This window comes from Phacochoerus africanus, chromosome 8 (assembly GCF_016906955.1).
Source record: "Phacochoerus africanus isolate WHEZ1 chromosome 8, ROS_Pafr_v1, whole genome shotgun sequence".
Lineage (NCBI taxonomy): Eukaryota > Metazoa > Chordata > Mammalia > Artiodactyla > Suidae > Phacochoerus > Phacochoerus africanus.
In genome coordinates, this window is record NC_062551.1 from 42,728,950 (window position 1) to 43,007,167 (window position 278,218).

The 278,218-nt window shown below is 46.6% G+C and overlaps 5 protein-coding genes and 1 non-coding gene across 14 annotated transcripts; 4 read left to right on the forward strand and 2 right to left on the reverse strand.

Annotated features, from left to right (window-relative positions):
* Positions 1–26,711: 26,711 nt before the first annotated feature.
* Positions 26,712–107,724, reverse strand: CEP89 (centrosomal protein 89). Of its 5 annotated transcripts, XR_007136358.1 has the most exons (20): positions 107,579–107,724; positions 103,021–103,127; positions 95,670–95,828; positions 91,404–91,575; positions 81,258–81,360; positions 79,437–79,465; positions 77,170–77,212; positions 74,479–74,697; positions 73,363–73,508; positions 65,126–65,176; positions 64,878–64,961; positions 64,130–64,233; positions 60,664–60,779; positions 58,544–58,724; positions 45,937–46,104; positions 45,218–45,359; positions 41,375–41,464; positions 36,044–36,213; positions 27,682–28,813; positions 26,712–27,556 (listed from the first exon to the last, which is right to left on the reverse strand). XR_007136358.1 is itself a non-coding variant. In XM_047790807.1 (19 exons), the coding sequence occupies exons 1-19, from the start codon at positions 107,615–107,617 to the stop codon at positions 28,573–28,575; spliced, it is 2,361 nt and encodes a 786-aa protein (XP_047646763.1). In that variant the 5' UTR covers positions 107,618–107,724; the 3' UTR covers positions 27,585–28,572. The 5 variants fall into 5 exon arrangements, 4 of the variants coding, with proteins under 4 accessions (XP_047646763.1, XP_047646762.1, XP_047646764.1 ...); XM_047790807.1 differs by lacking the exon at positions 26,712–27,556 and having other exon boundaries at positions 27,585–28,813; positions 73,363–73,505; XM_047790806.1 differs by lacking the exon at positions 26,712–27,556 and having other exon boundaries at positions 27,585–28,813.
* A 239-nt stretch (positions 107,725–107,963) lies between these two features.
* FAAP24 (FA core complex associated protein 24) lies at positions 107,964–111,578 on the forward strand. 3 transcript variants are annotated; one of them, XM_047790671.1, is made up of 5 exons: positions 107,964–108,142; positions 108,331–108,449; positions 108,564–108,703; positions 109,086–109,238; positions 110,833–111,578. In XM_047790671.1, the coding sequence occupies exons 2-5, from the start codon at positions 108,344–108,346 to the stop codon at positions 111,079–111,081; spliced, it is 648 nt and encodes a 215-aa protein (XP_047646627.1). In that variant the 5' UTR covers positions 107,964–108,142; positions 108,331–108,343; the 3' UTR covers positions 111,082–111,578. The 3 variants fall into 3 exon arrangements, with proteins under 3 accessions (XP_047646627.1, XP_047646628.1, XP_047646629.1); XM_047790672.1 differs by having other exon boundaries at positions 107,964–108,124; XM_047790673.1 differs by having other exon boundaries at positions 107,972–108,021.
* Positions 111,579–112,968: 1,390 nt separating this feature from the next.
* On the reverse strand, positions 112,969–181,962 carry RHPN2 (rhophilin Rho GTPase binding protein 2). 2 transcript variants are annotated; one of them, XM_047791596.1, is made up of 15 exons: positions 181,820–181,962; positions 166,189–166,304; positions 150,473–150,601; positions 147,444–147,519; positions 139,163–139,240; positions 138,258–138,382; positions 135,857–136,023; positions 132,887–133,074; positions 132,323–132,479; positions 129,727–129,846; positions 128,082–128,276; positions 122,208–122,284; positions 121,428–121,574; positions 120,967–121,122; positions 112,969–114,290 (listed from the first exon to the last, which is right to left on the reverse strand). In XM_047791596.1, exons 1-15 carry the CDS (start codon positions 181,886–181,888, stop codon positions 114,030–114,032), a joined length of 2,061 nt encoding a protein of 686 aa, XP_047647552.1. In that variant the 5' UTR covers positions 181,889–181,962; the 3' UTR covers positions 112,969–114,029. The 2 variants fall into 2 exon arrangements, with proteins under 2 accessions (XP_047647552.1, XP_047647553.1); XM_047791597.1 differs by lacking the exon at positions 181,820–181,962 and adding an exon at positions 181,381–181,480.
* A 4,220-nt stretch (positions 181,963–186,182) lies between these two features.
* GPATCH1 (G-patch domain containing 1) lies at positions 186,183–231,844 on the forward strand. 2 transcript variants are annotated; one of them, XM_047791069.1, is made up of 20 exons: positions 186,183–186,277; positions 193,884–194,018; positions 196,242–196,327; positions 198,809–198,969; positions 200,084–200,181; positions 201,039–201,097; positions 202,272–202,514; positions 203,890–204,037; positions 207,316–207,395; positions 208,951–209,155; positions 211,310–211,606; positions 212,569–212,747; positions 213,632–213,759; positions 214,687–214,823; positions 215,483–215,649; positions 218,277–218,493; positions 222,464–222,571; positions 224,976–225,073; positions 227,236–227,384; positions 231,582–231,844. In XM_047791069.1, the coding sequence occupies exons 1-20, from the start codon at positions 186,205–186,207 to the stop codon at positions 231,610–231,612; spliced, it is 2,799 nt and encodes a 932-aa protein (XP_047647025.1). In that variant the 5' UTR covers positions 186,183–186,204; the 3' UTR covers positions 231,613–231,844. The 2 variants fall into 2 exon arrangements, with proteins under 2 accessions (XP_047647025.1, XP_047647026.1); XM_047791070.1 differs by having other exon boundaries at positions 186,186–186,277; positions 222,468–222,571.
* A 669-nt stretch (positions 231,845–232,513) lies between these two features.
* On the forward strand, positions 232,514–258,974 carry WDR88 (WD repeat domain 88). The gene is made up of 12 exons (XM_047791317.1): positions 232,514–232,565; positions 232,660–232,826; positions 239,454–239,564; positions 243,383–243,471; positions 245,157–245,220; positions 247,102–247,240; positions 248,054–248,183; positions 249,478–249,665; positions 252,048–252,130; positions 253,944–254,012; positions 256,602–256,694; positions 258,801–258,974. Exons 1-12 carry the CDS (start codon positions 232,514–232,516, stop codon positions 258,972–258,974), a joined length of 1,359 nt encoding a protein of 452 aa, XP_047647273.1.
* Positions 258,975–260,882: 1,908 nt separating this feature from the next.
* On the forward strand, positions 260,883–260,956 carry TRNAT-AGU (transfer RNA threonine (anticodon AGU)). The gene has a single exon. It is a non-coding gene; the product is annotated as a tRNA-Thr (tRNA).
* Positions 260,957–278,218: the final 17,262 nt, after the last annotated feature.

A 278,218-nucleotide genomic window follows, 5' to 3' on the forward strand; every position in this document is an offset into this window, starting at 1 on the left:
GCCCCACAGGGTCCTGCCTGGTTTCTCCCCCTGCCTTTTTCTTTGATATTCCTCAATCTCGAGGACAACAGGTGTTGGGCAAGAAAGGGAATAATTGTTTTGGATAAAGATGTGAATCATAAACTCAGCAAAGGACCTCGATTTTAGGGGGGACCCAGTTTTAAATCCCCACTCTGTTTCATCTTTCTTCCAGGGAACGGGGGTTGGGGGGCCGTGGGTGACAACCGCTCTGTCTACTTCCTGCTGAAATGGGGCATAGTCCTGCCTCGCTTTGGGGAATGGACACCAAAGTAGAAACATTCTTGAGTTCCAAGTCCTGGATCTGAGTCTTGTATGATTAAGATCTCAATCCTTGGAACATTCTAGTGCAACAGACCCAGTTAGAAGCAGAAGGAATGAGGAGTTCCCACTGTGGTGCGGCGGACACGAATCTAACTAGGAACCATGAGGTTGCGGGTACGATCCCTGGCCTCGCTTAGTGGGTTAAGGATCTGGTGTTGCCATGAGCTCTGGTGTAGCTCACAGATGCGGCTCAGATCCTGTGTTGCTGTGGCTGTGGTGTAGGCTGGCAGCTGTAGCTCTGATTCGACCCCTAGCCTGGGAACCTCCATATGCCAAGGGTGTAGCCCTAAAAAAGCAAAAAAAAAAAAAAAAAAAGCGGAAGGAATGACAACTGAAACTTCAATAGTTCTCATTCCCTGAGAATTCAGGAAAATTGGCCCAAACCCAGTCTGGAACTGTAACTTTGGGGAGACTTGTAGCCAGGAAGCCAGTTGTCCACTTTTATCTAAGCAGGTTTTTAACGTCAGATGTGGTATTGACATATACACAACAGGAGCTATTGGCCATTACAAATTTCCCTCTTTTTTTTTTTTTTTCCCCTGCTAATGTCTGATCTAAAGCACTTTCATTATGTAAAAAATTTAATGGTTACAAGATTCCTTGAAGCCATAATGTTGCAGCTACCAACCGCCAGCAGACATTGCTTTAAGAATGTGGAGTTCCTGTCATGGCGAAGTGGTTGGCGAATCCGACTAGGAGCCATGAGGTTGCGGGTTTGGTCCCTGGCCTTGCTCAGTGGGTTGACGATCGGGCGTTGCCGTAACCTGTGGTGTAGGTTGCAGATGTGGCTCGGATCCAGCGTTGCTGTGGCTCTGGCGTAGGCCAGTGGCTACAGCTCTGATTCGACCCCTAGCCAGGGAACCTCCGATATGCCACAGGAGCGGCCCAAATAGCAAAAAGACAATAAAAGAAAAAAAAAATATAACATAGCTCAGAAAGTTCTCAGCCATCTGAGGACTTGTCTGAAGTCACAATTCTAATGCTGCCTAGCATGACTTTGGAGGTCTGAACTGCAGCTACTCCATTTTTAATAGTATTTTCCTTCATGGCCAAGGCAGATATCTCTGTTAAGGATTTTAGTGCTTTTCTAGGTATGAGGAGATGCAAGAATTGGGCTCATAAAATATGCTCCTGAAAATAGCTATTGGAAGATTTTCTGCCAGTTTTCCCAGAGCACAGGTACTCTTGTACTCCTGATTTCTGCACTGAACTCTTTCAGGGGGTGTTGGAGTTCAGAAGCTGCAGCGGCTCATGAGGCAGTGCATGTGAAGGCAGATGCCAGTGCCCAACTCCAGTTCACAGGGCTCCTTCATGGTCATAAATTCCACCGTCGTTTGGGAGACATTTCATCCCATGGGACTAGGAATGCTCCTTCCCAGGCCTGGCAAAGACTTTGCTTGATAGGCCACTCCGTGTGCTGGTACTGGACGAGGCCTTATGACAGTTGCCAAAAGTCTCTGGACCACCTGTCTTACTAGTCTGTTGCAGTCTGGGGAAATCTTGTTGCATCTTCCCCTATCTAGAGTTACACTACTACAATCATAGATCTGGTAAAGAACTAGTTATTTGGTTAACTGCTTCAAGTTACCTAGTCATAATTCTTTTTCTTGGAGGCTCAGTCACACATTTGGTAGAACAGGGAACAATAATCTCATACGACAGGCAAAATACAAGCAATACAGCTAATAGAGTTATACGTAAATATTTAAGCCAACAGCTTCCTACTCCAAACCAGTTTTAGAATATGTTGTCCAGACCAGGGAGCATGTCACTTAAAGCAGGAAAGGACCTCAGAATTCAGTAGGCAAATAGCCTGGTTACTGTCATTTGCTAATACAGGCTCCAATCCCATTGACGGGGCAAAAATACCTGCGAAGTTGTCCTACTGGTGGAATACAGATTTCTTGATCCACTGGGCTCTTACCAATGGTAGATTGGCTGGGGTCATCTTTAAGTTGCTACGTATATGACCTTGAGTCAGAGGGAGTTCTAGAGTACATCTTCCTATCCATCCTGGTGGAAGCCAAGGCCATAAGTTAGTACTACAAATTCACTGAGTTCTATTCGGTGTGACCCAGCAAACCTCCAGTCATCTGACCCAGCCTGGTCCACACCAGCACGATCGCCAAGGGTAGTCATATGTAGGCCTTGTTCTTGATGTTACCAGGCTCGGTTGATCACTCTTAGGATGATTTAATTGTTCTCAACACAGAAGAGCCTTTCAACTTAAATGGCCATAGCCTGGTGTTAAGCACTAAATCCATCTCACAAGTGTGGGAGGTTCCCTTCTAACAAACAGAAGGTTACAATTTCTGATTGAGACGTAGATCATTGTTCTGAGTTTGAGTGGAGCAGAAAATTCACAGTTATCGTCAGGGTCAGAGCAGGTAGTCTCAATGGCCATGTGAGAAAATCCCACCCAGTCACAAATAAATTTCTTAAAGGTGATTCAGTCAGAGCCTTGGAGAGGAGGAGGCCAGCAAGGCAGCCCAGAAGTACTGGACGCAGGTAATTGGTCACCAGCCCAACAATTGGACTGTTTTTTAAGATTAGCATAGGATCACGGGCTTGATGGAAAAACATTTGATTCATATGCAAAAGTTCAAGTAGTCAATTGATTAAATCATCATATGAGTCAGGGCCAGCGTCCTGGGCCAGGGTCTTGTCTTCTTGTCCTGGTACAGCTTTCCATCCATGTGACCATGACTTTGTCAGCAGTCCTCTCTACAGACCAGTCCAGTGCAGGGTCTGGTTCAGCAATATGGTCTGAAAATCAGGAACTTGTATTTTCCAAAAAAGTCCTTTCTATGGACCTCCTTGAAAAAGACGCATTTTTGCAAAGGCATCAGCGTGAAGCCATTAACTGCCTACAATGACAAAAGATTTAAGAAGGCACATTTAAGATCTGATTACGATACAATTGATAAAGAAACTTGGTTACTGTGGAGACATCGTACTGTAGAATCTGGAGCTGCTTATCACTCATTTGATAATGCTCTCCATGTATTTTCCTAGTGAATTTAACACCCCTCTCCCACCTCTGGGATGCCTGGGGGACCTCAGAACCATCCTGAAGTTAGCTAAAGTCAAAAGGACTTTAATTAGAATTTGATAGGAAGTTCATTAAAACCATTTGGACAAATGGAATTATAGGTCACTGTGGACAATACTTTTCCCAAAGTTACAAGAGATCGCAAAAGCAAACACAGATCACCCAAAGGCAAAGGACTTCACATAATCTGTGATCAAAATTGGCATTCCGAGAAGATATTGTTCTCTCAGCAGAGAGAAGCCACATTCAAGTTTTGCACCAGCTTACTTTTAGAATTAATTTACTCAATTAACTTTATCTTAGACTTAGTCCTGACCATGCACAAAATTCTTTTCTCAGTGTCCACTTTCCACACACCTTGTATCGCTTTCTGTATCCATACTAGCCTGCCACTTATTTTCCCATACAGAGCAACAAGCTAAAGACAGATTTTCTTTTCCCTAAATAAAATGAAATTCTTTTCCCCATTCCTTCTTTACTCAAACACGCATCCTACTTTTCTAAAGCAACCACGGACTGTCTTTTATAATTTCTAAAAACATGTGTTTTCCTTATAGAGGACATTTCAGGGTGGCACTAAACATACGGATTAATAGCCCTAAACACCTTTAGTTTCCCTTTCTAGTAACTGATGTCTCAGTGTCTCATTTGACTTCTATTAAACTTAGGTACAGGAGTTCCTGTTGTGGCTCAGTGGTTAATGAATCTGACAAAGAGCCATGAGGTTACGGGTTCGATCCCTGGCCTTGCTCAGTGGGTTAAGGATCCGGCGTCGCCGTGAGCTGTGATGTAAGTTGCAGACCTGGCTCGGATCCTGTGTTGCTGTGGCTCTGGTGTAGGCCGGCGTCTACAGCTCCGATTGGACCCCTAGCCTGAGAAACTCCATATGCCGTGGGTGCAGCCCTAGAAAAGGCAAAAAGACAAAAAATAAATAAATAAATAAATAAATAAACCTAGGTACAATAAAATATTATACTTAATGTTGATAACTGTAATGACATGTCTGTCTTAATTAGATCAACAAACTTTAACTCTAATATAAGATATTAATTTAATACTGAATATTTCCCAGTTCCCGTGAACCTAAAATTAATTCTGACCAGTTAGTTCCCTTTCATATTTTGAGAACTTATATATGTGCTTAATTTTCTTTAAGCCAATTAAGTACAGCTCATTTACATTTAATTTTTGAGAATACCATCCCCAATTTAAGACATATATGATACACATACAAACTCACAGAGAGACATAGAAATCTCAGCTTCATTTTCCTTTTTTTTCTTAGGGCCGTACCCGTGGCACATGGAGGTTCCCAGGCTAGGGGTCGAATCAGAGCTATAACTGCCAGCCTACGCCACAGCCACAGCAATGCCAGATCTGAGCTGCATCTGCCGACCTACAGTACAGATCATGGCAACACCGGATCCTTAACCCACTGAGTGAAGCCAGGGGTTGAACCTGAAACCTCATGGTTTCTAATTGGATTCGTTTCCACTGCACCACAGCGGGAACTCCATCATAGCTTCATTTTGAAACTTAATGATGAGGCAGCTATTACAAATAAAACTCACTAGTTTATAAATAAATTTTGAAAAGATTTCTTTCCCCATTTTTTTTTCTTCAGTCTCAGGAATGAGAGATGGTCTAGATGAGAGAAGCATTCCTGAGAGCCCAGGTCTCAAGGCACAGGGCAAGAAAAGCCAATTCTCCTAGAAGGACTCATTGCTCAGGGTCTGAATTCTGAAAAGATGTTTTCTCAAGCTTGCTTTTTGAAAAGTTGTATATGCAAAAAAAGTAAACAGAAATATCTTGGGTCTTCAAAGGTGTCCAAGGGAGGAAAAAAGCCCAGTTTGAGAGAAGAAGGGAAGGGGGAAAGTCAACAGTCCCCTGTCCCTTACCAGGTCCGGGCACTCTGGCCAGTCATCCGTGTCAGGAGGAGACCAGGGACCAAAGTGTCCTTGTTGCAGCCGCGGGGTATGGTCCCTCAGTGGGCAGGCTGGTCCTTAGGTGCCCCAAGTGGCCGGGATGTCAGTCAAGGCAAAGAGGGGATATCCCACCGGAGTTGCAATTTTTTTTTTTTTTTTGTCTTTTTGCCATTTCTTGGGCTGCTCCCGCAGCATATGGAGGTTCCCAGGCTAGGGTCCAATTGGAGCTGTAGCCGCCGGCCTACGCCAGAGCCACAGCAATGCAGGATCTGAGCCGAGTCTGCAACCTACACCACAGCTCACGGCAACGCCGGATCCTTAACCCACTGAGCGAGGCCAGGGATCAAACCTGCATCCTCATGGTTCCTAGTCGGCTTCGTTAACCACTGTGCCATGACGGGAACTCCAGGAGTTGCGAATTCTGAAAAGATTTTTTTTTTCTTCCAAGCTAGCTTTCTCTGATAACTGCATATGCACTAGAAGAGCCGGTTTTGACCATTTTTAGAGCAAAATGTTTTTCCTTTAATACTCATTTAAATAGATACTTGCAAGTACGGGTTTTGTATGTACATGAATCTGGCTGAGGTGTTCGTTGGGGGCTGGCTTTCTGGTGCGCCTCCTTTTTCTGTTTGAGACTCTATTTCTCATTTTAAAATTGAATTTGTCAGGGATCGAGTTACCTGCTGATTTCGTGTGGTGGGCCACTGGGCTGCTTGAGAGCTTACTTCCTCTAGGTTTTAGCCCAGAGTTGCTTCAGCTCTCTCTTACGGGTCTCGGGTCTCCCAGTGGCATCTAGGACACCACTGGTGCCCAGATGACCGAATGGCCAGTTCTTGTTCGCATCCTTGGTTGAGCAGGTTTTAATTAAGGCGGGGGTTTCCCTATGGGGTGACTACATGGCATGAGGACTCGGCCTCCACCCTCCCCCCTTAAATTTCTCAGTCGCCTCAGGAAACCATAACTGGCCGGGAGGAATCTTGTCCCTTTTCTTATAGCAAATGTTCTCATCTAGCATCTTCACCTTTATCTTGACAAATTCCATGAAGGCAGCCGGAATTGAGGAAAAGCATCAGATCAGCCTCTTACCTGAACACTCATCCCAGACCCCTCAGTCTCGTCCAACGAAGCAAGACACGGTATCTTAGTTGCTGGTTTATATCTAAAGTTGACTTGTGGCCTGTGATCTTCCCCAGGAGACTGCCTGATGGAATTTCAGAGATGTTTCCCATATTGGCTTTGTTTTTCCCTAGCTCGCAAAACTGAGACCTAGGCTAGAACCTCTATCAAAATCTTTCCTCTTTACCATCAGAGGAATTAAATACTCATGCACAAAACTGAAAGCAACATTGGAATCCTGGCCCGCCGAAAGGAAGCCACAGAATTACAAATGGGATCCCTCAAAAGGAAAACCCCCAAATGGCAACGAAAGGTTCCCCAGATTGGCTTCCAAGTCCCACGAAGCCCGGGACCGTAGTCCAAGTGGCGTATTGCAAACGGGATCTCCCAAAAGAAAAATCCCCAAACAGGGATCAAAGGTTGCCCAAATGGACAAGGTCAAGGGGCCTTGGAGAGCACGCTGGGGGACTCGCCCAGATGCTGGCAGAGGTGCCGCAATGTCCCTGATGCTACTTTCTCCTTCCCCAAAAGCTTGTTGAAGTGGGAAGTTGGGACCAGCAGGAGCAGAGGGAAAGGAAGGAGGTCCCCCAAGGCCAATGGGGCCTTGACAGCTGCTGGGATGGTCGTCCTTGCCCTTCCGACCACTTTTCCACCAGCAGTTCCAACTTCAGTGATGGCCAATCCGGTCTGCTCGGGGCCCGACCCTGCGGCAGGAAGCTCTCAGCAATCCAGCCTCCGAAAGCGCCTGCCAACCTTCCGCTCACCCGAAGGGAGACAGGAATGGAGAGAAACCTCAGAGCATCCTGTCAAGCCTATAGCCCTGTGGGCCACCTGCCTACAGGCAGATCCTGGATGAGCCCCCAAAATTTGTTGCCAGAATTCGGCCTCTGTCTGCTGGGGCAGAATTGAAATGCAGAGACAGAGTTTTGGGTAAAGGAGAAAAAAACAGCTTTATTGCTTTGCCAGGTAAAGGAGGGTCACAGCAGGCTAATGCCCTAAAGACTGTGTTCCCCCCCCCCGCCCCCACCAAAGAATTTCGAGGAGTTTTATAGTAAAAAGGAGAAAAACAGGTTTTCAGATGGGCACCAGGATTGGGACAAACATACATTCCTCTTTCTTTGGGAGAATCTTAGGCATCAAAGCTGGAGTCAAGAGATCTCAGTATGATCATGATGGTGGACTTCTGGGTTATTGCCTGAAGAACAGGACTTGCGAAAAGGGATTTTTTTTTTTTTTTTTTGCCTTTACTAGGGCCACTCCTTCGGCATATGGAGGTTCCCAGGCTAGGGGTCTAATCAGAGCTGTAGCCACCGGCTCACACCAGAGCCAAAGCAATGTGGGATCCAAGCCGCGTCTACAGCCTACATCTCAGCTCACGGCAACGTCGGATCCTTAACCCACTGAGCAATGCCAGGGATCGAACCCGCAACCTCATGGTTCCTAGTCGGATTCGTTAACCACTGTGCCACGACGGGAACTCCGTGAAAAGGGAATATTGATCAGAGATTAGAACAAACTAGGAAAGTTTCTGAAAAATGTCATGTGCTACTTGTTAGGTGGTATCTATAAGCTGGAGGAAGAATACTAAGTGGAGGCTGTAACACAGCCGTACCACTGAGATTCCACCCGGGCGCCAGACACCAAACAGACAAGAAAGCAGACTCCATTTGGGATGAAGGTCCCAGGACCAAGATAATTTAAGGAGCTGTTAAATCTCAAAATAAACAAGAGCCAAGCTGGGAAAGCTGGGCAGCTGAATGTAAATCAATGCAACTAGAACACACTCTCACACCATGCACAGAAATGAACTCAAAATGGCATAAAGACTTAAACAGAAGATAAGACACCATCAAACTCCTAGAAGAGAACGTAGGCCAAACATTCTCACACAAATGTTTTCTTAGGTCAGTCTCCCAAGGCAACAGAAATAAAAGCAAAAATAAACCAGTGGGACCTAATCAAACTGACAAGGTTTTGCACAGCAGAGGAAACCATTAAAAAACCAAAAAGACAACCTATGGAATGGGAGAAAATAGTTTTAAATGATGCAAATGACAAAGGCTTAATCTCTAAAATATACGAACAACTTATACAATTCAACAGCAAAAAAAAACAACCCAACTGAAAAATAGGCAAAAGACCTGAATAGACATTTCTACAAAGAAATGTCAACAAGCACATGAAAAAATGCTCAACATCACCGATTATTAGAGAAATGCAAATCAACACTACCAGGAAGTAGTACCTCGCACCTGTCAGAATGGCCATCATTCCCAAGTCAATGAATAACAAATGCTGCAGAGGGTGTGGAGAAAAGGGAACCCTTCTACAGTGTTGGTGGGAGTGTAAGCTGGTACAATCACTATGGAGAACAGTATGGAGAAAACTAAATATAGAACTACCATATGACCCAGCAATCCCACGCTTGAGCGTATAGCCAGACAAAACTTTCCTTGAAAAATATACATGCACCCGTATGTTCATTGCAGCACTATTCACAATAGCCAAGACATGGAATCAACCTACATGTCCATCAACAGAGGAATGGATTAAGAAGATGTGGTACATATACACAATGGAACACTACTCAGCCATAAAAAAGAACAAAATAATGCCGTTTGCAATAATATGCATGGAAGTAAGTCAGAAAGAGAAAGCCAAATACCATATGATATCACGTATATCTGGAATCTAATATATGGCACAAATGAACCTTTCCTTTGAAAAGAAACTTACCAACTTGGAGAACAGACTTGTGGTTGCCAAGGGGGAGGGGGAGGGAGTGGGATGGACTGGGAGTCTGGGGTTAATAGATACTAACTATTGCATTTGGAATGGATAAGCAATGAGATCCTGCTGTATAGCACAGGGAGCTATATCTAATCACTTATGATTGAACATAAATATACGATGGAACATAAGGATAATGTGAGAAAAAGAATATGTGTGTGTGTGCGTGTGACCAGGTCACTTTGCTGTACAGTAGAAATTGACAGAACACTGTAAATTAACTATAATGGAAAAAATAAAAATCATAAAATTAAAAAAAAAAGAGCCAAAAGGACTGTTAAAATTCACACTTAACCTAAACCCTCCTTCCCTGCTTCCTGTACCTCCTTCCCTTTTTTTCCTTGCAACGATGTGACCTACCACACAAAACCCGAACTAGAAAAGAGCCCTGGCCCCAACAGCGTGGAGCCTGCGGTTCTCTCTGCTCAGTGCTCCCGGCCACTTTCTTGGTTGATAAACCTCCCTGAGATCTCACTGCTCCAGCCTCTGCTTCTCTGGACTCCGCTGCCCTAACACTAATAATCTTTAACCCACAGGCAATTATGCTCAGGGTGCCTAATCTTTAGCTTAGGGGTGATTGTGTTTAGGGTGCAATTAAGCCAGGGAGAAGGACAACGCAGGACTCTGAGCTGTTCAGTTTTAAAGTATTCATTTCTAAAAGAAGCATACGGAATACAACTTTTCTCTTAGGTGTATAAGATGCCTATATTGTTATGTGTATCCCTTGAGGGGAACCAGGATCCTGCCCCAGGGCTGGATTATTGTGTCTTGACTGTTCCTCCCTTGTCTTTGCATCTCCTTCCTTCCCTGATCAGCAACTGTCTGAACCTGCTCCTTGGAACTCAGGGAAGGTCATGGGGGCTGAATGAGGCCCATTTCCTAAGAACAAGAAATCTGGGACACAGAAAGGCTTTGGCTCCTAGGAGCCCCAGAGGGCCGTGCCCGGTTTCAGACACGCCACGCAAAAAGGGGAAGGTCGGGCAGCCAGTTTCTTTCCAAAAATGTTTTTGTTTTGCTCATGTGTGTCCAGATCAGTTTGCTTTTAATATTAACCAGACTCCCCTACATCCTGTAAGGACAAATCTCTCTAAAGACTGGACCAGAGGAGATAAACTTTGGAACCCAGTCCAATATGCGAATAGGTTCTATTTATGACTCCAGGCTGGCAGCACAAACTGTAGGGCTGCAGAGGAACTCCCAGGTGGAGGCAGGAACTCCCAGGTAGGAACTCCTTCCTTCCCCACCGAGGGATTGCCTCCAGGCTCCTTGGTTCGTCCCACCCCTGATTCTCCAGGCCTGGGGGCCATGGGCCAGTAACTGGCTATCAGCCCCACCCAGACCTGCAAGGGAGCTTGGCAAATGGAGATACAGCAGTGAGGCCTTGCCAGGCTCCTACTCCATCTGCACCTGCAGCCCTGGCCACACACCCCTTGGATATGCTGCTGCTGCTGCTGCTGCTGCTGCTGCTACTGGTCAGCTGGCCCAGACCTGAGCTTGTAGGATTGTAAAGTTAAAAAGGGGCACAGACATCACTTACATGAAGGGGAAATTGAAGTCCCATGGGAGGGGTCTGGCAGCCTCTCCTGTTGGGGAGGAGCAGAGGGGCTGCATTGTGCTCAGAGGGGCTGGGGGAAGACCCACCCCTCCCCACCAAGGCCAACATCTTGGCTGCCGGGAATCCCTTATCTCTGATAAGGCCTGATCTGGGAGGAAGAGGCCAGCCCGATGCATTGTCACTTATCACCTATCTCCTAGGGCAGCTTTGCATCCCAGAAAGCCACCTGAGACCACAGTTCCCAGGACAGAGCTGGCGAGTCCCTGGGGAGTGTGTTGGGGCAGGCAGACCTGACAGAAGAGCAGATTTCTCAGGGTCGTCTCTTAAAGCTCCCAGAGAGTGTGGGGGACCTGTGCTGTCCCAGAGTCCTGATGTTCTGATGGAGAAATTTATTACCTGCTCCCCACTTAGCGGGGCTAACGTCTGCTCCTCTTGCTCACCATGGCCAGTGCCTAAGCAGAGGGCTCACTGGTGGGTGAGTGTCCAGAGCCTGGAGGCCAGAGGTCAGGCTGGGACCTGCCCTGCCAGTCGGAACCTGCCCACAGGCGTGAGTCACTCCTGAAGTATTTGTCAACACTGCAGCCCTCAGAGGTAGCGTCTGGCCCATCTGCACTTGCAGAGCCCTACAGAATGCTCCCGGGGGTCAAGGTCACCCCAGAGGGCAGATTTTCTAACTGAAAGCATTGAAGACAGCAGGGTTGGGGGGTGAGTGGAAGGGTCCTATGAGCCCACACCAGCCACCTTTTCTCAGAGTCACTTCGCCGCTCTCCGAAGCATTGCGTTCTGAATCTGTAAGATGGGCTGGTACTGGCCATTCACCCCGTTCAGGAACCGTGAGGTCTAGAGAAGGTTAATAGCATCCTGTTAATGCAGACGGTCCTCTGGTCTTCTTGGGCCGCTGCCACATGTCGAGTTTGGACCCTCTGGGCCTGGGAATCCTTGTTGAGGGTCAGGAATCTCCTTCAGTCCAGTTTTGGTCCTTGGTGAGCATTTCTTGTCTTTTTTTTTTTTTTGTCTTTTTGCCATTTCTTGTGCCACTCCCATGGCATATGGAGGTTCCCAGGCTAGGGGTCGAATCGGAGCAGTAGCCGCCGGCCTACACCACGGCCACAGCCACTCGGGATCCGAGCCGCGTCTGCAACCTACACCACAGCTCATGGCAACGCCGGATCCTCAACCCACTGAGCAAGGGCAGGGATCGAACCCACAACCTCATGGTTCCTAGTCGGATTCATTAACCACTGAGCCACGACGGGAACTCCAGCATTTCTTTTCTTAAAGCTGTTGGGTTTTTTTTTGCTTTGGTTTGGTTTGGTTTTTCCCCAGAAGAGTGAGTGTTCAACCAATTATCATAAGGTATCTTTGCCCGCCCTCAGGGAAAATCATGTGGATTTGTCTAAACAGTTTTTTCCCCCCAATTCTTTAAGACCTTCAGCTCCTGGTGCCCCCAGCTCTTCTGTACAACGCCTGAAGTTGTACCCCATTGCAGTCAGTTCCCTCTTACAGGTCATCTCCTGGGAAGTTTCATGTTCTATTTTTCATACAATTCCATTGTTTCTTAAGTTTCTGCTAAAGGTCTGGACCTTCACTTTCAAACTGTGTTTTTGTCCAATTGCAAAGGTGCTTGCAGTTTGAAGAGGTTAACACCATCTGCATTTCGTCGTCCTCTATTTGGTACATATTTGATTCCTTTGTTTTGCAATTTTTTTTCTTTTTTCTTTTTAGGGCCACACCCACGGCATATGCAGGTTCCCAGGCTAGGGGTCCAATTGGAGCTGCAGCTACCGACCTACACCACAGCTCTGGGCTGCATGTGTGACCTAATGCTGTACCTCGAGGCAGTGCCGGGTCCTTAACACCCGGAGTGAGGCCAGGGATCAAACCCAAGTCCTCGTGGACACTGTGTCAGGTTCTTAACCCACTGAGCCACAATGGGAACTCCAATGTAATGGTTTTTAAAGACATGTTTAGCCGGGCAGTGTAAATCCGTATCCCCACGGCCTCTTGATGTCTTGTCCTCTGAGTCAGGGGCAGAGTCAAACCTTCAGGACAGATGCCACCTCTTCCTTCACCACTCGCAACTTGTTCCAGACCTGCCTTCGTGTTTTCAGACTTTCTTCTGTTCCCACGTTCCTTCATCTCACATTCCTTCCATCTGCGGCTACAGCAGTTCAGAGCTTTAGGGAACCCGGGAGTTCCCGTTGTGGCTCAGCAGTAACAAACCCGACTAGGCTCCATGAGGACGTGGGTTCAATCCCTGGCCTCACTCAGTGGGTTAAGGATCTGGTGTCGCCATGAACTGTGGTGTTGGTTGCAGGCATGGCTCGGATCTGGGATTGCTGTGGCTGTGGCATAGGCTGGAAGCTGCAGCTCCCATTCGACCCCTAGCCTGGGACCCTCCATATGCTACAGGTGTGGCCCTAGAAAGCAAAAAAAAAAAAAAAAAAAAGGAAAGAATGTTTGGGGAACCCAAAAGACCGTGTGACAGGTGCTCACTTCCCTACTTGAGTTCCAAACAGAAGAATTCATAAAGAGTCAGTGGAATGTGGAAGGTCTTTAAATGTCAAGAATTTACAGTCTACCTATAAAACAATTAGCAAGGAAAGCACAGTCAGAAAACTCTTATCTAGGAAACAATCTATATCTACATATACCCAAGAGCTATTGGAATAGTGCAGTTCTACCTTAGAACTTTGTTCCATCATTTTTTGAGATATAATTGTCTTATAACATTAATTTCAGGAGTACAAGGACTTGCTAACTGTACATACTGTGAAATGAGCACCACAATAAATCTAGTTAACATCCGTCACCACACATAGTTAGAACTTTTTTTCCCTTTGGGATGAAAGCTTAAAAGAGCTGCTCTCCTAGCAACTCTCAAATAAACAATGTGGTGTTATTTATTTATTTTGTTTTGGTCTTTTTTAGGGCTGCATCCGTGGCCTATGGAGGTTCCCAGGCCAGGGCTTGAATCAGAGTTGTAGCTGCCGGCCTCCACTACAGCTCATGGCAACACTGGATCCTTAACCCACTGAGCGAGGCCAGGGATCAAACCTGCGTCCTCATGGATGCCAGTCTGGTTGGTTTCTGCTCTCATAACACAGTATTGTTAATCAGACCTCCTGCTGTACCTTTAGACTGCCTTCACCATTTTACCCACCCCCACCCAATCTTTCGTAACTACAATATGTATTCTCTGTATCTGTGAGTTCAATTTGTTTTTTTTGTTTGTTTTTTGTTTTTTGTCTTTTTGCCTTTTCTAGGGCTGCTCCCGCAGCATAGGGAGGTTCCCAGGCTAGGGATCCAGTCGGAGCTGTAGCCACCGGCCTACGCCAGAGCCACAGCGACGCTGGATTCAAGCCGAGTCTGCTACCTACACCACAGCTCACAGCAACGCCAGATCCTTAACCCACTGAGCAAGGCCAGGGATTGAACCTGCAACCTCATCATTCTTAGTCGGATTCGTTAACCCCTGAGCCACGATGGGAACTCCTTTTCCTTTTTTTTTTAATATCCCACAATCGAGAGTATTTGTATTTGTTTTTCTCTTATTTCACTTAGCGTCATGCCAGTAAGTTCCATCCATGTTGTCACAAATGGAAAGATTTTCCCTTTTTTATGGCTGAAGAACATACGTATATATGTTAGATACACATGTATCCATTGATGGAAGAACAGATAAAGCTGTGAGGTGTGTGTGTGTATCACACATCTTTATCCATTCATCCCCCATCAGTGGACACAGGTTGTTTTCATATCTTGCTATTATAAATAATGCTGTGGAGTTCCCGTCGTGGCGAAGTGGTTAATGAATCCAACTAGGAACCATGAGGTTGGGGGTTCGATCCCTGGCCTTGGTCAGTGGGTTAAGGATCCGGTGTTGCTGTGAGCTGTGGTGTACATCGCAGATGAGGCTCGGATCCTGCATTGCTGTGGCTCTGGCATAGGCTGGTGGCTACAGCTCTGATTAGACCCCTAGCCTGGGAACTTCCATATGCCGCAGGAGTGGCCCTAGAAAAGGCAAAAAAAGACAAAAAATAAAAAAGAAAATAAATAATGCTGTAATAAACATGACTGTACAGATATCTTTTCAAGTCATTGTTCACATTTACTTTGGATGAATACTCAGAAGTGGAGTTGCTGGATTGTATTTTTAATTTTTTGAGGTATCTCCATACCGTTTTCCATAGTGCTTGCACCAATTTACATCCCACCAACAATTTACAAGGGTTCCCTTTTATCCATATGCTTGAAAATATTGCTATTTCTAGGGTTCTTTCTTTCTTTCTCTCTTTTTCTTTCTTTCTTTCTTTTCTTTTCTTTCTTTCTTTCTCTTCCTTCCTTCCTCCCTCCCACCCTCTCTCTCTCTCTCTCTCTCTCTCTCTTTCTTTCTTTCTTTCTTTCTTTCTTTCCTGCCCTTGCAGCATGCAGAAGTTCCCCAGGGTGGCTTGAACCCATACCACAGCAGTGACCCAAGCTACAGCAGTGCCTGATCCTTAACCCACTGAGTCACCAGGGAACTCCTCTAGTGTTTTTGATGATTGCTCTTCTGACAGGTGCTGGGTGATATATCATTGTGATTTTGATTTGCATTTCCCTGATGATTAGTGATTTTGAGCATCTTTGTACCTGTTGGTCATCTTTATGTCTTGTTTTTATTTTTTAATTTTTTTTCTTTTTCTTTTTAGGGCCTACCTGAGGCATATGGAGGTTCCCAGGCTAGGGGTCAAACTGGAGCTTCAGCTGCCGGTCTACACCACAGCCGCAGCAATGCCAGATCTGAGCCACATCTGCAACCTACACCACAGCTCGCAGCAACGCCAGATCCTTAACCCAATGAATGGGGCCAGGGATCGAACCCGAGTCCTCAGGGATATTAGTTGGGTTTGTTATCACTGAGCCACAACGGAAACTCCTATATTGGATATTATAATTTCTATTGACACCTAACTTTTTGTCCCTCTAAAATCACCCTCATTTGTATAGCCAAATCCAGACTAATTTGTTTGCAAAATAAACTTGGCCTGATAATTTACATAAGTCCAGCCAGAATAGAAGTTGACCAAACGGGCTATTTTAAATTTGCTTTGCTGAAACTTTTCATAAGGAATCTCCAGATTGAACTTTTAATAGCCTCTTAAGGCTAAGAAGCCATCAGGGACTTACCATCAGATTTGCCTGTAATACCTACAGGTTTGGGTGAATCCCTCTCTTCTTGAAAGTCCCCAAAATACCTTGAAGTTCCTGTGCCTGCCAGGAATTGACCTTCCTTATTTACCTGGTAAGGCTGCTGGGAACCCTGGAAGCAAGGAACCAGGCTGTTTTCCAAGAGGCTTTATGGCTCCAGTGTCGATCTTAGTTCCTTAAAGCTGTCAGGGCCATATCTGAGTCTATGCATGTTCTCCAACATGACATTCCAGTTAAAGGGTTGGTGATATAACCAATATTTCCAATTATGTCCTGTTACAAAGAGAACAAATTTTTAATAAGCTTACATAAATCACTATTCTGCCATGAAAATAAGAATGCCCACTAAGAGTCCAGATTCTGGAGGGCTGAGGAGGGAGAAAGATAAATGTTTCAATTCTGCTTACAAAGATATAATTTACCAAATTGTTATGATTCAGAGTTAGCACAAGAGGACACATTTTCTTATGCCTGGAAAACAACAAACATTAAAAAGCCAGTAATAGGAGTTCCTGCTGTGGCATAGCGGAAACAAATCCGACTAGTATTCATGAGGATGCAGGTTTGATTCCTGGCCTTGCTCAGTGGGTCGGGGATCTGGTGTTGCTGTGGCTGTGGCATAGCTGGCCACTGTAGCTCCGATTTGACCCCTAGCTTGGGAACTTCCATTTGCCACAAGTGTGGCCCTAAAAATCAAGCAAGCAAACAAACAAACAGTACTATTCAGACAAAAAGTCTTAAAAATGATAATTCTATTCATTGGTTCCTTCAGTCCTACGTAACTAATCCTTGTTGATCTGGATCATTTGTTAGCAGTTTTATGAAGCCGTCAGATTTTCCGATAGAATTCTGCAATCTTATCCAGTTCAGTGTATGATCTGAAAGTTACCAGAAACCTGTATTTGTCAAAGAGTCCTTTCCATGAATCTTCTTGAAGATGAAGCATTTTTGCAAAAGCATCAGAGTAAAACAATAACGGTCCATAAATGACAAAAGACTTAAAACGGCATGGTTAAAGATCTGATTATAAGGCAATTGACAAGGAAATTTGGTCATTTCTATGATATACAATGTCTTAATAACCAGAATTATGCTGATAGCATTTTATCAGGACATATCCTATTTTTAGGAATTTCTTCCTCCTTCCTTCCTCTCTCTCTCTTTCTTTTCTAGGGCTGCATGTGTGGCATAAGGAAGGTCCCATGCTAGGAGGTGAATCAGAACTACAGCTGCCAGCCTATAGACCTCAGCCACAGCAGCACCAGATCTGAGCCACATCTGTGACCTACATACACCACAGCTCATGGCAATGCCAGATCTGTAACCCACTAAGCGAGGCCAGGAATTGAATTCGCGTCCTCGTGGATACTAGTCAGGTTTGTTACCACTGAGCCACGACAGGAACTCCCAAGGAATTTCATATAATTTTTAGAACACATATAAATAACATTCAGCAATGCAATATAACCTAAGATAATTTATCATCACTTATTTGACAATGCTTACCATGTAATTTAAGACACCAGTTAAGCCCAATTAGTTTAATATCTTTCTCTGAGATGTTTAAGGGGCCCCCTGAAAAATCCCAGTTTGCTATAGGTCAAAATGACTTCACTTAGAATTTGTTTGGGGGAAGTTTATCAAAGATATCAGGTTTTAAAACACTTGGTGAAATAGAATCATAGATCACTGTGAAACAATACTTAACTACAAAGACTTCACAGGCAAATACAGAAAGTTTAATAATTGTTTAAAAAAACGCTTAGCTTGGAGTTCCTGTTGTGGTGCAGTGGAAACGAACCCGACTAGGAAACATGAGGTTACAGGTTCAATCCCTGGCCTCGCTCAGTGGGTTAAGCATCCAGTGTTGTGGTGAGCTGTGGTGTAAGTCACAGATGAGGCTCGGATCTGGCGTTACTGTGGCTGTGGCTGTGGCCGTGGCCAGTGGCTACAGCTCCGATTAGACCCCTAGCCTGGGAACCTCCATATGCCACAGGTGTGGGCCTCAAAAGCAAAAAAAAAAAAAAAGCTTAGCTCTTGTAATATTAAAAAGACACAGTTTAAGTAATCAAACACCTGATAAAACAACCCAGGAAATTATTTTTATTTTATTTTTTGTCTTTTTAGGGCCACACCCATGGAATACGGAGGTCCCAGGCTAGGGGTTGAATCAGAGCCATAGCCACAGGCCACAGTAGCACCAGATCCAAGCCACATCTATGACTTACACTGCAGCTTGCAGCAATGCCAGATCCTAACCCACTGGTCGAGGCTGAGGATCAATCCTGCATCCTCATGGATACCAGCTGGGTTCATAACATGCTGGGCCACAATGAGAACTTCCATAGGAAATTATTTTGATGAAATATAAAAATCTCTGCTTTTTAGACAGACTATTCAGAGGTAAAGAGAAACTTTAAAAAATTTCCTTATCAGGGAGTTCCCATCGTGGCTCAGTGGAAAAAAATCCGGCTAGTATCCATGAGGATGCGGGTTCAATCCCTGGCCTCGCTCAGTGGGTTAAAGATCTGACATTGCCATGAGCTGTGGTGTAGGTTGCAGACGTGGCTGGGATCCCCTGTTGCTGTGGCTGTGGCGTAGGTCAGCAGCTGAAGCGCCAATGTGACTCCTAGTCTGGGAACTTACATATGCCACAGGGGTGGCCCTAAAAAGCAAAAATTAATAAACGAAATTTCCTTATCATTAGTGATTTTGTCTTCTCTGTCTAACACAGAGAAGGAAACCAAATTCTAATTTTGCACCAGCTTATTTTTAAGATGTAGTCACTAAATTAAATTCATTTAAATCTTAGCCAGTCCTGACCAGGCACAAAACTTTTTTTCTCAGGGTTTTTCTCCCTAAATCTTCTGTAATTTCCTTTTTTACATTCAGACTTTTTCCTGTGATTTCCCTCTCTCTTTTTTTTGTAACCTCTTTTTAAAGACAAAATTGCTTTCTTTCCCCTTAACAACATGCATTTCCATTCCCTTATATCTTTAAAAATTTTTTTCTTGCATACAAAGATATTTTTCTTATTAATTTTAGTAGCTTTAATTACACGTAATAATTAGAATTATTAAATTCAAGAAACCTTAATTTCTAGTGAAAACTAAAATGTAAGTGATTGTGAACTGTTTGCCATACCAGCATTTTTTTTTTTTTTTTTTTGACTGCACCCGTGGCATGTGGCAGTTCCCAGGCCAGGGACTGAACCTGTGCCACAGCCTTGACCCAAGCTGCTGTGGTGACAGTGCTGGATATTAAACCCGTTGCATTACAAGAGAACTCCCCCAAAAAGACTTTTAAGTTTTTTATTTGTCCTTGACAAATCCTCAAGGCTGTGAATTAGATTTTGAGTGAGGGAGACTTTCCAACAGTTGGTTACTTTTAGAAAGGCATCTTTCCAGAATTCCTGTTGTGGCTCAGCAGTTAACGAATCCGACTAGGAACCATGAATTTACGGGTTTGATCCCTGGCCTTGCTCAGTGGGTTAAGGATCCGGCCTTGCCGTGAGCTGTGGTGTAGGTTGCAGATGCGGCTTGGATCCCTCCTTGCTGTGGCTCTGGCGTAGGCCAGTGGCTACAGCTCCCATTGGACCATAGCCTGGGAACCTCCATATGCCGTAGGAGTGGCCCAAGAAATGGCAAAAAGACAAAAAAAAAAGGCATCTTTCCTTCTTTTTCCCACTTTTGTTTCAGGTATTTTCTTATAAACGTTCATCTCAATTCCATCACCTCTTATTCCTCTAACCATAGCCCCCACTAGGACCCCGCCAAGAAGTCTGGGTCTTACAATACCAGTTAGGGGAACTTCCTGCCCAGACAGAACATCAGAACTGCCATTCCCATAAAATACTTAGACAGCACAGATGGAACCTCTTCACACAACATCCACTCAAACTTTCCAACCGCTATAATCCTTTCTTTTCTTTTTTTTTTTTTTTGGTCTTTTCTAGGGCCGCTCCTGCAGCATATGGAGGTTCCCAGGCTAGCATCTAATAGGAGCCGTAGCCATCGGCCTACACCACAGCTCACGGCAACGCCAGATCCTTAACCCACTGAGCAAGGCCAGGCATCGAACCCGCAACCTCATGGTTCCTAGTCGGATTCGTTCACCACTGCGCCATGACGGGAACTCCTATAATCCATTCTTTTTTTGAATGGTTTTTATTTTTTTCCATTACAAATGGTTTACAGGGTTGTCAGTTTTCTACTGTACAGCAGGTGACCCATTCACACATCCATGTATACCTTCCTTTTCCTTACATTATCATGCTCCATCATAAGTGATTAGACAAATATAGGTCCCAGCCAACCTCTAGAATCCTTTCAACTCTTGTATTTTTACATTTTTTTCAATCCAAGTGTAGCCCAGGTCAGGTGTCCCCCAGCGGGTTTTGGTGCCACGGCTCATGGGACTCCCACATCGAGGAGTCCTAGAAACGTCCCTCCGTCCGCTGGCCATTTCACCCATGCCTGTGTACCAGGCCTGCGTTCCCCAGTGAGGGAAGGAGCCAAGGAACCCAGCTCCTTTGTCAGGGTTTAACTTGATTCATTGGCCTAAATGTTGCCCCAAGCAATTGCTGGTCAGTTTCTCACTGTAATTTCTTCCCTCGGGCTTTTAAAATTTCGCCCAAACAGTGACGAATAGAGTGGACTTGTTTGGGGCCCTTTAATGTTGGGGGACGGGAAAGGGATCCCTTTGGCTCACCCAGGTTTAGGTAGTGCTGTACTAAAACCTTTGTTTTACCTGAGTTCCCTGGTGGCCTGGTGGTTAAGGATTTGGCATGATCACTGCTGTGGTGTGGGTTTGAGTCCTGGCCCAGGAACTTCTGTACGTCTTGGGTGCAGCCCAAAACAAGACAAAACAGAAAAAAAAAATCATTGTTTTAATCTCATCAACATCTGGTTTTTTTGTTGTTTTTTTTTTTAATTTTAACATCTGTTTTATTTATCCCATTTTAAGTAACCATCTAAAGCCTCCCCTCCTGCTGGGACAAGTCCCGTGACTTTCTGATTCCTATTTATTCTGCCACTTCCCGTATGTTTTTTATTTACCTTATTTATTAATAACCCTTTAAAAATTTTCACTCTGTTTATGGAAAGTCTTTGACTTTCCCCCGAAACATCCCCCCATTTTGTTAGTTCACCTAATGTTTTTATGAGCATCTATAGGACCCATGGTAGGACACCAAGATGGAACAAAATATTCAATAATGCTGCCTTTTTTTTTTATTATTGAAAGAGTTTTTAAGGTTAGCTATTATATTATTATTATTATTGCTATTATTATTTTTTGTCTTTTTGCCTTTTCTGGGGTCGCTCCCACAGCATATGGAGGGTCCCAGGCTAGGGGTCAAATCGGAGCTGTAGCTGCTGGCCTACACCAGAGCCACAGCAACGTGGGATCTGAGCCGCTTCTGCGACCTACACCACAGCTCATGGCAACTCCGGATCCTTAACCCACTGAGCGAGGCCAGGGATTGAACCCACATCCTCATGGTAACTAGTCGGATTTGTTTCCACTGTGCCACCACGGAAACTCCTGACAAGTGGGATCTTAACAGCGACTCAAACCAATAAGCCTTTTCATGGTCTTAAGGATGAAAGAGGCATCCCACTACAGAGGGCGAGGCATGCAGCCCTCACATGATCCAGAACATGCACTCCCCAAAGAGCCCAAGAAAGCGAAGTCCTTTGTGGTACAGGTGGTAAGGACGGTGTGCTGCCAGCACTAACAAAACCACAGAGCTTGAGGGGACAAGGGGCTCCTGTGGACTGGGCCCCCTTATGGCAAACTCCCCTGGGAGCATGACCCTGTGAAGACTCTGCTCCGAATCTCAGGCTATTGGACGGACTGCCAAACGCACACATTATGTGCACCTGCCGGGTGGCAGAGACCAGAGTGGTTTCTCATCTGTCAACAAACAAAGCTCTCTGGGAGTTCCCATTGTGACTCAGTGGGTTACCAACCCGACTAGTATCCATGAGGATGAGGGTTCAACCTCTGGCCCCGCTCAGCAGGTTAAGGATCTGGTGATGCCGCAAGCTGCAGCAGAGGTCACAGATGTGGCTCCAATCTGATGTTGCTGTGGCTGTGACGCAGGCTGGCAGCTGCAGCTCCGATTTGACCCCCTAGCCTGGAAACTTCCATTCGCTGCAGGTGCAGCTGTAAAAATAAACAAACAAAAAGCCTGAAGCTCTCAAGAGGTGGCGTGAAATGAGGGGAAAATCAAATCAGATGAGTGCCATTCCTGCTTGTGACAAAGGACACCAAAGACAGCCACAAAGAAGAGTCGAGACCATCGCTAGGAGGGAAAGGATCAACAGATCAAGAACATTTCACCAAATTTCCCAGGGCTTGCTGAGTCCAAGGAACAAGCTCCATAAAGATTTTTCTCCTGTGAATCTGATTGTGGAAAAGAGAAAAAGGACTCTTACCACCCTGGTTTCCAACAGATCCTGCAGGCAGAGAGCCGGGACACTGACGGACGTGGTAAGAATTCTCACCTCCTGCTGGCTTTTTGGGCAGAGGTCCAGGGTCTCGGCTGCTGCAGCAATGGACTTGAACAGGGCCCGGCCAGGAATGCTGAATCCTGCCGACTATGCCAGCTGTTTAGGAAGCAAGAAAATTTCCTCCACCCTTCTAGTTTCTTCTGGCTGGTCTAGGAATTAAATGGACACGAGGCATTCCAGGAGAAAAAAGTCACACCAAAGTTGAATCACACTTAACCACACGGAAACAAGCCAGAAGAGACATGAACTCACCGAAATGTCCAAAGCCCTTACCTTAAATACGTCTTCATGGACTTCCCGTCGTGGTGCAGTGGAAACGAATCCGACTAAGAACCATGAGGTGGCAGGTTCGATCCCTGGCCTTGCTCAGTGGGTTAAGGAACTGGCGTTGCCTTGAACTGTGGTCGAGGTTGCAGAGGCGGCCCGGATCCCGCATTGCTCTGGCTGTGGCATAGGCTGGCAGCGACAGCTCTGATTAGACTGCTAGCCTGGGAACCTCCATATGCTGCGGGTGCGGCCCTCACAAGACATAAATAAATAAATAAATAAATACATCTTCAGTGAAGGCAAAAGAGGATGATGGGGGAGGGGCTGCGGACTTGGAAGGTAAGGAGAGCAATGTATGGGGAGGTGGAAACGCAAATGTTTGGTAAATAAATGTCTTCTGGGCCTTGCAGAGTCGGTGGGAGACAGGGTGGACTCTGATCTCTAGGCCCCGCTGAGTTTCCCCATCACACCTAGCCTGCATTCTTTGCAGACAGCTCTCCTCCGGGAATAGGCCCTTTATCTAAATTCTTCAGGCAGCTAAGCAGAAGGTAAAAAGAAAGACCTCCCAAGTCTCTGTTCTTAATCTAAATTAATCCTCAAGCCAAAGAGACACTGTGGGGTGGCAAATATTGCTTCCTTAAAAGAGGAAATAATCATAGTAAATATGGCAGAAGTCAGGAATTGGAAGACACGCAGGTCTTGAAGTGTCTGTTTTAAAAAGGAGCCCTGGAGTTCCCGTCGTGGCGAGTGGTTAACAAATCTGACTAGGAACCATGAGGTTGCAGGTTTGATCCGTGGCCTTGCTCAGTGGGTGGAGGATCCGGCGTTGCCATGAGCTGTGGTGTAGGTTGCAGACGTGGCTCGGATCCTGCGTTGCTGTGGCTCTGGTGTAGGCTGGCAGCTACAGCTCCGATTAGACCCCTAGTCTGGGAACCTCCATATGCTGCGGAAGCAGCCCTAGAAAAGGCAAAAAGACAAAATGAATAAGTAAATAAAATAAAATAAAATAAAGGAGCCTCTTGGAATTCCCTGATGACTCAGTGGGTCAAGGGCTTGGTGTCACTGCCGTGATTAGGTTTGATCCTTGGCCTGGGAACTTTGCGTCCTTGGGCGTGGCCAACAATAACAAAAAAAGAGAGCCTCTCCTGAGGGGACATAGTGCCGTGGACTCATGGCGTGGGGAGGGACAGGTACGAAGAACAAGGTGCCTCTTCCTCCAGGACACGTGCTTGGCCAGAGTCTGCTCACCCCTTGGTTGGGAGCCTTTGTGCAGAGCACAAATCATGCCACCTCAGGGGGTGACTCTGCAGAGATGGGTCCTTTGTTTCCTAAACGGTCCCTTCTATTACGAGCTGCTTATATACTGAGGGTCCTTTCTCCGTGTCTATAGAACAGCCTCTTTCTTTGATAAATTACTTACTTAATCAGGGCTAGTGGTCCCGGGGGCTCAGCAGGGCTGTGAAGGGGACAATGGGTGTGTGAGTCTCGGGCAGATCCAGCCAAGGGGAGCACGGGGCGAGAAGAGACGGGGTTGAAGGACACAGCCTTTAAGGCACAGGCAGAGCCAGGACGGCCCAGCAGCCCTGAGTCCACAGATACAGGGGCGGAGCTGGGAGCAGCCGGGGTGTGTGGTACCAGACTGGGAACTACAGCAGATGGCGCAGCAGCCAGACTGGAGCGGGGCAGAGCGTCAGGGGCCGGGCTCTCCATGGAGAGGGGAGAATGTGGGGGCCAGGAGCAGCTTCTCGTTCCCCTGGGGGACACCCGAGGAGCCTTTACTGCTGATGGGAAAGCCTGGTGGAGACAGAGAGGGTGCCCCGGGGTGACCTAGATGTCAGGTGTAGAGTGTCTGGGAGTGTTGCAAGTCCTCCCAGAGGGTGGGAATGCTCACCACTGAGCCGAGCTGCTTGAGGAGTCAGGGCAGAGGGGGACAAGTGGTCGGTTCTGGAGAGTTCACAAGCCCTGCTGGTGGGAGAGGGCTGGGAGCCGGCCTGAGGTCACCGCTGCTCTTCGCTTTTCTCTTCCTCTCTCCCTGACCCAAAGTCACGAATTATCTTCTAGAAGCTTTCTTTTACTTTTCACATTTAGGTCTAGACAGAACTGGCCAAGGGAACTATAATGGGAGCCATTATAATATAATGAGAGCCATTATATTATATATATATTACATATTTATATTTATTTATAAGAGTTCCCATCATGGCACAGCGGAAATGAATCTGGGGACTAGGAACCATGAGGTTGTGGGTTCGATCCCTGGCCTTGCTCAGTGGGTTAAGGATTAGGCATTGCTGTAAGCTGTGGTGTAGATCACAGATGCAGCTTGGATCCTGCGTTGCTGTGGCTGTGGTGTAGGCTGGCAGCTATAGCTCTGATTAGACCCCTAGCATGGGAATCTCCATATGCTGCAGGTGTGGCCCTAAAAAGACAAAAAAAAAATTTTTTTATACTATGTATTATATATAGTATATGTTATTATACATATATAATATATATGGGATTTAAAGTTTTCTAGTGGCTGCATTTTTTAAATAAGTTAAAACAAACCAGGAGTTCCCGTCGTGGCTCAGTGGTTAATGAATCCAACCAGGAACTATGAGGCTGCAGGTTTGATCCCTGGCCTCGCTCAGAGGGTTAAGGATCCGGCGTTGCTGTGAGCTGTGGTGTAGGTCGCAGACTCGGTTCGGATCCCTCATTGCTGTGGCTGTGGTGTAGGCCGACGGCTACAGCTCCAACTGGACCCCTAGCCTGGGAACCTCCATATGCCACAGGAGCAGCCCTAGAAAAGAAAAAGACAAAAAAAAAAAGTAAAAATCAAACTCCCCCCAAAAAACCCAGGTGAAGTCAATTTTAATAGCATTTTATTTAATCTTATAAAAATGTTATCTCAACATAAAAGCAATAAAATTAGATATTTTCATATTTTGTTCATAGGAAGACTTCAAAACCTGGCATATATTTTATGTTTAGAGCACATCTCAATTCAGGTGCTAGATTTTCAATAAAAATACTTGACCTATATTTAGATTTCATAAAAATGCATAGTCAAAAAGGCAGTTCCATGTGTCACGTGGTCCTACACACACGTCAGTTTTGCCGCAACGACATGAGGCCCTGCTTGCTCTGGAAGCTCGTGGCTCTGGGCTTCTGTCCTGGCAGTTTTCTTCTGAGCGCCCGGTGCGCTCTGAGATTGTCTGCTTTCATCACTGCCACTCTTCTCAACAAACAGCACACCTCGATTAGCATTTGCTGAATAGATATATTTACGTCAAAACTAATAAAATCCAAAATGTCCCCCTCTCCTGAGAGTTAGATGATCCAGTCATCTCCATAGATTGAAGCTGTTGGAAGAGGGTGGGGGTCTCTCCCATTCTTCTCAGAGGTTAAGGGCACAGGTGTCACTTCTGGGAGCGCCCATAGAGGCACAGCGGAAATGAATCAGACTAGGAACTGTGAAGTTGCAGGTTTGATCCCTGGCCTCGCTCAGTGGGTTAAGGATCTGGCGTTGCTGTGAGCTGTGGTGTAGGTTGCAGATGTGGCTGGGATCTGATGTTGCTGTGGCTGTGGTGTAGGCCGGCGGCTACAGTTGCGATTAGACCCCTAGCCTGGGAACCTCCATATGCTGCAGTAGTGGCCCTAGAAAAATCAAAACAAAACAAAGAAGTGTCACTTCTGACCCCACCTCCCCTATAGCCTCTCACCTGCTGTCACACCAAAGTCACAACCACATTCACGTTTGTGCCCAGCCCTCTCTCCACTTCCCCAGGGCTGTTTGTTTTTGTTTTTTGTCTTTTTAGGGCCATACCTGCAAAACGTGGAGGTTCCCAGGCTAGGGGTCTAATCGGAGCTGTAGCCACCAGCCTACACCACAGCCACAGCAATGTGGGATCCAAGCCACGTCTGTGACCTACACCACAGCTCATGGCAACGCTGGATCTTTAACCCACTGAGCGAGGCCAGGGATCGAACCCGAAACCTCATGGTTCCTAGTTGGATTTGTTTCCACTGTGCCACGACAGGAACTCCCCCCAGGGTGGCTCTTAAACCTTGCCAAAGGCGGCAGGGCTCACATGGGTTCCTGTTTGCCCTGGGTTACTTTCATCCTGATCAGGACCTTTCTAGCACCAGCACCAAGACTCACCAGGACTGAGAGAAAACGGGACCGGCTCCTGCTCAGACTGGAGACCTGCAGGATGCAGAGGAATGGGAGCCTCCTCCCAGCAGTCAGGCCTTGTTACTCATCCTAACCTTTAGCCCACAGCCCCACTGCTGCTCACACAGCCCCTTCACCAGCCCCTGGGACCCTGTCCATTCTGCAAGGCAGGGTGTTCCGGCTCAGGCTTGGGCTTGGTGCCTCTCAGCTCCACTGTCGTTCACTACCTCGCCTGCTCTGCCCTCCTTTGCAACCTGGACGCGGAGCTCACTGGCCTGTTTCATGTAGCACCAAGTGGGAGGCCATGAGGAGGCTCAGGGGTCACGGAACTTGCAAAGTATGTTGGGAACATGTGATAGAGCAGAAGTGGAAAAACATTCATTTCTCAAGGGAATAAAATACTCTCTCTGAAGGCCAGAAAAAGGCAGGGTTAACAAATGTGGTTCTCCAGGTGATGTGGCAACAGCAGCGACCCATGGACAAGCTGCCCCCTGTGCGCAGGTCTGGAGGCAGGAGGCTCACGGGGCTGCTGCCACCTTCCAGCCTGTCTGCAGGGTGTTAGGCAGGTGGCCCAAGCTCCCCTGAAATAACATCAAAGTCATCTCCTAGGAGACCACACAGAGGTTGAAGTCCCGGTGAGTCTTTCCATCCCTAGGAAAATGAAAACAAATTCAAGTTCTTTAACTGTTGAACAAGTTTAATAAAAGGTAAAAGAATGATGACTTTCTATCTCAATTTCCCACCTAGCGACCAAAGCGCAGATGCATCACTCTTACCTGGGACCCGGGACCAATGCCAGGCCTCTCTGCACACCTGAAAGGACACAGGTCGTGGCTCTGAGGGGTTTTGTCTGAGGATGCGGCAGAATTCTACCCTACGTATCACTGTTTAGGGCCCTTGGTAGCTGATGTCCCTGCCTTCTTCCAGCAGGCCGGGGACAAGCAGCCCGAGGCAGGTGGGACGTCCCCGTGAACGGTCCTGCGAGGCGGGGGTGACCTACCTGAGGAGGAGGCACAGGGTGGAGCAGGACCAAGGCCCTGGCACCCTTCTCGGGGGTGGCGGTGGGGGCAGGGACCCTGCCTTGGTGCTCAGGGTCAAGGCTCTCGAGGGGGCGAGGGGTGAGGGCGGCTTCGCCGCAGAAGTTCCCTCCCAGGTGGGCAGACAGACAAGGGCTGGGAGTGGAGGCAGAACAGATTTTCTACAACTTACTGGGGCACGAGGACCAGCACCTGTTTTTTTACCAAACAATAAAACACCACCTAGACGTAATGCACAGAAATCAAGGCTGCTGCCTCCGTGGATGGCTTGTTGGGTTAAACACACGCATCAGTCATGCGGGCTGGGTGTTCCATCCTGTCTGCTGTTTCCGCCGGTGCTTCCTGGTGCAGGTCTAGGAGTCCGGAGACAGGTCAGCTCATCAGGTCACCCGTCAGCATGAGCAACGGGTCTCCCAGAGCCCCGCTCAGTGGCAGTGGGGTCAGAGGACGTGCTCTGCCTAAATGTGCTTCAGGGGAACGTTTAAGAAATAAAGCAAAATGTAAAACCTGGGTTCCATGTCCTCCTTGAAATAGGTTATCCCTTCCTTGCCCTGAGGAGAAGAAATGCTGCAGCGGCGGTGGGCCTGCCCTGCCCTGTCCCGCGAAGGCAGTGCCTCCGCCGAGGGGGCTCTAGCCCAGGAGCTCCCGCAGACCCTGGTGGGCGGTGGGGGGTGGCCTCATGTCACAGTAGCTGAAGCTGCAGCTGTCCAGCCTGTCTCCTGGCAAGTCGGTGTCCATGCGGGGGTCCTCCAAAGCTCTGGGGGTGTCCCCCGGGCCTGCCCTCTCCAGCACAGCCTGGAGAAGCTCTCGGATCCTTTGGTTCTCCTTGGAGGTGGACTCCCAGACAATCTCGAGCTCGCCTTCCACTTCTCTGAGAGAAATAAACCAAACAGAAAAAGTTTAAAACACGGAGTTCCTGTCGTGGCTCAGTGGTTAATGAATCCGACTAGGAACCATGAGGTTGCGGGTTCAATCCCCGGCCTCGCTCAGTGGGTTAGGGATCCAGCGTTGCTGTGAGCTGTGGTGTTGGTCGCAGATATGGCTTGCATCTGGTGATGCTGTGGCTGTGGTGTAGGCCGGCGGCTACAGCTCTGATTAGACCCGTAGCCTGGAAATGTCCATATGCCTCGGGAGTGGCCCTAGAAAAGGCAAAAAGCCAAAAAAAAAAAAAGTTTAGAATAGTACAATTGAAAAAAAAAAAAAAAAACCATTTATAGAGCCCTTTATGGATCCTGAAGTAGCAAGAACCCGATGGAAGAATGTCGAACGTCAGAGCACAGAGCCCATTGTGCTTGGGCTCTGAGGCAAGACTCTCACTGCTGGGCGAAGCCTGAGGGCCCCTGGAAATAGAAAAAATACAAAGGCACAGGCTAAAAATGACTTCTTAGCTTTCCTCTTGACGTTTTGCTTTTTCCTTTATTTTGGCACCGCTGCACACACCCTTTGGCCCCCACGGCATTCACGTGCACGAAATGAAAGACAACAGCCACAGGGGCTGAGCTCCAGCACAGCGGCCTCGGCTGTGGGCGCCCACGCGGCCCAGGTCCTGTGAGCCTCCTCCGTGTTCCCTCTGCCTGCTTCACTGTGACCTGGCACCGTTCACAGCCCCATCCACAGAGCCACCGGTGGGACCAGACATTGAGAGTGTTCTTACGGGGTGAGGAGGGGACCGTGGGAAGTGATACCCAGAGCAGACTGGCCCAGACCTTGGGCCAGAAGGGCGAGTGCCCAGAGGGAACCAAGGCTTGTGAGAAAAGCAAAGTCCTGAGCAAGAGGACTCTGTTACGGGGCCAGAGTGCAGCACTGAGCAAATCGGGCAAAGCAGGGACCTGCATCCCCACAGGGCAGTGGTCCACCGAGGGAGCTGACTGGGTGACAGCAGCCATCCCCTTACAGGATGGTGAGCCCCACGGGGAAAGAAGAGCAGGCCTCAGCCTGGGAAGCAGGCCTCGGGCCGGGTGGCGGGGTTGGGGAGGCCAGCTCCTTCACGGACGCTGCCAGATGGTTAAGTGTTAGAAACTGGATTCCTAGCTGGACTCAGCGCCACTGTGCAAAGGGGAGGACACTGAGATTCAGGGAGGCCAGTGACATACCCATTTGTCCAGTGTCACTTTTCTTGTGAACTGCTGCTTCCTTCTAAAGCCCATGGTGCCAAGTGAGTGCTGGGCACTATTTCATTACGCTATGTCTAAAAAATCCCCAGGCACAAAACACCCAGATGTCTGACACCTTACATCTTAGTAATGTATAGCTGAACTCAAAGGAAAGAGACTAGGAGATCTCTAAGGGCAGGAAAAAAAAAAAAAAGATTAAATTGAAATCACAGAGGTAGGCAAACAAAATTTTGGTATTGCTTTTACAACAGAAGCCTGTGCTAGAAACCCCAAATTTCTGTAGAATGGGGACGAGGCTTGGGCCTGTGCAAACTGGGTGTGACAGAAAACCCAGGGCTCACTCGTGTCCATGTTTCTCCTTTTCTTCCTGGAAATACTGAGCTGGGTGTCCCAGAATTAGGCAGGTAAGTGGAGACATGGGACAAACCCTCTAAGAAAGGACGGCTGGGTGGAAAAATCTGTCAATCTTCAAAAGAAACCTGCTCTGAAAGGCTGCTTGGGGACCACAGCCCCTGGCCTATTTTCAAATGAATCTGAATTTGAATCTATAGTGCTCCCCAGGCCCTGACTGGAGTGAACCAAGGGTAAAACATTTTTGAGATAATCAGGGCAAAGACTCAATAGATGGATTAAAAGTACACTGTACACAGTCAAAGAGAGAATTAGTAAAGTAGAATATTGAGCAGAAGAAACCACCCAGAATGCAATTCTGAAAAATATATATTAAGAAATAATACATTCATTATAAATGTAATAATGGCATTGTGGACATTTTCAAAGTCCTTTTATAGTTAAAAAAAGCATCTCTACAGACTATTTTTTAAATTAATAATAAAATTAGGAGTTCCCATTATGGCTCAGGGGTTAATGAACCTGACTAGTGTCCATGAAGACACGGGTTTGATTCCTGGCCTCGCTCAGTGGGTTAAGGACCTAGTGCTGCTGTGAACTGTGGTGTAGGTTGCAGGCATGGCTTGGATCTGGTGTTGCTGTGGTGTAAGCCAGCGGCTACAGCTCTGATTAGACCCCTAGCCTGGGGACTTCCATATGCTGCAGGTGTGGCTCTAAAAAGCAAAAATAAAATAAAATAAAATAAAAAAATTTAAAAAATGAAAGTGGCTTCAGATTGAAAATAAGCTCTGCACCAAAGAGAAGCAAATGCAAACCTTCTCTGGAAAAAAAACATCCTCAATCCAGGACCCCATGACTCCACAGACTAAATTCAATCATTAAAAAATTATTGCACCTAGAAAGAAATAAGTCACATAGGACAAGAATCAAAAAACCAGATTTCAAACCCCCAAATCTCAGATAATGAAACTGTCATACACAGAATATAAAATAACTATGAATGAAACCAAAGATGTATTAAAAATAAGCGAAGACTAAGAATTTACTTTCACAATGACTAGGTAGATTTTCAAGAGACAAACAGTACTTCTGAAATTGAAATATATAGTTGTTGATATAATAAAACTCGATGGCTAGGTTAAATAGTTCACTGAACACAACTGAGGAGAGAATGAGTAAACTGAAATACTGAGAAGAATTTCCCAGAATATAAGACCAGAAAAACAAGGAAATAGAAAATGTAAATAATAAGACACATGGAAGATTCAGTAAGAGGGTCTAACACACATTTAATCTGAGTTCCAAAAAGAAATCTAACAAGGAAGGGAGAAGACTTATTTCAAGAGATTATTTCTTCTTTTCCAGAAGTAGTGGAAGAGACAAAATCAAAGCTATACAGAATAGACAAGTAACAATAAGTTCATAGTTAAAAACAAGGAAATTGCAGACTCCAAGAGACAAAGATCTTAAAAGAGGCAAGAGAAATGATGGCTCACCTAGTTTTAAAGGGGACAAAAGGGAGTTCCCATCATGGGTTAGTGGAAACGAATCTGACTAGCATCCATGAGGACACAGGTTCGATCCCTGGCCTTGCTCAGTGGGTTAAGGATCCGGCATTGCCATGAGCTGTGGTGTAGGTCCCAAACACGGCTCGGATCCCTCGTTTTGGTGGCTGTGTCACAGGCCGGCAGCTACAGCTCCGACTGGACCCCTAGCCTGGGAACCTCCATATGCCCTGAGTGTGGCCCTAAAAAGACAAAATAAAATACAATAAAATGGACAAAAGACTTCTCAACAGCAAGAATGAAACAGAGAACACAGCTGAATATGCGGAGAGAATTAAGACTTTCAAGGTGGCAGTGGAGACCACGGAACAGCTGAACTCTGCAGGAGGCAAATATCTGCTCACACAGAGTTCTAAAGTACAGGGTCTCCTTCAAGGACAAAATAAGGGAGTTATGCATAAACCATGCTATTCTATAGGCAGCGGCACAGCGCCCTAGAGGGATGCACCAGCGCTCGCAGTTTCCTTTGTTATTCACTACGAGGGAGCTTTGTCATTGCCTCCGCCTGTCCCTGCTCACTAATCTACATACGGCACCTTCCTTAATAAAAGTCGTGTGGGCTAAAGGCCAGCGCCTTCGTTCTGTGAAACAGTGCCTCCCGGTCCCCTACTTTCCAGATGTCTTGTGTGTTTTGCTCTACCTTTCAGGACTCCCTGTTATCCTGCGGCACTGGGTGCGCAAGGTAGGATTCTTTACCCAGCAAAAATCAACTCACAAGGATAAGGGCAAAATGCAGACATTTTTCAGATAAAAATTACCAAAGCTTACTCTCACTAAAGAAACTCCTAATGTATCTCAGGAAGAAGGAAAATAATCTGAGAAATAAGGTCTAAGGTACAAAAAAGAAGAGGAAGCAAAGAAACTGGTAAACTCCAGGTAAATCAAAATAAAACAACTATGTTGAAACAGGAAATATGTTAAGTAACCACAGCAGAATCTCAAGGGTAACCCTTGAAAGAGCAGAAATAGAAGGTTTAACTTTCGAAACATTAAAGGGCAAACAATGGAATAAGGGAGAAAGTGAAACACAAAGTTCCATTTGATGAACGCAATTCTAAACCTCTTAGCGGGCAAGAAACTGGACATCAGCCCAGGTTTTATAAAATGACCATTTACCGTGGTAAAAAGTTCTGTGACTAAGAAAACCTGTTAGATGAGGCTTCCTTTTGGCGTTAAAAAGCATCAGGCTGATAGAAAACATAAAGAGCTAACAGTTTTCTGCTTGGTAGCAAATACCCTGCTCCTTGTTAAAGAAAATCACAGCCCAGGGTCATTAAGATTCTCCCGCGTGCATCAGATTATGTGCCAGTCTGTCAAAAACATCAAAGCCATTTGGAAAAGGCCACCTAAAACGTGAAACCCAAACAACGTGAGGGGACACTAGGTTCACCTTTGCAAAACATGCAACATTCCCCAGGGTTTTCGACACCCTGGCAGCACCTCCTCTATCACACGTGTACGGGCAGAGGTGTTAACTGAGAGGGCACCTTACAGACACAGAGGTCACAACACACCCACAGTCTTCTGACTGTGATTTTATAAAGGGGAAGAAGCCAAAATTTTGTTATTTATTTATTTATTTATTTATTTTCGGCCACGTCCATGGCATGCGGAAGTTTCTGGGTGGGGGATCAAACCCAAGCCACAGCAGTGGCAATGCTGGATCCTTAGGCCACTGTGCTACAAGGGAACTCCCAAGACTTCTAAATTTTAAAGTTCACAGAAAAAAAAATAGCATAATCAAAATTTAATTTAAAAAAATCAAAATTTAATAAAATCTCCCAAGAAAATGGAACTTAAACAAATCAGATATGAAAGATGAAGGAAAGGAAAGGACAATGAGAGGACTGGATTGATTTAGGAAGTCCAACATTCAAGCAACAAGAATTTTTTTTTTGTCTTTTTGCATTTTTCTAGGGCCGCACCCTCGGCATATGGAGGTTCCCAGGCTAGGGGTTGAATTGGAGCTGTAGCCGCCGGCCTACGCCAGAGCCACAGCAACGCGGGATCTGAGCCGAGTCTGTGACCTACACCGCAGCTCACGGCAACGCCGGATCCTTAACCCACTGAGCAAGGCCAGGGACCAAACCCGCAACCTCATGGTTCCTAGTCGGATTCATTAACCACTGAGCCGAAACGGGAACTCTGCAAGAATTTTTTAAAGGAGGGACTAAAGAGGAGTTCCCTGGTGGCCTATTGGTTAAGGATTTGGCTTTGGCACTGCTGTGGCTTGGGTTCAATCCCTGTCCTAGGAACTTCCACATTCTGTAGCCAAAGAAACAAACAACAAAAAAAGGAGGGAATTTCACTGCAGCACTATTCACAATAGCCAAGGCATTTAGGAAACAACCTAAATGTCCATTGACAGATGAATGGATTAAGAAGATGTAGTTTATTGGCGTACCCGTCGTGGCTCAGTGGAAATGAATCTGACTAGTAACCATGAGGACGCAGGTTCAATCCCTGGCCTCAGTCAGTGGGTTAAGGATCTGGTGTTGCCATGAGCTGTGGTGTAGTTGGCAGACGTGGCTTGGATCCGGGGTTGCTGTGGCTATGGTATAGACTGGCAGCTGTAGCTCCAATTCAACCCTTAGCCTGGGAACTTCCATATGCTGCAGGTACAGCGGTAAAAAGCAAAAAAAAAAAAAAAAGATACAGTATATCTACACAATGGAATAATACTCAGCCATAAAAAAGAACAAAATGATGCAGCAACATGGATGGAACTAGAGACTCTCCTACTAAGTGAAGTAAGTCAGAAAGAGAAAGAGAAAGAAAATCATATGGTATTTACCATATGATATCACTTATATCTGGAACCTCTCCACAGAAACTCATGGACTTGGAGAACAGACTTGTGGTTGCCAAGGGAGAGGGGGAGGGAGTGGGATGGACTAGGAGTCTGCAGTTAATAGATGCAACCTACTGCATTTGGAGTGGATAAGCAATGAGATCCTGCTGTATAGCACCAGGAACTATATCCAGTCACTTGTGATGGAACATGATGGAGGATAATGGGAGAAAAAGAATGTGTGTATATATATGTATATGACTAGGTCACTGTGCTGTACAGTAGAAATTGACATAACACTGTAAACCAACTATAATGGGAAAAGTAAAAATCATTTAAAAAAAAACCCAAGAGGCCAATTGTTTTCAGTCTAAAAAAGCATTCGAATAAATTTTGTTCTTGTTTTCATATTCTAAAAAAGCATTCGAATAAAAAAAAAAAAAAAGGAGGGGCATTCCCACGTGTCTCAGTGGGGTAAGGGCCTGGCATTGTCGCTGCAGTGGCACAGGTTTGATCTCTGGCCTCGGAACTGCTACATGCCTTGGGTGCAGCCCTACCCAAAAAAGAAAGAAAAGAAAATGAAGACCTGGCATCTAATGTACAGCATGGGGACTACAGTTAGCAGTACAGTCTTATATTGGAGTTCCCGTCGAGGTGCAGCGGAAACGAATCCAACTAGGAACCATGGGGTTGCGGGTTCGATCCCTGGCCTCGCTCAGTGGGCTAAGGATGCCGCATTGCCGTGAGCTGTGGTGTAGGTTGCAGACACAGCTTGGATCCTGTGTTGCTGTGGCTGTAGTGCAGGCCGGCAGCTGTAGCTCTGATTCCACCCCTAGCCTGGAAACCTCCATATGCTGGGGGTGCAGCCCTAAAAAGACAACAAACAAACCAAACAGTATAGTCTTACACACTTGAAAGCTGCTAAGAAAGCAGATCTTAAATACTCTCATCATACAACAACAAAATGGTAATTAGGTGAAGGATATGCTAACTACCCTTATGAGGTCATCACCTCACAACATCAATGTGCATCAAATCATCACACTGTACACCTTCCACACACACAGTGTTACATGGCAACTGCTGGGGGGAATCTTTTAAAAGAAAAAAAAAATGAGGAAATAAAAATCAAAACCAATATTGAAATCAGATAAAATATAAGAACAAAAAATAAGCTATCACCTACATAAAAGAGGGGTTTTGTTGCCAGAGTTCTACCAGAAAATTCTACCAAATGTTTAAAACATAAGCCCATTACACGGGGCTTGGGGCAGCCAGACCTTTTCTGCTTCAGCGCCTCATCCAGGACATCCTGTTTCTCCTGCAGCACCCGGTGGAGGTACCTCACCTCCTGCTGGTACTGAGCTGTCTTGCTAGCGAAGTCTTCCCGCTGCTCTGCCAGGCAGTGATTGATGTCACCCAGTTCCAGGGCTGCCTGCTTCCTGTACCCCTGTGGCGGGAGAGGGGATGGACTCCAAGTGAGGGGCTGCTGCTCAAAGCCCAGGTGGATGCTCTTGGATGCATCCCCCCTCCCCAAGCCTTGGGTGGTCGGAGCCCACCGAACTGACTGAGCCTTGGATAGGTCTGATCTGGGAGGCCAAGTCTAGATCACAAAAGTCATAGAATGTAATGCAAGAATTTCAAGTGTAATAAAACCAAATTTCTAACTTGTGTCACATCAAGTTTTTTAATGTGCTACAAATAAAAGTTAAAACTGAAAAACAAAACAAACCAAAAAAACCCCAAACCAAAACCTTGAGTTCCCGTCATGGTGCAGTGGTTAATGAATCCGACTAGGAACCATGAGGTTGAGGGTTTGATCCCTGGCCTTGCTCAGTGGGTGAAGGATTTGGCGTTGCTGTGAGCTGTGGTGTGGGTCGCAGACATGGCTCGGATCCCGAGTGGCTGTGGCTGTGGTGTAGGCCGGCGGCTACAGCTCCGATTGGACCCCTAGCCTGGGAACCTCCATATGCCACAGGAGTGGCCCTAGGAATGGCAAAAAGACAAAAAAAAAAAAAAACCAAAAAAACAAAAAACAAAACTGAAAGATCTGGCAAGGTCTGTCATACTCTATTGGTAAACAGATGATTGAGATAAAAGCCTTATTCACTGATTTTCCTTCTTATATTTTTGTTATACAGTATTTGAGGTTATGAGTTTCCCTCTGAGCATTTCCAAAACTGCCATCACATAGGTTCAGACTTAAGAGTTCACAAAGAGGCAATTCTTTTGAGAAATTTTACGTTCAATGTATATATCCCCTCTGAGCCAAGAATAAGTTCACTGCACAGTTTTTATATTTCCAAAATATTATATTTTCAAAAAAGTGAGTTTTTTTTTTTTTTTTTGCTTTTTAGGGCCGCACCTGCAGCATATGGAAGTTCCCAGGCTAGGGGTTGAATCAGAGCTTCAGCTGCCGGCCTATGCCACAGCCATAGCAATGTGGGATCCGAGCCACGTCTGTGACCTACACCAGAGCTCATGGCAAGGCTGGATCCTTAACCCACTGAGCAAGGCCAGGGATCAAACCTGCATCCTCATGGTTACCAGTCACGTTCATTACCACTGAGCCACAACAGGAACTCCCTGAAAGAACGTTTTTTTGCTTTCTGATTTTGTTTATTAATTTCTGGTATTCATCTTTTTGATCAACAAATATTTGCCTCATTTCCTATGTAGTAGTTTATTATGGCTTTCTCTTAAAGCCAACCTATTAACAATTTTTGTGACTGTTTTATACACACACACACACACACACACACATATATATATATGTTGCTGTGCCACAACAGGAACTCCCATGTATTTATTTTTTAAATTTTTTGGTTGCACCTGAGGCATGTGGAATTTCTGGGGCCAGGGATCGAAACTGCACCACAGTTGTGACCTGCACCACAGCCGTGGCAATGCCAGATCCTTAACCCACTGCCTCACAGGGAATTTCCTCATCCTTTTAAAAATTCATTCATTCATTTTTGTCTTCTTAGGGCCACACCCCCGGCATATGCAAGTTCCCAGGCTAGGGGTCCACCCGGCCTACACCACAGCAACGCTGGATCCTTAACCCACTGAGTGAGGCCAGGGATCGAACCGCATCCTCATGGATACTAGTCGGATTTGTTACCACCGAGCCATGATGGGAGCTCCCTCATCCTTTTATTGTTAATCTTTCTGTTTCAGATTGTCTCTTGATTCTGGCATGGATTAGTGTTCTGCTTTATAATCTAATGTAAAAATTATTTTCTTCTAATGAGTGAATTAAGCTCATTTACATTTATTTATCTGGCAGGTTTGGTCTCAATTTTGTTATTTTATGTTTTATCGTTCTATCTACATACATTTTTAAAGACTTTAATATATTGTTTGCTTTGCTTTGTTTGGTTGTTTTAATTTTGCTTTTTTGGAATGAATCCCTTTTGATTCTTGCAGTTACTTTTATTCCTATGCCTTTATATGTCAAGTCCTCAGTCCTCTCATTTACCAAAAGTAACATAATGTTAGCTCGTGACAACCTTTTCTTCAATCTGCCCCTACTTGAATATGCTCAAGCTCCTCCCACTTGATTTCTCTTATTTTTATTTTTTTTTGGTCTTTTTGCCTTTTCTAAGGCTGCTCCTGTGGCACATGGAGGGTCCCAGGCTAGGGGTCGAATCAGAGTTGTAGCTGCCAGCCTACACCAGAGCTCACGGCAACGCCAGATCCTTAACCCACTGAGCAAGGCCAGGGATTGAACCCATGGAACCCACAACCTCATGGTTCCTAGCTGGATTTGTTAACCACTGAGCCATGATGGAAACTCCTGATTTTTCTTCTTTAAATGATATCGTTTGACCTCTGAGTTGTTATGGATGAAGCCGTCAGCAGGTTCATTCCACTTTCTACCTTCCTCCCCCCTCACCTGCCATTTTTTCCTTGGTTGTATTATTTCTACACTGTCAGAAACCATTTACATTTTATTCTGTCCGCCTTATCCCTGCTTTTTAAAGTCTTAGTTCACAGTTAAATGCATTCTTTGCTCACAACCAGTACTTTTCTGAAATTTGCCCAATCACATTTTGGCTAATCCTTTGGTTAATCCTTAGGAAAGGTTTATGGAAAAAATGTTCCCAGAGTTCTTACATGGTCAAGACTGTCAAACAGCCAGAGGTATGCAAACACCCTTGGCTCACAGCCTTTCCTTGAATATTTGCAGACGGGATTCCACTGTCCTCCAGCGTTCAGTGCTGCTGCTGAGAAGTGTGATGCCAACATGAAGCTTTCTCTTTTTGGCCCCTCCTGCAGCATGAGGAAGTTCTCAGGCCAGGATTCCAACCTGCGCCATAGCAGCTGGCCCAAGCCACGGCTCTATCAACACTGGGTCCTGAACCCTCTGAGGCCACCAGGGCACTTCATGATTTTCTTTTTCTTATGTCTTGGTCTTTCGCCTGGGTGTCCAAGTTACTCTACCTTAAAGTCACAGGTCTTGGTGGCAATTTTCTAGGTCCATCCTGGGTCGATTTTTCCTAGGTACATAATGTGTCCTTTCAATATGTGGATCCAAGTTTTCATTTATTTCAGAAGAATTTATGAGTAAAGTTTCATGAATTATTGTTCGGAGCAGAATAAGTTTCATTGCTTTGATTTCTTCTTTAAGGACTCAAACAACAGGTATGCTGCATTCCTTACTCTTTGTCTTTTGACATGTTTATGGCTGCCTTCTTGTCTTCACCCTTCTCATTTATCCTTTATATCCCTTATCATGCCTTTTTTTTTTTGGCCACGCCCATGTATGTGGAAGTTCCTGGGCCAGGGACTGGACCTGCCACGGTTAACCAGAGCCACAGCAGTGACAACACTGAATCCTTAACCTGCTGAGCCTGCAGGGAACTCCCCTTATCTTCTTTCATGGCATCTTTCTCCTTGTGCTCTTTGTAATTTAGCCTGCACTTCTGAAATGATTTCCTTTTTCCTTCTATTTCTTTCCTGAGCTATGTCAGTTCCATCTCAAGTCCTCCTTTGGCTGGCTGTCTGTGTTTCTGCTTTTTGGTATTTCTTCCTAGCTTTTAAGGTTTTATCAAGTTTTAGCTGCTGCCTCACTTGTCTGTCTACCTGCCAGCCAATCGATTCACCTTGGAGTACAGGTTTCAATTTTGTTCTCCCTTGAGGCAACATTGTTGTGGGTGCATTTTCATCAGATGTAGGAAAATTACACTTCTATTTTGCCTCCTTTTTCTTAAAGAATTTTTGTATGGTGGCCACTGAATTCCTTGAGGATGAGATGAGGTTCCTGAGAGGGTGGGAGCAATGACGGGTGGGGCCAACTTCTGAGCGCCACGTCCTGCCTCTCTCGGGGTCCCTTCTCGGGTTTTCTGAAGCCAGCCTCGTTCTGAGAGGCTTCTCTCTACGGCTCGGATTTTCCCAGATCTCATCACCACCTTGGCTTCCCAGTCGACATCTTCACTTTCAAGAGCTGTATTTTGCTGGAGTTCCCTGAGATGTCAGCTCCAAATCGTCCCAAGCCTTTCCCAGGTCTCCTCGCCTCACTCTCCCAGAGATTCTGCCCTGTCTGACCTGGATCTGGCTCACAGATTCCTTTCAAGGGTGGCTGGGTGGCCCTTTTTTATTTTCACTATTCTTGTTCAGGGGAACAATGAGAATGAATTCCCAAGAGACAAGGCCAACCACTATGAAGATTAGACCTTATCTTTTGGAAATAAAAGCCACTAGGAAAACCAGGAAAAAACAAATAAGCAAACCATAATTGTTCCTTATTACTCATAATACTTCACTGACAGTGTGGTATATTCCTTCCAGCCTTTCTGATGCAGAGTTGAGGTGCTGTTTTGTATATACTGCTCTTGACTTTGTTAAATTTTTTAAATTGCATAGTATATTACTTAATTCCCAGTTATCGAATTAAGTGAATACCATGTGCCAGGTGCTATTTGAGGGGCTGCGGATATGCCAGGGGACAAAATCAGAAAAAAATGCCTGCACTTGCCAGTCTGGTCGGAGGAGCCAGACAGTCACCAAGAGACATAATAAATAAATGATATAGTCTGTTAAAAGGTGGTGTTGTCATGGAAGAAATAACTAACCAAGGATAAGAGCCTGGAGATTTTTCCTTCTCTTTTTTTTTAAATAGCTGCATAGTATCTCATTGTGCAGATGAACCAAAGTTTATTTAATAAATAGAGAGATGCTGGAGTTCCCGTTGTGGCACAGTGGTTAACGAATCCGACTAGGAACCATGAGGTTGCGGGTTCAGTCCCTGCCCTTGCTCAGTGGGTTAAGGATCCGGCACTGCCATGAGCTGTGGTGTGGGTCGCAGATGCAGCTTGGATCCCGCGTTGCTGTGGCTCTGGCGTAGGCCGGTGGCTACAGCTCCGATTCGACCCCTAGCCTGGGAACCTCCATATGCCGAGGGAATGGCCCAAGAAATAGCAAAAAGACAAAAAAAAAAAAGAAAGAAAGAAAGAGATGCTATTTCTGTCAGAAGAACTCAATACTTCTTCACTCTGAATGATCAGCGATACACATTTGCAAAATGGTGCCTTTCCTTCAACACGGAAATCTGACCCCAGGAAGCCTGATCCCACTTGGGAAGTGGAATCTAAGGCAAAACAACTTACCTCGAACTTTTCCTCCAACATTCCCACATGAATGTGGCCTTCTATGACTTTGTTGAGAATGCCATAATTCTTGCTTTCTAGATATTTCGCCTATGGAGTGAAGGGAAAAGAAAAATACTAAGCTCTTAGTTTAACAGAAAACATGAAATAATAAAAATTCTTCTGCTGAGATTAGTTACCACAAAGAGTATTACTATTTTGCCACCTGTCCTAGCCCCAAACTCCTCTGCAGCCCCCCCATCCCCACCCCCTCTGGATTCCTATGCCCTATGTGAGGGCCCAGGGCAGAACTCGGGCCAACAGCTGAGGAGGGCGAGAGCCAGGAAGGGCAGGCTGGGCACCCCCGCCCCAGGCACAAGTGGAAAATCTACGTCCCTCAAATAAGGGGATGTGAGAGCTTGTAAGAGTGTCTAGCACACTTCTCTCTTCCTGGGGACACATCATGGTGTCAGTCACATTCGAGGAGTAAGTGCCAAGATGCCAATCAACTTCGCACTTGACTATGTGAATAATGAACAGAGTGATGGGTAACTTAATATGAACGCACAATGAATGCCATCCTCCAAACCAAATGTGACAGGCAGGAGATCCACGAGGGGAGTCACTGAAGGTGAAGGATTTAGATTAATATCCATATGGGACACCAACACACTACAGATTAACTATTTCAAATGGTAAATTAAAAAAAAAAAAAAAAAAAGCAAAGATGAGTATTCCCGAGGTAGCAACAGGTGATTTTCTAGAAAGCAAAACCAAGACCCAGAGAGTTAAACTTGCCACAAGTCAGTGAAAAAAACGCATCCTAAAGGTGGGGTTAGAAATGAAGACGCTACGATCAATAAATTAAGATATAAGGGGCTCTCCCAAGGCCCAGGAGACCAGAATGGGGTAAGGTGGGGGTGCATGGCCACCACTCCCAGGAAAGGGCAGAGGCAGCCAGTCCCACCCCTAAAGCCCAGCTAGTGATGCTGGTCTTGGGACTGGGTGGCAGGGGTGGGGGAGACCTGCAGGGCCAAGAGGACAGGAGCAGGCAGAGGTCCCTTGTGGTGAGGGGAGCAGGGGTGGGTTGAGAGCAGCTCCCCTCATGCCTGAGGGGTCTGAGGATTCTAAACCTGAACCTGACTTTCATGCCATAACAACAAGGGTTGAGGCAGCAGGAGAGAACACATTCTTGAATAGTCTAGTGGGAGTTCCCTTCGTGGCTCAGCAGTTAAGGAACCTGACTAGGCTCCATGAGGATACGGGTTCGATCCCTGGCCTTGATCAGTGGGTTAGGGATCTGGTGTTGTCCTGAGCTGTGGTGTAGGTCACAGATGCGGCTTGGATCCTGTTGTTGCTATGGCTGCGGCATGGGCTGGAAACTGTAGCTCCAATTCGACACCTAGCCTGGGAACTTCTATGTGCTGCAGGAGCGGCCCTAGAAAGACAAAAAAAAAAAAAAGTCTATTGGTAGAATGTGTACCTTTTAAGAATTTACATGGACTCCATTTATATTTCCATCCTGGGCCCACAAATATGAGGGGTGGGCCTAAGGGGGACCTCGTGAGGCTGGGAGAGGATCTTGACTTCATCACGTAAGCCTGATGCTCTCCGGCCCCCAGGGGAGGTACGAAGCCTGCGTCCTGGGGAAACATGAGTGTCTCACCCTGCAAAAAAATGGCCCTGACATGCGGTGGCCGGGTCCCCGTGAGTGCTTGCTAGATGAATGAGTTTGTTCGACATTTTCCACTTTTCAACAAGCTTTTGCTCTGCCCACCTGATATACCAGTGGGGGAGCTCAGGAGGCACAGGGGAAATGGGTGGTGGGCATTGGTACAGACAATGCCAGAGTGTGCAGCACTTGGGTCAGGACAGAGATCTCTCAGGGGGAACTACTGGCTCAGGAGAGCGGTGCCTGCTTTCGTGGCTCCTACTGCGCGTGTCAAAGTCGAAGTGCTTCTGAAAGGCTTGGGGAAGGACTCAGGCCGACCACACTCCTAACCGGCAGCTATTATAATTCAAAAAAATTTTTTTGTAATGTTAATGTAAGTACAAAATGGAGTCTGAAGACCAGCTTGATTAGCGTTTCTTTTGTTGCAAGTAAAAACCAACATTTTCCCCCAAGAACCCTGAACTATCTACGTTTCCTTTCATATAAACAATGGCTAAAAGCCTGTGTCCGTTGTCCTTATTAGTATCTTTCTAGGAGGAGGGGTGAGTCTGTGATGGATCCTGGCAGACTCTCCATCTCCCAGCCCCGGGGAGAAGGGCGGCTGAGCGTGACTCTCACAGAAAGTCTGCTTGGTCTCTTTTGAAAATTTTTTTTTCTTTTTTTTTATCTTTATAGGGCTGCACTCATAGCATACGCAAGTACCCAAGCTAGGGGTTGAAATGGAGCTGCAGCTGCTGGCCTACACCACAGCCTCGTGCATACTAGTTGGGTTCGATACCTGAGCCACAAGGGAACTCCTGTGGTCTCTTTTGGAATGACCTCCGTTAAATGATTCCCTCTCATCCTACACTAACTACCAGAGACCTGCAACAGTGCTTAAAGAAGCATGGTTAAAGGTACACAGGCGACATGCATTCAAAGTAGAAAAAGAAAATGCAGGTAAGTAAGAAGACGAGTTTTAAAATCTATAATTCCACCACTTGGAGATACAGCGATCTAACTCACTGTTCCACTTCGTGGTAAATTCTACTAGGCTTTTTTCCAACACATAGAGTTTGGCATGGCATCTGCCTTCTTTCACTGCACAGTCTGCCACAGACATCTTTTAAAACCCATGTGGAGATGTGAGAATCGTGTCTGCGGCATCCCTCTCGCTGGCTGAGCAGTGCTCCCTGTCCAGAACCGACTCAATTCCTTTCCCCAGCGCGGGTGCTACTTGGAACCATGAGGGATGACTTTTCCTGTAGCTCCCTCTGTGTGTCCTTTAAACTGTGTCATTAGAATGAACTCTATTTAAACCGTCTAGGATTCCTGTGTTTCAGCTTCAAAGGGGGAGACTATATTAAGACAGCATCTGTGTGTGTAACAGACACCTGATGGCTACGGTTCCTAGTAAAACGGACTAATTCCGTTGGTTTACCTTCTAAATCTCATTTGCTGGTATTGAAAAGTTGGGGTTATTTGCCTTTCGAAAATGTTTTTCTCCCATGATTGAAAAATGAAATTTTGGGAGTTCTTGTTGTGGCGCAGTGGAAACGAATCTGACTAGTACCCATGAGGAGGTGGGTTTGATACCTGGCCTCGCGCAGTGGGTGGGGGGTCCAGCATTGCCATGAACTGTGGTGTAGGTCGCAGATGCAACTTGGATCCCATGTCACTGTGGCTGTAGAGTAGGCAGCTATAGCTCCAACCCAATCCCTAGCCTGGGAACTTCAATATGCTGCGGATGAGGTCCTAAAAAGCAAAAAAAAAAAAAAAGAAAAGAAAATTTGGGAGTTCCCATTGTGGCTCAGTGGTTAACAAATCCAACTTGGAACCAAGAGGTTGCAGGTTTGATCCCCAGCCTCGCTCAGTGGCTTAAGGATCTGGCGATGCCGTGAGCTGTGGTGTAGGTCGCAGACGCTGCTTGGATCCCGTGTTGCTTGGCTCTGGCGTAGGCTGGTGGCTACAGGTCTGATTCGACCCCTAGCCTGGGAACCTCCATATGCCGTGGGTGCGGCCCTAGAAAAGGCCAAAAAAAAAAAAAGATTTAGAGAACTTGAACATTTGAGATTAAAATTTTTAAAGGTGCAGCTTTTTATAGATAATTTTGTAAAATAAACAAACAACAACCCAAAAACCTCAAAAAAAAATGTTAAAATCATGTTTGCATAGTAACTCACAGCATACTTGAGGTAACCAACAAAACTTACCAAATACCTAAGACTGTTACGTTCCTGGGTTACGTTCTCTGCCAGGCCTACAAGATTTGCCAGGTACTGGTGAGCAGACATTTCATTCTTCATGGCCTTTTCCACCTGCTTTTTGAGGACATCGATTTTCTTTTGAAATCTCCTAGACAGTCCCCCCCAAAGGTGGAATAAAAGACTTATTAGCCTGAACAGCTAGGGCATAGTGAATAGCTGTAGCATAAAAACAGCAAGCACGCTAGTATTTAAGAGTATCTCAGCAACCGGATCTCTGTTAAGTTTCAAGGTGAGACGGGGTAACTGAACGTAACTTTATAAAGCAAGCATAATTACTTACTCCAAGCCAGGTCAACAGGAATCACAAAATGCTTAACGCAATCAACAGACGGATATATATATATTATTCTATCAATTTTTTGACTCATGTACTTTAAAAGATATTTTTGAAAAAAGGAATCTAGTAATCCTTGGATTAGGCTTTTGGGAAACGGTACAGAATTTCTAGAATCTTCAGAGTCTCAGGGTCATGATTATGACTATTGACTATAAATGAACCGAAATGTTGGTCATATTTTATCTTTTGATATTCAATAATCTCAATTAACCTTTTCCATTGGACAGCTAATATTAGAAAAAGAAAAGACAAAAGAAAGGAAATAGAATATTCGGTTGTCTTTTTTAACCACCCAAAAAACCAGCTTAAGAAAAAAATATATAAATACCTGTTTATTTTCTGTGCTTTCTCAAGTTCGGCTTCCAGTGCCTTATTTGTAGCCATCAGATTGTTCTTCTCTATCAACAGGCTCTTTTTCTGCATTTGCAAGACCATCAACTTTTCCATTAACTCTTCCATCTCGGCATTTTCTTTCTCTTCTTCCTTCTGCAACTGGCTGATGGACAAAAATATTGCAAGCTTGTACGCAGTATATGGAGGTTAAATGAGGCAGCCACTGCGGGGCAGGGGTAGACAGTGCAGCCCTCCGGCCTGGGTGGGTCTTTCGAGGCCTCTGTGGGAGCAGGCTCATCCTGCCCTTGGAGGAGCTGGTGGGGGTGGGGGGCTCCTAGAGGGCAGCAGTGAGGGTATGGCTTGGGTCACACTCTTTCCCCCACCCCCCACCCCACCCTCAAACTTTTTACAGCCGCACTCAGCGGCATATGCAGTTCCCAGGCTAGGGGGTCCAACTGGAGCTGCAGCTGCCAGCCTACACCACAGCCAAAGCAACACCAGATCCAAGCCACATCTGCAACCTATGCTGCAGCTTGCAGCAACGCCAGATCCCGTGTCAGATTTTTAACCTGCTGAGCCACAAAAAGAACTCTGTGGGTACACACTTCTTTGTTGGTAATGATCTTATCTCCTTTTCTGACTGCAATTTTTGCTTATGTCTGTGTATGTATTTACACACACACACGCACATTTATACCCTACTCCTTCCAGGAAAAAAATTTTTTCTTTTTTTTGTCTTTTTTAGGGCCACACCCACGGCATATAGAGGTTCCCAGGCTAGGGGTTGAATTGCAGCTGCAGCTGCCGGCCTACACCACAGCCACAGCAACGCCAGATCTGCTGCATCTGTGACCTATACCACAGCTCACAACAATGCTGGATCCTCAACCCACTGAGTGGGGCCAGGGATCGAACCCACAACCTCATGGTTTCTAGTCAGATTCGTTTCCACTGCGCCACAATGGGAACTCCAAAACAGCTTAATTTTTTTACGTAGTTACAACTGGTCCCCCGCAAATCCTAAGGCTAAAACAAATTTTATTTCACACTAAGATAATTACATTTGTTTCTGATAAAATAAACAGAAGAACAAGGAGGGCATAAAATCAATACATAATCCTGGCAAAATAATGCTCAAGGGAAGAGTTATTCCTTCATCAGTTCTGTCAGCTTTCATGAAATACCCCAGACTGAGCAGGAGGGGCCACACGCACAGAGGCTGCCCGGCATTCAGAGAGATGGGGTCTCTTTGGGTACCACGTGGGGTTTACTTCCTGGCTGGCTGGCTGGCTGGCGAACAGACCTCTGGCTGCATGCGGTTGGGGTCTGCCTCACTTGCCACATGATTTCAATGACTTCAGCCTCGGCTGGCTCCTTGAACACCCCGTCAGGAGTTTTCTAGACAGTTTCCACTACTTTCTAGATCTTAATGCTTGGATGAAAACCACAGAAATGAGGTTTGACTTAAATGCATCTTTTATCTTTTTTTTCTTTGCTGTCTTTTGTTTTGATTTTAGAATTTTACTTAAAACTAATTTTTGCCACTCACCTGGTACCAAAATCAATGAATAAAGAAAAGCTCTCGATGAAAAGCAACCAAGGACAAGAGGAAATGTTGGAAAAGTGCTGAGGGGTGTGCCCCGCCGCCTCAAAACAGTATGTCGAAGTTTAGCAAATGCCTTTACTTTCTGGCTTAACAACGCCACCTCTAGGTATGTAATTAGGGAAACTGATTACCCGTACAAGCAAGTTTACTGGGTCATTACTTAATGGAGCAAACTTAGTAAAAATTTAAACTTCCATGAATAGGCTAAATGAAAGGTAGTATTTCATATGATGGAGTACTATCATGTGGTTAAAAAGAATAAACTCTATGTATTCTATCTCAACATGGAAGGATATTTGAAAATTGCGTGTAAAAAGTGAAGATCCTAAAAGAATGAATTTATTTATGTAAACATAAACACCAAAAAATACTACATTATTTGTGGCCATATGTAGAAATAAAAATAGGTTGGAAATATAACTCCAGGTTTATGGTAATGATTGCTTTTGGAAAGCCAGGGAAAACAATGGGGTTAAGGGCAGTGGTTAAAAGGGGCTTCCATTATATTCCTAACAATATAGTTCTTAAAACAAAACAAAGGTAGAAACAATTTCAAAAAAGAAAAAGAAAAAGAAAAGTTAACAGGTCCTATTTGGTGGAGGAAGGATGTCCCTTGTGGCTCAGTAGGTTAAGGATCTAGCACTGTTGTTGCTGTGGTGTGGGCCAGGAATTTCCACATGCTGTGGGTGCGGCAAAAAAAAATTGATGGGAAAAGTTGATTAAAAAATTTTTTTTAATAAAATGTTTCCTATTGTACCCCTAGGGTCTCACTCCCTAGAAGAAACTTCTATTGATCTTTTTTTTTTTTTCTTTTTATGGCTGTACCTGCAGCACATGGAAGTGCCTGGGCCAGGGGTCAAATCGGAGCTGCAGTATGACACAGTCATGGTGTGTTGGCTCAGAGCCACATCTGCGACCCACGCCACAGCTTGCGGCAACACTGAACTGTTACCCACTGAGGGAGGCCAGGGATGGAACCCGCATCCTCACAGAGACAATGTCAGATTCCCACTGAGCCACGATGGGAACTCCATCTACTAGATCATTTCTGATTTTAGTTCTTCTGGTGAAAAACCATTACTTCAAAAATTTTTTAAACTGTGAGCTAGAATATAGAAAAACTGCCTAAAAGATAAATGTATATTTTGACAATTATAGTGAAGGCTCACATAATGACCACATAGGTCAAGAAAAGAACATTTCATGTATCCCAAACAGTGCCCAGGGTCCTGCCCCAATCTTACAGCCACCCCACCAATCACCTCTACGGTGTCATCACCTATCTCAGCATCACTACAGCTCGGTTTAGTTTGCCTGTATTGGAACCATATAGAAAAGGAACCAAGGCACACAACAGGTGCAAAAAGGGACTGTATGTACTTTAGTGTCATTATGCCTCCAAGACTCAGTCATCCTTTTGTGTGGCTACATACTATTTCCCTGTATCAGTACGCCAGACTCCATGCACTTATTTTCCTGCTGACAGTACATGGGCTATATTCTGTGCATGTACCCACAGGATTCCCTAGGGTGGTACTGCTCAAAGTGTGGTCCTCAGATGAATGTCAGTCTCCAGCTGTTTGTTACTCATCCACAGGATAAGTACAGAAGTGGAGAGAGAGGCTCTGAAACGTTGATGGCAATTTAACATTGCTGAGACATCTGGGCAGTCTGAGCTCAGTGAGCTTGTTCTGTTGAACACTTTGGGTGTTGTCACCTTGCAGAGAGAGCATTATGTGGTGGGATCTGCACACATAACACATGCAGCAGAAATATATATCCACATATGATTTTAAGGCTAATCTGTCAACTGTAATTCAAAAGTGTATAAAAACCAGAACCCATTTCTTTCACTGAAAAATAATTTAACTCTCATTTTACTGAACACACTGACCTGGATTTATGATAAAAGGTTAAAGGAGAATGTTGAAAACACAAAGACTTCTTTCTGCTTCCAGCCAAGACAGAGTTAGAGAGACCAGATTTATTTAGCTAGAAAACCAGGCAAAACATAAGAAACACCAGTTTTCAGACTTTGGACAAAAGACCGTGCAGGACTGTGATCCCTGAGAGAGAAATAACAAGGTGAGTAGAACAAGGGCTCCAGCTTACTGCCTGGCTGCGTACAGGGAGGGGAATCTCAGACCCAACCCAGAGGACTTGGTGAGGTGAGGAGTGAGGGATCAGAGACCAGAGAGGCCATGGCAGCTAGAAACTGTGCACAGAGAGAAGGGAGTTCCACGGAGAGATAAAGGGCTCTGGAGATCTTTAGGCAAGGTCACCACAAGTCTTTGGCTGACTACTGATCAGTACATATGTGAGAGGAAATGGCCTGAGACTGAGGAAGGAACCATTAGAAATGAGCAGGCAGGGAGTTCCTGTCATGGCTCAGTGAAAAATGAATCTGATGAGCATCATGAAGATGCAGGTTCGATCCCCGGCTTCACTCAGTGGGTTAAGGATCTATGTTGCCGTGAGCTATGGTGTAGGTCGCAGACATGGCTCAGAGCTTGCCCTGCTGTGGCTGTGGCATAGGCCAGTGGCTACAGCTCCCTATTCAACCTCCAGCCTGCGGACCTCCATAGGCTGCAGGTGTGGCCCTAAAAGGACAAAAAAGAAAAAGAAAGGAATGAACAGGCAGAACAATTCCTGACATTCACCAGAAACTGGGCATAGTGTGTGACATGAGGCCACCAGCCAGAGTGGGAAGACCTTATAATATAAGGGACATTTCAGATGACTTTCTGCAAGGGTATTACTGCCTTTGTAGTGGGGCTAAACTGGCCCTGACTAAAGGCTGCTTTGGGCCCACCCTAAGAAAAGCAAGCTTTGAAAGAATCCAACTGCTGTCTAGTATCATATTTGTGCACTGGAACAAAAGCCAACGCTGCTCGAAGCAATGCACTAAATATAGCATCCAACAACACAAAATCTACAATATTCAACAGCCAATCAAGTATGGGAATAAGCAATAAAATGGGGTCCATGGTCAACAGAAAAAAAATCAATAGAACAGATCCAGAAGTCAGAGAGATGATGGCATATATTCCATATGATCAAGAAAGAAGAGCAAGACAGCTTATCAATGAGGAGAAAAATGGGAAACATAATAAAAAAGACTCCAGCGGATCTTCTAGAGATGGAAGAAACAAATGGAAGATGTAAACACTATGTTGGATGAGAATAAAAACAGATTAGACACTACAGAAGAGCAAATTCGTGAGCTTGAAGACAAGCAATATAAACTATCCAACTTAAGCACAGAGAGAAACAAGAGTGAGAAAAAGAAATGGACAGAGCATCAGAGGCCTATTGGACAGTATCAAGTGGTCCCAGAAGGAGAGGTGAGAAAGGGAAAAATAGAAAAGAATATTGAAGAAATTACAGCAAAATTATTTCCAAATTTGATGAAATATATAAACCCACAGCCCCAAGATGCTCAATCAACCTGAAGCTGAATAAACAGAAAGAAACCACACCATGATACATCCTAAATAAATTGCTGAGAACCAGTGACAAAGAAAAATTATTAGAAGAAACCCGAGAGAAAAGAGATAATCAATGTTCAAAAGAACAAAGATAATAACAACTGCAGATTTTCATTAGATACAATGCAAGACAGAAGGCTATAGAGAACACCTTTAAACTGAATGGGAAGAAACTCTAAAACCAAAAATCTACCAACATGGAATTCTTTACCCAGTGAAATTATCAACAAAATGTTATATTTCCAACAGAAATACTGTGAATCTCTCTCTTTTTCTATTTGTGAGGCTTTGTAAATAGTTCTGTCCTTTCTTCCCTGCCCCCCACCTTTTTTTTTTGGTTTCTTTTGCAAAATATCATTTTCTACATATTTGCTCCTACAAAGAAATACAGGGATCAAACCTAAGCCACAGCGGCAACCTAAGCAGCTGCAGTGACAATTTTGGATCCTTAAGCTGCTGCACCACAAGGGAACTCCTACAATTAATCTTTATAAATTGATTTTGTTTCTATCAACTCAATAATAATTAGAATCCATTGTCATTTCTAATGATTTTCTTGTAGACTTGTTTTCTACAAATGATACCTATATATAATGACATTATTATTTCTTTATTTTCAAACCTTTTAACTTTTCTTTTACTTGCCGTGTGCACTAGTTACCATTTAGTAACCAATGTTGTTAACGTTGTGCAGAAATGGTGCCAGAGGGCATTCTTGCACAGTCTTAATAGGAAAGCTGCAACATTTTACCACTTAGAGTGACATTTACTGTAGTTGTACTTTTTCATAGAACCATTAAGAAAGTTCACATCTGAAACTGGATTGTCATGATCATTGTACAACTACAGGTGTGATAAATTCATTGAGCAATAAAAAAAAAAAAAAAACAGTTCACATCTACTCCTAATACTTTTTTTTTTTTTTTTTAGGGCTGCACCCTCGGCATATGGAGGTTTCCAGGCTAGGGGTCGAATTGGAGCTGCAGCCCCCGGCCTACACCACAGCCACAGCACGCGGGATCCAAGCCGCGTCTGTGACCTACGCCACAGTTCACGGCAACGTTGGATCCTTAACCCACTGAGCAAGGGATCGAACCTGTGTCCTCATGGATACTAGTTGGGTTTGTTAATCACTGAGCCATGACGGAAACTCCCCTAATACTTTTCTTTAGAGTTTTTACATCCAGATTCATGAGTTAAAATGACACATAATTTTCTTAGACTATCACTGTTGAGTTTTAGTATCAAGGTTATATTGACTTCATAAAATGAATTAGATAATATTTGGGAATAGTGCTTTATTTCAAGCCAAAATTAAATGTTCCAAGGAAAAAGCAAAATCAAATAAGAAGTTCACCAAAGTAAAAAAATAAATAAATAAAAATAAAATAAAATGAATTAGAGAGCATTAACACTTTTCCTGCTCTATAGAAGGGTTTGTGTAACACCAGCATTATTTTTTCCTTGCATATTTTTAGAACTCTCTGGTGAAGATATCTTAGGCCTGTAGTTTTCTTCAAGGGAATATCTTTGGATTCAATTTCGTTTCATTTCTATTTTTTTTTAGGGCCGTGCACACGGCATATGGAAGTTCCCAGGCTAGGGGTTGAATTGAAGCTGCAGCTGCTGGTCTACACCACAAGCCATAGCAACGTGGGATCCAAGCCACGTCTGCCTCAACACTGGATCCTTAACCCACTGAGCAGAGCCAGAGAGCAAACCTGCATCCTCATGGATACCAGTCGGGTTCGTGACTACTGAGCCACGACGGGAACTCCTGGATTCAATTTCTTTAATGACTAAAGGAATATTCAGGTGTTTTTTTTTGTTTTGTTTTTGGTTTTTTTTGTCTTTTGCCTTCTTAGGGCCACACCCATGGCATAGTTCCCAGGCTAGGGGTCTAATCGGAGCCACAGCAACGTCAGATCTGAGCCGTGTCTGCGACCTACACCACAGCTCACAGCAACACCAGATCCTTAACCCACTGAGTGAGGACAGGGATCGAACCCTCAACCTGACGGCTCCTAGTCAATTCATTTCTGCTGTGCCACGATGGGGACGCCAGGTGTTCTTTTCTTTGAGTCAGTTTTGACAGGTTATATTTTTCAAGGAATGTGGGTATTTCATGTAAATTTCTGAACATATTGGCATGAACTTACTACTAGGTGCATACAAAAGTAAACATCTATTTGAGGGATTGAATCTTTGATCTCTATGAACTGATCCTCTTTGTTGGTGGCATTTTTATCTTAACATTTATCTTGTCAGATATTAGTATAATTTCCCATCTTTCTTTTGGTTGGTGTCTGAGTAGTACTTTTCTCTGCCCTTTTGCTTTTGATCTGTGTCTTTATGCTTGAGATGTGTATCTTTCAAGACAACACAGAGCTGCTGTTGAGAGTTTAGCAAATGTCTCCATGATATCATTGCCTTGGCATCTGTTTTCTGGGGACAAGTGGCCTGCGAGGGTCTTGAACTGACTAGCCCCAGTCTGGAGTGCAGGCTCTATAGCTAGTAGCTGGCGGAGTCACAGGTAAATCTAAGTTCCTGACATGACTCCCCCAATGAACCTTGTGATAGACAGCACCTTCCCTCACCTCCCAAGGCCTTCCCCTCATGAGCCATTTCGCCAAGAACCCCCCTTGAAGCTCAAGAAAACCCTGCTCATTTTGGTTTGAACTGACCAAGCCAAAACCCTGGTACCCTAAAGCAGTCCACCCATGCAGGTGCCCCAGGTCCTGCCACTTCTCTCTGCCTGTGCGCTGCTGTGACTGCCCACGAGGAGTGCCCTGTACCTCCTGATCCAGGACGCTGAGTGATGAACTTCCCTATTTCACTTTCCCTACTGCTGAAATATCTGCCTTTCATTGAACTTTTTTTTTTTTTGGTCTTTTTTTGCCTTTTCTAGGGCCGCTCCCTCAGCATATGGAGGTTCCCAGGCTAGGGGTCGAATCAGAGCTGTATCCACCGGCCACAGCCACAGCAACGTGGGATCCGAGCCACGTCTGCAACCTACACCACAGCTCACAGCAACGCCAGATCCTTAACCCACTGAGCGAGGCCAGGGAGCGAACCTGCATGGTTCCTAGTCGTATTTGTTAACCACTGAGCCATGACAGGAACTCCTACATCTAACTTTTTATTTTGTTTTCTATTTTCCTACTTGTTCTACCTTTTCTTGCCTCTCATTCGGATTATTTTAAAAATATCATTCTTTGTTTCAAAAATTTCATCATGCGTACTTCAAGTTATAAAATCAACAACTTTATCCTCTTCTGAGTGATATCAAGACTTTAGAACACAAATTCCATTTACTTCCTCCCTGATTATATGCCGTTTTTACTGTTTGTTTTACTTATTATTTTTTTGGCTACGCCTGTGGCATGTGGCATGTAGATGTTGCGAGGCCAGGGACTGAACTCACAGCAGTGAACTGAGCCACAGCAGGAACAACACTGAATCCTTAACTTGCTGAGCTACACTGAACATGAGCTCCCTGTACATTTTTTTTTCTTTTTGTCTTTTTTTGCTATTTCTTGGGCCGCTCCTGCGGCATATGGCGGTTCCCAGGCTAGGGGTCTAATTGGAGCTGTAGCCACCGGCCTACACCAGAGCCACAGCAACTTGGGATCCGAGCTGCGTCTTCGACCTACACCACAGCTCATGGCAACGCCGGATCGTTAACCCACTGAGCAAGGGCAGGGACCGAACCCGCAACCTCATGGTTCCTAGTCGGATTTGTTAACCACTGCACCACGATGGGAACTCCCTCCCTGTACATTTTAATTCTATATATTAAGTCCCAAAGATGTTGTCATTATTGTTTTATAGAATCAATATTCATTTACATTTATCCACAAATTCACCACTCTTAGTTCCGTCTTGTTCCTCAGATGTCCCATCGTGAGTTACTGTCCTCCTCCTGTGCCTTCATACCCTCTTTTAGAATTGCCTTTAATGCAGGTATGATGGTGGTGACACCCAGTTGGGGTTTGAAAGTGCCCTTATTTGACATTTCTGAAGGGGATTTTTCTGGAGTTCCCTTCGTGGTGCAGTGGAAACAAATCCGACTAGGAACCATGACGTTGCGGGTTCAATCCCTGGCCTTGCTCAGTGGGTCAGCGATCTGGTGTTTCCATGAACTGTGGTATAGGTCGCAGATGGGGCTTGTATCTGATGTTGCTGTGGCTCTGGCGTAGGCTGGTAGCTGTAGCTCCGATTGGACCTCTAGCCTGGGAACCTCCATATGCCATGGGTGTGGCCCTAAAAAGCAAAAAAAAAAAAAAAAAAGAAAGAAAAAGAAAGAAGAAAAGTGAAAGAGATTTTCTCTGGTAATACAATTCTAGGCCATCTGGGGTCTGCCTGCATCCAGCACTCTGAAGCTAACATTCAAGTGATCACAGCACCTCTGTTAATGGTTAAAACATCCTGTTGTCGCTGAATTCCCGAGCAGGACATTGTCCTCTGCGGTTTACCAAGATGGGTCAGGGTATGACTCTCTTCATTTACCCAGCTGGGCTTGTGCTGGCCGGGCTAGCAGGACCCAGGTGCTGTCAGCCCTCTCCAGGGGTGGTGGTGGTTGGGGGAGCTCTCAGCTAGCCTGACTACATACCCTGATTAAACATACCCTGATGCCGCTTCCTGTCTCCAATGCAGGGAGAGCTCAACTTTTGATCATCCTGGCTGTTTTTGCTCCTGACTTATTTCAGCTCACTATTTCACAATTCAGCTACATCTAATCTATAGCTAAGCCCATTCACTGAAGGGTTTTTTGTTTTTTTGTTTTTTTTTTGCTTTTTAGGGCCACCTCTGTGGCATATGGAGATTCCCAGGCTAGGGGTCAAATCGGAGCTGTAGCTGTATGCCTACACCACAGCCACAGCAACATGGGATCCGAGGCGCATCTGTGACCTACACCACAGCTTATGGCGACACTAGATCCTTAACCCACTGAGTGAGGCCAGGGATGGAACCCACATCCTCAAGGATACTGGTCGGATTTCTTTCTGCTGTGCCACAACAGGAACTCCTTTTTTTCTCCCCTGAGTTATTAAGTTACTATGTTTTTCAGTCTAAAAATTCTATTTGTTTCTTCTTTTTTTGTCTTTTGTCTTTTTAGAGCGCACTCACGGCATATGGAGGGTCCCAGGCTAGGGGTCAAATCAGAGCTACAGCTGCTGGCCACAGCCACAGCAATGTGGGATGTGAGCCACGTCTGGGACCTACACCACAGCTCATGGCAATGCCAGATCCTTAACCCGCTGAGCGAGGCCAGGGATTGAACCTGAATCCTCATGGACGCTAGTCGGGTTCGCTAACCACTGAGCCATGGCAGGAACTCCTATTTGTTTCCTTTCAAACCCATTTTATAGTCTCCCGAGGACAATCTGGAGTTGGTCTTTTCCTTCCTCCAGCACAACCACAACCAGTTGTTTTACAGTCTTCGTCTGACAATCTAATTCCTGGACTCCGTATCATTATTTACATTGTTTTTAACTGGTCCACAATCACTGTCTGTCTGGCTTTCTTTGTGTCCTGGACAAGACCCCTGAAATATTTTTAGGAATAAGGGGTCTTCCTCCAGAAAGGACTGAGGGCTGGCTACTTCCGGTTCACCGGACCTGAGGATGCAGCCCTTCCAGGTCCTGGATTCCTGGTCACTTGTGGATGGTGGGATGGTCTCGTCACTCCTGGCTAACTGATACTTTTTGAGGATGTGTCTAGGTGGGGGTCTTCTTCATTCACACAATGGATTCCGTGAGTCCTTTCTTTTCTTTTTTTTTTTTTTTAGGGCCACTTCCGCGGCATGCTGAAGTTCCCAGGCTAAGGGCTGAGTTGGAGCCACAGCTGCCAGCCTATGCCAGAGCCACAGCAACAACAGACCTGAGCTGCATCCGTGACCTATACCACAGCTAGCAGCACTGCTGGATCCTCAGCCCTCCGAGAGAGGCCAGGGGTAGAACCGCTTCCTCACAGAAACATCAGGCCCTTAACCTGCAGAGCCACAGTGTGAATAGCCACGGGGCCTTTCAATCAAGGTCTTCAGAGATCTGGAAATGCTGCTCAACCATTAACTTCTCTCTTGACATTTTCTTTATTTGGTTTGGGATTTTTTTTTTTTTTTTTGGCCCTACCCCTAACGTGTGGAAGTTTCTGCGCCAGGGATGAAACTCATACCATAGCTATGATCCTTAACCTTAACGCACTGAGCCACCAGGGAACTCCCCCGTTTTCTTTCATCTCTCTGAGATTCCTGATGACCAGAGGCTGGACCTTTTGGATGGGTCTTCAATCTATTATTTTATTTCTCTCCATTCCCATCAGTTTGTTTCCTGATGTTCTAGGAGAATCTGCAAATTTATCTTTCATCCCTGTAGTGATTTTTTTTTTTTAAATTCTGGAAATAATTCTTAATTTTTCTTATTCAATGATTGTACTTTTTTCTCATAGTATTTTATTCTTTCTTATTGATTTAGCTTTTTAGAGCTACCCCTGCGGCATATGGAAGTTCCCAGGCTTGGAATTGGAGCCATAGCTGTCGGCCTACGCCACAGGTGCAGCAATGCAGGATCTGAGCTGTGTCTGTGACCTAACACCACAGCTCACAGCAATGCCACACCTACAGCGCATGGAAGTTCCCCAGCCAGGGAGTGAATCTGAGCCACAGCTGCAGCAACACCAGATCCTTTAACCCAGTGCACTGGGCCAGGGATCAAACCCACGCCTCCACAGTGACGAGCTATTGCAGTTGGATTCTTAACCCACTGCACCACAGTGGGAACTCCACCTTTTTACTTTTTAAGTAAAAACTGGGAGTTCCCATCATGGCGCAGCAGAAACGAATCCGACTTGGAACCATGAAGTTGAGGGTTTGATTTTTGGCCTTGCTCAGTGGGTTAAGGATCCAGTGTTGCCGTGAGCTGTGGTGTAGGTCGAAGACGTGGCTCAGATCTAATGTTGCTGTGGCTCTGGCATAGGCCAGCAGCAACAGCTCCAGATGGACCCCTAGCCAGGGAACCTCCATATGCCACGGGTGCGACCCTAAAAAGACCAAAAAAAAAAAAATTGCAGTCACCCTGAACATACTGTTTTATAACCCAATCTCTTCATTCACAAGTATATTGTGGCTATTTTCCAATGTCAAAAATGTTCTTTTATGACATGGTATTTAATGGCTGCACTGTATTTCATTTTATGGTTCTAGCCTGTCACTTAACCAGTTTCCCACTACTGGATATCTAGATTTCCAGTTCTGTTACTTTCAATTATCTTTGGTTCTGAAAACAAGAGCAGCTGAAACAATAGGGGGAAAAAATCATATACATACACACAAAGTGCAGACTGCAGCCCTCAAGGACAGCCATGTTCTACTTTAATAAAATATTTACCATTCTTTGTCTTGGGCACCTGTGTGGGCGCTGCTGTGGATAAATGACTCGGGAAAAGATGGAGCAACCTCTCCCTACCCGCCTATAACAACATGCATTGAAAAGACATTAAATCCTTACCTCTTCAATTCATTTACAATGGAAGTGTGAACTTCCATCGCCACTTTGCTGTCCAAGTGTGTTTTTAGTTCTTGGCATTTGGCACGTACAATTTCCAGTTGCTCCTTATTTTCATTTAGCTCCTTTTCTTGGCTCTGTGCTTTAGTCTCCAGAAGCATTAACTGCTTAGTCAGTTTAGAAACTGAAAAGCAAAAGAGATAAAGACTTGGTGGAAAGGACTTAATAAAGCATGAGTACTGATTATTATTACTACAGAGAGCCAGCGAAAACAATTTTTAAAAAATCTTCTAAAAATCTGTTGGTGGAGTTCCCATTGTGGCTCAGTGGTAACAAACTCAACTTGACTAGCATCCATGAGGATGCAGGTTCCATCCCTGGCCTCACTCAGTGGGTTAAGGATCTGGCGTTGCCATGAGCTGTAGTGTAGGTCACAGATGCAGCTCGGATCCCGTATGACTGTGGCACAGGCTGGCAGTGGCAGCTCCAATTCGACCCCTAGCCTGGAAACTTCCATATGCCACAGGTACAGCCCTAAAAAGACAAGATTTTTAAGGACACAAAATGTGGCCTAAGGACAGAATTTATTTTTCTCCCCTTGCTTAAGTTTTTGTTTCATGTCCTGTATGAAAAGTAAATCATACGTATTTTCATTCTAAGTGACAGGGTAAGTCACATGAGATAGTTCCTGGGCATCTGTTGAAACTGGCACATGGAAATATTACAGCATAGAACTCTAAGTCCTTCTACTCTGTAAAGCTGTTTCTGGGAAATGGAAAAACAACATGGGCAGCTGACTGAATCACACAGGCCAAAAGGTCGGCCCTGCCCCGCGTGATGAGAAGAATCATCCCACCTGTTTAGATCTGCTGGGTTTGAGAAGATTAAGCCCAGGAGAGATGAAATTAATTCCTCTGTCGTCTCTAGACTTGAAAACGAAGCTGGGAAGCTCAGCATCTTTCTCTCTCCTCCCCCCGACTTTGTGCAGGGCAGAGGCACGTACCCCGCCCCGTGCCTGCTCTGTCTGCGGGGAAGGCCTATGGCGGGAATACCTGCTGGACTCTGACAGGTGCTCGCACTTCGGACCCGACCTGGTGGTGGACACGAGCCCAGCGCTAGCCCCACAGGTTCCCCAAGAGCAACGGCTGGGAGTGAGCTCTTCCAGCGTGTGGAAAGGGGAGTTTAAAAAGCAGGTGCGGAAGGGGAGAGAGAAAGGAGGGCTTACACTGGCTCACACGATGCGGCTTGTATTGTGGCCTCCTGTCCTACACTGTTGTTCACCCGAAAAGAAAGATCAGTGAAGCCACAGGAAAGAAAGGCCAGTGGCTTCTGTGCTCATGAGTTTTGGTTTTAATCAAAGTGGGAGAAATGATTCAACCCAGCCACTTTGGAGTCCACTGTCACATGGTCTGAGGCCCCAAGGAACAGGGCGGGACACACGGGGAGAGGAGGAGCTCACAGCAAGTATCTGATGGAAGTTTAACCTGTGGCAGCGCCCGCAGTGCAGAAGGAAGGGTGAGAGCACAGAGGAACTCTTTAGACAGCCAGTGGTCCCTACTTATTGACTCCTTTGACAAATTTTCAGGAAAAGATCCTTGTGTTGCTTTAAATATTCACCTCACATGATTTTTGCCTCTTCTGTGGCACACTTTCTCCCAAACCCGGCTCTGCTAACTATGCATTGTGGGTGATGGCTAGATATGTTGGAATATAAGCAGCTGCATTTCAGTGAAGAAGAACATACTCTATAGAATTCCCGCCGTGGCTCAGTGGTGACAAACCTGACTCGTATCCGTGAGGACAAGGGTTTGATCCCTGGCCTCACTCAGTGGGTTAAGGACCCAGGGTGGTGTAGGTTACAGACGCAGCTCAGCTCTGGCGTTGCTGTGGTTGTGTTGCAGGCCGGCAGCTGCAGCTCCGATTCCAACCCCTAGCTGGGAACCTCCATATGCCTCGGGTACGGCCCTAAAGAGACAAAAAAAAAAAAAAAGGAAAGAAAGAAAAAGAATATACTGTAAAAAAACATGCCTTCCATCGTTTTCACGTGGGGGGTGGGTTCCAGTGTGCAATGACATGATGGTGATGTCACCGCATCGCCATCACTCACGGGAAAGGGCGCTCACCTTCCTGGACGTGCTCCTGGTGGGTGTCCCTGGCTTTTCTTTGCTGAATCGCCAACTGCTCTATCAACAACTTGTTTTCCTCTAAAACCAGTTCTGCTTGAGTCTGCAGCTGACGCCTGGAATTGATTTACAAAATTAAATACTGTCATTCAGGTGCCGAATAATTACAGGGACACTCTAAACAACAGCGGCTGATGTGGACACGTTGTAGTAATGAATATCTGGATGTGTTTTAATACTAAACCCATTCTTAACATAGTTAATAACAGCTCCCCCCACCCCACCCGCCCCAAACCCCGTGGCACAGGCAGGGTGCAAATTTCAAACGCTTAGAAACAGGGCTGGGGAACACGGTGGGCACTGGATTAGAAAGTGGAGTCTGCCTCTCTTTCCCTTTGTACTTTAACTTTTTTTTGCTTTTTAGGGCCATACCCGTGGCATGTGGAGATTTCCAGGCTAGGGGTCGAATTGGAGCTGTAGCTGCTACCCTACGCCACAGCTCACAGCAACGCCAGATCTTTAACCCACTGAGTGAGGCCAGGGATCAAACCCACGTCCTCATGGATACTAGTCAGATCTGTTTCCCTTGTGCCACAACAGGAACTCCCCCCTTTATTATTTATTCATTTACTTATATGTTAAGGAGAAGTAAACAGACTTGACTTACAGCTAAACACGAGGATAGAGAAGGAATCTGTTCTCATGAGTTTCTCACAAGGACTTCTGGGAAGAGCCAAAAAGACCTGCTCTCCAGGGTACTTTTCAAGGAGAATTCAAGGGGAGGCACACTAGGAACCCTGACAGAAGAAAATCTAAGTTCCACAGGGGAAGTCACAGCACACCAGGATCCAGCAGCTGACCAGCCAGTCCCAAGGGACACGGCAGTGCCATCAAATCAGGGAGAACTCACCTAATGCTAAGAATGCTGTTGATGCCATTCCAGACTGCTAACCATCACATACGGAAAATCATTTTTCAGCAATGTTAGGAGATACTAAACATTTACAAGATACTAAATATTGAGCTCCCATAGTGGCTCAGTGGTTAAGGAACCCAATTAGGATCCATGAGGATTCGGGTTCAATCCCTGGCCTCACTGAATGGGTTAAGGTTCTGGCGTTTCCATGAGCTGTGGTGTAGGCTGGCACCTACAGCTCTGATTCAACCCCTAGCCTGGGAACTAACCTACCCAAGGCAAAAAAAATGCATCTGAATACTTTTTGCTTTCTTAGTCTCGCCCGGATATTGCCTTCAGATTTTTGAAGGCATCTGCTTTCTCAGATTCATTGAAGAGGCATTTGTTGCTGCTGTGCTAGATGAACAGGGCGCGGCCCCACCCCTGAGATGCTCAAGAATGAGAAGAGGGAGAGGTGTGAAAACACCCAGGGAGGCAGACGTGGCAGGTGCCAGGCCAGGGCGAGTGTCTAGGGAAACTGAGACAAGGGAACAAGTCACTGTGCCTTCAGGGAGAGCTACTGATCAGCACCATTTGAGCAGGGCCCTAATGGATGAATAGGAGTGTGGAAGAGGGCACGGGCTGGGGGGAAGAGCATTCACAACAGCTCAGTAGAGATAGAGAAAGGGCAGAGCAGGTGGGAGCTGGAGTGCAGGGCCTCGTCCTTCCTGCCTGTCCTAAAGCCCTGGGAGCCATCAGAGGGGTCTAAAAAATGACATGACTCAAGAGGTTTGGGATGGGAAAGTGCCCTGGAAAAATTCATCCTTAGGGAGTTCCTGTTGTGGCTCAGTGGGTTAAGAACCTGACTAGTGTCCATGAGAATGCAGATTTGATCCCTGGCCTCGCTCAGTGGGTTAAGGACCCGGTGTTGCCGTTAGCTGTGGTGTAGGTTGCAGACATGGCTTGGATCTCATGTTGCTGTGGCTGTGGTGTAGGCTAGCAGCTGCAGCTCTGATTCGACCCCTAGTCTGAGAACTTGTGCTGCAGGTGAGGCCCTAAAAAGCAAACAACAGGAACAACAACTTAAAAAAAAAAATGAAGAAAGAAAGAAAAACACAATCTTATGAGCTTATAAGTCACTTTGTACAGCAGAAATTATCACAACATTATAAATCAACTATGCCTTGAAAAAACTTAAAAAATAAATTTTCAAAAAGAAGAGAAACAATTAGTGGGATGGAAATAATCCAAACTTTTTTCAGAGTTTTGGGACTATTTTAAGTACTTTGATTTCCCATATAAACAAAGTAATAAGACTGTCAATTTTTACAGAAAAGGCCACTTGGATTGGGACTGAGATTACACTGAAACTGCAGATCAATTTGGTGAGAGCTGATGTCTTAGAACAGGGTCTTCTAACCCTGAAACAGGCCATGTTTCTCCATTTACCTAAAACCATTTCTCTCAGTACTTCATTATAGTTTTCAGTGTACACCCCATTTTCAGATTTATCTCCCCTTATTTCGTATTTTGATATTACTATAAATGATATATATTTTATTTATTTATTTATGTCTTTTTGCCATTTCTTGGGCCGATCCCGCAGCATATGGAGGTTCTCAGGCTAGGGGTCGAATCGGAGCTGCAGACACTGGCCTACGCCAGAGCCACAGCCACAGCCACAGCCACATGGGATCCGAGCTGTGTCTGCAACCTACACCACAGCTCATGGCAACGCCGGATCCTTAACCCACTGAGCAAGGACAGGGATCGAACCCACAACCTCATGGTTCCTAGTCAGATTCGTTAACTGCGGAGCCACGACAGGAACTCCGATATATATTTTAACATCAGTTATGATTGTTAGCATTTCTCAGAAGTACAGCTGATTTTTGTATGTTGACCTCATACCCTACAACCCTGCTAAATTCGCTCATTAGTTAGAGTGTTTTTTTGTAGCTTCTGGAGGATTTCCTAAAAGGTTCTGCTTTGTAAATAACAGTTTAGATTTTCCTTCCAAGTATAAAAAAAGAAAAGAAAAAAGATAAATACAAGCTCAGAGAACAAAAAATGGGGACAGCAAATATATTTCAGGTTTAAAAACATATTTAGAATTTTTAAAGTAATATTTATTTAATTTTATTTTCTAAGACTGCTCCCTCGGCGTATGGAGGTTCCCAGGCTAGGGGTCCAATCGGAGCTGTAGCCGCAGGCCTACACCACGGTCACAGCAACACGGGATCCGAGCCGCGTCTGCGACCTACACCACAGCTCACAGTAACGCCGGATCCTTAACTCACTGAGCAAGGCCAGGGATCAAACCTGCAACCTCATGGATCCTAGTCGGATTTATGAACCTCTGCACCACGACGGGAACTCCTAGAATTTTTGAAGTAATCTTTAAAAGACAAGTTCATAATAATTTACTAGGTTTTCACTGCATCTTATTAATTTCTTAGAAATTCCTTTAAAATATTTTAGTTAAAACACACTTTGTAATTTCATAAAGTTTATTCCTTTTATCTTTTTTCCCCTTAATTAGCAAAATATCAGAAACACAGTGCCACTTGCCTATCCTCAGTGGTGACAGGGTTACTCTTATTTAACTCTTGGTGCAATTCTTCATTTTCTTTTATCACTTCTTGCACTCGCATCTTAAACGTTCTCATTTCCTCCTGAAACAAAATTGATGTAAACTGTAACACACACCACATCCACCTGTATCTGTATTTGGTTTTAAAACCAAATATTAACAGCTTTTTAGCAAAGTCCCACAGTGCCGGCAGACTTAAACTCAGTACCACCACCAAGTGCCTGCCCCCGAGAGGCTCACAGTCTAGTGAGAAAACAGAAGAGACACACCAGGCAGAGGACAAGGGATAAAGCACCTCAGGCTTTAAATATTCAGTTCCTAATCTGATAACATATTTCTGTAACGGCCACATACTTGAAAAGATAACAATAAAGAAGGAATAAAGAAGGCAAAGATGGCTAGAAACGCTAAAGTTTTTTCTTTTTTTCTTTTTGCTTTTTAGGGCTGCACCTGCAGCATATGGAGGTTCCCAGGCTAGGGGTTGAATTGGAGCTACAGCTGCCAGCCTGTGCCACAGCCACAGCAATGCCAGATCTGAATCTTGTCTGCCACCTATACCACAGCTCATGGCAACGCCAGATCCTTAACCCACCTGAGCAAGGCCAGGGATGGAACCTTCGTCCTCATGGATGCTAGTCAGATTTGTTTCTGCGGAGCTACTAGGGGAACTCTGAATCGTTCTTCTTTTTGATACACCTTATCTTTCTGAGACATCTGCCAACCTACCTGAAGGCTGGCATTGAGCTCATCCTTCTCTTTCATTCTGTCTTCGTAGGCCAGCAGCAAGGGGGACAGGTACTTCATATCCAACTGAACACAGTGGAATAAAGGAGGTTAATGTCATTCTAACGTGTAAACACAATCAGCACATCTTTAAAATGCAAAGAAAATATACTTAATTTGGCTCCCCCCCCCAAAGCTATTCAATTATAGCCCAGAAAATACAGGCCTGAAATTAAATAACTTTCACTTACCAACCAGGGTGGTGTAGGGCCCTTTGAGGGGAGGCCTTCAATATTTAAACTCTAAGAACAAAACACATAATGAAGACAAATTAAACTTCCTCCGAAATTTCAAGCCTTAACTTTTTTTTTCTCAGGGCCGCGCCTGCAGCATATGGAAGTTCCCAGGCTAGGGGTCAAATCGGAGCTACAGTTGCCAGCCTATGTATGCCACAGCCGCAGCAACGCCTGATCCAAGCTGAGTCTGCGGCCTACACCACAGCTCATGGCAATGCCAGATCCTTGACCTACTGAGTGAGGCCAGGGATGGAACCAGCATCCTCATGGATCCTAGTCAGGTTTGGTAACCGCTGAGCCACAACGGCAACTCCCAAGACTTAACTATTCTTAATCTAGACTGGGCACCAGCTATCTAAGCATCAATATATGTGTATGTGTCTATCTATATAGGTATATAAATTTTTCTGAAATGTTTAAGAATAATTTAGATATAATGCTCCTTTTCCTCTAAATACCTCAGTACGTTTTCCCTAAAAGCGAAAACATTCATTGATTCAACTACAATACCAGCATAAAAATCAGGACATTTAGATCGCTACAATACTATATTCTAACCTACAGACTATATTCAAATTTCGCCTATTTTCCCACTGATGTCCTTTCCTGGTCAAGAATCCAATTACATGTTTCATTTAGGTGTCAAAACTTTTCAGTATTTTAAAATCTGGAACATATTTAGTAATTTTTTAGTGGATGCCAGCAAGGCTTTTTCAGTGTTACGTTGCTGAGTGTCTGGATTTTATTTATTTAATTTTTGGCTGTGTCCTCAGCATACAGAAGTTCCCAGGCCAGGGACTGAACTGTTGCCCCCATGGTGACAATGCCAGATCCTCAACCCACTGAGCCACCAGGGGACTTCTGCTGTCTTCTTTGAAAGTGTTTTGTTTCCTTTTTCTTTTGTCATCTCTTAAGGTACTCACAGGTCAGCCTACTGATTCTGAGGCTCATCCTTTTACCGTGGTTAGGCCGGGTCTTTCCTGAAAGGTGAACTTAGCCATGCTGCTAAGGCCTGGCCCGTCGGGGCGCCTTACTCAAGGCTGCAGTGACCACCAAGGTCTCCGTATTGTGGCTGCTCAGAACCTAAAGGTCTCTAGGTGCTGATTATTTAGCTTACAGCTCTCTGGACTTGTTTTTGGCCTGCCCTTATGGTTTTATCCTACACACGTGCAGACTAGTATTCAACAAAAGACTGCAAGGAACCCCATGTAGATTCGCGTAGCTCTTTCCCACCACAGCTCCCCCCTCTCTGGTATTCCTGCTCCACAAATCCTTGTCCCCTCTGCTTCCCCAAATCTCATCTGTCTCCTCCACTCAGTGAGACACTGCACTCTGCCTGGCCTGCTCCCCCTGCGCTGGGATCCGAGAGTGCCTCCAGGCAGAAAGCAAGAGGTTCGTAAACTCATCTATTCACCTTCCTCCTCTCCATGATCACAGTGCTGCCTGCTGTCTGAAACAGCCGTATGATGCCTTCCGGCCAGTTTTCAAGTTGTTCACGGTAAGGGGGCAAATCCAATGGCAGTTATTCCATCAGGGCCATTTCAGAAGCAATGGCCCTGGTGGAATAATTCCTTATTCAATAAAAATGTTCTGGAGTTCCTGTTGTGGCTCAGTGGGATACGAACCCGACTAGTATCCAGGAGGATGCAGGTTTGATCTCTGGCCTCGCTCAGTGGGTTAAGGATCCGGCGTTGCCGTGAGCTGTGATGTAGGTCGCAGATGTGGCTTGGATCCTGTGTTGCTGTGGCTGTGGCGTAGGCTGGTGGCACAGCTCTTATTTGACCCCTAGCCTGGGAACTTCCGTGTGCTGCAGGTGTGGGCCCTTTTATTTTTTGAAAAAAAAAAAAAAGCAAAAAGCAAATTTTCTAATGCACTTACCATCTCGTAATTCATTCAGCAAATATTGAAAGCTAAGTCATTATGGACATTACAGCACATTCATTGTTTGCAAGGATTTCATGGTCCAATGAGGAGATAAAGTCTTTTCACACAAGTGAGAGAGACGTAACACACAAGACACAGTACAGGGTAGGATGTGCCTTAAGAGTGGCACAAAACGCCTGCAGTGGTTGGAGACAGAGATCACCTTGGCTGGTGGAATCGGGGAAGACTATTGCGGAGGATGTGGCAGATGCACAGGGTAGAACACTTTGTCTGTCACTGGGCCTGCCTGCCCACAGCCTTTTAAAAGAGAACTGCAGAGGGCCCTGGCCTAGGAAGCCTGAAATGACTTCTGTCAAAAAGAAAAGTTAACACTACATTAAGTGAAAGAAGTCAGTCACAAAAGACTGCTTGGTGTCTGACTGTATCTACATGAAAGGTTCAGAGCAGAGAAACCCACAGACAGAAAGTAGATGAGGGGTTGTCAGGGCCAATGTGAGTGGTGGGAAAAAATGGGGAGTGACTCCTCAGAGAGGTGGAATTTCTTGCTGTGAAGAAAATATTCTGAAATTGATTGTGGTGATGGCCTCCCAGTTCTTCAGATACACTAAAAAATCACTGACATATACTTTTTTTTTAGGGCCACACCTGTGGCATATGGAGGTTCCAAGCTAGGGGTCAAATCAGAGCTGTAGCCACCGGCCTACACCACAGCCACGCCAGATCCAAGCTGCGTCTGCAACCTAGACCACAACTCATGGCAACATTTAATCCTTAACCCACTGAGCGAGGCCAGTGTCCTCATGGATACTAGCCAGTTCGTTAACTGCTGAGGTGAATGGGAACTCCCTGACTTGTATACTCTAAATGGGTGAATTAGTATGTGAATTTCATCTCAAAGCTGTTGTTTAAAAAATTTAAAGCTAAGTCCTACTTCAAAAAGAAAGACAAAAGCCCACAAAGCTGCCCTGAGCTCCCACAGTGCACACCTGGCTTTTCAGCTTATCTGCCTATCTCGCTTATCCTCTTATCTAGGGAGGTTCCAGTCAGCCTGACAACCCTACCCCCTGCCGGCCCCTCACCTGCAGGGACCTGAAAGGCTGGCTCCTCCTGTTACTCTTCATAGCATCTGACATAGCGGTTTGCTCAGTGAGTTTGTTGAATTGCATTCTGCAAACCTTCTTCTAAAGTAACCTCTGGAGTTCCCGTCGTGGCTCAGCGGTTAACAAATCCGACTAGGAACCGTGAGTTTGGGGGTTCGATCCCTGGCCTTGCTCAGTAGGTTAAGGTTCCGGTGTTGCTGTGAGCTGTGGTGTAGGTCACAGACGGCTCAGATCCCGAGTTGCTGTGGCTCTGGTGTAGGCCGGTGGCTACAGCTCCAATTCGACCCCTAGCCTGGGAACCTCCATATGCCATGGGAGCCTCACAAGTTGTTTTCACACCTTGGCTATTGTAAATAATGCTTCAGTAAACATGGGAGTGCGTATTATCTCTTCAAAATAGTGATTTTGTTTCCTTTAGATCTATACCGAGAAGCAGGATTTCTGAATGCTATGGTAGTTCTACTTTTAATTTCTTGAGGAACCTCCATACTGTTTTCCATTGTAGCTGTACCAATTTATGTTCCCACCAACAGTGTACCGGGGTTCCCTTTTTTCCACACCCTTGCCAGAAGTTGTTCTCTCTTTTTGATGAAAGACATGCTAACAAGTGTGGGGTGACATCTTGTGGTTTTAAGTTGTATCTTCCTGATGATGAGCGATGTTGAGCACATTTTCATACACCCGTAGGCCACCTGATGTCTTCGGGAAAATGTCTATTCAGATCATTTGCCCATTTTTAAACTGGGTTATTTATCTTTGTGCCATTGAGTTGCATAAGTTCCTTGTATATTTTGGATACTAACCCTTTATTGGACATGTCGTTTGCAAATATTTTCTCCCATTCCAGAGGTTGCCTTTTCATTTTGTTATGGTTCCCTTAGTTGTGCAAAAGCTTTTTTAGTTTGATGCAATCCATGTGTTTATTTTTGCTTTTGTTGCCTTTGCTTCTGGTATCAAATCCAAAAAAATCATTGCCAAGACCAATGTCAAGGAATTTTATGATTGCTTTATGATTCAGGTCAAAACCCATTTTGAGTTGATTTCTGTGTATGATGTAAGATAGGGGTCTGGTTTCATTCTTTTACAAACAGATATTCAGTTTTTCCAACACCATTTACAGAAAAGACTATCTTTTCCCCATTGTATATTCTTCGCTCCTTTGTTGAAAGTAAGCTAACCACATAAGCATGGGTTTATAGCTGAGCTTCCAATTCTGTTCCATTGACCTATGTGTTCCGTTTTCATGCCAATAGCAAACTGATTACTGTATCTTTCCAATACAGCTTGAAATCAGGAGGTGTGATATTCTTAGCTTTGTTCTTCTTTCTCAAGACTACTTGAAATATTTGGGGTCTTTTATGGTTCCATAACAATTTTTGGTTTACCTATTTCTGTGAAAAATGCCACTGGATTTTTGATAGGGATTACATACTGACTCTACAGATCACTTTGGGTAATAAGGACATTGGAACAATATTCTTTCAATCTATAAGCATTGAATATCTTTCCACTTATTTGTGTCATCTTCGATTTCATCAATGTTTAATAGTTTCAGTGTATAGATGTTTTACCTTCTTAGTAAATCTATCCCTAAGTACTTTTTGATGCTACTATAAATGGGATGGTTTTCTTAATTTCTCTTTCCAATAGTTTTCTGTTCATGACTAGAAATACACTATTTTTATATATTGATTGTATATACTTCAAACTACTGAATTCATTTATTAGTTCCAACAGTTTTTTTCATGGAGCATTTAGAGTTTTCTAATATAATTTCATGTCATCGGAAAAAAGACAATTTTATTTCTTCCTTTCCAATGTGGAATTGATCACTGTTCACTGATCTTTTCTACTTTTTCATTTACTTCTGCTCTGATCTTTGTTAGTCTTCCTTATACTAAGGAAATAATATTGCTTTGTTCTGTTTCTAGTTATTTGAAGTATAAAGCTATGTTATTTGAGATTTCTTGTTTCTTAGTGTAGGTATTAATTGCTATGCATTTCTCTTAAAATTGCTTTTGCCATATCCCGTTAAGTTTTGATGTTTTATTTCATTGTATCTCAAGATATTTTTGATTTCTTCTTTGAACAATTAGCCGATTTGAGTAGCATGTTGTATAATGTCCATATATTTGTTAATTTTCCAGTTTCCTTCTTTTAATTGATTTCTAGTTTGATAACATTTTGGTCAGAAACGATGTTTGCTATGATTTCAACACTCTTAAGATTTAGTAAAAGTTGTTTTGTGACCTAATATATGGTCTATCCTGGAGAATGTTACATGTGTGCTTGGAGAAGAATATGTATTCTGTTGCTTTTGGATACAAAGTTTTATAGATGTCTGGTAAGTCCACATGGTTTGATATGTTATTTAAGGCCAGTGTTTCCTTATTATCAGTCTGGATGATCCATTAATAAAAGTGGGACATTATTGTATGGCTATTTCTCTCTTTAGGTCTGTTAATATTTGCTATATTTTTAGGTGTGCCTAGGAAGTTGGGTACACAAATATTTACAAATGTTAGGTTCTCTTGTTGGACTGACCTCTTTATCATCCTATAACTTTGTCCTATAGTCAAAAGACTAACTGATCCTATAGTCATCCTATGACTTTTGTCTCTTAGTACAGTCTTTATCTTAAAGTTCATTTTGCTTGTTATAATAGAGCTAAACCAGCTTTCTTTTGGCTTCTATTTGCATGGAGTATCTTCATTCATCCATTCATTTTAGATCTGTTTATGTCTTTATAGCTGAAGGGAGTCTCTTACAAGCAGCACATAGATGAGTCTTGCTTTTTTAATCCTGTCAGCCACTCCATATCTTTTGACTGGAAAATTTTGTCCATTTATATTTAAATTAATTATTGTTAGGTATGGACTTAATGCCATTTTGTTGTTTTCTAGCTTTTTCTGTAATTCCTTTGGTTCTTTTCTTCCCTTGCTCTCTTTAATTGCAATTCAATGCTGTTCTGTAGTGGCATGTTTAGATTCCTTTATTTTTCCGTGTACCTACTATGAGTTTTTGCTTTGTGGTTACCATGAGGCTTAAATAAAACAACTTGTAAAATTCTGTTTTAGGAGATTCTGCTGTTGTGTAGTGGGTTAAGGATCTGGGATTGTCTGTGCAGCAGCATGGATTCTATCCCCAGCCCAGCACAGTAGATTAAGGATCCAGCATTGCTGCAGCTGTGGCTCAGGTCACAGCCACAGCTCAGATTTCCTAGTTAGCTGAGATCTCTGTCCTGGGAACTTTCATATGATGTGAGTGTGACCAAAAAATTAAATAAAATTCTATTTTAAATTGATAACAAATTTGAATAAATTCCAAAACTACATTTTTATTCTCTCCGTGTTTTGTGTTTATGATGTTGCAATTTATATCTTTTTATCTTGTATATTTATTAACAAATTACTGTAGTTACATGTTTACTATTTTGGTCTTTTAACCTTCATTTTGGATTTATAAATGATTAACCCAACTTTACATTATCTTTCATTTTACTACATATTTGTCTTTACCAGCGAAATTTATAATTTCATGTTTTCTTGTTACTAATTACCACCCTTTGGTTTCAGCTTAAAGAAAGTCTTTTAACATATTTTGTAAGGCTTGTCTGGTGGTGATTAACTCCTGCTTTTGCATGTCCTAAAAACTCTATCTCTGCTTCAATCCTGAAGGACAACTTTGCTAGGTAGTGTATTCTTGGTTGGCAGTTGGCTTTTTTTTTTTTTTTTTCCTTTCAGCACTTCAAATATATTGTGCCATTCCCCTGGGGTCTGCAAAGTTTCTGCTGAAAAATCTGCTGATAATCTCCTGAGGGTTTTTCTGTATGTAACAAGTTGTTTTTCTCTTGTTGCATTTAAGATCGTCTCCTTGTTTTAACTTTTGACAACTTAAATATCATGCGTTTTGATGTGGGTGTCTGGATTCACCTAATCTAGGGCTTCCTAGACCTAGATGTCTGTTTTTTCCCCCAGGTTAGGGAAGTTTTCCAGCATTCTTTCTTTTTTTTTTTTGGTCTTTTTGCCATTTCTTGGGCTGCTCCTGCGGCATATGGAGGTTCCCAGGCTAGGCGTCCAATCGGACCTGTAGCCGCCCGCTTACGCCAGAGCCACAGCAACTGGGATCTGAGCCATGTCTGCAATCTACAACACAGCTCACGGCAACGCCAAATCCTTAACCCACTGAGCAAGGCCAGGGATTGAACCTGCAACCTCATGTTTCCTAATTGGATTCGTTAACCACTGAGCCACGATGGGAACTGCCATTATTTCTTTCAATAGGCTTTCTATCCCTTTCTCTCTTTCTGCTCTGGGACCCTTACAATCCACCTGATGGTATTCTTTAAGCTATCTTCACTATTTTTCATTCTTTCTTCTTTCAGCTCTTCTGTTTGGATGAATTCTACTGTTCTGTCTGCAAGTTAACTGATTTTTTTCTTCCACTTGCTGTAGTGTGCTACTGAACCCTGCTATTGAATTTTTCAGTTAAATTATTGTACCTTCTGTTCTATGATTTCTCTTTGGCTTTTTTTTTTTTTTGGTCTTTTTCTAGGGCTACACCCACAGCATATGGAGGTTTCCAGGCTAGAAAATATTAAAAAATGCCAAAGAGATGGAGTTCCCGTCGTGGCTCCAACTGGTGGTTAATGGTTAATGAATCTGACAAGGAACCATGAGGTTGCAGGTTCGATCCCTGGCCTTGCTCAGCAGGTTAAGGATCTGGCATTGCCGTGAGCTATTGTGTAGGTCACAGACATGGCTTGGACCTGGCCTTGCTGTGGCTGTGGCATAGGCAGACAGCTACAGCTCTGATTCAATTCCTATCCTGGGAACATCCATATGCCACAGGTGTGGCCCTAAAACCCCAAAAAACTACAGTCTGCTTTCTTTTCAAAGTTGATGCACTGACAAACAACAGCTATAACCTTGGGAAACAGGACCGAGAATGGAGCAGCCAACATAAACTTTTACCTCTTATTTTATACACATCTAAATTGTCCCAATTCTTCTACTAAGAGCCTGTATTGCTTTTGTTTTGAGAAAGGAAGGGAGGGAGAAAATAGAAAGGTCCTCAGAAAGACTGTACTTTGGATGTATCTTGTTTTATAGCAAATTATAAAAATATAAACCTTTCAGAAGTGGAAACCAATTCAACAGTAAAGACTAAAATATCAGAAAAGTTATTTTTCTTAATAGGAAACATTACCTCTTCCTTGGATAAATGCCTGAATTTGGTTTGATATCTACTCAGTTCTACGTTTAAACAATGGACAGTCATTTTCAACCCATCATTTTCATCCACCAGTTCTTGAGCTTGTTTTCTTAGATAATGTAATTCAGGGGCAGCGACTACTGAAAAAAATAAATTTAACATCATACAATAAGAACTTATATCAAATTTAACAAGATTTTATATAAATTGCTGGTTATCTGCCCTTCTTTCCCTCTTAGGCTCACAGAGGCAGTGAATGACAAATATACAGATATAAATGAACAAAAGTTACTAAGCTTTTTAACAATGAATAATCAACAGTGTTTTGGAAGTTTGTGAAAGTTTTTGCATGTATATTTAAGGTAAAAAAAAATTCTAGATTGGGAAAAAAGTCATTATTCCTGATAATATACAAATATGTGCCTTGAAAATTATATAGGATAAACATTAGTATTTAAATAAATTTAGCATTAAAAATAACTTAATACCAAGGGCGTAAGTCACAATGGAAAAATACCCTATACATTTTGCTGAATTATCAAAAAACTGAGAAAATACTATGTACACAACAAAGGGCTAAAATCCTTAATATGTAAAGAGCTCTTACAAATCAAGAGAAGAGATCAAAGCATCTCAATTTAAAGTAGGGAAATTTATGAAAGACAAATAAACCTGCAAAGATAATGAAAAAATATCCAACCTCATCAATAAAATAGAGAAATTAAATTAAAATGGGATTCTTTTTTTTCAACCTATCAAATTAGTGAGGAAAACATAATCCTCATCATTGGTAAATATGTGGTGAAAGAGGTACTTTCATATGCTGCTCACGGGGATAAAAATTGGTACGAGATATCTGCAAAATACTACGTTAAGTATCAAGAACCAAAAGAAGTCCTGGGATTTCTCTATCATAGTAATGACATAGCAGATGAAATAAAATTTTAAGAAGTATAAGGGTATTAATGAAAGACCTTAAATATTGTAACCAATATTAAGTATCAGTTAATATTAAGAAAGACTATAACATAAAATGTTTAACTCTCAAAATAAGTAAGGAAATGTGAATTCCTGTTAGTTCCTTTAACAGAAATGTGTAGGCTTCCCCACCTTCCTGAGATGATGCTTTCTCAACCTCTCTCCGCTTTCTGTTCTCTTTTTCCATCCTTTTAAGTTTTAACTGTAGTTCTTTCATTGCTTGCTTCATTAAGTTAAGTTCAAGACTAAGGGTTTGATTTGCATTGTTTAGATGCAAATTTTCTTCTTTTAATTTCTCGAATTTTTCTTTGGTTCTTTCTATACATCTTTGACGTGTTCTACCAGTTATATCTAAAAAGGCACAGGAAAAAAGTTTTAAAACGTTGATATTTACAACTTTAAATTGAAATTACAGGAGGCTTTATTCCGAAACCCACATGAGCAACTCCTTCATGTCAGGACTCATGCTCTGCTCTTCAGTAACTAAAAGCGAATGGCCAGTACTGCAAAGAGTGACTGGTCTGCTGAGACTCCGTGTGGGCAAGGGGACGAGGGGTAACAAAGGGGAGGCAGGAGCCCACGGAGGGGCTTGCAAATCATAATCTGCAGAGTGGAGGTTTTATCATGCAGTCCACCAGAAGCCAGAAAGGCTTTTAGGCAGAAGTACCGAAAGGAACAGGCTCACTCTCAGAGCGATCCCTGAAGCCAGCAGGGAAGAAAGTGAATGGGAAGGACGCCTCGCCCAGAGGCAGAGAGACCAGTCTGGAGGCTCCCAGGGTGGGGACAGAAAGGAAAGGATGTGAAAGAAGCATTCAGGGGCGCAGACTTAGCAGAGCGCCAAAGCTGACTGGGTGTGGACAGCGAGGAAGGGACAAATCAAGGAAGAGGGCCAAGACACGTGGTTTGGAAGAATCCAGCAGACAAGGGACACAAGTTCATGCTGGCTGCTCCACTCTCAGTGCTGTTATTTGTCAGCGCACCAACTTTGAAAAGAAAGCAGACGGGGGGTCGGGGGAGGCTCAGCTCAGGACTTGGGCCTGAAGCTCCGAAGGCAGCCGCAGCTGGAGAGGATGAGGAGCCACCAGCGTGTGGTTGTACCTGAAGGCACCAGGGCGAGAAGGAAACCAGAAGCCACGAAGGATTTTAGGAAGGGGTAGCAGGAAAAAGTGGAGGAAGACAGAGAGCAACGTTCCATGAGGAGATCATAAGAGGTGAGGGCTGCAATGGGATCTGCCCAGCATGCCTCTGAATGGACGTGGAGGTGGAGGCAGAGCTTCCCGGCAGGAATGCTGGCAGCTCCAGACAGCAGACCAACAGGGACTCCCAAGGACCAAGGCGCACTTATCACCAAAGAACCATGTGAGTTAAAAGAAGTACCAAAATCAAATGACAGAGGACAGACATTCTCTCACAGCATAGTGGGTTAAGGATCCAGTGTGGGTAGTGGCTTGGGGTGCTGCCGTGGTAAGGGTTTCACCCCTGGCCCGCGGAAATTTCGTATGCCCCAGGCATGGTCAATAAAAACAAAACAAATAACAGAGGACAGAGCTGGCAGTGGGGCAAACTGTTAAGAATTTAGAATGAGTGTAGTTAAGATTCTTAGAGAGATGCTTGCCAATACTTAGTAGAAATCATGGAAATAAACAGTTTCATTAATTATGCAAATTCAGAGGATGGGCTGAGCAACAGAATACACACAACAAAGGGAGTTCCTTTTGTGGCTCAGTGGAAACAATCCGACTAGTAGACATGAGGATGCGGGTTCAATCCCTGGCCCTGCTCAGTGGGTTAAGGATCCGGTGTTGCTGTGAGCTGTGGTGTAGGTTGCAGATAAGGCTTGGATCTGGCATTGCTGTGGTGGTGGTGTAGGCTGGCAGCTGTAGCTCCAATTAGACCCCTAGCCTGGGAACCTCCATGTGCTGTGAGTGCGGCCCTAAAAAGCAAAAAAATAAATAAATAAATAAAAATAAAATAAATAAATAAAAATAATAAAAGAATACACACAACAAAGAACAAACCTGTGGGCTAGACGTTAGAGCCTCAGCAATATTCCGGAGCACAGCACCCCAAACACCAAGTGAAAACAAAGTTAATCTGACATGGAGGACAGACAAAAGCCTTGATACCCAGTAGGTTTTACAGACATGAGGCATAACAGGAAAAAATTACCAAATCCACTTTGGAAGCTAAAGAAGCTTCCCAAGCTAGAGGGCAGGGCACCCAAGAGATTATCTACGGACCTCTAAGCTCCACCTCTACCCCCTTCCCAGCAGAGCCCTCATTTGCATAGACTCCCCCCCCCCCCAGGGTCTGCCCACATCTCTCAGGTCCACCCACCCCTCCACCCGCCAGATCTGAGCACATTCCATGGGGACATACATCCATCATCCAAAGTTTGAATGTTTGGACTTTTTTTTTTTTTGCTTTTGAGGGCCACACCTGTGGCATATGGAGGTTCCCAGGCTAGGGGTCGAATTGGAGCACAGCAACACAGGATCTGAGCCGTGTCTGCAACCTACACCACAGCTCGTGGCAACGCTGGATTTTTAACCCGCTGAGCAAGGCCAGGGATCGAACCCACAACCTCATGGTTACTAGTGGGATTCGTTTCCACTTCACTACAACGGGAACTCCAGGACCCTCTCTTTTAAGATAAAGGTGGAAGCTCAGCAAATGGCTCTCTCTTCCCAATTTTGATAACTGAACAAAAGCAACAGTCTTTTCAGAAAAAAAAAAAGTGATTGTTATTTTATGTGAGATTATTCTGGGTATTCTCTAAAACAATAACCTTTTCAATTACAATGAAATTCAAAAGGCAAATACCTGGAGAAGGTGGAGGTTTCTCACATAACGGTGGCTTTTCATCCTAGGGAAGAAAAAAACACGAGAGCGATGAATGAAGAGTCTCAGCATCTTCCAAAAGTGGACTGGCACAAGCAGCTAGGTCATCACATAGCAACTATTTAAGTACTTTTCACCCCCTTCATTTTGGCTCTTGTAGTTGCTAGTTTGTTGTAGCTTTAGAAACATTTAATGTTCTCTCTCTCTCTCTGGACTGAATCCTAATTTTAAGGCTCTTCCCTTCTTGGCAGTAAGGGAAGCCCTGCTGTCTTCCTGCATTTTTGGCCATGAGTTCAGTCACTGTGTCTTTTGTTATCATTACTGAAGTGTAGATGATTTGCAACACTGTATTAGTTTCACGATGTGTAGCAAAGTGGGTCAGTTATACACCTTTTTGTCCAATTCTTTTACATTACAGGTTATTACAAGATATCGAATACAATCCCCTATGCTAAACAGTACATCCTTGTTGCTTATCTATTTTATACATAGTAGTGTCTATCTGTTAATCCCATACTCCTAATTTATCCTTCTCCTTCATCCCCTTTGGTAACTGTAAGTTTCTTTCCTATGTTTGTGAGTTTATTTCTGTTTTCTAAATAAGTTCATTTGTATTTTTTTTTAGACTCCTCATATAAATGATTCATACAATAGTTGTTTTTGTCTGGCGTACTTCACTCAATATGACAGTCTCTAGATCCATCCATGTTGCTGCAAATGGCATTATTTCATTCTTTTTTATGGCAAAATAATATTCCACTGTGTATATATACTACATATACATCCATTCACCTGTTGATGGACGTTTAGGTTGTTTCCATGTCTTGCATATTGGAAATAGTCCTGCAATGAACACTGGGGTGTATGTATCTTTTCAAGTTAGAGTTTTCATCTTTTCTGGACATATACCCAGGAGTAGGACAGCTGGGTCATATGGTAACTCTTTTTAGTTTTTTAAGTGGCTGCACCAATGGCCGCACCAATTTACATTCTCACCAACAGTGTAGGAGGGTTCCCGTTTCTCCACACCCTCTCCAGCAATTGTTATTTGTAGTCAGTCACTCTGTTTACATTCAGGTCCCATGAGTGACACGCCATCAGTTCACAGTCTAAAGCATAGGTATGACTGGAGGTGCTGAGCAGAGATGCACAGAGCAAACTCCAATTGGCCTTTTCCCCTTGGGATGTGTAAAAAGACCTCAGAAGCTACAGAGAAGCATGTTTTCAAAGTGCTAAGAGAGTAATATAAGGTTCTCCTTTTCAACCCAAAACCTAGAGCGAAGGGATGGCTTTGACTTTTGTTCACTTTTTTCATTACACATCAGTCTGATACAAAGTTTCTAATTTCTGCTAAAAAAGTAGATAAGGTTATAAATTAACTCTACTGAGAAGTCTTTAATTTTTAAACTCCTATGACATTGCAGAATTAAAAACTTAAGGTGAACTATTTCCATTTCCACAAATTGGTTACTGTCTATTCATTCTACAAACTAGAATGGAAGTGTAATTTCTAATTGCTCAACACATTACATTCATTTTAAACTAGGCGAAACATCAGTTTCTTTACGTTTTAAAAATATTTTTTAAAAAGCATTCAATGGAGGAGTTCCTGTCGTGGCTCAGTGGTTAACGAATCCGACTACGAACCATGAGGTTGCGGGTTTGACCCCTGGCCTTGCTCAGTGGGTTAAGGATCCAGCGTTGCCATGAGCTGTGTGTGGTGTAGGTCACAGACGCGGCTCGGATCTTGTGTTGCTATGGCTCTGGTGTAGGCCGATGGCTACAGCTCTGATTAAACCCCTAGCCTGGGAACTGCCATATGCCGAGGGAGCAGCCCTAGAAAAGGCAAAAAGACAAAAAAAAAAAAAAGCATTCAATGGAAAAGAATTCTCAAGGGAAGTTTTCTCCCCCATAAATCACAAAAGTTGTTTTGAAATTATGGTGGAAATTCTATTTATTGAAGAAATCAGTTTTAAAAAAGCTCCCGTTATGGCTCAGTGGTAATGAATCCGACTAGTATCCATGAGGACACGGGTTCAATCCCTGGTCTCGCTCAGTGGGTTGAGGATTCGGCACTGCTGTGAGTTGTGGTGTAGGTGGCAAACGTGGCTAGATCCTGCATGGCCGTGGCTGTGGTGCAGGCCAGCAGATACAGCTTCAATTCCATCCCTAGCCTGGGAAATTCCATATGCCACAGGTGCAGCCCTAAAAAGATTAAAAAAAAAAAAAAAAAAAAAAGCTATTCTTACCTTTAAATTCAGAAGAGAATGTTTACCATCTGATTGAAAGAGAGAGAGAAAAAGCAGATAAAGACATCTGACAACTCAGAAGAGTACAATCTTGGGAATGCTCCCTCTTAGGAATCCTTCTACAGATAAACTAAACAAGACCCAGGGTGGGGCAGCCTTCATAAGGTCACAGCCAGAGCTCGGCAGGCGCCCAGCTCACAACTACCCATCTCTCCCCCGGCTGGTTCCTGAGCACCTTCAGGGGCTCACATGACAGCAGAGCTAAGACCAGACTCCTCAGTGTAACTGAGCCTCCCTCGCCTTCCCAACACCCTCTGCCAGGGTCCTCCCCGTGTTCCACCCGCCGTTGCCCAGATGGGCTAAGGCTCCATCCTTCTCTGCCTCCACTGCCTGGAAACAGCATTCGCCTTGGTCAGATGCTGGTGCCAGGACCAAAGGACGTCACGGTCCCAGCTTCTTGGCTGGGTACTGTTAGGACACAGAGTGGTGTGCCAGGCTGGTAGAACTGGAGGCTTGAGCCTTGAGACTATAATTATCAGCTAGCATTTACGGAGGACATTGTGCTTCGTGCATGACGAAATGTAATCCTTACAAAAATCGGATGAGAAGGGCACTCAGTCTCAGGAGAGGTGGGGTTAAGGATCTCAGCCAAGCCTCTCGCCACCTGGAAATGACGGAACCCAAACACTAAAAGCTAGTGTTTCTGATGCATTGTCCAAGGGTTACTCACATCGGACTCTCCAAAGAGCTTGTTAAAAAGACCCTCTGGGCCCCAGGCCAAAGTCACTGACTTTGAGTTTGGGGTTGGTGTGGGGCCTTTTTCACAAGTGTTCAGGGGTTTTTAATCCCCATCACAAACCCAAATCCAGTGTGGGAGCTGCACTCTCTCCCAGCTACTACCTGTGCTCCAAGTTCATGTTACTGGATATCACTGCCTTTCAGCTTCAAATCCACTTTTCAAAAAACATTTTAAAATAATAGTTCATTTACAACGTTCTGTCAATTTCTGCTGTACAGCAAAGTGACCCAGTCAAACATATATGTAACATTCTTTTTCTCATATTATCTTCTATCATGTTCTATCCCAAGAGATTGAACACAGTTCCCTGTGCTGTACAGCAGGACCTTGTTGCTTACCCACTCTAAATGTCATAGCTTGCATCTACTAACCCCACACTCCCTGTCCATCCCATTCCCTCCCCACTCCCCCTTGGCAACCATAAGTCTGTTCTCCATGTCTGTGAGTCTGTTTCTGTTCTGAAGATAGGTTCATTTGTGTTGTATTTTACATTCCATGTGTAGGTGATATCATACGGTTTTGTCTTCCTCTTTCTAACCCATGTCACTTAGAATGAGAATCTCTAGTTGCATCCATGCTGTTACAAATGGCATTATTCCGTTCTTTTTATGGCTGAGTAGTATTCCATTGTGTATATGTACCACCAAATCTACCTTCATTGCCTTGACAGGTGGTGCAATAATACACTGCATCAGTAGAGGGCGCAGAAGAGACAGTGGAGAAGGAAGGGGTGCTGTCTCCATGCCTCTCTCCCTCCTCCTTCCCTCTTTCCAGGTGGCCAGCAGTACCTCCCTATGGGTGACTTCTCCTGGAACGCCCCTGGAGAGGGCAGCTTTCCAGTGAGTTCTGTTAGCACCACGCCTCTCAGCTAACTTCTCCACCTGCCAGTGTGGGCCATGGCTACACCTTCTCCAATGTCCGCAGGGAACCACAGCACAGAGGTGCAACGGCTACATGTTCCCCCAATTAACCAATATTTATTGCTATGAAACACTTTCATGTTAAATAAAAAACTGTTTTACCTTTTTCTCGTGTGCTCTCTGGTATAAGAGGTGATCCTGGAAACCCATCTTGTTCAGAAATATTTGCCTCATCTTCACTGTCCGTCCCATATGACGATGGAATCTTTTTGTTACAAAAGACAAAGGAACAAACATGTGATAACTGCTATCTGTATGAAATTTCCTCCCGACAGATTCAAATGCCTTATTCCATACCTTCTCCATTGCTACCCCTTCTCTGAGACACAAAAGGACCACACCTGGCAAGGCTGGATGAAACCTCGAGGCCCTCAGGAAAAGCCCAGTGGTCAAGGCAAGGGCACCCAAATTACGCTTAAGCTGCTGAGGACTTTACAGCCCACCTTCCGTCTATGCTATGTGGGCAGCTTCCCTTCCTCATTCCTGCCAGGGACCAACCCAGGAAAGGGCCCCCTTCCGCCTGCTCTGCGTAGCACCTGATACCACCCTGCCCTGTTACTGATGCTGTGCCATTCATCGCCAAGGGGGACAAGGGCTGCCAACCTGCCCTCTGAGAATCCTCGTCCAGGCAAGGTTTGGGACCCAAGGTCCATTACGCTCGCCAGCAATGAGTCCATCGGAAACCTTTCCTGATGGAACGGAACTCTCCCTCCACTGTCTATGAGTATCTCATATGCAGGTTCCATGAATGGGGGCAGGGCTATAGAGCTGTGCTGCCCGGATGAGCAGGATACCACTGGCAAAGCTCTCGGGGCGGGGACAGAGGCGGCCCAGGGGAAGAACAGTCTTGTACACTCAAGCTGTGACTGGTGCTCCCTGGTGGCTTCCCTCTGCTATCCTGATTCTTGAGTAAAATCTTGCTAATGTGATCAGCTTGGCTTAGCTGTGCTATGTGGCAGGCAGTGGAAGGGCCATTCCCGTGGCTGGCAGGCAGGAGGCAGCACGGACCAGCAAGATGTCCATGAGAAGGGGCATTTCAGAGCCAAGAGCTAAGGCTCACAGGTGCCCCCCAGGCTTTGGGAAAGGGGCTCCAGGTGACCGGGCTTGGAACGGCAGAAAGGTCCCCCACAATATTCATCATGTGAAGAAATTAAAAAGAAATGACCTCTTAGTTTTTATCTTCTAGGAACCATCTGACTTGTTCACCCCGTCAAAAATATATCAAGCCACTCACTTTTATCAAGGAAAGATGAAAATGCTAAGGGGACTCAGTTACGATCATAAAGATACCCTATTTTGGAAAACTGCTTGGCAGTATCTACTAGTACGAAGGCTGACGTAGACATGCTCTATGATGATACACATACCAGTCATCGGTATATACGAGTGGCATCCACCCAGCAGAAATATACATACAGGAGTTCCTGTTGTGGCTTAGTGGGTTAAGAACACGACAAGTATCAATGAGGATGCGGGTTCGGTCCCCGGCTTTCCTCAGTGGATCAAGGATGCTGTGAGCTATGGTGTAGGTCACAGATACGGATCAGATCCTATGTAGCTGTGGCTGTGGTTGTGGCCTGTGGCTACAGCTCCAATTCAACCCCTTGCCTGGGAACTTCCATATGCTGCATGGAAAAAAAAAAAAAGAAAAAAGAAAGAAAAAAAGAAATACACACACACACACAAATGTTCACAGCCTCAAACTGGAAACAACCAAATATTCATCATCGATAAAATAAATAATTGGATGTTACAGCTGTAAAATGGGATATTATACAGCAGTAACAGTGAACAATGGCTACATACAATGGAAGACTCTCAATAACTCCAAAGATACATACTATATGATTAAATTCATAGAATTTTCAGAATAGGCAAGACAGGCAATTTTCTAAGATCTAATCTACTCTTGGAGTCAGGGCAGTGGTTAACCCTGGGGGGTAGTGGCAACTCTTCTTGGTCACAAAGGGGGACTTCTGGGGTCCTAGTAGGGTTGTTGTTTTTCTTTTCATCTGGGTGGGGGGCACTTTGTGAAAATTCACTGAGCTGTACACGTACAGCTTCTGTGCCTTGTGTGCACATTTAATACATCAATAAATAAGCCTTAAGAATTTGCAACAATAGTCTAAAAACGCTCTGATTTAAAAGTTTTAATTTAAAACATTGTTTAAACTACCAAATACTTCTGAGTGTGAAAATCACCTTGGAAACTAAAACAGGAAATTATTTGGGTGCTGAAGGGAAGAGGAGGAGGCCAGCCAATCCAGCCACAGCACGGCCACCGGGGACGTGGGAGCGGCCTTTCCCACATCTGTCTGTGGCCCTGGCCTAAGCTCCTTCACCCTCCTCCTGGTAGGACGCAAACTCAGATTCTAGAAGGCAAAACGTACACGCTAGAATTTCTAGGGTAATTATTAGGGAAGAAAAAAGCCAGTATAATCTGCAGACTAGTAGAGGGAAAGAAAGAGAACTGAAAAAAAAAAACAACTCACTAATTTAAAAGAATAGAAGAGGAAAAAAGAGAGTAATAGGACAAATAAACTAAGATGGCAGATTTTTAAACTCAAATAGATCCTTATATACATTAAACATAAAAGAACTAAATGGTCCAGTAAAAAGACAAAGGAAAAGTTTGTCAAACTTGGTTAACAAAGACTACATGCTACATTGAGTTGTAACTTAATTTTTTTTCCTTTTTAGGGGCTGCATGTGCGGCATATGGAAGTTCCCAGGCTAGGGCTCAAATGGGACCGGCCCACACCACAGCCACAGCAATGATCCAAGCCGCATCTGTGATCTATACCACAGCCACAGCAACGCGGGATCCTTAACTCACTGAGTGATGCCAGGGATCGAACCTGCATCCTCATGGATACTAGTCGTTAAGAACTGAGCCATGACAGCAACTCTGTGAATTGTAATTTTAAATGAGTGAATAGTATGGTATGTGAATTATACCTCAGTAAACTTAAAAAAAAAAAAAAAAAAAAACCCTAGATGCTGTTTACAAGACACAGCTAAACAAAGGGATGTAGAAAGGTCAAAACTAAAGGATGAAAAAAAAAATAGACCATTCAAATATCAAATGAAAGAAAGACAGAGACTCACAGACACAGAGAAGAGACTTATAGTTGCCAAGGGGGAGGTGGGAGCGCGCGAGGGACTGGGAGTTTGTGGTTAGTAGATACAAACTATCACACTTATTTTCATTTTATTTTTTGCTATATAGGGTCACACCCACAGCATACAGACGTTCCCAGGCTAGGGATCTAATTGGAGCTAGCCACCAGCCTACACCACAACCACAGCAATGCCAGATCCTTAACCCATGGAGCGAGGCCAGAGATCAAACCCACATCCTCATGGATACTAGTCAGGTTTGTTACTGCTGAGTCATGACGGGAACTCCCCAAACTACTACGTTTAGAATGGCTAAGCAATGAGCTTCTACTGTACAGCACAGGAAATTATATCTGGGCTCTTAGGATAGACGATGATGCAAGATAATATAAGAAAGGGAATGTGTGTATACCTATGACTGGGTCACTTTGCTGTACAGCAGAAACTGGCACAACATTGTAACTCAACTATACTTTAATAAAAAAGAAAACAAGAAAAGAAAGAGGGAGAATGTCAGATCAAAGAGAGATTAAGGCAAAATGCCTGCTCAGAGGTAGTGAGGTTCACGCGATAGTGATAAACTGTTCAATTTATCAGGACAGTATAATTTAAAATTTGTACAAACCTAAAAATGTAGTCAGATGTAAAATAAACACACTCCATGATTCCATGCATATAAGATTCAAAAAGCTGCAAAGATAAGCTATGCTATCTTCTCTTACTTGGAAGTCAAAGCAAGATAATGGAAAACCTGGCACCACCACAAGGAAGCTGCGGCGTCTAGATTCCCGGGACTGACTTAAAAGACGGCAGTGGGAGTCCCCGTCGTGGTGCAGTGGTTAACGAATTCGCCTAGGAACCATGAGGTTGAGGGTTCGTTCCCTGCTCTTGCTCAGTGGGTTGACGATCTGGCGTTGCCGTGAGCTGTGGTGTAGGTTGCAGACGCGGCTCGGATCCAGGGTTGCTGTGGCTCTGGTGTAGGCTGGCGGCAACAGCTCCGATTAGACCCATAGCCTGGAAACCTCCCATATGCCTCGGGAGCGGCCCAAGAAATGGCAAAAAGACCAAAAAAAAAAAAAAAAAGGCAGTGATTAACCCTGGGGACGCGCAGGGTCCAGCCCCAAACGCACTGGCACCTTCCCAGATGCCCTTCCTCAGATCAACAATGCTAAGGTGAGAACCCCACCCGGAAGGCACCACACAGTCACGAGACGTGGAGCAGCACGAGGGTCCAGTTGGCTCCACCTCAGGGCAAAGTCCCGGCACGAGTGTGGTCACGATGTGCAGTGAAGCAGGGACTCACTCTGGGAGGGGAGTCGTGATTCCCAAGGTGGGGAGACCGCGTGGGCTTGCACTCGGACCTTTGTGACTCCCACCACACGCTGGACCTCCCTGATTTGGTGCTTAGTAAATGAAATAAGCGCCGGTGAATCCACGCCTCCTCACCGCTGCAAGGAGGAGCCCCCACCGCTGGAAGGCGGCAGGCTCACGGTTGATGGCTTGGTTCCTTACTTGCTAGCCTGGCCTTCTACTGCCACTACTGGGGGTCAAGTGCACGCAGAGGTGCTCGCATTGGTAGAGCTGAGTCAATAATTGACGCGCACGTACACTGACTGGGGGCGTTTCTCTATGCACGTGGATGTGTACGTGTAACTGCAGCCGACAGGGAGACTGCAGGAGTGGGGCCCACTCAGCAGTCGGTGGACCCCCTTCTGCTTGCTGAGAGGGTCCTGACTGTGTTTGGGGCAAGTGGGCTCAGTCCACAGTAATTCTCTTCCCCTTGGCCAATAATTGGTCAAGGGATGGGCTTAAGACATGGTCAGAAAACATCTATCAAATCTATGAAATTCAGAAGATGGAGAATGCCAAGAGCTGCCAAATCTCCTCGGACTTCAGGTATGCAGATGCTCTGATAATCACAAAGTGTCCCAGTTACTAAGGTCCACAGTGATGGGCGCACTGGGAGCAAGAGTGTGACGGGTCCAGGAGGTGGAGAGTCACTGCCCCAGGGCAGAAGGGAGGGTGGGAGAAGCTAAATGGAGACCTCTGAGTGAGCCCGCCTTTATAGTCCAGAATCCAGCTCTATACTCTCAGAGAAGTTCAAGACAGCACAGCCTGAAATGGGGAACCCACCGAAGAGAGCCCAGAGATCGAGAGAGAAAAGTGACGAAGCAACACAATGATGTGGGAAGTAAACTAGCAGAACTCAAAAAAAGAGAGGAAAAATAAAATGAACACAAGGCTAAAAGCCATAAAACACAGCAACAAAGTACTGAGAAGGGTAGGGAGGCTACACTGAGGAAATCGCACACGGTGATGTTGAAAAAAAATTAATTGAGTTTAAAAAAAAAAAAAAAGACCTGGACAACAGATAAAGGACAACCAACAAATGCATCACTCGTGCTCCTCAAGGAGAACGGCATGAACAGATGACAAAATCAGTCAAAGATCTAATAAAAGAGGGAGGAAATAGTCCCTAGAAGTAACAGAGGGAGATGAAAAGCTATCTCTGTGGAATTAAAGCATATAAACCAAATTTCAGGGGGAAAAAAAGGAAAGACAATAATAAACACCATGATTAATCCTGGGGAAATCAGTAAACTCCAAAGGACAGAGAGTGAACCGGCAGAAAAATCATTTGCCCTCCAAGGGCAGAAGACAGCTGTCACTCTCGGCAGGCCTCGCGCCGTCCTGTACGTTTCCTTTGTAGCATTTCTCATAATTGTAATGGGTTAACTATTAATCATGTGACGATGGACTCTGTCTCTTCCTGACTCTCCAGCACCCAGCACAATGCCTGGTGCTCAGCAGATGCTCGACAGATAAACAGTGACTTATTTAGCCCCAAAACAGTTTCCTCTCTAACGCAGTCCTGTATAGGATGAACAAGCTGAGGCACAGAGAAGTTACCTGACTTCTCAGGCCATACAACTGGGAAGCAGAGATGCTGACACTCGGACTCAGGTCTCTGAGGGCCCACAGCACCGCTTTCTTCACTGGGCTCCAAGATGGCGCAAACTGGCTACAATTCACGCACCCCACTCCCCCTTTCGCCTTACTTTTGGGTGGCACCAACAAGAGAACTGCTGAAAACAAGACTTGCTTTCCATTTCTTAGGCCATTTCTGAGCGGGTGCACACTTGCCATGAAGGTGTTTGCCCAAACTACCCTGAAACACAGAGAGAAGCATGAGGTAGAAACACAGCCAAAGTGCCAGAGGTGGGTTGGTCTGTTCCCTTAGCTTACTGGTTTTGATTAAAAAATAATAAAATGATAAATTATTTACTTCAGATTACAGAATGTGAAGATAAGGAAGGCAATTTTACTTTTTTTTTTGAAATTAAAACACACCCCATAGGCAGTATTTCCCTCAGAGCTAGTGCCATCTAGTGGTTAAATAGCAGTTTTACAGGCTCTGCACATCCATTCTTTTCAGACACATATTTTAATCACATAATAAATTTAAGAATAATCAATTTTGAAAAAAGCTTTATGTCTAAGAAATATTCTTTTTTTTTTTCTTTTTAGGGCTGTACCCATGGCATGTGGAGGTTCCCAGGCTAGGGTTGAATCAGAGCTGTAGCCACTGGCCTACACCACAGCCACAGCCACGCCAGATCCGAGCCACGTCTGTGACCTACACCACAGCTCACAGCAATGCCAGATCCTTAACCCACTGAGTGAGGCCAGGGGTCGAACCCGTAACCTCATGGTTCCTAGTCATATTTGTTTTTGTTGTGCCATAATGGGAACTCCTAAGAAATGTTCTTTATAGGCACAGACTATGAATATACATTTTTTTCTAAACAGGTTAAACTGGTTGCTTTGATCTGAATCCTGGCTTTGCCATCAGGTGGTTTTTTGGATGATCTCGGGCAAGTCACTTATCCTATTTCTGCACACATTTACCCCGCAGGGCGAGACGTAAACGAACTGGCATGTGCGAGCAACCTAGCATGTAGCAGATGCTCAGAAAAGGTCAACGTGTCTTCCTCCCTCCACTGCACAAATTGTAAGGCTGCGGGAAACTGAAATCCCCTGCCAGCGTAAGGGCCCTTGCATTCACACTGTGAATGGCCAGGATGATGCTCAGGTTACGGTGAGATTTTTCAGCTACTAGAACTCCCCCTCTGGCTCCTGGGCTGCACAGAAAGGGGGAGACTGGCATGCATGTACTGCTGGTGGGAAGGCAAATGGGAACCATTCCTTTGGAGGATGATTCAGCAATGCCAACAACTACACAGAGGTACACGGAGCACATGTGCAAGGGAGTAACCTAAACATTCATCGGCGGGTGGGTAGATAAATAAATTAATGTGTATCCAGGCCCAAACTGCAATGCTGAGCCAAAAAGCCAAGAGGTGGAAAGGGTGGTTTAGTATGGTGACCTCTGTACAATTGAAGATTTATATCTAGCAATATATTTACTGACACTTGTAGGAAAAGAATAAAAAAAGGTTTCTAGAACACATCCCAAATCCAAGAAAAGATGGCTTCCAGGGACGGAGCAGATGGGAGACAAAGATTTCAACCCTATTTGTAATTTTATGTCTTTTATTAACAAATCTGGAGTTCCCGTCGTGGCGCAGTGGTTAACGAAACCGACTAGGAACCAGGAGGTTGCGGGTTTGATTCCTGGCCTCTTTCAGTGGGTTAAGGATCCGGCATTGCCGTGAGCTGTGGTGTAAGTCGCAGACCTGGCTCAGATCTGATGTTGCTCTGGCCCTGGCGTAGGTGGGCAGCAACAGCTCCGATTAGACCCCTAGCCTGGGAACCCCCATATGCCACAAATGTGGCCTTAGAAAAGACCAAAAAAAAAAAAAAAAAAAAAGAAAATCTAAGATGTCAATATTTGCTCATTCTGGAGAATGAGAATACTAATGTGCCATATTATTTTCTACTCCTCATGGGGGTGGGGGGACTGGCTTATAGAAAATGTACCTGCTCAGCTTTAACAGACAGTGTCAATTGGTTCCTCAAAGTGGTGGTACCAACTTCCACTCCCACAGCAAGAGAGAGCTCCCCCGTATCCTCACCAACCCTTGACAGCGTTAGTTTTATTTTCAAATTTTAAAATTAAAAAAAAATTTCTGTATTCACATGGGTCCTAGAGCCACCACAACAGACTTGCCTAAAATGGAAACTGCTTGACCTGGAAATGACAAGGGAGGTTGCACAGGTCACTATAATCTCTCTCCTCTAAGGGAAATGTAGTAGCAAGCTTCACTTCCCAAAGAGTTAAGTGTGGAGTCCCCGCTGTGGCACAGTGGGTTAAGAACCCGACTGCAGTGGCTAGGGTCGGCGCGGAAGCATGGGTTCAATCTCTGGCCCATCATGTGCCACAGGTATGGCCATAAAATTTTTAACAAGGGGAGTTCGCATCATGGCCCAGTGGAAATGAATCTGACTAGCATCCATGAGGACGCAGGTTCAATCCCTGGCCTCACTCAGTGGGTTAAGTATCAGGCATTGCTGTGAGCTGTAGTGTAGATCACAGATGTGGCTTGGATCTGGCATTGCTATAGCTGTGGTGTAGGCTGACGGCTTCAACTCTGATTGGATCCTAGCCTGTGAACCTCCATTTATCTCCAGTGTGGCCCTAAAAAAAAACAAAACCATAAAACCCCACAAAACACTAGCCAGGAAATGTGCATACTGAGGGGCAGTGGAGCTCTTGTAGGCCTTTGAGAGGCCTGGGCCAGACCTCCTTTGGGTTCTTGGCAGCTGTCTGCCGGTCCAGTGCTCCTTGGTGTAGCGAAACCTAACTGCATGTTAAAGTCTAGATATGCTAGGAGTTCCCTGGTGGCTCAGCAGGTTAAGGCTCTGACATTGTCACTGTGGTGGCTCTGGTTACTGCTCTGGCATGGGTTCAATCCCTGGCCTAGGAACTACCATATGCTGTGGGTGTGGCCAAGAAAACCAAAACAAGTACTAGAAAGTGATGGTTAGTTCCTAAACATTTGCATATGGATTCCTCAAAATAAGTTCCCTAAGGTCATTTAAAATGTGGTTCAATATAGGGAAGGATAGGAATTCCCTAGTGGCTCCCTGGGTTAAGGATCTAGCGTGGTCACTGCTGTGGCCTGGGAACTTCTGCATGTCTGGGGTGTGGCCAAAAAAAAAGTGAAGGATAACCAGTGGATAGAGTTTGAGGCTGCAAATCTGATAGTCACTATGAATAACACGTTACAGTGATGTTAAAAAGAGAGAAATGAAAAAGAAATTATGGGGCTGTCTTCTGCCATTAAAGAAATGATGCTAACCAGTTTCGAAGACCCTAGGATCGCTGAGTTTAAACCAGAGCACCTGGGCAATGGGGGAGAAACGGGATCCTTCAACTTCTCTAGAACCTCAGTTCCCTGACGTGTGACAGGGCGATAAATGGAACCCGTCCCCAAGACAGCAGGAGATCAATGCATGTAAGCTTGAACTAGATCCTCACGTACGGTAAGCACTCAAAGAATGTCCAGTACTACAGACAGACAAGTCACAATACTCCTCTTGTCAGGCATGAATTTGAAGAAACACTGCAACATGCACAATGATATAGAAAAGTGACAGGAAAATTAGCATGGTAGGGTCAAAGGAAAGAGCAGGCTGACTAGCATCAGATGGAAATCGACATTAAGAAGGTGAAGATGGGAGTTCTTGTCATGGCGCAGTGGTTAACAAACCTGACTAGGAACCATGAGGTTGCAGGTTTGATCCCTGGCCTCGCTCAGTGGGTTAAGGATCTGGCGTTGCCGTGAGCAGTGGTGTAGGTTGCAGATGCAACTCAGATCCAGCATGGCTGTGGCCGGTGGCTACAGCTCCGATTCAACCTGTAGCCTGGGAACCTCCATATGCCATGGGTGCGGCCCTAAAAAGCAAAAAAAAAAAAAAAAAAAAGAAGAAGAAGAAGAAGAACACAAAGTTTTATCTCTGTCTTTGAGGGACTTGTCTTAAAAGATAAAGGAAAGAGTTTTCGACATTAGCCTAATAAGACAGAAAATGAGATTGGACATGTTAAAACAATAAGCCTCCAAACAAAAGCTATTCAAAGCAGAAAAGAAAAAGGAAAGTCCTTACTAATGCACTGGACACACATCGTGGGTTAACATCAAGGTGCAGAGGAATTGCTGGACGCACCTGATTTCTGTGGGGCAGGGCATACAGGGCACTGCTGAGACCCTCCTCTTCTCTGGGAACACTGGCGTCCTTGTGGCTGGATGACAGGTGTGTGTCAGTGTCCTCTTTGTCCTCGTAGCCCAGCATTTCAAAGGACGGCAAAGATCTTCCCGTCTCATTCTGCCACTGCGGTCTGTAGCAGCACGTTCAAGAGCAAAACCAACAAACGCCCAGTGATATGTACATGTGTTAAACGCACGGCCTCTAAGAGCCACCATGAAGTATTCCAACCACATCACAAAATATATAGAAGCTAAATGGTGAACCCATCCACTATGCCATCTCTCTGGACACTCTGAGCATTTTTCCTGAGCTTTTCACCTAGGTTTTTACAGTGATCATGACTGCACACCATACCATGTGCCTCCTCGTTAACAGGTGAGGTCAACGTAAAAGGCAAGAGCAGATACATCAGTTTAGGCAGCCAGCCCCCCCAGTCAGCTCCTCCCCACCCCCCGGTTTCACTCTCACAAATAACCCTGTCATGAACATCAACATCAATCTCTTGTGTATTTAGGACGAGTCTCATTAAATGAACCACCATATGGAGAACTGCTGAGTCCAACACTGTGAATATTTCATGGGTCCACATGCAGCTGCACACAATCATTTCCCCAGCCTGTGACTAGGGGGGTAGTAATCCCCTAAAACTTGCCAAAAGAATTGAAATCTCACCGTAAAAATATGCATTTGTTACCGAGACTGGATTTTTTTTTTTTTTTTTAACTAGATGTTTGTATGTTGTTGTTGTTTTCGTCTTTTTGTCTTTTTAGGGCCGCACCCGCAGCATATGGAGGTTCCCAGGCTCGGGGTCTAATCCGACTTACAGCTGCCGGCCTACCCCACAGCCACAGCCACAGCAGAGCTGGGCTGCGTCTGCGACCTACACCACAGCTCACAGCAACAGTGGATCCTTAACCCACTGAGCGAAGCCAGGGATCGAACCCACGTCCTCATGGATGCTAGTCAGGTTTGTTGACCACTGAGCCAGGACGGGAACTCCGAGGCCGGATACCATTCTGTGTGTGAGCCCTGGTTACTCCGTTATGAACTGTCCACTCGTGTCCTTGGCCCCTTTATCTACTCTGCTTCTAGTATGTCCATTCCGATTTGAAACTATCTTTCCCATCTACTACAAGTAAAACACTGACTTTGTATTTACTATAAATATCTTCCTATTCTATTCATTTTATTTTGGCTATATAGACTTTTCTTCTTTTTCTTGTTTTGGCCTCACCCACAGCCTGTGGAAGTTCCCAGGCCAGGCAGCAATGCCAGCGCCACAGCAGCGACACCACCAGATCCTTAACCTGCTGCACCACCAGGGAATTCCAGTGTAGATTTAACACAGAGATGATTAAAAAAACTGGTGTGTGGTAGGGAGATGACTATATTCAATATCCTGTGATAAACCATAATGGAAAAAAATATGAAAAAGAAGGTATATATGACTGAATCGCTTTGCTGTACAACAGAAATAATCACATTCTAAATCAACTATACTTCAATAAAGTGAATTTTTTTTAACCTCCCAAACTCTTGGCTTTTCTGTGTCTTTCTTTTTTTTTTGGGCTGCACCCACAGCACATGGAGGTGCCCAGGCTGGGGGTCAAATCGGGGCTGTAGCCACTGGCCTACGCCACAGCCACAGCAACGAGGGATCCAAGCTGTGTCTATGACCTACACCACAGCTCATGGCAACGCTGGATCCTTAACCCGCTGAGTGAGGCCAGGGATTGAATCTGCATCCTCAAGGATACTAGTCAGATTTGCTTCCACTGAGCCATGAGGGGAACACCCTCAAATTCTCGGCTTAGAAGGAAAGAGCAAGCGTCTCCCTCTGAGAGGCTTGCTAAGACTGGATATAGGATTTCATGGCCTTATCTCTGTGTATATACAAATTAATCCCAAATTTGTTTTGGTTTGAATTAGGCAAGGCTCAAGGCAAGGCTGATTTTTTTTTTTTTTCCTGATACTTTTTCTGATACTGCTTGCCAATACACTGTTGAATCCTTTCATTTCCTTTTGACCTGGGGACTGCCTTTATTTATTTATTTATTTATTTTTATTTTTTTGTCTTTTTGCCATTCCTAGGGCCGCTCCCGTGGCATGTGGAGGTTCCTAGGCTAGGGGTGGAATCCGAGCTGTAGCCGCTGGTCTACACCAGAGCCATAGCAACGCAGGATCCGAGCCGCATCTGCAACCTACACCACAGCTCACGGCAACGCCGGATCCTTAACCCACTGAACGAGGGCAGGGACCGAACCTGCAACCTCATGGTTCCTAGTCGGATTTGTAAACCACTGAGCCACGACAGGAACTCCCGGGACTGCCTTTATTAAGGCCTCGATATGCTGGCAAACATGAGGCTCACCTCAAGGCATTCATGGGCATCTGTCTACCGCTGAACCAGCCCTCCTTCATTCTAACCATGTCAACTATATGGGGCTAAGGCAGCCCTCCCCAGAGTCTTTCCAGATTTCTTCTTAGGGTCTTACCTGATTCTTCTTTCCAATGAATTTTAGAATCACCTCCTCATCTTTGTTCTTAGTCAGCCAAAGAATAAATTCTGACCAGGGGGAAAACAGGCTATATTCAAACATCCCCCAAACAGGGTCTAAGAGTAAGAGGTAAAAACCAAAAATACAAACACATCCTAGAAAGAGATATGTGAGCATCTGACTAATGCAATAATGGGGGAAATCTTTCTAGATTTGACCATAATGCCGGAAACCAGAAAGAAAAAACTGATAGGAGTTCTCGGGTGGCACAGTGGGTTAAGGATCAGGCACTGTCACTGAAGCAGTTTGGGTCACTGCTGTGGTGAGGGTTAGATCCCTGGCCTGGGAATTTCCATATGTTATGGGTGCAAGCAAAAAAAAAAAAAAAAGAGAGAGAGAGAGAAAGCAAGCCTGATAACTCTTACTACATAAAAAATACAGACTATTTGCCGAGTTCCCATTGTGGCTCAGCAGTAACAATCCTGACCGGTATCCATGAGGACACAGGTTGGATCCCAGGCCCCACTCAGTGGGTTAAGGATCTGGCGTTGCCGTGAGCTGCAGTGTAGGTCACAGACACAGCTTGGATCCAGTGCTGCTGTGGCTGTGGTGTAGGCCAGCAGCTGCAGCTCCAATTGGATCCCTAGCCTAGGAACTTCCATATGGTGAAACGTAGCCCCTAAAAAGGAAGAAGAAAAAAAAAGCCTATTTGGTATGTTAAAAAAACAAACAGAAAACCTAAAACCAAAACTGATTAAACATGGCAGATAAAAGGCAAATCTGATCATGTACTTCCCACCCCATCCCCACAAGCCCTTAAAGTCCTCAGTGACTTCCCAAGGCCCCTGGGGGAGACACCAGACCTTGGAACAGGACGCCAAAAGCACCCCCAGCCTGCCTGCTCCGCCAGCCCCATCTCCAATGCCTCCCCCGCTCGCTCTAGTCCTCCCAGCCACAAACATCTTCCTTCAGCTGCCCAATGTGTCATGCTCCCTCTCCTCTGTCCAGAAAGCTCATCCCAGGCCCACATGGTCCTCTCCCCTCTCCCCTCAGCTCCTGGACATGCCCCAGCTTGAGCAACAGAGAAAATGATGGCAGACGAAGGAAAGGTTAGGGAGTTCCCATTGTGGCTCAGCAGTAATGAACACGACTAGTATCCACGAGGACATGGGTTTGATCCCCGGGCTTGCTCAGTGGGTTAAAGGATCTGACGTTGCCATGAACTGTGGTGTAGGCTGAAGATGCAGCTCAGATCCTTTGTTGCGGTGGCTGTGGCGTGGGCTGGCAGTTGTAGCTCCAATTCAACCCCTAGCCTGGGAACTTCCAGATGCTGTGGATGCAGCCCTAAAAAGACGAAAAAAAAAAAAAAAAGAAGAAGAAGAAAGAAAGGTTACAGTGTGTCAGTGAAGGCAAAGTCAGTGTGACCGTTCAGAGAGGAGATACGAGGGAGGTGGTGAGTGACAACTCTCACCCCCTCAGGCTGTGGCCAAAAGCAGCACGGGATTCAATGCTGCTATGAAAGCAAACAGTGCTTTCACAAGCTATAATTTAACAAGATTCACTCCGAGGAAAACTGGGATACGATTCAAGAGCGATTAATGTCCCAGGACAGCACTCCTTTGACACTGGTGCCTGAGCACTAAGCTCTCGTCTCAACCACACACACACACACAGAGCTGCTCTTTCCTGCCCTGGGAAGAAGCTGAGCCCTTGTCATGGTCCTTACGGAGGCCTCAGCTCCGAGGTGGTGGCATAGGGCTCGATGAAACTGTCCTTTTCATTGTAGGTCGTGTCACTCTCGGAGTGGGATCTGCGGCGAGGCTGAGGAATGGCAACGGTCCGGCCCGTCAACGTTGTTGCCAGAATGGCCGCAGCCAGGGCGGACCTACGGGCAAAAACATCCCAGTGAGCCAAGGAGACACCACCTTCGAGCCGAAGATTAAAGCATGCATTAATCAAGGCTTACTTTCACCTCCGAAGAGTTCCGTGCATATCTGCTGACTACACGCCCATAGCCTGTGCCAGCAGATAATCTCACTTCACTCTCACAGCAACTGTATGAACAGGTATTACTGTTCTCTGTCTTTTGTAGACGTTCACTATTTTGTCTAAGATTTTTAACCCAATGGGAGACAAAAGCAGTCTGTGATACAGGCAGTGTATATTCAAGTAGTATACCTAATAAAATGAAAGCTCAGGAGTTCCTATTGTGGCTCAGTGCTAACGAGCCCAGCTAGTATCCATGAGGATGTGGGTTTGATCCCTGGCCTCGATCAGTGGGCCAGGGATCTGGCATTGCCATGAGCTGTTGTGCAGGTCGCAGATGTGGCTTGGATCTGGCATTGCTGTGGCTGTGGTATAAGCTGGTGGCTGCAGCTCCCATTCAACTTCCACATGCCTCAGGTGTGGCCCTAAAATAAATAAATTAATTAATTAATTAATTAATTTTAAAAATGAAAGCTCAGAATGTTTGGGGGGGATATAAAAAGATATAATAGAAATGAAAAGGCACTTTAAAATCCTGCAAATTATCAAAAACTATGACACAGGAAAGACAGAGTAATCAGTTTACCCTCCCGCTTGAAAGAGTAAAACAGACAACAGGCTCACAGTGAATGGTGCCTGCTTACTGCCTGAGAGAGCTTCCAGGTCACAGCGCAGGGAGGAGGAAGGGAGGTGGAGGTGGGCAGATGCCCTCAGTTGCAGAGATGGGGTGAAGAGTCCGGGAACCACGAGGCAGATAGAGTTTGCAAGACGGAGGACCAGAAAAGGGAAAGCTGAGCAGAGAGAACTCTGCAAACCAGCAGAAGGTCCCCAGGTGCTTGGCAAAGTGCTCCTCAGTGCAAGAGTGTGAGGACACTACACACAAGGGTTAGAAGAACAGTGCCACATGCTTACACGGCTGGGGGCAGTGCCCGTTCCCACCAGACAGACGGGAAAGCGCTGTGATTCATGGGACACCGGGTACAGTATTCCCAAAGCACTGGAGACTAAGTAGCCCTAGATTGAACACTGCCCCAATCCCTAACAAAACATAAAAACCAGAGCCAAAGATCAAACCAGTTCCAAGTAACTCAACTACATCCAGAACAAAATTCAAGATGACTTATAACAGGAGGGGGAGGGAGTGGGATGGACTGGGAGTCTGCGGTTAATAGATGCAAAAACTATTGCCTTTGGAGTGGATAAGCAAGGAGAGCCTGCTGTATAGCCCAGGGAACTATATCCAATCACTCGTGATGGAACGTGATGGAAGATAATGTGAGAAGAAGAATGTATATATGTCTGTGTGGCTGGGTCACTTTACTGTACAGCAGAAAACTGACAGAACACTGTAAACCAGCTATAATGGAAAAAATTAAAATCATTAAAAAAAAAAGATGGCTTGGATTTCCCGTCATGGCTCAGTGGTTAACGAATCCGACTAGGAACCATGAGGTTGTGGGTTTGATCCCTGGACTCGCTCAGTGGGTTAAGGATCCAGTGTTGCCATGAGCTACGGTGTATGTCACAGACGAGGCTCGGATCCCGAGTTGCTGTGGCTCTGGCGTAGGCCAGCAGCTGCAGCTCCGATTCTATCCCTAGCCTGGGAACCTCCATATGCCGCAGCTGCGGCCCTAGAAAATGCAAAAAAAAAAAAAAAAACAAAAAAACAAAAAAACAAAAACAAAAAAAAACACTTTGATTAAAAAAAAGATGACTTAAGGCAATACAAAAACATCTAGCAATCAACAAGGTAAAACTCACAACAATGTCTAGTATGCAAAGATACCCAGGTGTTCAAGGAGACAGAAAAACGTGACCTATTATGAAGAGAATAATCAGTCAAAATCCATTCAGAACTGAACACGTTAGAATTAGCAGAGAAGGACATTAAGACAGTTATTGTAGCTGTGTTCCATATGTTCAAAAAGCTCAGTAGAGACATGGAATATTAGAAAAAAAATCCTTGAATTTTAGGAGATGAAAATTATATGGGGTGAGATTAACAGTAGATTACATATTGCAGAAGAAAAGATTACTGAAGGCAAAATGATAAAAAAATGAAATACAGAGAGAGAAAAAACAACTTTAAAAAATAGCATAGTGGAGTTCCCTTTGTGGCTCAGCAGTTGACGAACCCGACTAGGATCCATGAGGATGTAAGTTTGATCCCTAGCCCCACTCAGTGGGTTAATGATCCGGCACTGTCATGAGCTGTGGTAAAGGTCGAAGAAGCGGCTCGGATCCGGGGTTGCTGTGGCTGTGGTGTAGGCTGGTGGCTATAGCTCTGATTTGATCCCTAGCCTGGGAACCTCCACATGTTGCGAGTGTGGTCCTAAAAAGCAAAAAAAAAAAAAAGGGGGGGGGGCTGGCCAAACCATCCCTTCAACCCACCTGGCAGAATGGCTCCCACAACAAAGTGTGGCAAGAAGAAGGGGCCGTTCTGCCAGCAAGGAGGTGATGACCAGAGCTCCCCCCACACCCCATTCATAAGTGCATCAGTGGGGGGATATCAGGAAAGGCGCCCCTCGCACTTTCCCCCAAGGAAAAAAGAAAGAAAAGAAGAGAAAAGAAAAGGAAAGAAGGAAGGAAAGAAGGAAAGAAGGAAGGAAGGAAAGAAGGAAAAAAGAAAGAAAGAAAGAAAAGAAAGAAAGAAAGAAGGAAGGAAGGAAGGAAGATAGCTGTCCCTTGGACATTTGAAGAGATCCAGAAATTTGCCAGGAAGTTGATAGGAACTACAGATGTGCAGGTGGACTCCAGGCTCAACAAAGCTGTCTGGGCCAAAGGAATAAGGAACGTCCTTTCTCAGTCTGGCTGTCCAGAAAGCGTAATGAAGATGGAGAGTCACCCAACAAGCTCCATAGACATTTTTACCTGTGCACCTGTCACCACCTTCCAAAACCTACGGACAGTCAGTGTGAATGAGAACTAACGGCTAATTGTCAAACAACACATGCTCACAACTGAACACACCAAGTGTCGGTGAGGATGTGAAGGAACGGGAACTCGGACGCTGCTGACAGGAATGTACACGGACCGACAGCTTTGGCGCTTTCTTAATAGGTTAACTACAGCCCTAGTATACGGCCCGCCTATCCCACTCCCAGATATTTGTCAAGAGAAATGAAAGCACAGGTCCAAAGCTTTGTGCACACATGTTCTTAGCAGCTTTATTTCTAGAAGCCAAAAGGCTAGAAACTGCTCACGTGTCCAGCAACAGGTGAACAGACAGAGAGTGGCATGTTCACATAATGGAATTACGCTACTCGGGAATTAAAAGAATGAATTACTGATTTTCATGACCACATGGATGATCTCAAATATAACTTTTCTGAGTAAAAGAAGTCAGCATAATAACTATTTTTTTTTTGTCTTTTTAGGGCTTTACCCATGGCATATGAAGGTTCCCAGGCTAGGTGTTGAATTGGAGCTGTAGCTGCCGACCTGCACTACAGCCATAGCAACACCAGATCCTAGCTCTGTCTGTGACCTACACCACAGCTCACCGCAACGCCAGATCCTTAACCCACTGAGCAAGGTCAGGGATCGAACCCGTGTCCTCATGGATGCTAGTCGGGTTCGTTAACTGCTGAACCATGATGGGAACTCCTAGAAGCCAGCATAATTATTTTGTGTAAATCTATTTACATAAAATTCTGGAAAATATAGACTGATCTATAGTGGTAGAAAGCAGACCAATGGTTCCTGGGGTGGAGTGAGGGTGGGCTGGGCTGAGGTACGGGAAGAAGGGGAGAGAGAGGGAGGGAGGGAGGAATTACAAAGGAGCAGGAGGAAACTTGACGGGATGATAGATGTATCTGTTACAGTGATTGTGGTTCTGATTTCACTGGTCTAAACATGTCGAAACATCAAATTATTAATTTTAAGTATGTACAGCTTATTGTACGTGCATTATACCTCAATAAAACTGCTTTAAAAAAGATAAAAGACTATTTAAAGCAAAAATAAGAACAACATATTGTGGGGTTTATAACAGAATTAAAATGTGTAACAGTTGCAGAGGATGGGAAGGAGGAAACAGAAGTGATTGCTGGGAGTTCCCGTCATGGTGCAGCAGAAACGAATCTGACTAGGAACCATGAGGTTGCGGGTTTGATCCCTGTCCTCCCCTAGTGGGTTAAGGATCCGGCATTGTTGTGAGCTGTGGTATAGGTCACAGACACGGCTTGGATCTGGTGTTGCTGGGGCTCTGGTGTAGGCCTGCAGCTGTAGCTCCGATTAGACCCCTAGCCTGGGAACTTCCATATGCCATGGGTATGCCCTAAAAAGACAAAAAAAAAAAAAAAAAAAGAAAAGAAAAGAAAAGAAGTGATTGCTGGAAGATTCTTATACTATTACACTAGACGTGAAGTGGAACAATGTCACAGGTTAATCTGAATGTTATTTTTTAGAATAAAATAAACTGAAATAGGCTAAATTTGCCAAAACCATGTTGGTTATTCATATACATACATACATGTATAAATATAAATTTATATATATATATATATACATACACACATATATAAATATATATATACATACATACACACATAAATATATATTTATATATATACATATATATTAATATATATATACATACATACACACATATATAAATATATATTTATATATATATACATATATATTTTGGCTTTTTAGGGCCACACCCACAGCACATGGAAGTTCCCAGTCTAGGGGTCAAATTGGAGCTGCAGCTGCCGCCTAAGCCACAACCATAGCAACACCAGATCTGAGCCACCTCTGCAACCTACACCCCAGCTCGTGGCAATGTTAGAACCTTAACACACTGAGCAGGGCCAGGAATCGAACCTGTGGCCTCATGGATACTAGTTAGGTTCGTTACCACTAAGCCACAACAGAAACTCCCAGGAATATATATATATTTTTCTTTTTTGGTTGCCCCACAGCATATGGAGTTCCCTGGGTCAGGGATCAGATCTGAGCCACAGTTTCAACCTTTAACCCGCTACTACAGCTGCAGCAATGCCAGATCCTTTAACCCACCACCTTGCTTGGCCAAGGATCAAACCTGCATCCCGGTGCTGCAGAGAAGCCACTGATCCTGCTGTGCCACAGCCAGAACCCCCAGGAACATAGTTTTGTAAAACACAGGAGATTACAGAGTTTTTCTAATGAGTCAACAGCACACATGCCATGAAATGAGATGATCTCTCCCCCCCCCCCTTTTTTTTTTTTGCGCCATACTTGCCTCATATGGAGGTTCCCAGGCTAGGGGTCTAATTGGAGCTACAGCTTCTGGCCACAGCCACCCAGGATCCAAGCCGAATCTCCAACAGCAACGGCGTATCCTTAACCCATTGAGCAAGACCAGGAATCGAAGCTGCATCCTCATGGATGCTAGTCAGATTCGTTTCCATGGAGCCACAATGGAAACTCCCAGGTGCCCTCTTATTTTTCTGCTTTATAAGCCAACCCTCTCACTACTGCTGGTACATAAACATTTTAGTTCTAATGACACAACCTAAGCATTGTTCACACAAACACTGAAGAGCTGGACAGACCCACAAGGGCATCACGGCAATGCCACCACCCATGAGACTCCAGGGCAATGACTAGCACTTGAGCTCAACACAAAGAGGCTAAAGGCCCTCCCTCTCTCACGGGATCGTTGAGAGGATGAAATGAAACAATGCTTCTTAACACCAACCAGAGTCCCTGGCACAGAGTAAACACTAATAAATGGCTGTTCGTATTATGAAGATTATACTGAAGGGAAAAACAAACATTAAAAGTATTTCAAAGTGTTGGTTATCAGGAGGCATACAGTATTCCAGTCTCAAAGAAGGTACTCCCATTTTTTTTTTTTTTTTTTCCTTTTTAGAGCTGCACTCACTGCATATGGAAGTTCCAAGGTTAGGGATCAAATCAGAGCTGCAGCCCAGTGGAAGCATCGCAGGATCCAAGGCTCATCTGCGACCTACACTGCAGCTTGTGGCAATGCTGAATCCTTAACCCACTGAGTAGGCAGGGATTGAACCCGAATCCTCATGGATACTAGTTGGGTTCTTAACCCGCTGAGCCACAACAGGAACTCTCGGTACGACCCTTAAATGAAATTATTTCTCATTGTTAATGGTTAAGCCATATGTCCATGTTTTTTATGGATTAAAAAAATAGTCTCAAATTCTCCTGTGCCTAAAATCTTGGGGAGGGCGGTATGAGCAGGGGGCTTAGGTATAAAAGAAAGTCAGTGCTCTGGTACATCAGGAACACTGGAAGATGGGGAACCCAAGCCCTAGCAAGTGCTTTTCCTTCCTTCCTGCAAAGCACTTCTTCTGAAAGGCAGACGTGTTTAAAAAGAAAATATGGGAGTTCCCTTCGTGGCGCAGCAGAAATGAATCCGAGTAGAATCCATGAGGATTCAGGTTCTATCCCTGGCCTCGCTCAGTGGGTGAAAGGATCTGGTGTTGCCGTCAGCTGTGTAGGTTGCAGACGTGGCGCGGATCCTGCATTGCCGTGGCTGTGGTGTAGGCTTGCAGCTGCAGCTCTGATTTGACCCCTAGCTTGGGAACTTCCATATGCCAAGGGGGCAGCCCTAAAAAGCAAAATAAATAAATAAATAAATAAAATTATGTGCACAATTCAAATTCCCTTTAATGGAGTTCCCACGGCAGCACAATCAGCAGCGTCTCTGCGGCACCAGGATGCAGGTTCGATCTATGGCCTGGTACAGCGGGTTAAAGGATATGGCGTTGCTGCAGCCGTGGGCTAGCTCACAACTGTGGCACAGATCTGATGCCTGGCCCAGGAAGCTCCATATGCCACAAGGCAGCCAGGATTAAAAAAAAGGCCAGGGGGAGGGGTTTAACATTTTGAAAAATTGCATTCAATTATGAAATGTGAGAACTCCAAAGACTAAAAGGAACAAACCATTATTGCACAGAGAAACCATATTAAGTGCTTCATTATGGAGCCATGATCCCTACTTCAAAGGACATGAGTCCAATCACCCTACTTGTGATCTTTCTCACCCGTCTGAACAGTTCGAGCACCCAGCACTTGGTGGCTGAACACAGAAGTGACCTCGGTACTGCTCACCGGGGACTCACCTTGGTCTCTCTGGGGAGGGATTGGGGCTGCGTGGAGGAGGTGTGCGGGGCACAGCTGCCTTTGGCGCGATGCTGGCTGCAGGGAGAAGGCCAGGGATGATGTGTTCCTGCACAAAGGAAACCCAGCAGCGGTCAGTGGTACAGAGGGTCATCTCTGGGTCCTGCCACCAGCCCTTCCTGGGCCTGGGAGGGGAACAGCTGCGCTGGCCACCCAGGGACCTAGCCTCCCGCCCCACCCAGGAGGGCCACTCCTCCCCCTGCCATCCTCAATCCCCATCTGGCCTGGCAAGAGGGCCCACCCGGGTACTGTCACAGAGCTGCCCATAGAGGTGAGGTCCCCTCGTCCTCCCTTCCCTGACCATCCCCCCGAGTCACTCTTTAGCACCCAGACTTGTCTCACAGCACTGCCCGGAGGACCCTACTCACTCACTTGCCACCCTCCCCCACCCGCTCCCCGCAGAATGGAAGCTTCCTGAGAGCAGGCAACCTTCTTGTCTTTGTCAACCCTGGAACTGTGGCACGAGCCCACTGCCCAACACTCGGCAGGGGCTGAGTAAGGATTTTAGGTAGTTTATCTCAAAGACGCAGAGTAACAAAAACTAGTTCCCACTCAGTGAAAGTCAGAGGACCCTGCTTTAGGCAACTGGGAGGCCCTCAGAAGTTCCTGAGTCTGGCCCAATCTTCATTTTCTGTGTACTGGCATTCCTCTGTACCTCCTAGAGGCAAAATGCCATGACAGCAATGAAGAAACCTTGTCCTCACCTCGAGGAGGATGGGGGACAGAGGGAAAACTCCCAGATATGTATACTACAACACAGAATTACGGAATGTGCCAAGGGAGAGGTAAAGACAGGAGTTCCTGTTGTGGCTCGGCAGTTAACGAACCCGACTAGTATCCACGAGGACGTGGGTTTGATCCCTGGCCTTGCTTAGTAGGTTAAGGAGCCAGTGTGGCCACAAGCTGTGGTGTAGGTCGCAGATGTGGCTCAGATCCAGGGTGGCCATGGCCATGGCTGTGATGTAGGCCGGCAGCTGGAGCTCCCATTTGACCCCTAGCCTGGGAAATTCCGTATGCTGAGGGTGCAGCCCTAAAAAGAAAAAAAAAAAAGACAAAATGCTGAGGGACCCCAGGGAGGGGAGGGCTCCTGCAGGACTGGGGGCCAGCAAGGGGACCGCCAATGTGCTATTGGAGAAAATGTCAGAGCATTCAGACTGGGTCCTCGAAGACATCACATTTAGGAAATGTGATGGAAAGGCATTCAGGAGGAGGGAACAACATGAACCAAGGAATGAGGCAAGACATTCACGGCAGTGTTCTCGAAGTACAGAGACATCTGAGATGTGAAGGCTGGAAGAGTGGGCTGGGAGTCAGAGTAGGGACTGTTTCCATTTAAGAGCTGATACCAGACTGAGATGTTCTTATGAGTGAGGGAGAAGCACCCACTACAACTGACCCTGGCAAAGGCTCACGAGGCAGGGGGAGGACATGGTACGGGGGAGAAAAAAGGGGGGCAAAACCAAGGGGAAGAGCCAGGGGTCTGGGCAGCGGTCAGGAGTGAGGGATGAGGGAGTTCCTGGTCGTGGCTCAGTGGTTAATGAATCCGACTAGGAACCATGAGGTTGCGGGTTCGATCCCTGCCCTTGCTCAGTGGGTTAAGGATCTGGTGTTGCCGTGAGCTGTGGTGTAGGTTGCAGATGCGGCTCGGATCCCATGTTGCTGTGGCATAGGCTGGCAGCTACAGCTCCGACTTGGACCCCTAGCCTGGGAACCTCCATATGCCACGGGAGTGGCCCAAGAAAATAGCAAAAAGACAGTAAAGAAAAAAAAAAAGGGGGGGGGGGAGTGAGGGATGAGTGGACCTGCCCGATGGCTCCTGCAGCCCTCAGCCTAGTTCCATGTGTATGGCCAACCCCAGGAGCACGTGTTCCAGAGGAGCTGCTGCTGCATTCCACCCTTCAACAGGACACACACCTGTCCTCTGCCTCCCAGTGTCCCTCACTGCCTGGCAGATGCTCCACAAGAAAGGTCTTCCTTCGCCTTTGAATCCCCAGAGGCTGGCAGCCAGTAGGTCCTCCAAAAAGGCCTTGTGAATTTATTTAATTTTTGTGATGGATGGAGTGAATCTCCTATCGTGTGCTGAACACTCCTCCCCTGTGCTGGATAACCACTGCCTAAGTGTGGTTCTCCTGCCTCAGTCTCTAAAACACAAAATGTGCCTATCTCGACCCAGCATGAAAACTAACTCTCCGGGGTAGCCCCACTCTTGTGCTGACAGAGAAATGTGCTCTCATGCCACAGAAGGCTGCTAAGGCTGCTATTGGTTGGTTCCTAGAAATGGCCCCAGATTCATTTCTGGCTGGCCCTACAGTATCGCCCTACTGTAACATTCGGAACTGCCTTCCCTGGAGTTCCCACTGTGGCTCAGTGGGTTAAGAACCCGACACTGTCTCCATGACGATGCCAATTTGATCCCTGGCCTCAATCAGTGGGTCAAGCACCTGGCGTTCCCTTGTTGCCATGAGCTGCAGTGTGGTTCACAGCTGAAGCTCGGATCTACTGTGGCTGTGGGTAGGCCACAGCTGCAGCTCCGATTCAACCCCTAGTCTGAGAACTTCCATATGCCACAGGTGTGGTCGTAAATAGAAAAGAAAAAAAAAGAAAAAGAAAAATTGCCTTCCCACACAGCAAAAGATTCATTCTTTGTCAGGCTTTTGTCTAAGCTGTTTTCTCCACCGGTGATTCTCTTTCCTTACTCCTCCCAAGACCCAGATCAACTCTGGAGGCTGACTTTGCTGCCCCTTCCCCAATACATGCTTCTACAGCACTTCTTGCCTTACCATCTTCTGCTGAATTACTTAAGGGCTGGTCTACCCTTTAGCCAGTGTGGCCAGAAGCTATTAATTCATTGTGGGTATCTGGCACACACACAGGAGGAATTCAGTAATGCAATTAAGACCTCAGTAAACATGCAGAGTTAGCAAAACTGCAATGGAAAAATATGCTTTAACTACATCTTCATTGCTTCTCAACAATCGCTAAATCTAAAATGACTTTACCAAGTCAGAGGGCTGGGAACAGGAAGCCAAGGCAGACGTGTTTCCTGATCTCAATGCGAAAAGGAGTTCAGGAGTATCCCTATCAAAATGATGGGGTATTGAAAGTATTAAGTTTATGGAGAACTGAATATAAGTAGATTTTGGGTTTGACCAGGCAAGTATGGAAAAGGGAGACAGGAGCAAGGGCATGGGGGTGGGAGGAGGGTAGTGGTTATAATGATGGACTTCGGAATTAGAAATCAGGGCTGGAGGGAGTTCCCCTTGTGGCTCAGAGGTAAGGAACCTGACTAGTATCCACGACACCTCGAGTTTGATCCCTGGCCCCGCTCGGTGGGTTAAGGATCCAGCGTTGGGGTGAGCTGTGGTGTGGGCCAGCAGCTGCAGCTCTGATTCGACCCCTAGCCTGGGAACTTCCATATGCTGCAGGTGTGGCCCTAAAAAGTGAAAAAAGAAAGAACAAAGGAAGTAAAGAAAGAAAGGGAAATAAATTAAGGCTGGAAAGAAAGAACCAAAGAAAGAAAAAATAAATTAGGGCTGGAAAAGAGTAATGAGGACAGTGGTAGAACCAACAGACTAGGGGGAGGGGAGGATGTCAAAGAATTATAGGTGTCAGGATCCTATAGGAATTGAGTAGCTTACTAGGAGGAGGAGGGGTAAGAGAATGAGCCTGGGATTTGGAGCCTGCAGTGACAGAGTGGCCATGGGAAGGTCTGGAGGGAAGCTTTCCAGACAGAAGGAAGAGCAAAGACCTGAAGGAACAGAAAGGTTGGAATAGCTGGAAAGCCTGTGCATTGCATAAAAGAATCCCAGGTTCCCAACCTGGTGCAGTAGGTTAAGAATCCCTCTGCAACAACTGGAGTGGCTGCGGCGGGGGATGTTCGATCCTATGCCCAGCGCAATGATCCGGAGTTGCCACAGCTGTGGTGTAGGGCGCAGCTGCGGCTCAGATTCAATCCCAGGCCCAGGAACTTCCATAGGCCACGGGTGTGGCCACTAAACTAATAATAAGAAAATAATCCCTTAGGGTTGCTTTGTGGAGAACAGACTCTCCACGAAGGGCAGGAAAGGAGATCGAAAAATAGCGAGGAGCTGCTACAGCAGCTCAGATAGATGCTGGGTTGGGGTCAGGGACAGCTTCCGGATGAATCTGGTGGGTAAATCTATGGAACTTGCTGATGGGGTGTACGTGGTGGGTGGCGGAGGAAGGAATCAAGAATGACTTTCCACTGAGGGAGATTCCGCAGTGGAGCGCGTTTGTGCCTTCAGAAGTGAACTCCTGGAAACCGGAGCGAATGTTACAGGGGAGACAGAGCACCTCTATCCGACTGAGGCCGACACTGGGATAAAAGAGTCGTGTTCGAACTCGAAAAGTCAGGACTTCTCGAAAGGAAAACCTCTTTCTCTTGTGCCACTACCCTGCCTCCATCCCAAACCCCAACCCCGACCCACTTAACTCCCGGCCGGAAGGGCCAAAGCACAGGCCGGGCGTGGATCTACTTACAAACTGCCTCTTTCGGCCTCTCCGGAACTCCAGGGGCATCCTTGCTGTGTGGCGGGGCGGCCAGACCGGGACTGGACTGCCAAGCAAACCGCAGGGCCGAGGACCTGCTCCCTAAAGCCTATTAGCTTGCAGCTGGCCTCGCCCCAGACGCCTTTTCTACGCAATACACTTCAAAACAACCAGGTCGGCCATTGGCTCAGCTTTTTCCCCGACTAATCAGAGTGAAGGTTACTGCACATCCGTCGCTCTTGGCAACCAGCGGGTTCCCAGTCAAATCCTCTCCAAGGGCGGAAATTGTGAGCGCTGTCCATTCTCTTATTGGCCAGACCAGATGTCTATCTCTGAGGCCATAACCTATCCAGCGCTAGGGGAGGCGGAGGGCGGGCAGGATGAAGGTCTAGGAGTGAGCAGGAGAGAACCTGGAAGTGGCGCGCCGACTGCGGGTACTGTCAAAGGAGACCCTGAGCTGGGGTCAAGGTGGGGCTCCTGGCGGCTCGGCCCCCGCCCTAGACTGGACTGAGGAGCCACGTCAAGGACCGAGCTGAGGTGTTAAGGGCCAGACAGGTGACGGAAATGAGGGATGTGACTACCAGGACGGGAATCTCCTCGTTCTTGGACTTTGGCCAATACGCCAGTCTTTTAAAGAACACTCTGCAGACGGGCTCCTGCCAAAGAGGCCCGGGCTTGGAGTGGAATGTGGGGTCATAAGCTGGAGAGCCTGCTCAAGTGCTGTTTTGCATTCCCTTCATTAGATCGAGGCCGCCGATGGAAGGGAACGCCCCGGATGGCACCGGCCCCGTGCACGTCCCATTTGGGCACATTGTGGCCAATGAGAAATGGCGTGGGTCGCAGCTGGCACAGGGAATGCAAGGTCGGTGGGCTCCGTCTATGCAATTGCTCTTTTGCCTCACCCCACTTTTTAAAAACGTTCCACCCTCTTTTCATTCAAAGCTCATGGAACTTTTTTTCTTGTCTGTATTTTCAGGGAAAATTAAACTCATCTTTGAGGATGGCCTGACACCGGTAGATTTTTACTTACCTAGCAGATCCTGCATTCTTTATATCACCGAAGCTGATTTAGTGGCAGGAAATGGCTACAGAAAGAGACTTGTCCGAGTTAGAAATGTAAGTAAGGAGTTAAGGAAACAAACTGAAAATTGACTTCTATCCTCCTCCTGCTATCCCTTGGAATAATTTATATAAAACCATTGACCATTCCAAGCACTCTTGGATAGTGTCTTAATCTTTTATTTTTATTTTTTTGGCTTTTGGTCTTTTCAGGGTTGCACCCACGGCATATGGAGGTTCCCAGGCTGGGGGTCTAGTCGGAACCACAGCAACTCCAGATCCTTAACCCACTGATCGAGGCTAGGGATTGAACGCAAAACCTCATGGTTCCTAGTTGGATTCGTTTCCGCTGCACCACTGGCGGGAACTCCATGTTTTAATCTTGAGTAGAGTTTTGTTACAATAGAGTTGCCTGTCTTTTTTCTTTCTTTCTTTGAAGTCCACTAAACTTCAAGCAATCATAGTAGTTGAAAAAACGCAGATGAGTGAACAGTACTTTCCAGCTGCACAGAAATTTACTGTCCTGGATCTTGGGATGGTGTTGCTTCCAGTGGCCAACCAGATAGAAGCGGCCTGCCTCATTACCCAGTTAGTAAGTACTGATTCCCGTTCCTTCACAGTAGCCCTATTTTATGACTCGATTGACTTTCCTAGATCTTTCCCTGGCAGCTGCCCTTCCTATAGGTGCAATCCATCAAATCAATCTATATCAGTCTCTGGATTGGTTTCTAAAACTTTTCTCAGGAATTTAAGTTCAGAAGCTGCCTGTGCAGCTAGCCGAGCTTGCTGCCCATTCTAGGCAAGTGTATAATAAAGTGAACAAGTTGGTGACCTGATTTATAGCCTGCCAGTCCATCTAGCACTAATCTGCAGTTAGACTGGTGACATTCTCAGCTGGCAGCTACTTAGCCTCATCCCCGCCTGTCTCATGCTTACTAGTGAGAGCTTACTAGTAGGAGGAGGGGTAAGAAAAAAAATAGGGAGGAGCTGCTACAGCAGCTCAGGTAGATGCTGGGTTGGGGGCAGGAACAGCTGCTGGATGAATCTGGTGGGTAAATCTATGGAACTTGCTGGTGGGGTGTACGTGGTGGGTGGCAGAGGGAGGAATCAAGAATGACTTGCCACTGGGGGAGACTCCTGAAGCACAAGCACTTCTTTTTTCTCTTTTTAAGGCTGTACCTGTGGCATATGGAAGTTCCTAGACTGGGGATCAAATTGTAGCTGCAGCTGCCGGCCTACACCACAGCCACAGCCACAGCCACAGCAACACCGGATCCGAGCCGCATCTGAAATCTACATCATAATTCAAAGCAATGCTGGATCCATAACTCACTGAGCAAAGCCAGGGATCGAACCTGCTTCCTAATGGATACTGGTCGGATTCTTAACCCACTGAGCCACAATGGGAACTCCAGCACTAGCACTTCTGTCTGCAAGTTTTTTGTGTTGTGTTTTTTTCAAATCTGGTGGTTCTCCATTGTCCTCACTAATTGTTTAACATAATTGTACGTTAGAATTTTCTGTTGTCTTTTTAGGGTTGCACCCTCTGCATATGGAAGTTCTCAGGCTAGGGGTCAAATCCAAGCTGCAGCTGCCAGCCTACACCACAGCCACAGCAATGCCGGACCTTTTAACCCTGAGCGAGGCCAGGGATCAAACTGGCATTCTCATGTATACTAGTGAGGTTTATTGACTACCCCTGAGCCACAACAGGAATTCCATGGGGAACTTTTAAAAACAGTGATCCACAAGCCTTACCTCAGACCAGTTAAAAATCAGAATGTAGGGGGAGGGGAGTTCCTGAGTGGCTCTGTAGTAATGAACCCGACTAGCATCCATGAAGACACAGGTTCAATCCCTGGCCTCACTCAGCAGGTTAAGGATCCGGTGTTGCCATGAGCTGTGGTATAGGTCACAGATGTGGCTCGGATACAGCGTTGCTGAGGCTCTGGCGTAGGCTGGCGGCTACAGCTCCGATTCAGCCCCTAACCTGTGAGTGCAGCCCTAAAGAGACCAAAAAAAGAATTTTTATTGACATCTGAAAAATTGTATTTATCGTATGGGGAAACACTTGTCGTGGTGAGTCAAGCTGAACCAACCAGCAAAAATGTCCACAAAACAGACTTTTAAGGAAACTACCAGTCCTCTAGAGGGCACTCACTGCTTTTCCTTTCATCTGGGCTTAGGTTCAAGAACAAACCAAAGAGCCCAGCAAGAACCCTGTTCTCAGGAGGAAGCGGGCTCTGATCTCTGAGCCAGCCCTCCTTCGAACTGTGCAGCGGATCCCAGGAGTTGGAAAAGTGAAGGCTCCCCTCCTGCTCCAGAGGTTTCCAAGTATCCAGCAGCTCAGCAATGCTTCCGTCCAGGAACTGGAGCCAGTGGTTGGACAGGCAGTGGCACGGCACGTCCATGCCTTCTTCACCCAGCCCAGGTGACGACTCCTCTCAAAGCACCTCCTTTACACCATGGACCAGACGGCAGGATCTGGCTTTTGCTTTAAGAACAAAAAAAAAAAAAAAGATTTCCTCCCACAGCAACGAGGGAAAGATGAGGTACAGCCTGTGTGGAACCTGCCTGTTGTGTTGTCCTGCCCTGCTTTCTCAACTCAGACATTTCAGTTCGTGGGCCCCGAAGGGCCCTAGGGCCCTGCCCTCACCTGCCAGCATGCAGAGCGCTGGTGGGCATCTTCCTAAGGGCTTAAATATGGACCCTCAAATTCTGCAAAAAGCCAGCCTGGGCAGATTTTAATGTGTGATCTTGACCTGTAGGGATCATGGAAGGTGATGGTGTCTAAAGGAAACAAACCTACAATGAAGCACTGTGTACCCTAAGCCCCTTGTTCCTGCTGGCGGAGCCACCATTCTTCAGGTCCATCCTGAATGCACCTGTGCTTTGTGGGTGGCTGCCAGTGTAAATAAACAATTGTACTGCCTTTTTTCTTCCTTTTCGTCACTCCCTCCCAGTTCCTGGGAGCTTGCAGTTTGTTGATCATCATTGAACACGTCTTCTGAACCCAGAAAGCCTGGAGTTCCCATTTTAAGATAAAAAGCCAACGTGCATGAGGGTGGGAAAGCAAGCGTTTGTAAGTGTGTTGCCCAACACTGGGAAGACACAGGGAAATGGCCGGGGCAGCTGCAGCCAGAGGAGAGCCTGTGGCTCAGCATCAAAAGATACATTCAAAAAAGAAATACAATGAGGAGTTCCCGTCATGGCTTAGTGGTTAACGGATCTGACTAGGAACCATGAGGTTGTGGGTTCGGTCCCTGGCCTTGCTCAGTGGGTTAAGGATCCAGCGTTGCTGTGAGTTGTGGTGTAGGTTGCAGATGTGGCTCAGATCCCACGTTGCTGTGGCTCTGGTATAGGCCGGCGGCTACAGCTCCAATTCCACCCCTAGCCTGGAAACCTCCATATGCTGCAGGAGCGGGCCAAGAGATGGCAAAAAAAGACAAAAAAAAAAAGAAAGAAAGAAATACAATGAAAGATGTCAGGGGAGTTCCCCTCGTGGCTCAGCAGTTAGCCAACACGACTAGTATCCATGAGGACTTGGGTTCAATCCCAGGCCTCACTCAGTGGGTTAAGGATCGGGCATTGCCATGAGCTGTGGTGTGGGCCCCAGATGTGGCTTAGATCCAGAGTTGCTGAGGCTGTGGTGTAGGCCGGCTACAGTTCTGCTTCGATCCCTAGCCCGGGAATCTCCGTATGTCGAGGGTATGGCCCTAAAAAGACAAAAAAGAAAAGAACAGAAAATGGCAGGGGCAGCTGCAGCCAGAGAAGAGAGCCCACGGCTCAGGATCAAAAGCTACATTCAAAAGAGAAATACAATTAAAGATGTCAGGAGTTCCCTTGTGGCCTAGCAGCCAAGGATCTGGGATTGTCACTGCTGTAGCTCATTGTCCTTGCGGCGGCCAGGGTCCAATTCCTGGCTCGAGGGAACTTCTACATGCCATGGGCGCAGGCAAAATAAATAAGGATGCCAGAGCCCAGGGCTGGGGATCAAAAGGTGTAACTGCCTATTCAAAAAACAGGAACTGTGGCTTGGATCCTATGTTGCTGTGGCTGGCAGCTCCAGTTCCAATTTGACCCCTAGCATGGGAACCTCCACATGCCATGGGTAGGGCCCTAAAAGAAAAAAATAAATAAAATAAGTAAATGCAATTATTAAAAGTACCTATGTCTTCAAGGTTACTAAAAGAACACGAATAAGTCCTGTTTTGTGAAAAGTTCAGAATTTTTAAAAAATCACAATAAAAACATCTTGTGCATTAAAGTAAGACTAATTTGGGGGGGGGAACGAAAGTGAAATCAAAGTGGAAAACATTCACTCAGGCAAATGAATGTGTTTATTTAAATATTTATACAAAAATGGCCCTAAGAGCAACGGATACACTTCCCCATTTATGGTTGCTTCCCTTTTGAGATTACATACTAGAAAAGATTTAACTTCGTTAATTTTCCAAATTACATGTCAATGTATTGTTAAGCTATGTAACTTGTACTATGTCAACAGTGAATCTTACTAGAATCACGGTGTCATCCAGCGTACAGCAAGAGAAATCCACTGGGAAGAATGTCATTTTAAAAAGTCAAATATTAGAGCTCTAAACTTGAATCATTTACATCCTGACCTTATAAAATGTGTTTAACCCTTCTTAAAGACTCTTAAAATATACAATTATTTACTTTCTACTTAAGCAAAATGAAACATGTTTTGAGTATCAAACAATATATTATCTACCTTGTAGACAGCCTCTTCATCTAACACTGCCACTGTGTTAGCGACTTTTAAAGGACATAAAATAGAAGAAAAGCTGTTCCTAAATGGTTCTTTTATCTACTAAGTCATGACAAATTTGGCACTAGACTTTCTCTGGAAAGAGCATTCATATTATCTAGAAATAATAGTAAAATATTGTTGCTGTAGGTTAATGAATTGTTCTTAGGCAGCAGCTCTTTGGAACAGCTTTTAGTAACACTACAGTCCCTTGACCTGCCTTAATTTGGGTTAATCTGAATTCTGAGTTAAGGAGTTAACCATCACCCAAGACTGGAAACTTACAAAGGGGACCAGTACAGGAAATCCTAATTTAACTCTGATAATAAGTAACTAAAAGTCAGAACCACAGTCCTTAAAAACAGCCATATTTCCACACTGTTCTATTTCCAATACTTTAGATAATAAAGAAGTTGCAGCAGTATGGTGAGGCTTCCCGAATAAACTTGTTTTCCACAAATTTCTAGAGGTCTCTTGTTACTTTCATGCATAAAGTCATATCAGTTGTGGGTCTACACTGTGCGAAAATGGGATTTGAGAATAATGAGAAATGTCCCTTGATGGCACAAATATGAAGGCCCCGTCAGCGCCAGATACACCTGTTTCCTCGCCTTAGTACAAAGAACTGTCGGAGTTGAGCAGGCTGAACGGAGAGGGGAGCTTCTTCTTGACTGGAGGCCCTGTCACCCCGACCGACGGGAGGCACAAGGTGCTTGCTGACTTCTGTCTGTTCTTGTTGGTGCTCCAGCTCAAAAACGAGAGCTTTTTCGAGATTTTCTTGGTTTTATCAGTTTTATCGTCATCATCTATGGCCAAGCAGATCATGGAGTAAGTTTTCTGCATTCCCACGGAGTACGTGGCGCACTTACTAAGCTGCACACAGAAAAGGAAGAAAAGGGGTGTTAGAAATCCTCAGGGTGTCAGAGGAATGCTGGTCACGTTTGAAACTCACCTTCTGCACCTACAGGGTCCTTTAATATTAAGCTGAAATAATTCTGAAACTCAGAGACTAAAACACTGATAGAAAACGGGGTCCTTAAAAACAGGGACAATCGAGAGTTCCCTGGTGGCTCAGCAGGTTAAGGGCCCGGTGTTGTCACTGTCTGACTAGGGTCAACTGCTGTGGCCTGGGATCTTCTGCTTACCAAGGATGCAAGCAAAAAAAATAAACAGGAGCAATGCTTTTCTTCTTCTTCTTCTTGGGCTGTACCCAAGGCATATGGAAGTACCCAGGGCCAGGGATCCAATTCAAGCCGGAGCTTCGACCTACCTATGGCCACAGCTGCAGCAATGCTGGGTCATTAGCCCACTGCACGGGGCTGGGGATCAAACCCAGCCCTCCACAGAAACAAGCCGGATCATTAACCCACAGCACCAGGGCAGAAACGCCAACAGAGACAATTCTTAAGGAATATACTCAAGTAGCGGTACTTTGGGCTGTGGGCCACTACTCACTTTTTTTGAAAAAGTAATGCACACTCATGGTCAGTAGTATGAAAATGCATGAGGTGAACATGCCTCAGGGAGGATCAGTATCCGTCCCACCTGGGCTCTCAGGCCCTTCCCAACGACAACCACTATCTGTTACACTTTGAGAGGCAGCGTTCACGTACAGGTATTGATGCATGTCGGCACCCGTCAATCCTCTTTCCTTAAAAACACACCACACACACGGGTCGGCACTGAATGTATCCAGGGTTTCAGCCCACCCCAGTGGGTACAGGGCAAATATATTCTCTTCAAAGACTACAGAATCTACAGTGATGGTGCTATTAATTTTTTCCCGTTCTGAAAACTGGTGATACATACGTAACACCAAATTTACCATTTTAACCATTTTTGAGTGTAGTCCTGCGACCTTAAGTACATACACACTGTTGCACAGCCACCACCGCCATCCATCTCCAGAGCTTTTCCATCTTCCTGAAATAAACTCTGCACCCATTAAACACCCCTGTTAGCTTTTATTTTTGCTTTTTAGGGCCAAACCTGAAGCATATGGAGGTTCCCAGGATAGGGGGTCGAATCAGAGCTACAGCTGCCGGCCTATACCACAGCCACAGCAATGTCAGATCCAAGCCGCATCTGCAACCTACACCACAGCTCACTGGCAAAGCCCGGTCCTTAACCCACTGATCGAGGCCAGGGATCAAACCTGCAACCTCATGGTTCCTAGTCGGATGCATTTCCGCTGCGCCTCAACGGGAACTCCACCCCTGTTAACTTTCAAAGGACTGTGCAGGACTCCAACAGGAAATGCGAAGGCACTTGTTTTATAAACACCTCTGTGGTGAGTTACCACCTGCCTCTAAGGTTTGCCTAACATGGAGATTACTTTGCTCACCGAACGTTTATTGACCATCTACCTGGTTCCAGGCACTAAAATCAGGCCGTATGTATATGATAAGTATGCAGACAATGTATCTAAATCTTGGGCACATTGTTCACAATGCAAATCCAGGGGAGGAATTGAATGATGCGGCAAAACAGTATTCACTATAAAATGTTCCTCTGGGGGGTCCCGTTGTGGTCCAGTGGAAACAGGTCCGACGAGAATGCGGGTTCAATCCCGGGCCTCACTCAGTGGGTCAGGGGTCTGGCGTTGCCATGAGCTGTGGTGTAGGTCACAGACTTGGCCTGGATCTCAGGTTGCTGTGTCTGTGGTGTAGGCTGGCAGCTGTAACTCCAATTTGACCCCTCCCCTAGCCTGCCAACTTTCATGTGCCGAGGGGGCAGCCCTAAAAAGAAAAAAAAAAAGGAATGTCCCTCTGGAGTTTGGCTCCTTTGGATAAAAGATGCCTGTTTTCCCTTTTCTATTAAGATTGCCTATTAATCCCACCGTGCACTACAGGACACATGCACTATCAGTAAAAACAATAATAAGACACACAGTCCTGGAGGTAGATTGGATGCCTGCAAACATTTTTAACCTCAGCCTGTTTAATGTCCATTACGCATCATTATAACCACTCCCTTACAAGTACCCCCGATTCTCTTCCACCAGCAGCTACCAACCAGGGAAATGTCAACTCTGGTTAAACTCTATCCTCTGTTTCCCCCGCCTGCATCCAATGTGCAGGAAAGCTGCTCCTTGCTGGAGGATATCTACCAAACCAACTGGCTTCCCTTGAAGCTCCAACGCTATCCCAAGCCTCGACCGGGCACCCCATTACCTGGTACTCCCACACTTCTCTAGTCATTTCTTTCCTTTTCTCCTAGATACCATCTCTCAAGCCCTCCTGATATCCTAGTCTTATACACTCATCCTTTGATGTCCACAGTAGGCAGGTTCCAGGATGCCCACCAGATGCTAAAATCTGCCGCTCCTCTAATGCTTCATATAAAACAATCCACAGGTGACTGAACCTGCAAATGTGGAAGCTGCAAATCCTCATACCCAGTGGATACGAGGGCCGACTGTACTTCACTGCATCTGTCTTCCAAGGTGTGCCCTCCCCCTGTGCCTGGAGCTCACTCCCCATCTCCTCCAAGTCCCCCCACCTTCCTGCACGCCTTCTCCCATCAGCACATAAGCATATGGTGCTATCACACACATACCTCTGAAAAGCTCTCCTTTTCCCTGTGTCCCCCTCCCAGCTACCACTGCACTCTCTCTGCTCCTCTCACAAGTCTTTCCTTCCTTCCGAGATTCCCCTTTCTCCTGTCCTTCATGCAGCATGCTCCCCCCTACGCATGCCCCACATCTTCCTGGGGCGCCTCCCTGGAACTCAGGGCTTTACAGAGAACAGCTGGGAACCCCGGCCCTAGTCTAAGTCTTGGACTATACAGGTGAGGACAATGAGGCTGCCTAGGGACGGTCATGACCTGCTGAAGGTCGCACAGTTGTTAACAGAAGACAGGGCCTGACTCCAGGTCTTTGATTCCAAGCCTGGGATTCTTTCCACTCCATCAGTAATATTCAAAACTGCTCCTGAATTCCCATTGTGGTTAAGGGGGTTAAGAAGCCAACACAGTGTCCATGAGGATGGATGTTCGATTTCTGGCCTCGTGCAGTGGGTTAAGGATCTGGCGTTGCTGCAAGCTGCAGTGTAGGTGACCGATGTGGCTCAGATCTGGCATTGCTGTGGTTGTGGCACAGGCTGTAGCTGCAGCTTCAATTAGACCCCTAGCCTTGGAACTTCCATATGCCTTGAGTGCAACCACAAAAAGAAAAAAAACAAAAAAATCCTGCTCCATGGAGGAGTATCAGGGAGCCCCACCACACTCCAGAGAGAGTGGGGTAGCAGGCGACCCGTTTAGCCAGAGCACAGGCCTTTGCTGTTTCCATGATTTGCTTTTGTCTGAAGAAAGCGCGAAAACGCTTGGCAGTTAAAAAACAGTGCTCCATTGTCGTTATCTCAAGTCCATTCCGGGTGACAAGAATAACCACATCACAGTTATAACTACAATAACAGCTATTATGAATTGAAAGGTAGCCCAGCTATGCCTTGTTTTCTCTGTTTTCCTGAGGTTCAGAGCAATTCTCTGACATCCAAGGTCACAGAACTGGTGAAAGCCACAACTCAAACAGAGGCAGTCTGAGTTCAGAAGCCTTGCTTTAAGCCCTAACTCCCATTCTTCCCTGGCCCGGTTCAAAGGTGTGACACGCTTATCAGCTAAGCCCTTCAGTCTCTTCTGGGGCAGGGCCTCTAAAGCCACAGGTCCCCTGGCTGTGCCTGGCAGACTCCAGCCCCTCAGGTCAGAGCCCAGCACTTTTATTTATCCTCCTTTTGGACAGACTTCTTTTGTTTCTGGTTGAACACTAGGGTAGCAGTATGATGGATTCTACTCCTAAAAGTACCATTTCTCATGATCCCTGGTCCCAAGATGCTCCAAGTCCCATGACTACTTTATCTTTTTTTTTTTTTTTTTTTACTAATTGAGATATAATTCACATACCATAAAAATCATCATTTTAATACAACCCAGCAGTTTTCAGTATATTCAGAGTTGGGCCACCACCACCACCACTACTGAATTTTAGAACATTCCCATCCCCTCAAAAAGAAACCCTGGGAGTTCCCGTTGTGGCTCAGCGGTAATGAACCTGACTAGGATCCATGAGGACACAGGTTCAATCCCTGGACTCGCCCAGTGGGTTAAGGATCCAGCATTGCCATGAAGCTGGGGTGTAGGTCACAAGCATGGCTCGGATCCCGCCTTGCTGGGGCCGGAGTGTAAGCTGGTGGCTGTAGCTCCAATTCAACCCCTAACCTGGGAACCTCCACATGCCAAGGGTATGACCTTAAAAAGACAAAAGAAAAAAAACAAAGAAAGAAACTCCGAGCACATCAGCAGTTACTCCCCACCCCTGATGCCCCAGCTCCTGACAAGCACTCATTCTCCACCTCTTAACTGGGTTCACCACAACCACCACTCTCTCTGGGCAGGATTTTCTTCTCTTAGTTTCAGAAGCTCCTTTCCCTGCCTGTCCCAACTCGCCATGGCCCCTACTTCTAACTGACCTCCAGATGTTTGCGGTGTTTCTCAGGGTGCCGCTCTCGGCCCTCTCCCCCTTGAGGGTAACTTCATTATAATCTTACAGCTTTAAATATCACCTCTATGCTGGAAGTTCCCGTGTGGCCCAGTGGGTTAAGGATCCAGCATTGCCACAGCTGTAGCACAGGTGCAATTGCAGCATGGGTTCAATCCCTGGCCTGGGAACTTCCATGAGCCACAGGCATAGTGAAAAAGAAAAATCATCTCTGTGCCGATGATCCTCAAATATTTGTTTCTAGCTCTGACTTCTCCCTTGAACTGAAGATTTGAAGACCCAATGGCTAACTTTACATTTGGAGCCCTAACGGCATGTGAAACATTCAAAGCACAACACGTGTTTTCTCTCTCCTCTCCCTCCCATTTCACCATTGTGAAAAAAGATGCTGCTGTTCAAGCCAAAACTTGAGGAGTCCTCTCTTCCCACCCCACTCTCCTTTTTTCTTTGTTCTTTTGGCTGTCTCATAGTGTATGGAGTTCCTGGGCCAGGGATCAGATCCGAGCCGCAGTTGCGACCTATGCCACCACTGCGGCAATGCTGGATCGTTTAACCCACGGCACCGCTAAGGATTGAACCTGTGTCCTGGCATTGCAGAGACACCACTGACCCTGTCACACTGTAGCTGCATCTTCCCACCACTTTTTCTACACAAATCACCTGCTAATCCATCAGCTCTACTTCCCAAGGATGTCTCAGCTGCACCTCCTTCCCTCTACCTCCACTGTGACCCCCAGTGTGAAGCTGCTAACAAAACCGACCTGGATGACTGCCACTGCCAACCTGCTCTGCAGCCACCCGGCCAGCCTCCAGGCAGCAAGCCACCTTCTAAAATAAACATCACACCACGTCACTCGCCTTCTCAAAAGGTCTCAAACTCACTCCACTGCCAACAAAGCCCTGCTTTCCTCCCACCTCACTTCCCGCCACTTGTCACAATGCCCAAAAAGGCCTTCTTTTTGCTCCTCTAGGTGAAACTCATTTTTGCTGCAAGGTCTCTGCACCTGTGGGGGCGCCTGCCCATGTGCCCTTCGCATCCCTCTTCAAATGGCTGGTTCCTCCTGTCACGCACATCTCAGTGCAAGCCCTGCCCAGGAGCCCGTCCCACCCCGAGTCACCCTAGCACATTACACATGTTAAATTCCTTTATGGCACTTAGTGAAATCACAACCACTTATTTGCTTATTTAGTGCCAGCTCTGTGGGGGCAGGGACCTTATCTGTCTAGTTCCAGCTGTAGCTTCAACACATGAGAAGGACCTGACACAGAGCTGAAGCCCAATCAACATTGGTTGAATGGACAAACGAATTCTGTTCTAGAGGGAAGCATCCAAAGTATGTAATTAACTGCGGCAAGCGCAGAAGAGCTGGCCTGCGACAATTCTTCCCACTTAGGGAACAAAAGGATATATCTGTACACCTGAGCCTACACAGGCTCGGAACTTACAGGAAAACACTAACACGTGCCGAGAGGGTCTTTCACACATCACCCTATGCCCTTCTGTACTGTTTATTGATTTATTTATTTTACGGCTGCACCTGTGGCACATGGACGTTTCCAGGCTAGAGGTCTGAATCGGAGCTGCAGCTGCCAGCCTACGCCACAGCCAGAGCAACACCAGATCTGAGCCACATCTTCAGCCTACACCACAGCTCACTGCAACACTGGATCCTTAACCTACTGAACAAGGCCAGGGATCAAACCCGTATCCTTATGGATACTAGTCCGGTTCTTAACCCCCTGAGCCACAACAGGAACTCCCCATTTGAGTATTTTTGTTTGACCATGAGTATATACCACTTTTGCAATGAAAAGGAATTCGATCAGAAAAATAAAGCGATTGATTCCTTTATCTACAGGATTTTAAGAAAGAGTTCCAGTGATCTCTGTAACCCATGGTGAGCACATCCCAGTGACAACAAGCTTAGGGGTTCGGTCGTTTGTGGCATGTTACACACGTAGGCAGGAGGCAGGGGTCCGGGTAAAGACCTCAGGGCTGGAGCCACATGGACTTCACACATGACGCTATTTACCACCGGGCTCACAGGCACTCACCATGGATGACGTGGAGTCCAGGAGGCTCACGACCTTCATCTCAATGTCGTCCTTGCCAAAGCTCTTCAGCAGTTTCATAACCTCACTCACCGTCAGCCACTTACAATCCATGCCTTTAATGGAAACAATATAATCCCCTTCCTTGGCTCCTGCCCCCTAAGGAAATATGATTTAAATAAAGGTCAATGTTCTGTTCATTCAAATTCCCGAGGCGGTTCCCAAGTTCATTAACAAAATAGGTATCGGTATCAGTTTACTTCAAGAAAGCAAGAATTAATTCCTTATTCTTTGGGCGTGAAAGGCATGAGAGGCCTTTTGCATAAAGCCAGGCCTTTTACGAAGAGGAGCCCTAAATTCATTCACTCGGATATATTTGTTGGGGCAGCTCTCTTTGTATTTTCCCAGTTTGTCGGCAAAAATGCCGGTGAAGTTTGCTCCAATCTAGAAGGATCTACACTTACTGCGGCAGAGCAATACGGATCCAGGAAGTGGACTTGAACTGGGGCGTTTCCTCTCAGGGTAAACCCCAAGTCCCCTTCTTCTGCAGTGAAGTGAATGCTTCGAGGAGGTGTCCATCTCTTATTAGCCGAAAACACAGATAAAGGGCCCTGTGGAATAGAGCATCATGAGGTGGAAGGTCTGAAACCTGAAATACACATTTTTTTTTTTTTTTGGGCTGTGCCCATGGCATGTGGAAGTTCCCAGGCCAGGGACTGAACCTGTGCCGCAGCAGTGACCCAAGCCATAGCAGGGACAACACGGGATCCTTAACCTGCTAGGCCACCAGGGAATCTCCTGCATCAGGCATTTGAGAGCTAAAGGAAATGATGCCTTGTTGTCCTTTCTGATTCCACTGGTCCTTGCTCAGAGACTACTGACACCGTCTAGGATAACATGCTACAGCAGTCCTACTGGAACAGGAACTGCCATCTTCTCTAAAAGATCCAATGTATTTAAAATAAAATGATCCTTTTTAAAATTCCCTTAATTAAAACCACCTTACATAACACCTCTAAAAATCGAGGCGTTCCCACTGTGGCACAGTGGGTTAAGGATCTAGCCTTGTCTCTGCAATGGTTGGGGTCACTAACCCAGCACAGTGGGTTAAGGATCCTGCATTGTCACAGCTGTGGCATAGGTCACAGCTGCAGCTTGGATTCTTCCAGGAACTTCCACATGCCATGAGTGTGGGGGAAGAAAGCTTTCCCCTCAAGTCATTATGAAATGAACCTTCAACTTACCAGCTTCTGGAAGAAGTCTGTTACTGTCACCTTGGAAAACTGTGGCGGTATAATTTCAACCTCTTGCTCAGTTTTAGCTGAAAGAGAAGATTAAAAATAAAAGCATAAATGTTTCTGTAATTGAAAGCTATCCTTGAAAACTCAAATCTAAGTCCATCTGGGTACCTACCATGAGCCATACCCCACTCTAAGACTGGGACAGAAGCGTGACAACAAGACGAGTTCCCTGCCTTCAAGGGGCTTATGAAATCCTACTGAGAAGTAACTGACGTTTCAGGGGTGGCTGTTACAGAAGTACCAGGCTTTCAGCACAAAGTTTTGGGTGAGATGTGTTTCCTCTTTTCATTATTAACATGTGACGTGAGGATTTCACAGTGAGAGGCGGGTTTGCCAAACTGTGTGCATCAATAGCTCAAATCTCCACCATCATATTCTCGGCAGGCTCAAGCCAACCTTCCCATGAGGCCAGTCAATTTCTAACAAAGGATCCCAGAGCAGGCTACGTAAATAAGAACAACAGCATAAAAAGAAAATCTGGGGAAGAAGACCAGCATTTGCCAAGGTAGGACACACCCCTGTGGTTTCTTTTTTTGTTGTTGTTGTTGTTTGTTTTTTGTTTTAGTCACCATTTAATTTGGGCAGAAAACATCATAAAAGTTTCCCTGTAAAATATAGCAGTTATAGTCTTTAATTAAAGAACAGATGTTTCTTAAAATAAGATAACCTTACAAAGTCTATAATTTTATTTACTGTTAGGTTAATGTTATTAAACGACATAATAGCTACATTGTGGGTTACTTTGGAATATTGAGTGATATGTGCATGATTGTGTGAGGCATATTACCATTATATGCATATTCATGTGTGTACACTTTTTCATTTATTTTAATAAAGTTTTAATTTCCTTTTTAAACTGACAAAAAAGTAAAAATAGCACAGAGAGATCTCATATACTCATTAACTCATGTTGCTGTGTGGTTTCTTATAAATCGCTTGCACAGCATTGGGCTCAGATATAGTTGCTCATCTGCTATAAGAGTGGAACTACCAACCCCAGGGAGCCTCGCCAGGAGCCGTGCGTCTCCCTCCCTCTACGGAGGCTGTCTCTACTTCCTGGGCATAGAACACACTGTGTGGACCAGGGAGCCAAGGAAGTAACCTGTGTCTATGAAGAAGAATCCTTGAGCACCGCTGCTGTTCCCACTTACCCTCTTGGTCCTGGGGCAAAGGCTTTGATCTCCCTAAGCCTCCACTGCCTCATCTTTATGATATTTGTACCACCCTCGGAGAACTGGGGAGTGAGTTGAATGAGATCCTGTATACATACGGTGCTCAAATGTTGTGCCTAGTAGACCTCAAGTCCTCAACAGACACCAGCCAACATTACTACTGACAAGCCCAGGGTTCTAGCTTGAGGAGGGTTCTGTCTCTAAGAAGCTGGTTCCTGAAAGCGGAAGGCTTCAGAGACTGGGGGCATTGGTGTAGGAAATGGGGTGGGGTATATGGACAAAGGGGGTTCCCTCGATTGGGCCACCCTCAATCCCCTTCCTCTAACTCCTGGGAAAAATCCTAGTCATTTCTCACTGTAAAATCACCTCTCCAGGGAGCCCCCTTGTCCTGACCTCTAGGGTAGAACTGACGACTACCTCCCAGAGGGCAGCAACAACTATCTAGTTCATTTCCATATTCCTGAACCCACGTCAGTGCTTAGAACCTTAGAGATGCTTAGAAAGTGCTAGTGGTGCACAGGCTAACCTATATATGGATCTAAAACAGGCAAACTCATCAACATCTATTTACAATAAAAACTCACAACAAAATGGTATAAAGGAAACATACTTCAACATAATAAAGCATATATTTTTTTTTCTTTTTTCTTTTTTGGCCACCCGTGGCCTATGGAGTTCCCAGGCCAAATATCAGATCTGAGCCATAGTTGCGACCTAAGCCACAGCTGTACCAATGCCAGATCCTTAACCCGCTGTGCCAGGCTGGGGATTGAACCTGTGTCCTAGCACTCCCAAGATACCACTGACACCGCTGTGCCACAGTGGGAACTCCAATAGAGGCTATTTACTGACAAGTCCAAAGCTAATATCATACACGATGGTGAAAAGCTGAAAACTTTTCTCTAAGATCAGGAACAAGACAAGGATGCCCATTCTTACCACTTTATTCAACATGGTATTGGAAGTCCTAGCCATAGCAATTAGACAAGGAAAAGGAATTAAGGCATCCAAATCAGAAAGGAAGAAGTAAAAAAGTCTCTATGTGCAGAGGACATAATACTACATACAGAAAACTCTAAAAGACTTGCCCCCAAGAACTGCTAGAACTAATAAATGAATTCATTAATGTTGCAGGATACGAAATCAAAGTACAGAAATCTATGACATTTCTATATACTGACAACTATTGGAAAGGGAAATGAGAACAATGCAATTTACGATTGCACCAAAAAACCCAAAATAACCTAAGAATAAATTTAACCAAGGACGTGAAAGACGTCTACACTAAAAACTATATGACACCGATGAAAGAAACTGAAAAAGATACAAATAAATAGAAAGATATTCCATGTTTGTGGATTGGAAAAACTAATGTTGTTAAAATGTCCACACTACCCAAAGCAACCTACAGATTCAATGTAATCCCTACCAAAAAACCCAATGGCATATATCACAGAACTAGAACAAATAATTCTAAAATTTGATTGGAACCATGACAGGTTCCAAATAGCCAAAACAATCTTAAGAAAGAACAAAGCTGGCTGGAGATATTACGCTCCTTGATTTCAACTATACTACAAAGCTACAGTAATCAACAGCAATATTGTACAGGGAAAAAACCAGACATACAGACCAATGGAACAGAATTGAGAGCCCAGCAATAAACCCACACATATATGGACAATTAATTTACAACAAAGGAGCAAAGAACATATAATGGAGAAAAGATGGTTTCTTCAATAAATGGTGCTGGAAATACTGAACAGCCACATGCAAAAAAATGAAACTAGACGCCCCTCTCACACCATACACAAAAATTAACTCAAAATGGGTAAAAACGTAATGTAAAAGCTAAAATCATGTTAACTCCTAGAAGAAAATATAGGTGGCAACCTCAGTGACATTGGTCTTAGTGATATTTTTGTGGATCTGACTTAAAGGCAAGGGAAGCAAAAGCAAAAATAAACAAATGGGACTACATCAAACTAAAAAGCTTTTGCACAGAAAAGGAAACCATCACCAAAACAAAAGACAATTTACTGAATAGAAGAAGATATTTGCAAATCATACATGCAATAAAGAGTTAATGTCCAAAGTATATAAAGAACACATACAACTCAACAACAAAACAATGCAATTAAAAAATGGGCAAAGGGAGTTCCCATCGTGGCGCAGTGGTTAACGAATCCGACTAGGAACCATGAGGTTGCAGGTTCGGTCCCTGCCCTTGCTCAGTGGGTTAACGATCCAGCATTGCCGTGAGCTGTGGTGTAGGTCGCAGACGCGGCTCGGATCCCGAATTGCTGTGGCTCTGGCGTAGGCCAGAGGCTACAGCTCCGATTAGACCCCTAGCCTGGGAACCTCCACATGCCGCGGAAGCAGCCCAAGAAATAGCAAAAAAAAAAAAAAAAAAAGGATCCAGTGTTGCCACAGCTACAGCTCGGATTCGATCCCTGGCTTGAGAACTTCCAATATGCCAAGGGTACAGCCATTAAATTAAAAAAAAAAAAAAAAAAAGGGCAAAGGATCTGAAAAGGCATTTTTCCAAGGAAGATATGCAGATGACCAAGAGGCACATGAAAAGATGTTCAACATCAGTAATTATTAGAAAAATGCCAATCAAAACCACAATAAGATACCATCTCACATCTATTAAAGTCAGCTGTTATCAAAAAACAAGAAATAACAAATGTTGGCGAGGATGTGGAGAAAAGGGAAGCCTCACGCACTATGGTTGTGACTCTAAGTTGGTGCAGTCACTATGGAAAACAGTATGGACATCCCTCAAAAAATGTAAGAACTACTATATGACCGAGCTATCCCACTTCCAGGTATTTTTCTGAGGAACACAAAAACACTAATTTGAAAAGATACATGCACCCCTATGTTCACTGCAGCATTATTTATAATAGCCAAGATATGGAAACAACCTAAGTGTCCATGGATAAAGAAGATGTGGTACATACATACAGTGGAATACAACTCAGCCATTAAAAAAAAAAAAAAAAGAATGAAATCCTGCCATTTGCAATAACATGGATGGATTGAGGGTATTATGTTAAGTGACATAAGAAAGAGGAAAAAATACCCTATGATTGGAGTCTTAAACCAAATAAAGCAAAACAAAAATACACTCATAGATACACAGAACAGATTTGTGGTTACCAGAAAGGGTGTTGGAAGGTGGGCAAAATGGATCAAAGGAGTCAACTCTATAGTGATGGGTCGTACCTAGTCTTGCGGTGGTGATCACTTTGTAGTGTATACAGATGTTGAATGATAATGCTGTACACTTAAAACTTATACAATAAATAAACAATCAAGCTCAAAGAAGCAGAGAGCAGACCGGTAGATGCCAGGGGTGGGGGGTGAGGTGGGGTGAGATATTGGTCAACGGGTACGAAGTTTTAGTTACACAAGATGGAGAAATTCTGGAAGTCTAAAATAGTATGCTGACTCTAACAACACCTTGACTTCAAATTTGACAAAAGAGTAGATCTTTTTTTTTTGGCCTCGGCATGCAATGGCTTGAAGTGGGATCTCAGTTCTCGGACCAGGGATGGAACCCGGAGCACAGCGGTGAAAGCACTGAATCCCCGCCACTAAACCACCAGGGAATTCCCCAAAGGGTTAAGATCTTAAGTGTTCTCACTGCATACAAACACACACAGAAGAGGAACTAAGGAGTTCCCGTTGTGGCGCAGTGGAAACAAACCCAACTAGTATCCAGGAGGATGCAGGTTGGGTCCCTGGCCTTGCTCACTAGGTCAGGGATCTAGGGTTGCCATGAGATACGGTGTAGGTCACAGATGCAGCTCGGATCTTGCATTGCTGTGGCTGTGGTGTAGGCCAGCAGCTGTAGCTCTGATTTGAGCCCTAGCCTGGGAACTTTCATATACCGCAGATGTGGCTCTAAAAAGCAAAAAAAAAAAAAAAAAAGAACTAGATTTTGAAGGAATTTTCACTGCCTAAGTAAAAATTTTCCCTGCATCCCCTGATTCCACTGTATTAGGGAAAAATCTACTTCTTTTCCATAATAATAAAAAAAAATTCCCTAAAAATAAGAAAAGAAGAAAATGTTGGTTCTAACGAAAGATGGAGAAAACAAGAGAAAGAGCAAGGCTTGAATCGGGACTAAGGGTACAGGTGGCTTTCGCATGATGGAGCCGGAGGTAAAAGACAGTGAAGCACCGTTTCCCAGAAGGCAGGTGGTATGCGGGAGGGCAAGGAGTCCAGGGGCTCCGGACTACGGCTGACAGCTGAAAGCCCAGAGGAGGTCGTGACACTTCAAGGAAAGGAATCTAGAGAAAGCAAACCAGGGAGAGGAGACCCTCAAAGAGTGCCAGGAGGGGAGGCTGGGGTTGGCAGGACAGTCAGCAAAGGGGGTGGAGAGTGAAGTGAGAGCAGAACCAAGGAGGCAGGGCCCTGACACCGCAGGAGGCGACAAAGACAAGGGCCATAAAGAAAACCCTAGATCCAGGAATGAGGAGGTGAGGGCTCCAGAGCAGGAGCAGCACGTGGCCCTGTCCATCCCAGCACCCGGCACACAGCCACCCCTGCAGGACGAGAGAATATAGGCTGGGTGTCTGCCTCTCTCATGTGCCCTCTGCACGGGCCCCAGCACCCAGGCCACTGAGGCACTCACAGACAATGTTGGGAGCTTCAGTCAAGTTCAGCAGGTCACAGTCCTCGCGGAGCTGAGCGTACTTGAGCCGGGTCCGCTCGTGCGCCGCGGACAGCACCTCCTGCAGCACCTCGATGTTCCGGAGCTTCTTGCACAGGCTTGCCTCCCTCACCGACTCCTCGTGATGGGTGATGGCTTTGCACAGGTGGGACTTGCCTGCCCACAGAAAATCAACACCACAGGACACGTGGGTAAATCACGACGTGGGGACCTCAAGATGAGGTGGACTTTTTTCCCCCACTTTTTTGGCCACCCCGAGACACATGGGATTCCCATGTGGGAATGGGGATCAGATCCAAGCTGCAGTTGCCACCGACACTGAAGCTGCAGCAACGCTGGATCCTTTAAACCACTGTGCGGGGCCGAGGTGGACATTCTCTTGTCTCAAGGATCTGCCTGAATGAATGGCTTTAGTCCCTCTTAAATGCATGTGCAATATGCTCACTGGTGTCTCTAAACCTTCCATTCAGCAAACATTTACCGCAAGTTCTAGGCACTAAAGGTAAAGCAGTGAACAAAAACTAGTCTCTGCATTCATGGGGTTTACATGTCACACTTACTGGGTGAAGACAAATAATTCACAGGCAAAGACATATGGGATGGGTCATGTGGCAATAAGGTTCTGGAGAAAAATAAAGCAGGGTAGGCAGACTTGGCACGAGAAGATGGGGAATGTGGAATTGCTCTTCTGTGGTGAGTGATCAGAAAAGGCCTTTTGGAAGGTAACTTTTTTGGGGGGGAGGCCATGCCCATGCCATTTGGAAGTTCCTGGGCCAGGAAGTGAACCCATGCCACAGTAGTAACCAAAGCTACAGCAGTAACAACACTAGATCCTTAACCCACTGAGCCACCAGGGAACTCCTAGAAGTTAACTTGAGCAGAGCCCTGAAGGAAGCGAGGGAGCTGTCATGAGGATACCTGACAGAATAACGTTCCTTAGAACAGCAAGTGCCTGTACATTTAAGGGCAGCAGGACCTTGGGCGTTTGGCTAGATGGAGTAGGGGCTGGAGAGAAGGGTGGGGAATGAGGCCAGACAGGAGCAGGGGCCTGACCATGTCCAAGCTTCCATGCACAGGTGAGAACTTCTACTCCTACTCTGGGCGAGATGGGAGCACACAAGGGCCTTGAGTGAAAAACAGAATCATGATCTGTCTTGCAGGGTCATGTGAGACACGCGAGTCAACGTTTGTTAAGTTGGCACTACTTAAGGGTAGCTTAAACAAGGATGGTAGGTAAGAAGTGATCAGATTTGGGATGTGTTTTCTAGGTGGAGTCAATGGGATCTGCAAATCAAGAATAGGACAAGGGCAGAGAGTGAGTCCAAGGTTTCTGGCCTGAACACCTCGTAGGATGGAGTTGCCATCACTGAGATGGAGAAGGTGCATGTGTGGTGTGGGGGCAAGTGTGGGTGGTGGAAGAATTCAGGTTTGCACATGGAGGACTATGCCTCATGGTTTCTGGATCCAGAGTGGCCACGATGACTCAGGAAGCCCTACGCTCCAGGCCCTGTCCTGGGGACCTGTCTGGGATTGTGTGTGATCCAGAACAGCGGGGCATCAGAAGGGACATGGGGAGGGAGGGAGGGAGTGGGAGAGTGACACGCACCCAAATGCTGGCGCTGGTGACTGTTTTTCAGCGTAGCCAAGGGCGTCAGTCCCTCTGGCATGTGGTCGTACAGCTGGGACAGGCACTTCTCCTGGTGGTCCTCGTCTGCGCCAGGCTTCACTGCAACAAGAACCACAGGGTAAGTCCCTCTGTGTGGCTGTGGTGAGGGCTCTGGAGACGGCACCAGGGACGCACTGGGAGAGCCTCCTTTCAGCCCCAGCTCCAGGTTGCCTTCTCCAGTCCCCCTCCCCACCTTTTTTGGCCACCCCGAGGCAAATGGAATTCAGATCCGAGCTGTAGTTGTGACCTACACCACACCACCCGATCCTTTAACCCCCTGTGCAGGGACTGGGAATCAAACCTATATCCTGGCTCTGCAGAGACACCGCCAAACCCACTGCAGCACAGCAGGAACTCCTTCTCCAGCTTTATAGGGCACTTGGGATGATGGGTCTGCTCTCCAACCCTAGACACACCCTGGCCATCCAGCCCACAGGCCTTAGTGCTCATGATTTGGCTCCAGGTCCCTGCTCTCTACCTCCCCAATGTCACCCATCGCAGGAACCTCCAAGCACAGCCCGACCTCAGACCTCTGGTGGCCTCCATGTCAGACCATGCCTGCACCCTCCCTGGCACCTGTCCCCTCCTAATCTCATCAAATCAGCTACCGCCAACTCAACACTCCAGCCTCCGTAGCTGGGCTCACAGGAATGTGTTCTCACTCCAGCTGTCCCTTCCCTCCCTGTTCTGTTCAGTTAAAAAAAGTCCCCCTCAATAGTTACGGCCATGGCTCAGATTGATGGAAACGAAACTGACTAGTATCCACGAGGATGCAGGTTCGATCCCTGGCCTTGCTCGGTGGGTAAAGGATCCACTGTTGCCATGAGCTGTGGTGTAGGTGGTAGACACAACTGGGATCCCGAGTTACTGTGGCTGTGGTGTAGGCCGGCCAGCGCAGCTCTGATTTGACCCCTATGCTGGGAAACTCCACATGCCTCGGGTGTGACCCTAAAAAGATGGGGGGAAGAAAAAAAGTCCTCCTCCGAGGTCCAAGTCCAACTGAGATGCCCTGCCTGTGAAGAACATGGCTACACCAAGGACTCCAACCACTGCCTCATTTGTGTTCCCATCACAGTGACTGACCCACTCCACTGGTTTACGTGACATGTCCTGTCTACAACACTTTCAGAGAGCCCAGCAGCTACGAGGCACTACGTAGCTTTGCAGAGATGCACAGAGCTTTCCCAACAGCCTGTAGGACAGGGTCTCTTCATAGCCCTGTTTTACAGATGAGAACACGGAGGCATGGAGCAGTCAAATAACTTGCCCAAGATCACACAGCTAGTAAAGGGCAAAGCTGAGCTATGAACCCAGGCAGTCTGGAGCCAGGGGTTACCCTTTACGTTACTCTAAGGATTGCCTTGATCAGCACTAATGGCAAAAAAAAAAGTCTCATTCATCTTCAGATCAGAGCCAAGACCAGGGTTAAGGAGAGTCAGGCACTCACCTAAGGCTGCAAATTTAAAGAGGTGCCTCCAACTCAGCCATCAACATATATGATATTTTAATACAATTTTCTAAGAATCAAAATTAATGCAAAAAATACTGATGACGGGAGTTCCCACTGTGGCACAATGGGATTGGCAGCATCTTTGCAGTGCCAGGACACAGGTTCAATCCGTGGCCTGGAGCAGAGGGTTAAGGATCCGGTGTTGCTGTAGCTGTGGTGTACGTCAAAACTGCAGCTTAGGGAATTCCCGTCGTGGCGCAGTGGTTAACGAATCCGACTAGGAACCATGAGGTTGCGGGTTCGGTCCCTGCCCTTGCTCACTGGGTTAAAGACCCGGCGTTGCCATGAGCTGTGGTGTAGGTTGCAGACGCGGCTTGGATCCCGCGTTGCTGTGGCTCTGGCGTAGGCCAGTGGCTGCAGCTCCAATTCAACCCCTAGCCTGGGAACCTCCATATGCCACGGCAGTGGCCCAAGAAATAGCAAAAAAAAAAAAGACAAAAAAACCCCAAAAAACAAAAAAAAAACCCTGCAGCTTAGATCTGATCCCTGGCCAGGGAACCCCATATGCCATAGGATGGCCAAAAAAAAAAGAAAAAAAAATTCATGATGAACAGCTTACCAAATTTCTTTTTGTTACACATTCTAATGTGGTTCAACACAGCACTGTGTCTTTATTTAAATGTTAAATCACTGTAGTTTTTTTTTTTTTTCATTCGTTTTGACTCATTTATACTTATTACATTAACATAGTATCTCCATTACCGAGTCTACGGGCATCCCACTAGATATTGTGCCTGCAGCCAAGGCCTCCCTGGTCCCAGCCCTGGTCATAGATTCCATCCCCATCAAGCTGTCTGCTCCATCCCAGGCAGAAGGAACATCATCCTTCTTCCTCCCACAGTGGTCGGTACCACATAACCCCTAAGCCCACCCTGTGTGACAGCTGCCTGGGCCGACAGGTAACCCCCGCCCAGGCTGGGCGCAACTCCCGGGCAGGCAGAAAGCTCTCACTGGCTCAGAATCGCCCAGAGACAGCAAAACGGAAACCCTGATCAAAGCCCAGAGCCTTGAGCCTCCAAGCCTTACACTGGTGGTCGATGAGGAGGGTGGCTGTGAAGTAGTGGGCCAGGGCTTCGTAGTGGTGGGCCTTCACGCAGGCCAAGCTGGCCCAGGAGTAAGGGATGTTCTCCTTCACCGGCGCCTGGTTCATGGCCGCGTGCAGCTGCCGATAGACCTCTCCCACCTAAAACAGAAGAAGTGCTGGGAAAGCGCAGGGCCTGGCACAGGGGCCCTCACGTAGCCGGGCTGCAGAAAAAGAGCCCTTTCTTCTCTGCAGCAGCCCCTGCCAGAAGCCGCACCAGAATCTGGGAGCCACTCCAAGGGCTCCTAGTGCTGTCAGCGTCAGAGTTAAAAGGGACAGCGGGCAGCCGTCATTATGCTGGTTTTGAGGCTAAGCTGCAGATGGAATCAGTGATCCGCATCTGAAACACCGTTACTTGCCAAGAAAGTGCGAGCCAGCACACTGGCCAGTCAGGGTGGGCACGGTGCCCAGGTCACGGGCGAGCAACCACGGAAAGCCGTGCTGCTTCCAGTGAGCACACACCTGCACGCCCGCTCAGCCCGCTCGTCACGGGAAACAGCAAGGCTTACCTTGGCGGCCTCCTGAGCCACCTTCACCAGCATGAAGAACTCGTTCTGGATCCCAGGAAGGCAGACTTTCTCGAACGTGCTCTCCTGGGCTTGTGCGAGCATCATTCTGACCAGCACACTGAGCATGGCAGGACTCATGTCATAACTTGGAGTGTGGGTAAATGTCTCTTTCAGGTAGTTTAAAACTCCTGCAAGTGCAAGTGTGTGGCACGTTAGTTCAGGATCCTATTTCTTTCACCGCTTTGCTCAGGAGTATGGAAAATGACAGACGCAAAACATAAAACTGGTATTCTGAAGCGTCTAAAAAAAAACCACCTGATTCTCAATTACCAGAGACCCAGCAATTCCACTCCTAGGTACAACCCCAGAGAACTGAAAGCAGAGACTTCAACAGATACTTGTACGGGAATGCTTGTCGCGACATTATCCCCAAAAGTCAAAAGGCAGAAATGACGCAGATGAGTCGCTCGACAGATAGGTGGCTAAACAAAACGAGGTATATACATACACTGGAATATTTCCAGCCTTAAAAAGGAAGGCAATTCTCTCCACTTTCCTCGGGGCAGTGCTTCTTTGCCTGCCCACCTGTATCTCTCACAAGCATCCTATCTTAATAAATCTATTTCTTGCCTATCAAAAAAGGGAGGGGGGAAGTTCCCACCATGGCACAGGGGAAACGAATTTGACTAGGAGCCATGAGGTTGCAGGTTCAATCCCTGGCCTCGTTCAGTGGGTTAAGGAACTGGTGTTGCTGTGAGCTGTGGTGTAGGTCGCAGACACGGCTCAGATCTGATGTTGCTGTGGCTATGACACAGGCCAATGGCTACAGCTCTGATTTGATCCCTAGCCTGGGAACCTCCATATGCTGCAGGTGCAGCCCTAGAAGCAAAACAAACAAACAGAAAACCAAAAAATCAACAAAAAAAGGAAGGCAATTCTGATACATGCTAAGTGTATGTACCATGGATGAAGACATGACCTGAAGTGAATTAAGTCCATCACAAGGACAAATATTGTATGAGACCAGGTATCTGAAAGAGTCAAACTCACATAGACAAGAAGTAGAATGTTTCTCAGAAGCTGAGGGGTGGAGGAGGAGTTAGTGTTTCAGGTGACAGAGTTTCTGCGTTGAGGTGATAAAAAAAAGTTCTGGAGATGCACAGTTATGCAACAATATAACTGCACTCCTAAAAAGGGTTACAAATGGTTACATGGTTATCCATGTCTTTCTACCAGTTAGGAAATTTTTGTTCTCCAATTGCCTTCCAAAACATTTACATCTTGGAGTTTCCCTTGTGGCGCATCAGAAACGAACCTGACTAGGAACCGTGAGGTTGCAGGTTCGATCCCTGGCCTCACTCAGTGGGTTAAGGATCCCACGTGGCTGTGGCTGTGGTGTAGGTCGGCAGCTGTAGCTCTGATTAAACCCCTAGCCTAGGAACCTCCACATACTGCAGGTGTGGCCCTAAAAAGACAAAAAAAAACAAAACAAAACATTTACATCTGTATCAAGTCAGGAAACCACCCTGCTCCCCATCCATTCCTGTCTCACCTAGGACATCTGTGAGACATTCCATAGATGACGAGGCAGGTGATGGAGGTGATGGCAGAAGGCAGACAGAACAGCTGAAAGGCTCTCAGGGGGACCTGCTCACACTCAACCCAGGGTCATTCAGGATTTCAGGGCTTTTCCCCAGGACCTCAGGTAAGAGGTCAGCCACTCCAGTGGAAATTTTCATGCTAGAGCCCTCAGCTGACTTTTTATGTGTTAGAAAAGCGTCACAGCATTAACGGACAATCAACCTGGAGCTGAAATAATATCTCTGGCATGAATCCCATCTGACTGGTTCCTCTGGTTTTGCTGCAAAGCATAAACCACCTTGCGGCAGGATGGCAGTGGCTGCAGGCTGTTCGCTTCCCTCTGGGATTCGCTCCTACTCTGTTCTCAAGCTTCATTTTGTTTTGTCCCGATCTCTGTCATCTGTGAGATGGGTCACTGAGTACAGATTCCTTGGAAAGAAAGATGAGCCCACGGATCTGGTGTTGCTGTGGCTGTGGTGTAGGCTGGTGGCTACAGTTCCGATTAGACCCCTAGCCTGGGAACCTCCACATGCCAACAGTGCAGCCCTAAAAAGCAAAAAAAGAAAAGAAAAGAAGGATGAGCCCAGAAAAGGCCTGACAGGAAAAGAAAGCAACTCCCAAGTGGAATTACAGCATGTGCTAGATCGTTTTAACCAAGCAATTCCATGATTAGCCAAAATGGCAAAGCCATGGTTCTTCACGGCCTTGCAAAGTGAGATGCCACAAAAGGTTTTCTGCTGGGGGTTAACACCCCAAAGCAGAATAATGTGCGCCAGCACAGAAGGAAGCAGGCTATGGAGCCAGTGTGGGACAATGTGTGGGGATCTGCACTGTCCCTGCTTTTGCCTACCAGGCCCTGCTAGAGGAGAACAATGCAGGATGCTTGGACACCCAGGCGCCGGGCCTGCCCGCTGCATCCAGCCTGGCAGCCCCATCCTCTAGGGGCTGGTCCTGAGCATCATCTGACAGGAGGGCCAAGAAGAGTAACCTCAGGTGAGCACACTTTGCAGAAGGCCCTTAACGGAAAGGCACGGATAGTAATACATGCTGATGAGACAACCCTGCTGAAAGAAAAAAGAAGAGAAAAAAAAAAAAAGCCTATGCCTTCACTGTTAGAGGAAACCTACACTCTTCAAAACTGTGTCCCAAGAAACAGTTCATTCATTGCCATCTGTGGGGCCACTCATTTGGAAAAGATTAATCGTTAACCACTGTGTACATGAGCCAGGCTCAGATGGCGAGGACACGGTTTGAGTCAGTAAACAATTTCCTTGGTGAAAGGAAAGGTACACCCTTCTCTGGAACCTGGCCTGGTCCTTTCAGGCCCAGGCTGGGCCCAGGCTCCAGCCCGGGCCCAGGCTCCAGCCCACGGCCCTCGAGGAGACACACCTGCGGCTCTCTGAAAGGCATCCACAGCATTCTCCAGACCAGCTGGTGTCCGTCGATTACACCGGGTCCCGATCTGGGTGTAGAGGGCCCCCATGTTGAACAGAATGCTGGCCTTCTCCAGCAGCAGGTTCTGTTGGCTGACTGGAACCCCTGTGAGGGAGTCATACCTGTTTAAAAGAAACATGTTTTGAGAGCATGGATTACTTGGCTAGGGAGTGCCACTTGGGGGGTAAAAATGGACAAAATTCATCTCTTGAGTAAAACTCAAAGCTGCACATGCAATGAATGAGGCTTTTATTTCCAAGCAAGATGATGGGCCTGATCACGCTGGATAAAGACACCCACGGAGTTCCCATCGTGGCTCAGCAGTAATGAACCCAAGCAGTAGCCATGAGGACTTGGGTTTCATCTCTGGCCTCACTCAGCGGGTTAACAATCGGCATTGCCATGAGCTGTGGTGTAGGTTGCAGACATGGCTCAGATCTGCTGTGGCTGTGGTATAGACTGGCAGCTACAGCTCCGGTTCAACCCCTAGCCTGGGAACTTTCATAAGCAGCAAGCGTGGCCCTAAAGAAGACAAAAAAAAAAAAAATTAAAGACACCCACAAGCACAAACAAACAAAAAAAAAAAACAAGGCTTCTTAGCCAGGATGGCTGTCCATAGACGAACAGGTAAACAAACTGTTCCATAAGGTGGGAAATTATGCAACACTAAAAAGAAATGAGCTGTCAAGCCATGAAAAGACCGGAAGAAAGCTGAAATGCATGGTACTAAGTGAAAGAAGCCGATCTGAAAAAGCTACATTCGGTATGATCCCAAGTATATGACATTCTGGAAAAGATAAAACAGGAGTTCCCATCGTGGCGCAGTGGTTAACGAATCCAACTAGGAACCATGAGGTTGTGGGTTTGATTCCTGGCCTTGCTCAGTGGGTCACGAATCCGGCGTTGCCGTGAGCTGTGGCATTGGTCGCAGATGGGGCTCGGATCTGGCTTTGCTGTAGCTGTGGCATAGGCTGGCGGCTACAGCTCTGGTTGGACCCCTCGCCTGGGAACCTCCATATGTTGCAGGTGTGGCCCTAGAAAAGACAAAAAAAAGGTAAAATAATGTAGACAAAAAGAATCAGTGGTTGCCAGGAGTAGGGAGTCGGGGGTGGGGTGCGGGCTGCTCAGGTGGAACACCAGACAGTGAACCTCTTCTTTATGATCCTATAACGTCGATAGATGTCATTAGACATTCGTCCAACCCCATGGAAGGTACACCAAGAGGGAACACTTATGTAAAGGAAGGACTTGGGGTGATAAGGAGCCAGTGTAGATTTCGTCAGTTTTAACAAATGTCCTGCTCTGGTGGGGGATGCTGACAGCAGGGTAGGCTGGGGTATGCAGGGGCAGGGGGTATGTAGGAACTCCCTGTATATTCCCCTCAATTTTATTCCAAACCTGAAACGTTTCTCAACAATAAATGCATTAAAAAACATAAGGCTTCTCCTAAATGAAATGTAGCAATGATTAACCCTTCTTCCTGCAGACTCAGAGACCAGGGATATACTTTAACACACCAGCTAGGGGATGGCTCTGGAGCTTCTTCCTAATTCAATACTGAGAAGTCACAGTTGGTCCTTTCAACACGGAGCAGGCAGCTAACACATCTTTAGGAAAAGTCACCTGCCTTTCCCTTCAAAAGGATAGCCACCTGCTGGGGTGAAACTTAACCCTGAAGAGGTCCCTACGCTCCTGGGATTTACTCTCCTTTCACACACTCCTAAGCAAACTCAGAGACGAGGTAGAGCATCTTCCAAGTATTTAAACAACACTAATCATTGAAAGCACCAACTCTGGGGAAGAACCAAAGGTTCCTGGCTGCAGTTTTTATCATCTTATCTGTTTGCTGCCCTTGTCATTAGGACAAAACTCAATTCTACCTCCATCCCGTCTGGGGCAAGGATCTTGCTTCTTGTTAGTTCCACCTCACAGCCCTGGTGTTTCCTCCATGATACGACGAGCATGGAAAAAAGTGCCCCTTCTCCTCAGTTCACTTGCTTTGAGAAGCAAGAAGCCATGGTCTGTTGGAGCCTTTTCCCCTATAGATCTCCTTTATAAAGAAGCACCAGCTTATCTCTGCGTCTCCAGGCTCTGCTGTATTAATGGGACAGTTAGAAAAGAAGAAAGACAGGGCTGCAGCAAGTTGCCACAGCGCAGTGAGTTAAGGATCCGACATTGCTGCAGCTGTGGCATGGTCACGACTGCAGCATAGGCTCAAACCCTGGCTGCCATGGGTGCAGCCAAAAAAAAGAATGAAAAAAAGAAAGAAAGAAGGGGCTGCAGTACAGAGGAGCCTCTGTGGTGCTGAGGTCCCCCAAAGCGGCCAGATGGGCAGAGCCCCAGCCCAGGCACCTACCAGGTAAACAGGATCCCCATCTGTCGGGTGGGTGGGAAGAATCGGCTCTCCACAAACCCCAGCTGGATGAAGTAACTCATCAGCAGCTCGACCCCGGCCTCATCTCGGCTGGGTGTCCGACAAGCCTGAAAGGAAAGGAGCCACCAAGGGGGTAAGGAGGTGAGCACACCGCCGACGGGCCGCCCTGGAAAATGCTCAGACACTAGTTCTCCAGAGCCTGGGCTCCAATGCTGGCATCATGAACTCAAGAAGAAGTGGAAATGACTGGGATGAACTTGTAAGTCCCGGAGCACAGCCCCAAATGTGCACGTCTGTCCACTCTGTGGTTTCTTACATGGCAAGTTCGACGGATGGTTCCGACAGCCCCTCCCCACCACCTCCGACTGTCAGCAATTCTACAAGACTTCGAGGGCAACGATGGGATCATATCAAGAGTGAATAAGGGAGTTCCCATTGTGGCCCAGAGGAAATGAATTCAACTAGCACCCATGAGGATACAGGTTCGATCCCTGGCCTCACTCAGTGGATTAAGGATCCGGCATTGCCATGAGCTGTGATATAGGTTGCAGATGTGGCTTGGATCCCTCGTTGCTTTGGATGTGGCAGAGGTCAGCAGCCACAGCTCTGATTCAACTCCTACCCTAGCCTGGGAACTTCCATATACCAAGGGTGTGGCCCCCAAAAAAGCCCCCGCCCCCTCAAAAGAGAGAGAGTTAATAAGGAGTTCCCTGGTGGCCTAGTGGTTAAGGATTTGGCATTGTCACTTCAGCAGATTGGGTCTCTGCTGTGGGACAGGTTCATCCCTGGCCCAGGAACTTCCACGTACCACAGGCACAGCCCCCCCACCAAAAGAGTCAGCAAGCTCTAGCAGCTATCCGCCTCCCCTACTGCACACAGAAACATACTTGTCTCAGATCCATGAGATCTGCTATTTCATCTTCATAGAGGTCGCTATCTTCACTGTAATGTTCCAGGATGAAATCCTGTAAGAAAAACGCGATACTTAAGTTGTCATTCAAAATCATAAACAAGCAAAAACAGTAATGTCTACTGTCTCCCCACCTTTTAAAAACACATGTAGAATTCACAAAAAGGAGTTCCCATTGTGAGGCATCGGAAACGAATCTGACTAGGAATCACGAGGCTGCTGGTTTGATCTCTGGCCTTGCTCAGTGGGTTAAGGATCTGGCGTTGCTGTGAGCTGTGGTGTAGGTCACGGGTGAGGCTCGGATCTGGTATTGCTGTGGCTGTGGCGCAGGCCGGCAGCTGTAGCTCCAATTAGACCCCTAGCCTGGGAACCTTCATATGCCACGGGTGCAGCCCTGAAAAAGCAAAAAAAAAAAAAAAAAATCCATAAGAAGTTGTGGGAGGGTATGTGCTACAGTGATCTTCTGAGTGATGGGATATATTGTCTTAATTTTGCTGAGGTATAATTTAAAATTTTGCTTTTGTTGGGAGCTGCTGCTCTGGCGCAGTAGGTTAAGGATCCAGGGTAGGTTGCAGCTGTGGCTCAGATTCAATCCCTGGCCTGGTAACTTTCATGAACCACAAATGTAGCCAAAAAATTAAAAAAAAAAATTTTTTTTTTGCTTTTGTTGCTTCAGTAAAAAAGCTGAAGTTATTTTATTTAAAAATGTCTTGGCAGCACAGTTAAGTGATTTGTGTGACTATAAGCTAAATAATTCTGGCAAACATCACAGGTATTCAGGGAGTTAGACCCCATCCTTGGGTGGCCCTCAGTACCTGGGCACATGGCCTTCCTGGCAAAGGAGAATCGTGTCTTGGCTACCCTCAGGGTGTGTGATGGGAACCGTTGTGAGAGTAGCTTAAGGCACTTCCACAAACAAAGAGCCCCACTGAGACCCCCAACTGTCTAGTATTTGAAGACTGCTCTGTAGGTTCATTTTTCTAAAATAGTTGCATATGCAGTAGGACCTTACTGCTTATCCATCCTAAATGTAATAGTTTTTGTGTCTACTAACCCCCAACTCTCAGTCCACCCCACTCCCTTCCCCTCCCCCTTGGCAACCACAAATCTGTTCTCCATGTCTGTGAGTCCAATTCTGTTCTGTAGATAGGTTCATTTGTGCCCTATTTTAGATTCCACATATAAGTGATGTCATGTGGTATTTGTCTTTCTCTTTCTGACTTACTTTGCTTAGTATGAAAATAGTTGCATCTCCTGTGGGCTTATTTTTTGGGCCGTGCCTGTGGCATGTGGAAGCTCCCAGGCCAGGGATCGAACCCACAGAAGCCACTCAAGCAGCTGCAGTGATGATGCTGGATCCTTAACTCACTGCAATGCAACCAAACTCTGGTCATAAGACATATTGATGAGCATCTGCTGTGTGCCAGGATCTGTTCACAGTGCTGGGGCTACATCAGTGCGCAAAAGAAAGATCTTGCCCCATGGAGCTTATCAACTGGCAAAGTAGCACAAACACTAAGTAACAGGCATGTGTCCTGAGGACGTGGGACCAATGGAGGTCAGAAACCAAGTGCCAGGGCAAAGGTAGGAATCCTGGAGGGCTCTTGTGGTGGAGCAGGTTAAAGATCTGGTGTTGTCCCTTCAGGGGATCAGGTTGCTGCTGTAGCTCAGGTTTGAACCCTGGCCTGGGAACTTCCATATGCCACGGGTACAGGAAAAAAAAAAAAAAAAAAAAAGGCTTATGAATCCAGGGAGAGGCCACAGCATCGGATTCAAAAGTGGTGGCTGAGAAATATAAAACAGATCTCAAAAGCAGAGTCTGCATCAGAAATTAGACAAAGAGGAAGAACAGGGGGCAGGGGCAGGGCCAAGGAGAGGATGCCTGAGACCATAGTAAATAGAGCAGGCTTGGGGTTTTTTAAGTATCAGACCAAGAGGAATTTTTAGGGTTTTTTTTTTTTTCACTCCTTTATAAAATTATTTGGGGAATACAAATAAAGAAAGTATGAAAGCAATAGATAGATAGATAGATCGATAGATAAGTAGACAAACAGATAGATAAAGGAGTTCCCATTATGGCTCAGTGGTAACGAACCCAACTAGTATCCATGAGGATGCGGGTTTGATCCCTAACCACACTCAGTCAATTAAAGATCTGGCATTGCCATGGATGTGGTGTAGATCACAAATGCAACTTGGATCTGGCATTACTATAGCTGTGACATAAGCCAGCAGCTACAGCTCTGATTCGACCCCTAGCCTGGGAACTTCCATATGCCTCATATTTAGTTAGACAAAAATAACTAAATAAATCATAGGCACAACAAATAAGGAAATTAAACCGTAGATTAGAAGATGGCCTGTTGGTAGGAACGTAAATTGTGAGGGCTCCTCAAAAAACTAAAAATAGAGTTGCCTTATGATCCAGCCATCCCACTCCTGGCATATACCCAGACAAAACTGTACTTCGAACAGATATGTGCACTCCACCTTCATATCAGCACTGTTCACAACAGCCAAGACATGGACATAACCTAAACATCCATCAGCAGATGAATGGATAAAGAAGTGATAGTCCGGAGTTCCCGTCGTGGTGCAGTGGTTAACGAATCCGACTAGGAACCATGAGGTTGCGGGTTCGGTCCCTGCCCTTGCTCCGTGGGTTAACGATCCGGCGTTGCCGTGAGCTGTGGTGTAGGTTGCAGACACGGCTCGGATCCCTCGTTGCTGTGGCTCTGGCGTAGGCCGGCGGCTACAACTCCGATTCAACCCCTAGCTTGGGAACCTCCATATGCCGCGGGAGCGGCCCAAGAAATAGCAACAACAACAAAAAAGACAAAAAGAGAAAAAATTTAAAAAAGTAAAAATAAATGTCTTAAAAAAAAAAAAAAGAAGTGATAGTCCATATATACAATGGAATATTACCTGGTCATAAAAAGAAAGAAACCATGACATTTGCAGTAACATGGATGGACCTGGAGATGATCATACTAAGTGAAGTAAGTCGGACAGAGAGACAAATACGATACGATATCACTTATATGTGGAATCTAAAATATGATGCGGAGGAGTTCCCGACATGAAGAAGAAACAAATCCGACTAGGATCCATCAGGTTGAGGGTTTGATCCATGGCCTCACTCAGCAGGTTAAGGATCTGGCGTTGCTGTGAGCTGTGGTGTAGGTCACAGACTCGGCTCGGATCTGGTGTTGCTGTGGCTGTGGTGTAGGCCAGCAGCTGTAGCTCCAAATGGACCCCTAGCCTGGGAACCGCCATATGCCATGGGTGCAGCCCTAAAAAGCACAAAAATAAATAAAAAATAAAAATAATTTTTAATTAAAAAAATAATAAATAAATAAAATAAAATGTCAAGGAGTTCCTGTTGCGCCTCAGTGGTAACAAACCCAACTAGTATCCATGAGGACACGGATTCAATCCCTGGCCTTGCCCAGTGGGTTAAGGATCTGGCATAGCCATGAGCTATGGTGTTGGTTGCAGATGAGGTTTGGATCCATGTTTTATGCAGCTATGGTGCAGGCTGGCAGTTGCAGCTCCAATTTGACCCCTTGCCTAGGAACTTCCACATGCCCAGGGTGTGGCCCTAAAAAAAAAACAACAACAAAAATTAACATTAAATCTTTAGTCTATCTGGAATTTGTATGGGGGTAAGAAAAATGAGGCATAGGGCTTTAACTTTTTATTTTACCAAATGGGTGGCCAGTTTCCCTGAACTATGTATAAAGAATCCATTTGCAGGAGTTCCCTTTGCGGTTCAGTGCGCTACGAACCAGACTAGTATCCATGAAGATGGGGATTCAATCCCTGGCCTGGCTCAAGGGGTTAAGGATCCGGCATTGCCTTGAGCTGCAGTGTAGGTTGAAGCGCAGATGTGGTGTTGCTGTGGCTGTGGTGTAGGCTGGCAGCTACAGCTCCGATTGGACCCCTAGCCTAGGAACCTCCATATGCCATGGGTGCGGCCCTAAAAAGCCAAAAAAAAAAAAAAAAAAGACAGGAGAATGTATCCAACTCTAGAACGGATCAAAGAAATCCAAACTGTAAAGGTTTCATTTTCGCCTGACTGCACAAAATCAAACTGATGAGTGATACCCAGCATAAGCCGCTATGCAGGGTGGGATGTCAGGCAGGAACACCTCTGGTGGGTAGTAGGTAGTATGTAGCTTTGACCCACCAAATCCTCACCTAGAAATCTACCCAGAGGGAATGGGCAGTGAGGTGTGCAAAGATGGTCAGAGGAGGGCTGCTGATAACACAATGTGAAAGCTGCCTTATGAATGAAATGAACAGCTACCTTCTTCAGCACCTCCTACAAGCAGACACCTCACTAAGCCCAGAGAGATGGGAGGAGCCACGCAGCCCTCTAAGGCAGGTCCCAGATCAGAGGACCAGACTCATTAAGTACTGAGCAAGTTACAGAGCTCAGGGGAGGGAGGGGGCAGAGAAGGGAGGGGTGTGTGTGGATGCGAGGGATCTTTCTTTTCATGGGTTGGTATTTTTTGGAATGTTTTGCAATACTGTTCTCCATCATAAAAATAAATTAATAAGGCTGTACTTAAAAAGGAAAGAAAAACAACTTGAATTCTCTGGAAAAAGAATTTGTTTTTGTTTTTGTCTTTTTGGGGCCGCACCCGTGGCATATGGAGGTTCCCTCCCAGGCTAGGGGTCTAATCGGAGCTATTGCTGCCGGCCTACACCACAGCCACAGCAACTTGGGATCTGAGCCATGTCTGTGACCTACACCACAGCTCACGGCCACGCCAGATCCTCAACCCACTGAGTGAGGCCAGGGATCGAACCTGCAACCTCATGGTTCCTAGTGAGATTCAACTGAGGCGCATTCAGATTCCAATGCTCCATGATGGATACTCCCAAGCTATTATTACATTTATTATTACATTTAGAATAAATAAGCGGTGAGGGCCTACTGAATAGCAAGCACGGCGAACTGTATCTAGTCTCCTGGGGCAAACTACTTCTGTGGCACCTGTCTGTGTTACTCTTAAGCACGAATGTGGGGAAAAAAAACAGAATGTCCCCAAACATTCTTATATTTTGTATGACTGACATGTGTAGAGTCTCTCTTAGGCTAAAATAACATGGTTGGAAGTCTCAGTCTCAGTTAGCCATGCCCACAACATGTGTTTTTTATCCTGCCCAGCCCCGCCCTCCCCGGAACTAGCTTTCATGTGGAATTCAGCACATGACATGTTTGGATCCTTACAGATGCCCATGAAATTCCCAAGTTTCTCCAAGAGTCTCTCTTTGAAATGCCTGCACTATTTTTTTTTTTTTTTGGTGATCTTTAAATTTCCTTCCAAACTCAGACATTTTGGGGCTTTAGGTATGTATTTTTTCTTTTAATTGAAATATAGTTGACTACAATATTGTTTCAGGTGTACTCCATAATGATTTGACATTTGCATACATTATGAAATGATCACCAAGATAAGTCTAGCTGCCATCTGCTGCCACACAGTTATTACAGTATTATTGATCATACTCCTCAGGCCATACGTTATACTCTAATCACTTATTTGTTATGTAACTGGAAGTTTATGCTTTTTTTTTTTTTAAGGCCACAGCCACGGCATATGGAGGTTCCCAGGCTAGGGGTCAAACTGGAGCTACAACTGCCGGCCTACACCACAGCCACAGCAATGCGGGATCCGAGCCACATCTGTGACCTACACCACAGCTCACAGCAACGCTGGATCCTTAACCCACTGAGCAAGGCCAGGGCTTGAACCTGAGTCCTCATGGATACTAGTCATATTCATTTCCACTGAGCCATGACGATCACCCTTCTTAAACTCCAAAATAAACGCTAAACTCATAGAGCCTGGGACCTGGCTTTAGACAAGGCAGCAGTCAACAAGGCCCTGAGTGAAAGAGCTCATGTCACACAGTCTCTCTTTGAGACCAGAGGTCAAGTACAAAAGCTTTCGAAGTATTAACCAATTGCTTTTTAAAAGGACAAATTGTGGGATTTTCCTCTGTGGTGCAACAGGATCAGCAGCGTCTCAGCAGTGCCAGGACATAGGTTTGATTCCCGGTCTAGCACGACAGGTTAACAGATCCTGCATTGCCGCAGCTGCAGGACAGTTTGTAACTGTGGCTTGGATCTGATCCCTTGCCCGGGAATTCCATATGCAGCCAAAAAAGATGGATGGATAGATAGTTAGACAGAAAGACAAACAGGTGGAAGAACAAACTGCAGGAGTTCCCTCTGGTGCAGCGGGTTAAGGATCCAGCACTGTCACTGATGTGTTACTGTTATTGCTATGGCATGGCTTTGATCCCTGGCCTGAGAACTTCTGCACAGCCCAGAAGAAAAATAAAAAGGACAAATTTTATAGTGCCCCAAATGCCATAGGATCATTTTTTTCTTTTTCTAAACTAAAAGCAGTCCAAGATGAGTCAACCAACAGGATGACTGTGAAAAGAAAAAAAAAATTATTTGAAGCATTTTCACAATGGTGGAATTCATTGCTCTACACCATGCCTGTTCTGGGAAGCTCAAAGACAGGCACTGCCTTCTGCCTCGTCGCTACTTCCTCCTCCTAAATGCGAGTTGGAGGTGATTCAGTAAAACTCAGAGGGATGGATCTGGGGCCAGGAGGAAGAGGAAAGCATTCCGGGCACCAGAAGGCCTCTCGTGGTCCCAGCCTGGGTGCAAGGCATCCCTGGTTGCCTCCATCAAAGCATGTCTCCTGCTTCCCACCTGAATCCCCCATGGAACCACAGGCTCCAAAGGCAGGGCCTGTGACAGCACCAGTACCCTGCACAGTGACAGACATTGGTCAGACTACTAGTGTCACTGCTTGCCAGAGACACACACACAGCGAAGGGGAGGCCAGCCAATATTCATTTTAAAGGTGAATAGCGCAGTGTATGAATTATACCTCAATAAAGTTTTTTGTTTGTTTTGTTTTGTTTTTTAATGGAGAGAAAGAAGGGAGGAGAAGAGAAAGATGGAAAAGAAGAGGTAGGGGAGAGAGAAAAGAAGGCAGACATCCAGGAATTAGGGGGCAGAGGACTCATAAACTCTAGCTATTGAAGCATTTAAGGGCATTGACCCGACATCTTTGATTTACTTTTAAATGTATCCCAAAATCAGAGTTCCCACGGTGGGTTAAGAATCCAAGTGCAGAGGCTCAAGTCACTTTGGAGGCCTGGTCCCCCTCCAGGTGCAGTGAGTTAAGGGATCTGATGTTGCTGCAGCTATGGCGTAGATCAGAATCAATCAGGTCAGGTCAGGTTCAATCCCTGGCCTGGGAACTTCCATATGTTGTTGGTGTGGCCACCAAAAAAAAAAAAAAAAGAAAGAAAGAAAGAATGAAAGAACTGTATAAAAAAATAAGATGGGGGAGTTCCCTACATGGCTCTGTGGTTAATGAACCTGACTAGGATCCATGGGATTGTGGGTTCGATCCCTGGCCTCACTCAGTGGGTTAAGGACCCGGAGTTGCCATGAGCTGTGGTGTGGGTGAACTTCCATATGCCCCAGGTGTGTCCCTAAAAAGCCAAAAAAATAAAATAAAATAAAATAAAATAATAAGATGGGGGAGTTCCTCAGTGGTCTAATAGTTAGGATTCAGCACCTTCACCACTGTGGCCCATGTTCAATCCCTGGTTTGGGAACTGAGATCCCACATCAAACGGCCGCACACCGTGGCCAAAACAAAAACTAAAATTGAAAGTAAGGAAGTAAAAGAGATTGACGTATATAGATATAGAAGTGCATAGATGGACAAATGTGATGTATTGACTACAGCAAAATGTTCACGGGAGAATCTAGGTAGTGAGAACACGGTTTCACTGTAAAAGCCTCTCAATTTTTCTATTTTCACAATAAAATATTAAGGGGAAAGAAAAAACTTTTCCCAAAACATGGCCTAAATTGGTTACAAAATTTGAGGGAAAAAAGATAATAAAACAGGATAAATGCATGCACACAGCAGACTCGCTTTCCCTCTGACTTGGCCTCCTGGGGCCGACGGGCCTAGGGGGGGTTCCCAACCCCTTCTCCAGGCACCTGAGGAGCCTTAGTGACCGGATGAAAGGAAGCCTGTGAAAGGAAGCCAAAGGCTCTCTAGGTGGCCTGCCTAGCAGGCTCAAGGCCACCCTGCAAAAATCAACGGACACTCATCCCGTTGAAGCTAAAGCCACTTGCAGAGGACACGCAACTCCTGCACTTCCCTTTTAAACACCCAGTTAGTGCCCAATGCTTTGAGATTTACCTTGAGAACCACTGAAAAGTCAACATCCTTGGTTTCCTTCAGGCCAAGTGGAATCAGGGGAATCGTAAAAGCCTCCCTAGAAGGAACACAGCAAGGTATATGAACATCCCTCTTGGGGCCACTCTGCACCCCACAGCCTCCCCCCAGCAGCCCAGCCCAGGTCCCCACCCCCTCTCCTCCCTCCTGCCAAGCCAGCACACACCAGTTCATTCTCCACAGAGACCACATGGGTCAGTCTGTGTCCCCAAGCAGGTCCCAGCCCCTTCTAGACGACCCAGCCTCACACGAGGCCCCTCCCATCTCTGCCCTGGTTTATTCCTCCACTGACAATCCTTCTTAGAGTAACTGTGCTGAGACCTATTGAGCAGTGCGCTCATGGCGGCAACTAGAGCATCTCCTCCTCCTCTCTCCTCCTTTCCCTGGGTCTCACCTCTCCTGCAGCCCTCCTCCTACAGACAGATCCCTGGGTCTCACCTCTCCCTCCTCCTAGATCTCTCTAGGGCTCCCATCCACAGCACAAGGAAGGCCTTGAGGGCAGGGGCCCATCTGACACCTGAGTGCACCTGGCTCCCCCCCCTCCCCCTGCGTGGACCACCTGGTCACCCCACAGGTCACCCTGGGAGTGGTCTTAGGGGCAGGGCCAACAGGAAGCCCAGGGGGCTCAGCTGTGTTTTGCAAACAAGGATTTTGCTCCCTGACCTGTAACAGGAGACCTCCTGGGGCTGCTAAGCCCAGCCCAGCCCAAGGAGGAGGTCAGGAATGCAGGCAGGGTGAGCAGACAATGGGGCTGTAAGCTGAAGCTGCCTCTGTGGGGGACAGAAAACAACTATGCAGAAAGCAGGCAAGCCCCAGCAGGGTGTGTGGCTGCCCCAAAGTCTGGGGGGGAAGTTGGATCCTACTAGGAGGTACCTCTCTCCTCTGGGCCCCCATGGCTCCTGGCCTCACCCTGCACAGGGCTGGCAGTGAGCCCGCTCCTCCCTGACTGTCCAGGAGCAGCCAGTATCCCAAGGCCTGCTGGCCAGGGCACCTCCCCCTCAATCTTACGCTAACACAACTTCTTCGGAGACCTCTGGCCTCCGTGTGTTTTCCTCTTTCTTTTTTTTCTTTTTAGGGCTGCACCAGGCTAGGGGTCACCACCTAGGGGTTCCCAGGCTAGGGGTCACCAGGCTATGTCATAGCTACAGCAATGCGGGATCCTTAACCCACTGAGTGAGGCCAGGGATCAAACCCATGTCCTCATGGATGCTATTCGGGGGGGGGGGGGGGGGGGGGCTCTTGACCGCTGAGCCACAACGGGAACTTCCCCTTCTGTGTTTTCTCATCTGCATGATGAGATTGTTTCTTTCCTGCCTGCCTCACAGACGTGCTTAAAGATCAAGGTGCCAAGAAAAAAACAATCTGCTTTGAACACAGGAAAAGGAGTGGATGTAAACGCAAGGTGTGAATTATGAATCTGCACATCTCTCTCTCCTGTTCCCAATGCCCAGAAGACTGATGGCTGCTTTGGAGCCACGCTGTGGTCACATAGTGGCCTTGACTGCATGTCTCTTCGGGACACCCTTGGCGCTTCAGTCCAGCCGGGGGAATACAGAACATCCTACGTTTATCACCAAAGTCTGGTTCTGCCTTGCCTCCTCGAGGAACTTTGGCCTTGTGGGCAAAACACTGGAATTTAATGCCAGAGCGTAGGCTGGGGGAAGCCCTTTATTGGTTATTCTGATTAGGTGTCAGGACTGCACTGAGAGCCCACAGGGAAGTGAGCCAGGGCACAGGGACCAGCTCGTGGATGATCACCAAAGAAAGAGAAGAGGTTTCACACATGGCTCAGAAAAACACCCCGAAGATGCTGAAGGGGAGGAGCAACAGTCAGAAAAAGCACATTCCAGGAGTTCCCATCGGGGTTCAGGGGTTTAAGAACCCAATACAGTGCCCAAGAGGATGCAGGTTTAACGCCTGGCCTCCCTCAGTGGGGTAAGGATCTGGTGCTGCAGTGAGCTGTGGTATAGGTTGCAGCTGTGGCTCGGATCCAGCACTGCTGTGGCTGTGGTGTAGGCCGGCAGCTGCAGCTCTGCTCCTATTTGACCCTTAGCCTGGGAACTTCCACATGCTGCAGGGGCAGCCCATAAAAAGAAAATAAGAAAGAAAAGAAAGACAAAGCACATTTCAGAGGGTGATTCAAGGCTCCCCAATGTTTTCCTTCTGTGCATCCAGGAAGCTATTTTCTGAGTTTCCTCTGGGGCCCCCTTAGGATTTGAGCAGTCCCACTTCCCCACACAGAAAAGTGTGTAAACCATTCTTCAGAGCTTCTCAAAGATATTTCCTCTCTCTCTTTTTTTTTTTTTTTGTCTTTTGTCTTTCTAGGGCCACCCCTGTGGCATAAGGAGGTTCCCAGGCTAGGGGTCCAATCAGAGCTACAGCTGCCAGCCTACACTGCAGCCACAGCAACACCAGATCCTTAACCCGCTGAGCGAGGCCAGGGATCAAACCCGAAACTTCATGGTTCCTAGTTGGGTTAATCACTGTGACACAATTGGAACTCCTCAAAGTTATTTCTTCTTAAAGATGGACTTTTCTTGGAGTTCCCATCGTGGCTCAGTGGTTAACGAATCCGACTAGAAACTATGAGGTTGCTGGTTCGATCCCCGGCCTTGCTCAGTGGGTTAAGGATCCGGAGTTGCCGTGAGCTGTGGTGTAGGTCGCAGACACGGCTCAGATCCCGAGTTGCTGTGGCTCTGGTGCAGGCCGGCAGCTACAACTCCAATTAGATCCCTAGCCTGGGAACCTCCATATGCCACGGGAGCAGCCCTACAAAAGGCAAAAAGAAAAAAAAAGAAAAGAAAAGAAATGCCTTTTGGTCCAACTGACAGGTATTTCCAACAAACTCATGAGTTCATCCCTTTAACTCTGTACCCAGCCCAACCCCAAACCTGATCATTCCCAAAGTGGGCTCTGCCATACCCTATCCATCCCTGGTGCAGGCACATTCCAAGGCTCAGAAAGCACCCGGAAGAAGCCCTGCCCTCACTTACTCTGTGCTCTGATAGACTCCCACCGAGATGTTGAGCCCCTCCAGCTCTTCCTTGAGCATTTGCAGGTCTGAGTTCAAGAAGCTCAGTTCCAGGCGTACCTGCTCCCGTACCTTTTGGTTCGTGGCTGCTCTGTTGAAAGAGATGGAGAGAGAGACAACCTCAGTGCACATCCCAGCTGCCAGGTGAGCAGATGCTCCCCCCTCCCACTGCACCCCCATTCCTGTAAGGAAGCTTTGAAGGTCCACCTGCAAATGCAGGTGCCAGATGCGATCAGATAAGGTGTCTCAGGGTGGTCCCATTTTGAGCCACACCTGGCCATAAACTGACTTGGGATACAGCCAATGACACTGAGCTGCCAGGTGTGAATCCTAAGACATCTCTCCAAAGAATTAGCTTTGAGGATAGAAAAAAGAATTGCTCCCCATCACCCGTGAAAGACCGTAAATTATCCCTTTAAAACACTCCTCAGCTCATCCTATAAGACTGAGTATAACCCTGATCCAAAACCAGAGGCGGACACCCCAAGAAAACAAAACCACAGATCAATATCCTTCATGAATATATATGCAAAAATCTGCAGCAATATACTAGCAACCTGAACCTAGCAAAATACCCAAGAATTATACATCATGATGAAGTGGGTTTTACCCCAGGACAGTGGGAAATCAATTAATGTAACGAACTGTATTAACAGAATAAAGCACAAAAAATAAATTGTCGTCTCAACAGATGCAGGAAAAAAAGCAAGTGATAAAGTCCAACACAGATTTACGGTAAAAATCATCAACCAACTAGAAATAAGAGAATTTACAAAACTTGATAAAGGACATCTACAAACCCCTACAGCTAACATTATACTTAATGGTGAAAGATGGACGCTTCCCCCTTATAATCAGAAACAAGGAAAAGATGCCCATTTATGCCACTGCTAATTAATACCAGACTAGAGTTCAAGCCGGCGGCAATAACGTAAATAAAGAAATTAGAGGCAGAGTGCCCGTCGTGGCTCAGCGTTAATGAGCCCACTAGTATCCATGAGGACGTGGGTTCGATCCCTGGCCTTGCTCAGTGGGTTAAGGATCTGGCATTACCGTGAGCTGTGGTGTAGGTCACAGATGCGACTCAGATCCCATATTGCTGGAGCTGTGGCATAGGCCAGCAGCTACAAATCCAATTAGACCAGGGAACTTCCATATGCTATGAGTGGGGCCCTAAAAAGATCAAACAAAAAAAAAAAAAAAAAAGAAAGAAAGAAAAAAGAAATTAAAGGCATCTAGATTGAAAGGAAAAAGTAAAACCATCTTTATTAGCAGATATTGTACATCTTGCATGTACAAAACCCACAGGCATCCACGAAACAAATACAGGAACTGTAAGTTTAGCTAGGTCACAGGATACAATTCAATATACTAGCAATAAGCAATCCTAAAATGAAATTAAGAAAACAATCTCAGAGGAAGGGATGAATAAGGAGTTTGGGATTAATAGAAACACACTATTATATACAAAATAGATAGATAAACAATGAGAACCTACTGTACAGCACAGAGAACTATATGCAGTATCTTGTAATAACCCAATGGAAAAGAATATATATGTATAACTGAATCACTCTGCTGTACACCTGAAACTAACCCGAAATCATACAACTAAACCTCTATTAAATAATTAATTACTTTAAAAAAGAAAACAATTTCACTCATAAGAATATCAGAAAGAATAAAGTACTCAAAAATAATTTTTTTAAAGCTGCACCTGCAGCATATGGAAGTTCCCAGGCTAGGGATCGAATGAGAGCTATAGCTGCAGGCCTACACCACAGCCACAGCAACTAGCCTCATGAAGACTAGTCAGGTTCTTAACCCTGTGAGCCACAATGGGAACTCCAGGAACAAATTTAAGAAAAGAAGCATAAGACTTGTATTCTGAAAACTTAAAGAAACCACTGAGAAGGAGTTCCCTGGTGCCTCAGTGGGTTAAAGATCTAGCATTGTTGGGAGTTCCCATTGTGGCTCAGGGATAATGAACCTGACTAGGTTCCATGAGGATGTGGGTTCGATCACTGGCCTCGATTAGTGGGTTAAGGATCCAGTGTTGCCATGAGCTGTGGTGTAGGTTACAGACGGGGCTCAGATCCAGTGTTGTTGTGGCTGTGGCGTAGGCTGGTGTACCTGTAGTTCTGATTCAACCCTTAGCCTGGGAACCTCCATATGCTATGGGTGTGACCTTAAAAAAAACGCAAAAAAAAAAACGAAAAAAGATTGTCACAGCTGTGGCCCAGACCCCTGGCCTGTGAACTTCTACATACCACAGGCACAGCCAAACAAACAAAACAAACAAAAACTGCTGAGATATTACATGGAGAGACAATCCAAGTTTATGGATTGGAAGACTCACTACTGTCAAGATGTCAATTCTCTCCAACTGATCTATCAACTCAAGACCATTCCAATCAAAACCTTAGTAAGCTTTTTAGCAGAAATTGACAAGCTGATCCTAAAATTTATGTGGAAATGCAAAGGACCTAGAAGAGCCAACTAATTTTGAAAAAGAAGGGCAAAATTGGAGGACTTATGCTATCTGATCTTAAAACTTACTATAAAGCCTCAATAATCAAGACAATGTGGTATCGGCCTAGGGACAGGCAATGGAACCGCACGGAACTCCAGAAATAAATCCTGACATTTATGGTCAACGGGCTTTGACAAAGATGACAGAACAATTCAAGGGGAAAAAGACAGTCTTTCCCACAAATGGTGCTGAAGCAATTGGACATCCCTAGGCTTTCAGTGTCCCCAAGACCACCCCTGGGTTCAGTGACGTACTAGGCAGACGGGCAGGACTCACTGCTCTGATTTATTACAGCACAAGGACACAGAGCAAAATCAGCTAAGGGAAAGGTGCATGCAGTGAGGTCTGGAGGTCACCATGAACAGGCTGCGAAGACTCCTCTCTCGAGTCACACAGAACACGCATAATTCCTCCAGCAAAGAGTACTGACAGGTACAACTATAAATGTAACAAAATTCATTGAGGAAAAAAAAAAAAAAGGAGGGCCGATAACATGTGTGAAAATGCCAGCTTCCAAAGGAAGCCCATTGGGGTATTTACTGGGGGCTGGTCAGGTAGGCACCTCTGCCTAGCATGTTTCAAAATTTACGACTCCTAGAAGAAAAGCAAGTATTCCGTATAAATCACCTTTTTGTGCAAAAGGTGAACTCCTTTTATCAGTTCTTTTATCACTCCTTAAGTCCAGCGAACTCCTTTTATCAGTTCTGGAAACAGTGGGAACTCTCCTGAATTCTAAGTTTCCCAGGTACCCGCCAAGAGCTAACCTTGCAAGCAGGGCTTACTAAGGTTAGCCATCTCAGGCCTGCTATAGCAAAACTCTTCCCTGCACAATAGCAAAAAATAAATCTTGGAGTTCCTGTCCTGGCTCAGCGGAAACGAATCTGATTAGTATCCATGACGATTCAGGTTCAATCCCTGGCCTCACTCAGTGGGTTAAAGGACCTGGCCTTACCGTGAGCTGTGATGTAGGTGGCAGAAGTGGCTTGGATCTGGTGTTGCTGTGGCTGTGGCATAGGCCAGTGGCTACAGCTGCGATTGGACCCCTAGACTGGGAACTTCCATATGCCGCGGGTATGGCCCTAAAAAGACAAAAAATAAATAAATAAAATAAAATAAATCTCAATCTAAATTTCTTGTCAAACCAGGTCAAAAGGGTTCTGAGACCTCTGTAAAAAGAGCAAAAACTCCAAAACTTCTAGAAGAAAATCTTCAGGACCCTGAATTGAACAAAGTATTCTTAGCCGTATCCTAAATAAGCACAATCCATCGAAGAAGAAATTGATTAACTGGACTCATCAAATTTAAAAACTTATGTGCTTCAGAAGATACCACTAAAAAAAAAAAAAAAAGAAAATGAGGGAGTCCCATCATGGCTCAGTGGTTAACGGATCTTACCAGCATCCATGAGGATGCAAGTTCAATCCCTGGCCTTGCTCAGTGGGTTAAAGATCTGATGTTGCTCCAATTTGACCCCTAGCCTGGGAACCTCCATATACTACAGGTGTGGCCCTAAAAAGACAAAAGACCAAAAAAAAAACAAAAAAAATTATAGTCACCATGCTGCACATCACATCCCCATGACCTATTTTATTTTATAACTGGAAATTTGTACGTTTTTACTACATTCACCTATCTCATCCAACCCCCTGTAACCTGCAGGTCTGGTAACTCCCAATCTGTTCTCTGTATCTATGTGCTTGGGGGTGTTTTGTTTTGTTTTAGATTCAGTGGCGTGAGATCACGCCGTATTTGTCTTTCTCTGTCTGACTTATTTCACCTAGCATAATGCCCTCAAGGTCCATTCGTGTTACTGCAAAAGGCAAGACTTCATACTTTTTTTCTTTTTGCTTTATCCTTTTAGGGCTGCACTCGTGGTGTTTGGAGGTTCCTAGGCTAAGGGTCCAATCAGAGCTACAGCTGCTGGCCTGCGCCACAGCTTATGGCAATGCCGGATCCTTAACTCACTGAGCAAAGCCAGGGATCGAACCCGCATCCTCATGGATCCCAGTAGGATTCATTAAAGGCTGAGCCATGAAAGGAACTCCAAGACTTCATTCTTTTTATGGCTGAGTAGTATTCCACAGGGGGAGTGTGTGTGTGTGTGTTTCTTTATTCATTCATCCACTGATAGACACTTAGGTTGTTTCCATATCTTGACTATTGTAAATAATGCTGCAATGAACACAAGGGCGTGTATACCTTTCTGCATTAGTGTTTTTATGTTCTTCAGAGAAATACCCAGAAGGAGAATGGCTAGGTCATATGGTAGTTTTATTCATAATTTTTTGAGGAATCACCATACTGTTTTCCATAGCAGCTGTACCAATTTATAAACCCACCAACAGCGTGCACATGTTGGGATTGTCTTCTTAATTTATCTTTCTGATGGTTCATTATTAGTATATAGAAAGACAATAGATTTCTGTACACTGATTTTTGTATCCTGCCACTTTATTTACAAAGTGGGCAGAAGATTTGAAAAGACATTTACTAACAATTTGTGAATGGCTAACAAGCACAAGACATGATCAATGTCATTAGTCAATAGGGAAACACATATTAAAACCATAATAAGGAGTTCCTGCTGTGGCTCAGTGGGTTATGAACCTGACATAGGGTCCATGAAGATATGGGTTTGATCCCTGGCCTTTGCTCAGTGGGTTAAAGGATCTGGTGTTGCTGTGAGCTACAGTGTAGGCTGCAGACATGGCTCAGACCCAGCATTGTTGTGGCTGTGGTATAGGCTGGTAGCTGCAGCTTCAATTTGACCCTGAGCCTGGGAACTTCCATAGGCTGTAGGTACAGCCCTTAAAAAAAAAAAAGCAGGGAGTTCCCATCTGGGAACTTCCATAGGCTGTAGGTACAGCCCTTAAAAAAAAAAAGCAGGGAGTTCCCGTCGTGGCGCAGTGGTTAACGAATCCGACTAGGAACCATGAGGTTGCGGGTCCGGTCCCTGCCCTTGCTCAGTGGGTTGACGATCCGGCGTTGCCGTGAGCTGTGGTGTAGGTTGCAGACGCGGCTTGGATCCCGCATTGCTGTGGCTCTGTCGTAGGCCGGTGGCTACAGCTCCGATTCAACCCCTAGCCTGGGAACCTCCATATGCCGCGGGAGCGGCCCAAGAAATAAACAACAAAAAAGACAAAAAGACAAAAAAAAAAGCAAAAAAATTAAGCAGGTTCAAAGCCTGGCCTCACTGAGCACACTTCCTCGAACCACCCTGGCAAGTCCTCAGTTGTGGCTGAGGATGGGTACTAGAATCATCCCTGTTTCAGAGTTCCCATCTTGGTTCAGTGGTTCATGAACCTGACTAGTATCCATGAGAACTGTCCTCATGTCACGGATAAGGAAACCTGAGGGTCAGGCAAGACCTTCAGCCAGAGAGACAGTGCCTGACCCCCTCCCCCTTCTCAGCTGATGAAAATCCATCCACCTGTCCTAGGCTTTCTGTGCTCACCACCTGTCTACCTTTCCTCCAGAAAGTTCTAAACCACGTGTCCCACAGTCAGCTCTCTCTCCTGGGGCTTTCCCCACCTCACCACACTTTGGGCCCATCCGTTTCACTCAATGATATATTTATATTCCTTTCCAGCTCTCTCCCTTGCCTGAGCTCGTTCTCCATGACCAGCCAACAAGCTTATGCTTGTTGAGAAAAACAGTCATGACCTGGCTGCAGATAGGATGGCTCTTGCCCTCTCACTGCCCAGTGAGCTTTCACACGTGCACGTGCAGACTCCGCAGTCAGGCAGGGAGATATTGGAAGCTCAGTTGGTGAATATGATTGGTTTAGGATTTTTTTTCTCTTACTGATCACCAGTAAGAAATGCATTTTATATCACAGCACGGTACATGCAAATACACACACCATCCGAAAGAAAGTCTCACCAAACCATACTCTGCCATACAGGTGAGGCTCTCCAATCTGTTCCGTTCTGTTCTATTCTATTCTGTTCTATTCTACTTCTTTAAAAAAGAAAATCAGAGTTCCTGTCATGGCTCAGTGGAAATGAATCCAACTAGCATCCACGAGGATGCAGGTTCAATTCCTGGTCTCGCTCAGTGGGTTAAGGATCTGGCATTGCCGTGAGCTGTGGTGTAGGTCACAGACTCGGCATGGATCTGGTATTGCTGTGGCTGTGGTGTAGGCTAGTGACTACAGCTCCAATTCAACCCCTAGCCTGGGAACCTCCATAGGCCTCGGGTGCATCAAAAAAAAAAAAAAAAATCATGCTTGAAATTCTCTTATTCTGATTCTCCGACCCCAACTGGGTGCCCAACAACACAATTCTGACACCAACTCCCAGAGTGAGCACAGAAAACATAGATTAAGGGCTCAGCGCCACCAGACTGCCACCCACTGCAGGGGCCAGTGGCAAGTTGGGGGCAGGAGGGAAGCAGGTACCTGTACTTCTGACTGAGCAGCTGTAAATCAGAGGTTCCCACAATCCCCTTCTCAGGCTTGATAATTCACTGGAATGACTCACAAAACTCAGGAAAACATCTCGCATACATTTGCTGTGGTTTATTTTAAAGGATACAGCTTGGGAAGAGCCAGAGGGAAGAGGTCCCCCAGGGCAAAGCGGGTGGAGGACGTGAGATGCGCTCTCCACTGCAGGCCACCCTCCTGGCCACTCCAGGTGTTCTCCACGCTGGAAGTTCCCCATCATTCTGGGGTTTAATGGAGGTTTCATTACATGGCCATACCTAATTAAATCACTGGTGGTTGGGGACTGAACTCCATCGCCAGCCCATCCTCCCCCAGAAGTCCAGGGGTGAGGCCAAAAGTTCCAATCTTCCCCTCAAGAAATAGCACACCCCACCCCCATCAGGTGTCATCTCATTAGCATACAAAAGATGCTCCGCCTTTTCAAAGGTTTTAGGAGCTTGGTGCCAGGAACCAGGCAGAGAGACCAAATATTTATTTTTTATTATAATACCACTGCGACCCTCTGAATTGATTTCATTACATGCCATGGGTCACAACCTGCCCCTTGTAGAACCTGTGTGACCGAGATGTTACTGAGAACATGACTGATTCACAAACAAGCTGATACTGTGCACCGGGGTGCAAAGGAGGAAATTCTCCCAGCCCTGGAGATTGGGAACAGCTTCTTGTGAGCAAATGGTCTGCTTCCGGCTAATGGGTATGAAATATGTTCCAGATCGCTTCCCTCCATACCGCCTCCAAGAAAACTCAGAGACAAACATGGCCCTCGTCTAACAGAGCATAGAAGGCCTTGGAGCATGTTCTAACCTTGCTTCCAGCTAATTCTCTTGTATTCTTTTTCTTCCTGCCCCATATCCTCACTCATTCTGGTTCTACTAATCTTACATGTTGTACAGGATGTTAAAGTGTCTCAAATACATTTTTTTTTAATTTCTCTTTTTTTCTTTTTTAAGGCTGTACCTGCAGCATACAAGTTCTGGGGCTCGGGGTCAATTTGGAGCTGCAGCTGAGGGGTACACCACAGCCACAGCAACACCAGATTCCACCATCATCTTCGACCTATGCCGCAGCTGGTGGCAATGCTGGATCCTTAACCCACTGAGTGAGGCCAGGGATCAAGCCTGCATCCTCACGGACACTGTGTCGGGTTCTTAACCCACTGAGCCACAGTGGGAACTCCTCAAGTATATTTTAGAGTTGGGGAGGACAAACAATTCTAACTCCTAGAGGGACACGACCTTTCGCCACTTCTTCTCTGTATTTCTGTTGGAACCTGACATTGTCGTCTCCACATAAGGTTTAATAAATTTCAGTTGATATAAGAACAAAAGGTGGAGAAAAGAGCACTCCCTACAGTCGAATGTGGGGGCAAGGGGGTGGTGGTGACCGGTCCTCAGCAACAGAATAGGTCCAACTTAAATATGACAATTTAGGCACTAAGACCCCACCCAAACATGGCAACTCTTTTTTTTTTTTGGTTTGTTTTTGTCTTTTTAGGGTCGCCCCTATGGCATATGAAAGTTCCCAGCCTAGAGATCAAATCGGAGCTGCAGCTGCCGCCTGCACCACAGCAACGAGGGACCTGAGCCGTGTCTGTGGGCTACACCACAGCTTATAGCAACAGCAGATCCTTAATCCACTGAGTGGGGCCAGGGATCAAACCCAAGCCCTCATGGTTAATGGTAGGGCCTACATGGGGGCTCCTTGTTAAAATGGCTCATTGTGCTGACCTTGCAAACAAAACACGAGGGCACCGTGACCCATGAGACGACCACCTTGCCCAGGCAACATCCTGTTTTAGCTGCTGGCGCCTACTTTCCTAAGATGACAAGACCCCCCACCGTGAGACACTTCCGAATTTCCCACAACTACGTGATCCCCAGAGTCCATCTGCAGGCTACAGATAAACTAACCACGGCCCCTTCCGGGGATCCAAATTTCCATCCACGGGGTGTAAAAAGGACCCTCCAGAAGGGCAGGGGTGGGCTCTTCTCAAGGGTCAGTCACCCTCTGCTTTCGCTTTAATAAATTTCCTTCTCTTTGCCCAACCACCCGGCTCATTCTCTTTTTCTCCGCACTTGCCTCACAGTTTCAAGTCAGGTTGGTTACTGCTGAGCCACAACAGGAACTCCTATGGCAACTTTTGATGGTCCCACCTCTATGTACTGATCTGCCACGTCTCTCTCTCTCTCTCCCTCTTGACTTGGCTATAATTTGAGATTTAGGATTTGTGACAAATCAATGAGCTGCTCTTTGGATGTGGACCTCATCTCGTGGGTCGCGGGTCACTCTGGGAAAGGGTGGAGGCCATGCACGGCCCTCAGGGTTGGTTTCTACAACGCAGACCTTAGGGTTCAACACTGATTCAGAAATCAACCCTAGAGTGAGAGCTGTTTCTAGAACAGGTCATGATTCTTCACTGATTCACGGATGGAGGGGGTGCTTCTCAAATAAGGCAACACGTTCAACATGGAGCATGAGCCCAGCTCCCGTGAGCCCAGGCTGGGAGAATAGCTGGCCCAAATTCGGGTGAAGACCAGAACCCTGGTCTCCTCAGCACTGGTGCTCTGCACTGGGCTGCCTTTCTGGATGAAAATGAATCCCTTCTAGGGGCCTTCTTGGAAGACTTTTCTCAGCTTTCACTTGGGTGCGCCCCTCTCTGTGGTCAGGTAACTGATGTAACAGCCAAGAGGCCCTGAGGCCAAGCTGGATGAGGAAGAAGAGCATTTCAGCCCTTTCCTGCCCAGAATCCTCCAGAGCCTCCCTCTGGCCTGGACCAACCGAGAAAGGCCTACTCTCCTGGGTCTTTCCTGATAAGCACATACACACCGCCAAAGTCAGGAATTAAAAGAGGTGTCCCACGTGGGAGTTCCCATTGTGGCACAGCGGGTTATCAACCCCACTAGTATCCATGAGGATGCAGGTTTGATCCCTGGCCTCGCCCGGTGGGTTAAGGCTCTGGCATTGCCACGAGCCGTGGTGTCGGTTGCAGACGCGGCTCAGATTCTACAATTGCTGTGGCTGTGGCACAGGTTGGCAGCTGCAGCTCTGATATGACCCCAAGCCTGGGAACGTCCATATGCCATGGGTGCAGCCCCCCCAAAAAGAAAAGTGTCCCACTTACTTTCTCTGAGCAATCAACCCACCATGTGTGAACAAGGAATGGAGGACACATTCGTAATTTCCTGAGGCTACTGACCACACCCATATACATCCTTCAGTTTGGAGCTTCTGAGACCTTTTCCACCGTGAGATGCCCCTAATGGGATGACGGCTTCCGTGCCCCAAGTCCAAAATGTCTCTAATGTCCCCATGCTTTATCCTAAAGATGCATGTGGATTTTGCACTCTGACCCATAAATCTCCATCTTTTTCTTTTTTGTCTTTTTGCCTTTTCTTGAGCCACTACCGTGGCATATGGAGGTTCCCAGGCTAGGGGTCAAAATCAGAGCTGTAGCCGCCGGCCTATGCCACAGCCACAGCAATGCAGGATCCGAGCCGCATCCGTGACCCATGCTACAGCTCACGGCAACGTTGGATCCTTAACCCACTGAGCAAGGGCAGGGATCCAACCCGCAACCTCATGGTTCCTAGTCGTATTTGTTAACAACTGCGCCACGATGGGAACTCCAATCTCCATCTTTTTCAATGCAATTTTCTTCTCCCAAGTCTTTTCGTAAAATTGTCCCTCCAGGAAAGCCAGGTTGACAGGCAACACAGGATCGTACCAGCTTCAGAGACCTTATTAGAACAATTTGGCCTTAATCCATCTGACTCCAAATCCTGCCTGAGATTCAGGGAGGCTGGAGCAAGTACTGCCCAGTGCCCTCATGCAGCCACCTGGCTGAGATAACAGATCAGGCGGTCTGGCAGGATATCGGCTCCCAGCCCATCTCTTAGTGGAGGAAGGCAGACCTCAGAGTGGATGCAGGCCCCCAAGGCCTTGGCTCGTACAGCCCCCTGCACAGACTTCTGCCCTCTTCCCACCCCCCAGCAGAGTGGACAGTGTGAGCAGTCATTTACCTCAGGTCCCTCCATACAGTCCAAGCCACCCTAGGACACCCCTGTCCCAGAACTTCATGACCCTCTGGTCCCGAAGTGGCAAAGGTCCATGGCACTTGCTCACTTGCCTCTCAGCGTGTTATCTCTTTCCCTCTTGAACTAGTTGCCAATATGTTAAAATTCAACTATCAGGAGTTCCCGTTGTGGTGCAGTGGTTAACGAATCCGACTAGGAACCATGAGGTTGCGGGTTCGGTCCCTGCCCTTGCTCAGTAGGTTAATGATCCGGCGTTGCTGTGAGCTGTGGTGTAGGTTGCAGACTCAGCTCGGATCCCGCGTTGCTGTGGCTCTGGTGTAGGCTGGTGGCTACAGCTCCAATATGACCCCTAGCCTGGGAACCTCAATATGCTGCGGGAGCGGCCCAAAGAAATAGCAAGACAAAAAAAATTTTTTTAAATTAAAAAAAAATAAAAAAATTCAACTATCAGAAGATAAAAAAAGGAAAAGTCAGATCCCTAACGTCTCCTGGAAAAAAAAAAAAAAAAAAAAGCCAAAACTGAAGATCTCGCCACCCTGGCCCTGCCTGCCCCATAGGCCACACTGTAGTTGTCCCTGCAGAGAGAAGACACTCTGCACTTCACCGCAGTCCCCACCTCTCCCTATCGCCTCACAGTATCAGGCCCAGCCCCTTTCACTCTTTTCCGTGCTCACCTGGCCCCGAGAAGGAATCCTGAAGTCCAAAGATGTTAAATAACCCTACCTTGTTCAAAGAACTTGTTTGTTAAAAATGAACTATGTGGCAGCTTGTTTTAAATTTCACAAAGACCACCTGAGAAACATCATCACATTTCTACCCAGCTGTTCTCAAGGGAGGGAAGGGAGCTAGGGAAAGAGAGAGAAGACTGTCCTTGCTTGGCCTGAAAAAGCACATTTAAAATATCCGATATCAGAGTTCCCGTCGTGGCTCAGTGGTAATGAACCCAACTAGTATTCATGAGAATGCAGGTTCCATCCCTGGCTTTGCTCAATGGGTTAAGGATCCAGCATTTCCATGAGCTGTGGTGTAGGTCGCACACACTGCTCAGATATCTCATTGCTAGGGTTGTGGGGGAGGCTGGCAGCTGCAGCTCTGATTCGACCCCTAGCCTGGGAACTTCCATATGCCATGGGTGTGGCCCCCAAAAGAAAAAATAAATAAATAAAATATCCGATATCTTTCTAATCAAACTCCAGGAAGAAAGCTCATGGACTCTTGGCCAACATGGATCAGAGAAGGTGGCCTTGGAGGGTTCAAAAGCTGGCTCCTCACAATGCCCACCCAGCCTCAAAGCCTCCTTCCCAATGCAGGTAAGGATTGGGACCCTCTCATTCCTGCACTTGGGGGGACAGTTTCCCAAACGCCCCCCCCCCCCAACCATTCCAACTGTTCTACCTTTATCTGGAGGCTGCAGTGGGACATCTGGGCAGCTGAAAACAAAAAGACGGACAGAAGAATGGCAGGGTCCAGTTTACGACTGAAACTACCCTTTGCTGGCAGGGACAGCCACCTGGTTGGCCACCCAGGGACACCCACAGGCCAGAGCTGGGCTTGGCTCAATGCCCTATTTGTTTTTGGGAAACTGTTGGTGCCAGTTAAGTCAGATTAATAAATAGCTTTAGGGTTTCCTCTGACAACATTCTCCAGAGAGGGGCACTTTGAACGTTGAGGTCACTGCGAGAATCATTAACAACCCCACCCCACCCCCACCCCTGCCAGCTCAACAACTGCCGACCTGACAATGAGCTTGAGCTTGAGCCACGGAGAGGCTGTTTGCTGGTGTCATTAACAGAGCAAGACAGACAAAACCACCCTAGTCCCCGCCTTAGCAACGCCAAGGCCCCTGGCCAGAGACGGCCTCCCTGACCACCCTCCGTCTCCAAGGCCACCAGGCTGTGTATCTATCACATTTCCCTTTCATTGGCGCCCTAGAAAACATCACCTCCTGATGTGAGTGGATTTGTTTGCTTGTATAGTAAGGTCCCGCCTCCGGAGAGATTAAGCATCAGGAAGGCAGAGCCTCATCTGAATGGCTTGCAGCCTTATCTCCGACCCCCACACTGCCTGCCTCTTACTAGGCACTCAACACATCCCTCTGATGGATGAATGGACAAGCACAGGGGCACGCAGGGCTGCCCACCTAACTCCTCGGCCGCACGGCAAGGTGTCATCCCAACCCGAGGCCACAGAACATACCAGGGGGAAAGTGCCTGCAGCCTCCTGAGCACGACTGGCTCAATACACGGCAGGCCATCCCAAGATCAGGGGCCTCTCCCGAGCTGCCCAGGCCGCTGGCAATTTCCAAGTCCAGACTTCTCTGGGAACAGGGACACAGTCAGACATTTCAAAAATGAAATGTCACAGTATTTTCCCAGTCTCCTCCAGAAAAAACCCTCCCTTCTGCCCTGTAACAGAAGTAGCTGGAAGTTCCCAGACACTTGGCCACCCGGGGACTTAAGTTCTCTGCTAGTCCATAAGTAATAAAACCAACACCAGGGGAAAAAGAGGGAAAGTTCCCTGGTGGCTCAGTGGGTGAAGGACCTGGCATTGTCACTACTGTGGTGTGAGATCGATCCCTGACCTGGGAACTTCCGCATGCAAAGTGCACCCAAAACAAACAACAACAAAACAAAACAACACAGCACTGCTGTTCCTGACTTGGGGGCAGGAAGTTGCATATATTACTTTTCTAGGCCGCTGTGGTATTTCACAGTAAAAATGCATGAACATGATCCATGCACTTTGTTAAAAGAACATTCAAACACTGAAAGGAGGAGTTCCTGATGTGGCTCAAAGGTAATGAACCTGACTACCATCCATGAGGACACAGGTTTGATCCCTGGCCCCGCCCAGTGGGTTAAGGATCTGGAATTGCCATGAGCTGTGCTGTTGTGGCTGCAGCATAGGCCGGCAGCTGCAGCTCCAATTCCACCCATAGCCTGGGAACTTCCGTATGCTACACATTGTGGCCCTTAAAAAAAACAAACTGAAAGGAGTCAGCTCTGCCCCCTGCCTCCGCCCCCCCAAGCCTGGTCTTGCTCCCAAGAGTCCACTCTACTAACAGATTCTTTCTTCGCCCTTTTTGGAAAAAGTTTGTGCATACACAAAAGCATGTGTACAAATTTTTTAAACATGTACACAGGGCATACTGTCCTATATGTTTAGTTTCCCCCACTTCATACCTTAGAGATCTTTCCTAGGGAACAAAAAACAGACTGTTTCAGACACGAATTTATCCCAAGTTCATGGTCAGAAATGCTCCTCCTCTATTTACTGAGTGCTCGGGTGAGCGGGCCTGGTGGAAGAGCACGGCACATCATTCATTCTGTGACAGAGTCTTGCGGCTCTTTTACAAAACGTGGTTGGTTTGGTGTGTATTTATTTTTCCCAAGTGCCTCCAAGCAGCCTCAGGGCTCCCTAAGGCCTCCAACAGTGAAGCTGACCCATTGGGAACACCCACGATCCATATCCTGCCAGGCTTCCGGGTTCCAGGCCCCAGCAAACACTCTGCATCTCTTTCTGTGGCTCCAGGAGGAATGTGTCTCCCTTCGCCAGGCAGCAGGGTAGTGCCTGCCTCCATTCCCATGGCAGAAGGCAGCATGGAGCTGACAAGAGTGCCCCCTAGAACTCTGAAGAAGCAGAAAGTCTACACTCTTCCTAAATAAGAGGAAGCAGCGACTTGCCTTGCATCCTTGAAGGGTTGGGGGAGGGCTTAGAGCCGCCTACAGGTAAGGCTTCGCTGAGCTCTGTGCTTGATAACTAACCATGTTGCCACCAGAGCATAATAATGAGTGCCCCAAGGGCTCAGGGCTGTACCAGTCCCTCTCTTTAGAGAGATGGACACTGGCAACAGAAAGTCCTTTCTTTCTTTCTTTTTTTTTTTTTTTTTAGTTATTTCTTGGGCCGCTCCCGCGGCATATGGAGGTTCCCAGGCTAGGGGTCGAATCGGAGCTATAGTCACCGGCCTACACCAGAGCCACAGCAACATGGGATCCGAGCAGCGTCTGCAACCTACACCACAGCTCACGGCAACGCTGGATCATTAACCCACTGAGCAAGGGCAGGGACCGAACCCGCAACCTCATGGTTCCTAGTCGGATTCGTTAACCACTGCGCCACAACGGGAACTCCCCTTTCTTTCTTTAGGCGGCAGCCTGCAGCAGCTTCATATGGGATCCCAGATCCCAAACCAAGGACCAAACGCAGCCACAGTGGTGAATGTGCTGAATCCTAACAACCAGACCACCAGGGAACTCCTCCTTGCCTTCCTTTTTTTTCTATATTCAACAAATATTTGGCAAGCAATGGGTCTAGACCAGACATGGGGCTAGCAGTTGAGAAAACAAACAGGTCTCAAAGAAAGCAGGGAAAACAAACAGGAATGAGATAATTGGACTTTCCCCAGCATTCTCCCATCTCCAAACACACAGAGAGCCTCCATTATCTGCCCATCTCCAGATACAGAGGTAGCCTGCATAAAAAACGTATGTTTAATGTAACCACGCTCTCGGTGAGAAAGGGACTGCTCCAGGGGCCAGAAAGGAGGAAGAAACTCAAAGCTAAAACCAAGAGCTGAGAGAAAGCTGGCAGATGTGGAAGTTTAGGGAATAAACTTAGGAGAGGCCAGGCTCCCGGCTGAGGTGGTGGAGCAAGCAGACACCTACTTCAGAAGATTCTCTGCTCCTGTTCTCATCCGCACGGCTTTCAGGATCTGCTGGTTCAAGGCAGCCCTCTGATTCTGCAGTTTGCTCCGGCCAGTCTGGGCAAGGGGATTGCAACCCTAAGGGAAAACGAGATGCCCCTTCAGAGGTCAGCCACTCTAAAAATGATGATGAACATGTCATACAACAGACAATGTTTTAAAAACTCACATTTTCTAAAAATAAAAGAAATATCAATATGGAAAATATACAAAATACTGAAAAGTATAACAAAAGAAAATAAAAGTTACTCATAAAAACACAATTCCAAAACAGCCACTGTGAGAATTCCCTGTGAACTTCCATATGCTGCAGGTGCAGCCATAAAAATTTTTTAAATAAATAAAAATTAAAATTTTTGAAAAAAGAATATGCCTGGAGTTCCCAATGTGATAAAGTGGAAACAAACCCAACCAGTACCCATAAGGATGCAGGTTCAATCCCTGGCCTCGATCAGTGGGTCAGGGATCTGGCATTGCTATGAGCTGTGGTGTAGGTTGCAGATCCGGTTCAGATCCTGCATTGCTGTGGCTGTGGTGTAGGCTGCAGCTCCTATTTGACCTCTAGCCTGGGAACTTCCATATGCTGCAAATGCGGCCCTAAAAAACAAACAAACAAAAAGAATGTGTGTGTATATATATAAACTGACTCTTTTGCTGAACAGCAGAAACTAATACAACACTGTAAATCAACTATATTTCTTTTTCTTTTTTGCTTTTTAGGATTGCACTCGTGGCAAATGGAGGTTCCCAGGCTAGGGGTCCAATTGGAGCTACAGCTGCCAGCCTACACCACAACCACAGCAACGCCAGATCCAAGCCGCGTCTGTGACCTACACCACAGCTCACAGGCAATGCCGGATCCATAACCCACTGAGTGAGGCCAGGGATTGAACCTGAAACCTCATAGTTCCTAGTCGGATTCGTTTCCGCTGCGCCACGACAGGAACTCCCTAAATCAACTATATTTCAATTTTTAAAAAATGTAGAAACATGCATGTGATGTTACTGCCCAGGCTGGCCCATTAGAAAAATCAAATTCAGGGTTTTTATTAGAGGCTGATCACAAAGACATCCTCGGCCTATCATGTACCAAAATTCCAGGCTCCCAGAAGGCAAGCAAGTGTTCACTGTAAACGGCATGGTTTTCGCCATCAGTCTAGTCACTGTGAACCACCTTTATCATTTAGGGGATGGAGGGAACGCTCTAAGAGCCAGGTTCCCAGAAACCAGGCAAGGACCAACCCTGCAGCAGGTCTTCCTAAGGAAAGCAGCCTCAGGTCTCTGATGTTCACCCCTTCTGCACAGGGGCACATACAGGCTATCATGGTTTCCTTTTTTTTTTTTTTTCTTCTTACAGCTGCAACTACAGCATATGGAAGCCCCCAGGCTAGGGGCTGAATCACAGCTGTAGCTGCCAGCCACAGCCATGCAGGATCCAAGCCACATCTGTGACCTACACCACAGCTTGTAGCAATGCTGGATCCTTAACCCACTGAGCAAGGCCAGGAACTGAATCTGTGTCCTCACGGACACCTGTCAGATTCTTAACCCCCTGGGGCCACAGCAAGAACTCCATCTTTTCTCACTTAATAACTCTCTCTTGAAAATTTCCTTTATTATGAAATGTTTCTCAAAATCATGATTTTTTGGGGGAGGGGGGTGTCTTTTTTTTCTAGGGCCAAACCTGCAGCATGTGGAAGTTTCCAGGCCAGGGGCTATATCAGAGTTATAGCTGCTGGCCTATGCCACAGCCATGCCAGATCTGAGCGGCAGTCTGCAACCCACACTGCAGTCTGCAACCTACAGCTCATGGCAATGCCAGATCCTTAACCCACTGAGAAAGCCCAGGGATCGAACCTGTGTCCTCATGAATAGTAGTTGGGTTCATTACCACGGAGCCATGACAGGAACCAAAATCATGATTTTAATAATCACATATTACCCTTTTTTCGGATTTACCATTTCCTTACAGTTAGATAGTTAGATTGTTTCCAAGTACAATTAATTATCTGATGCATATTTGTAAACATGAATCTTTATTAACTCCAAGTTTTTCCTTTAAGGTATATTTCTAGGACCGAGTTACAGGGGGTCTAACCTCTTTAAGCCCCCTCCCCCACGCACCAGCCAGTTATCCTCCAGGAAAGAAAGGCACACTATTCCCTGTCCCTTCTCCACTCCAGCCTTAGGCAAGCACGAATCGACTTTCTGTCTGTATAGAATTGCTTACTCTAGACAGTTTATAGAAATAGAATCATAAAATACAGTCTTGAGTGATGGGCTCCTTTCACTGAGCACGTTTTCAAGGTTCATCCACTGTACAGTATGTATCAGCATTTCACTCCTTTTTATCCCTAACACGCCAATGGGTATGCACTTTCATTTAACCCTGCGTCAGGTGATGGACATTTGGGGGTGTTTTCATTTTTGACTTTTGTGCTTATTTGTGTGTAACTTTTTATGTGGATGGATGTTTTCCTTTCTCTTGGCTACACAGAGGAGAACTACTGCGCTATCACGGTTACTTCTCTGTTTAACCATTTAAGGGACTCTCAAACTATTTTCCAAGGTGCTGTACTATTTTACATTCCCATTGACAGTACACAAGGGTTCCAGTTTACTACTATTTTCATTAATACTTGATACCGTCTTTTTTTTTTGTCTTTTGTCTTTGTTGTTGTTGTTGTTGTTGCTATTTCTTGGGCCACTCCCGCGGCATATGGAGGTTCCCAGGCTAGGGGTCTAATCGGAGCTGTAGCCACCGGCCTACGCCAGAGCCACAGCAACACGGGATCCGAGCCGAGTCTGCAACCTACACCACAGCTCACAGCAATGCTGGATCCTTAACCCACTGGGCAAGGCCAGGGATCAAACCTGCAACCTCATGGTTCCTAGTCAGATTGGTTAACCACTGAGCCATGATGGGAACTCCCTTTTTTTGCCTTTTCTGCGGCATATGGAGGTTCCCAGGCTAGGGGTCGAATCAGAGCTGTAGCCACTGGCCTAAGCCACAGCCACAGCAACGTGGGATCTGAGCCGCATCTGCAACCTACACCACAGCTCACAACAATGCTGGATCCTTAACCCACTGAGCAAGGCCAGGGATCGAACCCGCAACCTCATGGGTTCCTAGTCGGATTTGTTAACCACTGTGCCACGACGGGAAGTCCTTGATACTGTCTTATTTATTTATCTTTTTTTAATTTTTTGGCCATGGAGGACACCAGCTTGATTTTGGATCTCAGTTCCCAGGCCACAGCGCCCAAGTCCTAACCACTAGACCACCAGGGAACTCCCTTCTCTGTCTCTTTTTCTTGGGGGAGGTCACACCCATGGCATATGGAAGTTTCTGTGCCAGGGACTGAATCTGAGCCACAGTTGCAACCTACACCACAGCTGAGGCAACACCGGATCCTTTAACCAACTGTGCTGGGCCAAGGATCAAACCTGCACCTCCACAGCAACCCAAGCTTCTGCAGTCAGAAGCCACTGTGCCACTGCAGAACTCCTGTCTTTTCATTGAAAAGCATTATCTTTAATCTTTGCCTAGTTGATATGTAAAAACACAGGGGTCTCATTCTCCCGATTTACATTTATCATTAGTGAAGGTAAACCTTTTTTTCATATAGTATTGACCACTTGAATGTCTTTTTCAGTGAACTGTCTGTCCACTATTTCCTGGTACTTAGACTGCAGTGAGTGTTTCATTCTGAAAAGTTTAACATCAGAAAAAAGTTTCCTTTTAAAAAAAATACAGTTGATTTTAAAAATTGTGTTAGTTTCAGGTGTACAGCAAAGTGATTCAAAATGTCTCCTTTTGGGAGTTCCCTGGTGTCATAGCAGGTTAAGGATCTGGCATTGTCACTGCTGTGGCTGGGGTTGCTGCTATGGTGAGGGTTCTATCGTGGCCCAGAACGTCCACATGACACAGTCTTGGCTAAAAAAAAAAAAAAAAAGCAGTTTCCTTTTAAACCAATAGTGTTCCTTCCACCCCAGCAGCTAGAAGCCCAGAGATCTGAGTGGAGGCTCCATTCCTTTTTTCTTTTTTTGGTCTTTTTAGGTCAACGCCTGCAGCATATAGAAGGGGTCGTATCAGTGTTATAGCTGCGGGAGCCGAGCCATATCTGCAACCTACACTGTAGCTCATGGCAATGCTGGATCCTTAACCCACTGAGTGAGGCCAGGGATCAAACCCACATCCTCACTGATACAAGTAGGGTTCTTTACCTGCTAAGCCACAACGAGAACTCCCTCCATTCCTTTTTGAAGCTTATCTTTAGGTTCTGCCCACTGGCCTGGCCGGTAGTCACACCCTAGGAGTGGTTGATGGACAGCATTTGGTAAGAGGACTGCCCTTTCTCTCCAGCTGCGTCACTGCCATCACAGCTCTACACATACCTAGCCTCCCACACCTCTGTCCAAGCCACACCCACGGCCTTGACCCCAAGGAGGAAGAAATGGGTAATCTACAGCGCCAACCTTCTCAAGGATTCCCGTATCAGTGGCCTTTGGACGAGTGGGTCAGAAAAGAGCAACGTTTCTCCTCCCACGGATTTCTCATTCTCCCATCCTAACAAGGGGCCACCCACCTGTCCCCCCCATGCAGCTCCCGAAAGCCAAGCTACACAGATACTCAGTTATCACAGATTCAGTCTTAAAAATCAACAGCTTTCAAACCGTTAAAGGATCCCTGATTTAAAGTAAAAATCTGAAAACGAATTCTGTTTTCAGATCTAAGATTAAAATGTTTTCAATATTAAGATCACTTAATATTAATTAATATTGGAGTTCCTGCTGTGATGCAATGGGATCGGTGGTGTCCCTGCAGCCCTGGGATGGCGGGTTCGATCCCCTGCCCTGGGAACTCCATATGCCATGGGGTACCTCCCCGCCAAATTAATTAATATTAAGCTAACAATATTAAAGGGCTAAAATAATTGCCAGTCTCTTTCCTTTCCACTTCCTAAAATTACCATGAAGGGCTGGCTCAATCTGACTTAAAATTACATGGTTCACCAAGGCCATGTTCTATTTTACAGAGAATCCTTAATAACTAATTCCTTTATGAACAGTCCCAGAGTTAAGATAAGCAGGCATTCCAGTTCACGGATAAGACCTCTGTCCTGCTCCCATACTTTATCCAACTTCTGTCTGGCCTGGAATTGCTACACCCTAACCAGCCCACAGATGTGGGGTCAAGTTTCCAGATAAGACACAGGAATGCTTAGGATTAGATTTGACTGAGTAATTGGACCCTAAACTACATTACTTCTTACTGACAGCTAGGAATGCTGGGCCTGTTGGAAACATCAGACATGCCCACAGGGCTATTTGGAAACTTCCCAAGGTCCTGAGAGGTGAGTCTGGGCTGGATGGTCAGAAAGACCCTCTGGCATTCCCAGAGGCTGCTAGCTGGCCACTGGGACCCGCCTAGGGTTCTCTGCTAGTGTGGACCCACAGTCCCCACCTAGGCCTTAGGGTTTTTTTTTTTTTTTTTCTTTTTAGGGCCACACCTATAGTATATGGAAGTTCCCAGGCTATGAGTCAAATTGGAGCTGCAGCTGCCAGCTTACGCCACAGCCACAGCCATGCAGGATCCGAGCCACATGTGCAACCTACACCCAGCTCACAGCAATGCCTGATCCTTAACCCACTGAGGGACGCCAGGGATCGAACCTGCATCCTTGTGGATACTAGTAGGGTTCTTAATCCGCTGAGCCACAACGAGAACTCTCAGGCCTTAGTTCTTAATTGGTTCACAACAGGATTTAGAGCTGCTCCAAAACTGGACTGAGGGTTTGTGCCCGGGACCTATGCATGTCATGCCTGCCTGGCCTGGGAACCAGGAAGGGAGTGTGTGGGGGGGAACAAATGAACTGTCTTGGCCTCTAGGGTCACTGTCCACAAGTCCTATGGTGAAGTTGAACCCATCCACTACATGGAATCTGTCGGTTCCCTACACAGACTAAGGTTTGGGCACTGGCATCTGTCTCAATATGTGGAAAGGTGGTGCATTTGCCATCATGAAGAAAAGCAAGTACTGGAGTTCCTGTCATGGTGCAGCAGAAGAGAATCTGACTAGGAACCAGGAGGTTGAGGGTTCAATCCCTGGCCTCACTCAGTGGGTTAAGGATCCGGCGTTGCTGTGAGCTTTGGTGTAGGTTGTAGACATGGCTTGGATCTGGCATTGCTGTGGCTGTGGTGTAGGCCAGCAGCTACAGCTCCAATTAGACCCCAACCTGGGAACCTCCATATGCTGCAGGTGCAGCCCTCAAAAGACAAAAGACAAAAGACAAAAAAAAAAAAGAAAGAAAGAAAGAAAGAAAAGCAAGTACTGGGAGTTCCCGTTGTGGCACAGTGGAAACAAATCCAACCATGAGGTTGCAGGTTGGAGCCCTGGCCTCTCAGTGGGTTAAGGATCTGGCGCTGCCATCAGCTGCAGTGTAGGTCACAGATGCAGCTTGGATCCTTCGTTGCTGTGGCTGAGGCATAGGCTGGCAGCTGCAGCTCCCATTCGACCTCTAACCCAGGAACCTCCATATGGAAAAGCAAGTATTGAGTGTGAGCTCAGCTCCCTCACTAGCTTAGTTGAAGAGCCCATGTGGACTCTGGTAGAGCATCGAGCATCTCCAAGCCCACAATGCTGAGGCCTGGAGGATATGTTAGCTACTCAAGATGCTACAAGCCGTAAGGGTGGGAGCGGAAGTTGGCCCGTATCCTTCCTGCTGCTCTGAGACTCCCCTGAGCAGCAGGAATTTGTGGCTCGCCTGCCAACCTCTAGACACCCTTACGTGCTTCCTGGCTGAGGGCATCCCAATATGACTGTACATCTTCCAGCCACAGTGACCCACTGTCCCATTCTCCCACCTTATAGACCACAGCAGTAGGGAATGGTAAATCTGTGTTCTCATACCTCCTTTCCAAGGGGAAAACATCTGACTCACCAGCCAGTTGGAAAACCAAAGGCCCCAGCCCTGAGATTGATTCAGGGGGAGCACCTGACATAGGACAACCAGAGCCCATCAGGAGAGAGGCCTTCATTTCTCCCCCATCGGCCTTGAACCGATGTGAGGCTTGAGCGGATGTGAGGCTGAGCAGTTACAGTCCCATTATCACATTGGGAGAGTGTCTTTCCCAAAAATCAAGCCACCCCGGGGGAGCAGCTGAGAAACTGAGTTCTAGTGGTAGCATTTGAGCCCTAGATCAAGCCAGGCCTGAAGCCATTCCTCTGGACTTCTCAGTTATAGGAGCCAAATGCATTCCTTTTCTTGCCTAAGTCATTTTAAAAAAACTGATGTATAGGGAGTTCCTGTTGTGGCTCAGCGGAAACAAATTTGACTAGTATCCATGAGGACACAGGTCTGATCCCTGGCCTCACTTGGTGGGTTAAGGATCCCATGTTGCCTGAGCTGTGGTGTAGGTCAGACAAGGCTTGGATCCGGCATTGCTGTGGCTGTGGTGTGGGCTGGAGGCTACAGCTCCAATTCAACAACTCCTAGCCTGGGAACGAACCTTCATATGCCATGGGTGCAGCCCTAAAAAGACCAAAAAAAAAAAAAAAAGAAGTCTAACATACATATAATAAAATACATAGGTTTTTACGTACATAGTTCAATGAGTTTGGACAAGTACATATACCTGTGTGACTGCTATTCCAATCACGCCCCAAATACCACCAAGATTCTGGTTTCTATCACCAAAGGCTTTTGCCTGTTCTAGAACTTCACATAAATGGAATCATATGGTGTGTATTCTTTTGCGTCTGGCTTATTTTGTTCCACAGTAAGCTTTGAGATTCATCCACATGATGAATCTTATCAGGGATTTGCCCCTTTTAATTGCTGAGTAGGACTCCATCATAGGAACATACCACAGTGTGTCTATCTGCCCAAACCATTTTGGACTTTTTTCCTTTTTTTTTTTTTTTTGGCCACACCCGCAGCATTCAGAAGTTCCTGGGCCAGGGATAGAACCTGCACCACAGCAGTGACTGGAGCCAGAGAAGCAATAACACAGGATCTTAACCCACTGTGCCACAAGAGAACTCCACCATTTGGGATTAGATTTTATGGTAACTGCAAGTCCTAAACTAGAATGAGTTCACCTACTCGCATGCCCTTAGTGTACGGTCAAGTTGTTCAGCTAGGAAATAAATACCTGTATTTAAGAGCAGCATGTAGGCAAAAACCCAAGGCCGTGGATTTGGAAGAAAGGACAGTATACACAACCTACACATCCAGAGGCTGACAGTGGGAAGGCAGACACGAGGGAACCAAGCTGTCTTTCCTCCCCAAAAGGGGCCCCGCTCTAGGCTGTGCCTGGTGCCAGGCTCCCCCCGACCAGTGAAGCCCTTCCTGCACACAGCCAAAGATAAAGCTCACACACGTAGATGTGTTTCCAGCAAACCGAGGGCACAGTGTGAACCTGGGGTCTCCAGGTCAGGAGTAAGACCGAGTGAGGAGGGGCAACCACGTGGCGTCTCCAGGCTAGAGACCCTCACACAGGGCACGGAAGAGTAGGTGCTTTTTGCTGCTTCTCTAGCACAAAGATATTTTTTCTCTGCCTTTCTCACTCCTTCATAGTTATGCAATCCTTCACTCAACCACCAAGCTTTGGGAAACAGAATTGTTTATGAGTTAGCCAGAAGCTGTCAACCAAAAAGCACAGAAATAGCATGTAATACCCTACAATACACGCATACGTCTAATTTAACTTTTCACCACCCTGGAGATTCGGGGCAGTTTAGATGGACAGAATCTAGTTTTCCCGCAACCGTAAAAATCAAAATGTGAATCTGGCAATTGTAAAGAGGCCCCCTGCTCTTCCAGGATCTCTGCCAGGTGCCTCCCCCGCATCCTCCTCCATTCGCATGGGGGCAGGGGGTCACAAGAGGAATCAGCACTTAGCCATAATCGTTCAACCAGAGGCTCCTTCAATCACTTCTACAAATCCGTGTAGGCACCTCCTGTGTGTGTACAAAGTATGTGCCACTCACAGTTATTTTCCAGCATGTTGAAAGAATAAAAAAGATTTACAATCAACAAAACTTCCAAGAGTCCTATTTATTTGCAGACTCAATGAATGACCTGTTAATTTCAACTGGTAGGAGGTCTGCACCAATAGCTTACAGTCCTCATCTGGAGGTACATGTGTGTGATATTGGACACTTTTATAATTACCTTTTTTAATAACAATGTACGTTACTTTTTTTGGCTGCATCTGTGGCACGCAGAAGTTCCTGGGCCAAAATGAATCTGCTGAGGATCCATGAGGACTCAGGTTTGATCCCTGGCCTTGCTCAGTGGGTTAAGGATCTGGTGTTGTGAACTGTGGTGCAGGTTGCAGACGCGGCTCGGATCTGGCGTTGCTGTGGTATTCAACACCTAGCCTGGGAACCTCCATGTGCCATGTGTGCAGCCCCAAAAAGACGAGGAAAAAAAAAAAATTCCTAGGCCAGGGATAGAACCCTTGCCACACCAACAACCTACACCAACAGCAGTGACAACACTGGATCCTTAACCTACTGAGCCACCAGGGAATTCCTAGATTACTTTTCTAATACAATAATATTGGAGGGAGAAAAAAAAAAACACTACTTTTGAAGCTGCACATTTTGTAGTTTTTTGTGCCCTTTTCTCCTCTTAGAGTCCAGATAAAATAGGATTTTTCTAAGGCATACGGTCATAGGGGAACTCCATGGGCCTGACTAACAGGGCCAGAAGGACCAGCATCGTTCCGTCTTTCTGGCACTGCAGGTGGCAGACCTTGACCCAGCTGACAGCCCTTGCTGCCCGCTCTGCCACTGTGTCTGACACCCAGTCTAGCTGAGCTGCACCTGCAGTTCCACTGTCCTCTGTGGCCACCTCCAATTCAGCCTATGTGTCACGAGACACTAGTACCTGAGCCAAAGGAGGAAATGGTGATCAGGCTAAAGCCAATGCCCTGTATCATCAGGTGGTGTCTTGGAATCCGTCCAATGGCCCCAGGAGACAAGGGACATTTACAGTGTTACAGCTCATCAAGCTGACTCTCCTCTGAGTCACCTGAAAGTTCTGTTTCTGCCAGGGGACCCCCTCCTGGGCAGGATTCCGCAATGTGAGGAAGTGTTTGTCCACCGCACCCTCTGGGCTGCTGGTGTGCACCCTTGCAAACCCTCACCAAGGCCATGATCAGCCTGGATCCAGCCTGGCCTTGAGGATCTGGCCCAGACCGTGGTGGGGAAGGGCTGGGAGAAGGGAGAAGGCAATATCATAAGCCTTTACACTGCTCCTCCTCCCTAGACACCCCCCCCCCGCCCCCCGCCAACCTGAGAAAAGGATTCAAGGCTCCAAGGGGAGAGGCCCAAACACCTGGATGGACAACATCACTACCTAATAAGATGGAGCGGACGAGCCCCCACGACCCAAACTGTGCTTCTTCGGACTCAGCCCAGCCCCCACACATGTGCTTATAGACAACGCACACACGCGTCTAACATGAAACTACACCCCACTAAGATCAATGGCGCAGGGGACCTAAGAAGGGCTTCTAGGGTTAAAAAAAAAAAAAAAAAAAAGTCCTCCTCCTTCCTTCTCTGCTGCAGTCTCAAGGAAATCCAGAGTAAACAGCGACCATAAACCAGGACACTGTGAACTCTGGGGCCCTGTCCAGCCTGGAGGTTTCTGTGAACAAGAAACAAATTTCTCCTCCAGCTCTTGAGTAAAAACAATGGAGCTAAATTCATTTCAGGCCATTAGTGTTCCCAGAGGATGAAGAGGCAGAGATAAGGTCTCACAAGGCTGCACTGTGTACCGACTCTCTTCTTCCACACGCTGCTAAAACCTTTCATTTAGACTCTTTCGACAGCCCTGGGGAACAGCTTTCCTTAGTTTTTCTCCAGCTGGTTTTCTCTTGGCCAAGGTTTTCCTGTAGGTTTTAGGACAACAGCCCCAGAGACGTGACCAGCTCTCAGGATGCAGCGTCTTGGAAACGTGTATTACTCTGTCTCAACTACAGGCCAGAACACACATTCTTCCAAGATTTGCACTAGGATAAGCATAAAAATTTGCTTGGGATGGAGTTCCCATGTAGCTCAGCAGGTTAATTTTCTGGTGTTGTCACTGGAATGGTTTGGGTCACTGCTGTGGCGTGGGTTTGATCCCTGGCCTGGGAACTTCCACACGCAGCAGGTGAGGCCACAGTGGAAAAGATTTTGGGAAAAGCCCCAATTCCACTGGTCATTCATTTAAGAAAGAATTTGTTATTTAATTATTCTTATAGAACTGTACCTCTACTGAAGCAGATTCATGTAAAGAAAGAAAAAATTGAGAACCCAGAAAAGAAACATATTGTGACACACCAGAAAATATTCTCTATTTTTCGTTTCTTTGTTTTTAATTCAGAGACCCCGAAACTGCTAGCCCAGGAGGCCAGGGTCTGTGTTGGGGGTGTCCACGCTCAACCTCGGGCCACACAGAGTCCGTGTCCTCAGGCTCTGTACACAAGACCAAGAAGACCCTGACTAGCCAGGGGGTCTCCCTCTCTGCCAATGATCCGTCTCACACATTCAGGGCCCGGGAACAATCAGCAGAGTGGACTTCTGGGCCATTAGTCTTCATTTTGTGTGCAAGTTGCACAAAATAGACTTGAAGCTCTAAATAAAGACCATGAGCTCCCCACTTTTTGCTATCTAGACTAAAGCAAAGAAGCTGATTCTATTCAAGCATGGCCTGAGCACCCCAAGAAATGATGCTTGCTATGAACTGCCACAAAAGCCATTACAAGTTCGGGTCAAGTGTACCCCCAAACTTAGCAGCAGTCAGGCTAAGCTGTCACACAACGAAACACTTTCTGAATGAACCGAGCAGAACGGCACGTTCAAGGAAAGAGGAAGGGGAGGGAAGGTAGGATAAAGAGAAGGAGATTGAAGAAGCTTCACTTTGTGGAAATTAATTCGGTCCTATAAGTGTGCATAAAATACCTCAAGACAGGATGGGGCGGGGCGGGTGGGGGTCTGCCTTGGGGGCAACTGTATGATACCCTGACTCAATCTCCAGCCTTGAGGTCCTCACTTACTGTTCCTGCTGGCACATCCAACATGTGCCCCAGCTGTTTCCAATCCTCACCTCCTGGGACTTCTCCAGGGCTGCTCTGGCTCCCTTGAGTCTTCAAACACCACCCTATCCTCATGTCTTCACTTTCAGTTTTAAAAAAAATCTAGAGGGAGATTCCTGGTGACTCAGCAGGTTAAGGATCTGACATTGTCACTGCTGTGGCTCTGGTTACTGCAGGTTCGATTCTGGCCTTGGAACTTCTGCATGCTATGGGGTGCAGCCAAAAAAAAAAAAAAAAAGGCTCTAGACTTCCTCCTCATTTCAAACAAACTGCCTTCTCTCACCTCTACCTCCAGCAACTACCTTCCCCGCCCTTCTCCCACCTGTACTCCCTCATACTGACTTTTGCCCCCAATTCTCTCTCTCTCTCTCTCTTTTTTTTTTTTGTCTTTTTGCCATTTCTTGGACTGCTCCCGCAGCATATGTAGGTTCCCAGGCTAGGGGTCGAATCGGAGCTGTAGCCACCTGCCTACACCAGAGCCACAGCAACGCTGGATCCAAGCTGAGTCTGCAACCTACACCACAGCTCACGGCAACACCGGATCCTTAACCCACTGAACAAGGCCAGGGATCAAACCCGCAACCTCATGGTTCCTAGTCGGATTCGTTAACCACTGAGCCACGACAGGAACTCCCATGCCCCCAATTCTCCACGCACTCATTTACCAACAACCCCCTAAAAAACGAAATCCAGTATTTTCCAGGGCTCTTTTGACTTATCAACCTCATCTCTCCACTTAAAAAGGCTCTCTTCTCTCAGCTGTCTTGACCCTGTCACCCTCTGGGCTTGTTTCTCATCTTTCTGCCTATCCCTTAGGTGCAGGAATTATTCCCTTCTGTGCTGTCCTTTTTCACAGTATCCCACCTGCCTCGCACACTGGTGTCCCCCAAGGCCTCATCTCCAGCTTGGGTACTCTCGAGGCTGCCAAGTCCATGGAGTGGACTCCCCCCCGCCCCCCGGGACCACTACTCAGATGTCTCTTGGGGGCCTCAAGTCCACTGCCCCTCCATCAGCCTCCTTGCTCCCCCATTACCGTGAGGCACCTGATCATCCACCCAGACACTGAAAGTGGACGTTTAGTAGGACTCCCATCAGCAGCACCTTCACACCATAGCTTGCCCATTAGTTCTTCCCGTCCCTGCTGATATCGCCTTTGCTCAGGCCCTCATCATTCCACCCTCCCTACCTCCAGTCTGGAGCCCCGGTTTGAGTTAGGGATGCAGGTCAGTGGAAAGGATGGGCTGGTGAGGCTGTGTTCACATGGTACTTTACGAAACTGACTGACAAGTCTTTAGCAGTCCGTATCAGCGTAGGGCAGAGAGGATCAGAATTAGCCCTCCCTGCTCCTCCCTGCCTGGCTCCACCATTGCTTCTCCCCCATCCCTCACCTACAGACCATTCAGCTTTCAAAGTGGTCTTTCTGTGACATAAATCTCACATGTCTGGTCCTGCATGAAACACTTCGATAGATCCCTCGGTTCCCCTTTCCATGCATCCAGGATGCAGGACCCCCAAACATCCTAATTTCCACTTACACCTCCACGGCCTAGAGGGCTCACTCACAAGTGCTCACATTCTCGTGCCTTCACCCAAGCTGTTCCCTCCACTAGAAGTGCTCTTCTTCCTCTTCCTCTCCTGTAAAATGCACGTTTCATTCAAGGAGCATTTGTTGTAGGACAAACTGGCTCAGATCACACATCGGGTAAGGTTCCACATCGACACCTTTTATTAGCCGCATACAAAGAGCATTCTTTAGAGGAGGGCAACGAGAACGGTGAACATGACCAGGTCTCATTTTCAAAAGAGATGCTTCTGATTGCAAACCAGTGATTCATCTTACTTTGCACCCATAATTCTCTTTTCTACCAGCAGAGAAACTGCACCTGAGAAACACTCAGCCCGGAAAGCTTTCCCGCTCCCTTGCCATCCACTCTTTCTTATGCACACACACACTCCTTGGGAAAACCTGTTCTGGAAGACATAACCCTCACAGGGGTTCACTATCCCTCCTGCCTCTCCCTCTATCATTTTCCCCCAGATGCTGCTGTAGGTCCAGACCTCCACCTGTCCAGAGGGCAAACAGCTGGGGGAGGAAATCAATCCTAGAAGAGAGGCAGCAACTTGCTGGAGGCTACACAGCAATTTGGTGGGGGTGGCAGTCAGGCTGAGGCTCTAGAACTGAGACCTAGGGATTCCCAGGCCTGGCCTCCTTCTGCAATTCCATGGCCTGTGATCCTCTGTACCAAATGCCACACATAATTAGAAGTTATAATCCTGTAATTCCATGATGACATCTTTTAACTTAAATACATTCTAAAACTTTTTTTTTTAATGCTAAAAGCAAATTTAACCAAAAAGAATTTTTTCCAAGTCTCTCCTCACCTGTTTGCCATTTCCCTTCCTGCCCATCCCCTGGGGCCTCTCCTCTTCACCAGAGAGCAAAGGCCCAAAGGCAGCGTCAGGGGAGCAGGAGGAAGATGCCAAGAGCATTCACTGACTGTATCATTAGGTTTGGAACAATTAAGAATTGATTGTTCTGTGGGAAACAGTTTCACTGCCCTGTTTATAATTACGCCCTCTGCCTTCGGTCATAAATGTTATAAAAAACAGTTTCTCAACCCACCCAGTCAAATCTGGCCAAGCGCCAAAGGCTATTTTTAGACTCACGGGGACGGACAAGAAAGAAGCTGGAAGGTGTCCCCGTGACTGCCGGCTCAAAAGCACCTTGCAGTCCAAGCCTTGCCACCTGTGGGCAAGTAGGTTGGGTTGGGATTGCTTTTGAGGGACTGAGCTGCGAACTGTTACCTTCAGGGCGGGAGGCCACGTTGTGCGCCAAGCTCCCACGGAGCCCGCACTCCCCGCAGGTCTCCCCAACAATCGGATAAATCCGCTTCAGCGTAGAGAGGGGGCGAGATCGCGGCCCCCACGTCTGCCGTGCGCACGCCCTCCTGGGCTACTCTGGGCAGAAAGGCTGACAACGCCCAAGGACCCCTCCCACCCTCTAAAAAAATCGAAGAAGCGAACCTTGGAAGCATTCTGGAGAGAAAAGGGGAAGACCAACCTGCCTGAGTTGCTGCTTCCATTTCCCTGCTCCCGCCCGGACCGAGCGCTCAAGTGGAGGCTGCGCTCGGGTCCCCACGCGCCGCCAAACCGAGGGCGCCAGTGCATTGGGAATCCGTCCCTTCCCAAGGCGCGCCGGCCGGCCAGCCAGCGGGGGAGACCCCGAGCACCCGTCCTGGCCGCCTACTCCGCCGGCGCAGGTGCTAGGCGGCCCAGCGCCCCCTCAGTCCCGGAAGTCACATGCACTCGGCAGCCAGGTGCACCGCAGCCGCACCCTTCACCCCCAGCCTCCGCCCGACGCGCCCCAGGCCCCTGCACCCCCTCCCCCTCCCGGCCCGGTCGACCCCGTCGACCCCATCCTCTCACTCCTCATTCGCTTCACAGCCTGGGGTAAAGAAGTCTGGAGCCTGCAGACTCCCAACCTGCCCGAGGCCGCTCACCTTCCGAAAGTAGCCGTCGCCCTCCTTCTCCAGAGGCTGGGGGGCCGCGGGCAGCAGTGTGTCAGTCATGCTGGCGGCGCGGGCTCGCAGGACAGACTGAAGCTCTGTGGCGCGCTGGCCTGAGAGGGAGCCTGGCCCCGCCCCCGTCCCGCCCGCGCGGCCACCCCTCCAGCACTGCCTGAAGCCAGACCTGGAGCCCCGGAGACTGGGCGGGACCCGCCGAGACCACGCCCCGGGACCCGCCCCTGCGCCAGATTGGCTGCGTGCAGCCGGCGCCCCAGGCGAGGCGGTCACCAGCTAGAGCAGGATCCCCCCGCGCGTTGCTAGCCCTCTTTCAGCCTCGAGGCTTAAGCTAGGCGTAGTCTTTACGGCCTCAGCCCCGCGGCGCAAGGGCGGGCGGGAGTGGGAACCCAACCCTTCGTCTGGAGCCGTAGGAGTAAATGCAGCGCGTGGGCGTAGCGCCGGCTTCTCACCGGAGAAGCGCGCACACCGCGGAGACAGTGACTAGACCCGAGGCAGGTCGAGGGTGCGGCCGGAGCGCTGGGCCTTGGGTGGAGTGGGCAGGAACAACTTACGCCAGAAGGGACCCCGAGGCGAGTCCGGGACGCTGAGGAAGAGTTGGCTGCCCCACCGAGGGCCTTGGCGGGTGGCGCAAGCGGGTTGGCGTATTGATCAACGCCTCTGTCCCCCCACCCGCACTGCAGAGACTAGGAGGATCCGCTGGGGGTCGCGGATAGCGAGGAGAAAAGGTTCACCCAAGGAGGGAACCGCAGAAAAGGTTTAGTGGCCAATAGACTTCGAGGAATGTCCTTGAACACTTTTTTTTTTTTTTTAAGAGTCCCAGCTGAGTCACATGGAGGTTCCCAGGCTAGGGGTGGAATGGGAGATGTAGCCACCGGCCTACGCCACAACTGCAGCAATGCCAGATCCGAGCCAGCGGCTGCAACCTACACCACAGCTCAGAGCAATGATCCTTAATCCAGTGAGTGAAGACAGGGATCAAACATGAGTCCTCATGGTTACTAGTCAGATTCGTTCCCACTGAACCACGATGGGAACTCCTGAACAGGTTTCTTAACCTCAGTTTTCTCAACTGCACAATGGGTTGGATCACCCTCTCTCCAGATGGTCGAAGGTATTATAAACAAAAGCGGTGTATAAAGCGCCTAATTGGACGGTAGAGAGGCGAATCGCTTAGGAGGCGAAGAGGGACTCCTGAGGACAGAGCGCTCGCTCGCTCTCTCTCCCTTCCTCCCTCTCCCTTTCTCGCCCTCTCCCTCTCGCCCACCCGCCGCTGATCAGTGGACTCAGGAAGCAGAAACCTAGCAGACCTAGAATCTGGACTGGGGTACCTAAGCCAAGACCCTCCCCTTCCCGCCCCCGCCTAGCTTGCGGAGCCTCGTCCCTCCTGGCCGCAGCCTGGCAGTTCCTGCCCCCTCCCCAACCAGAGGACACCTTTGCGCAGTTACTGCTGCGTTTGGCAGTCGCAGTAGGTGCCACAGGTAGAACACAACACAATGTGCTTGCAAAGTAAGCCAAGCGTTACCTTTTCTCTCTCTCTCTTTTTTTTTTTTTTTTTGTATTTTCTAGGGCCGCACCCGCGGCATATGGAGGTTCCCAGGCTAGCAATCTAATCGCAGCTGTAGCCGTGGGCCTAAGCCACAGCCACAGCAGCATGGGATCCTTAGCCTACTGAGCGAGGCCAGGGATCAAACCCACAACCTCATGGTTCCTAGTTGGATTCGTTAGCCACTGAGCCACGACATAACTCCAGCGTTGCCTTTTCTTAAAAAAAAAAAGGGGGGGGGGGTTCATGAGATTTTAAAAACAGAGAGTAAGAAGCGAATCCGGGTGTTGAAGACACACCAGCCTACCCTGAGTTCCCAGGCATCCTCAGAAGAAAAGAAGCACTTCTCTGTGCTTCCTAGCATGCATTTCCTGGCCACATGAAGCATCTGGATGTCATTCCTTGGGGCTATGCAGGACCAGACCTCCCTAGACATTCTCAAGGCTCTTGGCAGGGGGCTCACAGGCCTGACCCCATATCTCTGATCCTGCTGTGATTAGGAAATGAGAGCTGCTGCTGCTGTTGCTGCTGACCCGCAGGAGAGTAATATCTAACCTCCTATTTGTCAACCCAGTTGGTGGTGGGTATCACAAGAACTGCTGATGAGCCATAGTGCTTCTAAACAAAAGAGTCACTGAGTGGGAATTTCTTTTCTTTTTTTTCCTTCTTTCTTTCTTTCCTCTTTTTTTTTTTTTTTTGGCTTTTTTAGGGTCACACGTGTTGCAAATGGAAGCACCCAGGCTAGAAGCCCAATTGGAGCCATAGCTGCTGGCCTACACCATAGCCACAGCAACGTAGGATCCAAGCCATGCCTGTGACCTATGCTACAGCTCACGCCAATGCTAGATAACCCACTAAGCGAGGCCAGGGATTGAGCTTGCATCCTCATGGATACTAGTCAGATTCATTATGGGAACTTTTGAGTGGGAATTTCTGAGATGGACAAAGTTTAAAATATCAAATGCAAACAACAATTTTGTAAAGTCTCTTGTTTTCCCTTCTTTCTGGGGCTAGCAGTGGACTATCCAGGCACTCAGTTTCTCCAAATAAAATGCAAGTCCCACCTCCTAAGACCTGCTTGTTGACAAGAGGAACACTGGCTTCTTTGGGGGCAACCTGATGTGCATCCTCTCTTGGAAAATCTGATGAAATCACAAGGTAATCTTTAAGTGAATAAAATTCATTATAAATTACAGATGAAGGAGTTCCCGTCGTGGTGCAGCGGAAATGAATCCAACTAGGAACCATGAGGTTACGGGCTCAATCCCTGGCTTCGCTCTGTGGGTTAAGGATCCAGCGTTGCTGTGAGCTGTGATGTAGGTCACAGACGCGGCTTGTATCTGGCATTGCTGTGGCTGTGGTACAGCCCCCTAGCTCAGTTTTGACCCCTAGCCTGGGAACTTCCATATGCCGGAGGTGCAACTGAGAAGAGAAGAGAAAGAAGGAAAGAAGGAAGGAAGGAAGGGTATGTGATGTTTAAGCTTCCACAGTTTTAAAAAAAATTGTTTAGAGGCTCCTGTTAAATGTTGTGACCAGGGTTCCAGGGAAAGCATCCAATCTCTCCTCCTGAAGATCTGGATCAGAAAGGTTAGTTCTGACTACTTTACCAAATGCTGGTGATTGTCAGGTATCCAATTAAGTAAACTCTCAGTAATAAATTTATTGAGTTTTTCTTGCCTCTTTAGTAGCTATAAGCTGTAAGAGGAGTTCCCATTGTGCCTTGGTGGGTTAAGAACCCAACATAGTGTCCATGAACCCCCACTTAGTGGGTTAAGGATCCAGTGTTGCCACAAACTGTGTGTTCCTATGCTGGCAGCTGCAGCTCCAATTTGCCCCCCAGCGTGGGAACTTCCATAGGCTGTGGGTACAGCCCTAAAAAACAAAAACAACAACAACAACAAAAAAAATTCAAATAGTACAATGCTGTATGCATGTATACCTCCTGCTCTGATTTCCTTTAATTAGTGGCAACCAGTGTTACCAATTTCTTTGGGGAGTTCACTGGAGATATATTGTAGTATATTGTGGATGTCTTGCATCCCTACATCGTGGATGTAATTGCCACAATCCATTTGGCTATTTACATTTTCTTTTGATATAAATGGAAGCACCCTACATACCTTGTCTCACCCCCTGTGTTTTGCTCATTTAACAACATGTGTTGGAGGTATTCCCCATCAGCATTTTTTTTCTTTTCTGGCTACGCTGGTGGCATATATAAGTTCCCAGGCAAAGACTGAATCTGAGGCTACAGCTGCTACCTACACCAACAGCTGTGGCAACACCAGATTCTTCTATTTATTTATTTATTTATTTTTATTTTTTTGTCTTTTTAGGTCTGCACCCACAGCATATTAAAGTTCCCAGGCTAGGGGTTGAATTGGAGCTATAGCCACCGGCCTACATCACAGCCACAGCAACGCAGGATTCCAGCCGGGTCTTTGACTTACACCACAGCTCACGGCAATGCCAGATCCCCGACCCACCGAGCGAGGCTAGGGATTGAACCCGCGTCCTCAAGGATACTAATCGGGTTTGTTAACCGCTGAGCCACAACGGGAACTCCCCTAGGTGCCTCTTCTTGACATTCGCGGTGAAGCCAGATGGGATGCCATGGCAGCCAAAGCCTCCGAGGCAACTCCTGCAGGGGTCTGCCCCCCACAAAACACGATCGAGAACTACCAGGCTCAGATTCAAGGCCAGGGGCACTCCTGGCGTGGTTTAGAACTTCGGTTTGGTTCGCGGAGGAGAAAGAGCGGAAGGTGTTTGGGCCGTTGAGGCCCCCGTAGCGAAGGGGCGGGGCCCGGAAGAGAGCAGGATGGCGGCGCTGGACAGTGACAGCGACGAGGACTTGGTCACCTATGGGACGGGCCTGGAGCCGCTGGAAGAAGGTACGGGCCAGATTGGTCGCCGGTGCCTGTGGAAAACAGGCCAGGAGTCCAGAATTTGAAACAAAAATGCACAAGCCTGTGCTAGACCTTACCTGGCCCCGGGGAAGAGGCTTGCCTGCTACGGGCTTTGTGAACAGCCACTGGAGAGGCGTGCACTGTGTTTTCAGAGTGCTCACGTTTTGGGGGGATGGATGGGAGGCTCAGATGGTAAAAGGAAAGATGACGAACAGGCTCAAGTGAGAGCCGGGGTAGGGAGTGAGCGGTGATCAGGCAATATTTTTTCTGGAAGAGGACGTTTGAGCTCAGACTTGAAACAGAGGAAGGAGACTGTACGAAGATCTGGTGGAAGAGCATTTCAGGCAAAGCGAACTGTATGTGCAAAGGCTCTGAAGTCGGAGCCAGTTTGGCAAACTGAGAGACAAGTAGAACTGATGTGGGTAGAGCAGACAGCACCAGGGAAAGGCTGGTAGACGATGACGTCAGCGGGGAAGGTGGGGTTGGATCTTGGTATGGTCGGGGAGTTGGGATTTTAATACTAAATGTAGAAGAGTCACGGAGGGGTTTACACAAGGGAGGGATGTATATTTTTAATGTTATTCTATCCTGGATTTTGAGGGTAGGCAGATTGGGGATGGGCAAGAGTGAAGCAGGGAGATTAGCAAAAAGGGGCGGGGCGATGATGGTGTCTTGGAGCTGACCAGACTTGCTGGTGGAATGTGGAATGAAGCAAGGTTCTCTTCCATGTTTTCTCTTTTTCTTTCTTTCTTTCTTTCTTTCTTTCTTTCTTTCTTTCTTTCTTTCTTTCTTTTTCTTTCTTTCTCTCTCTCTCTCTCTCTTTTTTGCTTTTTAGGGCTGCATGTGCAGGATATGGAAGTTCCCAGGCTACGCTATAGCCGCAGCAATAGCAATGCAGGATTCGAGCTGCATCTGTGACCTAGACCACAGCTCAGGGCAATGCCATATACTTAACCCACTGAGTGAGGCCAGGGATCGAATCCGCATCCTCATGGATACCAGTTGCATTGCTTACCCCGGAGCCAAAACAGGAACTCCTCTCCCATGTTTCTGATATGATCCACTTAATGACTTTGTTCAGTGATGTAAGAACATTTGGCCCTGCTAGCTCTGTATGAAAGACAGAAGTGTGGTGCTCTAGGAGTTATTTGCAGGCTCTCCTTTTTTTTCCATCCTAATCACATCCTGTCAGGTTGGTCATACTTCTAGGATGTTGCCATTGATTACCCTTTACTCTCTGCAAACACTTCTAATCATTAGAAACTTCTGCCAGATGCTGGCCCTGTTTCTACCCACTGCTTACAAAAGACAGAAATGCTAGTCTTCTGAAAGCTTCTTGGTTATTTAAAGACACCCCTTGTATATCCTCTAAGACATCCCTGAGCCACAATCAGTTCCCTAATATATTTAAAGTTCCCTCGGAGTTCCCGTTGTGGCTCGGCAGTTAGCAAACCCAACTAGCATCCGTGAGGATGCCGGTTCAATTCCTGGCCTTGCTCAGTGGTTAAGGATCTGGCGTTGCCCTGAGCTGTGGTGTAGGTCGCAGACGCAGCTCATATTCAGCATTGCTGTGCCTGTGGCATTGGCCAGCAGCTTCAGCTCCGATTAGACCCTAGCCTGGGAACCTCCATATGCTGCAGGTGCAGCTCTAAAAAAAATAATTATAAATAAATAAATAAAGTCTCCTCGACCCTAATCTGTCAGAGCCTTTCTCCAAGTATGGGATCAGAGGGTGGGTAGAGCAGAGCCATCACCAGCATGTCCTTCATTTTAGGTTAAATTTCTTTAATATAGTCTAAGGTCATATTAGCCTTATTGGCAAACACATCATCCCATGATCTCAAAGAATTTGTTGACAAAGATCCTTAATTCAAGGAGTTTCAAATCTAGTTGAGAACCTTTAAAGTATGAGATTCACAAGTGCTAAGGTTTATGATATAGACAGGAAATAGCCTCCACAAGCTAACAGAGAAATCTGAGAAGGCAAGATGGGACCTCTTGAAAACTGGTTAGAATTTAGATATTCAGGAAGAGGACGAGGTTAAACATGCATGGGTGGAGGGTATCACAGCTCTGCCAGGCAGGAGTTGTCATTTCTATATTTCTGGTCTCATGGTTGTTTCTTTGTGAAGTGACATATTGTAAGTCATCAACTGTTTGACCTATATTTTTCTAATTCTTCCTGTTTTGATGGTATACAAAATCTGTAATCAACCCTAATGGTCTAACCAGGCTTTTGAAATGGAATAGACTTTTTTTTTTTCTGGCCTAAAAATTATCCTTTAACTTCTCAGTATTTGGAATATTTTATTTTTTTATTAAAAAAAGTTTTTTTTTTTTAGGGCCACACTCATGGCATGTGGAGGGTCCCAGCTAGGGGTTCAGTCAGAGCTGCAGCCTCTGGCCTATGCCACATCCACAGCAATGCCAGATCTGAGCCAAGTCTGTGACCTACACCACAGCTCATGGCAACGCCGGATCCTCAACCCACTGAGCAAGGCCAGGGATCAAACCCGCGTCCTCATGGATACTAGTCAGATTGGTTTCTGCTGAGTCATGATGGGAACTCCAGTACTAGGAAGTTTTGAGGATTGATTCATTGTTTCCTAAGCACTTTGAAGTTTAAGTGGACTCTGATTACATTTTATAATATAACACAGCAGACCAGTAATCACTTTTACTTCCTGCTTTGAAGTTTTAGTGACAGGTTAGACAGACATTGGTAGAAGAGGGATTCCATTACTTAATTAAAGTTGCTGGTCCTGACAGGAAGGTTTATTTGTTCAGAGACAGTGGCCGATCTGTTCCACACAGACTCATGGTCACATAGGCCCTCTGGCCTGGAAGGAAAGGGCACCAAAGCTTATTTAATCTTTCCTGAGATGCATTTACTTGATTGTAGAATTCTCTTCATCTCCAGCTCATCCTGCACTCAGATTAATTTCAGAGCGAATTCCTCTTCCTTGATGCTGTGACTCTCCCACTTAAAACGATCTGTGGCTGCCAGTCACCCCCAGGACACGCCACAGAAGCTGCAGCACCGTGTTCCAGGCCCGCTGCACTATCTCCCCTTTCTGGTTCCATCTTCTGTGCCTTCCTTTTCCTCGAGTCAGACTAGACTCCTTTCTCAAACATCTCATCCCCCCCCTCAAAAGACATGCGTGTCTGTGCATGCGGAAGTTCCTGGGTCAGGGATCCAACTTGGGCTACAGCAGGGACCTGAGCCACAGTGGTGACAATGCTGGATTCTCAACTGCTAGGCCACTAGGGAACACCTGACCTTCCCCCCCTCCTCCTTTTTCAGGGCCGCACCCTTGGGATATGGAAGTTTCCAGGCTAGGGGTCAAATCCCAGCTACAGCTGCCAGCCTACACCACAGCAACACGGGATCCAAGCCTCATCTTGGACCTACACCACAGCTCACGGCAATGCCAGATCCTTAACCCACTTAGTGAGGCCAGGGATTGAATCTGCATCCTCATGGCTCCTAGTTGGATTCATAAACCACTGAACCACAGTAAGAACTCCTGACCTTCCCCCTTTAAACCTCCTGTTTGCTGACAGAGTTGGTGCCTCTGTGGGGAGCTGTGTCCCTATCTGCAGCTATCAGATTCTGCTCATGCCTAAGGTCCTTGTGGTCCTCGCACATCATCGGAACAGTCCCCATACATACAGGTCCCCTCTGCCAGACTCTGAGTGCCCTGGGGACAGGGAGGGGGTTGGGTTTAGTTTTCCACACCCAGCGTCTAGAACAGGGCAGCTTCCACAGTAAGGCCCTCAGTAAGCATTTGGTGAGGAACAAGTAGAGGACAAAATGGGTTGTTTCCCTGACTTGGAGGTAGCGTTGAGATCTGATTTCAGGTTGGTGCTTGTTAGCCTCCGACCTTAGGCAGTTACTTAATCAGAGCATCCTTATCAGGATACGATAGATGAGATAAAGTGCGGGAAGGGAAAGGGTTAGTTATTAGTAGCAGTAATGATAACAGGGCCTGGCTAAAATGCCACCTCCTCCCTGGAGTTTTCCTGTGCTGTGATTAGAGGCGGCGCCTCCTGCTCCGGAGCCCTGTGGGACCTAGGTGGCCACATGGCCTGGCGCTCATCCGCTGCTGCCAGGTGCTACTTGGCTGTCTGCAGATCTTATCTCCTCTTCTAGATCAAGGGCAGCTGGAGAAGGGAGCAAACCGGCACCTCTCACTTTAGCCCGGTGGTTCTCACCCAGGGGTGATTTTGTCCCCCAGGGGACATTTGGGAATGTCTGGAGATATTTTTGCTTGTCATGCTTTTTGGGGATGGCGTGTTACTGGCATCTGGTGCTACTAACAGATACTGATAACCATCATACCATGTGCAAGACAAGCCCCTCCCCCACTAAGAATTCTCCAGCACACGCTGTCTGAAGTGCTGTGGTTGAGAAGGCCCACTTTAGCCAGAAATCGTGGAGCCTCTGTACTCTATTCCTAAGAAATGATGAAAATCTTGGGGATCCAAGGTGTAATTTAGTCTTTAGAGTGAAATGAAATTGTAGCTGATATTAACTGAGCTTTGCTATGGCCGGGCACTGCACTCAGCTCAATGCACATGGTTTTTAATCCTTGGCACTATCCTACAAGGTGGGTTTGGTCATTACCCTAATTTTATAGAGGAAATTGAGTCTGAGAGAGATCGAGTAACTTGCCCAAGAGCACTAAAGCTAGCAAGTAGTAGCACAGGCGGATTTGAATCCAAATCTCCTGTCTTCAGAACCTGAGCTCTGGAGTTCCTATCGTGGCTCAGTGGTTAATGAATTCAGCTAAGAACCATGAGGTTGTGGGTTCGATCCCTGGCCTTGCTCAGTGGGTTAAGGATCCGGCATTGCCGTGAGCTGTGGTGTAGGTTGCAGATGCGGCTCGGATCCCGTGTTGCTGTGGCTCTGGTGTAGGCCGGTGGCTACAGCTCTGATTAGACCCCTAGCCTGGGAACCTCCATATGCTGAGGGAATGGCCCTAGAAAAGGCAAAAAGACAAAAAAAAAAAAAAGAAAAAAAGAAAGAAAGAATAGAACATGAGCTCTTGAATACCCTGCTGTGGGTTATAGTTTAGAAATGACCTAAAAACTTCATGAGCTACAAGTAAGAATTTTAGGATGATGAGACTAGAAGTTTCTTTACTTTTAGTTCTACTATCCAGAAGTAGTAACTGACTTTATTGCATTAACAGGTCTGTATAGGCTTTAGGACACATCTTACCAACTGTGTATAATAATAATAATAATAGCAATGGCAGCTAGTATGTTAAAGGTATTTATTGTGTATCTCTCTTCTTGCTGAGTACTTTACAAACATTATCTGATCCAATTTCCATAATAACTGTGAAATAGACATTACTATTAATATCATCGCATTTTACAGATGAGGGAATTGAGGCACAGAGAGGTCAAGATGACTGAAGTCCCAGTGTAGTAAAGATGGACCTGGGTTTCAAATCCAGAGCTCTGTGACTCTCAACTTCAAGTGCATGACTACTGGGACTGACTGTTTGAATTAACTTGATAGTTACTTGTTGTAGTTGTTTTTGTTTTTAATGGCCACAGCCACAGCATATGGAGGTTTCCAGGCCAGGGATTGAATTGGAACCACAGCTGCTACCTATGTCACGGCTACAGCAATGCCAGATTCTTTAACCCCCTGTGCTGGGCTGAGGATTGAACCCAGGCCTCCCCAGCAACCTGAGCCACTATAGTTGGATTCTTAGCCCACTGTGCTACAGCGGGAACACCTTGATGGTTACCTCTCATTTTAAATTGATTCAGAATTGTTCATTGGAATTGATAAAATTAGGCAGTTATTTGTGTCATGTGGTACCTGAAACTTTTTTTTAAAATTTTTTTATTGTTATTTCCCCAATGCTATTTTTTTTCTACCCTGCAGCATGGTGACTCAGTTTCACATACATGTATACATTCTTTTCTCTCACATTATCATGCTCCATCGTAAGTGACTAGACGTAGCTCTGAGTGCTATGCAGCAGGATCTCATTGCTAATCCATTCCAAATAATAGTTTACTTCTATGAACCCCAAGCTCCCAATCCATCTCACTCCCTTCCCCTCCCCCGTGGCAACCACAAGTCTATTCTCTAAGTCCATGATTTTCTTTTCTGTGGGAAGGTTCATTTGTGCCATATATTAGATTCCAAATATAAGTGATATCATATGGTATTTGTCTTTCTCTTTCTGACTTACTTCACTCCATATGAGAGTCTCTAGTTCCATTCTAGTACCTGAAACATTAAAACTAAGGAATTTTTAGGTGAGGCTAAAATGTTTTAAGGTCTTTGCTCTTGTGTCATATAGCAACCCAGCCCTTTTCGGCAGAGTAGGAAAAGGAATAAGTTTAAACAACAGTAACTGTAGAATCAGAGAGTCCCAGAAATATGGAAACTCAGGATTTGGGGAAAATGGACAATAGCATTGAAAAAATGCTGGAGTCAGGATGCTGATTCTAGAAGAGACATAGAAGTGTCCCATCTGCCCTAAACCTCGGTCTGCCCTGTGCCACGCCCGCAACTTGCCTACTTTACCGCCAGCAGATTTCATTTCCATCTGTTTAAACCCTTCCCCCAATATAATTCAGTTTTTATAATGGAACTTAGTGGGAAAAGCAGACTTTTTTTTTTTTTTTTTTGGTTTTTAAGGGCCACACCCAAGGCATATGGAAGTTCCCAGGCTAGGGATCAAATCAGAACTGCAGCTGCCAGCCTCCACCACAGCCACAGCAACATGGGATCTGAGCTGAGTCTTTGACCTGCGCAACAGCTCACAGCAACGCTGGATCAACCCACAGAGCAAGGCCAGGGATCGAACCCAAGTCCTCATGGATACTGGTTAGGTTCATCACCACTGAGCCACGACGGGAACTCCAAGCAGGCCATTTTTGCTATAACATATTTCTTTTTTTTTTTTTGTCTTTTTGCCATTTCTTGGGCCGCTCCCGCGGCATATGGAGGTTCCCAGGCTAGGGGGTCTAATCGGAGCTGTAGCCACCGGCCTACGCCAGAGCCACAGCAACGCGGGATCCGAGCCGCGTCTGCAACCTACACCACAGGTCACGGCAATGCCGGATCATTAACCCACGAGCAAGGGCAGGGACCGAACCCGCAACCTCATGGTTCCTAGTCGGATTCGTTAACCACTGCGCCACGACGGGAACTCCTATAACATATTTCTAATATAAATAAGAGCTATCTATGATTGCCTTAGAGCTAGGAAGAAGCCTGAAAAAATATATTTTTTCTAAATTCATAAGCTATTAAGGTCTGGGAATAGCAACTTAATTAAAATTATTATATTTCAAGTTCCAAGAAGTGAACACTTCATTATGTTTAAGAAATGATCTTTTAGGAGTTCTCTGGTGGCTCAACAGGGTAAGGATCTGACACTGTCACTGCTGTGGCTCTGGTTGCTGCTATGGCATGGGTTTGATCCCAGACCTGGGAACGTCCATGTACCATGTGCATGCCCCCCCCCCAAAAAAAAAATTACCTTTGCCTAAATCCTTTCTAATCTACTATCCCCTTCTCTCTCATTCAAAATGGGTTTTTTTGTTTGTTTTTCAGGTGAAAGACCAAAGAAGCCAATTCCTCTTCAGGATCAGACCGTCAGGGATGAAAAAGGAAGGTATAAACGATTTCATGGAGCCTTTAGTGGAGGTTTCTCTGCTGGTTACTTCAACACTGTTGGCTCAAAAGAAGGTAAGATTTTCCTACTTTGAGCTACTGTGTCGCTAAAGCAAATGATTGAAATGTCATAAAAATTTCACTCCCTTCCACCACCTCTCTTTAAAAAAAAAACAAAAAAACAAAAAAACTTCAAAAAATATGTTAGTACATACACTGTAGTGTTTTGTGTTCTTCGAGTGTTTGGAATGTTTTCCAGAGGCACCTTGTGTGTTGTTCTCTGATTAAAAACCTGAAGGTGAAAGAGTTTTCTTTCATTTAAAAAAAAGAAAATAGGAGTTCCCGTCGTGGCGCAGTTCCTTCCGACTAGGAACCATGAGGTTGCGGGTTCGGTCCCTGCCCTTGCTCGTGGGTTAACGATCCGGCATTGCCGTGAGCTGTGGTGTAGGTTGCAGACGCGGCTCGGATCCCGCGTTGCTGTGGCTCTGGCGTAGGCCGGTGGCTACAGCTCCAATTCGACCCCTAGCCTGGGAACCTCCATATGCCGCGGGAGCGGCCCAAGAAATGGCAAAAAGACAAAAAAAAGAAAAGAAAATAGCTCTTTCTGCCATCTTTCTATGCGGTCATAATGGTGTATGAACATCCTGGCTGGTGCTCTCAGGAGCACCAGCAATGCTGAAAAGAGAGGCAACGCCAGGTCCTTTATTAGACCAGGTTCCAAAGTCATCATCTGGTTTCTGTTTCTAACTGTGTTACACTGGTGAGTTTGAAATCATCGATAATCATAGAGCTGGAAAAATTGTTGTGAACGTCACAGGCAGCCTAAGTAAGTGTGGTGTGATCAGCCCCAGGTTTGATCTAGAAAAATGGAGTTCCCATTGTGGCACTGTGGAAACGAACCTGACTAGTATCCATAAGGATGCAGGTTCAATCCCTGGTAGGTGAGGGATCCAGCGTTGCCATGAACTGTGGTGTAGGTCACACATGCAGCTTGGATTCCATGTTGCTGTGGCTCTGGTGTAAGCTAGCAGCTGTAGTGCCAATTTGACCCCTAGCCTGGGAACCTCCATATGCTGCAAAGAAAAAAGAAAAAGATAGAGTTCCCGTTGTGGCGCAGTGGTTAAGGAATCTGACTAGGAACCATGAGGTTTCAGGTTTGATCCCTGGCCTTGCTCGGTGGGTTAAGGATCCGGCATTGCCGTGAGTTGTTGTGTAGCTCGAAGTAGTGGCTCGGATCCCGTGTTGTTCTGGCTCTGGTGTAGGCCAGGGCTACAGCTCCGATTAGACCCCTAGCCTGGGAACCTCCATGTGCCGCAGGAGCGGCCCTAGAAAAGGCAAAAAGACAAAAAAAAAAGGAAAAAAGAAAAAGGAAAAGAAAGAAACTGGTGGAATTCCTGCTATGGAGGCAATGGGATCAGTAACCTCTCTGCAGCACCAGGACCCACGTATGATCCTGGGCCTGGCACAGTGAACTAAAAGATCTAGTGTTGCTGTGATGTAGGTCACAACTGTGGCCCAGATCTGATCCCTGGCCTGGGAACTCCACATGCCTCAGGGTGGCCAAAAAAGAAAAAATAAAAGAAACTGGAAGAAAATGGCTTATGTATATCATACATGAATGAAGGAAAACTGATTAACTCAGCAATTATTAAGAACAACTGGGCAGATCTTTCATACACACAAACAACTCAGGAGTTCTCTTGTGGTGCAGTGCGTTAAGGATCCAGCCTTGTCACTGCAGTGGCTTGGGTTGCTGCTGTGGCGCAAGTTCAGTCCCTGGCCTGGGAACTCCCACATGCTGCCATTATGGCCAACAAAACCAGATAAAACAAAACTCATACACAACAATGAGAGTAAAATAAAGTTGAAAAACCGTACAGGAAAGGAGAGAAAAAGCCATGTAAGCAAAATAATTGGGGTAAATAAGATGATTAAGGAGTTCCCATCATGACACAACAGAAAACTAATATGACAATATGACTAGTATCGATCCATGAGGATGCAGGTTCGATCCCTGGTCTTGCTCAGTGAGGTAAGGATCTGGTGTTGCCATGAGCTATAACGAAGGTCGCAGACGCAGCACAGATCTGGTGTTGCTGTAGCTGTAGTGTAGACCAGTGGCTACAGCTCTGATTCAACCCCTAGCCTGGGAATCTCCATATGCCGTGGGTGCAGCCCTAAAAAGACAAAAAAAAAAAAGATGGTTAAAGTTCAATATTCAGAATGTATAAAGATCAGTTCAATGAGTGACCAAAATACCATCTAGGAGTGTAATGGTCTAAACTCTTTTCTTTCAAGGATGGACACCGTCTTCTTTCGTGTCTTCGCGACAGAACAGAGCAGACAAATCTGTTCTTGGTCCTGAAGATTTTATGGATGAAGAGGTGAGTGTGCAGAACCTGAACTGCTAGTTAGCCGGTGGGATGTGGGAGTTGTTTGTTGGAGCAAATTCTCTGTCCCCAGAAAGGGAGAGTTCAGTGTGTGATGTCTATTTCCTGGATGTGTAAGAGTCTGTCTTTTCAGTATTTGGACCTCAGAGTACTTCAGTGGATCCTCGTTCGTTGGCTTAGCACCTTATGCTTGTGCCCGTTTTTAAAGTCATGAGTATAAGGGGAAAGGTCATATCCAGGCAAATTTATTTGAAAAAGTCTCAATTGCCCCAAAAGTGCAGTATCTCTGGAGCCGGGTCCACAGCCTTCCAGTGTGAGACTCGTGCACACTGAAGTTTAAGGGATAATAAGTGACAGGACTAGAGAAAGGGGTGACGAGAAGCCCCATGCGAGCATCTGGGCACCTCGTTAAAGTGACCATGACCGCTGACTTCTTGGGGGTAAATGGTGGGGGGCTCTAAAGTGGTCCATCCAGCCTGCACGATGGGTTCCATTTTGTTGTAAAATCAAACCTCCGTTACCTTAAACCCTAGTTATGGGTTCATTTGTGATAAAGACTGAGTAAAATTCTTACATGGGTATGCTTTAGGCTGCAGGTAAGAGGCAAGGGGAGGTCCATTTCCTATTTGACCAGCATGATCTGTAAGGAGACGTACCTCAGGGAACAAGAAGTCTAGATGTCAGTGAGGACCCAGGTTCTCAGGCATCTTCTGCATGTCACCTTGTCCTCACGTGAGCTCTCCTTGTGGTTGCAAGGTGGCCCTATTAGTGCCAGGTGGCACATCCAGGATGACACAATCCAGTGGGTTGACTTTCTTGGAATCTTTTTTCTTTTCTTTGGCTGTGCACATGGCATGCGGAAGTTCCTAGGCCAGAGACTGAACCCATGCCACAGCAGTTATCCAAGCCACAGCAGGGACAATGCTGAGTGCTTAACGCTAGGCCACCAGGGAAGTCCTGGAAACCTTTTTTTGTTTTTGTTTTTCTGTCTTCTTAGGGCTGCTCCTGTGGCATGTGGAGTTTCCTAGGCTAGGGATCTAATCAGAGCTGTAGTCTCTGGCCTACACCACAGCCACAGCAATACCAGATCCGAGCCATATCTGCGACCTACACCACAGCTCATGGCAACACTGGATCCTTAACCCACTGAGTGAGGCCAGGGATCAAACCCGCAACCTCATGGTTCCTAGTTGAATTCGTTTCTGCTGTGTCACGACAGGAACTCCCTGCAGTCTTTTCTTGCGGGCAGGGAAACCATTCACATTAAGTCCCATGGTGGATTTTCCCTCACACTTGCTGGGGCCTGTTGTCTACCATGCCCATTCTGAAGGCAGCCCCTCGTGAGGGAGGTGGGATCAGAATGACATCTTAGGTAAGACAGGAGCCCCCTTCTCCCAAACAGTCCCCTGCCCCCAAGCCCATGCCCCAGGGACACCACACCTGAACTGCACTGTGGCGCAGAGCAGGGCAGGTGCCTGGGTGACATCAGGGCTCTGTGGGGAAAGAGGAAGAGACCTCAGGTGTCAGACGTGGAGTTGAAGGTAACTATTCCAGTAAACACCAAAGCCCTCAGCTCTCGGCCTGGCACATCGGTGTTCAAGCGTGCCTGCTGCCTGTGACTCTAAGGTTTGCCCCCTGCACACTGACCTTCGAGACATTGTCTGGGAAGAACAAAGAACCCAGCCCTTACTTCCTGTCTGCCTAACTTGGCAGTGCCTGCAGTGGCCTCACTGAGTGGACACTGTCATGCCTCTGTCCTCGGCCACTGGCCTTAGCTTCTCCAGAGTTAGTGTAGATCAGCCACTCTGCTGATCTGTAACTCAATGTCTTAGTTTTAACTTTTTTTTTTTGTGCTTTTTGCTTTTTTAGGGCCACACCCTTGGCATATGGAAGTTCCCAGGCTAGAGTTTGTCTTTTTGTCTTTTTCCCTTTTTGCCTTTTCTAAGGCCGCTCCCGCGGCATATGGAGGTTCCCAGGCTAGGGGTCTAATCAGAGCTGTGGCTGCTGGCCTATGCCCAAGCCACAGCAATGAGGGATCTGAGCCACGTCTGTGACCTACACTAGAGCTCATAGCAATGCCAGATCCTTAACCCACTGAACAAGGCCAGGGATTGAACCCACAACCTCATGGTTCCTAGTCGGATTTATTAACCACTGAGCCACGATGGGAACTCCCAGGCTAGAGTTTGAGTTGGAGCTACAGCTGCTGGCCTACTCCACAGCCACAGCAACATGGGATCCAAGCCCCAAGTGTGGCCTACACCACAGCTTATGGCAATGCCGGATCCTTAACCCACTGAGCAAGGCCAGGGATGGAACCTGTATCCTCATGGCTACTAGTCAGATTCTTTTCTGATGAGCCACAATTGGAACTCCTTAACTTTTTTTAAAAAAAGAATTAAAGCTATGTGATGTATCATGTTTAATCATTTTCCTAATAATGTAAGTAATTCTGTTTTGAACTTTTTTTTTAAGGATCTTAGTGAATTTGGGATAGCACCTAAAGCGATTGTCACCACAGACGATTTTGCTTCTAAAACCAAAGATAGAATCCGAGAAAAAGCCAGACAGTTAGCAGCTGCTACTGCCCCAATTCCTGGAGCCACTCTGCTTGATGACCTCATAACACCTGCAAAGTAAGATTAATTTAATTCTGGCTTTTCTGATCTTGGCATCATGGCCTTGCATATGTATGATGATCTTACTTACAGATAGTTTGGTTGCAAGAAGAAGAAGCCTTCTTAGCCTAGCTCAAGTATAAAAAGGGGTTTTGCCAAAAGGACCTTGCACTGTTTTTTTTTTTTTTTTCTTTTTATGGCCAGACCTGTGGCATATGGGAAGTTCCCAGGCTAAGGGTCAAACTGGAGCTGCAGCTGCTGGCCTACACCACAGCCACAGCAACGCGGGATCCGAGCAGTATCTGTGACCTACACCACAGCCCATGGCAACTCCGGATCCTTAACTCACTGAGCGAGGCCAGGGATTGAATCTGTGTCCTCTTGGATACTAGTTGGGTTCATTACTGCTGAGCCATGATGGGAACTCCAACACTAGATGTTTAACCCATTGTGCCAAACCAGGGATTGAACCCATGCGGCCACAGAGACAAGGCCAGATCCTCTACCCCCAGCACCACAGTGGGAACTCCTAAGGACCTTGCACTCTTACTACGTGGAGTGCTCTAGAACTCCAGGCACTGGGACTCACAGAGGCTGGAGAGCTGTTAAGAACTGAGGTAGCAGAGTTCCCATCGTGGCACAGTGGAAACAAATCCGATTAGGAACCATGAGGTTGCGGGTTCAATCCCTGGCCTCGCTCAGTGGGTTAAGGATCCAGTGTTGCCATGAGCTGTGGTGTAGGTTGAAGACGCAGCTCAGATCTGGCGTTCCTGTGGCTGTGGTATAGATCAGCAGCTATAGCTCCAACTCAGACCCTAGCCTGGGAACCTCCATATGCTTCGGAAGCGGCCCTAGAAAAGGCAAAAAGACAGGAAAAAAAAAAAAAAAAAGAACTGAGGTAGCTTCCCTCCCTCCCTCTGCCTCAAAGACCTGGGAGAGAGGGCATGTGGTTGACTTTCCCAGGTCAGGCGTGCACCCAAGTCCCGTCAGCTGTAGCGGGAACAGCAGGGCCGTGCAGTTCTAGCACAGATGGGGGAAAGGGCTCGGGCACGGCAGGTATATGAGCTGCTTGTTTCCTACTGTTCTCTAGTGTTTTCAGAAGAAGTTGATTTTCATTGCCTTGAAATCCTAGATTATCTGTTGGTTTTGAATTGCTAAGAAAAATGGGTTGGAAGGAAGGACAAGGAATTGGACCTCGAGTAAAGAGGAGACCACGCCGACAAAAGCCTGGTACGTGTATTGATTATCATTCATTCTACAGCATACTTTTAATTTTTTTTTTGGCCGCACCCTCAGCATGCAGGAGTTTCTTAAGAAGAACCTGAGTCACAGCAGTACCCCAAGCCATAGCAGTGACAATGCTGAGTTCTTAAGCGATAGGCCCCCAGGGAATTCCTACAGCATACTTTTAATTAATTTATTTATTTGGCTTTCGAAAGCCACACCCGAGGCATATGGAAGTTCCTAGGCTAGGGGTTGAATTAGAGCTGCAGCCTATGCTACAGCAACGCCAGATCCGAGCCACGTCTGTGACCTATACCACAGCAATGCCAGATCCCCAACCCACTGAGCGAGGCCAGGGATCAAACTGGAATCCTCGTGAATCCTAGTCAGGTTTATTACCACTGAGCCACATCAGGAACTCCCAATAGGCACGTAATTTAAAGGTTTTGGGGTGAATTGTGCAGTAACTTCCTGGAAGTATTTTACTCGTTCTCATTCCCACCAGCAGCCTGTGAAAGTTTTCATTTCCTACCTTGGCCAAAGCTGTGTTACAGCTTCACATGATTATTTTCTATTTATTCCTGGCCCTTGGTTTCCTCAGGCAGTCTGTGAATTCTTGGAGGCAGCAGTACTTTCTTTCAGGTTCTCTGTGGTTCTGGGGCAGTGGTGGTTACTCATGTCCATTATTGCCAGAGGGTGGGTGGAGCAGGGACTGGCAGAAAATAATCCGCGAGTGATCGGTGTCTGACCCTAAAGCCGTAGCCCCTTTTACAAGCTCAGCTGTCTCTCTCTGAACAGTGTCAGTGAGTCAGGTGTCTATATTTTTAGCTGCCCCTGACTAGTGCATGTGAAATCTCTTTTAGATCCTGGAGTAAAAATCTATGGCTGCGCATTACCCCCTGGAGGCTCCGAAGACTCTGAGGTAATTGTATGGGATATTAACCTCCCGTTTGCTCCTGTAGCGTCTGTTACTTTGTGAATGTGAAATTTAGGGTCAGAAACAATTTTTAGAACTCAATCAGATCCCATTATAGGGAAAGACTTCTACCCTAAAACTGTCCTCATTATGTCAGATAATGTATTCAGTGACATACCTGTCCTATAGATGTCCCAAGTCTGCTCAAAATTTTTTTTTCTTTTTAGGACTGCACTCGTAGCATACGGAGGTTCCCAGGCTAGGGGTCCAATGAGAGCTGTAGCTGCTGGCCTACACCACAGCACAGCAATGCCAGATCTGAGCCAAGTCTGTGACCTACACCGCAGCTCACGGCAACTCAGGATCCTCAACCCACTGAGCGAGGCCAGAGATCAAACCCACAATCTCATGGTTCCTAGTGGGATTTGTTTCTTCAGCGCCACGACAGGAACTCTCAAGATTCTTAAAATGGAGTTGTTTGTTAGAAATAAACTCAGAGGAGTTCCCGTTGTGGCACAGCGGAAATGAATTCAACTAGGAACCATGAGGTTGTGGGTTCGATCCCTGGCTTCGCTCAGTGGGTTGAGGATCTGGCGTTGCTGTGGCTGTGGTGTAGATCAGCAGCTGTAGCTCCAATTAGACCTCCAGCCTGGGAACCTCCATATGCTGCGGGTGCGGACCTAAAAAGCAAAAAAGAAAAAAAAGAAATAAACTCACAGACAGAAAACAAATTTATGGTTACCAAAGGGGGAAGTGATGAGGGTGGGGGAGAGATAAGTTGCGAGTTTGAGATTAACATATATACACTACTATATATAAAATAGATAACCAAACCATATAGCCCAGGGAACTATAGTCAGTATTTTATGACAACCTATAATGGAAAGGAATCTGAAAAAGAATCGCTACATATGTGTAACTAAATCACTTTTCTGTACACCTGAGACTAACACAACATGATAAATTAACTGCGTTTCAATGAAAAAAAAATTTTAAAAATGGATTTTTTTGTGTTAGTGTCATGCGTTTAGGGACTTGACTTAGTCATTTGTCATAGCATAGATGAAAGTTTGATAATTGTCCTGTTTGAAATTAATCACTGCATTTGAAAATAGTATTTTACAGGCTTTATGCCAGGCAGTGACTCACCTTCATTCCACCTTTTACACATTGGAAACAGGATGAAGATGATGACTACTTGCCGGAAAATGTGACCTTTGCACCCAAAGATGTCACACCTGTGGACTTCACGCCTAAAGATAATGTACACGGACTGGCTTACAAGGGCCTGGATCCCCACCAAGCACTGTTTGGAACTTCAGGAGAACATTTTAATCTTTTCAGCGGAGGACCCGAGGGGACCAGCAATCTTCTTGGGGATATTGGAGTGAATAAAGGAAGAAAATTGGGAATTTCGGGCCAGGTAAAGGTGTTTCTGTTTTATAAACATGGCACCATTGACAAATGAGAATTCTCCCCATATTATATTTGGCCCATAGTAGGCACTCATTATTCATTGACTAAAGGAAGACTTTAAAGTGGTAATATTTTCCTTAGGCACTTGTCCGATGACATGCAAAGCACACCCTCCCGAGACCCCGTGACCTCCTGTTCTTAGTGGAGGAGGTGCCTTCCCAGGAGCAAGAACTGCTTCCCCACACCCTTGTGGGACTGTGCAGAAAACCACACTCACCTCTTTGCTTTAGTTAATAATTGAATTGCAATCTTCCTGTTCAAGTTCAGGTCCAAGTTTTACTACCTGTCTGGCTATCTCCTAGGGCTGCCGGCCCTAAGTCGGGAACCTGGGTGTAAGTTTTACGAGGGAGACTTGCTTTGTACCTTTGAGGAGATAGCTTTTCCTGTTCTCCCGTCTCCTCAGATTGATTCAGAGGTTCTTTCCTACAATCCATATAGAGAATAGTGACTTTGTCATTTTATTATGACCTTTTCTTTCCTATACATGTCCCCCCCCCCACTGCAGTCCTTTTTACAAAAAGTGGTGTTCTTGGCTATTTCCCACAAAGATTAGGTGTTCTTTGAGCAGCCATTGGAGTAGCAGTGGTCTTCAAACCCTGATCACTGGTGCTGGCCCCAAGCCACACTGCAGAGTAGATAAACATTCTAGGAGTTCCCTGGTGGCTCAGCAGGTTAAGGGTCTGGCACTGTCACTGCTATGGCTCAGGTTGCAACTCTGGCATGGGTTTGATTCCACATGCTGTGAATGCAGCCAAAAAAATTTTTTTTTACCTTTCTCCTTTTGGAGACCCTATTTCTCCCCCTGCACTGATGCTTGGGTGCTCTTCCTCCACTAGGACCCAGACCCATGGCTGCTGCTGAGCCTGGAGGACAGCTCCAGTACTGGAGGCACTTCCCTTCTGGTCATTGTTTTCCAAAAGACATGGGTCCCTGTGTTAAACTGGGACTCCCATTCAAGCAGTCTCTTGGTGATCTGAAAGTGCTAGGAGTTCCCATCATGGTTCAGCGGAAACAAATCTGACTAGTTAGTATCCATGAGGATGCAGGTTCGATCCCTGGCCTCACTCGATGGATCTGGCATTGCCATGAGCTGTCATGTAGGTTGCAGACATGGCTCAGATCTGGCGTGGCTATGGCTGTGGCATAGGCCGGCGGCTACAGCTCCGGTTAGACCCATAGCCTGGGAACTTCCATATGCCTCGGGTGTGGCCGTTAAAAAAAAAAAGAAGTGCTAGAGTGGTCTGATCAGTCACATCCTTATCCTTTAATGCAGACATACCCTAAAACCTGTAATTGCTCAGTGTGAAATCTTATTTTTGAAGGCTTTTGGTGTAGGTGCCCTGGAAGAGGAAGACGATGATATCTATGCCACAGAAACTCTGTCCAAGTATGATACTGTTTTGAAGGACGAGGAGCCTGGAGATGGGCTCTATGGCTGGACAGCACCCAAAGAATATAAAAGTCAGAAAGGTAATTCCACGGATCTGCAGCTGGCGTTGTTGGTCACGGATGCAGAGTGAGCAGCAAAGTGTGGAGAGGCCGGACATGGGAAGTAGATAGAAGTGAAATTTAGACCAGTTCAAAGCCAAAGGCAACTGTCAAGACAAGGTCGGGAGGAGGGGCCAGGAATCAGAGAAGGAGAAAGGTGCTGACTTACGTTACGGATCAGAGAGAAGCATTACCAGCTCAAGGAACTAACTGAGCCAGTGGCCAGAGGCCGCCACGTCAAGCAGCAAGTCAGGAGGCCAGGCATGGGGACTAGGTGGTCGGTACACAGAGGGCCTGCCGCAGGATGGAGATTGAGGCCCAGCCCATCTTCTCACTTGAGTATCCTCCTCTTAAAGGGCTCTTCTTGAGCTAGGAGATGGACATCTTTTAACACACCTTGAATCTCAAGTCAGAGTCTTTAATGATTCAGAGCCTATGGTTCCAAATAGGATTTCAGTTTTCCTTTCTAGAAAAAGTGTAGGGGAGTTTCCTGGTGGCTTGGCAGGTTAAGGATCCAGCATTGTCACTGCTGTGGTGCATTTGATTCCTGACCTGGGAACTTCCATATGCCACGGGTGTGGCCGAGGGAAAAAAAATAAAAGAGAAAGATGTAGGGAGGAATCAGTAGGTATCAGTGGCATGTGATTTAGGTTCAATTAGACCTGGATTTGAATCCCAGGTCTTTCCTTGCCAGCTGCCTGACCATGGGCAAGGCTTGTAACCTCTCTGGGCATCATTTGTGATGTGCAGTGAGGATTAAACGGCATTACAGCTTTGTCACAGAATCTGCCCCAAAGACAATAAATGACTGTAACAACCACTTAAAGTAAGGAGATGAGAGTTGAGATAAAACAATTTAGACCTTTTTAGCTCTAGTCAGATCAAGTTTGATCGAACTCTTATAAAATACATCTAAATAATCTAAGCATCACTCCCCAAATGATGCCAATTTTACATTTCTAGAAGAGAAAAAAGCAGGTGCAAAAACTGTCTGTGGAAGTAGTTTGGACACAATGGTTATGGACACAGGCTTTGAAGACAGACTGCCTGGGCTCCCGTCCTGGCTCTGCCCATTTGTCAGCTATGACCTTGGGGAGGCTTCTTAACCACTCTGTGCTTCAGTGCCCTTGCCTGGGCAGTGGGCGTGGCAGTGGCTTACCTGTCCCATTGAATGTGAGTAAAGGGCTTAGAAGGCTCTGCACCTGTTAGTGGCCTCTGTCATCACCGCCACAAAAAGGACCGGGGTTTTCCACACATTGCTGGGTGGTGTGCACCCAGATGTTAGGAGGCATTACCGCTGGGTAAGAATTAGGCTACTTTTATTCTCTCCCTTTTGCTCCACCTATATTTTCAGATTTTTCTCCTAAGATAATGTGTTATTTTTATATCTTAAAAGAAGATATAGGGATTTCCCGTCGTGGCTCAGTGGTTAACGAATCCGACTAGGAACCATGAGGTTTCGGGTTGGATCCCTGGCCTTGCTCAGTGGGTTAAGGATCTGGTGTTGCCGTGAGCTGTGGTGTAGGTTGCAGACACGGCTCGGATCCCGCATTGTTGTGGCTGTGCCGTAGGCTGGGGGCAACAGCTCCGATTAGACCCCTAGCCTGGGAACCTCCATATGCCACAGGTGTGGCCCTAAAAAAAAAAAAACCTAAAAAAAACCAAACATGTAATGTTACATTAATGTTAATATTATAGCTTGTAGTAACACATACTAGTTGTTAGTTATTAATTATATTAATTATATCCACATAGTAACATACATACTATATTACTAATATGTATAATATATTATATAATAATTACTCATTTGTAATAAATATATGTATTTTTTTATTTATAACAATTTTTATTTTTTCCATGATAGCTGGTTTACAGTGTTCTGTCAGTTTTCTACTGTACAGCAAGCTGACCCACCTACACATACATGTATACACAACCTACGTATTTAAATCTGCCTGCTGAGCCAAATCTGGCTTTTCCTTTAGACAGCCCCTTTTGACCTGCTGATTAGTCTCCACTCCCCCCCCTATCAAGCCTGGCTGGGCCTCCCTCTGAGTGCCCCACCCTTCCCTTATCCCTTCTCTGCCACAGTCCCCTCTCCTCCGCTTGGGGGCCCAACATCTATAGTTTTGACCTTAGGGTTTTTCACTCTGTGAACCTGTGTGTGGCTGATCTCCATGGCTGATTTTAAATTGTTCTTATTTTTTTTTTCCATCATCACTAGGGCTATAACAGTCCCATGGCGCTCTCTTTATAGACATTTATTTCTTCAGAACACATCCATAAAACTGAAATTGCGGTTTTAAAATAATACAAAATTCCAAGAATGTAAAATTTAATCCCCACTTATCCCTACAGAATGTCAGGGACTTCAGAAGCTGTTGGAAAAGTTGTACCTCGGTTGAAGCACAAATAATGACTTGGTAGAGGAGGGCCGTTACGGGCCATCCTGCATGATGAGCGGCCAAAAACTCCAGTGCCTCCTGCACCAGGGGCAGCCATACCCGCTTCAGGTTCCAACGTCCAGCGTGGATAAGTGCTGGTGGTCGTGTCGGAGGGGCTTTTGCGTCCTGAAGATGCAGTCTGTACATTTGGACCATTGACGCAACCACCAAGTGTAGAAAACCCTTAAGAATCCAAGGGGTGGTCTCCGCAACCAAAAGACCCTCCCTGGCTGCAGGTCAGAGGGCGTCAGTCATTCCGTATCCCAAATTGATGATCTTTATCTCTCGTTAGAATGTCTTTTTGTCTCCAAAGAAGACAAAAGCACCTTCTATTTTTATCCTATGATTTGATTACAGGCTGACCTGGTTGGATTGCCTTTTATGTCTCATTTGGATGGTTGCTAAGGAAATGGGGAGGTCGTCTCCCCAGGGTTCTTCACTTAGTTTTAGAAATGACTCACCATTATTTTTATCTCTGCTTGTTCTCTTGATGGTTTTTTCCTGCCATCTTGTACCCCACAGAGTATATTCTTTGATGCCCCTTAGCTTAGGACCTCAGGTACTTTTTCTGAACGGCACTGTTGAAGGGCCATGGTTACCTGGGCGGCCTAATCAGCCCAGGGCGGTGTGGGCCAGGCTGCCAGTCACTGAGTCAACAGAGGTGTGGGGGCTTTGCGTGTGTGCTTTCTTCCCCTTTACCGATAGCACTGATGACATGTACTGTGTATGTTCTTGGAGATAAAAAACTGAGGTCTTTTGTCTTATTCTAATCTTTTCTGCTTCTGGAATTAATCAAATGACATCATCTTGTAGAATCAGAGAAAGACCTTCGCTATGTTGGCAAAATTTTGGATGGATTTTCCTTGGCTTCTAAACCTTTATCTTCTAAGAAAGTAAGTTTGTTTGTTTCTTTTTTCTTACTGGTTACTACTTAAAACATTTGCTGCTGTGTAATCTGTTATTATATTAACAGCTGAAAAGATAAGTAAATTCTGTTTTCAGAGAGCAACAGCCTGGGTACTAGTGATTGCCCAGGGAAAAATATTTGGCGATGGAAATGTCAGTAGCTACATTGTGTCCCCAACATTTAACTGCTCATCTTTTATATCCCAACTTCGAGTGAGCGGTTATTTCCATTAAGAAGGAATTATAGGAGTTCCCGTCCGTGGCGCAGCGGAAACGAATCTGACTAGGAACCATGAGGTTGCAGGTTCGATCCCTGGCGTCGCTCAGTGGGTTAAGGATCCGGCATTGCTGTGAGCTGTGGTGTAAGTCGCAGACGCGGCTCGGATCCGGCATTGCTGTGGCTCTGGTGTAGGCTGGCGGCTACAGCTCTGATTAGATCCCTAGCCTGGGAACCTCCTTATGCACAGTGGCTGTGATTCGTTTAGTCATGACAGTTAATGTGTTCTAACGACGAGCAGAATATATTCAGGACAGCAATGGGCACATAGTGAGCCACTGTTATCTACCACCAGAAATGCCACATCATGTCAAAGGAGAACGTGAAAGTTTTACATGTATGAAGTTTTACATGTATGAGGTTTTACACATATGAAGAAGGAGCATATAAACGGTTAAGTACTCACTCTGCTTAGGGTTCAAGGATAAATAGGACTAAGTCTTGGCCCACAAGTAGCTCGTGTTATCGAGGGTGCCAGACAGACCAGTCCACTGTGGTGGTCAGTGTGTAAACAGAGAGACAGGCGCTGGTGGTTCCTGAGGCGCTCCTTGCTGGAGCAGGGCTTTGGGTATGAACAGTTCAGAGCAGGGCCGTGTTCACTGAGCCTTTTCCAGATGGCAGGTTTTCTAATATGTGGCCAAAAACCCAGCCTCTGGATCCAGAGGCAAAATAGAGTCATGGTTGGTGGCTCAGTGGGTTAAAGATCTGGAGATGTCACTGCTGTGGCTTGGGTCACTTCCTCTGTGGCACAGGTTTGATCCCTGGCCCAGGAACTTCTGCATGCCACAGGCCAAAAAAACCCTTGGGTCGAAAAATAAGTCCTGACACTCTAATTTGGAACTGAAACCTAACCAGACAAAGAATTCCGTATTTAAAAGTAACCTTTCTAAAGTTATTATTTTTATCTAAGTTGTGAGTCATACTTTCCTAAGTTTTCTGATTCACAGTGGGCCAGTTCTGCATATGGACCAGTAGTACAAACAATAATTATTATTCTCATCATGTAACACATGCATATCAGCATCTCCGTGTAGCGTGTTCAGGGTGGTACTTCAAATGTCTGGCTGCGAGGACAGTGGCTGGTGACCCTCCAGATCCAGGATGGATGTTGGCTGGGAACCTGGGTAGGCTTTTCCTACCTGCTGAGGGTCGTCCTGGGAAAGGGTGGGGTTATCAACACTCACAGGTAATGGGTTTTCTTTGTTAAATTGCACAGGATCACCCGGAAGCCTTTGTTTTCTGAGTTTTGTTTTGTTTTGTTAAAGATCTATCCCCCACCTGCATTGCCAAGAGACTATCGACCTGTGCACTATTTCCGACCTGTGGTGGCCGCCACCTCAGAGAACGCCCGCTTACTTCAAGTATTATCAGAGTCTGCTGGAAAGCCCACACATGACCCAGGGACACAGAGTAGGCACCAACTGAATGCCTCCAAGCGGGGAGAGTTGCTAGGAGAAACGCCTAGTCAAGGTATGTGTCATGGAGGTGCCTATCATTACATCTATAATCATCTGAGTCATTCAAATCAAAATGAAAAGTTGTTTTCCAATTGAAAATTTCCACATAATTTTGTACTCCCGAAGTGGAGGAATAAAGTCGTTTACGGTGAATGACATACTTCACAGTGTACATACACGTCTTTACTTAAGGCTTGTTTGCCCACCGAGTTCCCACTATGGCAGAGTGGAAACAAATCCAGCTAGTATCCATGAGGATTCGGGTTCGATCCGTGGCTTCCCTCAGTGGGTAAAGGACCTGGCGTTGCCGTGAGCTGTGGTATAGGTCAAAGACACGGCTTGGATCCTGTGTTGCTGTGCTGTGGTGTAGGCCAGCAGCTGCAGCTCTGATTCGGCCCCCTAGCCTGGGAACCTCCATATGCTGTAGATACAGCCTTTAAAAGCAAAAAAAAAAAAAAAGCCCGGTCTTAAGTGCAGCAGATTTTAGGCTATTTTTTTTTAAAGTGTAATTGGGAGTTCCCATCGTGGCTCAGTGGTTAATGTATCCGACTAGGAATCATGACGTTGCAGGTTTGATCCCTGGCCTTGCTCAGTGGGTTGAGGATCCAGCGTTGCTATGAGCTGTAGTGTAGGTTGTAGACTCGGCTCGGATCCAGCGTTGCTGCGGCTCTGGTGTAGTCAGCGTCTACAGCTCCGATTGGACCCCTAGCCTGGGAACCTCCATATGCTGCAGAGCAGCCCAAGAAATGGCAAAAAAAACAAAAAAAAGTCAAAAAAAATAAAGTAATTGATTTACAATGTTGTATCAACTTCTGCTGTATAGCAGAATGACCCAGTCATACATATATATACATTCTTTTTTTCATGTTACCTTCCATCAAGTTCTGTCCCGAGAGATTGGATTTAGTTCCCTGTGAGGTTTTAGACTTTTCATAATTGTCCAAGAATAAGGCGAAGACCAGGGCCATTTGTACTTCACTTTTTCTGCACAGTGTGAGGATGTATGATTTTTTGTTTTTTCTTTTCCCGAAAGCCTAAAAGGAATGACTGTGTCTGAAAGTAAGGACAGACATGGAGAATCCCCTATAGGCTGGAGCCGAAAATCCCACCATGTGAGATGAACTTGGACGTGCTGTTTGGGAGCCTAACAGGTGTCTCAGATACCAGAGACCAAAGGAGAGCTCTTGGTTCCCCATTTCTTTCCCCAAACTCACTCTTTCTCTAGTCTTCCGCTTCTCAGTAAATGGTACCACCGGCGACCCACTGCCTGGACCAGAGCACGGGCATCCTAATACTTAGCTCTTTTCTTTCCCTCCATCCCCCTGCCCTCCCCAGTCCCTCAGCAAGTCCAAACACGTGGGGACCCCCTCCTCTTCTCTGCATTTCTGCTGCTTCCACCCTGGTCCAGGACCCCCCCTTCTCTCACCTGGAGCTTTGCAGCAGGCTTCTCACTGGTCTCCTCGGTTCCCTTCCTTTCTCTCTGCAGCCTGCGCCCTTCAACAGCAGCCAGATGAGCCCAGTTCTATCGCCACCCACCTGCCTCCCGCAAATACTCCAGTTGTGCTCACACTAAGGAAAAATCCAGACTTCCCGCAGGGCCCTGTGGACCCGGCCCTTTCTACTTCTCAGGCCACAGCTGACACCACTTTCCCTGAAAACACCCCTCCCCGCCCCGTGGTCCAGCCTCCCTCTTCCCTCTTCCCTCCAAACCTGCGGGATGCGCCCCCCCCCCACCCCGGCCTTCATGTTTCCTGTTTCCTCTACTTCTGCTCTTCCCTCATGTTTTGTGTTTCTTTTGTTTGTTCCTTTCTTTCTTTTTAGGGCCACACCTGGCAAATGGAAGTTCCCAGGTTAGGGATCAAATTGGACCTGCAGCTGCCAGCCTACACCACAGCCACAGGAATGTGGGTGGGATCCAGGCCGCGTCTGTGACCTACACTGCAGCTCACGGCAACACTGGATCCTTAACCCACTGAATGAGGCCAGGGATCAAACCTGCATCCTCATGGATACTAGTCAGGTTCATTACTGCTGAGCCACAGTGGGAACTCCAGGAGTGCCATTATTTTATTACTGTCTAGGCAGGGAAAATGTCTGTCGAGAGAAATGTGAGAGTAGTTGTCTTTACGATGTTTATGATCTCTTCCTTATTATTGTTTTTATTTAGGTGCAGCCACCTCAGTATTAGAATTTCTGTCCCAAAAAGATAAAGAGAGACTCAAAGAGGTGAAGCAGGCAACTGACCTTAAAGCAGCTCAACTCAAGGCCAGGAGTCTGGCCCAGAATGCCTCAAGCAGCAGACCCCAGGCCTCCTCTCCAGACATGGGACACTCCTCTTGGCACCTGGCATTGTGTGGTGGCACAGCCACCACAAGAGCCAGCAACTTCAAACCTTTCGCAAAAGATCCAGAAAAGCAAAAACGATATGAGGAGTTTTTAGCAAATATGAAACGAGGTCAGAAAGGTGGGTGCTAGCCCTGGACCTCCCACGTGTCGGCAGCGGGGAGCATTCTTACTGTTCTGGGCCTAGGCCCGGATTTAGAACTGAGGTATCCGGCTCTGGCAGGGTTTTACTTTGCCCTGCTGTGAAGAGTGCAAAGATCTCAGGGCCGGGCTTTGGACTTTAGAAAGCAAGAACAATTAGCTAGTGTTTCTCTCTATCTCGGGCCCCACAGATAGCGGTTTCAGAAGAGAGCGTGCCTTGGCAGTGGCTGATGCGAAATTACAGACCATTTGCTGTTGGCAAATGCTTGATTTCTATGTAAGGGTTGCATTTCATGCCAAGAGAACAAGGTCATCTCCCACCCTACTTAAGATCCTAACCCTCTAGCTCTAAATCATCGTCTGAAATTTGACTTACAAAGACAGTTGGCTGTTGAAGCTTTACACGAGGAAGAAGTCACTGGGTGAGCTGTGAAGTTCACATGGCAGGATCGAGGCAAGAGCTGGCTCTCGTACACAGTCGTCCTTGTGAGAGCTTGTCAGCAAATTAGAGGAGCTGCTTCTCAAAAGCAGATCTTTGTGTGCTGTGCCTTAACTCCCTACTAAGAATCTACACTCCTCATGTTTACTCGTTAAATTAAGAGGAAAAAAAAAAAGTTAGAGAAAGGAGTGTTTTCTCCTCAACTTTAGGAATATGGTTGGGATGCATTTTAACTCTCTGGCCATAGTAAGAAGTTCCCTGCTTCGAAAATTTCACCATGCGTTAGTCCCCAAATGTGCTCCCCAGTTATATGCAGTAGGCAGAATTCGACAAAAGCATCATTTTTGGGGGCGGGAGCAATATTAGCTGCCAAGTACCTCCCCACCATGCTCTTAAAAACCAGGGGAAGTGTTTATGTCTCCTGCAGTGAAATCTCCAGGGATACAGTGGTACCCACGAGGTGTTTTCCTTTAAGTTCAGCAGTTTCTTCGTCTCTCCTCCAGATGCCTTGGAACGTTGTCTGGACCCCAGTATGACAGAGTGGGAGCGGGGCCGCGAGCGGGATGAGTTCTCCCGGGCAGCCCGGCTGTACGTGTCCTCCCACTCCACCCTCTCTTCCCGGTTCACTCACGCCAAGGAGGAGGACGATTCCGATCAGGTGGAAGTCCCCCGGGACCAAGAGGTCGGTCACCACCATTCCCTACATGGTGAATTTCAAAATTAAAGTGCTGTGTAGCCAGATATATTAACTCCTGGAGTTCCTGTCGTGGTGCAGTGGTTAACGAATGCGACTAAGAACCGTGAGGTTGCAGGTTCGATCCCTGGCCTTGCTCAGTAGCTTAACGATCTGGCATGGCCGTGAGCTGTGGTGTAGGTCGCAGACGTGGCTCGGATCCTGTGTTGCTGTGGCTCTGGCGTAGGCTGGTGGCTACAGCTCCAATTCGACCCCTAGCCTGGGAACCTCCATATGCTGCGGGAGCAGCCCCAAAAATGACAAAAAGACAAAAAAAAAAAAATTAACTCCTCCAGTGAAAAGATCAGAAGACACATGGCACCATGGGATAAGAAATGGCTTTATGAGAGGTCCCTTGGGGCACAGCAAGTTAAGGATCCAACATTGTCGCTGCAATGGCTTGAGTCACTGTGTGGCATGGGTTCGATGCCTGGCCCAGGAACCTCCCCATTGCCGTGGGTGCGGCCAAAAAAGAAAAAAAGAAATGGCTTTATGCTTTTAGCTTCCAGTGTGCTTCAGCAAAAAATGTAGAATTAGCTGTTTTGAAAAGTTAGAAGAGGAGTTTCCGTTGTGGCTCAGCAGGTTAAGGATCTAGCGTTGCCGAAGATGCAGCTCAAACCCAGTGTTGCTGTGGCTGCAGCACAGGCTGGCAGCTGCAGCTTCGATTCAGTCCCTAGCCTGGGAACTTCCATGTGCCGCAGGTACTGCTGTAAAAAGGGAAAAAAATAAGAAAAAAAATTGAAATTTTAGAAGAGTGTTTGCAAAGTTATAAATGGACGAGCAGACAGGTCAGTTGTGTGGCTGCCTGATGAAACAGGTGACTCTTTCCCCAGAATGACGTCAGTGACAAGCAGTCGGCTGTGAAGATGAAGATGTTTGGGAAGCTTACCCGAGACACATTTGAGTGGCACCCTGACAAGCTTCTGTGTAAGAGGTTTAACGTCCCTGACCCTTATCCAGAGTAAGTTGGATAAACCTGCCCTTACATGAGATCTTATTCCCCCATATTAGAGCTAACTTTCCCCCTACACACTCATTTAAATTCCTTTTCTCTAGATGAACTTAATTGGAAAGGCTCAGTGCTGCAACCTTTGCAGATTTAACTTCTATTAATTTGTTACCAAAAAGATAGGCAGATACCCAGCTAGCAAACTCTATTCTGTACTGCAGCTAATGAAATCAGAAATGTCGTTACAAAAATGTCTTGCCTAAGTTGCCACCTTTTCCATGATGCACATAGACTTGTGTCTTCTGATTCTTTACACAAGTTCAGCACCTCCTCAGTTGATTATAAACCCTGCACAAAGGCATGTACCGTTGAATCAGAGTCTTTGTCAGAAGATTTAGGAGTTCCTGTCGTGGCTCAGTGGAAAATGAATCTGACCAGAATCCATAAGAACGCAGGTTCGATCCCTGGCCTCACTCAGTGGGTTAAGGATCTGGCATCGTCGTGAGCTGTGGTGTAGGTTGCAGACGCAGCTCGGATCCTGTGTTGCTGTGACTGCGGCTTAGGCCAGCAGCTGTGGCTCCATTTGGACCCCTAGTCTGGGAACCTCCATATTGCCACAGGTGCGGCCCTAAAAAGAAAAAAAAAAAAATTAGGTATATTTTTAGCAGCGGAACTTTTCCTTCATGGAAATCCATTGTCAAAGTTAAATTTTAGCTCTTACTAGAATAAGAAAAAACTCGTGGGGGCTCCTAAAGTCACCCATTCCCATTTATTTCTTAAATTGCCTTGGGAAGTAAAAACATCTTAAGGAAACTGTTCAGCCAAGTAGAAGAGTTACTGGTGAAAAGCATGAGATGCACAGGTTTACAGGAATTGGATCTTGCCCTTGCCTTGCCGTTGTCAGTCAAGTTAGATACGTGTTTCCTTTTCAACCCCCAGTTCAACTTTAGTTGGCTTACCGAGAGTGAAACGTGACAAATACTCCGTCTTCAACTTCCTGACAATCCCAGAGTCAGCTTCCTCACCTGCAACTCAAGCATCAAGCGAAAAAGGTCCTCAGCACCGAGGTCCCGACAGTGAGTAGGGCGTCCCCAGGGCCACGGGCTGACGGTGGTCTCAACCTCCTAGGCCGTCTGGGGGAGAGACGTAAAGGGTGGTGTCATCCTCTTGGTGCATGTAGTCCCAGCTCTCCCTCTATTAAGAGAATCCTTGGAGTTCCTGTGGTGGCTCAGTGGTAACGAACCCGACTAACATCCATGAGGATGCAGGTTCGATCCCTGGCCTCACTGGATGGGTTAAGGATCTGGCATTACCATGAGCTGTGGTGTAGGTCAAAGACGCAGCTCGGATTCTGAGTTGCTGTGGCTGTGGTGTAGGTTGTAGATGTGGCTCAGATGCCAAGTTTGGGTGGCTGTGGTGTGGGCCGGCAGCTGCAGCTCCAATTTGACCCCTAACCTGGGAACTTCCATATGCAGCGAGTACAGCCCTAAAAAGACAAAAAAAAAAGAGAGAGAGAGAGAGAATGGTTCATACAGATAATTAGCTCACACACAGCAGAAATGGTCCAGGTGTGCACTGACTGGGGTTGGGCTTTGCCTCAGCATCTGCTGCATCCCCAGCACCTGGCACGCTGCCTGGCCCTCAGTAAGTTCGCTCGTGTTCTTAAATGAACCATAAGGCAGAGCTGGCCTTCTGCTTGCTCATTCTGATGTTAGGTCTCTGTCCTCCCTTTCAGAATCACGGAAGCCGTCCAGATGGGATACATCTAAACAGGAAAAGAAAGAAGATTCCATTAGTGAATTTTTAAGTTTGGCTAGATCCAAAGTTGGTCCACCTAAACAAGAGTCCAGCTCCTTAGTGAAAAAAGAGGAAGAGCATGTGACAGAACCGGTCTCAAATAAGGTATGTGGGGCTTTCAGGTTCTCTTTGCCAGGCTGACTGTGGACTTTGCCTTTTTCTGTGTGATGCGCTATTATTACTTGATAGAGCGGTTGGCAGACTTTTTCTGTGAAAGGCCAGACATTAAATATATTATTAGCCTTTGTGGGCCATACTGTCTTTCTAGAAACTATTCACCTCTGCTCTGGAGGGTAAAAGATATCACAGGCAATTTGTGTTCCAATAAAACTTTATTTACAAAAACAGGATTGGATTTGGCCCATGGGCTATAGTTTGCCAACACATGCCCTACGTTTCAACAATTTCAATCATGGCTTTAATCACTCGAGAAGTTATAAACTTCTCTGCCTTGAATATTCACTTAGCATTACCACTGAAACAAAATTCACTATATTGCATAAAAAATAGAATTTTTCAAGTGACACATCTTCTCTTTTGTGGAGACTATATGGAAAATATCCATTGGGTTTTTTTTTTTAAAGTACTGCCATCATAGTTAAAAGTTGAACTTAGGAGTTCCTGTTGTGGTGCAGCAGGCTTGGCGGCATCTCTGCAGCGCTAGGATGCAGGTTCCATCCCTGGCCCGGCGCAGTGGGTTAAAGATCTGGTGTTGCTTCAGCTGCTTTATAGGTTTCAGCTGCAGCTCGGATCTGATTCCTGTTCCAGGAACATCATATGCTGCAGGGAAGCCAAAAAGGAAAAAGGAAAAAAAGTTAATAAAAAGTTCATTTTGTTTCTAATATCCCTCATTAAAATTTTGTTACAAAATTACCATGCATTAACCTTGACTTTACAATAATGTTCAGTTCACTGAATTTTTTTCACATGTAGAGATTCATGGAACCACAGCCACACTAGGATACAAAATGGTACCATCATCCCCCAAAACTCCTTTATGCTGTCCCTTTGTAGTCATAGCTTCCCCCGACCCCAAACCCCTGTCAACCGCTCATCTGTTCTCTGTCTCTATAGTTTATTGCTCTTTCCAGAATGTTATATAAACGGCATCAGACCATGTGTGTATGTAGTCTTTTGAGACTGGTTTCCTTCACTTTGTGGCCTACATTTGAGAGTCATCAGTACTCTCTGTGTATCAGTGGTTTGTCCCTTTTTGCTGGATGATATTTCATTGTACAGGTGCAACCACAGCTCCTTGGTCCAGTTACTCTTTGAGGATATATGATTGTTTCCAGCTATGGCCATCATAAATAAAGCCGCTGTGAACATTTGTGTGCAGATTTGTGTGTGACCATAAGTTTACACTCCCCTAGGGTAAATACCTAGTGAGATTGCTGGGTAATATCTGCATATAGATGTAACTTTATTTTTTATTTCTTATTTTTGTCTTTTTAGGGCCGCACCCACGGTATATGGAAGTTCCAGGGCTAGGGGTTGAATCAGAGCTGTAGCCACCAGCCACAGCCACAACCACAGCCACAGCCACACTGGATCTGAGCCCTGTCTTCAACCTACACCACAGCTCACGGCAACGCCAGATCCTTAAGCCACTGAGTGAGGCCAGGGATTGAACCCGTATCATGGATACTAGTTGGGTTCACTACTGCTGAGTCACAACAGGAACTCCTGTCCTGATTTTTTTTTAGTGGCTTTTTTTCTCTAATTTTTTTATATGAAAAGGGTTTATGTTAAAATCACAAACTCCACTCTCTTGTATCAGTTTTCCTTGCCTGAGTATTTGTAACTCTCCTCCAGAAATTGGGGGCGATGTGGGACAAGGGCATGACTACTGGCCGAGAGTGAGGAGAGCTGGTGGTGGAGTCCAGACCCACCCTGGGCACGAGAGCCTCTTATCGTTTACAGAGCCTGTTGTGGCCCTGACCCACGTCCTTCGGTGGTGAGATGGAAGGGTGGAGTGGCTTCTGTTCTAGGCCAGCCCTGGGCTCTCTCGTCACTGCTCTTCACACCTGGCACCTTAGACCACCCCTTGTCTGTTGGGTGGTGGGTTGTTGGAGTGGGGGGCCCTGTCTTCTTCATACCTTTGCTCCTCCTCTATAGAATGGAGTGTGGACAGAGTTGCTGATTCTTTACTGGCTGACCTGACTCTCCAGACCCGGGCTGGTTCTAGGAAGGGTGACCTGTGCTGCAGAGGCGTGCTCTGGCATGGTGTGCTATGAACATGCCAGCATGTTCCTGACACCCTTCCCCCTGTGTGGAGGGCCCCCAGTTTTCTCTTCTGCACTTTTATATGAGTACACTGCCTTCACGACCTTTCATGTTGGACCTCTGAAGCCTCGGGTAGACTTTTGCAAACGGGATGGGGGATCTGTGCTCGACCCTACTGCCTTTTTCTAGGTCCTTTGCAATTCAGATGAATGACCTCTTTCCACAAGAGGCTTCAGCCGCTTCTACCAGCAGTGCCGTGTGCAGGGGTCGAATCAGAAGCACCACAGGATGAGGCCCGTGGGTGATCCCCATCACCATTTAGTCAGGCAGTGCGTGGGGGTGGAGATCCGTGTATGTGATCGCAAACATGAGTACGTGTGCAGGCATGTGTGTGCATGTGCCCATGTGTGCGTACGCGTGTGTGTGCTCACGGGCACGATGTGCTAGAACATGTGGCTCCTTTCACCCTTGCTTCAGTCCTGACTTCTCTTTCACTGTTAATCCAGGTGGCAAACAAAGGTGTGGATTCCCAGCCCGAAGGAGAAGGTAGCCGCCCGCCCATGGATTTATTCAAAGCCATCTTTGCCAGCTCCTCGGATGAAAAGTCTTCCTCCTCTGAGGATGAGCAAGGCGACAGTGAGGACGATCAGGAGGGTACCAGGGAGGCTGACCTCAAAAGTCCCCAAGAGACTGACTTGGTGGAGCCATCATCTGTGGCACAAGGTATGTCAAGTATTTCAGACTTGGGATCTAAAAAAGAAAACAGTGATGTCTCTAGAGAAGCTGCCCCTTTGTCTAGTGGGTCATTTTAAGCCAGGATCATTAGCAATTGATGATGTTTTAATCTTTCGTATTTTTTTTTTAGTTAAAAAAGTATAGTTAGGTGTGTGTTCCCTGGTGGTCTAGCGATTAAGGATCTGGCATTGTCACTCCTGTGGCATGGGTTCAATCCCTGCCTGAGAACTTCTGCATGCCGAGGGTGTGGCCAAAAAAAATTTTTTTTTAATTTGAAAAGTATCATAAGTTTTAAGCATGGTTACTTTACAATATTATATTAGTTTCACGTGTATGACAGTGATTCCAATTTTTTTCAAATTATACCCCATTTAAAATTGTTATAAAATATCGGCTGTAGGAGTTCCCATCGTGGTGCGGCGGAAACGAATCCCACTAGGAACCACAAGGTTTAGGGTTCGATCCCTGGCCTCGCTCAGTGGGTTAAGGATCTGGCATTGCCATGAGCTGTGATGTAGGTCTCAGACACGGCTCGGATCTAGTGTTGCTGTGGCTGTGGTGTAGGCCAGCGGCTACAGCTCCCATTCGATCACTAGCCCGGGAACCTCTATGTGCCTTGGGTACGGCCCTAAAAAGGATAAAAGACAAAAAAAATATATGTGTGTGTGTGTGTGTGTGTGTGTGTGTGTGTGTGTGTGTGTATGTATGTATGTATAGGCTATATTCCCTGTGCTGTACAGTATCTCTGTAGCTTTTTATTTTACACATAGTAGTTTGTTCCTCTGAATCCCCATCTCTCTCTTGCCCCTCCCCTTTCTCTCTCCCCACAGGTAACTAACATGTTTTCTATATCTGTGAGTCTCTTTCTGTTTTTTTGTTTTTGTTTTTGTTTTTGTTTTTGTTTTTGGTCTGTTTACCTTTTCTAGGGCCACTCCCACGGCACATGGAGGTTCCCAGGCTAGGGGTTGAATCAGAGCTGTAGCCACTAGCCTACGCCACAGCCACAGCAACTCGGGATCCAAGCCGCATCTGCAACCTACACCACAGCTCATGGCAACGCCAGATCCTTAACCCACTGAGCAAGCCCAGGGACTGAACCCGCAACCTCATGGTTCCTATTCGGATTCGTTAACCACTGTGCCATGACGGGAACTCCTCTTTCTGTTGTGTTATATTCCTTCATTTATTTTATTTTTTTGGATTCCTTTGTGAGGGATAACATGCAGTATTAATCTTTGTCTGGGTTATTTCACTTAGCGTAATACCCTTCAGGTCCATCCGCATTGCTACAAATGGTAAAATTTCATTCTTTTTTGTAGCTGAGGAGTCCATCCCATTCCATTCCACGTCTTTATCCATGTTCATCTGTGGATACTTGCGGTGGACACTCAGACTGCTTCTGTGTCTTGGCTGTTGTAATAATGCTGCTGTGAACACTGGGGTGCATGTTTCTTTTCGAATTAGAGTTTCTCTTTTTTTTCTGGAGATAGGCCCAGGAATGGGATGGCTGGATCATATGATAGTTACATTTTTAGTGTTTGAGGCCCCTCCGTACTGTTTTCCATAGCGGCTGCACCAATTTATATTGCCACAATCACTGTACTTTTCTCCACATCCTCACCATTGGTTGTTTGTGGCCCTTTTGATGATGGCCATTCTGACAGGTGTGAGGTGAAATCTCGTTGTAGTTTCAATTTGCATGTTTCTGCTAATTAGGGGTGTTGAGCATCTTTTCATATACCTGTTGGCCCTCTGTATGTCTTCTTTGAAAAAGGTCTATTCAGGTCTTCTACCCATTTTTTAATTGGGTGGTTTGTTTTTTTGATGTTGAGTTGTATGAGCAGTTTAAATATTTTGGAGTTTAACCCGATTATTGATCGTATCATTTGCAGATATTTTCTCCATTCAGTTGTCTTTTCATTTTGTTGATGGTTTTCTTTGCTGTGCAAAAGATTTTTAGTTTAATTAGATCCTATTTGTTTATTGTTTGCTTTGTTTCCTTTAGTAGACCCAAGTTTCCTTAGTAGAATGGTCCAAAAAATTTTTTTATGATGTATAACCTTTTATATTTTTAATTGTAGTGAAGCAGAGTTCTTTTTTTTTTCCAGCTGGTATAAATCTCTGGTGTGTATATATATATATATATATATATATATATATATGGAAAACCAAGTGTTAGGCTTGGTTAGTAGCTTGGTTACTACTAGCTTGGTTAGCAGCCTAACACTTGGTTAGTTGCATGTTCTACTTGTTCTGTTTACCGCAGCCAGAGTTTTGGCTCAGGAAAGGAGGTTATCTGGTGCTTGCAAAGGTGGGAAACTCTTCAGATGCTTAGGTAGCTGCACAGAATTTCTCGTCTCAGCCTTAGATTGTTCTGCCTGCCCTTGTATTTTGTCTTTCTAGGGCCGTACCCAAGGCATATGGAGGTTCCCAGGCTAGGGGTTGAATTGGGGCTATAGCTGACAGCCTACACCACAGTCAGTCTGGGATGGCCTTGGGTATAATTTTTGAGGGCCTTTTACCAAAAAGTTACATAGAGGGGTTCCCATTGTGGGTCAGCAGAAACGAACCTGACCAGCATCCATGAGGATACAGGGTCGATCCTTGGCCTCGTTCAGTGGATTAAGGATCAGTGTTGCTGTGAGCTATGGTGTAAGTCACAGATGCAGATGCGGCTCTAATCCTGAGTTGCTGTGGCTGTGGTGTAGGCTGTCAGCTGTAGCCCCAATTCGACCCCTAGCCTGGGAACCTCCGTATGCCTTGGGTATGGCCCTAGAAAGACAAAAAACAAAACAAAACAAAACAAAAACGAAAAACAACAATATCAAAAAAAGTTATGTAGAGATATAAAATAGTTTGCCCTTAGCTGATTACAAATGTGAGTCTATTTCTTCTGTGGGGGAAAAAAAAACTTACTTTTTTATTACAAAGTCATATATTACTTGAAAAGTTTAAAAATACAACAATGTGGAAAGCATAAGTCCCTTGGAATCCCCCTTCCCAGAGATAACCACCACTAGCATTTTGATTCAGATTTTTCTAGGCCTTCCGCATCTAAATCTCTTCTATCTGAGGGTATGATCATCTGTTTAAAAACTCTAAGTTTAATTTTACTTTAACTTTATTTATTTATTTATTGCCTTTTCTTGGGCCGCTCCCATGGCATATGGAGGTTCCCAGGCTAGGGGTCGAATTGTAGCTGTAGCCACTGGCCTACGCCACAGCCACAGCAACCCCAGATCCGAGCCATGTCTGCGACCTACACCACAGCTCACGGCAACGCCGGATCCTTAACCCACTGAGCAAGGCCAGGGATCGAACCCACAACCTCATGGTTCCTAGTCAGATTCGTTAACCACTGCGCCACGATGGAAACTCCTACTTTAACTTTAATTTAACAAGATTATTAATGTGAACATGCTAATTTGTTTGTATTCACTTTTTCTCCTCTTTGACAATTTATTTATTTATTTTGGGGCTCTATGCTCAGCATGTGGAAATTTCCAGGCCAGGGACTGAACCCGTGCCACAGCAGCAACCTGAGCCACTGCAGCAACAATGCCAGCTACTTAACTTGCTGTGCCACAAGGGAACTCCTTTTGATAATTTATTCTGAGTGAAATGAAGCCTCCTGAGCTAGGACATCGTCTTACATCCTCTTTGTTTGTAAGTCTTTTTTTCTTCTCAGATGGCTCTTCCTAGAAGATGGCTTTCAACCTTTCAGGTCTCAGGTGGCACAGCCCCTGGGGCACCTGGTCACAGGTGCCCTTGTGTGACTGACATCCCAGCTCAGCGGTCCATGAGGTCAGAGGTCGGGCAGAGTGTTCACTGCTATGCCCTCAGTGCCCGGCATGAGCAGGACCCTGAAGAAAAGCATGTGGCAGCAGACCTTCATTGAAGACTCAAGCACATTACTCTTTGGTACATAATATTAAACTAATAGCCTGGTGTTTTTCAGCTAGTGAGCCAGTGCCCCAGGAGCCCGTGCCCTTCTTCCCGATTCAGAAGATGCAGATTGATGAAAGAGAAGAGTTCGGCCCGCAGCTGCCTCCAGTCTTCTGCCCCAGTGAGTCGAGAGCTCCTTGCGTTACCCGATCGCATTGGACCGGAGTCTCCCCCAAGATGTGACGGCGCTAACTGCGTCGTCCCATCCACTGTCGTAATCCAGCGTGAGGCCATATGTATATGTTTGCTTCTGGTATATCTAGTCTCAGACACATTTGGAAAATGGTGCTTCCACCTCGTACCTAAATGATAGCTGTTGCTTTTCAGCCTCAGACACCTTTAATTTTTTTTTAACCTTTTAACAGATGTGGTCCCTAAGTATCTCAAATTTTGTCACTATTATTTTAATAAAAAAAGAAAAATCTAGGATGCAAAGATGAGATGGGGGGTAGTTCCCATTGTGGCTCAGTGGATTATGAACCCGACTAGTATCCATGAGGTTTCAGGTTTGATCCCTGGCCTTGATCAGTGGGTTAAGATCCGATGTTGCCGTGAGCTGTGGTGTAGGTCACAGATGAGTTGCGGATCTCACGTTGCTGCAGCTGTGGCTCAGATTCAGTCCCTAGCCTGGGAACTTCCATATGCCACAGATGCAGCCCTAAAAAGCAAAAAAAAAGGGGGGGGGATGGGAATTGCAAGGACAAGGATATTCTGAGACTTTTTTATTCTTTGGGTAATGTAGTAAATAAAATAAAACAAATCCTTTCAGAGGTAAATACAATTCATCCTCCTCCCCCAGTGTCTGTTAATAACTTCTCTTCAGTGCCAGCTTAAATTGACATCACACGTTAAAATGTTTAGATTGGTTTATCATCTCTTTGAAATCTGGGTTAACAAACATCTGATAACAGGGCCCAGACATATAAATTGACATAAAATTCTATAAATTCTATTCATCTTTTTTTTTTTTTGTCCATGCTGGTGGTATGTGGATGTTCCTGGACCTGGAATTGAATCCTTGCCACAGCAGTGACCCAAACTGCTGCAGCGACAATGCCAGGTCCTTAACCTACTGCACCACAAGGGAGCTCCTAAAATTTTATTATCTACTTTATACTTTCTTACAGTGCCCACATCCACATATTGGTTTGGTTAACTAACCAAGCCTTCAAAAAGTTGATATAAAATAGAGAGGAGTAAAAAGTGTGAAGTTCTGAAAAATTACGGTGAATGTATTTCTCATTTGTATAATTGTTCGGCTTTTTAGTTTAAAATACATGCGTGAGCACTTGAAAGCTAAGTTACTTGTGCCCATTTCCCAGGCTGTTCTTGATATCTTTGTAGTAATTAATAACTTAATTTGGTCTTTGGGTTATTTTCCAAAAACTAGCATTAAAAAAAAAAGGTTTGGGGAGGTCAAATTTTGAAACACCTGGTCAAACTATAGGAGTAGAAAAAATTGCAGACATCTGTTAACTGAGTTTGGAAAATAAACCCCACTCCTGGAATATCTTGGAACTTTACTTAGATAGAAAAAAATTGACTTAATGACCTACGTTGTTTCTACTACCGATGATTTTCTGCTGGTTTGATTACCCAGAAATTAATGAGCTATGAAAACATTTTGGTCAGAATTTGGAGGTGAAGAATCTAAGCACATGTAACTTGTTTAGTCATTTTTAGTGATCATGTACATTATGTTGTTTTGATGCTGATTCTTTTTTTTTTTTTTTTTGGTCTTTTTGGGGCCGACCCTGTGGCATAAGGAGGGTCCCAGGCTAGGGGTCGAATTGGAGCTGTAGCCCCCGGCCTACACCAGAGCCACAGCAACTCGGGATCCAAGCCACGTCTGTGACCTACACCACAGCTCAGGGCCACGCCAGATCCTTAACCCACTGACTGAGGCCAGGGATCAAACCCATGTCCTCAAGGATCCTAGTCAGGTTTGTTAACCCCTGAGCCATGACGGGAACTCCATGATGCTGATTCTTTAGTGTTTCCACTTATAAGGCAAATTCATGTGCTTTTGTAAAGGGAAGATGGTGTGGGAGTGGCTGATGTGCCAGATTTGGGGTTGCAGGATTCATGTGTCCGGTCCCATCTGAGGATAGGGATTCTTATTCTCCCTGGTTTTTTTAGATGGGAAGATAGCTAAAAACCTGGAGAGGTTTAGCAACATGCCAAAGCGCACAGAGCTGGTGACAGCCAGATTCAGATCCTGCTCTGACTCTGAGTTTACCTGAGGATGATAAATCACAGAAGGCTTGTAGGCATTCTGGTCTGACTTTATCTTCATCTGGCAGATAAGGCTGTGGCCAGATACTGGTCGGATCACACAGGTCTTAGGTTGAGGTTTCTGGCAGTTTCTGAACATAGTACGCTAATCTGCTTGTTTATCTGGGAGGCAGGGCAGGAGTTCTGCCTTAAGGATAAACATTCCACCTGCGTCATATTCCTGATTCAGTCACTTGGCCTTCTTTCCTCTATAGTCTCTCGTTCATGTCTTTATTACATTTATGCTTCAGATGCTCGTCAGAAATTTGAGGCACCTCTCAAAGAGAAACATAAAAAGAATAAAGAAAAACACAAGACCAAGAAAGAGCACAGACGAAAGAAAGAGAAGGTGAGTCATTTCTGGGTGTTCTGGCATCAGTGTGTGGGGTCTGACACCCGTGCTTCTGTCGTCACGCAAGCCCCCAGGGGTGGCACATGAAACCAGTCATAGAGAATACCTCATGGCCCCGCTGGGGGCCACAGATCTCTCTCCGTTTTTACAGAAACGTTGGTATTCAGTGTAAACCCTCGATTTTCAGAAAGACTTTGTTCTTCTTTCAGAAAGACTATTTTAATTTATTCAGTTGTACTAAAATATTTTTAAATTTGTAAACATTTAAAAGTAGGAAAAAAGGACATTGGGAGTTCCCCTGTGGCTCAGTGGTAACAAACCTGTATCCGTGAGGACAAGGGTTCAATCCCTGGCCTTGCTCAGTGGGTTGGGGATCCGGCATTGCTGTGAGCTGTGGTGTAGGTCACAGACGGGGCTCGGATGCTGAGTTGCTAGGGCTGTAGTTTAGGCCAGCAGCTGCAGCTCCAATTCTATCCCTAGCCTGGGAACTTCCATATGCTGTAGGTGCGGCCCTAAAAAGGAGACCAAAAAATTAAAAAATAAAAGTAGGAAAAGAGGACATTTAAATATCTTAGAGTCGGAGTTCCCGTCGTGGCGCTGTGGTGAACGAATCCAACTAGGAACCATGAGGTTGCGGGTTCGGTCCCTGCCATTGCTCAGTGGGTTAATGATCCGGCGTTGCCGTGAGCTGTGGTGTAGGTTGCAGACGCGGCTTGGATCCAGCGTTGCTGTGGCTCTGGCGTAGGCTGGTGGCTGTAGCTCCGATTCGACCCCTAGCCTGGGAGCGGCCCAAGAAATAGCAAAAAATAAATAAATAAATAAATAAATAAATATCTTAGAGTCATGGTTGAGTATTACATAGTAAAAAAATTACTGTTTTTAATTTAAAAAATGATTATTGTTTTCAATAAAATAATTAAATATTCATTATCATTCAGTATTAAATGAAAATATTAGTTTGAACATTTCTCAACTACTTTTTCATCATTACAAATAGAGATTTGGGTCCATAACTTGCCCCTTTTATTTTGTTTGTTTTTTTGTCTTTTTAGGGTTGTACCTGCGGAGATTCCCAGGCTAGGGGTCTAATCAGATCTGCAGCTGCTGGCCTACACCACAGCCACAGTAACACCAGATCTGAGCCACATCTGCAACCTACACCACAGTTCATGGCAACACTGGATCCTTCACCCACTGAGCAAGGCCGGGGATCAAACCCACAACCTCATGGTTACTAGTTGGATTCGTTTCTGCTGCTCCACGACAGGAACTCCAATAACTTGCCCTTTTTAATGGACGCTTGACAAGCACTGTTGACAACCTTTATCTCAACATCCACGTCTTTTTTTTTTTCTTTTTTTAAAAATTGGAAGTAGGAATTCCTGTTTTGGCGCAGTGGTTAACAAATCCAACTAGGAACCGTGAGGTTGCGGGTTCGGTCCCTGCCCTTGCTCAGTGGGTTAAGGATCCGGCCTTGCTGTGAGCTGTGGTGTAGGTTGCAGACGCGGCTTGGATCCCACGTTGCAGTGGCTCTGACGTAGGCCGGCAGCAAGAGCTCCGATTAGACCCCTAGCCTGGGAACCTCCATATGCCACGGGAAGCGGCCCTCGAAAAGACAAAAAAATAAAATTAAAATAAATAAATAAATATTGGAAGTATAGTTGGTTTACAATGTTGTGATAATTTGCCGTACAGCAGAGTGACTCAGTTATACATACATATGCATTCTTTTTAATTTTTTTTTGTTTTATATATATATATATATATATATATATATATATATATATATTTCTTTAGGGCTGCACCCACGGCATTTGGAGGTTCCCAGGGGAGGGGTCGATTCAGAGCTATAGCTGCTGGCCTACACCACAGCCACAGCAACTCAGAATCTGAGCTGCATCTTTGACCTACACCACAGCTCATGGTAACGCCAGATTCTTAACCCACTGAGTGAGGCCAGGGATCGAACCTGCATCCTCAGGGATACTAGTCGGATTTGTTTCTGCTGTGCCACAGCAGGAACTCCGAGGTTTTTTGTTTTTATTTCTGAATGACTCCAGTAACCAAATGCCCTTTTAGCCTGTCACTGTGTGTGCTGAATTAGGGCAGGGAACACCCATTTGTTCGCCTTGATTTCTTTATCTATTTCTTTTCTTCAGAAAAAGAAACACCGGAAGCACAAACACAAAGGCAAGCAAAAGAATAAAAAGCCAGAGAAAAGCAGTAGCTCTGAGAGTACGGACAGCAGTGACAGCCAGAGTGATGAGGACGGGACCACGGACCTGTCACCCCAGGAGCTGCTGAGACGGTAGGTGGCAGGAGATCCGGCTTTCAGAGATCTCTCAGAAGCTGACAGAAACCTTGCCTATCTGCTTAGAGGCAAATGTCAAATGTGGTGAATTTGTGTATTAACTCGGCTTTTTAAAAAGTTAACTTTTAATTGCATAAGTAATATCTAAATATACTATCGTTGTGAACATTCACATCTTACAGCTGAAGCTTAAAGTAGCCTGTGACCAGTTCCCCAAAGCTCTCTTCTCTCCACAGTAACCTCTGCCATCAGTTGCTTTGTAACTTTGAAGATTTTTTTACAAAACCCCCCACACACACTCACGTACACACACATTTTATTTCACATTTTTATTCATTTATTTACTTATGTTTAGGGTCACACTTGCAGCTCATGGAAGTTCCCAGGCTAGGGGTCAAATTGGAGCTACAGCTGCCAGCCTGCACCACAGCCACAGCAACGCGGGATCCCAGCTGTATCAGCGACCTACACCGCAGCTCACCACAACGCTGGATCCTTAACCCACTTGACTGAGGCTAGGGATCGAACCCACAACCTCATGGTTCCTAGTCGGATTTGTTTCCACTGCGCCACGACAGGAATTCCTGGACATTTTAGAAGGAATAAGTACCACCAAGTTGTTTCCAGAAGTGGCTTATAGCCACTTTAATTATGAAAGCCCCTTGTTACCACATCAGTTGCAAACAGTCCAGAGATGTTTGCCCGCGTGATGGCTAAAGAATGGCTTGTCGCGTTTCCCGGGTCAGCAGTAAGGCTGAGCAGCCTTTCCCGCGTGCGTGTGTCGGCCTTTACCATGGGCTCCTTTGTGAATAACATGCTCGCATCCTTTGCACCGTATTCTGTATTCTGTGAGATTGTTTCACTGGGTTTTAGGTACTGTCTCAGTGATTTTTTAGGAATTAAAAATAATAATTCTGGATAGTAATCCTTTGTGTTTTAACATGTTAGCTTTTAACAATCTTTATTGAATAGAAGATTTGATACAATCCATTTAGCCTTTTTTCATTGTTGTTATTGGTATGTTATTGGTATTTTGTCTTTTAAAGACCTTCCCTAAGATATAGATTATTCTCATGCCTTTTTTTTTATTTTTTTAATTTTTTTTTTGGCCACACCCACAGCATGAGGAGTTTCCTAGTCAGGGAGCAAAGCCAAGCCACTGCCGTGACAGCACCAGGTCCTTAACCTGCTGCGCCACAAGGAACTCCTCTCATGCTCTTATAGCTTTTGTTTAATCTATTTGAATTGCTTTATTTTCCTTTGTTTTTTGTGAACAGAGGAGGGTAGGCATCCCATTTACCTTTCTCCAGAGAGATAGCCAGTTCTATTAGTGAGAGCCAATAAGCGAGTTGCAATTAAAAAGAACCCCCAGGGATTCTCTTTGTGGCGCAGCGGAAAGAATCTGACCGGGATCCACGAGGATACGGGTTCCATCCCTGGCCTTGCTCAGTAGGTTGGGGATCTGGCATTGCTGTGAGCTGTAGTGTAGGTTGCAGACGCAGGCTCGGATCCCACGTTGCTGTGGCTTTGGTGTAGGCCAGCAGGTGTAGCTCCGATTTGAGCTCTAGCCTGGGAACTTCCATATGCCATGGGTACGGCCCTAAAAAGCCAAAAAACAAAAACAAAACAAACCCCACATCCCAGTGGCACAGCACAATGAAGCAGATATACAATTGAGAAAGTAGTCAGGATCCCAGTTTGTTCCACTCCCTGAGGAGGGAAACCGGTTGGAGGATGGAGGTTATGACAGTCCTGCCTCAAGGTCACTGTCTTCCCTTCCCCCACAGCCCACAGGCCAGGGTCAGCTGGACGGTCCTGGCCGGCCACCCCAGGACCAGGTAGGGGAAGCCCAGCCGTGGGCCCAGGATACAGGGAGAAATGGCAGGCGTGACCCCTGGCCATTGGCCCCACTCGGTGTCATGGCTCCTTAAAGCATAGCTTGATCATGTTCTAAATCCCTGTGCTGGTGCAGGTCTGTTCCTGGGTTCTGTGTTCTGATTTCTTAGCTATTCTCTATATTTTCATCTGCCCTATTTCAATTACTCTTACTCTGGCCTTATAGTACATTTTGATGTTTGGAAAGACAAGTGCCACCCCCTTGTTCTTTTTCATTTATTTCTTTAGAATGAATAGGATATTCTCATGGTTCAAAAACACCAAGGATATGAGCATTTCATGTTAATCCGGGGCCCCCTGAAGTGGCTGATTCACGTTTCCCTTTCCTCGAGGTGCAGGCCAGTGGAGACACACCACAGGGGTGGGCTCATGTCATCCTCACACAGCCCTGGGGCTCTGTGTCACCTCATCTCACGTGTGGGGAGAGCCAGGCCCAGCGGCTGTCATGTGTCCAGTCTCACAGATCCTCCCCAACACCTGATATTATCACCCTTGACCTTTGCGGCCATTTGACGAGTCCTTTCTGTGAGGAGGCATTTGCACTCGCGCACTCGGAAGCCCCTCAGCCCTGTCAGGAGGGTGGGCTGAGCACAGCAGTCAGAAAATGTGGGCAGGTAGCTGTGTGCTGATTGGCATCTAAAACTAACCATTGGAGTTCCCATCATGGTGCAACAGAAACAAATCCGACTAGGAACCATGAGGTTGTGGGTTCAATGCCTGACCTTGCTCAGTGGGTTAAGGATCCGGTGTTGCCATGAGCTGTGGTGTAGGTCGCAGACGCGGCTCAGATCTGGCGTTGCTGTGGCTGTGGTGTAGGCCGGCAGCTGTAGCTCTGATAAGACCCCTAGCCTGGGAATCTCCACATGCCACGCCATGGGTCTGGCCCAAAAAAGACAAAATAAATAAAAAAATAAAACTAACCATTAAGAAACCAAAACAGAGTTTCCATCGAGGCTCAGTGGAAATGATTCTGACTAGTATCCCTGGCCTTGCTTAGCGGGTGTAGGTTGCAGACTCGGCTCAGAGCTGGTGTTGTTGTGGCTGTGGTGTAGGCCGGCAGCTATAGCTGCGATTCGACACCTAGCTTGGGAACCTCCATATGCCTCGAGTGCTGCCCTAAAAAAAAAAAAAAAAAAAATTATTAAAGCGTAGTTAATTTACAGTGTTGTGCCAATTTCTGCTGTACAGCAAAGTGACCCAGTCATACATACATATACATTCCCTTATATTATCTTCCATCATGGTCTATCCCAAGAGACTGGATATAATTCCCTGTGCTATACAGCAAGACCGTACATCCATTCTAAATGTAATAGTTTGCATCTACTGACCCCAAACTGCCTTTCCATCCCACTCCCTGGTCCAGTAACCACAAGTGTGTTCTCCATGGGTGTGTCTGTTTCTGTTTTGTAGACATGTTCATTTATGACATATTTTAGATTCCACATATAAGTGATATCATATGGTGTTTGTCTCTTTCTGACTTGCTTCCCTTAGCATGATAATTTTTAGGTCCATCCATGTTGCTATGAATGGCATTTTTTTTTTTTTCTTGTCTGTTCTAGGGCTGCACTCACAGCATATGGAGGTTCTCAGGCTAGGGGTCAAATCAGAGCTGTAGCCGCCAGCCTACACCAGAGCCACAGCAGTGCTGGATCCGAGCCGCATCTGACCTTCACCACAGCTTATGGCCCGATCCTTAACCCACTGAGCGAGGCCAGGGATTGAACCTGCAACCTCGTGGTTCCTAGTCGGATTCGTTAACCGCTGAGCCACAACAGGAACTCCTGTTTTGTTCTTTTTTATGGCTGAGTTATGTTCTGTTGTATATATGTACGACATCTTAAGCCAATCATCTGTCGATGGACATTTGGGTTGTTTCCATGTCTTGGCTGTTGTGAATAGTGCTGTGATGAACATGGGGGTGCATGTATCTTTTCGAATTAGTTTTGTCCGGATATATGCCCAGGAGTGGGCTTGCCGGATCACATGGTAGTTCTGTATTTAGTTTTCTGAGGAGCCTGCATGCTGTTTTCCATAGTGGTTATAACACTAGAACTTGCTTTTATAAATAGGTCTTAATATGAGACGTGGGTTAGTGAGTCTGTATGTTCTGGGGGGAACAGAATTTTAAGAATGCTAATTAAACAGTGCTTTCTTTCACGGTGTGTGGTCAACTTCTGTATTTTGTGCCACTTTGACTCAGGGAGAGGCCTGGCGTTCTCCACCCCCAGTGAGCTGTCTGGTTTTTCCATTTGTATCTAACTTACCTTTTTTCTCTTTTATTTCCTTTTCCAGGCTGAAGCGTCTTCCTCTTAGGAGACAGTAATTGAATTCCGCCCTGGCCTGTCCCAATACCAGCTCTCCTCCAGGATGGATGTTCATCGATCACTCAGTTAATACATTGTGCAGATTGTATTTATATGTAAATTCATGATGTAAAATAATTTTTTAAAACATTGACATTTCAAAGCCTGCCTTGTGATTTCTATTTTTAACTTCAGTTAGTGTCAGAGGAAAAAATGCCGACTGTACAGTTTAATTAAAATGGAATTTTTCTATTTCCTTCTTGATTTTTCTTTGCCTGAAACTTTGAAAAAGAAATGGAAAGGAGTTCCCATTGTGCCTCAGTGGGTTAAGGATCTGCACTGCTGCAAGCAGTGGTGCAGGTCACAGATGCTGCTGGCATCAGTAGGCCTCAGCTGCAGCTTGGATTTGACCCGTGGCCCAGGAACTTCCATATGCTGCAAGTGCAGTGCAGCAGTAAAAACAATTTAAAAAAAAGGAAAGAAATGAAAATTGAAGGCTTCTTTCTGGTTTTCTTGTAAAGAAAGCTGAGTCCAGATAAGGAGAGTCAGACTGGCTTGAGATCTTGTGTGAGAGGCTGGTGGTCACTTTCCCATTCCTGCTCTTCTCCTAGGGAGTGTGGTTCCTTCCATTCCTGCACAGACAGGGGACGCACAGGTTATCCTGGGAAGGGAGCCAGGGAGACCCTAAGGAAGGCCGCGAGGAGGGGGTTCCCCGGTTTCACACATTTGGCCTCATTCGTTTTCTACCCAGACCTTGAGGCTCATTTTTCGGAGGGTGACCGTGTGGCGTGTTGAGAGAAGGCGGTGAGATCCCGGGGCCCAGAGAGGGCCGGCGGGTCTCAAGACCTGGCGCGCGCCGGGGGGCGCGGGGACGCGCAGGAACGTGTGGGGACGCGGTTCTCGGCCAGGCTGGGCTGCAAGATGGCCTCCCATCTCCCAGCTGCCCCCGGCTCCATGAAAGCCCCCGATCAGGGTGAGATGTAACCTGCAGCTGTCTTTGGCCCACGCCTGCGACGGTGCTCACCAGCCCCGCTAGCTGACCTGGGTGGCCCTGTTCAGGGCCTAAGGTCCCTTCAGGCTGTCGTTCTTGGAGGTGCGGCGGGGCCGGCTGTTGCCCTCGCCTGACCCCCTAGCCTTGGACAGGGAGGCGTCACCACCCGAAAAGCACTGGACGCCAGAGAAGACATTATGGAGCGAGAAGACGTCCTGGGGTGACCAGGAGCCACTCTCCAAGGTCAGAACCGATCCCACAGGGAGGGCATGAGGCTTGTGCCCAACAGGTGGGGAGGCCTCGAGAGCCAGCTAGGGGACCTGGGGTGGCGGGGAGGGCGGCTTGCTTACCAGGCCCAGGCCAGGGCCCAATCCCCTGCCTGAGGCACACCCGGTGGGTGGAATGGCTGCGGGGGATGGGGGCAGCTGGAGGAGGGGCAGGGTGGCCCAGGGAAACCATCCTGGGGGAGGAGGTCGGTGTTTCCTGACCCAGCACAGAAATGCCTCCTGTGACACTCCCAAGTGCGGGTCCTAGGATCAGTGAAGAAGTACTGTCACCCATGAAAGGGCACCAGAGGTAAGAGAAAACTTAGAATAATAATGACAAAATACCTAAACAAAACCCAACAACACTTACTTTGCATCCTCAGTGATAACTGAGAAGACTTTCATTGATAAAACAAAGGCTGGAGGCTGGGAAGAGGAAATCATCTGTGAACAAAGAGAATTCTTGGGAAATAAAAAAAAAAAAAAAAAGGATTTCCAAACCAAAATCCTCCATGGAGGCTGTAAAGTCAGAGCAGAGAACTGACACAGAAAAATGAGAAAACAAGCTCACAGTATTCTCTGGGAACTCAGAGAAAAAAACCAGAAAGGAACAATAATTCTGAGAGAAAAGAGAAGAGGAAGGCAGAGGAGATGCAGAAGAGCCAATGTGAATATAAGTGTTGGAAAGGGAGGGGGTTGGAATGGGAGCAGGAGAAATATGGAAGGAAACCAGGAAAGAAAGACTGAGAGCTTATGTGAGAAGAGATGGTCACGTTCAATGCAAGACTGGAGGGAAATAGAACCCACAGGTGGCGAATGCCTGTGTTGCAAGGATAGGAGGAGCGAGGCTGTCCCCATGCAGATGGGAAAGTCTGAGATCAGACTGAGATGGAGGCTTCTCCAGCTGTCACGGGACTTGGGAGCCAACCCACAAGTGGCACTGTCGACTGGCTGACTGTCCCTGCCAGCCCCCTGCAGGGGTGCAGTGGGGTCTCCATGGGGAAGCCTGTTTGAAGAGAAATCACAGCGTGTGCCAGTGCTTTGCTTGCTTTTATTTGTGATATTTATTCTGATTTTTAAGTAGAATGAAAGGAGAACATAGGAGTTGTATTTTATTTCTGTTCTCCATAGACCATCCCCCGATATCCAATTTTAACGTCTATTGAAGATATAAAAGGGGTTTTTTTTCTTAAACACTAAGAGTCTCCCTAGCACCCCTCCCCACCAACTATCCCCTTTCCCTCTACAGAGGTAACAAATGTTTCTAGTTTCTTCTGTATCCTTACAAGATATTTTGTGCACATACCAGCACATACATACATATTCTGCCCCCTCCATTTTTTTTTTGTTTGTTTGCAAAATTTACATAAATGGAAACAAGCCTTAGGCCTTTTCTGCACCTGGGTTTTAATTTTTTTTTAAAACTTATTTCAGAGATCTTTCCATATTAGTAAAGAAACAGCTTCCTTGTTCTTTTTTTGATGGAGCATATTCCATTGGCTGGCTGCCCCAGACAGATTTCACAGTCTCCAGTGCATGCATATTGAGGTGGCTTAAGATTTTTTTGGCCTAAGGTTTGTATGATCCATTTGGTTGACAGAAATTGAGAAGTTATACAAAGATCTTGGAGGAACGTTTGTGCCTGGATTCTGTACTTGGACTCTTTACTTGGCCAGACTGCTGGTCCTCCATAAAACCAGCAGAAAGACATTTTCTTCAGAGCTTCAAAGACGATGCTTCTCTTTGAACAAAAAGTTACTCAAGGGAGCACCCTGGCAAACAACAAAAATCAGAATAAAGAATTGGAGTAAGAGAAAACAGTTTGGAATAAACAGAAAGGAGCAGTGATTGAGAACAGTACACTCTGGAGGTGTTTATACAGCGAGGTTACTGCCCTTGCGTAGCTGCATGAAAATGTTAACAAGCGATCCTTTGAAATGAAGGCGCACAAGGCAAGAATAATAATGTTCCAGATGATTTCATCCTGCTCTCTAAGATGGTTTGCTAAGAACATCCTTAATGATAACACTTCGTTTTAGCCTTTGAATAATGCACACTCACACACGCAGATGTGTCACAAATTTTAAAAATAATTGGCTCAAAACCTCTCTGGCTTCCTGGCACGTTTAAGACAAAGTTGGGAGATCTGGCCATGACCTTTCAGGCCGTTTTGGCTCTGGCTCCTCTCTCTGTTTTCCTCTCCCCTCTGATTTGCTGACCTTCAAGCCATTCCAGCCTCTGGTGTCCCCATTGTCCCCCTTCCTGGATGTAGGGGTGGGGGACTCTCCCGCCCTCTGTCTAAAGCTGTCTTCATCTGGCTCTCCTTGCTGTCTGTGTGGTGGCTGCACTCATCTCCCACCCCTGCCCATTTAGGCCCCGCGGTCCCTGTGCCCCTGCCACGCGCACTCGAGGGCTGGGGTCTTTGCTCCCCGGTTCCCGCTGTGCCGCAGTACCGCGATCAACTGGCGCAGAAACACCTGGGGAACGTATTTATGGGATGCTACATAAACCTAAAAAAGAGCTGTTTTTTTTGTTTTTTGTTTTTTTTTTTTTTTTTGCTTTTACAAACGTCAGACGTCTACATGCCATATTTGTTATGGCCTCGGACAATGTACCTTGTGTGGAACTTCCCTCCGTGGCTCCTAGAGGTCCCCCTACCTAATGCACCCCGAAAGTACTTTGCGCAAAAAATCGTCTGAAAGGAGGGCCCAGAAAGATTCGGAAGGGGTAGGGGGATTCTCCGCTCTTGCTGCTTGGTTTTCCCTTGATAAAGTTATGCTTTTGTGATGAGAGGGTTTTGCCTCGAGCCAGAGGCAGCTGCCCCCAAGGCGCCGGCGTGGCGGCGGAGGGCAGCGCTGACCACTGACTGAGTAACCTCTCGCCGGGTCGGAAGGCTGTTTGCAGACAGAGCCTCGCCAGGCCCCGCCCTCAGACCCGCCCGGCGCCCGCAGGCCCCGCCCCCCAGCGCCCTCTGTCTGGCTCGCTTTGCCTGCGCCCCCTGGCGGTCAGGCGTATCTCTGCAGGCTTACCCACCTCTCCCTGGATGCAAAGGGTTTTTTAATCACTTCCCGCATCCGCACATCTCTGTGCCTTCCCACACTCCGCGTTCCCCACAGTCCACGCCACCTCCACCCCTAACCCTGGACTCGCACCTCCCCTCATGCCTACATCTCCTGCTGGGCCCTCCTCACCCTACCTGGTCTTAGCATGCAGAGTTCTTGCATCCGTGGGGGCACTGCCTGGCAGCAGAGCCCCAAATCCCTCAATGTCCTGTCCTACATCCCCTCACATTCCCACAACTCAGCACTGTCAGCTGAAAGAAAGTGCATAAGGTAGAAGTCATGAGTTAAGTTTTATTCTAGGCTATAGCCTGGGAGGCAGCCTCTCAGATAGCCCGGAGGAACCGCTCCAAAGAGGTAAGGGAGGAATCAGGACGTATAGGAACTATTTTGCTGGGAAAAACACGTCGTCAAGCCTAGAAAGATTAGTGCTAATCACAAAGAACAGACATCTCAAGTTAATGATTTTAATGCTTTTCTATGAATGGGAAGATGAGAGAATCTGGGGTCAATGAAATTTTCCTTAAGTATGTATCATAACCTCTAACGTTGATAGATCCTTGGAGTTCCCGTTGTGGCTCAGTGGTTAACAAATCCGACTAGGAACCATGAGATTGCTGGTTCGATCCCTGGCCTTGCTCAGTGGGTTACAATCCGGCGTGGCGGTTGTAGGTCGCAGATGTGGCTTGGATCCCGCGTTGCTGTGGCTCTGGTGTAGGCCAGCGGCTACAGCTCCGATTTGACCCTAGCCTGGGAAACTCCATATGCCGTGGGAGCAGCCCTAGAAAAGGCAAAAAGACCAAAAAAAAAAAAAAAGTTGATAGATCCAAAGCGCAGAATACTTTGTCTCTGACCTGAACTCCCTTCAGTCAGTGACTAGGTGGAGTGACTCAGTGAGTGGTGAGTGACTGCAGTGGCTGAGGACTTGATCCTTGTAGAACTGGAATAGCAGGCCACATTTTTTTTCTTTATAGCACCCCTGCTTTCCCGACATCTCTCTGTCCCCATGCTGATATCAGTAACCTGTGTTCTCTCTCCTTTTTTCTTAGTCTGCCTAGAGGCTTATCAATTTTACTGATTTTTTTTTTTTTTTTAAAGAACCAGCTTTTGGGGGTTACCATCATGGCTCAGTGGTTAACGAACCCAGCTAGTATACATGAGGATGCGGGTTTGATCCCTGGCCTTTCTCAGTGGGTTAAAGATCTGGCATTGCCGTGAGCACTGGTGTAGGTCACAGACAAGGCTTGGATCCTGTGTTGCTGTGGCTGTGCTGTAGGCCAGCAGCCATAGCTCTGATTTGACCCCTATCCTGGGAACCTCCATATGCCACAGGTGTGGCTCTAAGAAGATAAAAGACAAAAAAGACCAAAAAAAAAAAAAAAAAAGGAACCAGCTTTTGGGTTAATTGTTTTTTGATTTCCTGTTTTCAATTTCATTGATTTATGCTCTAATTCCTGTTATTTCTTTTCTTCTTGGAGTTTGGATTTAATTTGCTTTTCTTTGTCTATTTTCTTGAGTGTATTTTTTTTTCATTTTTTGTAAATGCAATATTTGGTTTTGGCTTGTGGTTGCCCTGTTTTTTAAGTATGCTAACCCCTTCCCATAATTGTGTGTTTTAGCCTGATGGTCCTGTAAGTTCAAACACTTCATTACTATATTAAAATTAAGAAGAGAAACATACAAACAAACAAAAAGGGTTATTTACTTCCTAACATCCCTTGCCCACATTTTATGGTTTTGATGACTCTTTTTTATTTTTTTCTTTTTAATTTTATTTTGTTTGAGGCCTGTTCATGATTAAATCTGTATGCTGGCTTATTTGAGTGACTGCTCTCTGATTGCGGTTTCCTCAGTCCTAGTTCTTCCTCTTCTTTTTTTTTTTTTTTTCTTTTTTCTTCCCTTTCCTTCCTTTCTTTTTGGTTTAGAGAAGCCCTTTCAATATTTCCTTTAACCTGGGTTTTGTGTTGCAGTATTCTTTAAGTTTTTGTTTGTTGGAAAAAATTTTTATTTCCCCTTCTATTTTAAATGATATTCTTGCTGGATAGAGTATTCTAGGTTGCATATTTTTTCCTTTGAGCACTTTAAATATCTCTTGCCATTCCCTCCTGGCCTGTAGTGTTTCTGTAGAGAAGTCAGCTGATATTCTTATGGGGGTTCCCTTGTAGGTAACATTCTGTTTTTCTCTTGCTGCCTTTAGGATCCTCTCTTTATCACTAACTTTTGCCATTTTTATTATGATGTGTCTTGGTGTGGGTCTATTTGGGTTCAGTTTGTTTGGGGCCCTCTGTGCTTCTAGTATCTTGAAACTTTAGATTTGGGAAGTTTCCAGCGATAATTTCTTCAAATATATTTTCCATCCCCTTATCTTTTTCTACTCCTTCTGGAATTCCTATTATGCGTAGATTGGCCTGCTTTATATTATCCCATAGGTCTCTTATATTGCTTTCCAGTTTTTTGATTCGGTTTTCTGTCTGTTGACCGGATTGAGTGATTTCCATTATTCTATCTTTCATATCACTGATTCGTTCTTCTGCATTATTCATTCTGGTTTTTACTGCCCTTAGTTCAGTTTACATTTCTGCAAATGAATGTTCTAGTTTTTCTTGGCTCCTCCTTATATTTTCTAGTTCCTTTCTGAGGGTGTCTGCATTACTGTTCATATCTTCTCTTAATTCCTTCAGTATTTTCACTATTTCTCTTTTGAACTCCAGGTCTGTCAGACTGCAGAGATCTGTTTCATTGTTGACTGTTTTAGGTGAGTTCTCCTGTTGGTTTGACTGGGGGTGGTTTCTCAGCTTCTTCATCTTGCTTGTTGTTTTCTTTCTCCTTGTCTATTTTCTTAAAGTGGAAGTTTAGATGATTGGTTTGAGATTTCCCTTCTTTTTATGATTTGTTTATTTATTTATTGGCCACAGACACAGTGTGCAGAAGGGCCAGAGATCAAACCTGAGCCTCAGCAGTGACAACATCACCATCTCCCTTCTTTTTTTTTCTTTTTAGGGCCGCACCCTCGGCATATGGAGGTTACCAGGCTAGGGGTTGAATCAGAGCTGTAGCCAGATCCTCAACCCACTGAGCAAGGCCAGGGATCAAACTTGCATCCTCATGGATCCTAGTTGGGTTCATTACGGCTGAGCCACAATGGGAATTCACATCTATATACTTTTTTTTTTCTTTTTTTGCTTTTTAGGGCCACACCTGAAGTGTATGGAAGTTTCCAGGCTAGGGGTCAAATCAGAGCTATAGTTGCTGGGCCACGCCACAGCCACAGCCACACCAGATCTGAGCCGCATCTGCAGCCTGCACCACAGCTCACAGCAACACTGGATCCTTAACCCAATGAGTGAGGCCAGGGATCAAACCCCCAACCTCACGGTTCCTAGTTGGATTCATTTCCACTGGGCCATAAGGGGAACTCCCTTGGTGCAATTGTTTTCTTAATTTCTTTTTTTTCTGGATTGTTCATTGCAAGTGTATAGGAATTCTATTAATTTTTAAAATATTGGCCCAGTATTCTGAACGTGCTCAGTCTATCCTTTTTTCAGATCCCATTTAAAATTATGAAGGGACACCAGCACATTGTGAGTTCCTGTCACTTCTGTGTGGATGATACCAAGCTCCTCAGTGGTTCCTATGACTGCACCGTGAAGCTGTGGGTAGGTGGCCCAGGGTTTGGTGGAACCAAAACATCCCGTAAGCTTATGCCACCTCTTGTGGAGAGTCCTCCATTGCTGAGCCCCCAGACATTCGAGCATCCCACAGACTGGAGAGACCTTTCTGAGCAAAGCGCAAGAAGCAGCAGCAGAGGGAGGGCTCACCCTGGTGTCAAGCCAGTGGAGAGAGATGAGGTCAGTGTGGCTGCTGTCAGCCTGTTGATTTGGAAGCACTGGGAGCAGGGATGGAGACCACGGGACCCGGGGCTCACCACCTTTGGTTGGAGGCTGTGCCTGAGGCCTGCCTGGGGTCTCTGTGCTGTGTCATCTCTCTGGGTCTCCTTCTCATTTGAATATTCAGCTCCACCCACAGAGATGGCATTATGGCCAGGCCTGGGACCTGTCCATGAGGGGTGATGGGGAGGCCTGAGCACAGATTCCTGCTCGAAGGTGCAGGAATAGGACTGTGATGGTCCGACAAGGACACAAAAAGGTGGCCCCCACGAACTCTTTCAGAGTCTTCTGGGCATCACCAGCAGACCCTGGCAGGCCTGTTTGGGGGCATTGCTGGTCAGCCGGGAGGGGGTGAGGAGGGGGCAGGGCTGGGAGAGGACAGTGACCACATGAGGGGCCAGGCCATGGATGCCCGCGCGGCTGGGGCGGGGCCCACGGGGAGGACGGTTGGTGCTTGAGCTTTGCTGTCTCCTCTGGCTTCAGGGACAGGAAGGGGACAGAGGGGGTGAGTCAAAGTGGGGTCCTGGGTTCTGGTTCAGGTAACCAGGTGGAGGATAGCTTCTCCCCCTCTGGATCACCTTGGAGCAGCACCTTCTGGGTCATTGGTGGCTACGGAGCCAGGAAGACTAGACAGGAGGGTGTGGGGACTGTCCAGATGGTTCAGGCCCCGTACTAGGGACCCATCCAGAGCTCTCCCTCAGGAGATGACGAAGCCCTTACCCTACACCGCACTTTCTCCCATCGTGGTGTTTGGGGCAAAATGTCTCCTCGCCTCTCCCTTCTCTCCCTCCTCTCGAGACCCACCTTAGGCCCAAACATCTGTTTTAATCTCTCTCTCTCTCTCTTTTTTTTTTTTGCTTTTTAGGGTTGCACCTGTGGCACATGGAGGTTCCCAGGCTAGGGGTGGAATTGGAGCTGTAGCTGCCCGCCTACACCACAGCCACAGCAACTCCAGAACCGAGCCACATCTGCGACCTACACCCTAGCTGATAGCAATACCCGATCCTTAACCCACTGAGTGAGGCCAGGGATCGAACCTGTGTCCTCATGGGTACTAGTCAGATTCGTTTCTGCTGAGCCATGACAGGAACTCCTGGGATTTTTTTTTTTTTTGATTGCCTTAAAAATAACTCAAAAATTTGATTATGCCAACCATTGCTTGTGATGAGAAAGCTCATAATAAAGACAATACTAAGGTTCAGAGAAAAAAAATAGTATTTTGCCATGATAATAAGGAATACAACAATTGGTTACATCCTTTCAGAACAGTGAGAAAAGTTTAAAACATTCTAAGCACCAAACAAAACTCCTGATCTATGCTTTTCACACTTAGCAATACTTTTTTTTTTGTCTTTTTGCCTTTTCTAGGGCCACTCTCACAGCATATGGAGGTTCCCAGGCTAGTGGTCTAAGCGGAGCTGTAGCCGTCGGCCTACACCAGAACCACAGCAACACGGGATCTGAGCCTTGTCTGCGACCTATACCACAGCTCATGGCAACACCAGATCCTTAACCCACTGAGCGAGGCAGGGATCTAACCCGAAACTTCATGGTTCCTAGTCAGGTTCGTTAACCACTGAGCCACAACAGGAACTCCCACACTTAGCAATACTTCTTCTTCTTTTTTTTTTTTTGTCTTTTTGGCATTTCTTGGGCTGCTCCTGCGGCGTATGGAGGTTCCCAGGCTAGGGGTCGAATTGGAGCTGTAGCCACTGGCCTACGCCACAGCCACAGCAACTCGGGATCTGAGCCACGTCTGCAACCTACACCACAGCTCACTCAACGCCGGATCCTTAACCCACTGAGCAAGGCCAGGGATCGAACCCGCAACCTCGTGGTTCTTAGTCGGATTTGTTAACCACTGTGCCACGACGGGAACTCCTTAGCAATACTTCTTAGAACTCTTTTATAAACAGCACATATAGAGCCTCCTCGTTCAGGTCAGAGCACCCCACCCACCCCAGGTGGGTGAACCTGGCCCTTGCTGGTGAACAATTAGGTTGCTTCCAAACTTCTGCTATTTAAAACAATGAGACAAAAAACAAATGAACCAAAAATGCTGCCATGGGCAGTCTTGTACCCAGGCCATTTTGCCGGTGTGTGAGAATACCTCGAGGTGGAAATGCTGGCTCAAAGGGCGTGTGCAAACCCTCACACTACTTCTTTTTTTTTTTTATCTTTTAGGGCTGCACCTGTGGTATATGGAGGTTCCCAGGCTAGGGTGGAATCGGAGTTGCAGCCACTGACCTAGGCCTCAGCCACAGCCATTCCAGATCTGAGCCAAATCTCCATCACAGCTTGCAGGCAATGCCAGGTCCTTAACCCACTGAACAAGGCCAGGGATGGAACCCACATTCTCATGGATACTAGTCAGGTTCTTAACCCACCGAGTCATAATGGGAACTCCGCACATTTCTTACTGAAGGTATTTCATCTCAGCACAACAGGCACCCTGCCCTCTGCTGCCCCCATTGCTCCCATCATATTGTCCAGTTATTACCCTCCTTTGTTCTCATCATGTTCTCCAGTTATCACCCTTCCACATGATAACTGTTGCTTGGGCTCCGCTGTTGGATGTGTTACTTTATTGTATTTTATTTATTTTGGTTCTTTTTGCCTTTTCTAGGGCCACTCCTGCAGCATATGGAGGTTCCCAGACTAGGGGTCTAATCGGAGCTGTAGCCGAGGGCCTACGCCAGAGCCACAGCAACGCAGGATCTGAGCCGCATCTGCAACCTATACCACAGCTCACGGCAACGCCGGATCCTTAGCCCACTGAGCGAGGCCAGGGATCGAACTTGCAACCTCGTGGTTCTTAGTCAGATTCGTTAACCATTGTGCCACGACGGAAACTCCTGGATGCGTTAGAATTTATTTGAACGGCTCCCTTTTTCGGTGGACGCAGACTGATGCCCGTGTGTCTGCCGTCTGTCCCCCGTAACATGTGATGAACCTTTTCATGGGTTAGTCTTTGGCCACAATTCAGATGCTTTCATTAGGAGAGACCCCTCAGAGTAGAACTGCTGGGTCAAAGAGCAGGAACCTTGGGAGTTCCCGTTGTGGCGCAGCAGAAACAAATCCAACTAGTATCCATGAGGATTCAGGTTTGATCCCTGGTCCTCACTCAGTGAGCTGCGGTTTAGGTTGCAAATGCGGCTGGGATCTGGTATGGCTGTGGCTGTGGTGTAGGCCGGCAGCTGTAGCTCCAATTCGACCACTAGCCTGGGAATCTCCATATGCCCTGAGTGTGGCCCTAAAAAGCAAAAAAAAAAAAAAAAAAAAGATGTTGTTAGATTCTGCAATGCCCCTTTGGCCAGTAGGGATTGAGGAAATTGTGTGCAGCTCTGCCCTCAGAGTGGCCCGTTTGCCATCAGCCACTGTAGTGTTGAGGAGGACTTTGCTCGGGATGCCAGCGAGGGTGTTCTTCCAGCTCTGAGAGTGGCGGGGACGTCCTTTCGCCCTCTGGGCCGGGTAAGAGTCATAGGATTATGGGCTCTCAGACCAGCTCAGGGTTGACATTGAACTCAGCACACAGCTTTGGCACCTCAGTGACTGCTGCCCTCTCCCCTCTCTCCCTCTGACTTGAGGATGCCATGGATGGAGCTGTCGTTCGGGATTTTGAGCCGGCGCCCGGAGCTCCTGTTATCGAGTGCAGCGTCACAGCTGACAGCAGAAGGTGACTTGCTCTCATTTCACTCTGGTCAGGAAAGTAAGAGGGAAGGGTGCACGCCGGGGATGGTTTACTGTTTGTTTGTTTTGTCTTTTTAGGGCCACCCCTGTGGCATATGGAGGTTCCCAGGCTAGGGGTCTAATCGGAGCTGCAGCTGCCCGTCTACACCACAGCCACAGCAAGACCAGATCTGAGCCGAGTCTGTGACCTGTACCACAGCTCATGGCAACGGTGGATCTTTAACCCACTGAGCAAAGCCAGGGATTGAACCCACATCCTCACGGACACTATGTCAGGTTCATAACCCACTGAGCCACAACAGAAACTCCCCAAAAGACAAGGGATTTGCTTTAGAATGGATTTACTCTTACCCTGAGCAGCCACTACAAATTAGTCTACTAGTGAAAACTAGTGTGTGAATCTAAGTTTCGTGGGAATTTATCTTCTCTAGGGGACACAATTGCCATAGAAACATGCAATATAAGACAAGGGTATATTTACATTATTTTAATAGGTATATTATTTAAGGAATATTATTTAAAAAAAATTTTCAGAATGAAATGAGCTATGAAAGTCTTTTCTTGTAAAAATAGAGACATCAGAACAAACAAACAAACAAAAAGGAGTTCCCATTGTGGCTCAGAGGGTAATGAACCTGACTAGTATCCATGAGGACATGGGTTTGATCCCTGGCCTCACTCAGTGGGTTAAGGATCTGGCATTGCCATGAGCTGTGGTGTAGGTCACAGACGTGGCTTGGATCTGGCCTTGCTGTGGCTGTGCTGTAGGCTGGCAGCTGCAGCTTCAATTCAACCCCTAGCCTGGGAACTTCCATATGCTTCATGTGCGGCCCTAAAAAAAAAAAAAAAAAAAAAGGAGAGAGAGATATTGGGGTTCCCTGGTGGTTCAGTGCGTTAAAGATCCAGCATTGTTACTGCTGTGGCTCAAGTCACTGCTGTGGTATGGGTTTGATCCCTGGCCCCAGAACTTCTGCTTGCTGTAGGCATGGCCAAAAAACAAAACCAAACAAAACATATAGACATGTAAGTAGTGGAAGGAGTGATTGAGCCTTGTGCCTTGCAGATATTTTCCCAGAAGAAGACAGTCAATTACAGAACGCAAGAAATGATACCTTTCGTGTGCCAGATATAACAGAACCCATCTGGGTGGTGAGGGCCTATGAAAGGGAGCAGTGCGGTTGTGCCTTCTGTGGTAGGAGCTCTCTGTGTTTTCATTGAGAACCCCTTATTCTCTGGGGATGGAGGCGGGGGACTCATGGAACATCTCTAGAAAGATTCAGGTATTATTTGCAATTATAGTCCTAAATTATGGACATTTTCTATAAAGAATGTCTTTTTTAAAAAATTGAATGACTTTTAATTTTTTCTGTTTTCTTTTCTTTCTTTTTTTGTCTTTATACAGCTGTGCCCGAGGCATATGGAAGTTCCCAGGCTAGGGATCGAATCAGAGCTGCTGCTGCCGGCCTACACCACAGCCACAGCAATGCTGGATCCTTAACCCACTGAGCGAGGCCAGGGATCGAACCCGAGTCCTCATGAATACTAGTCAGTTTGTTACTGCTGAGCCATGATAGGAACTCCTATAAAGAATTTCTTATGGTTTGTTCATAGAAACCACAGGCATTATTGTCTGGGTTGTTAAGACCCCTGTGTTTGCCATTTTATTTCCAGAATTGTTGCAGCATCCTATGACAAAACGGTGAGGGCTTGGGACCTTGAAACAGGCAAGCTGCTGGTATGTATGCTCTGCCCCAGTGGAGATGTCGCAGCACAGGATCTGGGTGGGAACTTAGGTGGCCTGGAGAGGGTCGTGGAGTGAGACTAGGAAAGGAGAATTCTTTTCAGGACCCCAAATGATGGAAGTTTGGCTTTGGGGAAGGAAAGCGCTCTGAAGCAGGCAGAGGAGGGGTGGGGAGGATGGATATAAGGGAGGAGGCAGAGGTGGGGCTGCGGGATGCGGAGCCTGGCTTTCCAGGCTGAGGGAACAGTGTGGGCAAAGAGACCCTCCCTGGGAGTTCCCACTGTAGCTCAGTGGGTTAAGAACCCGACTAGTGTTCATGCGGGTTGATCCCGGGCCTCAGTCAGTGAGTTAAGGATCCGGTGTTGCTGTGTCTGTGGTGTAGGCCAGCAGCTGCAGCTTCGATTCAACCCCTAGCCTGGAAACTTCCATATGCTGCAGGTGTAGCCCTAAAATTTAAAGAAAAAAAAGGAGAGACCCTCCCTTGTGTGATGTCAGGAAGTAGAGCTGAGGCACAAGGCTTCTGGGCCCTTCCCAGTCTGTTCTCCAGTTTGGCAGGGACACCATCCATGCATCCAAACTGGCCCAAGGTCCCCTGTCTCTCTTCCCTGGTGCCCGGGTAGCCTTGTCCCTGCTCAGGGGCCCCTCTAGGTCTCCTGCCCCATCCTGACGCCCTTCGCCCCAGAGCTTCTCATCATCTCTCCTCTCCCTCCCTCCTTTTTTTTCTCCTTAAAAAAACAATCTTAGGAGTTCCCGTCGTGGCGCAGTGGTTAACGAATCTGACTAGGAACCATGAGGTTGCAGGTTCAATCCCTGGCCTTGCTCAGTGGGTTAAGGATCCAGCGTTGCCGTGAGCTGTGGTGTAGGTTGCAGACGTGGCTCGGATCCCGAGTGGCTGTGGTGTAGGCCGGTGGCCACAGCTCTGATTCAACCCCTAGCCTGGGAACCTCCATATGCCAAGGGTGTGGCTCTAAAAAGACAAAAAAAATTTTTTTTTAAGTATAGTTGATTTATAATGTTACAAGTGTACAGCAATGTGACTCTGTTTTAAATATATATGAGATTTTTGATGGTTTTCCATTATAGGTTATTACTAGAGGTTGAATATGGTTCCCCAGTCCCTGTTATTCATCTGTTTTATATATCGTAGCGTGTACCTATTAATCGCAAACTCCTGATTCATCCCTCCCTCCCTTTCTCCTTTGGTAACCATAAGGTTGTTGCCTATGCCTGGGAGTCTATTCGGTTTTGTAAATAAGTTCCTTTGTATCATTTTTTGGGGGTATATCTTTTTTTAGAGGCCACATGTAAGTGATATCCTACGGTATTTGTCTTTCTCTGTCTTCCTCCACTTACTGTGACCATCTCTAGCTCCATCCATGGTCCTGCAAATCCCGAGGAGTACGATTGCTGAATCAATTTTTAGTTTTTTGAGGAACCTCCATACTGTTCTCCTTAGTGCTGGTACCTGTTTACATTCTCGGCAGTGTTGGAGGTTCTCTTTTCTCCACACCCTCTCCAGCATTTATGGTTTGTAGTCTTTCTGATGATGGCCGTCCCGAGTGGCATGAGGTGACACCCACCTGTGATTCTGATTTGCATTTCTCTAATAATTAGGGATGCTGAGCATCTTTTCATGTGTATTTTGGCCATCCGTGTGTCGTCTTCAGAGAAAGTCTGTTTAGATCTTCTGCCCATTTTTTGACGGGGTTGTTTGTTTTTTTGATATCATGCTGTATGTTTTGGAGATTAATTCCTTGTTGGTTGCTCCATCTGCAATGATTTTTCTCCCATTCTCTGGGTTATCTTTTCGTTTTGTTTATTGTTTCCTTCGCTGTGCCAAAGCTTTTAAGCTTTTTGCTTCTGGCCTTATTTCAGTGGAAGCTTAGTCATGAAACCTTCATCGTCTCCTGTAAGTTCTCCCCTGATGGTAAATACGTGGTGTCAGGCTTGGATGTGGACTGCGGCATCTGTATAATAGATGCGAAAGACACCACCACCGTGTCCCACATCAAAGGTGAGTTTTCAACGGGCTCTCTGCTCTGTTCTGTCCATGGTGGTAACAGCCACTTCCATTGCTTTATTTGGTGAACCCGCAGCGCTATGAACCACATCATTAAAGATGGGACATGGATTGATAAAAGCACTGACAGTTAAAACCAAGACTGGTTAAGGCTCTGCTCAGTCTCATGCTTGTCGTAAATGAAACAACATTCTATTCCAACCTCACGTGGACATTTAAAGCCCAGTCTTTTACTGAGTGGAGGCCCAACCTTCTTAGTATTTTATCTGCATTGTTAAAATGTGGAAACAATCACAATGATTATTAATAATGCACATAAAGTATTTCAGTGTTTTCTTTTCTTTCTTTCTTTTTTTAATCTTTTTAGGGCTGTACTTTTTAGGGCATACAGAAGTTCCCAGGCTGGGGGTTGAAGGGGAGCTGCAGCTACCAGCCTACACCACAGTCACAGCAAAGTGGGATCTGAGCCATGTCTGTGTCCTACACCACAGCTCACGGCAACGCCGGATCCTTAACTCACTGAGCAAGGCCAGGGATCGAACCTGCAACCTCATGGTTCCTAGTCGGATTCGTTTCCACTGCGCCATGATGGGAGCTCCAAAGGGCAGTGCCCCTTGCTCAAAGGCTGATACACAGCAGGCCCACAGAAAGTGTCCATGGGAGTGAAGAGTCCCTTGTGAAAACCAGAGTTGTGTTTCTGTAATGTGGTCACTCTCTAGGGGAGCAGAGGAAGCCCCTGTGTCCCATGGTGCAGGTGGCCCAGAGTGCAGAACACAGGGGTAATCGGTCACTTTCCCTGTGCCTCAGATCATCACGGGATGTCGGTCACCGCGTGCTGCTTTGACCCCGACAGCCAGAAGGTGGCTTCCGTCTCATTCGACAGGAGCATCAAAATCTGGGATGTTACATCTCAGGCCACACTGCTCACCATCACCAAGTGAGGAGGCTCTGGGAGGACAGGGATGTGGCAGGAGTCCCCACTCCCTCCACTCATGCCCTCCTGGATTCCACTTGCACACCTGCTGCTGCCCAGCCCGTGTCCACCTGTAGTATCTCCAATTCTGGTCCAGAGTGCTGCACTGAGGGGTTTTTTTGTTGTTGTAGTTGTCAGTTCTAAAATGTCCATGTGGTTTTTTTTTTTTTTTTTTTTTTTTTATTTTTAGGGCCACACCAGCAGCATAGGGAAGTCTCCAGGCTAGGAGTCACATCAGAGCTGGAGCTGCTGGTCTACACCACAGTCACAGCAACCCCAGATCTGAGCCGTGTCTGTGACCTACACCACAGCTGACAGCAACGCCGGATCCTTAACGCACTGAGCGAGGCCAGGGATGAAACCTGCAATCTCATGGCATCTAGTTGGATTTGTTTCCACTGTGCCATGATGGGAACTCCATCATTCTTTTTTTTTTTATTAGCGTTGATTTACATCATTGTATCAGTTTCTGCTGTACAGCTTAGTGACTGAGTCATACACACACACACACACACACACACACACACACACACTCAGTGCATTAAGGATTCTGTGTTGCCGTGGTGGAGGCTTGGCAATTGCAGCTCCAATTGGACCCCTAGCCTGGGAACCTCCATATGTTACAGGTGCGGCCCTAAAAAAAAAAAAAAATGAGGAGTAGGTGAAAGAGGGGCAGGAGAGGAGAACTGGAGAAGGAGCCAGGCCCCCATGTCTTGGAGAGAAGGGGCGGGAGAATGTGCAGAAGAGACAGCCTTTGAACCCAAAAGGCTGTCCGTCCATTAACCATCACTGACACCTCTTCCAGCTGCCCTTTTCCCTCAAGCCTCGAGCAGCTTCGACTAGAGCAGTGGTTCTCACCCAAGGGCAGTGTGGTTCTCACCCAAGATGCAGACAGTGACTGAAGGATTGATGTCTGTTAGGTCCCATTGGAGCTCTGATGTCCCCCTCCCCCCCCCCCTTTTTTTTTCTGGTTGTTGTCTTTTTGTCGTTTTAGGGCCACACCTGCAGCATATGGAGGTTCCCAGGCTAGGAGTCAAATCGGAGCTGCAGCTGCCCATCTACACCACAGCTCACAGCAATGCCAGATCCTTAACCCACTGAGCAAGGCTAGGGATTGAACCTGTGTCCTCATGGATGCTAGTCAGATTCATTTCCGCTGAGCCACGATGGGAACTCCCACTGACTTTCCCTTTAAGTGTGTCCTCAGATCCTCCAGGAGTGAAGGGCTGATGTGGGCACCTTTCCATGTGTGTTGCAGGGCACATACCAATGCAATCTCAAACTGCTGTTTCACCTTCAGTGGCCATTTCCTGTGTACAAGCTCTTGGGATAAAACCTTAAAAATATGGAACATCCATACAGGGGAGTTTCGGAACCGCGGAGCTTGTGTGACTCTGATGCAGGGCCACGAAGGTTCTGTGAGCTCCTGCCACTTTGCCAGAGACAGTGAGTAATTAACATGCCAAAGGATTCCACACCCATGGGCTTGCGGGGCAGCGTTCCTCGTGTTCCATTCACAGACTTACCTAAGTACAGAGAGGCTTCCCAGTGATGCCAACAATGAGGGTAGATTTATTTCCCACGAGAACAGAAAAGCCAGGAGTGAGTGAGATCCATAAGCATAATTTTGCAAATGACAGAAACTCAGCTTGATGTGGTTTAAGCAACAAAATTAATTAACTTCTATAAACAGGCAAGTTCAGGAGCTGATCTCCCTTCAGGAGTGGCTGGATCCAGACACTTCAGGCAGTGTGCTCTCACTCATTGTGCTCAACCCTTCCACTCTGTCCCTCAGCTCAACTTCTCTCTTCTTTGACCTTTCCCCCCAAGGTGGCAAAGATGGCCTTTGGTGGTCTAGGCCAAGAACCGTTCTGGCCACTGGTGATCCTGGAGAAAGAGCGAGTCTCTTTCTGACGGTGCCAGCACAGGTTCCATGGAAGACTCCCAAGTGGCCCAGCTGGGGCCACATGCCCACCTCTGAACCAGCCCCTTTAGCAGGGGGTGAATTGTTCTGACTGGCCAGGCCTGAGGCCCCTGCCCATCCTCAGAGCTAGAAGTCAGAGTCGGTACCCTCTGAACTGGAGGGGCTGAGAGTATGCGAGGGGTGTTTCTCCATGGGAAACTGGGGAGCTGTTTCTGGGTGAAGGATGTGATCAGGAACAATGGCAGGAAGCTACCAGGGGCAGCTGGCCCCAGTGAGGGTGGTGACTATTTCTGATACCCAGGGGCCGAGTGTTCTACTCCGCAGTCCTGGGGGGGAAGTGGGCTTGCTCTGTGTGTCGGGGGTACCCAACCAATACGCACGTGATCGGACCTGACTTGAGAAATGTTTCCCTCTTCAGAAGTAGCCTCTGTGTGAGTCAGAGCCCCCTAAGAGGGGCCCCACCACTTCTATCCTTGGCTCTATATGTTCCAGAGCTGCATATAGATAATCACCACTACTTGCAGACTCCACGTTTGTGAATTTACCTACTTGGTCGCATTTATTTGTAATCCTAAAATCCATACTCACGGCACCTCTGCAGCCACCCATGGACACGTGTAGAGCAGCAACAAGCTTGCTGCATGCACACGTTCCCAGCTGAGGCTGAACAAGGCAACTCTCTGCCTTCTCTCAATTCTCTTATCATAAGGTGTCCTTTTTATTTTTATTTTTTGTCTTTTTAGGGCCCCACCTGTGGCATATGGAATGTGCCTGGGGCCAGGCTACAGGTTATATAGGAGTTACGGCTGCCGGCCTACACCACAGCCACAGCAACAAGGGATCTGAGCTGCGTCTATGACCTACATCACAGCTCACGGCAATGCAGGATCCTTAACCCACTGAGTGAGGCCAGGGATTGAACCTGCATCCTCCTGGATACCAGTCAGATTCATTTCTGCTGAGCCATGATGGTAACTCCAATGTGTCTTTTTTATTATCTATTTAGTCCCACGTTTTTTGCACTTTGTGCTTTTGTGGATGATTTTGGTGTTGAAAGTGGCCCCTGAGCATACTGCTGCAGTGCTTTTCATTGTCACTAAGTGCAGGTAGGCCGTGATGTGCCCTACATGGAAAACGCATGTTAGATCAGCTTTGTTCAGGCATGAGTTACAGCACTGATGGCCAGGAATTCAATGGTAATGAATAAGCTATATATATCCAATAAGGTGTCCTTAAACAGAAACAGATAGAGGAGTTTCCTGTCGTGGCTCAGCGTAAATGAATCTGACATCCATGAGGATGCAGGTTCGATCCCTGGCCTCGCTCAGTGGGTTAAGGATCTGGTGTTGCCGTGAGTTGTGGTGTAGGTTGCAGATGCGGCTCGGATCTGGCATTGCTGTGGCTGTGGTGTAGGTCGCAGATGTGGCTCCGATCTGGCGTTGCTGTGGCTGTGGTGTAGGCCAGCAGCTACATCTGATTAGACCTGTAGCCTGGGAACTTCCATATGCCACGGGTGTGGCCCTAAAAAGACAAAAGCCAAAAACAAAAACAAAAACAAAACAAAACAGATGGAAAACAAGGGTATGCATTGATTGGTTGATGAAAACGTTGCATCCAGAGACTCCAAGGAACCTAACCCCAGGTTTCCCCCAAGAACAGTGGTCCAGTCATCACTCATTGAGTGTTTGGGATGACTTCCTAGAACGCAACTACCATGAAGAGCATGGCAAGAGTCTGTAATTGGTTGGGGTTATTGAGTTGGGGGTTTGAGTGTCCTCAGACTGAGCCACGGCGGGGGGGACCTCACAAATGCATCCCTTGGCCGACTCTGGCCTCGCCAGAGGAGGAAGCAGTTGCCTGGGAAAGGTGACCCCCACCTGAGACTCTTTTGTTTTGTGTTCCAGCTTCTTTTCTCGTGTCTGGAGGATTCGACAGGGTTGTGGCTATTTGGGATGTAGGAGAAGGCTACCGGAAGCTCTCCCTCAAGGTACCAATGTCAGCATCAGATAGAGGATCTGAGCTTTATTCTTCCGTCCTTTCATGCTGGGTGCTGGGTGCTGGGGATACAACAGTGGGTGAGACAGATCTAAATGTTCCCAATGGAGCTGACGCCCCTGTGGGGAAGGACAGACAAGGAACCAACAAATTCTTGGCAGTGGTGAGTGACATGGAGAACCCACAGCAGGGTGATGTGCTAGAAACAGACTCCATGGGGGAACCCACAGTACGTGGGCTGGGAGGGCCTCTTGGAGAAGGTGGCCCCTGAGCTGAGAACTGAATGGTGAGGAGAGACTGCGTGAGTGAGGGTCTGGGTCAAGGGCATTCCAGGCAGATGGAGGAGCAAATGCAAAAACACTGCAGGGGCTGTGTCTATAGACAGCAGAAATGACGGTGCAGAAGGACGAATGCCATCATGGGGCAGGTGCAGAAAGCTGTGGGGCTCCAGAAGGGTCAACTGGGTGTTTTGGCTGCAAGTGAGAGGAGCCTCAGCCCAAAGTGGCTCTGTGGCTCTCCACCAGGGCGAGAGTCCAGAGGTGCAGCAGTCCCAGGACGGGCTCCTTTGGTGCCTCTGTTCCACCCCACGATTTCTGCATCCTTGGCCACCTTTGTGGTCTCTCGGCCACCTCTGGCTGTGAATGCTTGTGTTCACTACTCTTGGTCTGTCTGTTCCCTGTGACCCCAGTGTAGACAGCATCCCCCTTGATCACCATAACTTTCAGGCTCCCAGGGCTGTTCTGTCTGACCCTCTTCTTGGTGGGTTTGGAGAGGCACAGGGAGTTTACATCGCAGCAAAGAAATAGCTTAAAACTGAATGGGAGTTCCCTCGTGGCTCCGCTGGTTAAGGATCCTGGTTGTGGCTTTGGTTACAGCTGTGGTTCAGGTTTGATCCCTGGCCTGGGAACTTCCACAAGCTGTGGGCTTGGCCAGAAAAACCCCAAACCAAACACAAAAATCCAAACAACATCCACAACAAAAACCCTGAGTGTTCAAACTCACTGGGGTTAAAAGCCCCTTTGTCCCTGCGCTGCTCCTTCTCTTCTGGCTCCTTTTCTCTCCTCCCTCTAGTCTCCCACCATCAAAGTCCTGTCCTTTTGTGATGCATGGCAGTTTAACACCTCGCTGGTCACCTCTTTCCTTTAGGGAAAGGCCAGAGAGTGAAAAAGATGCTGACAGCTCCAACATCATTAAGTGTCTGAACCAGCGAGGGTACCTATATCCTCTCATCTCCTTATACCTGAGGATGACAACCCCCATTTACTGAAGCCACAACGGGTAGATCTGCAGTGACCTGAAGCCCAAAGCTCCCTCACCAACAGGACATCTGAGTGGTATTTCCTAGAACAAAGAGTGCAAATAAAAACCTGCAAGAGGTGCTCTGGCACCAGCTGGGAATATAACACTTTTTTTCCCATCATGCTAAGCACCAAGGTACTTTTTTTTTTTTTTTTTGGGACCGTGCGCCTGGCCTGTGGGAGTTCCCCAGGCCAGGGATCAAACCTGCACTAGAGCAGCCACCTGAGCCACAGCAGAGACAACCCCAGATCTTTAACCTGCTGGGCCACCAGGGAACTCCCCAGAGTACTGTTTTTAAAAATGCATATGGTGTCACAATTTACACATGAATTACAAGAGTTTATACTTTGTACTCCACCTTAAATGTCCTTGGTGAAACCAGGGGAGCCCAATTGGTTGCTCTTAAATGTAGGCAACATTGGATTCTTGACTTTGTTTTTTGGTTTTTGTTGTTCTTGCAAAGGCTTTTTCTCTAGATCCTCTTAAAATTATATTTTTTTCTTCAGGGCCATACTGACTGGGTGATGGACGTTGCCGTTAGCAACAACAAGAAATGGATCCTGTCTGCTTCAAAGGTAAAAGTGGCCAGTCTTTTGGCAAAGTTCCCATTGTGGTGCAGCGGAAACAAATCCAGCTAGTATCCATGAGGATGCCGGTTCGATCCCTGGCCTCACCCAGTGGGTTGTGGATCTGGCATTGCCGTGAGCTGTGGAGTGGTTTGCAGACGTGGTTCAAAGTCCATGAGCTCCCGTTGTGGCTCAGTGGAAGCGAATCTGACTAGCATCCATGAGGATGCAGGTTCAATCCCTGCCTCGCTCAGTGGGTTAAGGATCTGGCGTTGCTGTGGCTGTGGTCTAGGCCGGCAGCTACAGCTCTGATTCGACCCCTAACCTGGGAACCTCTGTATACTGCAGGTGTGGCCCTAAAAAAAAGGCAAAAAAAAAAAAAAATTCCATGTTGTTGTGGCCTAGGCTGGCAGCTGTAGCTCCAATTTGACCCTTAGTCTGGGAACTTCTATATGCCACGGATGCGGCCTTAAAAAAAAAGCAAAAAAAAAAGGGTCCAACCTTTGATTGACTTAAAAATCTCAATCGCATTCACGAGACTTGGTGTTAGCAGACGTGTACGGTCAAGTAAAACTCCTGAGCAGCTCCTTCTGAAGGCCATACCTGGCCAGGCCTTCGCCATCTGGGGAACTGCCTGGAAAGGTGGGAGGTGGGCCTTCCCTTTGCTCATGTAGGAAGTTGCCAGGTGTTTCTTTGCACTGTTGTCATTTGAGTTTTGTTGGAGCAAAGTCCTGTGTAGACTGAAGAGTGTGATGGAGCCAGTAGGGGGCCTTGGAGGGGAAGGGGTCAGCTTGTGGACGATCAGACCACCCTGAGGTTCCAGGCAGGTCTTCCCCCCACTGCTGTATCCTCGGCACATGGCCGCCAGCCTAGGATATCTTAACAGCTGTCCTTCACATGTGAGCACCAGAGAAGTGGGGTCCCACCTATTATTAGAGCTATCTTCTTCTCTGGGTTGGGTTTTCTAGGTGTATGAAAATGTGGGCAAGGCTCTGCCCACCATGATCAACTTTGCAGAGAGCCAATGCGGAATGCTGTCACACCTGACCCCAAAATACCCGTAATAATATGACACATAATAAAAGTGAAATGCCTGTGGTGTAGGTCATAGACGCGGCTCGGATCCCACATTGTTGCGGCTGTGGTGTAGGCCGGTAGCTGCAGCTCTGATTCGAACCCTAGCCTGGGAACTTCCATATGTCACAGGTGCAGCCCTAAAAAGCAGGGGGAAAAAAACAATATGCCAATGTGTTATGACTTTAGCCTAAAAATATGAAAAATGGTTAATCATAATTATAATTATATCTCAATAAAGGTGGAAAAAAGTAAAAGTACAAGACAAAGTATCAAAAATGAGTACTTATCAGAGTTCCTGTCGTGGCGCAGTGGTTAACGAATCTGACTAGGAACCATGAGATTGCGGGTTCGATCCCTGGCCTTGTTCAGTGGGTTAAGGATCCGGCGTTGCCGTGAGCTATGGTGTAGGTTGCAGATGTGGCTAGGATCCTGAGTTGCTGTGGCTCTGGTGTAGGCCAGTGGCTACAGCTCTGATTCGACCCCTAGCCTGGGAACCTCCATATGCCGCGGGAGCGGCCCAAAGAAATAGCAAAAAGACAAAAAAAAAAAAAGAGTGCTTATTTGAAATTATCTACTTTTCTGTTACATAAATGCTATTATTTAAACAATAGGAGTAGTTAAAAATGGCAATGAATAGTATCTGGTAGTAAGAAATTAAGCAAGTATGATTAAGAAAAATGTATTTTATAATGTTTCCTTTTTTTTTTTGCCATTTTAGGGTCACACCTTTGGCATATGGAGGTTCCCAGGCTAGGGGTCTAATTGGAGCTACAGCTGCTGGCCTACACCACAGCCACAACAACTCGGGATCTGAGCCCCCCGTGTCTGCAACCTATGCCATGGCTCACAGCAACACTGGATCCTTAACCCACTGAGCCAGGCCAGGGATCGAACCCAAGTCCTCCTGGATCCTAGTCCAGTTTGTTAACCACCGAGGCACAAAGGGAACTCCCATGCTGGGATTGTTCTTGTAATTGTTCTTATTTTCATTATCTGAACTCTTAGAAAACATGAACACAATATTCACAATGTTAAAAATTCTACTTAGCACTATCTTGAAACAAAGCATCACAGCTGATCCCCAGGTAAAGTCAAAGGCAGACTCTTAACACAATTACAGTGCAGTTAAGTTGAATACTGAAGTCATATCACTTGAAGGGGCTCACAAGAGTGGAGTCGTGGAAAATAGTGACAGGATCATGTAGGCATATTCATTTGGCATTAAACATAGTTTTGCTTTCAGCTTCTACTTGGGGGGTTTTGTACTACCCTTCAAACTTCTACCCCCACTGCAGAAAAGTGAGACTTTTTGCAGCCTGAAAAGAGTATGCGGAGACATAGGGCTTCCAGTGCTGAGGCTGGGCTGGTGCTGGAGAAACTGGAACAGTTGGTCACCCTAATTCTGTCCCTCTGCGGGTCAAAATTCTCCCCACGTAACCTGGATGCCATACACCTCCCTGGGTCCTCTGAGCCTAACGAGCCCATTTTGTGACTCCTGGTTTGGTCTTTAACTTCTTTTAGGATAGGACCATGAGGCTATGGAATATTGAAGAAACTGACCAAATTCCTTTGGTAATCGAGTACAAGAAGGCCCTGGGCTTAAAGATGAAACAGGTTGGTACTGGGTAAAATGAAGCTAAATGAAGCCTTTCATTGGTTCCCTCTACTAATTAATTTATTATTGGAGCAAACATTTATTAGGCAACTGGAGATAAAACTGTGACCAAACAGGGAGTTCCCTTCATGGCTCAGCCGTTGACAAACCTGACTAGGATCCATGAGGATGCAGGTTCTATCCCTGGCCTCGCCCAGTGGGTTGGGGATCCAGTGTTGCCGTGAGCTGTGGTGTAGGTCGCAGACATGGCTTGGATCTAGTGTTGCTGTGGCTGTGGTGTAGGCTGGCAGCTGTGGCTCTGATTGGACCCCTAGCCTGGGAACCTCCATATGCCGCAAGTATGGCCCTAAAAAGCAAAAAAAAAAAAACGAAAACAAATAAGCTATGACCAAACAGATTGAAGTTTTCACCCTGAGAGAGCTTACATTTCTAAAATGGGAGACAGACGATGAAGAAAGAAATAAGAAAGCTATGTAGTAAGTCCCATGGTTATCAGTAATTTGGGGAAAAACAACATAGAAAAGGGGAGGGAGTGCTGGTGGTTGCAACGTTTTAAAGGGGGTTCAGGATAGGTCACCTTTTGAGGTGACCTTTGTTCAAAGACTTGCAAGTGGTGAGGGAATGAATCGTGCAGCTATTTCAGGGAAGAGTTCCCAGCAGAGGGAATAGCAGGTGTGGAGACCCTGAGGCAATAGTGAGCCTGGTGCTGAGGGGTGGAGTGAGTGGGGTGAGTGGGAGGAGACGAGGCCCCAGGTTGTCTTGGAGGGATGGCTGGCACACAGCTGGACGCGGTGTGGGCCTCCTACACTCCTGCAGCAGAGCCAGCCAGGCCCCCCCATTTTCCACAGAAGGGGCTCAAGTCCAGTTTTCTCATGGGTGATCACGTGGTACAGTGGCCAAATCTCCTGCTTCACTGGTCCTGGGCCGCAAGGCCAGTCCTTGTTGGAACCTCACAGTGCAGGTACCTGGCTGCCACCTGGAGAGGCTAAGGAGTCCCTGCTGGGCCCTTGTGGATCCTGGAGCCCCTAGGCCTGTCTCTGCTCAGAAAGCCCAGCTAGGAGCTACCACTTCTGGGGGTGGCTAGGTTGGGGGACGGCACTGGGGGCAGGGAGGTGAGGGGCGGGACCCATGTGGACCGGGTTTTTGTGGCCAGCTGTCTCATGGCCTTTGTGGTCATGTTGGCTCCTGGGCCCTGGAAGCTGACTGGCTACACCGCCGGGCTTGTGTTCCCCACCTGCCCCCAGGGCGGCACTCAGGAGCTGCCTCCTCTGAGCCCTGCTGTTCTGGGCCTGGGTTATGGGAAAGTATGCCATAGAATAAGATAAGTAAAGGATTTAATTTCTTTCTTGCAAAAGAAAGAAGTTCACCTGAAGCTGTAGCAAAGATGAGCCTGCTGCATTTGACTTACTCTTAACCAGCATGAGAAGCCTCAGAGGCCAGAGGGCTTGCCCTGGCCGGGGGTTTGCTCCTCCTCTCCTGCAGGCTTTGATGCTCTGGAGCGGGCAAGGGTGGCAAAGCACAGGAGCTTGGAGTGCCAGGGCATGCCACCTGCAGGCCTGTCTCACAGGGACCATGCTGGGGTGGGACCCCCCTCAGAGACCTCTGCCCATGGCCTGAGAGACTTACCCTGTGTCACTTACTTGGAGGGGAGCAGATGCGGCAAGTGAGCTGTGCTGCTTTGGCTAGAAACAGGCTCAGAGATAGAGGATATCAGGTACCTTCACCATCTAGTAAAATTTCTTGCTTTGTTCAGAAATCTTGCCTACTTGATTCTCAAAAGTTAGGTGTTCCCAGGATGTCGGGGAGTTAGGGTAACCCCCTCACCGTGCAGTTTTGCTCTGCCCAGAGCAAAGGCTGGGACATCCCCTGTCTTTTCCGCTGTCAAGTGGCTCTTTATTCCTGGGGCATGAGCTGGTGGGAGCCTCCTAGCTTTTGTGAGGGAAGAGAGGGAGCAGCCTGTGCTTATTCCCTCTCAGTGGCCTGCACGTTCCACCCTTGTGGGCTCAGAGACCCCAGAGAGGAGAGGCAGCTCTGGCTTTGGCCTGCCTCCATCTCCTCTGATCAGCACCTCCTTTCTACTCTTTTAAAATATTATTTCATGTCAGTGTGAAGAATGTGACAGGCCTTTCTCCACCTATGAAAGTGACCTCTTCCATGAAACTGTCACCAAATGTGTATTCTGCCGGATGGATGCAAAAGATGTGTCAGCAGAGGCCTTGTCATCATCAGAAGGGGAGGATTTACTGGCCAGGGGGTGCAGCCCGGACAAGGATGGCTGATGGCCACTGGGCCCTTTGGGTGGCTAGAGTACAAGGCCACCTGTCATGTAGAATCCAGGGCTCTGCAGAGACCTTGCTTTGGGGCCCCTCCCCAACTGGGTGGGCCTGTCCGACTCGGTGGGGCAGGAGCCAAGCTCTGGCAGAGCCCCCTCCACCACGTCCCCTCCTCAGCTCCATAGCACCTTAGGGATCATTTTGGTTTTTAGTTTTCATGCAGAATAAATTCTAGATTCTTTTGGAAAACAAGTGTGCATGTGAATTCTAGAAACATTTTTGCTAGAACATTATGTCCTAGTGTTCCTCTTGTCTCATTGTGGCAACACATTCTGGTCTCTGGATTTGGCCCTTAAACCAGGCCTTGGGTGCTGCCACCAGCAGACCCCAAGGAAGAGTTTGTCCAATGCAGAGGAAGTTGTGTGCCCTCTCTGTGGCCGGGGACTGTGAAGGCACTCTGGGTGCCTCCCTGGTTAATGTTCTCAGATTAACTTGCCCAGAGCTGAGGAAGGTCTGATTAGGCAGGCAGAAGAGGACATTTCCATCACAGAGTGTTTCTTGCCTTCCACCCCAGTCTCTTCAGTTTCCAGAATGCCTAGGCACACCTACAGCCTCCGTCCTGCTTCCAAGGCGTCGCGTACAACATAAATCGATGACTTCAACAAAGAGTGAAGGTTTCTGTTAAAAACATGAAGGGCTTTTCCATTTGCTATGGCTTGCAGGATGTCCACCAAACATCATTAGTATGCCCCCTGGTCCCTTTTAAAAACTTAGTCGCAGGACCGATTTCTTTAGTGTTGATTGGCATCCAATAATTCTGCCCATGAGCACCATAACCTGGTGGTAGTCATTGGGTGGGTTCTGAGTTGGTGCTGCCCTCCTCAGTCACAACCAGGGTAACTGCCCAGCCTCAGCAGGCGGTTGAGTATTTATTAATTCACATGAATGATGGGTGAACCTCGTGCCCTCCCAGCAAACGGACTCTTCTTTGGAAGAAAAGTCTGATGCCTTCGCAGGCACATGAAAGACATGCATAGCTGTATTCTGGGGAGGATGGCTGGCCTGCCTGTACCAACTCTGCCCCCATCGATGGGCAGGCACTGAGGTTGCTTCTCATTTTTTGAAATTACAATACCGGAGTGAACCTTCTTCTGCACACAATTTTGCAGAGACTGACATTTCTGTGAATGGGATTCTCTCACGGGAGAAGCTGCTGGGTCAAAGGATTAGCAGGTTTGGGTTTTGTTGCTGCTCACAGGCGCATGTACCTGAGTGTACCTGAGTGAGGAGCCCCAGGAGGGGCAAGTGAGAAGCCTGAGTGGGGAGGGCTTTGCCTTTGCCTGGCAGCGGAAACGGTGCTGACGCTCCAAGGCCAGCGGCCTGGGCCCCTTAAAGCTGTCGATCCTTCAGTGCCTGCTCAGGGCCCCTTCCGTGCCCCTGGACTCTCCCAGTGCTTAGGGTTCGAGGAACAAGCCCAATTAAAACTATAGGTCTGGTCTCAACCTGCGGGCGGTTGACACCCCCACCCGCGCCGAGCCGACAGCCCCGCCGCGCTAGCCGGGCCAGGATCTCGGGGGCTGGCTGGGGCTCGGCCTCGCCAGACAGCCTCGGGGGGCTTCCCTGCGCCAGTTCTGGAGGGCCGAAGACCGGACTTTGCGCAAGAAGTCCCCCAAAGACTAGGCATCCTGTCTCCACGCCGGGGAGCGGACGCTTGGGTAAGTCTCACCCTCCCCGGCCCGCCCACTGCCCCTGCGGGAGCTTCTAGCTTTTAAGGCCAGTGCTTCTGCGTAGGCGGCCAAAATGAATGGGGACTACACTGCGCATGCATTAGCCACCGGCAGAATTTGTGCGCTTGCGCGCGGTCGTTGAAGTACATGGTGATGAGGAATGGATTCTCGCGTTACTTTCGCGGGCGGCGCCGTGGCTTAGTTGGTTAAAGCGCCTGTCTAGTAAACAGGAGATCCTGGGTTCGAATCCCAGCGGTGCCTCAACCGAGCGTCCCGGCTCTCTTTTACTTTACCCATGCCCGTTTTTGCTCTGCGCCTCTACTCACTACCTCCTCTCTTTGGGGGTGTGAGGTGGTGCTTAAGGAGCCAGTTTAGTCACCTCCCGCCCTCGTTGGGTGAGTCACTCTACGGGTCTTCTGAGTCCGCGCCTCGGGTTTCTGTGAGTGGCGGGGCAGCCTGGACGAGGGCTTTGGAGCAGACGGGACGCCCCGCTGGAGGCAGCCTGGGACTCCCCGGTTGCCGTGGCAACATTCCGCGGTTGGAGACCCACCGCCAGGCTAGAGACTAGCACAGGTTCCGCCCTCCGCTCACACTTACCTGCAGACTTACTCCTCACTCTCCGGCCTTGCGATCTGGGTCACCCCAGATTGAAGACCCGGGCTTAGAGAGGTCAAATCAGGCCCAAAGTATGGGCGTCGGGGTGAGCGGAGGGCTGAACCCACACAGGGTGATCATCGGGCTGATGAAAGTGTGAAAACCCCATAAAGCGAACCTCAAACGGGATTCCCTGTGCCAAGTTTAGAGCCAGCTTCTCCAGAGGGCCAGGGGTGGGGCTGAACCCTTGGGCCTGGGGCCCCCCAAGTAGACGGTGATGGAGCCTGACCCAGAGCAATTGCATTGGAGTCTCTGGGGTGCACTTAAGAGAAAAAATTACCCAGGAATTCTCTTGTCAAACTCAACGAAAATTCACATCAGATGCAACAGGACTGTCCCAACAAGCTGAAGAAAGTGCAGTTATGACATCCGCCTGTGTTCCCAATAGTCAGATCACCTGCCCCCCGAACCAGCTCCTCTCTCTGCCTCTCCTGGCGGTCTGAGTTTATTGCGGTTTGTTTTGTTTTATTTTTTCCCTCCCCTCTTTGGGGGTGGGGTGGGGGTGGGGGTCAATTCTTGCCCTTTGCAGCTTGGCTGCTTTTGATTGGCCTTGCAAAGGACCACTTGTACAGATAGTCTGAGGCTTTGCAGTTCTGATGGGAGCATTTTCCTACTCCAATCAGAGCTGTGTCTGTTGGTAACTGGCTTGAGTCATTGTGGCGCTGTTTTGTTTTTGTTTCTCCTTTTTTCTGGCTCATCTTTACTGTTAGCCTGAAGTATTCGGAGTCAATTTTGAACATTTGCCTATTAGGAGGTGTTGGCTGGAGGGGTGTGTACGGGTCTTGGGGAAGGTCAGCTGGACAAGGCATTTGTGTGCCATCCCCTTGCATGCAATGGGTAACTTTAAGACTGCTGTGTTGGGTGAAAACCCCTGAGAGGTGAGCAAAGCCAGAAAAGAGAAACAGGTTCAGGGTTGAGCTCAGTCCTCCTTCTTTTCTTTAAAAATGCTATGCTTTTCCTGCCTCAGGGCCTTGTGCCTGTTTGTACCCTGTACTTGGAATCCTGTTTCCTGGGCCCTTTGTAGAAATGGGTCTTTCTCAACTCCTGGCCTTCAGTACCTGGATCACCTCTTTGGGAGACCGCCCCTCACCTTGCTCTGTGCAGGAGTCTCTGCCTCCCCCAGGCCAGCTTCCATGATCTCATCTTGCTTATGTCCTTCACAGCCTTTTCATGGTCTGAAATAATCCTATTTGTCTGTTGTCTGGTTCCTCAAAGAGAATTAAGCCCCCAAAGGGTGGGGAGCCACATATATCTATTTACCTGATAGTGCTTGGAACATAGTAGGGAAGTTTGTGGACACATGACTTTTTAAAATTGATCATATTATCTTGATTGGGTTACACATGTTGAGATTTTTTGTGTTCAAATGGTGTAAGGCAGCAGTTCTCAAAATGTGGTACACACACCCCTTCGGGTCACTAAGACTCTTTTAGGGAGTCAGATCTATTTTCATAATTATGTGAAGTGTGATGTCGCTTTTTCACTGTGTTGACATTTGCATTGATGTGCTAACAGCGATGGTGATGGGGGTAAAATCAAGGCAGTGGCACCACAGGGCCCTTGTTCATTGTCATTATATTTATTCATTGCCACTTTCACAGAGAAAAATAGCCAATTTCACTTAAGATTGTGCTTATGCAGCATTATTAATTTTATTAAGCTTTTTTTTTTTTTTTGGCCATGGAGCAGCTTGATGTGGGATCTTAGTTCTTAGACCAGGGGATTAAACCCAGGTCACAGTGGTGCAGACTCCAAATCCTAACCACTTGACCACCAGGGAACTCCAATTTCACTAAATATTGACATGGGTACTTTTAATATTTTGTGTGAGGATACAAGGTAGGCAGAAAGTACTTTGGTTGAGAACAAGCTACAGTGGTTGTTTTGAGAAAAAGTACTTATGTGATTGAGTTGTCAGCTGACAAGGCCACATTTCTCATGGAACACCATTTCTGCTTGAGAAGATAACCAACGGGCAAACCGTGCATATTCCAATTTGGGTATTTAATAGACATTTTCTTGAAAACGAATAAAGTGACATTGTCTTTCACTTCAAGGAAAACAACTGACAGTATTTGTTGCCATAAAATCTGAACTTCCAAGCAAAAACTAAAATTTTGGAAAAGTTGTATCTATCACCATGAGATTGACAATTTTCCAATATTTAAAAACTTTGTGATGAGATTTGTGGTTATAGTAATGAATACATAGTTTTGACATTGATAAAATATGTCAACATTTGGAAGATGTGCATAATTTGGTGAACCAATATTTTCGAAATGATGGACGATACATTTAAAAATCACAATCTATGACAAAACACTGTAAATCAACTACAGTAAAAAAAATTAAGGAGTTCCCTTCATGGCTCAGCAGTTAACAAACCCAACTAGGATCCACGAGGATGAGGGTTCCATCCCTGGCCTCCTTCAGTGGGCTAAGGATCCGGCATTGCCATGAGCTATGGTGTAGGTTGCAGAAGTGGCTCAGATCCCGTGTTGCTGTGGCTGTGGCATTGGCTGGCTGCTGCAGCTCTGATTCAACCCTTAGCCTGGGAACTTCCTATGCTGCGGGTGCGGCCCTAAAAATAAATAAATAAAATAAAGTGAAAAGCACAGTCTGGAGTTCCCACTGAGTTGCAAAAGGAATGGCGGCTTCTCTGCAGCACCAGGATGCAAGTCTGATCCCCAACAGGGCACAGTGGGCTAAAGAATCTGGCGTTGCCCAAACTGCAGCATAGGTAGCAACTGTGGCTCAAATCTGATCCCTGTCCTGGAAACTCCCTAGGCCACGGGGCGCCCCAAAAATAAAGTGAAAAACACAATCTGCCAGCATGTTTTAATATAACAGAGTATGAAAAGTTCACTGGTATGGTTTCTGATTCCACATTACCATTTATTCTTTTTTTTTTTTTTTGTCTTTTTGCCATTTCTTGGCTTGCTCTTGCGGCATATAGAGGTTCCCAGGCTAGGGGTCTAATCAGAGCTGTAGCCCGCTGGCCTACGCCACAGCCACAGCAACGCGGGATCCTTAACCCACTGAGCAAGGCCAGGGATCAAACCCCCAATCTCATGGTTCCTAGTCGGATTCGTTAACCACTGAGCCACGACAGGAACTCCAGTTTTGGTGTATTATAAAAGAAGAATATTCACAGTTTTCTGGAAAAGGCTATTAAAATACCCCTCCCCTTTTCCATCTACATATCTATGTGAAGGCATATACTTCAACCAAAATAACCTTGCAGCAGACTGAATGCAAGAGCAGATATATCAGTTCAGCTGCCTTCTATTAAACCCAACATAAAAGAGATTTGCAAAACTGTAAAACAATGCCATCCTTCTCACTCGATTTTGTTTTATTTTGTAAATAGTGTCATAAAAATATTATTTGTATTAACATGTAATAGGCTTATTATCTTATTGTTATTATTATTTTTGTCTTTTTTGCCTTTTCTAGGGCCACTTCCACAGCATATGGAGGTTCCCAGGCTAGGAGTCCAATCAGAGCTGTAGCCGCCAGCCTACACCACAGCCACAGCAACGTGGGATCCGAGCCGCGTCTGCAGCCTACACCACAGCTCATGGCAATGCTGGATCCTTAACCCACTGAGCAAGGCCAGGGATCGAACCGGCAACCTCATGGTTCCTAGTCGGATTCGTTTCCGTTGTACCATGATGGGAACTCCTAGGCTTATTATTTTAAAACAAATTAATGAGTATTTGTAAATTTTTCTCAGTTTTAATTTCTAATATCTAAAATAGTGGTAGATATATCCCAAGTGAGCAAATGCTTATTTGGGATCCTCAATAATTTTTATGAGTGCAAAAGATCTCAAGATCAAAAAGATTGAGAGCCATGGTTTTTGTTTCTTTGTTTGGCTGCAGCATGCCATGGCTGAATGTGGGATGTCAGTCTCCAGACCAGGGATTGAACACAGGCCACAGGGGTGAAAGCACTGATTCCTAACCACTAAGCCACTGGGGAACTCTAAGAACCACTGTTTTAATGAAAAAGCTTTTGTGGCTTGAAGGTTTTTTAAAAAGGTAGAATAAGTGAGCGTGTGGGGGTGTGAGTGGGTTTCAGGCATTCCCCTCAGTGGAACTTTGAATTATGGTGACTGTGGATTACAATATGGGGAGAGTTTCCTCATCATTGATCGGTGACTCCTTTGATAATGTGGAGTAAATTATCTTGATTAGATCAGAAAATTATGATTTAAATAAAGGTTTATACTTTTTTCCATTTAAAAAAATTTATTTTTATGTTTTAATTGTAATCAATTGCTATTTCCCCAAGACATTTTTTTTCTCTACTGTACAGCATAGTGACCCAGTTACACGTACATGTATACCTCCTTTTTTCTCATATTATCATCCTCCATCACAAGCGACTAGACATAGTTCCCAGTGCTACACAGCAGGATCCCATTGCTTATCCATTCCAATGGCAATATTTTGCATCTATTAACCCCAAGGTCCCAGTCCACTCCCTCCCCCTCCCCCTTGGCAACCACAAGTCTATTCTCTAAGTCCATGATTTTCTTTTTTGTGGAAAGGTTCATTTGTGCTGTATATTAGATTCCAGATGTAAGTGATATCATATGGTATTTGTCTTTCTCTTTCTGACTCACTTCACTCAGTATGAGAGTCTCTAGTTCCATCCATGTTGCTGCAAATGGCATTTGTTTATTCTTTTTTATGGCTGAGTAGTATTCCATCGCGTATATATATACACCACATCTTCCTAATCCAATCATCTGTCAAGGGACATTTGGGTTGTTTCCATGTCTTGGCTATTGTGAATAGTGCTGCAATGAATATGCGGGTGCATGTGTCTTTTTTAAGGAAAGTTTTGTCCAGATATATGCCCAAGAGTGGGATTGCTGGGGTCATATGGTAGTTCTATATTTAGTTTTCTGAGGTTCTCCATACTGTTTCCCATAGTGGTTGTACCAGTTTACATTCCCACCAATAGTGTAGGAGGGCTCCTTTTTCTCCACAACCCCTCCAGCATTTGTTATTTGTGGACTTATTAATGATGGCCATTCTGACTGGTGTGAAGTGGTATCTCATGGTAGTTTTGATTTGCATTTCTCTAATAATCAGTGATGAGCATTTTTTCATGTGCTTGTTGGCCATCTGTATATCTTCCTTGGAGAAATGTCTATTCAGGTCTTTTGTCCATTTTTCTTTTTCTTTTTTTGTTTTCTTTTTTTGCCTTTTCTAGGGCTGCTCCCTCAGCATATGGAGGTTCCCAGGCTAGGGGTCTCATTGGAGCTGTAGCCACTCACCTACGCCAGAGCCACAGCAACTTGGGATCCGAGCCAAGTGTGTGACCTACACCACAGCTCATGGCAATGCTAGATCCTTAACCCACTGAGCAAGGCAAGGGATGGAACCCGCAACCTCATGGTTCCTAGTCGGATTCGTTAACCACTGAACCATGATGGGAACTCCTTGTTCATTTTTCTTTTTCTTTTTGTGTTTTTGCCATTTCTTGGGCTGCTCCCGCGGCATATGGGAGGTTCCCAGGCTAGGGGTCCAATCGGAGCTGTAGCTGCCAGCCTACGCCAGAGTGGAGCCTCGTCTGCGACCTACATCACAGCTCATGGCAACGCTTCGTTAACCCACTGAGCAAGGGCAGGGATCGAACCTGCAACCTCATGGTTCCTAGTCCGATTCGTTAACCACTGCGCCCTGATGGGAACTCCCCTTGTCCATTTTTCAGTTGGGTTGTTGGCTTTTTTGCTGTTGAGTTGTACTTTTTTTTTCCATTTTAATTTTTTTTCTTTTCTTTTCTTTCTTTCTTTTTTTTTTTTTTTTGTCTTTTTAGGGCCACAACCATGGCATATGGAAGTTCCCAGGCTAGGGGTGGAATCAGAGCTGGAGCTGCTGGCCTACACCACAGCCACAGCAATGCGAGATCCAAGCAGCATCTTGGACCTACACTGGAGCTCACCGCAACGTCGGATCCTTAACCCATTGAGCGAGGCCAGGGATTGAACCCACATCCTCATGGATACTAGTTGGATTTGTTTCTGCTGTGCCACAGTGGGAACTCCCACTTTTTAAAAAGTTTTACTGAAGGATATTTGATTTGAAATGTTGTGATAATTCTGCTGTACAACACAGTGATTCAGTTACACACATGCACACATCCATTCTTTCTCAGATTCTTTTCCTGTATAGATAGATTATCACAGAATATTGGATAGAGGTCCCTGTGCTATACAGCAGGTTCCTGTGGACCACCCATTCCAAATACAATAGGGTACACATGTCAATCCCAGACCCCCAAAGCATGCTACTTCTCCACCTCTCCCCTTTGGTAACCATAAGTTTGTTTTCAAAGTCTGTGTGTATCTTTCTATTTTGTAAATAAGTTTCTTTGTATCCTTTTGTTTTTGTTTTTGATTTCACAAATAAGTGATATCACATGACTTCTGTCTTCTCTGTTCAACTAACTTCACTTCGTATGATAATCTCTAGGTCCATCCATGTTGCTACAAAGGGTATTATTTCATTCTTTTTTGGTGGGTGAGTAATATTCCATTGTATGTATGTACCACATCGTCTTTATTCATTCCTCTGTTAACAGACTTTTAGTTTGCTTCCATGTCTTGGCTGTTCTTTTTATTTTTTTTATTTTTTGGCCACACCTGCAGCATGTGGAAATTCCCGGGCCAGGGAGTGAACCTGTGCCACAGCAGCAACCCAAGCCACTGCAGTTACAATGCAGATCCTTAACCCACTGTGCCATAAAGGAATTCCACTGGCTATTTAAATTATGATTTAAATAAAGTTTTAGGAGTTCCTGTCGTGGTGCAGCTGAAATGAATCCAACTAGGAACCATGAGGTTGCACGTTCAATCCCTGGCCTCGCTCAGTGGGTTAAGGATCCAGTGTTGCCCTGAGCTGTGGTGTAGGTCGAAGATGCTGCTCAGGTCCTGCATTGCTATGGCTATGGCGTAGGCTGGCAGCTACAGCTCCAATCTGACCCCTAGCCTGGGAACTTCCGTATGCCGGAGGTGCAGCCCTAAAAAGCAAAATAAATAAATAAATAATAATAAATAAATAAAGCTTTAAAGTCATTCCAGCATATCCTCATGATGAAAGTTCAAATAAGAAATATAGGAATTCCCGTTGAGGCTCAGTCCATTAAGAACCCAACTAGTATCCATTGAGAATGAGAGTCTGATCCTTGGCCTTGATAGTGGGTTAAGGCTCCAGCATTGCCGGAGCTGCAGCATAGCTCACAGATGCAGATACAGCTCAGATCTGGTGTTGCTGTGGCTGTGTCGTAGGCCCACTGTGCCAGCTCTGACTTGATCCTTAGCCTAGGATCTTCCATATGCTGCAGGTGTGGCTGTAAAAAAAAAAAAAAAAAAAGTATGGCCCCAAATGTATGAGAACCACAACAGTGTAATGAGTAAGAACGGAGACTCTCTGGAACCGGGCTGCTTTGCCATGTCCTGGCTGTGTGTATTGTTGCAGAGTGATAAATATTCGGCACGTTTCTCATCCTCTCTGTGACTTGGTTTCTGCACATGTGAAATGGACAGGATAATAATAATTACCCTGTGGGGGTGTCCTAAGGACAAGTCAGTTATTTTTACCCTTAGATCCCACAGAGATCCCACAGAGAAAATGCTACCTAGGGATTTCCTGTTAGGTCTTTGGATGGAGCCCTCCCATATTAGGGAGTAATATGCTTTCCTCTGTTCATATGCTTTACTCAGTCATTACCCAGTAATGAATTCACCCAGTAATCAATTTACTCAGTAATTACTCAGTCATCAATTTACTCAGTAATTACTCAGTAATATGCTTTACTCAGTCTACCAAGTCAAATGTTAACTCCATGCAGAAACACCCTCACAGACACATGCAGAGTAATGTTTGATCAAATGTCTGGGCACCCTTTTGACCCAGTCAAGTTGACACATAAAATTAACCTCCCCACCTCCAAAAAACCCATGTCCTTTATTTATGAGGATGTTCATTTCGCCCCAACCTTGAGGACACTTGTTATCTGTCTTTTCATAGCCCTTCTAGGAGGTTTGATGTGGTATCTCACTGGGCTTTGGATTTGCATTTTTCTAACGACTAAGCGTTTTGAGTATCATTTCATGTGCGCATTGGCCATCTGTGTATCTTCTTGGGAGCAATGTCCATCCAGATCTTTTTCCCCATTCAAAAAATTGGGATGTCTTTTTATTATTGTATTCCTCTTACTGTAAATGTACTACAGTAAAAGATCTTTGGATCACCATAACTTCTGGTACAGAAATATAAGGATATTTCATCTAATATTTCTAGACCACCCTTTCTAAGTTTGTTAAATATCATTAAGAGCTAAGAAGTTATGCTAGATCACAGCCTTCAAAATGAGATTGGAGGTAAGCAGATGAAGAGACCTGCAATTATGAGACCTGTGTACTTTCTTTCTTTCTTTCTTTTTTTTTTTTTTTGTCTTTTTGCCATTTCTTGGGCCGCTCCTGCGGCATATGGAGGTTCCCAGGCTAGGGGTCAAATCAGAGGTGTAGCCACCAGCCTACGCCAGAGCCCCAGCAACTCGGGATCCAAGCCTCGTCTGCGACCTACACCACAGCTCATGGCAACGCCAGATGCTCAACCCACTGAGCAAGGGCAGGGATAGAACCCGCAACCTCATGGTTCCTAGTCGGATTCTTTAACCACTGCACCATGACAGAAACTCCTAGTATGATACTCTTTAGGTCCATCCATATTGCTGCAAATGGCATTATCGCATTCTTTTTTTTTTTTTTTTTAATGACTGAGTACCAGTCTGTTGTATATATGTACCACCTCTTCTTTAACCATTCCTCTGTCGATGGACATTTAGGTTGCTTCCATGTCTAACTATTGTAAATAGTGCTGCAGTGAACATTGGGGTACACGTATCTTTTCAAATGATGATTTTCTTTGGATAGATGCCCAGAGATGGGGTTGCTGGATGAAATAGTAGTCCCATTTTCAGTTTTTTAAGGAACCTCCATACTGTTCTCCAGAGTGGTTGTACCATTGTACATGCCCACCAACAGTATAGGAGGTTCCCTTTTCTGGAATGGACATTTCTTTCTTTTTTTCTTTTTATTTTAGGGCTGTGCCCATGGCATATGGAGGTTCCCAGGCCAGGGGTCCAAACGGAGCTATAGCTGCCTGCTTACACCACAGCCACAGCAACAGGGGATCGGAGCCGCATCTGCGATTTACACCACAGCTCACGGCAACACTGGATCCTTAACCCACTGAGCGAGGCCAGGGATCGAACCTCTGTCCTCCTGGATACTAGTCAGATTTGTTTCCGCTGAGCCACAAACTCCGGGATGGACATTTCTGAGGCTCATTCTCTGGATTAAAAACACCATTTCCTTATTTTTTGCCTGATTTCCTGTGTTGACAATATAGAGATTCAAGTGGATGAGAGCCAACCTCATCTCCGTGACCGCCAGTCACTGGGTGCCAAGGATGATCTTAGGTCGAACTTGGCTTCGGCTGCCTCTGAGAGTGTAAATGTGCATTTCCAGTGCCAGATAGCTTGCTTTTCCTCTTTGTTGTCTGAGATTGAAGAGCTGGAAGGAGACCTGTAAGCTTCTTGGCAGTGATTATTTCAGCTGCTGTGATGCTAATGATTTGCATATGGAAAGAAAAAAATATCCCAGAAACCTGCTAAAGAAGGAATTTCAAAGCACGTTCATTCCGTTGACAAGGGTGCCTTCTGAGAGGCTTGCGGAGGCATAACTCTATTTGGTCTTGTTCCTAAAGGTAGTACCCATACTTCTCTAACCCTGAATGCTGCTTTTCCCCTTGAAGAAGACGGCAAAAGGTAGAAGTAGGTGATTCACAAAGGAAAGGAGGCCAGTGGCCAAATACACACAGGAAAAGATGCTCCACCAAATAAATGCAAATTGAAGCAATGAGATTTTTTCCCCCCAGCCACATAAGAAAATACTATATAAAGGCTGCCGGTAATCTCGAGTTGCCGAGAAAACGAGCACTTTTTACTTCACACCTTCCAGGTGCCATCTGGCGACTTGCGACTTGCATCTGTGTTTACTCTGCTCCCTTTGGCTCGGAAAACGTTACCTCCAGGTGCCCATCCTGACGACCTGACTGGATCCCTCTGAGAGGCGGAAACGGAGGTCATTTGCTTGAGAGAGAAACTAGAAACAACCTCAGGTCCCCAGCAGGGATGAGGGAGACAAATGACATGTCCTGCTCGCCACGGAGTGTTCGGCCTGTGCTACAAATGAGGGGGCAGAACCTCACAGGCAAATGTGGAGACGGGTCCTTGGTGTACTGCCCACTGAGAGAAGGGACACATTGGTGCTTACTGAGAGTCCTTTTTTTTTTTTTTGTCTTTTTAGGGCTGCCCCTGTGACATATGGAGGTTCCCAGGCCAGGGGTCAAATCAGAGCTGCAGCTGCCAGCCTACACCACAGCCACAGCAATGCTCATGGCAACACCGGATCCTTCACCCACTGAGTGGGGCCAGGGATCGAACCCACATCCTCGTGTATAACATCTTTCTGGCATCAGTAGCATCAACCCTTCTTTCCCCGGCTTGCCCCCCACCTGCCCTCCCAGCGCTGGAACCAGAGCCTGAGAGGGGCTGATGGGCTGGTCTTGGTTGTGTGCATGTCAGTGCTTGCAGGGAGTAGACAGAGAGTGTCACAATAGACCTCTGGGCTTTCTCGCAATGGCTGGGGGACAGAGCATCTTTGAAAGGAAACTGAAGTCGGGACCAGGAAGGGAGAAACATCTAACGTCTCCATCTGCCCACTCGACCATTAAACCTCCAGAGCTCGGGAGCTTTCCGCAAGCTCTTGCCTCTGCCTGCAACTGTCTATCTCCAAACCGTTGCCTGACCAGCTCCTTGTTATTCACTTCTCAGCTCGAAGGCCACCTTGGTGCATCCTTCTGTTGGGGACATGGCTCGGATCGTCAGTGTCAAAAAATGAGACACACAAACACGGGGAGATCTCGACAAGGCTCTTTACTTCTGCAGAAGGGCGCAGGGGCTGCAAAAAGCACGCGCTCTGAACACAGGACCCTCCCCTATTTATCCCTAGCACAGGTGACATCCCTGTCCCCTTCCCATTGGTCAGGTCAGGGTGCACATTCTTCCCGGTTGGCTAATTTGAAACCAATTGTTACTGGGAGAAGAGGGGAAGGGGAGGGGTGGGGGTCCCAGGAAGGCGAAACCAGAGCAAAATGGAGTAACCAAGATTTCCTTTGATAGAAAAGACATTATGTTACTTTCCACACTTCTGCCAGGCCATCAGAGGTTCCCTCCATCCTGATCCTGCATTTAATTAAAAAAAAATTTTTTTTGGTCTTTTGTCTTTTTAAGCCTGCACCTGCAGCATGTGGAGGTTCCCAGGCTAGGGGTCTCATTGGAGCTGTTGCTGCTGGCTGGAGCCACAGCAATGCCAGATTCGAGCCTCATCTACAAACTACACCACAGCTCACAGCAATGCCGGATCCTTAACCCACTGAGCGAGGCCAGGGATCAAACCTGCAACCTCATGTTTCCTAGTCGGATTCATTTCCACTGCGCCATGACAGGAACTCCAGATCCTGCGGTTGATTTTATCCAGGGCACTTATCTTCACCCGAGGGTGCTGAGCTCAGTTACTCACCTGCATATTTAGAGTCACCTCTCCGTTGGTCCTTGTATTAATCAGCTAGAGCTGCCATAACCAAATACCACAGGCTGGGGGACCCCAGCAATGGACATGTATTCACTTACAGTTCTGGAGGCCGGAAGTCCAAGATCAAGGTGTCAGCAGGTCTGCTCAAAGCCTCCCTCAGAGTGAGAGAGGGTGGGACAGGGCAGCCCGAGATGCAGGTCATGATTTTTTTGTTACCTACTCTTGGCAGTGACATCTACTGCTTTTGCTCTTCATAGATGACAGTCACTAGCTTCAGCCCACATTCAAGGTGGTGGGGGGCGGGGTGGGGGGGACACACACAAGCAGGACTGCCAGGTGTCTGGGATCATTGTGGACCACAGATACCCTGATGACAAAAGGAGAAAATTCCCGTCGTGCATCCCACACAACTTAGAAACCATCACATGTAAAACAGCAACAGCAAAACACTAAAACAGCCTGAATGTCCCTTGGTATAGGATGCACACAGAAGTTAAATAGAATACCAAGGAGTTCTCTTATGGTGCAGCGGGTTAAGGATCTGGCATTGCCACTGCCACAGCTTGAGCCCCTGCTGTGGTTTGGGTTCCATCCCTGGCCTGGGAACTTCCACCTGCCGTGGGCTTGGTCAAAAGAATAATAAGAAGAAAGATTTAAAAGGAATTGTGTTAGGAAGTTCCTGTCGTGGCTCGGTGGTGGTTAATGAACCTGACTAGTATCCATGAGGATTTGGGTTCGAAGTCTGGCCTTGCTCAGTGGATAGAGGATCCGGAGTTGCTGTGAGCTGTGGCGTAGCTGGAAGACTAGACTCGGATCCCATGTTGCTGTGGCTGTGGTGTAGGCCGGTGGCTATGGCTCCAATTGGACCCCTAGCCTAGGAACCTTCAGATGCCTTGGGTTGGGCCCTAAAAAGACAAAAGACCAAAAAAAAAAAAAAAAAAAAAGGCATTGTGTTAGTTTGGATCCTTTGAGAAGCAGACACTAAGATGGGATTAGGCCTGTAAGATATTTCCTGGGGAAAATGCCTAAGCAATAAAGAGGAGGCAACCCAAGAAAACAGGGGCAGCCCTCAGGCCTGATGCAGACGGGACCCTAGGAAGGAGAAGTGGGTGGGAAGAGGCTTGGTTCAACCAGGCTGACCAGGCATCCCTGAGTCACAGCTGCCTGTCAGAGGAGCCCCCTCCCATCTTGCAGCAATGGACGGGAATCAGCATCCCTGCCATGCTCAGCCCCTGGCTGGGAGCATTGTGCCCATACAATGCGCCGTGCATTGTCCTGGCTCCCAGGTGAAGAAACTAGATCTAGGCATATCACCGTGGGTAGGTAATGCTAGGTGAAAAAACAAGCTGTGAGAGGATACAGTAATGTGTTACCACTTAGGTAAAAGTTTCCAACACAGGAGACAATATGATACATTGGTCGAGGGGAGCTAGTGTGTAGTGAAAGCATAAAAATGAAGCAGAGGAAGTATGAACACCAAACTCAGGCGAGGTTAGGGATGGAGAATGGGATGGGGCAGGGCTCTCTGATTCCAAAGGATGCTGGGTGGGACTCCTTTCCTTATGGAAACGAAAGACTTATGGGACTGGGATGATATGGATCAGAGCTATTGCCTCCTGCTGTAAATACTACCGACAGAGGCAAGGATGTTACTCCCACCTCAGCTTTCCTCCTGCATTTCTTATTCCACTGAAGAGAAAGCCTCCCCTTGGAAGCTCAGGTGCCTTGAATGCTCTGGACTACTTCCTAACGCCCCCTGGTGGAGATCAACGGAGAGACAGAGACAGAGAAACAGATGCAGGCAACAAAATGTGCAAATGTTTTGTTTGGGTGGTGCTTATATGTACAGTTACCCACTTATGGTTAGGGATCTGGATTTACATTCAAGGTAATGATATAAAATTTCTTTGGGGGCAGCAGTACCTAAAATACAGTAAGAATGAAGCGACTTGAATACAACCATTCTGGGAGTTCCCATCGTGGCTCAGCGGAAAGGAATCTGACTAGGAACCATGAGGTTTCGGGTTCAATCCCTGGCCTCCCTCAGTGGGTTAAGGATCCAGCGTTCCTGTGAGCTGTGATGTAGGTCACAGACGAGGCTCAAATCTGGCGTTGCTGTGGCTGTGGTGTAGGCTGGCAGCTGCAGCTCCCATTCAACCCTTAGCCTGGGAACCTCCACGTGCCGTGAGGGCAGCCCTAAAAAAAAAAAAAATACAACCATTCTGGTGAGTGGACAGCATGGCACTAGGCTAGCCATGTATCTCCCCATGGGGGAGGGGTCCTAGGAGCTCTAACAGGGACAAGTGGCTTGCCTAGGAGCCACCTGGAGCCCCCGAGCAGGCTGCTTCCATCTCCCAGGCTTGCTGGAAGTAGGCTTGGTGTGCCATCTCTTTACCTTGATGGTGAAGGAGATGCTTTGGGATGTGAGGTCTTGTCCCCATGCTTTCCTCAGTCCGCCTTCTTGCCTTGAACTTCCCAAATCTGTACATGGGCCTCTGGACTCGGGCTTTCCATCTGTCACCTTTATTCACGAGGCAGCAAGAGAAAGGACAAACCATCTTGGGGTTTTGCTGTCCTTTGCTCCATTAATAATTTAGCGAGGTGGACTGCACCGGATTGATTCTCCCCCGAATCAATATACGCATGATTATCGTTTCAGGGCACTTTTGAGTGGTACAGCAAGGCCAAAGGGAGCTTTTTGACTGAACATTGGAACTACACTCGTTGTTCTAAATTACTGTGGAGAGGGTTATGTAAACCAAGGGGTGACCTGGCCCTCACATTTTTATGGCAATAAAAGCCCTCTTTTTTTTTCTTTTTGGAATGGTGCTTTTATGACATACTTACTCTCACTCTTCTAGGCCTATAATTTGAAAATTACTGCTCAATCCTGAAGGTGAAATGATTTTACTGCTGCTGGTCTATTAAAGTTGGAAGAACCAGCCATGGCTGAGAGAGTGTCTAAGGCTAGATGCACTTGGCCTTGCTGATCCCATCACCGGATGTGTGTGCAGGGGTGGCAGGCCTGGGTCCCTGGGCTGTGCTGGGGTGCCTGAGCATCTCACATGCTCTTTTCCCACCACCCCCAACGAACAAAGTTCTGGAAGGGCAGAGATACTAGGAAGCCCTCAAGCCAAAGCAACAACTCAGACTCACCCCACAGAGATCAGCTGGAAATGTCACAACCCCAAATTTTGCCTTTTTTTTTAGCATTTTTTAAAAAATTGGGGTAAAATACACATTACACAAAATTTACCATTTTATTTTATTGTATTTTATTTTTTTGACGTTCATCTTTTTAGGGCCATACCCACAGCATATGGAGGTTCCCAGGCTAGGGCGTTGCCGTGGGCTGTGGTGTAGGTCGCAGACGTGGCTCGAATCCCGTGTTGCTGTGGCTGTGGTGTAAGGTGGCAGCTGTAGCTCTGCTTCAACCCCTGGCCCAACTTCCATATATGGCCCTTAAAAAAAAAGTGAGCTGTTGGAATTCCCACTGTAGTGCAGTGGGTTGAGGATCCAGCTTTGTCTCTGCAGCAGCTCAGTTTGTTGCTGAGGTGCAGGTTCAGTCCCTGGCCCGAGAACGTCCATATGCTGCTGGTGAGGCCACAAAAGAAAAAAAGGGGGAGCTGTTGACTGGGATGCAGGGACCCCATGGGAGGTGTCTGCAGAGGTCCAAGAGAAGGGGGATGGTGGCTGGGACCAGGGAGGTGGCAGTGGTGATGGAGAGAGGCAGGTAGATTTGAGGTGCATTCAGGACTTAGGGATGGATTGGTATGGGGGGATTTGGAGTAGAATTTGTTCACTCAGTAAGTGATGTGGCCATGAACCAAGCTGGGCACTGTAGGGAGGATACAGACCACAGAGTGGGAGGTATCTGGACAGGGAAGGGTTTGCCTCCCTGGAAGACACCTGGACCAGGAGAGCATAAGCCCTTGTTTCAGTTTTACTGGCCAAAGCCACATTTGGCCTTTGGTCTGCAAAGGAATTCTTTTTTTTTTTTTTTCTTGTTTAATTTAAATCATTTAATGATTTTTATTTTTTCCATTGTAGTTGGTTTACAGTGTCCACAGTGTCCTGTCAATTTCTACTGTATAGCAAAGTGACCCAGACACACACACACACACACACACACAAACATTTCTTTTCTCATATTATCCTCCATCATGTTAGTGACTAGGTGTGGTTTCCTGTGCAGGAATTCTAACTATTTGAGATCAAGGACAATTGCCATCCAACTTGGCCTTCTCCATATAAGTGTCCAGCAACTAGTTGGATAAGAACTGTGGCTGCATTTTGGCGAATGGGCTGTTTCTGACGGGGGTTTCTGTGCGACGCCCGCAGGCCCCCTCCTTCTCCTTTCTGCTGGCCTCTTCTCCTCACTCCTGGAGCGGATTGCTGAAGGCCTCCGTGGCCCAGAATGTGAAGCTCATGAAACATGGGCGAGGGACAGCGGCTTTTGCTTCTTTTTTTTTCTTTTTAGGGCTGCATCAGAGGCACATGGAAGTCCCCAGGCTAGAGGTCAAATTGGAGCCCAGCTGCTGACCTACACCACAGCCACAGCAACACCAGATCCTTAACCCACTAAGTGAGGCCAGGGATCGAACCCGCATCCTCATGGATTCTAGTTGGGTTTGTTAGCGCTGAGTCACAACAGGAACACCTCAAGAGGCTATTTTGATAAGTGTATTTCCTTTTGCCACAGGCTCCAAGAGAACTTCCCAGGTCATTAGTCTTAACCCTGGATTCCTCATATAGCGTGCGAAGCACATTGAAGTCAAAAGCATCCTCAGATGGAATCGAAACCGCAGACCCTACCTGCCAGTGCCCCTCCTTCTGCTGAACATTTGGCCGAGCACAGATACTCATTGCAGGGGCAGTCAGCAGCCTGAGGAAATTCTGAAACCAAATTACAGCAGGCTAGTGCTCTTTACCATAAATGAGTCATTTATCTTGTTATTTGATTTTTAAATCCTTTAATACATCTCCCAAGAAGCCTGCTTGGGGAAAATCACCAGAGGAATTAGAAGAGAAAGAGAACAAGGAAAGCCAGAAATTCTAAAAGATGGTCCCCCCCCTTTTTTTAGGTCTTTTTAAGGCCGCACCTGCGGCATATGGAGGTTCCCAGGCTAGGGGCCGAATTGGAGCTGCAGCTGTCAGTGTACACCACAGCCACAGAACGCCGGATCCGAGCC

Excerpts from the sequence above, each read along its gene's own strand:
- GPATCH1 (XM_047791069.1), top strand. The coding sequence starts at position 186,205 with ATGGCGGCGCTGGACAGTGACAGCGACGAGGACTTGGTCACCTATGGG. Across the intron at positions 194,019-196,241 it reads CACTGTTGGCTCAAAAGAAG|GATGGACACCGTCTTCTTTC; the intron begins GTAAGATTTTCC and ends TTTTCTTTCAAG. Across the intron at positions 225,074-227,235 it reads ACAGACGAAAGAAAGAGAAG|AAAAAGAAACACCGGAAGCA; the intron begins GTGAGTCATTTC and ends TCTTTTCTTCAG.
- FAAP24 (XM_047790671.1), top strand. The coding sequence starts at position 108,344 with ATGGAAGGGAACGCCCCGGATGGCACCGGCCCCGTGCACGTCCCATTT. Across the intron at positions 108,450-108,563 it reads GCTGGCACAGGGAATGCAAG|GGAAAATTAAACTCATCTTT; the intron begins GTCGGTGGGCTC and ends CTGTATTTTCAG. Across the intron at positions 109,239-110,832 it reads CCTGCCTCATTACCCAGTTA|GTTCAAGAACAAACCAAAGA; the intron begins GTAAGTACTGAT and ends ATCTGGGCTTAG.
- WDR88 (XM_047791317.1), top strand. The coding sequence starts at position 232,514 with ATGGCCTCCCATCTCCCAGCTGCCCCCGGCTCCATGAAAGCCCCCGAT. Across the intron at positions 248,184-249,477 it reads ACACTGCTCACCATCACCAA|GGCACATACCAATGCAATCT; the intron begins GTGAGGAGGCTC and ends TGTGTGTTGCAG. Across the intron at positions 254,013-256,601 it reads GGATCCTGTCTGCTTCAAAG|GATAGGACCATGAGGCTATG; the intron begins GTAAAAGTGGCC and ends AACTTCTTTTAG.
- CEP89 (XM_047790806.1), bottom strand. The coding sequence starts at position 107,617 with ATGCCCCTGGAGTTCCGGAGAGGCCGAAAGAGGCAGTTT. Across the intron at positions 58,725-60,663 it reads CCAGGAGCACGTCCAGGAAG|TTTCTAAACTGACTAAGCAG; the intron begins GTGAGCGCCCTT and ends TTTGCTTTTCAG. Across the intron at positions 46,105-58,543 it reads ATTGTAAATGAATTGAAGAG|CCAGTTGCAGAAGGAAGAAG; the intron begins GTAAGGATTTAA and ends TTTGTCCATCAG.
- RHPN2 (XM_047791596.1), bottom strand. The coding sequence starts at position 181,888 with ATGACTGACACACTGCTGCCCGCGGCCCCCCAGCCTCTGGAGAAGGAG. Across the intron at positions 147,520-150,472 it reads GGAGTCTATCAGAGCACAGA|GGAGGCTTTTACGATTCCCC; the intron begins GTAAGTGAGGGC and ends TGTTCCTTCTAG. Across the intron at positions 133,075-135,856 it reads TGCCTTTCAGAGAGCCGCAG|GAGTTTTAAACTACCTGAAA; the intron begins GTGTGTCTCCTC and ends TTGCACTTGCAG.